Source organism: Argopecten irradians, chromosome 2, assembly GCF_041381155.1.
Source record: "Argopecten irradians isolate NY chromosome 2, Ai_NY, whole genome shotgun sequence".
NCBI lineage: Eukaryota > Metazoa > Mollusca > Bivalvia > Pectinida > Pectinidae > Argopecten > Argopecten irradians.
This window is the reverse complement of record NC_091135.1, coordinates 21,147,821-21,436,178: the sequence shown is the minus strand read 5'-3', so window position 1 is coordinate 21,436,178 and position 288,358 is coordinate 21,147,821. Positions and strand designations below refer to the sequence as shown.

At 34.7% G+C, this 288,358-nt stretch overlaps 13 protein-coding genes and 1 long non-coding RNA gene across 18 annotated transcripts; 7 read left to right on the top strand and 7 right to left on the bottom strand.

Annotated features, from left to right (window-relative positions):
• Window positions 1-8,431: 8,431 nt before the first annotated feature.
• On the top strand, window positions 8,432-22,154 carry LOC138314803 (uncharacterized). The gene is made up of 14 exons (XM_069255353.1): window positions 8,432-8,675; window positions 10,786-10,875; window positions 11,807-11,908; window positions 12,315-12,416; window positions 12,589-12,687; window positions 13,376-13,492; window positions 13,863-13,951; window positions 14,448-14,844; window positions 15,518-15,718; window positions 16,863-16,970; window positions 18,037-18,197; window positions 19,306-19,576; window positions 19,795-20,140; window positions 21,477-22,154. The coding sequence occupies exons 2-14, from the start codon at window positions 10,795-10,797 to the stop codon at window positions 21,500-21,502; spliced, it is 2,100 nt and encodes a 699-aa protein (XP_069111454.1). The 5' UTR covers window positions 8,432-8,675; window positions 10,786-10,794; the 3' UTR covers window positions 21,503-22,154.
• Window positions 14,591-18,966, bottom strand: LOC138314804 (uncharacterized). Its single transcript, XR_011207419.1, has 3 exons — window positions 18,756-18,966; window positions 15,485-15,656; window positions 14,591-14,713 (listed from the first exon to the last, which is right to left on the bottom strand). It is a non-coding gene; the product is annotated as an uncharacterized lncRNA (long non-coding RNA).
• Window positions 22,155-23,703: 1,549 nt separating the features above from the next.
• Window positions 23,704-32,928, top strand: LOC138314801 (calaxin-like). Its single transcript, XM_069255352.1, has 7 exons — window positions 23,704-23,863; window positions 25,451-25,603; window positions 26,041-26,145; window positions 26,671-26,756; window positions 27,658-27,723; window positions 29,093-29,197; window positions 29,445-32,928. The coding sequence occupies exons 1-7, from the start codon at window positions 23,794-23,796 to the stop codon at window positions 29,490-29,492; spliced, it is 633 nt and encodes a 210-aa protein (XP_069111453.1). The 5' UTR covers window positions 23,704-23,793; the 3' UTR covers window positions 29,493-32,928.
• A 3,721-nt stretch (window positions 32,929-36,649) lies between these two features.
• LOC138314799 (peroxisome biogenesis factor 10-like) lies at window positions 36,650-45,572 on the bottom strand. Its single transcript, XM_069255350.1, has 7 exons — window positions 45,355-45,572; window positions 43,908-43,988; window positions 43,640-43,716; window positions 41,974-42,222; window positions 39,481-39,665; window positions 38,433-38,562; window positions 36,650-37,786 (listed from the first exon to the last, which is right to left on the bottom strand). Exons 1-7 carry the CDS (start codon window positions 45,461-45,463, stop codon window positions 37,712-37,714), a joined length of 906 nt encoding a protein of 301 aa, XP_069111451.1. The 5' UTR covers window positions 45,464-45,572; the 3' UTR covers window positions 36,650-37,711.
• On the top strand, window positions 45,544-62,311 carry LOC138314798 (serine/threonine-protein kinase OSR1-like). The gene is made up of 17 exons (XM_069255349.1): window positions 45,544-45,699; window positions 47,496-47,608; window positions 47,882-47,990; window positions 48,253-48,450; window positions 49,016-49,125; window positions 49,471-49,572; window positions 49,764-49,897; window positions 50,388-50,436; window positions 50,918-50,977; window positions 51,314-51,433; window positions 52,092-52,124; window positions 53,824-53,997; window positions 54,489-54,541; window positions 54,908-54,960; window positions 55,473-55,541; window positions 56,051-56,112; window positions 56,570-62,311. Exons 1-17 carry the CDS (start codon window positions 45,627-45,629, stop codon window positions 56,669-56,671), a joined length of 1,614 nt encoding a protein of 537 aa, XP_069111450.1. The 5' UTR covers window positions 45,544-45,626; the 3' UTR covers window positions 56,672-62,311.
• Window positions 62,312-62,866: 555 nt separating this feature from the next.
• Window positions 62,867-65,301, bottom strand: LOC138314800 (enkurin-like). The gene is made up of 4 exons (XM_069255351.1): window positions 65,141-65,301; window positions 64,572-64,717; window positions 63,863-64,092; window positions 62,867-63,652 (listed from the first exon to the last, which is right to left on the bottom strand). The coding sequence occupies exons 1-4, from the start codon at window positions 65,203-65,205 to the stop codon at window positions 63,335-63,337; spliced, it is 759 nt and encodes a 252-aa protein (XP_069111452.1). The 5' UTR covers window positions 65,206-65,301; the 3' UTR covers window positions 62,867-63,334.
• Window positions 65,302-65,505: 204 nt separating this feature from the next.
• LOC138314797 (serine-rich adhesin for platelets-like) lies at window positions 65,506-86,708 on the top strand. Of its 2 annotated transcripts, none has more exons than XM_069255348.1 (19): window positions 65,506-65,677; window positions 66,532-66,831; window positions 67,777-67,942; window positions 68,828-68,947; window positions 70,901-71,029; window positions 71,277-71,411; window positions 71,795-71,954; window positions 72,883-75,292; window positions 75,407-75,447; window positions 78,423-78,476; window positions 80,495-80,707; window positions 81,166-81,315; window positions 81,632-81,783; window positions 82,221-82,350; window positions 82,670-82,754; window positions 83,247-83,297; window positions 83,473-83,556; window positions 83,962-84,110; window positions 86,630-86,708. In XM_069255348.1, exons 1-19 carry the CDS (start codon window positions 65,664-65,666, stop codon window positions 86,689-86,691), a joined length of 4,605 nt encoding a protein of 1,534 aa, XP_069111449.1. In that variant the 5' UTR covers window positions 65,506-65,663; the 3' UTR covers window positions 86,692-86,708. The 2 variants fall into 2 exon arrangements, with proteins under 2 accessions (XP_069111449.1, XP_069111448.1); XM_069255347.1 differs by having other exon boundaries at window positions 81,145-81,315.
• Window positions 86,709-89,109: 2,401 nt separating this feature from the next.
• On the top strand, window positions 89,110-95,377 carry LOC138314796 (uncharacterized). 2 transcript variants are annotated; one of them, XM_069255344.1, is made up of 2 exons: window positions 89,110-89,384; window positions 91,197-95,377. In XM_069255344.1, exons 1-2 carry the CDS (start codon window positions 89,379-89,381, stop codon window positions 93,219-93,221), a joined length of 2,031 nt encoding a protein of 676 aa, XP_069111445.1. In that variant the 5' UTR covers window positions 89,110-89,378; the 3' UTR covers window positions 93,222-95,377. The 2 variants fall into 2 exon arrangements, with proteins under 2 accessions (XP_069111445.1, XP_069111447.1); XM_069255346.1 differs by having other exon boundaries at window positions 89,111-89,371; window positions 91,197-95,276.
• A 56-nt stretch (window positions 95,378-95,433) lies between these two features.
• On the bottom strand, window positions 95,434-116,069 carry LOC138314795 (serine-rich adhesin for platelets-like). Of its 3 annotated transcripts, XM_069255342.1 has the most exons (19): window positions 115,960-116,069; window positions 115,725-115,836; window positions 112,730-112,783; window positions 112,139-112,213; window positions 110,586-110,671; window positions 109,492-109,589; window positions 108,666-109,017; window positions 105,966-108,158; window positions 102,898-105,779; window positions 102,315-102,456; window positions 101,398-101,492; window positions 100,973-101,073; window positions 100,624-100,742; window positions 99,647-100,179; window positions 99,117-99,204; window positions 98,657-98,781; window positions 98,262-98,397; window positions 97,430-97,585; window positions 95,435-96,608 (listed from the first exon to the last, which is right to left on the bottom strand). In XM_069255342.1, the coding sequence occupies exons 2-19, from the start codon at window positions 115,811-115,813 to the stop codon at window positions 96,454-96,456; spliced, it is 7,479 nt and encodes a 2,492-aa protein (XP_069111443.1). In that variant the 5' UTR covers window positions 115,814-115,836; window positions 115,960-116,069; the 3' UTR covers window positions 95,435-96,453. The 3 variants fall into 3 exon arrangements, with proteins under 3 accessions (XP_069111444.1, XP_069111443.1, XP_069111442.1); XM_069255343.1 differs by having other exon boundaries at window positions 95,434-96,608; window positions 100,624-100,733; window positions 115,725-116,050; XM_069255341.1 differs by having other exon boundaries at window positions 115,725-116,050.
• A 4,801-nt stretch (window positions 116,070-120,870) lies between these two features.
• LOC138314793 (reversion-inducing cysteine-rich protein with Kazal motifs-like) lies at window positions 120,871-208,671 on the top strand. Its single transcript, XM_069255339.1, has 23 exons — window positions 120,871-121,041; window positions 121,470-121,525; window positions 141,605-141,694; window positions 157,703-157,739; window positions 181,283-181,365; window positions 185,774-185,855; window positions 186,180-186,374; window positions 190,060-190,196; window positions 190,660-190,797; window positions 192,449-192,566; window positions 192,939-193,115; window positions 193,790-193,886; window positions 194,319-194,458; window positions 194,814-194,954; window positions 195,177-195,380; window positions 195,628-195,823; window positions 196,306-196,395; window positions 196,556-196,617; window positions 199,224-199,357; window positions 199,619-199,748; window positions 199,881-199,982; window positions 200,380-200,588; window positions 202,840-208,671. The coding sequence occupies exons 1-23, from the start codon at window positions 120,987-120,989 to the stop codon at window positions 203,062-203,064; spliced, it is 2,898 nt and encodes a 965-aa protein (XP_069111440.1). The 5' UTR covers window positions 120,871-120,986; the 3' UTR covers window positions 203,065-208,671.
• On the bottom strand, window positions 164,378-165,884 carry LOC138314792 (2,3-bisphosphoglycerate-dependent phosphoglycerate mutase-like). Its single transcript, XM_069255338.1, has one exon. The coding sequence runs from the start codon at window positions 165,753-165,755 to the stop codon at window positions 165,033-165,035; it is 723 nt and encodes a 240-aa protein (XP_069111439.1). The 5' UTR covers window positions 165,756-165,884; the 3' UTR covers window positions 164,378-165,032.
• A 4,846-nt stretch (window positions 208,672-213,517) lies between the features above and the next one.
• On the bottom strand, window positions 213,518-213,898 carry LOC138316500 (uncharacterized). The gene has a single exon (XM_069258193.1). It carries the CDS (start codon window positions 213,896-213,898, stop codon window positions 213,518-213,520), a length of 381 nt encoding a protein of 126 aa, XP_069114294.1.
• Window positions 213,899-214,188: 290 nt separating this feature from the next.
• LOC138316499 (uncharacterized) lies at window positions 214,189-214,710 on the bottom strand. Its single transcript, XM_069258191.1, has one exon. The coding sequence runs from the start codon at window positions 214,708-214,710 to the stop codon at window positions 214,189-214,191; it is 522 nt and encodes a 173-aa protein (XP_069114292.1).
• A 4,223-nt stretch (window positions 214,711-218,933) lies between these two features.
• LOC138314791 (extracellular matrix protein A-like) lies at window positions 218,934-281,256 on the top strand. The gene is given in 41 exon segments (XM_069255337.1): window positions 218,934-219,048; window positions 224,154-224,237; window positions 224,849-224,953; window positions 225,482-225,604; window positions 226,281-226,418; window positions 228,329-228,478; window positions 228,817-229,047; window positions 229,773-230,075; window positions 231,012-231,263; window positions 231,936-232,163; window positions 232,612-232,845; window positions 233,092-233,322; window positions 233,986-234,216; window positions 235,439-235,669; window positions 236,900-237,130; window positions 238,051-238,281; window positions 239,544-239,774; window positions 241,006-241,236; window positions 242,454-242,684; window positions 243,909-244,139; window positions 245,370-245,600; window positions 246,832-247,062; window positions 248,299-248,406; window positions 248,409-248,531; window positions 257,839-257,979; window positions 257,981-258,073; window positions 259,344-259,574; window positions 260,807-261,037; window positions 264,144-264,374; window positions 265,609-265,785; window positions 265,787-265,840; window positions 267,398-267,415; window positions 267,417-267,632; window positions 268,919-269,149; window positions 270,072-270,302; window positions 271,875-272,105; window positions 273,038-273,268; window positions 274,501-274,731; window positions 275,177-275,413; window positions 276,502-276,777; window positions 277,920-281,256. Coding segments are annotated over 40 exon segments (7,836 nt in total). The 5' UTR covers window positions 218,934-219,048; the 3' UTR covers window positions 278,076-281,256.
• The last annotated feature ends 7,102 nt before the right edge of the window (window positions 281,257-288,358 follow it).

Here is a 288,358-nt window from a genome sequence, read left to right as displayed (position 1 = left end):
GTCTGTAGCGCGTTTTTTGTCAAGTGGCTAATCTCCATAAAATAGTCTTCTTCAATTTTCCATAAAAATGTATTTTTTTGACTCGGACCTGTACATTATAGCTCGTTTCCCTTCATTTCATCTGTGACATTCCTTTACTTTAATTTTTCTTGAAACTGGGATATGATTTCCTAACATAATGAAAAAGCTCAAAGAGTTATCTCCCTTTCGCAAGTCTCTTCATTTAATCTGCGACACTCCTTCAGGTGTCGCCCCACTAGTATGAAATGAGAGACGTAAGGTGCGATAACAGAGTTATCATGTTAACACGACAACGTTTACCTACCAACACGCTTATAACCGCAAGTTAATTAATAAGGAAACTGACAGATTCTTTGTAACAATATTTTAAAGTTAAGTAAATCCTGGCGTGATCTATCGACTGAGATAGATGTTGACTCTGCGAAAATTCATTTGAGGGAGAAATTTTGGGTCAAACAGGCAAAAGTCGACATTTTCATCGCTAGTTTCTGTTTAATTAGTTCTAGCAAACAAACACTCATAGTTGACAAATTGAGATTTTACACATTAAAAGTTTGAGTAATTCTGAACAAAACTGTATTTTTTGTTTTTGAAAATGTTATAAAGAACGACCACTAGACGGTCTTGGAAATTAGTGGTATTTCACAGGTTCCCAGTAAATTTCCACGGCAGACGTGATATTTTGGGACTTGGGCGCGCCTTCCTTCAAAGCTATTCTGACCGATTGGACCGACGAGTGTGCCATTCACAAATTGGTCGTATTTATAAAAAATATCTGTTTATTCTATGATATAATTACTTGAATTTATAAAACATTTTATAAGTCTTGCAATGATATCCAAAAATTACAGGAAATTATCTGGACCTACATCTTGTGAGGAGACCTTCTCATAGCTCTCAATTAACTGTTTGGCAAAGATATGGCTACCTCCACAAGGACGGTATGGTTATCTGATGGCGGAGAAGACAAGCATCTGCATGTAGCCTGTAACAATGGAGAAGACATGAAGACTCGAGGGAAGAAAAAATAACAAACACGAAGCCTTTGATACCATAATGAGGTAAGCCAGATCTGCTACAACGATGAGGAATGGGTTAGGAAATATGGAAATTACGATAATGAAGGAATGTCAGAGAAACAAGGTACTGATGAAAATGGAGGGAACATGAAACTTGTGGAAATGAACATGTTTGATGAAAAGTTTAAGTCCAATTATCAGACACATTCTTCAGTTACAAAATGATTCAATACACGAAAAAGTCATAGATGATGTAACAGAAGTCATTGATGTTGGAATCATTGTAATGAATACCTTTCAGTTGGCATTCATAGCCAATCAGACGACCATCAGGATAATGACAACCATCAAGATAGTGACGACCATCAGATGGCAGACATTCCTGGATAGTGACTAAAATTAAAATTGGTACTTTCCCAGGTATAATATGTTTTTGAGAATGAACGTTTTGTGTTATTTCTGTAATACTCCAATATTTAGTAACAGTGCATAGCACTTGTTGTTCTACTTGTTCAAGCTGTGTTTAAACAAAAATACACAGTGTATTACTTGCAGAAATGTTTCATTTCACAAAAAGTGTTATAAGTAACCAATTTATGTACTTTTTATTTGGCAAAAGTATCTGGCCATGATTTATAAGTCAAAAAAACGGCAAATCAAAGTGATACACATGTAAGCAGCCATGTTGGTTTTCTAAAAAGGAAATGGTAATACTTCTAATGTTATTTTTTCGAAAATATTCTCAAATTAAGTAAACATTAAGATATGGATATATTTACTTTTTTATTATTTTTTTTCTTTGAAGAGACATTGGTAATTTTAGTAATTGATATATGAATATAGAAATGATTAATTTGATTAAGAAACGGCACTTTGATTTATACTGGATTTATTAGTGTTGAAATTGTTATTTCAGAAATAAGAAATTTGAAATAAATTTACTTCAGTTATTTCAGGAAAATACGTTATTCAACTTATTGATCTTGAATCAACTTTAAATATCAAAATACCACGACCGTTGTCTCTGCGCCGGTTTCTGTTACTTCTGTTCCGCTCCCTTTGCCACGATTCCTCAAGGGCCATACCAGATATACTTTGGGTCTGCCCCTTCGATGACTGTTCCTCTTCTGTTACAGATGCCTAGTCCAGGTCAGCAGTTTGTTCCGATACCAATACAGCCATCCCGCCTCAACAAAGTCCTGTCCAGGTGGTTCCTCAAAATGCCGTTCCGACTCAGCAGTTCGTCCCTATACAGATACTGCCATCCCCTCCTCTACCAAGTCCTGTCCAAGTGGTTCCTCAAAGCACCGCTCCATCTCAGCAGTTTGTCTCGATTGTACCACAGGAATCCACGATGTCGCGTCTACCATCACCACTTCGTCCGTCACCATCCAGCCCTGGCCCATCGCGAAGCAGCAACTCGTACTACAAACGTCAAAACGAAGAGGTCGAGAAAGGCAGGGTTGTGAGGACTGCAATATTATCATTTGAAGAATGGACAGAGACGATGAAGGCTAGAAGCTACACCACCAGAGAAATCCCAAGATTTAGGGATCCATGATATCCGTTTACATATACCAAGTGCTGAACAACAAGGCACGAGGGGGGATATAAATATTTTAATGCTGCCTAGCAACATTGCTAGAAGGTCCCAAGCCCTTGAAAAAGCAGAGGGGAAATATTTGTATTCACTGAAAAAAAACCAACAAACACTGTGATAAATCGTGTAGTGTCGATAGCAATTCCTATGGTGAAGTGGCTATCACAATTGTCACTAAGTGGCAGGAGACCCGGGTTCGATTCCTGGTGGGAATTTCAGCACAATTGGTTTGTTACAGCTTTTTTGGTCATATTTTGATATCTCGAGTCATAATTATATGAAGGATCATTCAAAGATAAAATTCTTGGTTCATGTTGCGAATTAAATTGTGTAATTGTATATATATTTTCATTTTGGGGTCATTTTGCAAATTAAATTGCGTAATTTTATGTGAAATTTGCATCATTTTTTTCTTTTCATTTAAAAAAAACGAACAAACACTGTAAAAGACCATGTAGTGTTGAAAGCAATTCCTATGGTGAAGTGGTTATCACAATTGTCACTATGTGGCAGGAGACCCGGGTTCGATTCCCGGTGGGAATTTCAGCACAATTGGTTTGTTACAGCTTTTTTGGTCATATTTTGATATCTCGAGTCATAATTAGGGCTTTTCACCACAGGGCTTTTCACCATGTGGTGAAAAGACCTATTGTTTTTGTTCTGTTTTTTTAGCTCTACCTGGTCCGAAGGACCAAGGTGAGCTTATGCCATACCGTGGCGTCCGGCGTCCGTCGTCCGTCGTCCGTCCGTCCGTCCGTCAACAATCGACTTCTTCTCCATAACCGCTGGTCGGATTTCAACAAAATTTGACTGGTAGCATCCTTATGGGCTACTAACTGAAAATTGTACAAATGATGGGGCGGGGCCAAAAGGGGTCAATTTGGCTATTTCCATTTAAACGACTTCTTCTCTGAAACTAAGCATGGGATAGCACCCAAAATGCAATGGTAGCATCCTTATAGGGTGGGGATTCAAAATTGTATAAATGATAGGGCTGACCCCCCGGGGGCCTGAGGGGTGGGGTCAAAAGGGGTCAATTTGGCTATTTCCATATAAACAACTTTTTTCTCTGTACCTAAACATGGCATTACAGTCATAATGCAATGGTAGCATCCTTATAGGGTGAGGATTCAAAATTGTACAAAGGATAGGACTTACCGCCCCGCCCCCCCCCCCCCCCCGGGGGGGGGGGGGGGGGGCTGAGGGGCGGGGTCGAAAGGGAGCAATATTTGCTATTATCATTTAAAAGACTTCTTCTCTGCAACTCAGCATGGAAGAGCACTCTGCAATAGTAGCATCCTTATAGGATGGGGATTTAAAATTGTACAAAGTATAGGGCTGACTCCCTGGGGCCTTAGACGCGGGGCCTAAAAGGTCAATTAGGCTACTATTTTCATATAAATTACTTCCTCTCTGAACCTTTGTATTGGATAGCATATTTGTATGGTATCTATAGCATCATTATATGGTTGTGTTTTCAAAATTAAACAAATTTTGGAGTCAATTGTACTAATTTTTCTCATTGTAAGAGTCTTTGTGATAATTTGTAACAGGTGAGCGATACAGGCCCTTTGGGCCTCTTGTTATTATTATTCTTCTACACTTTTTTTGTGTCCAAAAGAACGTCAAAATGGTAAGAGGTATGCCAATGGCCTTATTGTCATATTGTATGGCATGAGTTGAAGGGGTGACCGCAACATTTTTAAGTAGGTCAAAAATCCAAGATGGCCGCCATGACGTCATACCTAAAAAGTTTAAAACAGCCATAACTCAATAACCGTTTCAGATACAGCAAATATATTTGATGTTTTATGTAGATCGTATAAAAGACTAACTTTTATTCAATTACAGCAATTAGGTCAAAGGTCAAACTAAAAAGTTCGCTATGAGGTCAAAGTTCACGAATTTTTATTTTTTTTGATTTTGCGAAATTTCTTTTTACATATCGATGCAGAATGTCATTCCGATGAATTTGGTGTCTTTTATTTTTCGGTAGCACTCCCGGTTAATGCTGTATGCCATTTTGAACAATCCTTTGATCTTTGCTAATTTCCCGCCAAAATGTTTAACATTATATATTGTCGAACTGAATGAATAATATAGTCTGCAATTGCTATAGAAAAGACCCCTCTAATGTTCTCTAACGTTTGATATGATTTTCATCTTCATCAAAAAAACAAAATGGCCGCTATGACGTCATATCTTAAAATTTAAAAATGCTTATAACTCACTAACAGTTCTTTTCACAGATTTCATCCAATAATATTTTTTGCAGATAATCTTAAGCGTAAACTTTTTCTCTCTACATGTTATTACAAAAAATGGCAACTTCCGGTTTTCGGTAAGGGTCAAATGTTAAAGGTCCTGTTTTTAACAATAAACTTGAAAACTTTTCTCCTGAAGTTCTGTAAGGTCTAGGATCTTCATATTTCATATATAAGATGTCCAGGGGATGGACTATAAAGTCAGATACTAGGAATGACCTTGACCCATATTCAAGGTCACATGAGTCATATATGTTCAAATCTTTAAATGACTCAACAATAACCAAAATGACAAGAGTCTTCATACGTTCAAGGTCACAGGGGTCCAGAGTTTAAATATACATACCGGGATATATATACTTAACAACACCGCAAGTCAGATGACGTTAAGGCGCATTCGATCTCGTTATCATTTGCTCGAACGAATTTGGAAATATTAATTGGATTAAGATGAGAGTTCTCTTCGGCTGATCAAACTAAATCTGCGTAAAGAAAGATAACTCCCCCTAAAAACCTATGTAACAGTATATTTCTTTATAAGTGATTACCCTTGTTCATATGTTGGTAAGCAAGTAGATTGACTCAACAATAACCAAAATGACAAGAGTCTTCATACGTTCAAGGTTACAGGGGTCCAGAGTTTAAATATACATACCGGGGTATATATACTTAACAACACCGCAAGTCAGATGACGTTAAGGCGCATTCGATCACGTTATCATTTGCTCAAACGAATTTGGAAATATGAATTGGATTAAGATGAGAGTTCTCTTCGGCTGATCAAACTTCATGTAGATCTTCACTAAAACATTTTTATTCGGGGCTGAAAGTCAAGGTCATTTATTGGTTACAACTTCAAAACCCATGCATTACCTAGTTCTTAACTTACCTGGCAATGACGGTATTGTAAACTAAATATAGTGAAAAGCCCGCCAAATTGTCTATGACAATTTCTAGTTATTATTATTATTATTTCCTTTATTTCCTCCAATATTGAAGAGTTTACAGAAAATAATACATAAATAAAGAAAGAAACATTCTAACATACACACGTTACACACATATATACATATCTATCAATACAAGAAAATACTATTAGATATTCGACTACATTTCGCCATTATCTAATAGCGGAGAATGCTTATAATAATTAGCTACAAACATATGTAGACGAGACATCACAAATGATACATACAGTTTGTAATAACAGATATATACGTATCAAAAGTCTATATATAAGGCTAGCACAAAAACATACATAATACAAATACTCTGGAGTTCACAAGATTAAGCATACATATAACTTCAGTTGAAGTTAATACAATCAAATATTTGCCTAAAAAAAAAAAAAAAAAAAAAAGAAAAAAGGTCAGTTATGGATACCACTTTGTACGAACATTTTGTTAACAATAATAATTGAATTTAGTCTAAAGTCTTCCATTTCATTTTGAGATAAATGGTAGTTAAATAGTCCACCAAGAAGAACATGCAGTAGATGATATTTTGACATTGAATTGAGATAAAAAACAAAATCTATATCTTTCACAGTACTGATAATACACCACAGTTGGTCTCGCAAGTTCTCAGTGTGGCTACATTCAAGTACACTGTGCAATATGAGATCATTATACATTAGACCACAAAAATGACACAAATATAAATTTTCATTATCGCGCATTTCTACGCATATTTTAACAATTCGTTTAATGCATGAACTATACTGTGGAAAACGTAAAGCAAGTTTCCATATTGCATATGGTTTTATTCTTTCATGTAAAAGAGAAAAGCGAGAAAAATCTTTATCAGTTTTCATCCTTTCACAAAGTTGAAACTGTTCATATTTTTTAACGTGGGTATTTACTAAATGTTTCCATTTGCATTTGTTTGGAAATGTACCACATTTTAAAAATCCATCCAGTACAAAATACAAATCATATTTTTTCAAAACTTGGATAATGTCAGGGATAAATCTTCTGTTAAAACTGTGATAAATGTTCTTGGTTCTGCCTTTGACAGAGAAACACCGTAGTTTATAACAGTGGTAGTGTCTGCTCCTGCTTATAGCGTTCAGCATAAAGAGTGTGGGACTATTTGTTCGCTTGTTGTCAGTATAATGTGACCATGAGGAATGCACTATCTGGTGTCTTCAGCGAAGAGGCTCAACACTAACAGCCTTCCAAAACATACAGACATTCACACAAGGGAGGCCGTCAATTAATTATAGGTGCCATACTTTCAATACCCACGAATCCAGAAGAGCTTTCAATATGTTATCGCCACAAAAAGTTACCAACAAATAGGAACTGAAAAAGATTTTTGGCAGTACTACCAAATATCGTTATATGAACATCTACTGTTCAGTGAAATGAGTACATGCAGTGAGACTATGGATCCAATTTGTTGTCTACAATTTCATTACACATTTTACAGTATTATTAGCACGTGTACTTGTAATGAGATTTCTGCAGGGGTATTTTTTCCCCATCTAAACATACATAAGGCATAAAAACACTAATTTTACAGTGTAAAGCGTTTGTGCTCTAATTAATGTTTATAAGGAATCATATATGTCTGTGTGTCCATTGCAATGATTTTCACAGCTTTACTTATTAAACTTGTGTGTTTTTATAGATTACAGAAGAAAATATATCGCCCAGTTACGGCTAATATTACTTTAAAGTGACAATTCAGTGAAGCTAATTTTGTTACATAACCAAGAAGAAAAATATGACATAAATGTATTGCTTTACATTCCTAATGAAACATATAAGAAGAAATATTGACAAACGTTCACATCATTGTTAAGTATTTTAATTGATACCGCTGAAATTCCAAATCGTTGATTAATACGATTAAGCAGATACAATATGTACGCTGTACCGATATCCGAGCTAAAGTCACGCATATTTAACAAATGCAATACATAACCACTGAGGAGTTGACGAAATTGTTTTTTAGACGAGATAATGCATCTAATAAGGTAAACACACTACTGTAAGAGCGATTTGAGAAGTTCTAGACAAAAAATAATCCTTACTACACTGGCAAGGGCCAGGGTTCGGCATACACGACATCCGACCACTATGTGTAATGGCGGAAAGTAAGCGAGTTTGAACATTTCACATACATTTCATTACAGTAGGCTTTTCTGGCACATCACAGTAAAACTAACTTATCTATTTTCTATTAAAACTGGTTTGTTTTCGAAACATGTTCAAATTTCAATGTTCTTTTAGACTGAATTGGCCCTTTAATGAACCTAGCTTTAAATAGTCTATGTAAACTGAAGAAAACATTTCCCATACTATGAATCTGGATGGAAATGACAATGTGACTAGTCAAACAAGAATATAACGGGAACATTACATTTTCAGGGATGCTGTTAATCCTCACATTAACGTAATGGAAATCAGTATTACAAATTATATGCGTATTAATGATATAAGATAAATACACGTGTTAAATAAATGAAAATCTCTGATCTTTCACATTTCATTTTTTTCTGCCTGAACTACGTTACACTTCCAACCACCAACGCAGAAACGACAAAAGATCTACACGAACCGATACAAAATGAACGAAACTTATTTCTATTCACATTAGAAACCCTGTTATCAGGACCGATACATTTAATCAGTTGAATTCTGTTAAGGTCATGCCTGTCAATCACCACGTGACTGTTCCACTAACGTATCATTGATTCCAGGTATAACGACGTACGTACTACCTGGTCAAAGCAAGAACAGAACAGCAGCTAAAACACAAAGTCAGGTATGTGATTATTGGCATTATTGTTTTCAACCTGTACGCATATTTTATTTTTCACCATAACATCTCAATATGTAATGGCTGTATTTTTTAATTTATGCCGATTTGAATCTTAAACGTAGGTATAAATGACCCAGGCTAATTGTAAGCTACACATAGTACCAAAGATTTATACCAACAATAGTTACAACAAATATGAATATATATAAACATGAAAATTAAATAGATGCAAGCAAGCAATGATATGGTATTAACTAAAACTTAATGGTCGTTTATATTTTTGTATATGATTGAGCACACAACTACTAAAACACAATTGGAAATTTTCTTTTACTTTAACTTTGTGCCTACTGGGAACATGTTGACTGCTAGTGCCCCAGGATGCTCATCAAGAACATTGTTCGTACTTTCAATCGACTGTTATTGTACTAGAGTGTATTAATATTTAATACTTACTTTATTGGTAGATATCAACTCAATTTGTGATATTTAAAATTTCCAAAGCAAAAATTCATAGCTGTACGTATTCAATCATTTTTCAAGAATATTATATATGAACTAGATGTGGAGCTGGGCGCGACAAAACTTAGTAAATCATTGGCTAAAACACAGCGAGTGAGAAAAATAGAAATAAATTTACAACGATTTCTCACTTAAATTACTTATATCTGACTGAAACTTGAGTTACTAGTCAGTCAAAAGCTCACTCTTCCGAAACATCGTTATCATTTCTCCTATTGGTTTTTTTTCTCCCAATAATTTGTAATCTAGCCTATATTCTATCTAAATTTTATCTTCCTAAATTGATATCAAGTTTAATTATGGTTACGTATCTGATCATTCGTCATTTTCAGTGTTTACCAAAACAAAAAAGGTCTAGAAAATGCCAAAATTAGAACATATTTGTTTACTTTGTTTACAATGTATAATGAAGTTCAAATTTAACGCTCTATCGATAGGCAAGCCAATTTAAATATCATACAGACTCCTATTACGCTAAGGTGTTTGAGGAAATAATACAGACGGTGCTATAGGTAGTTAAGTTTTCGTGATGTAAAGTTAGACTATCAACGGGCAAACGTGTTTAATCACTTCCTGGTTGTAAAGAGAAACACCACGACAGCTACAACAACTTACAACTCACAGATAAACACAATTGAAAGGCACCGCGATATACCGCATAACTGTAGACTGCAGTGAAAAGTGTAATCTTAGGAGCGCTAAAAAGCAAACAAAAGAACATAAGAAAAGAAAAAAACCACCGATAACTTTTTATCGATATTTTGTTTGGTCAAGATAACATATAAATAAGGGGGTAATCGAATAACAATGACCGCAGTTACCATAAGTCCAAACTTGTATCAGCTTTCCCGGTGTCGACCGATTTTATTTGAAAGACTTGTTGGTTGAAACATGTATGTAATAAAGATTTTCAAAAAACATAGCTGCCTTTTTTTTCTTTATGAGATTAAATAGCAAATGAATTTATATTTACCTTTTAACCTACCAACAAAGTTATTTAATTCTATTGCACCATACCATACATTCTTGATTACGTAGTTTACATACGTACACTGATAGATGTGTTGGCTATTAAGTGTTACATATATTAGTTTGAACACATTTAATCATGCTGATGATTGCAATCTATTATCGAGAAAAAAATGTCGACGCGAAGAAGTACTAAAACATGCATAGTTTTTACCCCGAACATATTTATCAGCAAGGGTAACATTTAAACATTTATCTTTGTACATCTATTGACAATTAATAGATATTCATAATTTTATTCAGCTGACATCATAATAGTCATATTCTGAACTTCTTTTGGAGTATGGTTCAGTGACGTTGCTCTGGCGTTTTCACATTAGCATTGTCACATTGATGATCCCGCCACGCGAAGAGCGACAGTGTGATAATTTACCAAGGGACAATACGACGCTTTAAAAAGCGAACTATGATAGAATCTTGATTACACCTTCGAACACCATACAAAATATAGTAAAGGCCGTTCTCCATCGAATGTGGATATTTTGATAACGGTAATACTGAAAAGAAATATGTAAAAGATAACTCTGAGATGCAAATGGTATTCTTTGTGCTATTTTTTCAGAATGAACTAATGCCACTGCCTCTTGTGTATTTGATCGTCGATCACATTCCGACAAGCGCCAATACAATGGGAGAGAACGTGCTACAAACGGTAATCATTCCCAGCTTTCCAAATGTCTCCGACAAAAGCTGTAATTTTATGATATTCTTAGAAATTGAGGATATTGTAACTTGAATTATCACTTGGGCACATATTGGTTTTGATCTCTATTGCTTATCTTAAACAAATTCCAGGTTAATATACATGAGTATTTTTTTAAAAGATGCCTCATTGCCGACAGAGCATAAACGATACTCATCATTTTAACAATACTTAGTGTTTTTAATCGTGTATAAATATGTCTTGTTAACACAAAAATAATAAAAATAACTTATTTTGCTTTTGATGCATGCACAATTAGTACTTCATTCAATAAAGGACATAGTATCACCGATTTTTTTCGGGATACAATAAATTATTTTTAATATCTTTATCTTGAAGTAAAATTCGAAGCTCAAACTTTTCAATGTGGTAAATGGTGGAACTCACAATTTTTTTTTTCATATTCTCAATCGCTGACAAGTGGTATTTTTTCACTATTAAAATCAGAAGCAGACGATTTAGTATTTTTCTTCAGTTACAAAAGTTACTTACTTTACATCATTACCACCACTGAAAAGTTTAAGCTTCTAATTTTACTTCAAGTTAAAAATATGAAAAATAATTTAATTGCATCCCGAAAAAAATCCGTGTTACTATATCCCATATGGAATGAAGTACTGATTGCGCATGCACCAAAGGCGAAATAAATTATTTTATATATTTTTTGTGTTAATTAGGCATATATATAAACGATTAGACACCAATTAATGTTCAAATGACGAATATCATTTTTGCTCTGTCAGCGGTGGAGCATCTTTAACGAAGATCAATATGAAAAGTACAAGTACTGGATTATCAGTCCCCCTAATCTAAATTTCGCCTTGATTGGAAATGATAATATAAACAAATCTTGCTTATTTGACTTTGCTTTCCATTACAGGCAAATGGAGATAACCTTTTGATAGCTTTAAAGCAACAGAATGTCTCTCAGGCAGAGCGACTTTTACGGAAAGGCGACATCGATGTTTCCGTTGCGGACTCGGTACATTCATTTATGTATATGATGCCATCCAAATGGATAGCATTGAAACAAATGAAATAACATCTTTAGCTCCATTCTGATTGAAATACAGATCCTTATAACCACTCCGATCAATAGTAGTGATAATAAGGATCTGTATTTTAATCAGATTGTTTTGGTTCAACATGTTAATTGTAACCACGATATTTATAGTAATGATTAATCGTATTTCAGTGTTTTCTTTCTGCTTTAACGATTGTTATACCAAGCAGAACCAAATAAAGCGTTGAAAAGAATATATGAACATCAGGTATAATTAGTTGGTGTGCATTTGGGGAGATTGATATGTTTGTGCTGTGTCCACTTGCGATATTATGTCTCTCCGTTTGATAGCAGACGTACGTTATGTTATGTTTTTCTTTGCTAGGCTGGAATGGGATGCCTTCATTACGCTTCTTCTGACGGGTTTATGGAGCTAGCGGGGCGATTGATATTAGAAAATGGTACAGATGTGAATACCACAGATAGGGTTAGTATGCATTATATATGACGCAACATAACTCAGTATTCTGTAAGTATTCAACCCACCTTAACATATGTATTTGAAAATGAAGTCATTGAGGCTTAGGTTATACAGTTGATTTCGATTCTATCAAACTATCATGTTGGTTTTTAAAGTATCGCATTTTCTGCCTTCTCAGGAGAACCAGACCCCTTTGCACAAGGCAGCAGCCCGTGGTCACGTTGACATGATGGTGAAGCTGGCAGCACTGGGAGCTAATGTAGAAGCAATGGACAATGTGAGTACAAGAATATATTAGAAGTTTAACAAACAAAGTAAAACAACCAACACTTATTTCGTAAAGTCAAGCATCTCCATCACGTTTTAAAATGTTATTATTATTATTATCATTTGTTATGTTAATCTGAAGTCTGAAAATAGTTCTGAATTCGTTTGACATGCTTCAAAGATGGCACTCAATTGCGACATAAATTAATCATACATTGTGTCGTTAGAGATGTGAGAGATACAATATGTATCTTCGTAATAATTTAGGCGTCTAAGTATCATTCATTTTAGAAAGAATGTTAACATCAATTTTTGTTGATTTAACTCCTTCATTAACATGTTTTAAAACCAAGCAGACAGATATTAAACAAATGTGTATCTGTAGTTATTTCATTTCGAATTTAACATTTATGTTATCTTTGATTATGCGAATCTTTATGATTAATGTCATTATCATAGAATAGTTTATGCTTGTACGTGCATTAATTTCTTCATAGGTTTCCGAACAAACCATAAGATGGTTGTATAATGAATGAAAGCATACGGTTGTTGTTAACATTCAAAGAAATTAAGACGCTTATTTCGTTGTATCATCTGGGCTGCTCCTTTCTTAGTGCTTTTGTTAACTTAGACTTATCAGTCTGAGCCACTTTTCTGTCTTTATTACGGCATCCATGATTATTCTCCTCATTTTCTAGATGAAGAATACACCGTTGACACTTGCCATGAAAAACAATCACATGGACGCGATGCAGACATTACTAATTCTAGGATCTCCAGCTATCAAAACTGATACAACTTCAAGTACAACTAAAGTGAGTAGATACTGATGGTGGAGTGGGACAGTTAATTGTACCATGCTGGTTTCATTTTATAATTCAGAGTAAACCAAAAATATTTTGAAGACATTTTCCAACATTTGTTCAAAAACATGGGTCCTTTGTACCTACGTCCTTGTAATCAGTGACTTGTGTGATTTCATGTGATGTTATTGAGTCACGGACTCGATGGCCACTTCGATATCAGTACTTTAATATTAGCTGATCTAGTGTTAAGAAGCGTACGTTATTAATGTTTTCAACAGCGAATCTGTTATTAGAAAATTAAAACAATACACCTTTACTGTTTGTTAATTGCGTAAATGTGTAGGACTGCCATTGACCGATTTCCCCTTTTCTGCTTTAGGAGAAGGATTCAACTAACAGACCAAAAGAAAACGGCCTGGAGGCAATGCTGATGGATCATCAGAAAATATATGGTGCACTGAAACATGGGTACCTTTTATTTCTCATAAATAGTATTTCACTTGCACATAACTTCCTCAAAATGTTATTTGTCATGATATGTCGCAGGAACAAACTTAAGCCATTTAAGTATACTGTACTTATTGCTTCACAATTCATATATTGTATAACATGTTTTGTTGTGTATAAAATGGGGTTCTTTTCGTTGTCGCTTTGATATCACAAATGCAAAATACAAGGAAGCTTACGTATAACATGTGATTGTCGCTCCGTTATTAACCCCGTGTGTTTCAACTGATGAAAGAAGAAAGTACACATTTTTTTTATTTTATAGAGTATTTTAACGTAATTGCTTAATTAATAATCTTTTATTTTATATACTTTTTTTACCAAAAAATATATGAAATGGTTTCGTGTTTGGACATTCTGGTGGATGTACTTGAAGTTCCTGTTTAGTTCTACTCGATCTTTTATTTTTGTGCTATAGTGCCATATGTCCATTAAAATGATCCTGCGTTTATTTCAGGGAAATTATTAACAGCTTACAACATTCATATAAGGCTGAGCTACCCACTAAAAACGATTCCTTTGAGCCCAGTGAGGGACCGACCGACCATGAAATGATGTTTCCAGATTTACAGATATCCTTGACCCACAAGGTACTCAAGCATCCGTTCGTGGTGTACGCTAGACGTACCCGGCCAGATGTTGTTCCTAGGCATCTCCAGGTGTCTGGTGATGGAAGGATCTTTGGCGATATCATCTCGTACAAGTCATGGTTCCTTCCCAAGGCTGTCGTAAAAATGTTTGTAACAGTCGACGGAATTTTACGAATGAACGAACGCTTGCACATCAAGTCTATGGGTGATCTACCGTTGGATGGACGAATAGAGGGTAGTCCAGATATAGACAAAACTTCACAGGTATAACTTCAAAGATATTATATAAAATACAACAGAACACTGGGGTTTCGTATTTTTGTTGAAATATTCATGGGATTGTAAAATTTAACGCCCTTTTAAACATCATTGTCAGCGAATAACATGCTTACATTCGGAGACGAAGGAAAAACGTAGATAAAGAAGTCTGAAGGTGGTCTTAAAGTGAACAGTCTGGCTAAAGTCGGTAAAAATGGTGTGAATGTATCCAGTATAATTTCTTATGGAATAGAAAAATAAACTTTCTCGTCAAAATCTGTCTGCGTACGTAGAAATTAATTTAAAGTATAGGAATCCTAAAACGTCCTCCCGGCTGACTATGTCCGTGGTTACATTTCCATACAGCCTCGCTTTCAATGCTTTCATCTTTTCTTAGTTCAATGGTCAGAACTGGGAAACGTAAGCAGAACTTGACCGTCGTATTATTATGCGAGAACTTTTGGAAGGCCAATGAACGCATTTAGACTAGTTTTCTTTGCCCGACTATTCACTTTAACCAATTGGCTTATTTATAGACAGGGGATTAGGTATATCTGGTATGAGATCACCATAGAAATTATAGTTACCTAACGCAGCATGTACGGAGTAATTTTATTTCGCACCACTAGTAAAATTTGTTGCTTACGTGTAATGTATGTATTGTCTTGTTTCCCTTCAGGTAACAAAGGTAACAGTTGTCCTGACAATGAAAGATTCCCCTGCCTCCGCACTGATGTCGTTCGCCCTTGTTGTGACCGAAGAACAGGAACAATTCAACATCACAGATAGCTCTGCTGTGTTAAAGTCAAAAGTGGAGCCTGAAATGGAAATACACATACCGGAAAAAGCGTTCAAAAGTCCCGGAGTCATGAATATCGAGGTAGGTCACTTGTACTTGACTAGATTAAGTGTATCTCAACGTCCTATTTAAAGTTTATGTCACTACATATCCTCCATCTGTCTGCAACGTTTTTTCTATGGTAAATATTAAAAGTTTATGTTAAGGTAGGTCCATACTTTTGAAAACCGCGCCAATTCATATGACGCTAAACCGGAAGCTGCCGTGGTTGTTTTGAATTCCAGAATGATTTCCAATACGCTACGACATTCCACTTGGATATTTTTTCAATAGGTGCAAATTGTCTACATAAATATTGAACATTTAAATTCATTAAATAAATCAAATAAAAGCAATGAAGTGAATGTAAGATGCTATCTCTGAGGTTTTTGCGGTCTCTGTCGTAAATGGGAATGGATTTTCAAACACCGGAAGACGCAAAAAATGATACTAGGAGACCCGTCCGGACTGAAATTCCGTAATTCTAATTTGTGGCATGATTTTTAAAAGATAGTGAATATGACCCATCTTAACCCTGGATAAAATGGCGGTAGGGTTGTGAGTTACAAACTTTAAGCTTACAAATTGTGAAAATTTGATCGAGGGCCCCATGTTTTTATATAATATTTGAAAAATATATTACCTTGGACATATCATATACAACTATTGTGAAATTGGCATGGGTTTTCATTTCCTTTTTTGCTTATTCATTGAATTTTAGGGGCGAAAATAGGCCAAACATGATAATTACGTATAAAAACGGTCTCGTAATTAACGAAAATAGTTAGCATTTGTAGAAATACAATAGTTTTGTATATTGTTCTATCGTTAGAAATTAAGGACAAAACAGAATTGAGGCTACATTCAATCTGATATTACAGAAAACATATTTTCATGAATTTTTCTTTTTTCGGCCAGCAAATTCGAACGGATGGTATATTTCAAGCTTAAACATCCATTTTTCAATACAAATTTGAAATCTGCATGGAAAATGCAAGAAAATAAGACCTGTTAGCAAAAAATTACTTGGGTTTTACGTATGGAGCTACCTTAATATAATTCAAATACAATTTCTAGCGATAGTGGCAATACTATGCAATTTTATAGCATATTGTCTTTTTAAAGTTTAATTAACTAGTAAAAAATAGTTCCAAACAAAACCTAAGTAAAGCATGAATAATTTCAGTTCACTGACAGTTGTGACGCTAATGAAGAAGACGAAGAGCCTTTGTTGGCCACCAACATTTTAGATATCACTATGGAAGACAACCAACAACCCATTGCTTCTATAGACGTAAGTGTTGAGTGAGCGAGCGAACGCGCTTTTGTGTAGAAGGGAAGTTAACAAAAACTTCAAACTTATATTTACATTTGTTTATTAATTATAAAGTTTATCATATTCTATGAACATAGTACAGGTTTTCATATTTGTGTCTATACAATAACAGAAGCGTCAGAAAATGAAAAGCAAACCTAATATAACGATAAGAAAAGTTAGTTTTTTTTTACTGTAAAACAACTTCTCTGCGCGCGATCAAATTTTGCGGATTTCGCCGCGAAATGTTTTTTTCTGATAGACATCCCTAGGTATGAACATTCCTAAGTATTAACATTCTTAGGTGAAAACATCCCTATGTGTAGCCATCGTTAGGTATAAACATCCCTAGGTGTAAACATCCTGAAGTGTAAACATCCTGAAGTGTAAACATCCTTAGGTGAAACCATCCTTATGTGTCAACATCCTTAGGTGTAAACATCGTTAGGTGTAAACATTCCTAGGTGTAAACATCATTAGGTGTAAACATCCTTAGGTTTAAACATCCTTAGGTTTAAACATCCTTAGGTGTAAACATCCTTAGGTGAAATCATTCTTAGGTGTAGACATCCTTAGGTGTAAACATCATTAGGTGTAAACATCCCGAGGTGTAAACATCCTTATTTGTAAACATTCCGAGGTGAAACCATCCTTAGGTGTAAACATCCCGAGGTGTAAACTTCCATAGGTGTAAACATCCTTAGGTGTAAATACCCTTCAGTGTAAACGCGAAATAAAGTCGCCGCCAACATACGTTAGTTAACGGTAATATGAAATATTGTTATCTTATGTGTTCTTGTGCTACTTCTGTACAAAGAGTAAGTCCAATGTTTAACATCCTAAGACGGACAATGACAGTAGTATTATATTCTTTAAACTCCACACGGAACTATCAAATGTGGTCAAACGTTATCAAGCAACGTGATTTTCTTTTAGTTACTGGGATTGTCTTCTAATCAGTCTTGAAGTTCCAGAAATGTAATTTATTGCAAGATCCGGTAACTATTTCTTCAGGAAGTCAATCACCAATACTTGATGTTTACAGATCAAACTGCCGTTCACGACAGCCATAAACTCTGATGATATAGTAATCCTTGGTTCATCTGGCATGACTTCAGAGGATGGAACGTTACAATGGACACCAATTAATCCAATATCTGATGGCTCGAGTACATCCACAACATTCAAGGTGTCGCATTTTTCGACGTAAGTATCGAAATGTACATTTAAATCATCAATAATTTCTTTGGTAGTTCCAAAAACATTGATTTGAATTAAAGATGGTATAAATAAATTGAATACATTAGACACGAACATAATTAAACTTTCCAATATATCATTTAAGATTTATAACGTTTTTGTAATCATCCAATTGAAGGATTTTTAGTAATATTTCTGACACGTACTCCAGTATTTAATTTACATTCCCCTTTCTCCATTATGGTGTAAATTATCTAGATTTGATAGTAAAATATTGTTAGCAATATGAATCCTAACAGAGAACAGTTTAGTTAGACAGTCGTGGAGTGATATCTACAACGTAAAAAGAAAACGTGGCGTCACAAGGGTTCTGCTGTTAACATACATGTATACATAGAGAATACATGGTCAGTAATTTAAAATATGAGGTGTATTTAGGCAAGAGTTATGAATGAGTAGGTTGCGAGCTTTCAGCGAACCACTTTTTCTTTCTGGCCCGAGCTTATATTTTAAGACACTGAACATGTATACTTTATCCTGCAACATTTATTCAAAACACATTACCTAAAGACAGCTGTGATGGTGTGCTTCAGCGCCGCTGACGTCCTCAGCAGAGACCATCCCTCATTGCGTGTTTCGACCCCTTAGTAGGTACAGGAGGGGGGTCCAAAGTGATTATCAGTCACTGCCCGTCGGTGGTATATGTCCAGCTACTGGTGTCCTTCTTCATCCACACCCAGCATGAAGATCGTTCTGCTGCCTAGGCCATCCTCTGTATTGCACATTTATTCTGAAAGATGCAAACACTGTTGGACACGTGTCTGTCTTTCAATATTCAAACTTAAGTCGACTGAGAATCGGCGTACCTGTAGAAATTCTACAGCTGCTTTACCTAAATAACGAATACAGCAAAAACATATATGGTAGGTGTACTCTGACAACCCCAATGCCGGTTGCAGGATAAATTGAGTTCAACACATTCTATACGATGGGAGTAAATATTATTTCTATTCAACAACATAACATGGAATTAAGTTACAAAGTCATTTAACACTTTAATGTATTAAGTATTTATTTCTACATGTTCTATATGGCTATCGTCATTTTTACCCAGGTATGTTGGTGTGAGTAGATATAAGGCGGATAAATGTTTGGACGATGTAAAACTAGCTGCCACCCATTCACTGAGGAAACAGAGAAAAGTGGTGTTCTTTGTCATGACAAGAGTTTCATCGACAAGAACAGAGCCATCCTTCATTGTTGTCGAATGTTGCACAAAACGAAAGGTTCAGTCAAGGCAAAAACATTGGACAGCGAAGGGATATCAATTGGATATGTCCAAGGAAATTTTACAGCAAACCATGTGCGAAAATGAGAAAGTACGGGTAAGTTTTCGTTTCGTTTTGTTCTGTTTGACATCTACTCATGATTAAGAACATAGAAATAACTCTAATCTTTCCACGCATGATCAGGTCTAACCGCAAAATCAAAAAAGGAGGCGTTATCAAATAGACAATGGAATGACATCCTGCCACTTATATTTGATATAGGTATAACAGTGGTATTATGGGGCAATATAAATGGTCGTTATTTCACATTTTAGGTGAGTCTTGACGGGATACTTGACCTGAACGTGAAACCATTGGAACTGACGTTCTTACCAAATAGTGCCAGCTACAAGGTGTTCGATATAGTTTTCCCTACTGTCCAACAGCAAGATGATATCTCCCAGGACGGCAACGTTATCAACAATGAAACAATAGTTGGAAATGTTATAATAGAAAATATAAACCCTAAACAGGAACCGGAGGTTATTCCCAATGGTGGCTGCTTACACAAACTAGTGGCCAACATCAAATCAAGATTTAGTTCCCAAAGGATCCAACCTACTCCTGTAGAAAGGCGTTATAGCCAGCGAGGAACTATCGCCTTATCTCTATCACTGCAAGGTATAGTATATTTTTATACGGTGATTTTAAGAAATGGCCCATTTGGCAGCCATTTTGAAAATGTGCCTTTTCTCGCTTTGAGTATATCCAAAGTTTACCATTTTTTGCTTAAATTGTTTTTACTGAAATCATCACTGCGCCAATATTTTTAGCTGTATCGAGCTAATTTTTGGTGTAATTCTTTACTGGCTTCGTGGTAATTGAAATATTAAGCATTAATGTGTGAAATGATACGTTGCTGTCACTTCATTTTAAAATTTTATGGTAATTTTGGAACTTTTATTTTTTACTCTAAAATATTAAAAAAAAATAACAGATATTGAAATAGGGCAAAAAAGGAAGCACACAGACCCCCCATTTTTCTGCCTAATTTAGGAAAAGCAACCTTTTCCCTATTGATATGCAAAATATTTCCAAAAGTTTAATACTAGAACTTTTTCTATATAGGGTTAAGGCTGGCAAAAATGGCTGAAATGGGGTTTTATGTAGCTCAAAATTAAAGTGAACAGTCGGGCAAGAATGGCTAAAGTCGGTAAAAATGGTGTGAATGTATCCAGTATAATTTCTTATGAAATGGAAAAATAAAATCTCTCGTCAAAATCTGTCTGCATACGAAGAAATTAATTTAAAGTATGGGAATTCTAAAACGTCCTCCCGGCTCACTATGTCCGTGGTTACATTTCCACACAGCCTCGCTTTCGATGCTTTCAACTTTTCTTTACTTTAATGGTCAGAACTGGGAAACTAAGCAGAACTTGACCGTCTTATTAATATGTGCGAACTTTTGGAAGGCCAATGAACGCATTTAGACTGGTTTTCTTTGCCCGACTATTCACTTTAAGGGGTAGAGGTAGCACATGTCGTTATTGTGAGTAAAACTATGAGACTTATTAATCATAACTGCTTATTTTCAAAGAAGACCACTGGAAAATAATTTCTGCAAACATCCAAGCATATCAAACACCTCTTTAGGAAATTTGGAATTAATATTTGGTGTATATGGTCAAAACGACAAAATTACGATAGAATCCATTATTTTGTCAATTAGTTATCTTTGAGTGATAAAAGCTCAAAAACGAGCACACGTACATATGTTTTTCTTCCGTTTTCTATTATGGTATGAACTCCTATTTCCAAAAATCTGTATCTCAGAAAAAAAAAGTTTACTACAAGAACATTTTGACTTCTCAGAGGTGTACATCCTTAAAGAACAATGACTCTTTTGCACGCGAAATATTGGCGCTCTTCATGTGTAGTTTTTTTGTCGTGACGTATACTTACCTTAGTCACCAAAACAAAAATGTCGTTACTATTTAATTACTTCTGTATTTTGCAGATACAAGCAGTGCCTCTGAAAGCTAAAATTTCGCCATAGAAGTCTCATTGGAACTTGACTACTTCTAAATATATGAATTCGCTCGATTTGTTTCCTGTACGATATCGTCAAAGGATTTCACCAATTAGACATTTAACATTTTATTACCATTCAACAAGATGTAACTAGTCTAATTGTAATGTGAACATGGAGGGAAATGTGACAGTTGGAAAGTTCATCAAGATTGATTACAATGCATCGATACTTCTGAAAGATTCGACGTGTGAAAGCACTAATTATGTTATCCGGGTTTCAATGCGACTTATGTTCCAATCGCCTTTTTTCTGTTGTCGTCCATCATCTGTTGTCCTTCTTTGAACTAACCTTTTACAACCTCGCAATTTATATAAGCTCTGCATTTCCAACCCGATGGCCTTAGTAGTGGATTCAGTAGGATTAAAACAATTAAGATTACAAAAACTTCAGGATCTCAAAACCAAACTAAAGAATGCAGTTGTTTGTTCCCCTGGACGCCGTAATCCCGAGTGAATTATCGATTAAAACTCTATGGTTCAATTCCGCTAGAGGAGAACGACATTTGAAACAGCAGAAAACATCGAAAAGTGAACGGTTTAATCTTCTAACTATAATGTCAATATGACATTCTAACAAATCAAATATTAAAAAATGATAACGAGACTGTCTTGCATCCACTACTTACCTGTGTTCATGTGTTGATAGGGAACATCTATCATTAGATCTATACAAAGGCAAATAACTGGGTAAACAGCAATTAGGATCGTCCTTATTTCGAACTAATCTAACATCCTGCTTAAATGAATTTTCTCGTCTGAATTTCCTATTTACTGTAAACTAACTTATTACGGCGAGTGACCAAATATCGCATATTTCACCGGCAAACCGAATTCGCGAAAATCGATCACCGCGATAAGTGCTAGTTAGCACACGAACAGAACTCGTGACTGTAAAATGTTCAGACATTATAACGCGAGATGTAGCCGTCACTAAAACAGTTGACAATCGGACGTATCCGTTTTCTTATTGGTCATCTAAAGCAGCATTTCATCAAAGAACAATGAAGTTGTACTGTATATAGCCACCAAAACCACCCCACATTCAAACTTGTGATATATCATACTGACATACAGTTAATATCTTCTAATTTATAACGTAATTATTCACTGCGCTGTTTCTATAGAATTTGATTTTATAGAATGTACATAAGTGTGGTTATCCAATAATGTTTTCTTTGTGGTTTAGACTGCTGTTCATATCCGTAACAAACCTGTAAAAATCAGCCAATCATTAAAATATCCTCACTGTTTTATATATTTTGGTGTTAGTGTTTCTTGTCTATGAAGGACGGTCGCCGTTTATGAGTGGCTGACTGTGTGTAAAGCGTGCGTCAGTCTTTAGGACAACGGTATTTTATTTTTGTGTGATAGCGACATGTTTGCTATAGCCTCACCGAGTCTTCTGAAATCAACAGCCAACTATGTAACCAACTATGTACCCAACTCAGTTGACTTAATGAAAAAGATCAAACCATTGACTTCCCATAATGATGTGCTTTAAGCAATGCATTGTATACCCTATGGTAATAGATTTCTGACCATAAATAGATAAATAAATACATACATATATATATATATATATATATATACACTTGACATGAGCGAATTCTCGAAAATGACTCGGTCTAATATTTTTTTTTTCAGTAAATAATCGGTTGATAATTTGATACAGAATTTTTAAATTTACACTACTTTTTAAAAGGTGACATCCAAGGTTCTCCTCTTCTGTCTTCTTTTCAGCCATATTCTGAAACATGCGGTTTTTTTAATTTGGAAAAAAATCCCAAAATTATCAAAATTCCAAAATAATGAAGAAAAAAACCCTAATCAATTTAAGTAGAAACGCAAAGAAGATAAAAAATCGATGAAAAATATTTCTGTCGTCACTGTGGTTCGAACCGAATGAGGCGTATCGTTGGTAAGCTAACCGGTGTTTTGTGTATCATTCGGCGCATGCGTAATCCTCATAGTAACTAAAAATCTCTATTTTATAAAAAGCGGAATGCATAAAAACATTTGTTTAGTATCTAACCGTATAAGCACCAATCAAACTTTATTTTCATACATATTGATTTTTATTTGGACGCAAATTCAAATGATTATAGAAAGAACTCATGTTTTATTGAAAATATTCTTTTTAAAAGTTCGATCGTTTCGTTTGTTTTCGGGCACCTGTCACTCAGCACATCCGATTGTCAAAACGAATATCGACATTAGTGCCATTTAATCCCTTATCACCAAAAATGGAGAATCTTAAGGCAAAGGCAAGACAAAGAAAGAAGTGCATCGAAGATTTGCAACGAAAAAGTCATTGTTAGTACCTGTTTTAATCGTATTTATTTATGATAAATGGCGCATGCAGTTGGGCGCTTTTAGTAATGTGCACAACGATTGTTTATATTGACAACGTACAATAGCCTGCTGTACATGAACAATAATTGTAATGTAAAGGTGGTTGACATTTCTAATATTAAACACGCGTATATTGAGAAATCTATTTGATATAATTTGATTATACTGTAAGGTGATGGCAATGTCATTTACTGCAGTTACAATAGTCTGTTTTGAGCCGGTGATTAAGGAGGAGCCACAGGGCCTCGTTACTAATGATGATATATATAAGATAGGTCACGTCTATTTACATACATGTAAATAGACGTGACCTATCTTATATATATATCATCATTAGTAACGAGGCCCTGTGGAGGAGCTGACTTTTTTTGCATGTACTTACTTAAACTTGTATTTCTAATGTCTTTACTCAATACCTGTACATTGTTTTAGACAACCCAAATGAGGTGACACAATTAGTTGAAATAGAATATCAGAATACAATGTTATTTAAAACATGTAGTAAAAAAAAGTTATATATACATATTGTACATGTATGAATTTAAAGGACCACTATCTTTCCGAAACAACAATGAAAAAACATTTCTTAAAAACAGTAAGAAAGTTGTATTGATGACCTAAAATGAGGTAACAACACCAACAAATGCACGATTCTCTTCGTAATCCATGTTATAGTGAATATTCATTTGGCTGTTTTGTTGTCTGGCACAGTGATAGTCAACCAACATGCAGTAATTAGAAAGAAAGCGGGAAACATAAGACGGCCTGCGTTATGCAAAATGAACATTTAATATATTTTGATTAAATAGTTTAGAAGGTGATGATAAGTAACGGTAAGCTATTAATTTTTGCGACTCTGCAAAATTATCAATCTCGTTTTATATTTCCATTTTAAAAAATTAAAAGCCGTTTCGGAAAGGTAGTGGGTCTTTAACGTCAGGGAATTCTCCTTCTTTATTCTTCTTTATTAGTCATTGATTCCAAATACACTTGATGATTACCTTGATGTCAACTGGTTTGATAATTGGTTAGACCATGCGTATGAGGTTACATTTTAAATGTAGCTAAATCAGTAAATAATTCAACTGTACAGTATAGTGTTCATGAGGTCCCAAGTTTGTGCACCAGTGTCCATGGCCTTTACATATTCTTCTCTCCTATTATTTTGTGCATAACTTAATACAACAAAGCGATGGTGGTATTAAGGATCTTACATGTAGCTGCATGTATTTGTCTTCGAAGTAATTGATCTACAAATGTATCATCTAGTGGTGTCCTGATACAGGTAATTCAATCGGTATGCCAGCCAGACTTCTCCGAGCTGTTATGAATACAATAGTTAACTGGTATGAAAAATATGCACTTTATAGATACAATGATAAGAAACATTAAGTAGTTAATTAAAAAGAAATTTGATAATTAAAAACACATGCACATTCATTTGTAAGATATTATCTATACACAAATAAGATGATGGTAATTTAGTTATGATGTTGAATACCGGTACTGCAGTCAGTGTTTGTATAATGTAGTGTATGTCTCTTCCAGTTTCAATCCCAGAGATTGAACATTTACTGAAGATTCATCGCAAGAAAGCGACCTCTCATGGGAAAACAGACAAACCAAAAATGGAAAGACAAAAATTTTCTGATCTTCTTCATGAAGAATTCAAGATGACAGATGACGTCTTGATAGATCGAGGTAAGACGGAGTTCAATTAGTTTGTATCCATAATCTAATGAAACTTGAACTCGTCAAGGGTCAATTTGGCTGCATTCATATCAGAGAAAATTGTTTCATTATAAATAGTTTTTTTTTTGGAAGGAAACATATTAAGTTGGTTGCATATCGAAGTGCAATATTAATAAATGTATTGAACCAACTTAATCCGAAGCTGTTGTGGATGATAATCTTCAATTAAAGTGTGCAGTAATATACGGGTATATAATACTGTTCTAGCTGGCAGCTTTCAAACTCCGAAAGTATTTTTGTGTTACTGAATTAATCAGGTAAGTGATACAGGCCCTGTAAGCCTGTTGTTTGTATCATATCTCAAGAAAACAACATATCTAACTGGTATATGTATTCAATATTTGTGTAAAATGTATTGAAATTTAACGTTAATATTTCTATTCTAGTGTTCCGAGCATTTGATATAGATGCAGATGGCTATCTAAGTGAGGAAGAATGGGTTCGTGGCATCTCCATCTTTCTGAAGGGTACCATGGAGGAGCAAATTAAATGTAAGAGTCTATCTAGTTCCTTTCAAGATAGTGTAATTAAATACATATATACTTGATTAAGATCTTACATATTTATTTCATATATGCGAGTCTTAGCCCAAAATTTTTTCTACAAAGTGCAGCCATTGAAAAATATCATATGACACTGACCTTTGTAGTATTGATATGCAGATCATCTTGTGATAAATATACATAGAAAATGTAAAATTGATGAAATCAAGCTGATTAATATTTATGTGTACTCCAACAATGTTAGAAGTTTTGTACAACAATACACTTTTGAAACATTATAAATGTCTACCTGTTGATGGCTATTAAAAAAAAAGTTAGCGACCTTACAACCTTTGAAAGTTATTTAGGTGCAGAACAAATCTTTGTCTCAACTCTAGGAAAAGATGTTATCAAAATGTAATTTTATAAATGTTCTCAAAACTTGAGGATATTTTATGTAAATTGATTTTTATCAAGCAAATTGATTGATATTTTCTCTCAGTTAAAGTTTTTTTTTCTGTTGATGTATTTCAGATGCATTCTCAGTGTATGATCAGAATTCAGATGGCTTCATATCAAGAGAAGAAATGTTCCAGTTTCTAAAGAACTGTTTAGTAAATGTAAGTAAATAATAGTCATTATCCCAGCTTCATTGACCCATGAAATTATATGGATTCAATATGGTGCACACATTCTCAGCACAGGAAAAATTTCCTCTATAATTTGAAATAATTTAATTTATGCATATACAAACATGAATTCAGCAGTAAAGGGAGTTTTTGACAGAAAGATAAATAGACAGGTGTCTTAGTCATGACAGAAAAGATAAATAGACAGGTGTCTAAGCAAAGACAGAAAAGATAAATAGACCGGTATCTTAGCCATGATAGAAAAGATAAATAGACAGGTGCCTTAGCCATCACAGAAAGATAGATAGACAGATGTCTTAGCCATGACAGAAAGAGAAATAGACAGGTGTCTTAGTCATGACAGAAAAGATAAATAGATAGGTGTCTGAGCAAAGACAGAAAAAATAAATAGACCGATGGCTTAGCCATGATAGAAAAGATAAATAGACAGGTGCCTTAGCCATCACAGAAAAGATAAATAGACAGGTGTCTTAGCCATGACAGAAAGATAGATAGACAGATGTCTTAGCCATGACAGAAAGATAAATACACAGGTGTCTTAGTCGTGACAGAAAAGATAAATAGACAGGTGTCTTAGCAAAGACAGAAATAATAAATAGACAGGTGTCTTAGCAAAAACAGAAAAAATAAATAGACAGGTGTCTTAGTCATGATAGAAAAGATAAATAGACAGGTGTCTTAGTTATGACAGAATAGATAAATAGACATGTGTCTTAGCCATGACAGTAAAGATAAATAGACAGGTGTCTTAGTTATGACAGAATAGATTAAGATAGACAATGATTGCTTGAAGTATTCAAAGATGTTTGCTCCGGTGATGACTGTATCTTATTAGGAGAAATAAATACCACTTACACCTTCTCCATTTCAGCAACAAACAGAAGAAGATCCTGATGAAGGAGTCAAAGATTTGATCGAAATAGTCATAAAGAAAGGGGTAATTATTAAGTTTAGAAAACAAATCTTGACAATATGTATTTTTGACATTTTAAAAACCTTCATTGTCTCCCATTCAAATACACCTACTGATATTTGGCCTGTTGCTTGCTTTAATTCAAATGTATATATTTACAGTTTGCACCGACATTGACTCAATAACCATGCTTTCTAGTATTATCATTATCAGTGTATAATGATAACACAACACGTGAGGCGATTCTATTGTTACGGGAATAGTCGATGGCGTAGCAATGTGGGGTCATGACCCCACTTTTGGAGGGAACATATGAATGACTCTATTCTGATCAGCTGTTCAATCGAATTGGTTGAAGATGACGGGAGAGAAAAAAATATGGATATTTTAATAAAAAATATGCAACTGCTGCGAGAATGAATAATATTCATTTACGTGCAAAACTGTAAATATAAGGAATGGATTTTTATTTTGTTTCGCCAGGGTTACATAAGTTACACCCGATCCATTATCATTATACCCTCATAACCTCAACAAAATAGAAACCTATTCCTTAAATAATCTTGATCTAGAGTCAGGGTCAAAGGTATCAGAGATACAGGAGCAGGAATCAACTCTAAGCCAAAGAGGTAGGGGGGGGGGGGGTGCTCAGCAGCTTTAGCGAAGCCACAAATTAACTTCCTTTATTTTGTAAATATATTTTTGAATATACTTTACAGTTCAATTGCTATTGATGACTCTTTTCACAAGTGTGATAGCCATTACTTGCTCAATTTTGCAGATTTTTAACTTATTTGCCCCTGAAAAATCAAAATAAGCTTTTCTGGTTTTTAAAGCCACACTGCACATAACTATCGACAAATTAAGTTATACCAAAGAATATTACAACTGATTTCTTAAAAACTTTGGTACAGCAGTTGTTGAAAGTCGATACTTGTAAACATGCCTTCATTTTAAAGTGATAGCCATTGAAGTTATGATTATTGCCAAACGGAAATCAGAAAGTTCATGAACAGTTCTCTAAAGAGTTCGGACTGACGTTACGTAGCTACAGTAGTCACATGACGTTCTCGGCAACAACGTTACAATGTCGGCTAACTTTGAGTTGTTTAACTAAATGGGATCCACCTAGCGATGTTCATTATTTATTTAATTTTTATCAAAAGTTTCCGAATTACTATCACTCATCTTGACTTTGATTTAGTCCTGTCTTTGCATGATTTACAACAGGATTTTTTTTCAACATTCTTTTAAATTGTGAAAAATATAAGAAAGATACGGATATTGAGACTTTAAATTAGAAGAGTTCAAATGTGGCTTTAGGGACGTATGAGTTAGCAACAAACTGACAATTTACACATGCTTAATTGTACGTAATGTCTTTGTCCTTCAGGATTATGATCATGACTCAAAGATTTCATTGAAGGACTACGAAAAAACTGTTGGTGAAGATTATTTGCTTCTGGAGATGTTAGGGCCATGCCTTCCTTCACGAAAGGTAAATAAAATGCTTGATAATATATTATACAATCACATTAGATGGCCTATGATGTCCATTTACATCAATGCTTGATGCTTTTGAGTTAGATGTCTCACCATTTGAAACTTTATGTTACTCTAAATGAATATTGCAAACATTCTGAGAGTGTAGATATTTTCAGTTTGACTACATTATTTTTTATTTGTTTGATATCAAAATGGAATCAAATTTCCTGTGATAATGTAAACTTTGTTTTGTTTTCCAGTACGCTAACAAGTTTCTACACTCAATGGAATGTAATACAAAAAAGTAGACTGAGCTCTGAAGATGTGACGGTCTTCAAAATTATCCTTAGAATAGTGGTATCAATCAGTCTTTGTGCACAAAGAAACATTTCCTAGTCCTATCAGGGTGAAGAATTATCTAAGTCCATTTATGTGAACAAAGGCCTGTGTCATATAGCTTTATTCATAAAGCAGTGCAATGCTTTGTCTCAATTATTTAACTATAAATTTAATGAAATCAGCAATCTAGTATTAAAAAAAAGTATTACTATAGAACCAGCTATAAAAAGAGAATTGATAGTGAATAAATGAACTTCAGTAGAAAAATTCACAATTATTTTTACTTGTGAATTGTCATATAAAAATAGTATACACCTGTAAAAAAGTAATAGTATTTAAACCATAGAATTTTTGTTCACTTTATACATAAAATTACTCAGTGATATTTAGTTGCCCCCATTGCTTTTTATATGCTGTCAGTATTAGAGTTTTAGAAGCCATAAACACACAAAGCACGAAGTATAAATGATGTTGTATCAGAGAATTTGCTTTAAAACTTAACTGAAGATATCAGATTGTATCATATATTATCTAGAAAGACACTAAAGTGACTGAGCGAAAATTTCCTTAATAGACAGGTGTTTTTTATGTAGAGGTCAATAATATGATAAAAAAGTGGGGTTGATGTGTGTCCTTTATAGACAGGTGGCATTTATTGCCTGTATCAAGAACATGAAGTTTATGAGTTTTACTGTCTCAATATTTGTTTTTAATTTTTTCTTTTTCTTTTTTTTCCCCTTTTTTTTACATTTTGATTTTTTTTAATACGACGTGTTACAGTATTTGTTAGATAATTTGTTGCTTGCTTGAATGGGTATAAAGATTAGCAGATACAATAATCAAGACTCTAAATATCTATGTATGCTTGTTGAATATGGTATTTCTGGTTTACATATATTTATGCATATCATTATACATTGTAGTTAGACTCTTGTATTTGAGTTGACAGAACAAAAATTTCTTGAAATACAAATGTATGTATTACTGTAAGATTCTATATTTCTATGCTGTGTTTGTAAACCTTTAAAGAAAAAAAAATACTTATTTTCTGACATTTTGTCAAGAGATCAAAGAAATATATGGCTAATCATTTGGAGTATCATGCATAATACATGAAGTATACTTTAATGAGATTGTAATGATGAAATATTTTTGAATATTGCCTAGCATTCCCCTCAAATAGAGGTATCTTGTTGTAGTTTTATTTTGTTTGTTTTGTTGAGATCATGTGACCTATAGCTATGTATTAGATATCTAAACAAATCCTTTTTTTTCGAAGAATTTTTACCTTCATTTTAATGTAATTAAACACACATTAAATCTAAATAAGATTGGAAAGAAATAGACATTGCTTAATCATATTGCATTCTGATAATTATCATAATATTATATATTGGAATAAGATATATATAAGCTATATATACAAAATTCCATACAAAGATGTATTTATGTAGTTGTATTTTTAGAAGTAATTTAAAATTTCACACATTCCATTTACATACACTGTACACTTATTTTTATATAGATTATGGAAATGCATAAACAATTTATATACTCTACATATACAAAATTCCATATAAAGATGTATTTAAGTAGTTGTATTTTTAGAAGTAATTTAAAATTTCACACATTCCATTATCTATTTGAATTCTTATTGTTTATTCTTACATAAATCTCAATATGGTATTACTGGAAAATTTTATTATATACACTGTACACTTATTTTTATATAGATTATGGAAATGCATTACAAATTTTAACACGTTTTTGATTACCTCATTAAAGAAATGTTTTGATATGTCATGAATTTATCTTCAAATGAATTTTTCTATGATTATGTAATGTTTAAATTTTTGTTTGATTTTATGATACAATGAATTGCACCACGGCGGAAACAGAGAAGGTTCGTTTCGAATGAAGTTTCGCGGCAGGAGATTGTTACACCATTCCGAAACTTTCTTTGATGTGGTCACAGACCCAATCACCGACATTCTGTCGAGAATTGAAAGCCACTCCCACATACAATTGCAAATCCATGGCGCCTTTTTGATTGGTCAGTCACATTTTAATCTTGTGCTGCTGAATCTTTGATTGACATTGGATTTCATTAGGCTCACGTGCATATTGTAACATTTTAAAAATCAAAATCGCTTGCATGTACAACCAAGTACAATTCGATATATTAATACCTCAGCAAAGTTAACATATGATTATGCACATTCAAAAATCGAATTATGGATATATCACCAAGGATTTTTATACACTACAATCAGTATTAATTCTAAAAAGTATCAAGGAAATTATGAGAATGCATGGGAGTATGGGTGCCTACATCCTAGTCGATACTCCAAGATTCAAAATTTGTTAAAATGTGTTAGAGAAGGTTATAATGCCAAAAAAAAAAAAAAAAAAGAAAGAATACAGAATAATAAATAAATTATTGACAGAGATAACTGATGCTGCATGATGACATTATCTGAATACATATGATGGTATTCATTTATAAATTTAATTACATGTACATAAAAGTAGTTTTATGTGCATATATGGCATGCATGTTTCGTACAGTGTACATTTAATTGAGTATTTTAATAAGTCAACCAAAAAAACTATTTTGGTGTAAGTGAGAATTACATAGAGAGTACATCCCTATCTTTTTTGTACATGCAGTAATATTTCGGTATGAAAGTTTGTCGTAAAGCTAGTATTGACTCATTTTTACAAATATAAAAATAGTGAGGCCCGTATCCAGCACAATCAATCAATACAAAAGGGGTATATGATATGTTCTAGCGTTTTGGTCCCCTGTTTTTGAAGGATGCTTTCCTGGAATATCGATAATCGGAGTCTATGGTATACATGTACCTGTAGCTACTGTATACATGTACAGGAATGCCTGGTTAGCATGTGGTCAGTGTTCGTATTTGACTTAACAGTACGCAACGTTTTCAATGCAGAAAATACAAAAGTAAATATGCTTATGAACAGAAAATGCAATGCAGTATTTAAGTACATCTGATTGTGTGTCAATTTTTTTAAATTAAGAGTATATATGTGGCTCTGCTGCTGTCGGACACCTTCACAGACTCCAGGTAAACGACCAATCAGAATGTACGGGAAGGGCTTTCAACCACATCCACAAACAAACTGTTACTTGTACTTCGTTCACAGTTACTTCAAAGGAACGTGGCGATCAGTAGAACGATCGAAAGGAAGGCAGTGCGTTTCCGCTGTGGTGTAATGAATTCATTGTACTACAAAGTTACAATACAAAGCTAAACAGTCTTATGATTTTAAATGATCAATTGAAATATATTTTTTGTGCTGTTATAATTTTTGTTGTCAGTTGTTAACCAAGTAATGTTGTGTGTTGCTAAGTTTTGATAATAAAATTATTCATTTTTACGAAGATATTTGTTTAAATGTGTCGAAAAATGTTTTTTCCCCAAGATCTGAAGGTGTAGAGAATGGTTTTCTGGGGTTTTTTGTGCATGTAATACTATGTATTTATATACATATATTTTATATTGTTGAAGGCTTGTTATTGTGACTCCCATATCAAAAAAGTTTGATATGATCAGATTCCCAAACTGACTTAATTCAACCTCATTATCAATTAGACCCCAGAAACATGTTGATATTCCAAATATAAGGTGATACATTATGTATTCTTTCTAATTTTATTTTACCATCCAAGCACAGATTCAAACAAAGGAATGTCCTGTTAAAAGATACAGGTTCTAATGCAAAAGTGCACAATTCAATGTAGTACAGAAAAGAAAGAATTTTAAGTGATATGTGTACAAGGGATGTGGCTAGAACCTTTAAACAGTGCCTGCACTGTCTAGCAATCATGGCTAAAATAGAAATACATGTTCTGAGAAAGGTACAACTTTTACACCTATGGAAATAATGCTGGTTTTTACAATATTTACATAAGAGGGTACTTTGACTGTCAGAGGTTTTTACTTTCACCAGGATTGAGACATTTCTAAGAACAAGCAATTCATGAAAAATACTCCAAACATTTTTGAAATTGAATCTGTTTTTGAACTTGAATCTATTTCAACTTTTCAGTAAGCTTAGTTTTATGTACATATAATTTTTAAAATCTGATCAAAATTTTAACACAGTTTTCATCTTTACCAGTTTACCCTATTAGTATTATGTTTAAATACTCACTCCAATGTGTGTCACCAGTTCTAAGTGACATACAAAAGTATGATCTTTTCTGGTAATATTTGAATTGTTCCAACAGGAATCAAATATACAGATTTTTTGAATTTTACAAGCAGATATTATATACATGTGTACCATATGACACAAGTTCTGCAAAATTTTGGAAATTGGATTATGAATTTTACTATTTGCAATACTTGGTAGGTTCATATAGATACTGTTCTAGAGAAATTCTGTAGAAAGTATTTGAAACTTTTACCTTTTCCCTGTAACTTTATGCATGTGCCTGTATTGAGATAATCATTCAAAGACTTTTTATGGTAACATTATTAAACTAACATGTTTTAAACAATGTTTAAAATTCTAATCTTGGTGTAAAATCAGTGACCAAAAATTGGTTTGTGGCACCTTAAAGTTAATTAACTCTCTCTCTCTCTCTCTCTCTTCCTATAATGTATACATAGCTCTAACATACTTCACATCTTTGACCTTTAAGGATTCAAGCGTAAAGAAATGAAAATGTTCTGCATTTTGATTATATTAGAACTATAGTAGTTAGTTATAGGGGCACAATAAATGAAGACTGAAAATTAGAAAAACATTAATATGAAAGGTTCCTAGTTGTAAAGTGATCTTGAGTACACTAGTAATTCAGATTACCTGGTAGATAGGCGTGTATCCAAATTAGTTTACATTTATACTAGTCTGGCACAACTGTGATGCATTCATATCTTAGAGATCTGATATAATGTTTTAGTGATATACATATTATGCTCTTGTTTTTGTCTTTCTTACTTAAAGGAAAAAGATGAAATCAAATATCTGCACAGTTTTAAAGGTACCTAGAATTTTTCTGTACATTTCTTTATACATTTGAGCTTTAACTTCATTTGCAATTTGTGAATACCTGGTATTCATTTACACATCATAGACATTTTTGAAAAAATTTTATTGGAGTTGCCCATTTGTCTGAATTTTTGTATACGCAAAGTTATTATTATTAGAAAAATGTTATTTGTTTTCTTTTTTCTTTTTGCTTTTTTTTTTCTTGTTAACATGGACCAAAATCATGAAGATAGATGTATTTTTTAAATTGAATTATTTATAATGAAAGAAACTATTGGCAAATCAGTAGAATTGAGTATGACAGGAGATAGGCTAATTGTCAAAATGGAATTATTTATTGATTATAGTATGTGTTGAAAAGTCAAAAAATTTTCATGCGATATTTGAGCATTTCTTATGAACATTCATACTCTAAATCCTATTCTAGTCTATGATTGTATCTTAAATGTTTACATTTAAATACCTTATTTAATAGTATTTTGACATGTCCTTTAACACTTTATGATTGTATGTGTGGCTTTACGTAATCACTGTTTGCAATAATAGCTGTTCTTGTTTGTTAATTAGTGTGTGTGGAATTGTCACCTTTTTGACAGATAAATCTATATTTGTAATCAAATTGTCTGTGTTTTATTTTAACTGGATTGCTGTTATAACATGACACTAATGTGAACATTTTGTGATTTGAAAGTTTCGATTTCCATTGTTGGTAATGTTTTGACAGTACAACAAGTAGAGCATAGTATCAACAGTCATCTCATGCAAAGTCTTAACAGGAAATACAGTTCTTGAATGGCTATGAAGGTAGAGTAAGTTTTATCAATATTGTCTTGTGTCTGCCCGGCCTAATTTTGGAGGTTGGGCATTTATGTCTTTCAGAAATTTCCTGTCTTTTAAATGAGTCAAGGGACAAAATAGAGGTACATGTAGCGATGATGTATTATTGCATATCGCATTTTGGGAACGATTTGGAAACAAGATGGCTAACAGGCTACTGTGCACTAAAATGTGGAAATTATTGTTGATTTATGAATTATTCCGTATTATTCTGCAGGTTCATTATACAGTGTTTTGCAGATTCCGGAAAGAAAGACATAAATATTTTAAAAGCTGCGATTGTTTGTATCCTTCCCCAGCATGGTTCAAGCTAGATTTCAGATTCTTGATAAAACAAATAGGAAACAAAGACCTAATGAAACAAATCAATGGTCCTTGATGCAATAAATCTGTTATATATAGTCAGTTACTGACCCCCATATATAAAGGCATAGAGGGTTGGTAAGAAGTATAGGAGACTCGGGCTATACGAAAGGGAACATGTCAACCTATCAGCTGCCACAATGAACCAATGTTTGAAGGTTTTAATTAGAGTGATGTTGATGTTGCTCAAGCAGTTTATGAACGTTTACAATGTTAATATTGAGCTACATGTATCTGAAAGCAGCGACTTTAACAGTGATGATGAATAATATGGCTGACAACTACTACAACTGTGCACGTCCAGGTCATTGATATTCAAACTATCTAATATCGGATATATATGTGGCTGTTTTTTATTCTGTAAATTGGATAGGAAATAAAATTCTAAAGAAAGGTAAGTGCACTGTTTATTAAAAAAAATGATAAAAAAGATAGTTGGACAATGCAACATTTTTTTTAAAGATGCTCCACCGCCGACAGAGCATAAATGATATTCATCATTTGAACAATAATTGGTGTTTAATCGTGTACATATATGCATAAATAACACAAAAAATAACATAAAATATCTTATTTCGCCCCTGGTGCATGCGCAATCATTACTTCATTCTATATAAGATATAGTGACATGGAATTTTTTCGGGATGCAATTAATTATTTTTCATATTTTTAACTTGAAGTAAAATTAGAAGCTCAAACTTTTCAATGGTGGTAATGGTGTAAAATAAGTAACTTTTGTAACTGAAGAAAAATACAAAATCGTCTGGTCCTGTTTTTGATAGTGAAAAAATACCATTTTTCAGCGGTGGAGCATCTTTAAAGGAAAAAAGGCAGGGGCGCCCTTATTACAGCAGGCACCCTCTTTAGGTAAAATATGGTAATATAAAAACAAAAGATGGGCCTGTATAAAAATAATTTATTAATCATTCTGCATGTTAACTCCTGAGAATTAATTCATCAATTAATATTTACCACTGTGTCTTAAAATTTAAAATGCTTAACACATGAGCCAGTATTTAGCTACCATACACTTTTATTAACTCACTGAATGATAGGTCAAAGTTCTGAGAGTTTATTGGTTATTTTGTGATGGGTCAAAGTTCTGAGAGTTCATTGGTTACTTTGTGATGGGTCAAAGTTCTGAGAGCTCATTGGTTACTTCATGATGGGTCAAAGTTCTGAGAGTTCATTGGTTACTTCATGATGGGTCAAAGTTCTGAGAGTTCATTGGTAACTTCATGATGGGTCAAAGTTCTGAGAGTTCATTGGTAACTTCATGATGGGTCAAAGTTCTGAGTGTTCATTGGTTACTTCATGATGGGTCAAAGTTCTGAGAGTTCATTGGTTACTTCATGACGGGTCAAAGTTCTGAGAGTTCATTGGTTACTTCATGACGGGTCAAAGTTCTGAGAGTTCATTGGTTACTTCATGATGGGTCAAAGTTCTGAGAGTTCATTGGTTACTTCATGATGGGTCAAAGTTCTGAGAGTTCATTGGTTACTTCATGATGGGTCAAAGTTCTGAGTGTTCATTGGTTACTTCATGACGGGTCAAAGTTCTGAGAGTTCATTGGTTACTTCATGACGGGTCAAAGTTCTGAGTGTTCAATGGTTACTTCATGACGGGTCAAAGTTCTGAGAGTTCATTGGTTACTTCATGACGGGTCAAAATTCTGAGAGTTCATTGGTAATTTCATAATGGGTCAAAGTTCTGAGAGTTCATTGGTTATTTCACTTTTCGGTGAGTCAAAGTCCTGAGAGCATTGTGGTAACTTTATCATGGTCAAAGTTCTGAGGTTAAACTAGAACAAACAGTTTTAATATTCTATTCATCACTTCATGGCAGATTGAATCTCTGGGGTACAGTGGAATGACAAAATTTGATATTCTGTTTATATTAATTTATGGCGTATAAAAATTCTAAAAGCACACCGGAACAACAAATTGATATCCACTTCATTTCCTCATGGTGGGTCGAAGTTCTGAAGAAACACTAATGCCTGAGGCAGAAGCTTTTCTCTACATAATGGGCACTGGGGCTGAAACATAAAAATAGCTACCATAATATAATTTGTAATATTTCAATATTAATATGCATACTGTAAATGTACTTATATCAAATCTCATTTCAGAGATTTTAAGTCTTAATATTTGCAATTTTATTTTCTAGCCTCCTAAGTATGTTTATAGTATGCTGTATGCAAAGTCTCACAAAAACATCAAATTCAAACAAAAGTTTTTTAGAAGTTGACAGCACCATGGTCATGGCAGACTTTTTTTACCTAAGCAATCAAATAGGTCAATATGAATGTTCAATGATAGGTAGGTTTGAACCAGATAAATGACACATTTACTTTAATATCAGGGTTTCGCGATCTCTTCACATTGTGGGTAAAGTATGATTTAAAATTGATTAGTCTCACCTTTTGGTCATTGTGACATCATCTTTTGGCATGAATTTTGTGATGTCATTATCATCGGAAAGTGGGACTTATTGACAGTAGATTGTACTTTACCCATGTCATTTTTGGAGTATGAGGATCAATTCACTATGTATAAAATTTTACCCTTGATGTAGGAACATTTAAACCTACAAGCACCTTTGAATTAAGTTCAGTCAGGATTCTTTGCATGATTATGTTTCTCTTTAATAAACTAATAATCTTTACATCATGTGAGACCTACTTTATTTTGGCACCATTCATGGATACAGTGCCAACAAAACAGATGACCACAAGGTGTTGCCGTCGTAGACTTTCTCTCCTCCAAACATAAAGAGCACTTCCTCTTGGGATCCAACATAACATCTTCTAACCTATAGGAAAACAAAAACATTTAAAAGGAGTCCAAAATATCAACTCGAGAATTTCAGAATTTGCAATCCCCTACTGAATGAAGTCCAGACACTTTGTTTTTTCCACGTAGATAGGAGATTTTAATGATCATTACAGTGACCTTCCAGACCCACATTGTAACCTTGATGAACCATATTAACAGTACATGACCCACATTGTGACCTTGGTGAACCATATTCTAACAACTGTGGCAGTCAACCGAGGTATTTGAGGTATTGCATAGCATGAAGCAAAGGAAAACTTTGTTTCGATGTACATATACCTTATAGCTTCAAGGTCAAAATGTAGGTCACTGTGATCTAGTTTACATAAGTGTTATTGAGACGCGTGAAAGAAAGTGTAGCAGAAGTTGGTCAATCATCTATGACATGATAACACTATTGGTAGAGCATTCAGTATGTATTTAGTTCCGAGTCCAAACCCTGGTCTAGTAACTATTTTTTCTTCTTTACTGTTAGATGTACTTTCAGCCAAAAAAACAGACAGATACAATGTAAAATTTAAGAATAATAACTCCACAACCAAACACCAATGATTGACTAAGAAAAGAAAAGTGCAAGCACAGCAAACCAGTGCACAAACATTTCTGACAATATAAATGTAGATTTCGAGATGTTTTTGGTCTTTACACAAACATTACTTTTCATTGAAGGTATGAGCAATGTAACTCCCATAGATCTAGTGTTAGTTTATATGTGTACCGTAACTTTGACTGTGGTAACAAGTTTTTTTAATGGCAATCTATGTACTCTTCAACTACCCCTCAACTCTACCTTATATATAGAATCTAGCTATAGTGACAAATATTTAGATTCTGTCACTTTGAAGTTAATTATATATGTATGTATATATCTAACACAAATAATATACACTTTTACCTTCCTTCTTCTCCCATAGCATGGTGTTGTGGGAATTCCTTTTTGGTTTTCTGTTGTTCAGAGTAATACTGGTAGATTTTCACACCCAGACTTCCACACAGCTGAGCTATAGATAACCACCCGAGTATACGGAAGCTGTTCTGAAGTTTAACATCTGGGGATTGTCTACTTAAGTCATACTTCAACTGTAAAAATAACATTCATTAATAAATATTTACATTTTCACTTCGCTCCGCCTCAATGAAACTAGTAAACTCCGATCACTTCATTTCCCAATGAAGATGCTTGGTCACGTGCTGACCTCTGACCGGCGTGAGAATACATTTTGACATTGTTTACATTTTGACCTACATTGTAGTTTTACGCCGCTTCAGTTTTGAACGAACTTTCTGCGATGTGGCCTAGGCCTACCGTTGTACATTTAGAAACACAGACAAGAATGCTTGATAAAGTGATATTAGAAATTGTCAGTAATATAATATTATAGTCGCCTAGAGATATTTTACACACTATTTTGATGACACACTGAATTAGGCTCAAGCCCAGGTAAAAAAATGCTGAGCCTGAACCGGGGATGCTTCAAAGCTCTCTATTTAGGCCTATAAATATATGCACTGCTGACAAGTAAACAAAGCATGAAATTAAAACTAAAAGCATTTATTTGTTTAATGTTTAGAGAGATATCTTAATTCAAGCACACGTAAGAAAATTTTAACAATGTTATCCTTCAAAAAGTGTAATTTGGGTTAGCGTCATGTTAGGACCGAACGCAGTGAGGTTCACCACTCATCGCATAGCCTAGTAGGCATAATCGAACGCAAATAGTTTAATGTGTACAATATATGTGAAACGGTGTCATACATGTAAGCTTAGAAACGATAGATTCCATGAAAATACGCTCAAATAGCAAACAGGCTAATTTCAGTGACATTAAGCCTAACGAAACGATTCTGTGAGTGTCAAAATCCACGGCATTGGAGGGTCGTTGGAAACCGCCAACTTTTCAAATCGATGTTTCTCTACTTACTTTATACCGAATTTTAATCCCCAAACTCCAGTAGACAGAGAAGTTATCACATTTCAAGAATAACACAGAAGTCTTCCAGTGATCTGCGACTAAGTCCCGCATTTTAACACGTTTTATTGAGCCCCGGAAGCATGATTATTGGACTGCATCACATACTACAGACACAGGGGTTGGATTTCACAACAGGTTTAGTTAATACATATTTAAATGTCAGCTACAAATAATTATCAGACGGAAATACAACATTCAGTTAATTCCATAACAATTATAATTGAGTTTTAAAAGGTTTGATTATGTTTAGATACCAACTATTCAGCATTTTCACCACAATCGTCATTTTCTTCGAAACCGGACCCCTGCTCAATCGAGCGACCGGATTACACATTGACTGCACTGCTAGTACTGCGCAGCAATTTTTGTATTTGAAGCTACATAATAATGTTTTATGAAAAATTTAAGCCATTAATTCTTGAATATAAAAACAATATTTCAAAATCTCCGTTTTTTATCGTAACAACGCACAAAGAATGAAGTTATTTTCGGAACTACATTTTGTTATGTTGCCTTGGTGACGAGAAGAACTGACTGGCGGCTGTTCCGTAGCTGTACATACATGTACGATAACTGGTACAATGTTGCAAAATTGTATAATAATCTTATACCGAACACATATAATTTGACTTTTTTTAACAGCGGAATTTTTAAATTGGTTAATGTAAATATAAGGATTGATTATCAATTTTGTTGCTTGCATTGACTGATGAAGAAAGTTAATCTCGTGCAAATGTTACATGAACTGCTTCGCAGTTCACTTCATTTGCACGAGATTAACTTTCTTCATCAGTCAATGCAAGCAACAAAATTGACAATCAATCCTTAAATAATGATGGCCTGGTAAGATTTTACATTGACTGTGTAAACAAGTTTTATCAAACTGTATGTATAGGTTTGTTGTAAAAGGCAAGTGAGTGGGCACTAAGCTTATCCCCACCCAAAAAATTCTGCTATGTGTGTTCTGTGCAGCACGGAAAATGATTCTTATTCAAATGATAAAAGAATTTCCTAATCATAAAACAATTTGACATTTGTTGAAGCATGGGTTGCAAAATGGGCAGAAAAATAAAAGCAAAACAAATATATCATGTAACAAACCATGGAAATGAATTTTCTATATTTTCAACCTTAACCTTTGACTTTAAGCCCTTAGCAATCCAAAGTAAGGATTTTTGATAACGATGATGTCATGAAAATTGTTATCTTGATAAGTCTAAGGGAACTGGAGTTATCGCACAGAAACCACTCTGCAGACAGTGTAGCCGATGCCCATACCATCATTGTTATATGTTGCCTGCATTTTACAAGTGACACATAAAACCTGTTACGTTAACGTAAGTATTAAGCATTTATGCTCCAATTAACCCCCCAAAGTTTCAAAACGTTTACTTATAAAGATGCAGCATACTTACATACTGTACACCTGCTGTTCGTTTAGCGATGTGGTAAAACAGACCACGCAGGTAAAAAGCTGCCAGGTGTAATCGGTGAAGAAAGGTCACACTCTCACGCACAATAGGAATGCATTTCAGGAGAAATAAACGAGTCTCTTCAGGTATGTCATGTGATGTAGGAGATCGAAGTCTTCGTTCATACCAGTCTAGTAGTCGTTGAAGCACATAGGGAGTACCAACATGGAGTAAGATCATCAAGCTCCGCCTCTGTGGGGTAATTTGAATATACATGAGTATTCAGAATGAAAAGCGTTTGATTCAGATTTGAAATGTTTTAATATCTTACAAGCTAGACACATATAGATCTTAAAAATGGCCTACAGTCATTTGGTATGCAAAAGCTAATTAACTTTAGAGAAAAGGCTAGCATTGCTTATCTGGTAAACATTAAAGATGCTCCACCCCTGGCAGAGCATAAATCATGCTCATCATTTGGACAAAAATTAGTGTTTAATCTTGTTTATAAACGTCTAATTAACACAAAAAATAATATAAAATAATTTATTTTGCTTTTGGTGCATGCGCAATCAGCACTTCATTCCATAAAGGACATAGTGCCATGGATTTTTTTTGGGATACAATTACATTTGTAATTGTTTTTAATATTTTTTTCTTGAAGTAAAATAGGAGCTCAAAGGACTAGATATGGTAATGGCACTTTTTGGCCCCTAAATCTACAATATTTCTAAGTACATATTAATGTATTTAGAAATTAAGTTGCTGCATTTGAAATATTGAATACCGGTAGGCCCCTGATAAACACTTAATGATATATTTGTTGACAGAAAGTATATTTTTGCTACATAACAATGGTAACTTTGCATAAATTATGCAAATTTGAAAATTTTGTCAATTTTGGCATATTTTTTGAAAGCTTTTCTTTTAAAAGCAATGGAGCACAACCAAGAATAAACTTTATACTTTAAGGGAATTAGCAGACACGAAGAATACATCATTTTTAGAAATATAAAGTTTGTTCTAGAATACGCTCTATGTTAACTAGATGAAAAACTGCATAAAAAGGCCAATTCTGATGAAATTTTCACATATTGCATAATTTATGAATATTAAAAATGGTTGCCATGGCAACTAGAACTGCTATATTATCTAATAGCACTATCAGATACGTCAGGTATGTAGTTAATATTTGAAATGCAAGATTAACATCTTAAAATAACAGACTTTGAAATAGCGGATTAGGATGCCACAAAAGACCCTTACCATACCTAGTCATTTTTCAATGGTGGTAATGGTGTAAATTAAGTAATTTTTGTAACTGAAGAAAAATACTAATTAGTTTGCTCCTGTTTTTGACATAGAAAATACACCATTTGTCAGCGGTGGAGCATCTTTAACATAAATTTTCATAATGTTACTACATGCTACCACCCATGTTATCATATCTCTGGGCCTCTTGAACGAAGGTCAAGGTCATTTCCTTGAACAACATTGACAGCCTATTAACTCTGCATAATATCAAGTCTCTGGGTTTCTTTGTGGTTGAGTAAAAACACTAAAACATTAAAATCTGATGCTACAGGTGGGCCAAAATAACTAAAACATTGAAAATGAAAAGACAATAAGATGAAAGAAATGATGTCTAGTATACATCACATACACATACCCAGGTTGATGGAACAGACTTCTTTGTAGGATCAACTTGTATGATGTTAACATATTCCTCTCCAATGGTTTGAAATCCTGATCAATGGAATAAAAAATAGAGTATTTTGAAATGAATATCAAAAAGATGTCTCTTTAATTTTGCAAGCTCTTATACAATGTTTTCCTATAAATACAAAATTATAAGAAGAGTCAGGATATTAGATCTAAATGTAACATGGATTGGATGTTGTTTTTTACCTGTTTTTCCTTCCAGTACTGATACTTACCTGCAAATGTGGTCAGTAGGAAATAGCCAAGGTCGGCACCAACATCAAGTTCTTTCTTCCAGTTCAGCCATCGTCTAGGTCCTGCATATGAAATAAACTTCAATATTATAAGATATTTTTCTTTGCTTATATAAATACATGTAATCTCCCATGAACAGTATGAAGGCATATAAAATTTAGTTTAATTGATAGGAGAGTCTGACAACATCCCATTAGGGTTCACGTCCAGATGACCTGTGGAAATGGCCAATCAAATTGTTGCTGCCAAAATCTTGTCTGGGGATGAAACAGTTTAAAAAACTGTCATAATTTTTACGTATGTAGTTATCTCAACAAAGCTAATTGTATATGTATACTGGAGATGTAGAAAATGCATTTGATCTGATGTACAGGTGGTAAAAAAGGTCATCCGAACATGACCTATTATGGGATGTTGTGAAATCCTCTATTAAAAGGAGTGGTTTCAGGTTAAAGGATCTGTATTTTAATCAGACTGATTATAATGATACCTTTAATAAATATTTGCAGAAGAGGACCTCCTAATTCTAGCCAGATGCTCTACTTGGTTACAGATGATCTACCCAGTCCAATTCCTCTACAGCACTATCATCATCATCATCATCATTCTCCTTTCCTTCTAAAAGTCTTTACCTCGTAAGACACAACTACTCATGCATGATCACATGTACGGTATATGTTTAAACAGAGGTTGGCAAGTTCACCAATTTGGTAGAAGAAAATATATAAATCAGATTGGGCTAAAACACCAGGTTGAGGACCTCCCATACTGGCTACTGACCTAATGACTTGTTAATGGGGGACATTTTCGTTTGTTATTGATTGTGACTGAAAGAGGCTCAGATTGTGTATGAAAGCTGTAAGTGTACTTGACTGTGTGTTTATTTGTCATTTGTCCTTGACTGTCACCATTTCTCATGCAATATTGTCTTGTCAGGTACACGTTTTCTTCATTGTGATTGGTCTATAGTCTGATATCAAGTGTATAAGTTTGAGTCTACTGGCGCACATAGCAGTTACTCTTCCCTCCCCTACGAATATCCTGCCACCCTGCTGACTTACGTCCTTGTTGTATTCTTGTCAGCTGGCTGTATAATGTTGTCTTGTTTCTATATGTTGTAAATATTTCTCTGTAATAAATTTGATTAATTGAGTATTTGCGAGTACTAGTTTTCCTTCAACAAAACAATCCACCTTTGCTATCTATGTTTTATATACATAATGTAAATCTGTTATTGGATTTATTTTTTGATTGATTTGAGATAGTTTTGTATTGTTAATAATAAAACGTCGTATCGCTCATTAGTATGGATTCAAAATTATAGCAGTTCTATACATGTAGCTACAGAGTGTAAAGGTCAACTACATACATGTACATGTACTTTGGTGCATACATGTACATTTGTATCGTTACGGAAAATATTCTCACCTAAAATTGCTTGTGATATGTCCGAAATAGAACTCCGGAGGTATGACAAATACAAGTCATCCTTTTGATGAGACCTAATTATCTCTGCCGATCCTGCCTTCTTGAACATCCTAAGTGAAACATGTCATATGTCTACGCTGAATATGTTTCTACTTTCATTTTGCATGCGACTTCCATCAAGTTCCGCCTTCCGCTTGATTGTTTCCGGTACTTCTCGGATTTTACAATTGAAAGCAAGCCAACATAGAAGTGAGTTCCGAAAAGACGTAAAAATGGCTGAAGTCAAATCAGAATCGGTCCCCTGGCCAAATAACAAGGATGACTACGAGCTCAAGGACGTGATTGGTATTTATCGAAGATAAGACAGAAAACTTATTATATCGCTTGATAACAAAGCATGACTCGCATATGCATATTTTACTGCAATAGGACGAAAAGACGATCTTGTTTGTGCACAACGGTCACTGTCACATAAATTGATAAAAGGACACTGATTTCTTCATTCATAACATGCTGTGTCATCATATGATGATAAAACTTCAGCTTTTACCCATATTATTATATTGTAATACGCAATATTTGTAATATGCATGCCAAATTCATTTATGCCATTTATATTACCATATATTCTAAAATGGCCACAGAGGAATGAGTGCCCACAGGAAGTTTTTTTTTCACTCACACGAATTCATTATTCATGATTTTAAAAATACTTGGTGACGGACACCACTTAAAATACAAGCTAGTGTAGATAACTCAAGAATTTGTTAGAGATAGAACCAGGGTTGGTGGACAAATGTAAAATATATTGTATTGAATGTGTCTAAGGCAGGTCCGGTAGCACCGCTAAATCTGGCTATATAGCTAGATTTGACTATATAGCCAAATATGACAACACGTATAGTGGACAAATGTAAACAAAAGTGACATACCTGGTCACAAAATCAGCGTACACATAGAAAATTGAATGACGAATCTTGAAAATCGGCAAAACGAAATATTTTTCTCATCCAAGATAATTTCCGGTGATTTTTTAAAAATCCGTTGTTACATTTTTTGGTACTCGCATCCATTCATCCTCATGTTCTGATGTAAACTATATAAAATCCAAATTTCCCATTTGAAATATGCCCAAATATCTTTTTGTTTATGAGCCGTCTATAGCACTTTTTGCACACGAATAATGTTGCACGGGATCTGCATGCTTCAAGCGCACCTGTGGCCTGAATCTTCATCAGGTGGATGCTTATCTGCAGACGACACAACGATGCCATATTGGTTAGCCTCGCTATAGTTTTGTTAACGGGGACTAGTGATAATGGATACTAAATAATTGCAACGATGGAATTATAAAAAGTCACCTGCAAATGAACAAGTAGGCAAACATTATTCATATCACCGACTTACATGTTTCGTCATCTATGCTTTCATGTTGCACGAGAAAAATGTGACCAGATCTCACCTGTTTGTTTACATTTGTCCACTATACGTGTAGTCAGATTTGGCTATATAGTCAAATCTAGCTATATAGCCAGATTTAGCTGTGCTACCGGACCTGTTCCGAGGCAAACACATATTTGAAAGGGGGAAGTGAATATAAAAGTAGTGTAGCAGGTTATCCATAGGAGTTTTAAATATTGTAGCAATGAAGTCACCTTCTAGCTTTTGATTTTTGCTACATTTGTAAGGTTAATTTTCCTTTAGCTTATTATTTATGATTCAGTAGCAATTATGAGCAATAGTGCAGTAATTATATATAATTTGGTTTGTGTGTTTGGTACTGACTGGTGGCACACTCAACTCTTGCCAACCATGCATGCAGTCTGGCATCTTGGATTATAACATAATACTGTACATGTAGAACTGTGGATAGAACAAAAACAGAAAATAAAAGCCCTGAAGCAGAACCTAGATTACAGTGAAATTCAATCATCCACAACTTTCAGTGAAAATTTTAACAAAATTCATTGTGTATTGAACATATAAAATGGGTCAGTAGATAGAGCATTAGGGTAATAGCGAGCCTCTTGTTATTTTGTTTTAAAATTTAAACTTAAAAAAAACCCAGATTTGCTCAATTTGTAGGCCTTGAAGACAATGTATTGATCTGTTGATGATTGACAGAGTTTGTGATTTTTTAGGTGCTGGCGCTACAGCTGTGGTGCAGGCTGCCTTCTGTAAACCACGCCAGGAAAAATGTGCCATCAAAAGGATCAACTTGGAGAAGTGCAATACAACAGTAGAAGAGTTATTGGTATGTGTAATCATGTTATTACGATATGTATGCCAGAACAGAGCAGTATCTATATAGCTTACTGTTGTATAAATTTAACGATCAACTTCTGTTAAATATCTTATTAGATAAGGATATAGCTAAAGATTTTTTTATGCATATGATCTGCATAAAAGAAAAGATTCTGTTTGATTGTCATAGAATATGAATATGTGGATTTACCAAAAGTCATATGGCCTTATATTACATAACCAAATGCTAACATGCAAAATACTTAAATTTTAAATTTTGCAGAAAGAAATTCAGGCCATGAGTCAGTGTAAACATGAGAATGTGGTTGGTTACCACACCTCATTTGTTGTCAAGGAGGAACTCTGGGTTATCATGATGCTTTGTAGTGGAGGTAAGTTATAAACTGAGTGAAAAGGAATACAAAATCTCCTTATTATGCTAAGTTATCTCTGTTAATACCTGTATCATTGTATTGGATGCAAAGATACATAATGGTATCACTGCATGTTGGTATTAGTGATATAGGTTTCTATGAAAAATAACTCCTGAGTGTTCAAATCAAACTCCATAGAATAATGAAATTTAATTTTAATGAAATTAACTATGCACTCTCTTTTAACAAAAATTACTATATTTGTAAACTTTATACACAGGTTCCATGTTGGACATTATCAAGAGCCGTATGCGATCAGGAGGTTGTAAAAATGGTGTCTTGGATGAAGTTGTTATAGCAACCATTCTCAAGGAAGTCTTGAAAGGCCTAGAATATTTCCATAACAACGGTCAAATCCATAGAGACATCAAAGCTGGAAACATCCTTTTAGGGCAGGATGGGTCTGTCTACGTAGCAGGTAAAAATTATAAACTATTAAACTATAGCATTATGCTAATTTTATTGTTCTACTTTATCTTCTATTTAATACACTTTTATGTTATAAATTAAACTGTATATTTCAGCATTGAGGATTCTAAACTAGTTTTGCGTTATGTTTGTTGACTAAAATAATGGTTATTTCAGGATTGCCTCCTTTTTTATGTATAAGGAAAGTGCTGTATACCGGTACTTATGTTTAACATGAATAATTCGAAGTCTCGATGTTTCAAAGTTTTTCTGTCGGTCCCTTGAACTTCGATACATCGAGGTTTGACTGTACTGCTATAGATATCCGACAGGACCCCACCAAATGTTGTAGATATCTGAAAGGACCCCACCAAATATTGTAGATATCCATCAGCCTTTATCAAGGTTAATCAGAAAATGTCTTAGGTTATTACTGTTCATATAAACATCTCTGTTTGAAATAATTGCCCAAATGATTAAATCATGTTGAGAAAGGTATTAACTAGTCTCAATATACTAAAATAATTTCAATCATAGGTCTAAATTTCAAACTATGTATTTCTGTTTCGTTATAGACTTTGGTGTGAGTGCCTGGTTGGCTACAGGAAAGGATATGACCCGGGACTCTGTGCGACACACATTTGTGGGGACCCCCTGTTGGATGGCACCGGAAGTTATGGAGCAGGTAGAGTTTATAGAATGGACAAGCCTGTGTGCTCTGGTTTTGTGAGCAAAATCTTTATTGTCAGAAATGTTTCAGTTAGTTGAAATTGACAAACAAGGTTTGTTTACCATGCTGTTTTATTAAGTGAAAACATGTTTAATAGAGCAATGCAGTAATGTATTTCATAAAAATAATCTCTGAGAAAAAAAATATCACAAAATTTTCACCAATTGTTCAATGACCAAAACAGTAAATTACTGATTAGTAGATTTAAACATGAAACATGTATTCTAGTATTGAAAATATATCTATCTGATTTCGATTCTTTTGGAGGATTTGTCAAAGGAGAAACATTAACTATTTCAGGTGACTGGTTACGATTTCAAGGCAGATATTTGGAGTTTTGGAATAACTGCTATAGAGCTTGCCATAGGGACAGCTCCCTACCATAAATATCCCCCGATGAAGGTAAGATCAATAGTTTAATGTTTTCCGTTATTTTGTATTATACAACCTATAAAAAGATTATATTTATAGCTATAAAAAACTGTTTTAGTTTTGATGGTTGAAGAAAGTCAAAGTTCTGTAATATTAAAGACCTGGCATACTTGTATTAGTAGTTAGCAACATGCAATCTTCACCTGTCAAAAATGTTGTAGGTACTAATGCTGACCCTGCAGAATGAGCCTCCGACCTTAGACACATCTGCAGAGGATAAGGACCAGTACAAATCCTACAGTAAAGTCTTCCGTAAAATGATTGCAGAGTGTCTGAAAAAGGAGCCAGAAAAAAGGTAATTAATATTGAAAGTAAAATGATTGCAGAGACATGCAATATGTAATGTTTCTTGTAAAATGAGCTTTGAGTGTCAGAAAATAAAGCATGACTGAGGATAATGTGTACATTGTATTTGATTTCTAGAGCATCTGTGTATCTGGACATATTTATAATTATCACAATACTTTTCTTTGATTTGTTTGATTTCCTGTTTGGAGAGTGAAGTTAAGTTATTTAACGAAAGCAAATTTTAGATCAAAACAGATTTTGACCAGTTTAGCGAAGTGCTTGAATTTGTGCATCCTTAGAAATCGATACAATTTATAGCACCACACAGAAAGTCTATTTAGCACAATTTGTTGGGTGCCAAAAGGACTAAGATGTGGTTACTACTCAAATATATATGTATATTCACAGTATGCAAACAGTTCTTTGCACAGGCTAGTTAATATTTATATAGAGAAAAATTATGATTAAACATCCATGAAAAATCATCCTCTTTCCAGGCCTACAGCAAAGCAACTTCTGAAATTAGAATTCTTCAAAAAAGCCAAGGTAAGATCCAGTTTATCTGATTTGCAATAAAAACAAGACACATTGAATCGTGACACTTTTGACTTGATGAGTAATATTATACATTTTTTGAAGTTTATGACATCATAATGAAGCTGTAATGTCGCCTTCTGTTTACAAAAATAATCTTGACCGTTTTTCCTTAAATCTTAGCTCAGTAACAGAATCTTAATTCATAGATAATATGTAATGTGAAATTTATTCCAAGTTAAAAGCTATTAAGACCTTGACGTATATAATCCCAGATGTAAATTATCATGACCCAGTGTCAATTCACAAAGTTGTTGCATTCAGCTTCATTTGAAACTTGCTAAATTTAATTTCTGACTGAAAGTCATTATTTAAATCACAGTGATCAGTTGGTTCTGACCAAATAACACAATGTTGATTAATGTAATTAAACTCATGCATAGAAGTGACATTGAAACTATTATTCAAATATGTGACCTTGACACTATTTTAGGATAAGGTGTTTCTTGCCAAAACCCTATTGTCAGAAGGTCCATCAGTGAAACCACAAAAGGTATGGTAGTATGCTTATTATCAAGTAACAATAAAACAACTAGACAGGAAATTTTCCGAAAACAACTAGCTTACATAAAAATATTTGCTTACTAATACTATGTTAAGTAGTGTGTCAGCCGGCCAGTACCCAAAAGTGTACATTTAGTTTCAGTAGTTATGCAATTATTTTTTACAAGATTGAATCAATTTGTGTGTTTTCACTCATACTACTGGTAATAACAGTATTTTAAGTTTCTGCAAGTAAAGTGTGCAAAATTTATAAAATACTCTGATGACATGGAGGTTAGTTTCTATTGCCTGTATAAAATGTTTGATTATTGATTGTGTCCTACAGGTAAAGCGTGTGCCAGGCTCCAGTGGACGTCTACATAAGACCGAGGATGGTGATTGGGAATGGTCTGATGACGACTTCGATGAGAACTCAGAGGAAGGCATGGCCGCCATTGCTGAGAGGGTAACATCAATTATACATGTATTCCTATTGAGAATAAATCTCATGACTTTGTCTTGTGACAAAGATTTATACAGTGTATATCAAAGAAGTGATTAGGCAATTTGTAGTGTCCAAAAGAATTCATTTTGTTTTGGAATACAGTCGCCCGTCTTCTTTAGATCTAATTAACAAAAAACTAGACATCGAAATGAGATTTAAAAAGCCATGTTTCTGAGCAAATAGCTTTTATGTAGCAAGCAATGCATATTAATGAAAATAGAAAACTCAATTAATTAATTATAAGACTAATTAGGAATAGGCTTTAATTTGTGAATAGCTTCAAACAAAGTTACTACATTTGTACATAAGAGCTGTGACTCTTGTCTAGGATAGCAACATTTTGTTGTTACATGGAAGAAAGACCACTGTGTCATGAACCTTTTAAACGACCATGTTAATATAAGCAGCATGCATGATGATAGAATCTTCTTTGACACCAGAGATTAATGTTTGATACCTTGCAGACTTGAAGTTTCATTATGTGTATAATTTTTTGATTGTGTGGTAACATGTAAGGTCCCTGTGTACGTTATAATTATATTTATTTTCTCAGGCAGGAAATCATAATTTTGTCAATGACTGATAAACTAATGGCAAGATATTTATTTCACATTTTCAGAAACGTCGGGTGAAGAAAGCATCAACTAATGAGGTAAACTATCATTACAGTAAATATGTTTTTAACAAACACACTTTCAACAAATTCATGTTTCTAACATAGTAAATGTCATTCACCATCAAAGTTCTTATATTTGTAATAATGTGCATAAAAGATTATATCATACAAAGTTAATTAATTGGTCCACAGAGGTTAGTTATAACCACGTTTTACTGTACAGTAAAACCTCTCTATTAAGACCACTTGAGGGTCTGAGTGAAAGTGGTCTTAATAGCGGGGTGGTCTTATTACCGAGGTGCATCAGATTGACTTCTAATCAGTAAGAACCGTAACTCTGCACATTATGATTAAAATTAGTATACATTATACTGTATATACAATGTATGTCTCATATGTATACAGTTACATAATAGACGTGTATATTTTTATTTAGTTGAATAAGCATAAAGAAAATAAAGAAGATATTTTGTTTTAAATTAAATAATCTAATTAATAAATTCTAATTCACATAACATACACACAAAGATTTCCGCCTTTCTCTTCAATATCGACTGCACTTGTGTTTTACCGATGCAATCTTGTTCGGCGAGTTGACAACGGCCTTTGCTACAGTTATATAAGGAGTTCAACTTTCTTATTCAGCGGCAGCTCGTTTCGTTTACGTGGTGTACCCTTCTTGATTTAAATTGCATATGAATTTAAAAGAGGTGGAAATATTACATACAAACGTTCGAAAGTTATCGTGTTTGTACGGAAATTTAATTGAAGTTTTGTCAAAACAAAAATACGGCGACATTCTTACCGGATTAATTTCACAATCATAACGAAACGCCTTAGATCCACGAAGTTTATTTTACTCACCCGTGAAGATAGGGCTTTAAATACTGCTACCGTAAAATCATTAGAGCCCATGTTAATGTTTTGATTAGTAAACAAAAGATCGATTACTACACACACTCTTTCAAGTGATCCGATTAATTGGTCTAGTTTCACTTTCAAAGCGCCACCTAGCTTCTAGGTCAACATGTGACAAGGGCGACGACCGAAGATCGAAATCCGCACGTACACACTGGTCGTCTTGGCTAAACAATGGTTACCATCAAAAGCCCTATGCTTTCTTTTGGTCACAGTTATTATGCCTATGTATCGGGTAATTAATTGGATTATAATTGACCTCGATTCCGTCACTCCAATACCCCGCTTAGTACACAACCGACCGTACAGGTAACGGTCTGTCACTTGACAAGCGATTGACGGACACGGGTGAATGGTCGTAATGAAGGGGTCAATTAGCTTTGGCTAGTGGTCTGAAGGACTGCTGTACACACGGCAAACGGACACAGGTGAATGGTCGTAATTAGGGGGTCAATTACCGTTGATCAGTGGTCGTTGGGATTGCCTGGGCTGGTCGTAATACGGAATAGCGGGGTGGTCGTAATACTGAGATGACCAGTACAAAGATATAGAGGGGAAAATAACGGGACTGAATACAAGTGCCCGTAATAGCGGGGTGGTCTTAATTCTGAGGTGGTCGTAAGGTGAGGTTTCACTGTAGTTAATTTATGGTATTTAATTGGTGATCAGTTTTCAAATTACATGTATGGTAAACTGTTAAGTGAAAGTAAATTCTCCTAAAATTTTTAGGATCAAACTTATAACATTATGGGAGTTCCGTGAGTAATTGGAGGACAGATACCATGACAAATGTTAACTCCTATTTTGTCTTTGACAGGCACCTAATGAACTTGTTCCACCTAAGGAATCCCAAGCGGCATCCCCTAGTAAATCGCCCTCCCAGACAGAGATCGCATCAAATGCCACAGAAACTCCGGCTCCACCTAGCAGTAGTCAACAAAGTGTTACTAGTGCCCCCGCATCTACAACACCTTCAGCCTCTAATTCTGGGGTAAGTTATGTTAGGCCTACCCGACACCAGGACTACAAAAACAAGTACAATCTACTGATGGGTTTTTTCCCTTCAACTTTGATGAATAAAAATGATGGGAGTTGCCCTTAAACAATCCCTGAACCCTTAGTGTGCTGAGTTATACTACAATTAAACAGGTGTTGATTCTTACGTGACATTAGGCAGTTATTCACTATAATAGAGACTGTAACCTCCAAAGATGGTGGAGTTTTACCAATATTAAAGAAATTTTCTACTTAGAATCAATGCCCTTTCTGAATGACAGTGTTATTTGCGACAATATAACTTATAACAGTTTTATGATGTACATTGTAATACTCTTCATATAACAACCTCTATTCTTTACTGCAATAATGCTAATGCAGGCCTTAAAATATATTAAAACATATTTTAGTGATACTGAGTTTGACACTTATTTCCTACTTTAATAAATATTATATCTAACTGTAGCATACGTGTCCATTTTATAGGGAGATGCTGCCAATTCCCAGCCAACAGCTCTAAACCTAGTGCTTAGGTTACGGTAAGTTTGTACTGTCACTCTTACAAAATGTTCCTTTACAAAAAAAAAGTGATTGAATTCTAGGGTGGGACTTTAGTGTAAAATTGTCATTCATAAATTATCAAAAAGTATTAAAACCTTAGAATGTACCAGAAAATTGAGGGGCTACAGTATCCTATTAGAAAAGATGATTGACATTCCACCACTAACCCTGAAATCTGAAGTAATTAAAGTGACTTGGCTTTAAAAGCAATGCCATACCTTACAATACAAGAATAGAATGGCTATGAACCAGTATGTTTAATTTCAGCAGAACTGGATAGTGTGATAGATCATACTAAGTACTTTATTGTCAGAAAAGTTATTATGTGAATGTTTGTATTACAGGAATGACAAACGAGAGTTAAATGACATCAAGTTTGACTTTACTCCCGGCCAAGGTCAGTGTGTAAAATTAACATATTACAGAGTTATCTGCCCTTGCGTGTAGGTATTGATTGTGACATCATGTTTTTGAGAGCGAAACATCATACCTTTCAATGAAAGAAAAAAAAAATGATGTAACAATGGATATCAAAGGTGGAATACATCACTAGAATGTTCTAACTTTTAGAGACTTGAATTAAATGAAATTGGATGCAATGTACAATACATGTCTGAGAAATAATGATTGGTTATAATCCAAACAATTCCAGATAACACGGTCAAAAATTAGTTTAACTAATTGAGTTAATAGGATTGAAACAATACATATGCATGAAGCAATTAAAGGTTTAAACATAGCAACATATTTTTGTTATAAAATAATGTTATAAATTCCCTTGTGTAAGTGGGATTTCTTATACTCTTCATATTTTGCTTGTTCTTCATACATTTGTGTCATAAATTCTTTTTTTATCAATTATCTAAAAATGGGAAATGTAATTAGTAATTTTTCTCTCTTGTGTTTCAGACACAGCAGATAGTGTGTCACATGAAATGGTAGAAGCTGGCCTAGTTAATGGAAAAGATATGATTGTTGGTGAGTTTTCTATATATTGAGATTTTCTTCATTTTTGAAAAATAATTTTTATGTATTATATGTCATAACTATTATGGGATAACTAAGTGTTGCTTTACATTGCAAAGTTTAAATCAAAAAGGGTCGAAAAATGATACCTATCCAGGCAATACTATTGAGTATAATGTAGAAGGAAACTTTGCTTTTCAGTTTTATATGTTATTTTTTTTCTTGGATTTGTACAATTTTGATTGATAAGCCAAAGTCGAAGAGTTAAAAACTGTGTTCAAAAACTTTTTTTTATTTTATTTTTTTACATGTTAAGTATATCAACACTTTAAAATCATAAAAAATATCATTAGAGGAACTTTTACAGTGTGATCCATTAATGTATTCATATTCTATCTATACCTTTTCATATGAACAGAACATATTCTGTGCTTATTGAAATATTCTTATTGGGAAATGTAAATTTCTAAGATATGAAAAAAAATAATCATTTATATTATATTGCCTTTTTATGTTTCTAGTTGCTGCTAATTTACAAAAAATACAAGATTATCCTGATGTCAAGTCAGTGACGTTTGCTTTGGTAAGTTCCAATTGTGACATACCTACCAATATGATTTGGTATTTTCGATTAAGGCCCCTCTTTTGAAGAATTTTGCTCTTAATTAAAAAATTCAATTCAATTTTCTGAAAACTTATTACATTGTTTACCTCTTGCAACAAATAATGGGGTCTGTACATTGTACTGTTGCCAGCTGATCTTAAACTTGGGAATATCATTTTGATAAAATGAAATGGTAGGGACCATATGTAGATTTGTAAGAAGATTTAATTTCCAAAGAAAATCGGTTTTTATGGAACACAGGTTAGAAACATAATAGTTCTGATTGGTCAAAATTTATAAATTGTCTTTTTATATAATTTATATATTAATAGGGACTTCTGATTGGTCAAAATTTATAAATTGTCGGATTAAGATGAAAATTGCTATAAAAGGATTTTGAAAGAGGACAAATACAATGGTTACCATTACTTTTCAGAACTCTGGTTGTGGTCCAAATGAGGTTCCCTGTGATAAAGCCCTTATAGGATTTGCACAACTCTCCCTAAATGACGGGACAAACCCTCTGCCACCTCACTAACACAGCGCCATCTAGACCTAGGATAGACAAAATAAGGGCACATAACTCTGCCATTAGCAAAAACAGATGCATTAGGTGTGTTCAGAGTACTGCCATTGACCATCAATAGTTATCATTGATAAAACTGGTAGACAATGGAACCATTCAAATCTGTCAATAAATCTGTCATCGACAGAAGCTTTGAACAAATGTAGAGGTATGGTAGTGATGGTGTAACGACTTGTCATTGATAACATTACAAACTTGGCTGAACAGCCATTAGCTGATCTGAAGCCACAAAATGTAAACTACAAGATCTGTAAGTGTCTAGTAAAGTCAAATTATGTAAAATCATAATGGAAAGTATTTTTATTGAATTTAAAGCGTTGTGAAACATTTTCTTACAAGACAAAATTCCTAGTGAACAAAGATTGTCTTGTTTAACATTCAATAAAGTAAATATGGCATATAAAAGTTCAAATTATGTCATATATTATCAGAAACGAAAGTTTTCTCTCTGGTTAAAACTAACATCATTTTAATGCTATAACTGTACCAATAAGTTGCAACATTCTTACCAATGGTACCAACAGCGTATTTTTGGCAATTTCACTTGCAGACAAACCTATAGAATGTATTGTGTGCCATTAACACCATTGATAACTTTGATGGTACCATTGGATGTACTCTGAATGCACCTGTTGTATAAATCTGTAAGGGTAGACTACTCTTGCTGTTTGTTGACAAGAGAACTGTGATAATATTGCCTTGCCAGAATTGGTTTGAATGTCTGTTTTGATTAGATTATCATACAGCTGTGTAAGCTAATTAGACTGTTTTGTTTTTCCTGCAGAATTTTATTCACGCCATCAATGCATTTACGTATCAAATTTTATTTTGTGAACAAGTGAAAATTTCAATTTACTGTTATGGTGATGATATGAATAGATTTTGGGTCGGTACTGGAAAAGTACCCCCTAGTCAAACTTTCCTTAGTGACCACCTCTGTAAAAATACCACCTGCTGAATATGCCCATTTCCACATGATCCCAAATGGTTACTTTGACTTGTGTATTATAACACATGGTTATAAAGGCCATTTTTTCTTGATCCCTTGGGTGGCCTTTAGACAGATTTAACTGTGCTGAAAATTTTTTTTTTTTGGCAAGTAAAAAAATGTATTTAAAAAATGAAACTTTTTCATCACAAATAAAAAAAATGCAAAAAAAAAAAAAAAAAATCCAAAAAAATGATTCTTGGATTCTGGTGTTTTTGACATGAATATTATTTTGTACAATGAAATTTTACATTTGAAAAAAAAACACCAGGAATATTTCTCATAAATTTTTAGTGGAAATGCACTTGGAAAGTTGAGAAAAAAGTTAATTTACTTATATTTAGTATGAACAATCTTGTACAATATGTAAGGTATTGTGCTTGTGATTCTGATAAAAGAATTTTGTTGATGTTATGCATTTAATATATACCCGGTTAATACGCAGTTGATTATGATAAATTATTAATAGTAATGATATATCAATTAATTTAAAAGTGACTGAAGATATGCTAGGTGTGGATGTCTAGTTACTGGGGCCTATTGTCTAGTTGGTTTTAGATTTTCCTATGGTATGCATAATTAATTTTTACATAGTTTCTAATAGTTTCTAATACTGTATGCAAATTAGAATTGTTATACATACTGTATTTAGACCAGAAATAAAACATAATTGTAAGCATTTTTTTTTTCAAAAATTTCCATTAAGAAATTTTCAAAATTATTTTGCCTCTAAAAGAGAACAAATGAAGGCTCCCTGTATTACATATATACTGGTCACATTACAGAAGTATGCAAAGAGTAAAAGAAGAGACTGGCTCATGTCTATTAAACACAAACTATTTTATCATTGTTTATTAATTAAAGTGCTCTGAGCTCAACTCGATTTGCGCTCTTTTAAGAAGAAAAGTCTTCTCAGAAGATCTTCCACCTCATAGGCGGAAGAGCTTCCAGAAGAAGAAAAGCTACAAATCGAGTGAATGGAAGTTATATTCTAAAAATAGAAGAGAGAGCAAATCGAGATAGGCTCAGGCTTATTTGTCATTAGCAATATACACAAGTGAACTGTTAGTTATATAATACAGATATGTTATAGTTGCTTTGATAGCAGCTCTGATTAAAAACACCAGAGAAGTATTTCCCACAGGTTGTCAGTCATCAGTCATGTGACTTAATTTTTAAGGCAATATGCATTATATGTAACTGACTAGTTTCATCTTAGAACAAAATTAGCAAAGCTTGTAGCAGTATATGTGATGGATGGTGAACATTTATCCTGATATTATTAGTAGGATAATTTTAAATATATTCAACATATCATTTACTTCTATAGAATTTGGTAAGACTGAATTTATGAATTTGAGAAAGAGTTACAGAACTTTATATAAAAATAAAAGAGCAAACATTGTTGTCTTTAACATAACCCAAATTTTTGTAACAGCATAGGCGTTTTTATTTAAATGGTTGGACTGGTTGGACTGTTTGTAAAAGTATTTTTTTGGAGATATAAAACTTGACAGACCTACAGGTTTTGATATGGGCCAATGATGGCTTTGTCAAGGCTTTCTGAAAACAGAATAGAATAACCAGATCTGTCATAAATTCACAAATGAATAACTAGGACGAACCAGTCAAATCACATAAATGAAAATGGCTGAATTTTCAGAAATCTTTTGGAACATGTCAGACTTCAAAATTGTTGTGTATAACCTTAGTATCAGTGCTGTAGTAAAAACACTGCCTACACTTCATATAGTCAGTTCCTGTGATACACAACCATACTCTCAATGTAAAGAATAGTGATATGTGTTATATACAATCGTCTGTATGTTAGTTAGTTCAAACACTTCATTGTTATGATATGGCGGTGGCAATCTGTTACAGAAAAATGCTAGAATTGGATAAATTACCTTGGTCAAGGTAACGTCATTGCTACTTCTGACTAACAATAGTCGTTCCAAAACAATCCATATACCTGTACCCGGTAGCTTTAGCTTTAATTGTGAAACACCAAATGATGAATTCAAGGATAATTTCAACTGTCCAAATCAACTTTACAATGATTCAATGGCTTTAAAACATTTATTATTTTTGTAATAGAAGCTAGATTCTCTTTTTTTTGCTAATGATTAGACATTTATATCAAGTTATAAGTACAAGTTGTAAGGTGAAAATATTGGAAGTTATGATGGAAAATATTTGTAAAAAATACTGTGCACTAGTGTTTGCTACTCCTCTGATAGATGGAAATGGAGGGCACTGAATTCATTGAATATGAGAGCACCAAAGCAAATTTTGGCAGTTGTAAATGGAAAATCACATTGCTTTCATGTCACATGCACTGATACAATTTTATATCTTAAATATTTTTACAAACACAAAACATAACTTATATACAATGTCAATCTGATAATTTGCTCAGTTGATTATGAACTCAGTATTCCAATTCTGTTACATTTATTAAGAAATAGATAAGGCCAGAGCAATTGAATTGTGTTAGGCCAGAGCAATTGAATTGTCAAACTTGCCTTACTGAATCATTACACCCAATCACAAAAATAAAAAATGATCAAGCTTATCACATTCAATGCTATTTGATATTACATGTATTAGATATTCACAATCAGTCCATTATTCTGAAAATTTCAGTTTAATAAAATTATAACACCTTAATACCACTCTACTGTTAATATAAGATTTTGTTGTTCGACCTGTTCAGTTTAATGCCTGATTACAGTACACCTTTACTGAGACAATCCTGTAGTCTTATTCTCTTAGCTTTAATCTCTGCAGTCCCTTCAGTGCTACCAATATTTGTTGACCCATGCCAGTTACCAATGTCCAGTGCTAATGTATGTGCAGTCACTAGATGTTATTGTTATGTTATTAGAATTATTTTAAGACTGGTCTTTTTAAGTGCTTAATGCCTCAGTGGCTTGCTACATGCCTATCATGATATGCATTTGTTCAAATCTTTAACATGATTTTGTCTTTATAAGTACAGCTGAAATGATATACGGTAGCCATAATGAATTGTTATCAAGTTATTTGTATGTATAGTGTCATGGTGTATAAATTGAGTTATTGCACTCTGTTGATTTTCATATTTATTTGAAAAATTAAAATTAAGATAGAAAAGTGCAGATTGAAAATGTTGAATTGTGTGACACCTTACTGGAAAAACGTGATGCTGTGATAGATATTATGAACGGCTAAGACTGTTTTACAGACCTGCCCAATCTAAAAGAATTGAATAAATATGTGTATCAAACATAAATAACTGCTTATTTTCCTTATATTTTGCTTCAATATACATATATGTGCACTGCCTTACATCCAGTTGTATCAATTTACAGTATACTTAAAAGACTTTGTTTCTGTCTTGAATGTTTGTATTTTCCCTTAATTATACAGCTTGTGTCTTCAGTGATTCTCGGACAAAAGTTCGATATTGATGTTCATTAAATATGTAAAGAAATTTACTGGAATTTTGATATAGATTTGTCTTAATTTTATCAAAACAACTTGATGGAACTGTATGTTTTTGTAAAATGGTTATTTAGATATTAATGTTATTTTCTATGGAGAAACCAAACCTCAAAGTTTTATGTGAATTCCTTGTCTGATTGTATGTTATCCCTCCACTACTGTGTTACTGGTTACCCTCCCTACAGATTCTGTCTTTGCATAATGATGTTTACCAACACCATTTTGGTATCTTGGAACCAAACGCTGCAGTAGAATGAGCTACCAGATAAAATATTTTGATGTGATTCTTATTTCTAGGATGGGGGATGAACATATCAGTTGTATTGATTTATGAAGGAGTAGTTTGGATGCTACTTTAATAGTCATAGACAACCCAATTTAAGTCACAGAACGTGTGCAATATGTATTTTATGAAAAATGTGTACACATACTGTGAATGTACATATTTTAGCGGTATCTAATTTCAGTGTTTTTCATATTGAAGATTTTATGTTCAACACATATTGAAATACAGCAAAATCTTTTGGTTATTGAAATAATTCCATTTAATAAATACGTTTCACACTGTAACCAAAAGTATACTTTATCTTTGCACTTATAAATATACTCATAATAAAGCTAATTTTCCCAATGCAATGTTCCATGTATGAGGGCTTATGATCAAAATTTACCTGAATTCAAGAGCTCTTATGTGTACAAGACTTTTCAGGAGCTCCAAGCAATAATGTATTGTATATTCTGGTAACCAAGGTATTGATGTTTTAACACTTTTCATGAGCTTATCTCTTAGTAATGATAACTGTTCAAGTATGATTGTAATAATGTTCTACTCTGTTCAGGAGCAGAGCTCCAAGTAATGATATTCTACTAATAGACATGTTCAAATAATGATGTTCTGTACTTTTCAAGAGATCCTATCAATGTTTTAGACTATTCAAGTGTTTTAGTAATGATGTTCTGGACAGTTCAGGAGCACTTGCAATGACCTTGACTGTTAGTGACCTTGCTCAGATTTAATCAGATGGTCTAACCTTGAACATGTATTCCAGGTATTCCCAATATAATTGAACATACATGTATTGCATGGAATAAGTCAATAAAATATTGTTATAATCCAATCTTCTTCTCTATATTCTATAAACAATACTTACTACTGCAAGCCATCTTTCTTCAGTGTGCGATTTATTTTCGTGAATTTCACCAACAAGGTAATTTTTCAAAAGTTTATATCAGTGAATTGATATGTTTTACCATTCTTGCTTAATTAAATTCAGGGTCATTCTTATTCAATTTCAGATATGTTAAACTTTATCTTCATGAAAATGCTTTGAGTAGAAACTGCAAAATTCAGTAGCTGCAAAAGAAAGATGGTTTACATTATCATTTGTTGATATGATATTGTGTTGGGTTTACTATCTATTTATCTTAATTTTATCTAAAACAGTTTAGCTTTCCTGTGTATGGTTTCATTATAAGCTCACACGGCATAAAGGGATAGTGAGTTTATATATGGTATGGTGTAATTTCCATCAGTTGTCCCTCACTTCTTCTTCACCATCCCTCAGCTTTTCCTACATTTTGTAAACACTTATATGGAATTTGACCAAATTTCGTCAGTTTCAAAAGACATTGGATTTCCAGGTTTGTTTAAAAAAAAAAAATCAACTAGGTGATATATATATATGTATAAGACAGACATTTTATTTACATAAATTATATACACAAATGAATTGTTGACTATACATAGAAATATGTATATACATGTGAATAGGTCACACTATCACTGTTAGGTGAAGGACATACAGGATAAACATTCACCTGGGATTTTATGGGAAACTTCATCATTTCTTACAATAACCACTTCAATTTTGATGAGTGATCTGATATGACCAATGAATGGATGAATACATTTACTAGAAGAAGTCAATTACACACAAGAAACGGTTCTTGTGATACCATTAGTTTCTTATAATGCTTTTAATTAATGAGTTTGTATTTGTTGTTTGATCTTGAAAACATCAAGAATTTCTTTTTATAAATTCATACTCTATATTCAAAACTTATTACTTTTGATACTGTTTATTGTTGGTTTTTTTCATAATTGTCCAAATTGAAGTAAACTATATACCATTTATCTCTATTCAGTTTGCAATGTAGATGACCTTGTGCCTTTCAAATGTTTCAATGTCTCTTTCTAACTGTTTCATTTCTGCCTCCATTCTTTCCTTGCGGTTTTTCTTAGGTGCTGTATCCGTGACAACCGAGAGACTCTGGTACTGATCATGTATTTCCTCCCAGTTTGTTTGTAATCCTTTCAGTATTGCCTGCCTCTCTTCGTCAGTTAAAGACCTCATGGCGCCACGACGGAAATGCTCAGCAATGTATGCATCATATTCCTCCTGAGCTTTCTGCATCTCCTCCTTACGTTTTGATAAGTACTTTGGTGTATCTCCATACTCCTGAAAATTGCATTATCATAATTTATATTAACATCATGACAGAAATAAAGGATAAATATGGGATTGCAGTATCGTTTTCTTTTTTTAAACACATTTTTCATACAAAGGTATCTGAATGATTCAGATATATATAAAAAATGTTATCAATAAAAGTATATTCAATACTTTTTTTCATTATCTGATATCACATCAAAATGAGTTAGTGCACACCTTTTTATGTATGTATTTTGGCTCCAAACCAGATGGTTCTAGGAAATTTTTGTCACCATTTCTGGTATCACAGTAGATCTTCTGAGGAGCTTTTGGTACAGATGTGATATTCTGTACAGCATTAGTTGTGATAAAGTTCTTGTTGGTTTTCAGACCCATGAGTGGAGTGTTGTCCTTAGGGGGTACAGCTGGCCTTCTTCTGTCCTCATCAGGGTATTTAAATTCAGTTTCTGAAAATTGATTTTTTTTTTAAATGTTTTGAACATTGTAAAGATTATTATGTCAACTTATTGTTAACTGATGAAATATTCTTGACCAATGTCGGCTGTTTTGTAAAACTTATATAGTTAGAGTCCTGGAAGTCTTCAGTTATTCAACTGAATTGTTTACAAAGAAGTAAACATCAAGTATATCTGAAGTGAAAATGAGGAAAGTACTAGTATCAATCTGTACTCTTCAAAAAAGTTGAAGTTAGAAGCTTAATTAAAACAATCTTCGAACCCAAACACTAGCAGTGACAAACTATGCAAAGCAGCAAAGGTACCATGATGTAAAAAAAATCCATTACATAATGTGATTACAGACACATGTCCTTGGCAGTATGTACACCAAATGCATACCTATCAGAATGTCCATTTTGAGTACCCTTGTAAAACTTAAATTTAATAAATACTAACATTGGCAGTGAATACTCTATCAACAAACTTACTGTCTGGAAGGACTGGTTCCTTTGACCGCTTCTTCAAGTATTCATCTGTGGTAGGAACAGGGACATTTGCCTGTCCCATTGTTTTGTGTTTAGCCCTGTGTTCTGTGTGTTCCTGTTTGACATTGAGCTTGAATTTGGATACATGTCTGTAAAGAAAAATTCATTATGGATTTAAATATGAATGACAGGTGGCTGGCTTTGTTCACCTTAAGTAGAGTTGCTAAATTATTATGATTCACATGCATGATGTATGATAGACTGGCATGTTTTATTTAAAACAGATATCCAACACGCATTCATAACATGTATTTTTATTAAACGCATTATAACTTATAATGAAGACATTATAATATTAATAATAATAAGAAGAAAAATATTTATAATGGACCCTACGCTGTTGTGTTTGTCTAGCACACGAGTTCTGAAGTAAAGGGTGAAATATAATCGTGTGCCTTCATACTCAGTCGACATGAACATAACGTTAGGAAGTTTCTCTGTTGTGTTGTCAACAAAATATCGTGACATTTCATTCAATATTAGGCCTATTCTTTGCAATCGTATAAACTCACCTAGGTGGTTTTTGTGCCTTGTATTCCTCAACAGGAATAAGATCATACACTGTGGCAGCATCCATCTTTAGTTTGACTGTGGTTGTACCAAATAGACTAACTCCACTGGGCAACAACACAATCAACAGTCTGATGTTCCTAGCAACGTTGTATCCAGGAAGTACATATTTGATGACGTAAATAAGTGGAACGAAATCAACATTTATTTGACATGCATGAATTCGTTATCGCCAAGACAGTAATAAGATTATGTTTGAAAACGTAATTGATTGTATTTTGTTACTTTAGGGTGAAAAACAAAAAATAGCTATACTAAAATCCACTAAGCATTTCGTGTATTTTTTCCTTTCGAATGCTTACTTCCGGCTGTAAAAAAACTTCCGGTCTTCAAATAATCACGTTTTTTATTACGTACATGAGAAATTAGACGTGGGAGATAAATGGTCTAAACACCATGACAACACTTGTATATGCTGTACATAGATGAAATTTCAAAGGTTACGGTTTCATACGGCACCTTATCATGTCACTAAATTGGTAAGTGACGAAAAAACTCCACTCGCATCACCGGTTTATATGAATAATATTGACCACTTAGCGCACAGGGGCATGAGGTACCATGTTGTAAAAAAAAATCCATAACATAATGTGATTACAGACACATGTCCTTGGCAGTATGTACACCAAATGCATACCTATCAGAGGGGAGGGGGGGGGCTCTGCATGCTGCTATGTATACTATATTTATTTATTTATAATATGACAAGGGGAACAACTGAATACCTGGTAAATACCTGGCTCTAAAATGTGTTCCGACAAACAGGTTTGGTGCACTATGAGTTACAGGAATAATGTCTGGTAATGAAGAAGTATAAATTCTTTTTGAGGACCCGATCAAGAATCTAACTCGAGGCTTCATCGTGATAACGAGTTAGCCAAAGAAGGAGGCTTTGATGGAATGTATTTAAGATTTTGTATAAGAAGCCTGTCATTTTACAGCTAATATAAATTTAAGGCAAAGCTTCATAAGAGCGCAGCTACATGGAAAAAAATGTAAATATAGTTAGGATTATAATCTCTGAACGAGATTAAAACAGTTTAAACTTGTAGTCCAATCATTGATTTCTAAATATTCTGTATTGGAATGTATATGCTCACACAGGCGTGTTATGGTTAGTAAAGCTTCAAAGGCTGCTTAGAGAGCTGCGCTCTTATTAATGCATTAAGCTTTTAAAGTAAGGTATTTTGTTTTGAGTTACATGTAAAAAGATAAGGTATTTGGTTTTGGGTTACATGTAAAAAGATAAAGTATTTTGTTTTGAGTAACATGTAAAAAGAAAGGTATTTGGTTTTGAGTTACATGTATGACCAAATTATTTTATTTATGTTAGGAATGTTCCTTTGAAGAATGGAAAAGATGTGTTCTTTACTGAGGAAAGTTTCAACAAATTTAACAACTACACTACATTTGAAGAACGATTCCTCAAGCGGTTGGAGGATCATGAAGCTGTTAGTAGTAAGGGTGGTGACAATCTCACCAGTAGCTCCAAGGCGTCGGAACTGAAACAGGAATCACCCGCACCAGTGAGCATAAAAAAGGAACCAACTGTAATGCCAGTGCATTACAAAAAGCAGACCACTGATGACCGAAAGCAAAACAAATTCCCTAAGGAAGATAAAACTCCATCAAGGTAATCTAAAATTAGCAATTAATCTGATGTGAGTCTGATTGAGTCTAGCTGCAATGACGTAGCTCTAAACAAAGGACGACAGATTTCTGACAGATTGTCATCGTAAGAGCTACGAAATTTGTAATTAAATTCAACAATATCAAACATTTTTAACACAAAATGATTATTTTACATGTCCAATCATGTTTGTAAGCACATTTGAATGGCTCACATCTCTAACATGGCTCACTTGGCCACCACGTAGCTTCTCGTTAGAAAGACTCGCTCTCCAAATATGGCAACTAGTATCATATATAGAATGACTTACAAAGTTTTACTATGAAAGAAATATAATGTCATAGAGCTTTTAACATGAATTTTAAAAATTCCTTTTTGCTAAATTCCAAATACACTTTCATTTGTTCAGTTTCACAGTGGTTATTCTTAGTTTGTTGGCTTTTTTAAACTTTGAAACATTTTACCTGTTGAGTATTTCATTTCATCACGGTTTCTGGTAAATCAAGCATGGCGGCTTATTTGAACAGAATTATATGTATGTTATGTTACAGTTTGCCTTTGATTTTACCACTTATGGTTAATGAAACATTACAATCAAAAAGTTTGTGAACTGAATATTAATCATAGTTGTCAGAACAATACAGATACATGGATATTATCCAAAAAAATATATCTTTATCAGCATCAAAGTGCCCGATGTGGATCACGTCAGGGCTTGCAGGCAGAATATGATTATTCGTTCTAAATTGAGGCCAACTCTGAATTGTATCAGAAGTGTAACTTTGCTTTTCTTCTTTGCCTATATGACATTCAAATTAGTATCTTATTTAAATTTAGAATTAAATGGTCATTTATTATTTGATATATGATTGTATAAATATTATGTATAAATATTATGTATGAATTAAGTACATACATTAAGTGAAACACCAGGATTTGTTTTTATAGTTTGAAACTTGCTTCACATATCACCAAAGGGAGACTACCCCCACCAAGAAAGTCTTCTTTGTGCCATGCAGACCAGAAACTGTACTTGTCATTGTATAGTAAATATGGTGGTCATTCTCCTGCTGATCCGACGGAGGAAGAAATCACTGAACTCAACAAACTCAAGGTATTGTAGTTAGCTAGAGGTCTCTGTGATTTGGACGTAGCTAGCTAGGTCTCTATCAGAAAGTCATATCAGTATATCGTAGCCTGAGACAACGCCTCCTCAAGTCACCTATTTTATGCCTTTTGTCAGTTATGTGTCATCTATCTGTATGTCATACCACAAATCAAAACTGAACTTCATGACCCTGTGAACACATTTATGTGCACTTAATTGTTCCTGCACCAATCCTATAAGAAATTAGTCAAACTCGGAATGAAAGATCAATATGAGATTTTTATGGACAAATTGGTCATGATTTTTCTGGTCCACAGGAGCACTATTTGAGAATAGAAGCTTGAATTGTTTGTATCTATTCCCTGGTAACAGTTTCTTTGATGTAATACTGTATAGTTGATTATATTCACGAGGGTTTTAATTTCGCTAACTTCACGGATCCAATCGAAATCGTGAAATTTAATACCTCACGAAATTCATCAAAATTATGGTTTCACTTATTATAGCCTGTCGTAAGAATGGGAATTTTAAAAGGCTGGAAAGATAATTTGCGAAAAAAAACCAGCGAATAAGTCCAAAACAGTAAATTGTGAAATTTTTACACTTGAGGAATATAACAACTACACAGTACTTTGTATATAGAAATCTAAAGGTCATCAAGAGTTATTACTGGTGACTGTTAAGACCTCTAGTCCTTTTGTTTCACATTGTATACTACCATAAGAACATCACAATAGACTAAAAGATACTGTTGAAAAACATGTCTCATAATGTATTTTCAATCAAAATAAAGTGAAATGTTTGCGGCAAGAAAAATCACTCATAGATTGTATTTTACCCAAACAAATTGATTGCTTGATAAAACCGGATTACCCGGGTTATATTCTGTAGGTGCTACAGGTAGTGGTTACAAAGGAGCAGGAGGAATACCATGCTTACTCACAGTCATTGGCCAAAGCACTGGAGGGTGAATATCACTACATGGACTCAGCAGCCAAGAAGTACATGGAGGTAAGATGTCCTTATAACAATTAAACTTCAGTTAATTTGGGTTGTAAAATATCTTTTGTTTATAATTTCCCAAGATCATATACGTGTATATAGTTTCACCTTACATAAATTTTGGTCTCATTTGTATACTTCATATTGACAGATTTTTGTCTATATATTGTTAAACCAAATGTTAATCTCATTCAATTCTAACACAGCTCATCAAATACTAGTTTTGACCTCTGATTCTAGATTATTTGCAGATACTGTTAATAAGACCAACAATACAAATCAAGCTTGAATAATAATGGTAATGGATGTCATTTATTATCCCCCGCCCAACGAAGTTGGCGGGGGATATACAAATGGGTTCCGTCCGTCCGTCCGTCCGTCCGTCCGTACGAATGGTTTCCGGAGCATCCGTCCGTCCGTCCGTCCGTCCGTCCGTACGAATGGTTTCCGGAGCATAACTCTAAAACCAGTAGAGATATTTCCACGAAACTTCATACACACATTGGTCTTATGGTCTAGTAGTGCTTTTTGCTATTTTTAGGTTTACATTTTTGCATGTTTTCCGTAACCATGGAAACATTGCTGAAAATATCATATTTTTGTACCAGGTTCGTTTCCGGAGCATAACTCTAAAACCAGAAGAGATATTTCCATGAAACTTCATAGACACATTGGTCTTATGGTCTAGTAGTGCCTTTTGCTATTTTAAGGTTTTCACTTTTTGTACTTTTTTCTGTAACCATGGAAACATTGCTGAAAATGGCAGATTTTTGTGTAAGAATCGTTTCCGGAGCACAACTCTAAACCAGCAGAGATATTTCCATGAAACTTCATAGACACATTGTTCTTATGGTCTAGTAGTGCCTTTTGCTATTTTTAGGTTTTCATTTTTTGCACTTTTTCTGTAACCATGGAAACATTGCTGAAAATATCATATTTTTGTACCAGGTTCGTTTCCGCAGCATAACTGGAAAACCGGTTGAGATATATGCACGGAACTCCATAGGCACATTAGTCTTATGGTCTAGTAGTGCCTTTTGCTATTTTAAGGTTTTCACTTTTTGTACTTTTTTCTGTAACCATGGAAACATTGCTGAAAATGGCAGATTTTTGTGTAAGAATCGTTTCCGGAGCACAACTCTAAAACCAGCAGAGATATTTCCATGAAACTTCATAGACACATTGTTCTTATGGTCTAGTAGTGCCTTTTGCTATTTTTAGGTTTTCATTTTTTGCACTTTTTTCCGTAACCATGGAAACATTGCTGAAAATATCATATTTTTGTACCAGGTTCGTTTCCGCAGCATAACTGGAAAACCGGTTGAGATATATGCACGGAACTCCATAGGCACATTAGTCTTATGGTCTAGTAGTGCCTTTTGCTATTTTAAGGTTTTCACTTTTTGTACTTTTTTCTGTAACCATGGAAACATTGCTGAAAATATCATATTTTTGTAGCAGGTTCATTTCCGGAGCATAACTCTAAAACCAGCAGAGATATTTCCACGAAACTTCATAGACACATTCTTTTTATGGTCTAGTAGTACCTTTTGCTATTTTTAGGTTTTCATTTTTTGCACTTTTTCCGTTACCATGGAAACATTGCTGAAAATATCATGGTAAATGGTAAATGTTACTTTGCAAAACTCCACCCATCTTTGTGTATATAGTCTAATATAAATGTCAAGGCTGTATACATGATTCAACAATTGCAGCCCCGCTCTACTTGAATTATACTCCATCTTTCTTTAGCTAAACTTCCTTTTTCCTGTTTTTTTCCATACACATAAGTCTCCACAATCAAACTTACTTCAGCTTTGATATCTCCATTGGCGGGGGATCTGAATGACTATGTCCTTGTTGAAGCTTTATTCTACTACAGACTAGAGTCAGAAGTCTCATTTCTTAGAATACGAAATACAGTACCTGTTAATCAGTGTACTGTTTGGTCTTAATTTACAGTCTCGACTGTCTGCCCGACGTCACGAGGTGGAGACTTACCCCAGTCAGTACAATATTGTTAGTAGCTTCACCCTAAAAGGTACTGGCCAGGCTTCACAGCTCACCTACATCAAACCTCTCCTTCAACTGGTACGTACAAAAGAGTTTTAGACCACAATTATCAAGTTACAATCTGATGAAAAACAGCTGCTGTATTATTCTGTTAGCTCTTGTCTACTGTCTTGGCATAAAAGAAAGATAAAGAGTTCATGAAACCATGCAGAGGTAAAATATGATTTAATACGCATGTTTGGATTAAAATAATTTGATCAAGCTTGTGTGCTGTGTTTGAGGATACTCCTATGAACTTTGATTATTACTTTCTTTCTTTTTGCAGGGCTCAGTCCCTAAGATGATAATTCCCACAGTCACCTATGATAGACGACATCAGCTTCCTGTGGATACTGCTGCTGTCAGTCAGCAACATCCTGTCCGCTCCGACAAAAAGGTGGACACCAGCTGGAATCATGAGGTGAGCAGTTTACAGCAATAATAAACCTGTCATCTTTATTGCAATACATCAATGTTGAATATGTTTCCTTGTCAATACATAGGATATTCTTCTCTCATACAACTGCTTCAGATAAAAACTGTTTGTTTAAAAAAAAATAATGTTTTGAAAAGCAAAAGTTTTCATACAATATCAGAAAAAAATATTCAGCACTATGAAAGTCAATATTATGAAGACTGAAGTTATTTGAAATACTAGTACACATGCCTTTTATGACTGAAGACTATTTAAACATCCATATAGTTCATCTTGCAATATCTTGATAGATCTTGTTAACGACTTGGAATTTTTTCAGCAATGAGTAAGTTCTTATAATAATCTCAGTAAATGCTCCTGCATTACAGGCATGTAGTATGGATCAGAATGCTGAAATCCTTGCTGTCCAACATCGCAGCCATGTGGTGATATCGCCCGGAGCCCTGATGTGTCTAGTGGATAACCACACTCCTCACTACAGTAGGGACTGGGAACTGCCCTTCAGTGTCAAGGAGTATGATGTCATAGGTTAGTTACCTCCCCTGAGTATGATGTTTTAGGTTGGCTACCTCCTCTAAGTATGATGTTATAGGTTAGTAACCTCTCAGAGTATGATGTCATAGGTTGGTTACCTCCCCTGAGTATGATGTTATAGGTTGGTTACCTCTCAGAGTATGATGTCATAAGTTTGTTACCTCCCCTGAGTATGATGTCATAGGTTTGTTACCTCCCCTGAGTATGATGTTATAGGTTGGTTACCTCCTCTAAGTATGATGTTATAGGTTGGTTACCTCCCCTGAGTATGATGTTATAGGTTGGTTACGTCCCCTGAGTATGATGTTATAGGTTGGTTACCTCCCCTGAGTATGATGTTCTAGGTTGGTTACGTCCCCTGAGTATGATGTTATAGGTTGGTTATGTCCCCTGAGTATGATGTTTTATGTTGGCTACCTCCTCTTAGTATGATGTTATAGGTAAGTAACCTCTCAGAGTATGATGTCATACGTTGGTTACCTCCCCTGAGTATGATGTTTTGACATGTTTGGAATATCCCTCCAGTTTAAAGATGCTCCACCGCTGACAAATGGTATTTTTTAACTATCAAAAACAGAAGCAGACGATTTAGTATTTCTCTTCAGTTACAAAAGTTACTTACTTTACACCATTACCACCTTTGAAAAGTTTGAGCTTCTAATTTTACTTCAAGTTCAAAATATGAAAAATAATCAATTGCATCCCGAAAAAATTCTGTGGCACTATATCCTATATTGAATGAAGCACTGATTACGCATACACCAAAGGCAAAATTAATTATTTTATATTATTTTTTGTGTTAACTAGACCTATATATACACGATTAAACACCAATTATTGTTTAAATGATGAATATCATTTATGCTCTGTCGGCGGTGGAGCATCTTTAAGCAGAAATTATATAAAAAATCGTGTGTTGCAGAGGGAGAGAAGAAAGTAAGACATAGGATCGTGTATATTGACAAGCCATTTCCTACTTCAAACATGACAGAGAGAACCATGAATACCAAATTCTACAAGTTTCTTCTCCGCCACATTTTCTGTCCTCATCAGATAAAGGATCAGACTTTGGATAAACTCAGTACTAGTGTTGACTCTAAGGACAAAAGACAGAAAGAAGAAGAGAAAGAATCTATAAGCAAAAAAGCGACTACCTCAGAAGTTGACATCTTTGACATTAGAAAATCATCCATGGAAGATGTAGAAACCTTTGGAACATCAAGTTCGGATACTTTTCTAAAAAATAAGAAAGGTGAGAAAGGTGAGAAAGGCAGTCTCGAGAGTGATAGGAAGACACAAAGATTTCCTGTCAGGAAGTCTGCTTCAATGGATAAGGGAGGAAAAACATTGAGGGAAATAGACCAAGGTTCATTTGAATTGTTCAGTGACCAAACAACAGAAAATATTGAAACATTTGGTGTTGATACATCCATTTTGTGTAAATCTACAAATACTACACTAGATTCTAATGTAAAAAATAAGGAGACAAGAAGGAGCACTGAAGATGACACATCATTAACACCAGAATTAACTACTAGATTAGATGGTCCAGTTACACTGACAGGGCCTCTTCTGTCCACACAGATAGCGACCATGTCTGCTATAGGAACTACATCCAGTTCTGTCACCAACCTCACACAATCTACCATGGGAAATACCCATTCTAGTCAAGTCAAAACTAATAGCACAGAAAACTGTGTTACTTTGGAAAAGTCATTTGAAAAGACTGTTTCTATGGATACACCACAAGATCAGAGTGTTACTATGGATACACCACAAGATCAGAGTGTTTCTATGGATTCTCGACAAGACCAAAGTGTTTCTATGGATACTCCACAAGATCAGAGTGTTACTATAGATACTCCACAAGATCAGAGTGTTACTATGGATATTCCGCAAGATAAGACTGTTTCTATGGATATACCACAATATGAGAGTGTTACTACAGATATACCACAAGATCAGAGTGTTACTACAGATACACCACAAGATGAGAGTGTTACTATGGATGCACCACAAGATGAGGGTGTTACTATGGATACTCCACAAGATGAGAGTGTTACTATGGATACTCCACAAGATCAAAGTGTTTCTATTGAAACACCACAAGATAAAAATGGCATGGAATCACCAGAAAAAACAAAATCAGAAGATTGTAAAATGACTGATGAAGCATCTGGTGAGAGTCACCTCTGTCAGAAATTGGAGAAAGTGCCATATAATCTTATTCCAATAGATCTACCCGCTTATGCTCAAAAGACAACAGTTAATATGAATAATAACTCAAATATATCCATTGATGAAAAAGAACACACTATAATCACTGATGCTCCAGCCAGCCCTAATGCCATGGATACACCTTTTGGTCCAAACTCAGCTGATTGCATAGCAAGTCCCATGTCTGGACCTATAATAATTCCCATAAGTCCTGAGAAAACTTTCTGTTCTCCTGATGTAAAAACTTGTGTTATAATTCCATTAGAGGTATCTGGAACCAGTCCTAACAGTTCAGGGATTAGTCAGGATGCAAAACAAGTTATCAACAGTTCATCACCGCGGCAGAGACAGGTAAAACGTAAGATCTGTAGGACTGCTAACTCTTCTTTCTTGAGTGACCCAGATAGTGATGAGGAAAAACTAATGATAGATGTGTCATCACTGGAAGAAAGTGACGACACAGACGTTTGTTCTTCCAAAAAGCGCCAAGATGGCACATCAGAACTCGCATCAAAAGATACTAATGTCACAGAAAACAATTATGTGGAAAGAAATAGCTCGTTTTATGATAAATCTATAAAAAAGGATGGCAGGAGATCAACAAGGGTCACAAGGTCAAGACAGTCACTTGACACAATAATGGCACAGATGAAAAACTCTTCATCAGATAAAGAGAAACAACAGTTAACAGATGACATGACATCTCAAAAAATAGATAAAACTATGAGTGACAATCTAAGTTGTCAGGAAAAGGAGGTCTTGGGGAGACGAACAAGGTCAAAAAGTGAAGTCAGTCTCGTATCAGTAGCTGTTGAGAAAAGGTCTGGAATAATCTCTGGTGATATAACTGTTTCAACACTCGACAAAGCAAAGAAAGAAAGTGACTCTGACTCATGTGTTTCAATGGATGTTGATGTCAAAAGTCAAGGTTATAAAGTCAGAAGGAGGTCAACTAGACTCTCCACAGGAAGTAGTTCCAGTTACTCTGAGGTCAAGGACACTGACAGTACAGTAATAATGGATTCCAAGGTCCCTGTGACTAGGAAAAGGGGGCGCTCAACAAAGTCACAAACAGCACAACTTCCTGAACCACCTGCTGAAAAGGAAGAATCAAGGTGAGATAATTCCTAGAGTTCATTGTATCAAGTTACATTTCACTTTACAAATGTAAATTTGTATATTATCTGTAAAGTAGATGTACTAATCAAGCCATCCTATCACTTTTACAGACTTCAGCAAAAATCTGCAGAAACTGATGCTACTATGACAAGTAAGTAACATACTGACAGGGTAAGTATATGAGCTCTATCTAAAAAAGGTAAAAAATGGCAGATATACATTGATTACCAAAGAAAATAGAACTAACAGTATTATATTAAGCATTCAGATATAAATCAAATTATGCAGATGGTAAGTATAATGACAAATATACATACACACATGTATTACTGAATTATATGCTGTTATTTCCGATCAGTGGTAGTTTTTGACAATTTTCAAAAAAATAATAAGTTTTTAGGTCATCTGACCCGAAGGGTCAGGATGACCTATAGTCATCATGCACCGTCCGTCGGTGTCCGCCGTCCGCCGTGCGTAAACTTTTCATTCAAACGACTTCTTCTCAATAACCATAAGGCCTAAAGTACTCATATTTGGCCTGTAGCATGCTGGGATGAAGGGCTACCAAAGTTGTGAAAATTTATGACCTTGACCTACTTTCAAGGTCACAGGGCTCAAATAGGCTGAAATCTTTGAACGACTTCTTCTCAATAACTGTAAGGCTCAGAGTACTCATATTTGGCCTGTGGAATGCTGGGATGAAGCGCTACCAAAGTTGTGAAAAGGAATTACCTTGACTTACTTTCAAGGTCACAGGGGTCAAATAGGCTAAAATCTTTGAACGACTTCTTCTCAATAACCATAAGGCCCAGAGTACTCATATTTTGCCTGTAGCATGCTGGGATTAAGGACTACCAAAGTTGTGAAAATTAATGACCTTGACCTACTTTCAAGGTCACAGGGGTCAAATAGGCTGAAATCTTTGAACGACTTCTTCTCAATAACTGTAAGGCCCAGAGTACTCATATTTGGCCTGTAGCATGCTGGGATGAAGGGCTACCAAAGTTGTGAAAATTAATGACCTAGACCTACTTTCAAGGTCACAGGGGTCAAATAGGCTCAAATCTTTGAACGACTTCTTCTCAATAGCCATAAGGCTCAGAGTACTCATATTTAGCCCGTAGCATGCTGGGATGAAGCGCTACAAAAGTTTTGAAAAGGAATTACCTTGACTTACTTTCAAGGTCACAGGGGTCAAAAAGGCTAAAATCTTTGAACGACTTCTTCTCAATAACCATAAGGCCCAGAGTACTCATATTTTGCCTGTAGCATGCTGGGATTAAGGACTACCAAAGTTGTGAAAATTAATGACCTTGACCTACTTTCAAGGTCACAGGGGTCAAATAGGCTCAAATCTTTGAACGACTTCTTCTCAATAACTGTAAGGCCCAGAGTACTCATATTTGGCCTGTAGCATGCTGGGATGTAGGGCTACCAAAGTTGTGAACATTATTGACCTGGACCTACTTTTAAGGTCACAGGGGTCAAATAGGCTCAAATCTTTGAACGACTTCTTCTCAATAGCCATAAGGCCCAGAGAACTCATATTTGGCCCGTAGCATGCTGGGATGAAGAGCTACAAAAGTTGTGAAAATTAATGACCTTGGCCTACTTTCAAGGTCACAGGGGGTCAAAAAGGCTAAAATCTTTGAACGACTTCTTCTCAATAACCATAAGGCTCAGAGTACTCATATTTGGCCTGTAGCATGCTGGGATTAAGGACTACCAAAGTTGTGAAAATTAATGACCTTGACCTACTTTCAAGGTCACAGGGGTCAAATAGGCTCAAATCTTTGAACGACTTCTTCTCAATAACTGTAAGGCTCAGAGTACTCATATTTGGCCTGTAGCATGCTGGGGTGAAGAGCTACAAAAGTTGTGAAAAGGAATTACCTTGACTTACTTTCAAGGTCACAGGGGTCAAAAAGGCTAAAAACTTTGAACGACTTCTTCTCTATAACCATGAGGCTCAGAGTACTCATATTTGGCCTGTAGTATGCAGGGATGAAGGGCTACCAAAGTTGTGAAAATTTATGACCTTGACCTACTTTCAAGGTCACAGGGGTTAAATAGGCTTAAATCTTTGAACGACTTCTCAATAACTGTAAGGCTCAGAGTACTTATATTTGGCCTGTAGCATGCTGGGATAAAGAGTTACCAAAGTTATGAAGATGAATGACTTTGACCTGCTGTCAAGGTCACAAGGGTAAAAAAAGGCTAAAATCTTTGAACGTTTTCTACTTAATAACCGTAAGGCCCAGAGTACTCATATTTCACTTGTTTCATGCTGTATTGAAGGCCTACTAAAGGTGTGAAAATGGATTACCTTGACTTATTTTCTAGGTCACAGGGGTCAAATAGGCTCAATTCTTTGAATGACTTCTTGTAACTAACCGAAAGGTCCAGGGTACTCATATTTGGCCTGTGGCATGCTGGGATGAAGGGTTACCAAAGTTATTGAAATGAATGACCTTGACTTTCTTTCAAGGTCAGGGGTCAATTAGGCTAATATCTTGAATTTTGAACTTCTTCTCAAATTCTGCCAGTGTGATTTAGCTGATACTTGCATATGAAATGATCCTTGTCATGGTCCTGACCAAGTGTTTTTATATTTCATGTTGATCTGAAATCCAAGGTGGCCACCACTCCCGCCATCTTGAAAATATATTTTGAACTTATTCTTAAGTTCTTCCAGTGCGATTTTGCTGGAACTTGTCTGAATAATTTTAAGGATACTGACATTGTCCCAACAAAGTGTTGTTGTTTGACGGGTTGACCCGAAAACCAAGATGGCCACCAAAGCTGCCATCTTGAAAACACATTTTGAACTTCTTCTAAAGTTCTACCCATGCAGTTTGACTGAAACTTGCATGAAATGATCCTTACATTGTCATGACCAAGTGTTTTTATTTTTTAACCATGACACCATATATCTAATTAATTCCCTATACAGCTATTGCCAAGGTAGTCAGATGACCGTTAAGGCCCTTGGGCCTCTTGTTCACCAAAGTGTGAATGTTGATTGCTAAGCCCTCTCCAAGAGTTAGACATAATATATCATGTCCAGATTCCATATTGAGATAGACTGTCTCAGAGCCATTCTAATATGATTGATAATTTCTCTAGGCGAAGTGCCCGTCCCTGTGAAGAAGAGGAGAGGCAGACCACCTAAACAGAAAGGTAAATCAGACAGTCATTTTGTATAGCTGTGTACGTATCACAATGTGAGTAAACTCAGTGGTGGATAAATTTAATGTTAGAGGACGTTAATTATATAGATTTTTGATGCTGTAAAACAGCATTCTTAGTTACGCTCGGCTAGCCTGTGCACATCAAAACAATGAAACCACTCCGCGACGAAAATTAAAAGTTGTTTTGTTCTTTTCACCTAACATTTGATGGTATGGAAAAATAAAACCCCAATATTCAAAACCACAGAAAATGAATTTGTACATACAAATACACCATGGATGGAGTGTTTGAAGTATTCAGTTGGGACTCTATGATATTTGTATTACTCAGAGAACACTGGTCTCCCGAAAATCACGAACAACGCCTTCTTCGCTGTCTTCCTCCGCGACAGACTTAAATCGGTGGATTTTGGATTGTGTGTGTTTATTTCAATTTTATGTAATTCATGCTACTGATCGATTATTGTAATCAAATGTTAGGAAGGTAACTGCAAAAGAAAGTTCTTATAACGCTTATAAAGATTTTTGTGTTGGTTGCATTGACGAACTATATCTGATGATATTATTGTGCAGTAAAAGTTAATAGTTTTGAGGACGAATTTCCTCTCTTGTTCTGTCACTGGAAGTTGTGTCTTTTGTTTATCGACAATTGCGTTATATTGAAATTGAAAAAGTACCAAATTTATCAACATAAACTTACAAAATATCATGATGATATAGATCTATGTACAAGCAACTTAAAGTGACAAATTAACTTATATTGCTGTGTAATGTACTGTAGCCTTATGAAGACTTGCTAAAGTCCGATGCATTGCATGAAGTTTTCTTGATGCTAGCGTTCTTATGAATTCGAAAGAAATTTGAGTGTTATAGGTAACCAAATAATGTACCCTTTATTTTACAATAGTACATGGCTATGATTTATTATTAGTCAAAAATCGGCAAAGCAAAACTCATGATAAAATGTTATGAACGATAATATGTCGCCAACCATTTACAGTAACTGTTAGGCTTACGAAGACTGGCTAAAGTCCGATACATTACATGAAACTTTCTTGATGTTAAAGAAATCCGGGTAATATACGTAATGAAATAATGTACCTTTTATTTGGTAAAAGTATCTGGCCATGATTTTATTAGCCCAAAAGTCGTCAAAGCAACTCATTTTGGTTTTCTAAAAAGGAAACCAAAACATATCAGGAAATGGTAATATTTCTAATGTAATATTTTCCCAAAAATATTTTTAAATGTTAAGTGGATATTAAGATATGGATATGCTAACTTATTAATTTTTTGTCTTTGAAAAGACATTGATGAAATTGATAATTTAGTAATTAATAAAGAATCACAAAAAATGATACTTAGATTCTGAACGGTTTCATTGGTGTTGGAATCGTTATTTCAGAAATAACTTAAATGTAAAATTTATTTCAGGTATTTCAGAAAAATGAGTTATTCAACTTATTGTTCTTGAAAAACTTTAAATGTCATAAAACAAATACGGTATACTATTACTATATTTTGTTAAACTCCGAAATTCAACACTGCACACTTATTATACTAAATTCAATATTTAAATGAAAAACCAATTTCTTTATTCCTTTGTTTGAGTCCTTCATTCACAGCATCTATGAGTGGCCTTGGTACTTTTTTTTTTTTTTTTTTTTTTTTTAAAGTTATTGATCATCTCAACCAGTTGAATAATCTCCATTTTACACCTTTGACCTGAGCATTTGTTTTATCCAAGTGATTGTAAGGAAACATATCCCTGTATACAGATTATACAATCTGGTGTTTTCTCTCAAAAACAAAGAAAATAACATCACCACAAGAGTAGATAACTCTGCAGAGTAATAAAACAGACGACTAAGTGTTTAATTGTTTTCTGTGGTCCATTAGTGAATATTAAATAAACATGAATTTTAATGAACATAGTGATTATCAGGTGTAAAGGCCTAGTAGTACTTTGTTTGTCTGGAAGAATCAGTGGCAAAACTTTTCTTACAGTTGAAGTAGGGAAAAATGCAGACACGTCTAGCAATGCTGGAACAGAAATTGAGATAAAACAGGAGAGTATTGGAAATTCCAGCAAATCATCTGTCCAGGAAGGGTCAAAGGTCAAAGCCTCCACTGTAAAATCTACTCGAAGGAAGTCTACAGAGAAAGATCATGCCAGTAGGGTGATACCAAAAATGGTAGCAACTCTGATTCCAAAGTCAGGTAACAGACTTCCTTATTACTTCTGGCAGGTTTCAACATACACAGAGTTATGTTTTAGCAGGTTACAGTTCTGTACAAACACAACAATGGCATTTAATGTTATAGGGTTATTACAATGTACCTTGACCAAACCACTATGTGTAAATATGTTTCTGTGACAAAAAGCTCAACTTCTTTTAAATGATACTATATGTTTCCTCATGGTCATGTACAACCTCTTGTTTCATATATATATAACACCAATAACCTCATGTTCTTCCTGGCAGTTCAAGCCAAAGACATCAGCTATATTGGTTAGCAGGACCATGTTGATGTAGTACCACATCAACTTGGTGAACAGTGTACAAGACATGAAAAAAATCATAAAATTCATTAGTTGCTGAAATCACTGTTTGAATAATGTTTGTGGGACAAGTGGATACTTTCTGGTTTTAAAGTGTTCTCCATTAATGATGCAGAAGAAACTATTTGCAAAAAACCATCAGTGGCAGAAAAGAGTGCCGGCCCAAAGACAGGAACAAGGAGAGCCAGTGCTAAAGTCAGCACATTTGACTCCATTCTGAAGGGCATGCAGAATATGTTACATACACCAGATCAAAATGTTAAAGGTTAGTGACAAATATTTTTACATGTATGTAGTGTTTGATTCATATTTAATATCAAAAACATTTTTAAACACAATATGACACTTTCAGTACTATGAGATAAAGATACTGATGTATACATCTGAATACTGCTAACCAATTTTATATAAATTTCACGAATGATTAGAAACTGAAATGATTAATTGTCTGTAAAATACTCTGTGCACTGACGCGAAAAACTAAATTGCCAAAAAAAATCTCCTAAGGCATGGAAACACAAAATAAAGCTGATTTACAGTACTTCAGCTTCATTAAGAACATACATGTTTGGATTTTCCAGAAAGTCAATCTCAGACACAAGAAACAAGCTCCTCCACTTTCCTTCAGCCTGATAGTAAGTCTAACGTTTCGTATCACCTGTGGTCACTCGGGGGCTTCCAGGTCGTGGTCAGATGTGGTTACCATGGTACCGTCCGTGATAATGTCCAGAAGGTCAGTATACAGAATAGTATTGATGTAATTCTTACTTGTATGAATTTGTAAGATACGGTATTGAGAAAGTCTACCGCCTCTGTGGTGTATATTGGAAAAACTGCATTCAGTATATGACGCAGAAAGTGAAGACTGTTTATCAAACCTGTTACTAACATCATCATTGTTAAATTACTCAGATAAATTAAATTTTCTTTGTATCCAATCATGAAAACCATGTGATCAAGTTTATACAATCATCATCCCTACCCTAGCCTTCCGCAACATTATGGTGATCATGTCTGATCAAAATGACAAACATTTATGTATTTGATGCTTTTGTTTCTTCCTACTCTCACCTCTTCGATATTCTGTAGATTTATGCTATAGCTGCTGGTTTGTGTTGCTATTAGATGCTGCCCCATATATATATGTAATCCTAGCTCTACATGTTACAGTTATCAAAAGTACATTTATGTACTAAGATGGAATATCAGTCATCGGAGGGCCTTGAGCAGACCACACCTAGTGAGGCCTGTAGAACTTGGATATCTGGATATATACGACCTCAATGTAAAATTCTTAGAGGTATGTACCAGCTATTAGAGTTATCTCCCCTTACAAGTGGTTACTATTACAGTAGTAGAAAAATGAAGTACTCGCCTCTTTTACAACCAGAGTATGTTTTACTTCAGATAATAAAAGTATGTAATTTTCACTAATAATGTAATTGAATCACCTTTTGAAGTTTCTGATCTACATATTACTTATTCATTACTGTGTCAAACAAAGTGTGAAATTGCAAAATTTGTTTTGGTTCAGATCAAAAACAATTAAACTATGATAAATAACACTGATGATATTGTTAATGATGTGATGTTAACGTTGATATTGTTGATATTACCAGCTCGTATTGATCCACTCAAGTCAGAGCTCATCGCCTTGGAGGATATCAACCTTACTCAGCTAATAGCATCACAGCAAACAATCAGGTATGTAACAATTGAGGTGATTGGCTCACAGAAAACAATCAGGTATGTAACAATATAGGTGATTGGCGGACAGGAAACAATCAGGTATGTAACAATGGAGGTGATTGGCTCATAGGGCACATTTCTTAGGTATGTAGTAATGAAGGTGATTGACTCAAAGGAGACATTCAGGTATGTAACAATGGACTTGTTTGGCCAGCTAATATGATTAACTGTATATGAATTTGTATTCCTCAAGGATGAGGAGGGTTTCATGAATTTCACCTTCTATCAGTTATGAAAATTAAATACTACTCTAGCTCAAATAGCACTCACTTGGTCTATAATCAGTCAGATTGAAATGCAGATTGTATCAAGGATTAGTATAGGCGACCTTTTGATTTGATTAAAAAAGTCTCAAATTTAGCTGTAAATATTATATGCTGCATAAATTTTAGATAGCACATTTCATTTTGATTATCATGAGAATGTTTTTTCAATTTTCCTTTTTAGGCCTGGAGAAGTCTTCCTCATGCTCCAAAACATTTTCCACAAGCTGCATCTGTAAGTGTAAAAATAGATTTGAGTGCATGCTATACCTTTTTCATACCCATTTTATGAGTCCAAATATCTTAATGAATGGGAAAAAAATGAAAAACTAAAACCCTTGGTTTCTAAATTCATTATGCTTCTACTAAAATGTATTTGACAGTATTTATAGGACTAATTTGGTTTCCAGACAGCCTCCTGGCCAGTACCTCCTACACCATAGTGCGGGGGATAAAAACTGTAACATCAAGAAAAGTACAGACAAGAAGAAACGGTGAGTATAAAACATATACAATGAGTACGCCTGCTTGTGTTGTCTGTCAGTTTATCTACAAGCTATATTAACCAATATTTTACCATTGGCTTGTAAAGTGTCTACCCATCCAAGGACCAGGGCTTTGGTTAAAGAACATACCCTCCATAGAATTCTCTCGGTAAATTAGGAGGAAGCAATAGTGAGCAAATAACCACATATAGAAATGATCAGAGGTTCAGATATTTAGTGGATAGTCCTACATATGTACAAATAGCTTCCTAAAGACACACATGAAACTATTACTGCTCATGGGTTCAAGTCCTCAGGAGGTAGAATTAGGGAATCAACTTAAACATTTCAATAACCTTGATGGATAATGAAGTAGCTACATGTATCTATGACCTCTTATATTGATTTTTGTAGGGGATCGTATGACCTACATTTCCAGCACTTTGGCTTCATGGCGTCCAACACGTCCCGTAGAAGTGTGCAGTGGCTGCCTGTCGACCCTGCTATCATCTTACCTAGTCACCTCACCAAAGGCAGAATACCTGCCACGTTTGAACCTGCTGGTATGTAGGACTTTCCTATTATTCTAAGGACCTGGAATGTCCTATTGAGTATGTCCTCTCAGTGCCAGGAATTGACCCCTATTGAATCTGTCCTCTAAGGGCAAAGAATTGATCCCAATTGAGTCTTGTCCTCTCAGGACCAGGAATTGACCCCTATTGAGTATGTACTCTCAGGGCCAGGAATTGACCCCTATTGAATCTGTCCTCTAAGGGCAAAGAATTGATCCCAATTGAGTCTTGTCTTCTCAGGACCAGGAATTGACCCCTATTGAGTATGTACTCTCAGGGCCAGGAATTGACCCCTGTTGTGTCTGTCCTCTCAGGGCCAGGAATTAATCCCAATCGAGTCTGTCCACTCAGGACCAGGAATTGACCTCTAATATGTCTGTCCTCTCAGGGCCAGGAATTGACCCCTATTTAGTCTGTCCTCTCAGGGCCAGGAATTTATCCCAATTGAGTCTGTCATCACAATTGAGTCTGTCCTCTTAGGGCCAGGAATTGACCCCCATTTAGTCTGTCCTCTCAGAGTCAGGAATCAAACCCTATTGAGTCTGTCCTCTTAGAGTCAGGAATCAAACCCCATTGAGTGTGTCCTTTCAGAGTCAGGAATTGACCCCTATTGAGTCTGTCCTCTCAGGGCCAGGAATTTACCCCTATTTAGTCTGTCCTCTCAGGGCCAGGAATTTACCCCTATTTAGTCTGTCCTCTCAGGGCCAGGAATTGACCCCTATTGAGTCTGTCCTCTCAGAGTCAGGAATTGACCCCTATTGAGTCTGTCCTCTCAGGCCCAGGAATTGACCCCTATTGAGTCTGTCCTCAGTCAGGAATTGACCCCTATTGGGTCTGTCCTCTCAGGACCAGGAATTGACCCCTATTGAATCTGTCCTCTCAGGGCAAAGAATTGATCCCAATTGAGTCTTGTCCTCTCAGGACCAGGAATTGACCCCTATTGAGTATGTACTCTCAGGGCCAGGAATTGACCCCTGTTGTGTCTGTCCTCTCAGGGCCAGGAATTAATCCCAATCGAGTCTGTCCACTCAGGACCAGGAATTGACCTCTAATATGTCTGTCCTCTCAGGGCCAGGAATTGACCCCTATTTAGTCTGTCCTCTCAGGGCCAGGAATTTATCCCAATTGAGTCTGTCATCACAATTGAGTCTGTCCTCTTAGGGCCAGGAATTGACCCCCATTTAGTCTGTCCTCTCAGAGTCAGGAATCAAACCCTATTGAGTCTGTCCTCTTAGAGTCAGGAATCAAACCCCATTGAGTGTGTCCTTTCAGAGTCAGGAATTGACCCCTATTGAGTCTGTCCTCTCAGGGCCAGGAATTGACCCCTATTGAGTCTGTCCTCTCAGGGTCAGGAATTGACCCCTATTGAGTCTGTCCTCTCAGGGCCAGTAATTGACCCCTATTGAGTCTGTTCTCTCAGAGCCAGGAATCGACCCCTATTGCGTCTGTCCTCAGTCAGGAATTGACCCCTATTTAGTCTGTCCTCTCAGAGTCAGGAATTGACCCCTATTGAGTCTGTCCTCTCAGAGTCAGGAATTGACCCCTATTGAGTCTGTCCTCTCAGGGCCAGGAATTGACCCCTATTTAGTCTGTCCTCTCAGAGTCAGGAATTGACCCCTATTGAGTCTGTCCTCTCAGAGTCAGGAATTGACCCCTATTGAGTCTGTCCTCAGTCAGGAATTGACCCCTATTGAGTCTGTCCTCTCAGGGCCAGGAATTGACCCCTATTGAGTCTGTCCTCAGTCAGGAATTGACCCCTATTGAGTCTGTCCTCTCAGGGCCAGGAATTGACCCCTATTTAGTCTGTCCTCTCAGAGTCAGGAATTGACCCCTATTGAGTCTGTCCTCAGTCAGGAATTGACCCCTATTGAGTCTGTCCTCTCAGGGCCAGGAATTGACCCCTATTGAGTCTGTCCTCAGTCAGAAATTGACCCCTATTGAGTCTGTCCTCTCAGGGCCAGGAATTGAATCCAATTGAGAATGTCCTATCAGGGCCAGGAAATTATCCAATTTGTATCTGTGATTTCAGGGTCACAATACAATCCTTAGTGGTCTATCTTGTCACAAGTTCATTCCTTTCAGTTAAGTTATAGTGGATTATAGATTAATCCTTTGAGAGTCTCCTGGTGCATGTTTTATATTTCATATTTACCTTCATATATGATATCTCATCCTTGCATATTACTGAGTTAGCTCCCTTGTTGGTAGTTATCCATTGTGACATCATTATGTTGTGAGCGCAATTCACACTGTTTTCTCCGAAAATTGTGACGTCGCAAACATGACGTAACAATAAATACCTATTTGCAAGAGCAGATAACTTTGTAATATGCAAATGCAGAATTGATTAAGAACATCAGTACCCACACCTTACGAAATCATATGTAGCTATTGGCTACCATATTATACTTTTCTTGTTCCAATACATTACCTTTGCAATAGATATCTTTAGGTATATTATTCTAATGCTTTCAAAAGTGTAACTTATTATTTTACTCTCTTCCTTTCAGACTTTACTATCCCACCCAAAAAGAACAAGGGGAAAAAGAAGAAAAAACAAAACAGAAAATAAAAAAATGATGCAAACAATCCATTGTGTCAGATTTTTCATTTTTTTGTTAACAAGGTAGCAGGGACTGTAGATTGAATGCAGAAAGTTATTGATCTAGCCATTTCTTTCTATCGTATTTCACTGCAAATACGTAAGACCCCCTAACCCAGAGAAGTTTTAAAGTCAAAAGTGGTGAGGTGGAGGAGGGGGCTTATCACAGATAACCAACATCGATCTATTATGCCTCCATCTTGGATTTTTGTACATCTGTCATTGTCATAAATGGTGTCAGTCAAATCAAACAATAGCAAGATGTTTTACTGTAGTTTTGATAGTGATAATAAAGCCATAAGAATGAAAGATCTCATAAAATTTTACAACAAATTATAGTATAAACAATATTGGCAGTAGACCTTGTGAGGGGTCTTTTTACGGTCATATACGGTACTAAGCCATTTACTGCAACAGATGGATCTTTATGTTACTACATTCCAAATTCTGGATTTTTTATTCCATGAACACTGTGAAGTCTATAAATGGGTTGTAACACCTAAGCCGATATTTTTTGGGGAAAACACCCATTTGAATGTCTTTTCAGTTTTACGTTAGAGATTAGGGCCAAATTCATAATTCCCTAAAAGATATTTTATTGAATCAATGATACTTGCAATAGCAATGTTTTTCGAAAGAATGGTTTTGTTTTGCAAGGTGGGATAAAGACGACACCATTTCTGTCAAGAAATTTTTTGAGTTACAATATTGGAGCTAGGTGGGCATATGACATTAAGACCCTTTGGCCTATTGTTTCTTCTCTTTCCATTGTAATCTTAGGGAAACTATATTTATCGATCCGAAAATGCAAATTACATGCTAAGGATTCAAGGGAAAATCATGCAATTCGAAGAAGATCTCTTTAAAACTACATCTTGAATAGTAGTAGCTATAAATCTTTTAAATATGTATCATAATTAAAGAAGCTTATTTCGGCATTCTTGTTTTGATCGATCCAAAAGCGCATTGTGCATATTAGGGATCAAGGGAAACCCGAAGATGCATTTTAAAAGAATGCTTAAGCAGTTTCTTGGAAAGGCGACACGGAAAACAGTTTGCGGAACTTTGACGTCCTCGCTCGGAATTTGATCTGGAAAGTTCACTTTCTGATGGCTAAAATTGTATGGTCTCTCCATCCCTGCTAACTAGTTTATAAATACTGAAAACATGGGATACATCATACTGTCAATATATATATAGTAAATTGCTAAGATAAAGGAAACAACATGGGATGTAGACCAGCCATGGCTGGAGTTTCACAAGGGTCTGCAATAGATCCGATTCTGTTTGTCACATAAACGATTATATTCGTATTTTCGCCGAAGAAAATTGTAAAACCATTCAAGAAAAAGACCTTCGCACTTCACACACGCTTACACACTGCACACATATGAGGCCGTCCTTACATGACCCTGACTGTTAATAGGACGTTAAAATAATCAAACAAACAAACCTTTATGACATGGTAAAATTGTCAGTGTGCTACATGGCTACTAAAATTGCTTCCTGGAAAGTGTATACATGTTCACTTAGTAGAGGAGCTCTAAACAGCGGATAAAGACTTAGGAGTAATAATTGATAGCAGTTTCAAATATGAAAACTATATACATGGGTTTTGAAAGAAAAAGAAAAAGCAAAAAGGATGATGGTAAGAAACATTTATTTTGTTATATAAATCGTAATATGAAACTCATCTCTACAACATATAAAACGAAATACGTGTACATCGAAAACTGGGTATCGAAAAAAGGCAACAAAGTTTGTCGTCGAAATTAAAAAAAATTATACCAAGAAAGACTAAATATCTACAATTACCAACATTAGCATTCAGATTAAGAAGACAGCGAGGAGATAAATAAAGAGTCTTATCCATGAAATTTGTGAATATGTGGAAAGACGTTTTAACTCGATCTGGAAATGGAGGAAATTCATTTAAAATGTTCCCCAACAATGTACCTTTATTGAGAGTAAAAGGGAGTGTTTCACTGTATGAGATGAAGCGATATGGATAGCTTATACCACATATTGTTTGTGGTAAAAAGTTAAATTGTATTGTTTAAAAGAAAGATCTGGAAAAAATATTTCATTATTGCACAGCTTTTTAAAGATGCTCCAACTCCGACAGAGCATAAATTATATTCATTACTTGAACAATAATTGGTGTTTAATCGTGTATATATATGTCTAGTTAACACAAAAAATAATATAAAATAATTTATTTTGCCTTTGGTGCATGAGCAATTAGTACTTCATTCCGTATATGATATAGTGCCACGGAATTTTTTTCGGGATGCAATCGGAATTTTTTTCGGGATGCAATTGATTATGTTTTCTTATTTTTTCTCTTGAAGTAAAATTAGAAGCTCAAACTTTTCAATGGTGGTAATGGTGTAAAGTAAGTAACTTTTGTAACTGAAGAAAAAAACTGAATCGTCTGCTCTTGTTTTTGATTGTGAAAAATTATCATTTGTCAGCGGTGGAGCATCTTTAAGTATTGATTTATAGCCGTGTAAACTATGATGATCCGTATTTTCCGTGCAGCGTTCCGTATTCGATTTAGAACTGAACGAGAAAGTGTACTGACGGACCACGCCCACCTTCTTCATTAACTGCTTACAAACGATAAACTAGTGAACGAAGAAAGTCCCAGGTAAAGTATGCATGTATGTATCTGTTGTAAGTTTGGTGTTATTGAAAACATGTATTAAGTCAGTGACATAAAAACAGCTGGCCCTCGTACCTTAACTTTACTTTATGGACGTATCTACTCATGTACGTATACATATATCTTACATACTTTTGACATGCGCCGTACAGAAATTTAGGCCAGACAGTAATTCATGTCAATCAAAACATTGCCATAATCAATTAACAATATTTTACCATTTTACTCGTAAAAAATATGTATACCTAACCAAGTTGCACACAGCTGACAGTTGAAGAAAAGCTTATATATATTTGACTGAGTTACATGCGCTCATCTACACCTAGCAGTACACATCGGGCGTCTGACCAGAGAGTAACCATCCGTGGCTCCGTGTATATATATATACATGTATACTAAACAAATTATTTGGCCTAGCAAAACTTGTTTATGCTGGAGTATGTTGTTTATTCTTATACTAAACCCCATTATCTACCGATTATAAGGAGTACGCGCGATAATTAGAACAAGTAAGAAGAGGCCCAGATGGCCGTTATCGCTATAGCTAGTTATAAGAATTCTTTTGTTTGTTTGATTAATTAACGTCATATTAACAGTTATGGTCATGTAAGGACGGCCTCCCATAAATGAGGTGTGTTGCGTGTATGTTGTGCGAGGTGCGTGTTTTTGGGAGACTGGTATATTCATGTTGTTTCTTCTTGTATAGTGGAACTGTTGTCCTTTTAATAGTGCTATATCACTGAAACATGCCACCGAAGACAACAAGCAACACACCCCACTCTGCCACGTTATACTGACAACGGGCGAACCAGTCGTCCCACTCCCTGTATGCTGAGCGCTAAGCAGGAGCAGTGATAGACTTTGGTGTGTCAGGGGACAGAACCCAAAGCCTTTCTCACAGGGGCGAACGCTCAACTCAAGGCCGAAAGTGAGGCGGTGCCAAGGGAGGCATTTAATAGAAAAGGTAAAGTCAGTTAGGAAGAAGAGAAAAGATAAGATCATAAATTTAGTCGCCTTTTACGATCATGCAAATTCAGCAATAGGGGCAGCAGGTACAATTCTAACACCCTAACTGCAGGGCAATATAAGAATACAATCAATGTATTCATGGACGGTTATTAATTAGTTTCTAGACATAACGATACTATATAAGTATGCATTGAATGTTCGATTGTTTTGAAAATTTAACCCGCAGGAAGCGGACAAAGTCTAGTTACTTATTTACTAATTCAGAAGACAAGATATCACAAAGCGTTGTTGTTGCCTAGCATTTGATGCACTTTGTTAGTCAGATGAGATATTTTACTGCTTTCTTTACTTTCACACTAACTTTTTAACACATATATCAAATCTAACCAAGGTCGTATGCCTGCAATTTTTGACGCTCCGTAATTTTCAAAATGGTACCCGACAACAAAGGACCAACGTCCAAGAAATACAATGGACAAAATTAGGTACGACGGGCACATTGTATGTGATAAATGACGTCAGCATTAATAGAAATCCACAATACTATGGCATATACTGGATCTACCCTAACGAACATTGCTTTGACGTATGGTTATCGTCCGACCGAAGAATCGACGTGACACCATGATAGAAATTGTTTCAGCTAGTGCATTTTATATCACAATTCGCAATTTCTAAATGCAAAAAAAGGGGTTAGAAGTGGCATGAGCAAGTTTGCTTTTTTTTCCACCTTCATCATTAAAAGCAATTTACTATTTAAATCGTCCATCATTCTACGAGTCCGTTTACACAATTACCAGCCACACATAAACTGATATATGAATTTCATTTTGTGTTTCAGAACGATTGCGATACCACCAATATGACAGAGGAAGGCATACCTGAATGCTCACCATCACACACAGCGGACATCAATATCGCCGATTGTCTTCTCTGTTTACAAAAACTACGATGCCCTAAATCCCTCCCGTGTCTTCATTCATTCTGTGAAGAATGCCTAAAGAAATCGATACTGAGTCAAAGACAAGATACCGCCGAGCAGCTTTCTTTCTTTTGTCCGGCGTGCGGAGATACTCATCTTCCCGTAGATCAGGAAAAAGACAGTGCCGAGTGGGCTATGATGTTTGAAGCCGATAAGCTAACCAAAGAGCTTACATCTGAGGGTCCTAATGGAGAAAATCTGTTTAAGTGCAATCCTTGCAGTAGGAAAGGCAAGTCGGGCGTTATGGCTTCTGTGTGGTGGAAGGAGGCTAACAGGTATCTTTGCGAGTCCTGTAAGAAAAATGATCTTATAACGGAGGACGACAACCTACTCTCGATCGAAGGGGGCTGTCTTCCAACACCTTCGTATTGTTTGAGACATGCTGCTGACTTGGATATGATATGCGATGATCATCACAACATTTGCTGCCCAAAGTGTATCGCCATTGATCATCGGCGTTGTGAAACAGTTCACAACTATGCTGACTTTGTCAGCAGCTTGAGAACAGGTTCACAAAGAGAAGACCTGAAACAGAAGCTGACTGATGCTGTTAACGCCTTATCAATGATTGTCACGGACGTGAAGGAACATAAGAAGACTCTCCGTCGGGATAAAGATGGATTCGTCGCTGATGTTAAGGAGCTACGTGTCAAAATAGAGAAACAGATAGAACAACTTCAGGATGCATTGTGTAAGGAAGTCTGTAGAAGTGTTGACGACAAGGAAGAAGAACTGGATGCTCTAATCAGTAAATGCGAACTGATGAAGAGATGCATATCCGCTACTACGTGTCTGTTGGAAACTGACGACATCCAGAGGAATGACGTTCACATGGTCCACACCTACCAAAGGGGAGAGATGGAAATCGAAGCAGGTCGGAGACTGGTGCAAGAGATAGCAGAGCCTTATCTTACCTGGCGATTCACACACAAAATTGACAAACAGGTCGATACTAACGAGGAGGAAAATGAAAGCGACAATGAAGCTGAAGTTGAAAGCGGCGAAACTGCAAAGAACCTACTGTCGTTCTTATCGCTAGGTTCACTGAGGACAACAAGCCACGATCGTGAGTTCCCTGTGGACTCCAGCGTCCTGCTACCAATGTCTCTATCATCGGCACGGGAGGTAAACGCTATCCAGGTCAGAACTTCATCCGACGTTAATGACTGTCATATCACTGGCTTAGTTTACCTTGAAGATGGGCGGTGTCTTGTGTCGGACTGTGGTAATGAAAAGCTGAAGATGTTTTCGGCTGATGGAGGTCTTCTAGACGAGGTGGAGCTATCTCTTTGTCGCGACATATGTATGAAGGACTCAGACACTGTGGTTGTGACGCGTCACAGTGAAGGCGTCATTTCATTCGTCAAAATTGATTCGGCGAAAAAACTAAAATTTGATTCCGAAAGCAATATTCGTGTCGGTAAGAAATGCGATGCCCTTACTTTCGACAAAGTAAATCTGGTGTTTGCCACGTCATACGATTCGATGTCTTATGACGTATGCAAGGTACCTGTGGCGCCGGATGGATACAGAACTGATATTACTTGGACACAGAGTTATGTCACAGGTGTGACGTATGATACTAGTGCAGACGCAATCTTCCTAACAACGGCGGTGGACGGAGAAAACAGTGTGTATCGTATTGTCAATGGCGATCTCCACGAGGTCACGTGTGCTGACCGTCTGTCAAGCCCTTCCGGTCTGGATTCTGATCGGGATGGCAACCTGTACGTCTGCTGCGCGGAGGAAATCATACAGATTTCAAAGCAAGGGAAAATTCGATCCCTTGTCGACGTCAGCGATCCCTTCAGGATCTCAGTTTGTGGCAATAAGTTTGCAGTTAGCATGAAGACGCAGGACACAATAAAATTCTTCGAGATATAGATTAACCACCAATGCGTACACAATCAGTGGTTGTGATCATTCTTGGGGGGGAGAAATGCGTGTATCTTCATCATCTGGTTTCAAAACGGATTGTTCTGCATTTGTACTAATTTTTTGTTTTCCTTTGACGAGATTTGTATTTTGGGTCCAAGGAGTCAACTGTCAATTATTTTGTATCTATTGTTAGTTTGAAATGATTCGGAGAACTATGAATAATAATTTTTCCTTTGTTTTCATACTAAATCTGGCTTTTTGATTGGCCGATTCATGTTTTATACCACTATAGAAAAAAACGAAAATGGCGCAGAACCTCGACGTTATCGTAACGTCACTATAGCAACATCGACGTTGCGTATTGATTTGGAAAAATATTCCCTTGGAAAAATGGAATCATACGTGTAAATGTATTTTATTTAATCAAGTAGTCTATTAAATTAATTATTAGCATTAATGTTACTATTTTTTCATTGCATCGCGGTATGAAGGATTTTTTTTGCAAACTTTTTTGAGAATGATTCACAGTTTGCGAACAAAATTTCTTTCATGCCTCGATGAAATTAAAAAAAAAGTGACATCAATGCTTAAATTAAACATGAAACATTTACACTTTCTTTGTAAATTAGATATTAGTATATAGCTCATAAGGAAACATAAAAATTCACATATTTGCGGTGAATGAAAATTTAACACCCAGGAACCAATCTTTGGTACTAAATATGCACGTACGTAAAATACATAAACCTTTTATATGTTTCTTAACGTTAATGTAATGTTGGCTTATTTTATTTTTCCAATACTTATTATTCCAAACAGATGTACAAATGTAAATGTATTATGATACCGAATCCTTATTACTTGCAAATCGTGTAAACTTGGTAAAAAATACCAAATTAGTTTCCTTTTGTTTCTGTGCTATGTAAATGAGCTCCGTAGAACATTGTGTGAGTAGCTAGTGCCCTGATTGTGTCTTTTATTATTGGGAACCTCCCATTGTTGGTGTTTCTCTGTTACTATAGAACTGGGAGGCACGAAGCTACTGTTGTAGCGGAAAAGATATTACCTTCTGACTGACTTTGCCATTACCAGCTATAAGGCACGGGGATATTGCTACTCATGCTTTGCGATACAATATCTGCACAATATTAACTTACACGTACTTTAATTCTAAAGTTTTGCCGATCTCCAGTTGTTGGGACACGCATACTACATTGTAGTTGCAAAGTGATGAATAAAAACGTTTTCATAGGAGAGGACACCCCCAGGAGAATAGCCATTCTGAGGGGGTAAAGTAGAGAACATGTACAACATGGTATTTATATCCATAGGCGGTAAGTATACCTCCGTAAGTAAAACTCTAAGCTGTTGTCCATCCACATGTGAAATGTACAGTAAATGTTTTTCTCATATTTTTTCTCTCTTTTTTCATATTTTGTAATCAACTTTAAGGACCAGCTACCGGAACCAATACTGTAACTTCATATCATCAATGCACGTGAATTCTGGCCTACAATGTATACCTTTTTTGATTATGTTGTTTGTTAAGATCTTTATCTTGTTTATGTTTTCTTTACTTTTGTTGTTTTTACTTTTAATTTTTATATTTTTTTATCCTCACTAAAATGCAATCTATCCTGATGGTTATATATCACTGGTTCATCGCCTTCACGTCTGCCTAAATTAATAGATCTGTTACGTAATATTAATAAATAGTGTGTTATACCTATAACCTATCTGTTATGATTGGGAAGAAATATTTCTGCTAGTTATCTTGTGATTTGGTGAAAATCCTATTTCAAGTTCTACCAATGGTATTGAGCTGAATCTTGCCTGAAATGATAATGAGATGATCATGACCAAGTGTTGTTAATTTTCAATTCAGTCAAAAATCTAAGATGGCCACCACAGCCACCATCTTGAAATTCTATGTCAGTTGAACTGGTGCTTTATGTCAGGTAGTTGTGAAATTGGTCACAAAAGGACCTTTTTCAAGGTCCACATGTGGAATTAAGCCGAGACTTGCAAGAATGATACCACAATAGTTCTCACCAATTGGTTTTAATTCTTGGGTTGATTTTAAATCCAAGATGTCAACCACAGCCACTGCATGAAAATCAAATTAGCAACACTCTGTGGGATGAGCTTAGCATCAGTGTGAAATGATTATACATGTATACAAACTAGGAACTAACCCATTCTAAATCCAAAGAAATACACAACTTCTTATTTGTATGTTATGATTTAATTTATTGATGTCAATATAATACTATAATTATCATAAAACATTACATTAAAGTTTGACGTGCATACTTGTTGGTAATGTTGCATATAAATGATACAACATAATATATTTGATATACTTATACCAATGCTACATTTAAAAAAAAAAAAAGAAACTATTAAATTTTCGATCTATCCCGAGATCCATGAAATCTAAGGATTCATAGAGTTTTAAAACGTCCGTTTTAAAACCTCAAAATACAGCCTTAAAAATCATATGCTATGTAATAAAACGGATATGATAATTAATTTTATAACAAGAAGTCCATCAATAATCAATTTAATAGCTACTATTAGTGAAATCAGTTTTTATAAAACAAAATGTATATAACAATTAAAGCAATGAATTGTGTTCCTTAAAATGAATTTTAATATACATATTTTTGTGTATTTCATGTACTATTGAAAGCAAGTGATATGAAGAGACCAAATCTGTCTTTCCCTCTTTTGCCAAGACTTTGCTCATTCTAAGAAATAAATGATAAAACAAGTTCAGTAAATGTGACGCCCATAATTTAAACCTAATGACACTCAATATAACTATGTCTGGTGTGAATAATGTACCATAATATAAATATGATACTACTGTATATAAAACCACCTCTATAAATACAACAAATGATGCTGTACATACTTGTATTGGTGTTAATGATATGGCTGTTCATCATAAAATGGTCTTATCGTGAAGTTTAACTCGGATGAAATGATTCAGTCTTTAAACCATAATGCTTACACAAATATTTTGTGGTCTCCTGAATATCATAATCATAATCAATCTGAACTACATTGATCTCTTAGGAGTCCTAAATAGGCTACAGATTGTACCACATAGAAACACTGCATGCATATCATGCAATTTGAGTTATTGCTGCAGGACTTTCCACTCCCGTGTCAAGATGTGAAATGCACCAACCTAGCTAAATGTAGTCAGAGTAATCGCCAACTTACACAGCGATCAGGATGCTTTCGTCCTTGTAACAAGATCTGGAATGTTAATATCACGGACAGTGGTCAACACGTAGTCCTTCAAGGGCTGGGTAGTAAAGACGGTCAAGGTGTCCAGTATCCACTCTCTGGACACGGTCAGTAGGCCAAACTTCTTATACAACTCTGAAAACAAGATGCAGATATCATTATGGAACTGACAGGAGCTACACATGACAAAAGTCTTATTGAGATCAAAATTGAATAAGTCAAAGGTCATGTATCAGCTAAAATTTTCTTTATATCATATACATAATATCTGGTCCCCTTGTAGAGTTCTAACATCTTTACCAAAGTATTAATGAATTGGCACCGTTGTTATCTCCCCTGTACACATGATTTGGTTAGCATGTTGAATCACTGGTAAAAACATACAAGGTATTCATAACAATGCAGCAAATCACAACATTCTATTGTGAATATAAAAGTTATTACATTTTTCGCAGTGAAACATAAGGTTTTACCGTGAACATAACTGCGACATACACGTGTACGTCACTCCAGTGTAAATATCGGAATGCAGTATTGACAGTGAAAATATCATTTTGATTGTTATCTCATCAGCTTGTGTGTGAAAATGACATCATATTTTTGTGTAGAAATATGACGTTATCATCAGAAAAAATATGACGTAACAACTTGCAAGGGCAAATAACTTTGTAAAATGGAGTAATAACCTTTTGCAGAACTAGTAGTGATGGTCTTTTGAAAATGGAAGTGGAATAAAAATGTAATAATTAGAATATGCCTTGTTTCTTGATGATTAACGGCTTGTGAGGTTGAAATTCACTCGTGCTTCGCACTCGTGAAAAATATCAAAGTAACAAGGAATATCCTCTATAAATAAAAAAAAAAAAAACGCTCAAGAAATTATCTTTGAAATACAGTAAGAATTTATTCTATGAAACAAGGATCAGAGTTATTTTATGGAAAATTAAGAAACCTACTGTTGTAAGTTCTAGTATCTTCTGGCGCAGGTAAATCATCTTCATCTTCCAGATCAATACAGGTGACAGCTAAGTTCAGCTTTGTACCGGGTTGAAAGGCTGACGGGTGGTCCACAACAGTGCCCCCACATCTTTCTATCAATTCTTGGAGGTCTTCTGAAAATGTTACAAGTAAAACCAATTGAGATGAAGTCTAGAGCTAGGTATTTTTTTCATAGCTATTCTAATATCAAGGATGTCATGTTTATTTAAAGGTACAAACCTGCAGGTTTATGAAATAATTAAGATGTAAATGTAAAATGAGTTAAAATATAGATAAGCTGACATTAATTGTTATTGAAAACTTTCATTTTTTTTTTGGAAATGAGATTATCTAAATTAGGCTAATTAGTATATCCCCAGGACTAAGGGTTCTTTCATTAAATTATCTACCAGATCTCAGTGCTCCATATTACATATCTGTAAATAATTGTCATCCATGGCCAGAGTACATCACAATTACCATTACCTCTGAATGTTATGTACCATACAGACAGTAAATTTCATGGTCCAAATCTTTGGTGATTTTGTCATAAAACAAGAAAACTTTATTTTAAGCTGAAAGAGTATTTATGAATAATCTGTTACTTATTATTTCACATATTAAAATTTTTGTAATCACAAATAGGTCCTGCAAAACCCGAAAACATGATTTTCTGGAAAGTTAACTCCTATATGGTATTTGAAGGGGGTATACCCATCCCCCCTCATTCATGAAATATGCTGAGGTGGAGTAGATTGTTTGCTTGAATAGCCCCAACATTAATAACAAGAATGAAGGGTTCCAACTCACCAGTACTTAATGTTTCACTTGTTCCAAGGCAGAAGAAGTGGATTCCTTCCAGGAGTGGACGTGTACTGAGGCGTGACTGTCGCGGGCCGTGGTGGCAATTCCCAGTAATGGTGTCACCAATGATCTCATATTTTTCCTGCACAACAAAGAATGAAGATGTGTTATATAATAGGAGGCCCTACATGTATGTAACTGACAGAGGTCGTGGTGACAACTAAACAATAAATAACCTATATATTTTATACAACATAGGTCCCATATATTTAATAGCAATCTTGACTCGAGAGACAACAGAGGACAACAATTAAAGTTGCCATGGTTACAATACCCCAATCTAGTTTTTAATTTTCCCTTTATGATGTTATTTTTGTGTAAGTGGGTACCACTATCTATACCTCTGGCAGTAGTTGTCCTGCAGCCTTGCTATCGGTTATCCATTGGAAGTCTAACACCCAACACTTATTGGCAACACCTTGGAAGAACTTCAATGTCCGTTCACAGACCCTCTGTCCTGGGTGCACTGAAATACACACGACACAACAACATTATAGTTAAAGGGGACGGACTGAAGACAAAACCAGTAATAAGATCAGCAGGGAAAGCCAGCAAGTCACAATTGATATACAATTATTGGGCTTGTAAGGTGATGAATGGAATACAGTACCTATTAAACTCTTTAACCAATCACAAAAATAAACCATTTAATAAACTATAACCAAAACTTAACATATGACAATTGTATGACCATTTTTCAGCATGTAACAAATGACCATTTTTCAGCATGTAACAAATTGACACACTTTTACAATTATACATAAAATTGATATAAGACCCAGATTTGGAATAAGAACTTGCCTGTTTTGACGATGACATGAGTGACAGAAGAGTTGAACTTGCCAAAGAATTTGATGTTATTCTGCTGGGCCAGTCTCTGTATCTCTCTCTGTAAAACACGAGACAATATTCAATCATCATGTATCATACAGTGATATCAACTTTCTGATTTCTTTTGTGATAGTGTTTACTGGTAAGTAATAAACTGTTTCCAGATGGTTACATAAAGGCTATTTGAATGAAAGTGTGACAGATAAACAGAATATCACCCGATTGAAATATGGTAACAAAAAAGGGTAAAACATTTTACTCAATCTTGTCCATGTATTCTGACTGATCCATACGACTTTACCATGTATAAATTGAATTGAAATTATCTGCAACAAAACTATTACTTATTATTCACTTTGTGAATCTAGGTATATTGCCTCACATCAATTTATTTTTGGCAAATTCTATTTTTCCAAAATATAAGTGTTCTGGTCATATTCGACAGAATTTCTTTTTCCCAAAGTTTTTTTTTCTTAGGATAGAAACATGATGTTTCTTACTGTTTGTAGGTAAGTCAAGCCTGTGGTCAGGAATCCTCTACACTGACTTAGTCTCTCGCTGTAGTTATCCCCATCATCTGCTGTAGTAGTGCCAGTATATCTACGCTCAGTCAACTGTGACGACTCAAACATTGGTGAGGATACCTGCTTTTTCGGCCGACTGGTGTTATCACACGGACTGGACAAAACATTCACCTGATCGTCCTTCTCATTAGCTGTTTTCAAGGAAAGCTTGTTTTTACACTTTATGGATCCTGAATCAGACCCGACACTGCCTTGACTATTTGATGATCTTTGGGATCCGGTTTTACGGAAATGACTTAAGAATTCCGTTGTTTGTAGAATATGATCCGGAAGTTTGGCTGGAGGTTTTTTGGCAGACTGAGATGGTGTTGGGGGAGGTGACGGGGGTAGAGGACTGAGAAACAGTTCATCACTCTCATCGGAGTCAACACTGTGTCTGTTCAACTCTTTAGATCTGCTTCCCTGGGATACTTTGGTACCAGGAGAGCTTGTTGCCAAGTCAATTACATCTGTAAAATGAGAAATAGTTTACACTGATATTCATATTCTTAGAGAAGAATTTTGGTCATAAAATCAAAATACATGTTGCATTGCTTTAAGAAAATGTGTTTCCTTCAGGTATTAGTTTTTGGTTATGATTGTTCAACACATTTCAGAGAAAAATCTGAAGTGTATGGTTGATTGGTAAAATATGGTATGTTACATTTCTCCAGTAAATGACAGTATAAATCATGTTGTCATCTTCCTTGATTGTGTCTAGGGTAGGATACACAAAAAGTTAAATTGGATCTTGGTATAATACCTTAAGTCTTGTGTAAGCTCTCTAGTTACTACACAAGTTCTCACTAAAACTAACCGACTCAGTCCACACCGATAATGTCAATACAAAAGAAAATCAGTAATGCAAAACACATGCAAACTTATTAAGAAATCCAGAAACAACATTATATTACCATTATGTTCGTCAGCATCAGATGGATCATTCTGGTCCTCCTCCACCTTCTCCAGTACCAGGTCACTGTCAGAATCCTCAGATACCTCTGGCTTCTTTACCTTCTCCATACTGTTTGACCTGAAGTGTACAGGAATTGAGTTTATTGAGAAATATCAAACCAACATAGGATTTCACTGAATTCTTTGTCAAAACAGATTTGTTGAGTTATCATTAGAATACACACCAACCTTGATTAAAACTTCATCACAAGATTAGGTTATATACTCATTCAATTTTACATCCATACAAACAAAATTAAAGAAACATTGCATACAACATAGCATGTTTTTTTAAAGCTCTTCACTTACGGTGTTTGCTCCCCTTGATTCTGATTATTAGCCAACTGTTTCTCTAGTTCTGCTATTTCTCTCTTCATTCTCTCTAGGTCCTTTTCTAAAGCTTTTCTGTTCTGTAAAAGAATACCTTTCATAGAAATAAGCCTGTAAACAAGAAGACTTTCGGTAAGCTTTCCTGTTTAATTGTTTTATTACCAGTAATATATATTTTATATGTAGTATTATTTTGTCTGTAAAAAATACACCAACAGTATTATACCAAAGAAAGCAAAATGATGTTATCAAAATGTAAATGTTCCTGTAAAACTAGACAAAGCAGCTTTTCATATTGCTAAATACCTCTCATCCCATGAACTAAGACATAAAGTTGCTGTTCTATATTCTAAATTCACATCTAAAGGAATAGATTTTTCCTGCTCATTCCTATGTGAGTTTACCTGTGTTGTCATAGCCTCACTTTGACTGGAGAAAGCCGACGAAGAAGTCAGGTTGAGACGCCGACTAGAATCACTTTCATCGGATGAACTGTAATCTAAGAAACATTTGAATACATTAGATTACATACTCAGGGAATTTACACTTCTCAAGCATCACCACTTTTCTCTCTCAAGGAAATAATATAAGTTAAGGTAAATTTTGAATGAAAAGTTCACAGATCACTTTAGAATATATTCTTTAACTTAGTTAATGTTTTTACGCAAACAACATTGGGTTATTTATTTAAAACAGAAATATGACACCATGTTGTGGATACAGAACAAAAGTTCTGAGGAGGCAAGTATTGCTCCAGAAAGGTTCCTCATTAGAACTCTTAAAATGAATACTTCCAAATTCTAGTTTTAATCAAACTTTTTTCCTTGGACAATTTCCAAAACATCGGCCAAAAATCAAAAGAGAAATATTATCAGGGTCATCCAGGTTATTTATATAATTTTTTTCTTAATTTGAAGAATACGGTAATTATATTCATGCCATATATCCTTACAATGGTCTATAACATATTTGACTCAATAACACAGTTCCTATAAGTGTCCCTCCCCGTTTTGTTAAGAATCAATTTCAGTTACTTTGAAATAAATGCAGACAGAAAATATGAGAACCATTGGGGTTTTTTTTTATTTGACTTCTTTTGTACAAATTGATTTATACACTGTATTTAACTTTGGGCAATAATTTTGTTTAGTGCCATCAAATGCCTCCTCATTTCTGTCCAGTATTTAAGCTCCCTGACCGCTTATTGAGTTGATTATAGTAAATGTTTAAATAAAGCAAAAGACCACAACACCTTTATTTCAAGCAAAATAACTCTAGCTCAGTCTAAATGTGTTATAGATAAAAGCAGGCTGAAACCTACCATCTTCACTGTCGGCGATGACATCAGGTTCATCTTTTCCTTCATCCTTGTCATCACACTTCTTGTTGTCTTTTTCTTTTGTTGTTTTCTCAGCCTCACTGTCCACAATTACTGCTGAGCCTGATGTCTTTTCTTTCCCAGACTTTCAATATAAGACATATACATGTGATGATAACTACAACTGAAATCTTTTAAGACACTATTTTAAAAATTCTACAGAAAAGGTACTGAATTTAATTATTTTTTTCCAACAATTACTAGTAAAAGTTAAAACAAAATCCCTACTGTGTTACTTAGACAAAGGCTTCTAGACATCTTGTAACTTCATTAATTTGCATTGTTTGGTTAACATAATGATTGCTAAGTCAATAAGCAGACTGAATTTGCATAAATTTTCTTCCAACAACAGCCAAATAAATAGATGAAAATTTAAGTGTCAAACATGTTCTATCCAAGTCTACTTAGCACTTACTGTAAGCTATATAATCACTCAGGCAGACCTCCCCCACTCTCACCACCTACACAAAATAAATGACCATTCACATCCCTTCTCCTCTGTCTGAACTAGGAAAGGTGTATTTACCTGTTGTCCTCTATTTATGATGACGTCAGGGAGAGGAGAACTAGCATCAAACATCTCATCTTCATCATCATCGTCACTCTCATCAATAACAGGTCGTCTGTGTCGCCGGCCTGCGACATGTCTCCGTCGTACGTTGTAATTAGGCGACTCATCTGTCACACTCTCTACTGTCTTATCCAATCTATCTGACTTGTTTTTGTTACAGTTTTTTGGTGTTGAAAATTCTATGGAATCCTCACTACCTTTCCTAGTCCTACTTTTCAGGGATGAGTTGGTTTGAATATCAGTTGGACTATCACCATTCTGCCTAAGGGAAATGGCATCCTTTGTTTTCTTGCTGCTGCATGGGAATGAATCAGGTATCACAATATCTGACTCACTGTTCTGCTCTAAATTCTCCAGCACTTCTGGTCTCTCTGTTTCATCATCATTTGACACAGGTAAACGTTTGTCAATGTCTTCTTCAATGAAGCTGGGTTTATTTTGAGGAGAATGCTCGGGAGTTGACAAACCTTTAGTATTCCCAATATTTGAACTTCTACTTGGACGCTTTTTAAATGTCTTTCTGAATTTTTCCTTTAACTTCATTGATTTTACATTTTCAGAATCAATTTTCTCCTTGAAAAGAAATTTGGTCTCTGCAGAAACATCTTCATTTTCATTATTCATTTCAACAGATTCTCTGAAATTTCCTTCACTATTTCCTACCGAGGCAGAAGCAGGTTGTTGTCTCGGTGAGTTTGTGGAATCTTTTCCCTTAGATCTGGTTGAAATTAAAGCAGAAGCACTATCCTGACTCTCTAGCTGTCTCCTTCTGGTGGCCAATCCTCGAACACATCGTACACCTGTTCCTCTAGTTGGCGGACTCTGACTCAGATCTGAGTCTGTATCCACATTAACACTGCACATTTCTTTATCAGTATTTTCAAACTTGTTTCTCCAGACTTTATCTGCTACATCAGTTCTTTCAGAGTTTCCTTTCTTCATCAAACATTGGCTTCTATCTTCAGTAATTGTTTCAAATGTATGCACTTTCCCATTAGCTTCCTTGTCCTGAGATTCAGCTGATTTCAGTTTATCTGTCCCTGATTCACTATCACCATCACCACTATCAATGTTCATTTTCTCTGAATTGTAATTCTGATTATTGATCTCCTGTTCAGTAGTTTGAGATTGGAGATCCGCTTCTTCCAGTATAATTTGAGATTGAGAGTCCTTCTTTTGCTTGATTTCCCGAGATTGTGACCTGCCATTTTCTTCAGTACCTTGAGACTGTAAGCTTTCCAGTGATTGAAAATCAGCCATATCTATAACACCTTCCTGATTCTGTGCAATACTTAATGCAGCACTATCTCCCATAGTTTCTGAGTCCATCATGAAAATGTCCTCGGGTGAACAACCATGTCTTGTTACACGTGTACGCTTATGACTTTTATCTATAGGTTTCAATGTCGGGGTAAGGTCATCTTCGTCTGAATATGGCAGAACTTCTGATTTGTTTTGTGACAATACTTTGACAACTTCACATGCTTTTGCCTTGGCAGTATTTTCCTTGACACCTTTCTCACTTTTACTTGCTGACTGACTTGGTCCTGTATCATTGCCCTGTTCATTCTCCTGTGACAAACTCGGTTCTCTCTGTAATGATGTTACTTTAGATTCTTCTTTCCTCCCTGTTTTCTTTAATGACCTTGAACTTGACCTTGAACTTCTCTGAACACCAGATTGTGAATTTTCTGTAGAGATTTCTGACAAACATCCATCTTTACTATTCGCTGATGATGAAATGTCAGTGGATATGTTATCTTTCTTGTGTCTTTTCGACGGTTTATCTTCCATTTCACAGATCTGTATAACTTGTGTAGTGTCCCTAGAGGCTTCAGCTGTAGCAGGTATAATAGTGGATCCTGATATTGTTACACTATCTTGTACACTGGTGACCTTAGACACTTCATCAATAGCCTCAGGGTTTTTTCCGTCATTTTGATGACTATGCACCGCACCACTACCTACAGGTGGAGAAGTTAAGGACAATGATGAGGTGGACTGAGAAGCCAGTTTAGGACTTGAACATTTAAGTTTATTTCTCCGTGAAGCTGGTCTCGCACATTCCATTTCTAATGCTCTTTGTGATGTCACACTTTTGTTGTCCTTTTCTGATGTTCGTTGTAATGTCACACATTCCGATTCCTCAACAACTGCAACATCAGCTTGTTCTCGTTCTTTCCAATCATTAACAACCAGAAGTGATACGCTTTCTTGTGTCTCCAATGACACACAGTCACTAGACGTATTACCACTCATTTGTGTCTCCATAACAAACAATGGTGATTTATCTTTCAGACCTCTTGTAGCGTTCCGAGTCTTTTTGGTGTTGTTTGTTTTACCTCCTGATGACTTATCTATCCTTCCGTTTGATTGACTCTCTGCTACTAACTGAATATCACTCCCAGCTCCTAACTGAATATCATCAGGAGGCTGGGTACTAAATGTATTGTTTATGTTTTCACCATGTTCAGTTTCTGGAATTTCATCTTTAGAGCAATGTGACTCAGTGTAAACTTCTTGTTGGGGATCAAATGTCTGTGATTGGTCTATCACACTTTTCATCGCCTCGTTTTCCTGACTTGTAGACACATCAGGTATTTCAGTTTGATGAGATATCTGCCTTGTATCCAATATATCTCCATCTTCCAGTGTGTCAGGAATAGCGTCAGTCATACATGAATTCGTGACATTATCCTCCACATCATCAGGCAGCTGACGTTCCCCCGCCTCACCATGGCGATCACATTGATCTTGCTCCTCAGTACACTGGACACCAGCCGTGACTTCCTGTTGACCACCACAGCCAAGTAAGGGCAGTCTCTGTTGAGGACTTTCTAAAATAGAAATAATACAGGTATTGTGGCAAAGTTGATTTTGGAAGATCTGATTATATGTAAGAGTCAGATATATACTAGAAATATGTCAAGGTAGATGTTACTTATTACACTTGAAACACCAGATTATATAATAATTCCATTGAAAATGACAATTTGATCAAAAGACAGTAATTCTAATCTTACCTTGTATGGTATTTACATCTGTCTGATGTCCTCTGGTCACTCTACCAGACAGCTGCCTTTTCTCTTTCATTCCCGACGCCAATTTACCCTGCGAGTGACCTTCTTTTTCAATCCCTGTTATCCTTTGCACTCCACATTCCTCATCTAATTGGTCCTGAGAATGAACTTTGACCTTCTGTGTTGCTGACCTTTGCTCCCTGGTTACTCTCACAATTTGCTCCTGTGAAGAGTTTTCTTTGACAGGAATATGCTGAACCCTGTCTGTAAATGTCACAGATTTCCTTGTCTTTATATTGTTTCGGAGTTTCCTGGTCCGTCTGGACAGGATACTGTCCTCAGTATTAGGTATACAGGAAGCATCACTGACCAAAGTCGAAGATTCTGTATCTTCTTCACTCTGACAAACTGTGTCCAGAACTCCAGTATCAGAGGTTTTATTATGGTTCGTAGTCTGACTTTTTTCAGTTGATTTTTCCTGGAGCAGTCCTTTGCTTTCTGATTTACAATGGTTCTGACATCCTACATTCATTGTTCTTTGTGAGACTTTGTCTGTAGTAGGTTCTATTTCCATCTCTACCTGACCAGCTTCAGACTCCATCACCCTTGTTATATGTGGAGATTCATTCTGAACCTCTGTGACCTGATCTTCTGCCTCCTGTGTACACGTAATGAAGTCATATTCCTCCGCCTGAGTCAAATCTGCAATAATCTTCTCAATGTCTTCACTTTTTTGTTGTAACATACTGTCTGATTTTGCCTTGGCCAACTTTCTTTTATTGCCACCATGATCAAAACTAGCTTTGCTGTGTTCCATTGACCTTGACCTCAAACTTGACCTTTGCCCCAGTTTACCATTGCCTGACCTCGCCTGTGACGTCAGATCAACCACTTCCTCCTTGCTGACAGCTGTTTGTTGTCCTATTTTGATATCAATAGGATTTTTATTACATTTTTTGTCCTTTTTCCCTTTTGTCTTCCCCTTCTTTGCCTGTGGGGTCCGTTGACTTGTCTTAAACTCATAAGGATCACTCCCTTGCGAGTCTTCTTTCATTTGTGAGGAATCCATGTTGATTTTATTTTTCTCTATTTCTTTTTCTGAACGCACAGGTGAAACTTTACGGATAACAAAATTACCTTTTCCCTTCACCTGTTGAACTGTCACATTTGACTGGTGGTCTTTCTTGGTTTTAAATATTTTCCTTTTGGTACTAACCTGTGGCCTACATTCCATATTGCTGACAGAAATATTGTGAGGTGGTACTCCATGACTCCAATTTTCTTTATTTTTGGAAGTTGTCTGTATCTTTTCTTTCATTTGTGTTTCCACCTCAGACAAACTGTTAGAGTTTGATACTTTTTCCACATCAGACGATGTTGAATTCAGCCATTTTTTCACCATCCTATCTTTGTCAAGCTTTGTGTTTTGTTTGCTGCCATAAGTATGCGTAACAGTACGAACAGGTTTACTGAAGACATCCTGAGAATTACCCAGACTATTACCAGACAACTGTGTAACCTCTTCTTCTTCGTCAGGCTTCCTTTTCTGTCTAAACAGCTTCTTCTTTGGTCTTAACACCAAACTTGTCCTCTCAGTTGCCTCGGTTACAGTTTTGTCTATATCAGCATATATGGTGAAGTGGTCGTCCCCAGTCTCTAAATCAGTGTCCTTCTCCTGCTGTACAGCAACAGGGCATGTTACATCATTGAAATCCCCTCCAGACTTGTTATTATTGTTCTCATTGATTTCATCAAATGTCACAGTTTTTGCTAATTTATCTTTCAAAAGTTTGGCTTTCTTTCCTAATGATATCAAATCATTACCAACATTCTCATCTTCAATTCCTTCCACATCCTCCTGCTTTTCTTTATCTTCTTCCCCGTCCTCTTCATTCACATTGCTGTATATCATGGCCATATCATTTTCTTCATCAGAACTTTGAGAAAGAATTTCAGAATTTTGGAGATCATGTGACGTTCCACAGTCTTCTGATTTCTCTACTTCCATAGCACCACATGACTCATTGGCAAGATACTTCAGTAAACTTTCAGCATCTGGACCATCCTGCTGCAACCTTGTTTTCTCTCTAGATTTAAATTTAGGCCGACTAGTTTTCTCCTTGGACCTTGTCACTCGACTTTGTCCCTGTCCGTTGTGCAATTGTTTTTCCTTTGAACATCTTTCTGTTGTAGTTCCTGTATAACATAAATAGAAGATCTTACATGAGTGGCAATGTAATTTATGGCATGGTCGTATGATGTAGCTGTACTCGCCATGAGTGACAATGTAATTTATGACATGGTCGTATGACATGGCTGAACAGGCCACGAGTGGAGATGTAATTTATGACATGGTCTTCTGACATGTCTGAAAAAGCCATGAGTGGCAATGTAATTTATGACATGGTCGTATGACGTAGTTGAACGAGCCAGCTATGTGGTAAAGGAACATTCCTTATGTTTAACATGTTAAATATAATTTACAATTGTACCATTGCTTTTTTGCACCAAAGGTTGTTCCATGTGAAACCCTTTCCATGTGAAATCTCATATACCATATATGACCCAATTTAGGTTGACTATACTTTTTTCTGTCCACGATATTGCAGCTACTATCACATGTTTGTAAACAATATACCAGTATTATGTAATATGCTGAATTTGTCTACTTAAGATTCCAGTTTAAACATGAATCACACCAACCTGTAGATGCCCCTGATGTCTCTGGTGTTACCGATGTGCCTGATGTCTCTGGTGTTACCGACTTCATGTCAGCTGTTTCAATTTCATCAAGAAGACTTTTTGAACCTACCGCTTTTTTTGCATGATCCAATTTCGTATGGAGACCCTGACCATCTGAATGTGACCTCTGATGACCTTGACTCCTGGTACTTGACCGTTGATGACTTTGACCCTTGGTACTTGGTATATGTTGGCTTTCACCCGTAGGATCTGACCTTCTTGATTGTTGCTGGATGGCATTTTGACCTTGAGATAAACCTGTTGTATCAGATTTCCTTCTCTTGTTGCTACCATCAGAAGGTGTAACCGTCTCCTGCTTGCATCAAACAGACATCAACTTCATAATAATATTATTCTTAATAAAGTTCTCTGAAGTAATACCATGTACAATTTTCACACATTTAGGCATACTTATGCATATCAATGATATTATCATCTTTTCAATGTCACTTGTAACTACATGTAGTACTTTTTCTGAAACAGTGGAGAAAAAATATCTACTACCTATTAACTTAAAACAATATTTCCCTTGAGTCCAACAAATCATTACAGCTCTGCTGGACATTAATCATTCCAATTTTTTTTTCAATGTTGTTCCCTATAGATTGTATTCTCATGATTTTTAGCTGCCTTCTTTGCTTGGTATAATCAACGACTTGTTTGCTTGTTGGTACAGTTATCAACTTCTTTCAGATATGTTCTATGACAAAGTCATTGTGAATCAGGAAATCTATACAAATCACCAACAATCATACAAACTTTATAAATTCACAGTATGTTTACTGACCTCTTTCTCTTTTCGCTTGCTGCCACGCGTCCGTCTGGTAGGGAGCTCTTCTGGAGTGGAGGGTGAAAAGTTAAGTTGCGGGCCTCTGTCTGGTGAGACTGTAACATATAAGACAAAAGTTAATGACATTTTTTTCTAATCTCAAAATAGTTCTAATCATGGTAGCAAAGTCAATTCAAAAGCAGATACAATCATGATGGACCGCACATAACAGACATGCATAACAATATTTATCACATAACTGGCCCGTCCAGCCATGTCATAATTATGGTAAGAAACATGTGTAATAACTCTTTTATAATGTCACTTATAGTTTTGATGTCATAATCAATATTTGATGTCGAATGATTGTTTCAGTGGACGGAAATGTAACATTTGAGCCGGATTTCTACTGTTTTTTATCACATAATCCGCCTGATATCCAGTGATTTCGCCCATGTAATATTTTTGCATATGTCACTAGTGTAATATGACCTGGAGCGATTTTCATTGGCTGGACATTCATTGTGACGTCAGACAGAAACAATAAAATGACGGCAGGAACATGACGTGACGTCAAGATTACGAGGACGGCGGGACAAAATGGCAGCCTTTGCTGGATTTTCGGAATACATTTTGACGTAAATTCTTTGTTATGTAGGTATTTGTAGTTATGTGATAAAAGTATTTTAAATTTGTGTTCATTTCATATGAGATTTTATGAAACTTGTCTCGAAGTTTTAATTTTTGCTCTCAACAAGGCTCACAAAATAAAAACTTCTTAGAATCGTTTCATAAAATCTCATATGAAATGATCACTCATATAAGATCCTATATATATATTGAAAGTTTTACTTTTATCGCTATTAACAAAAGTTATGTGATATAAAGAATCTTACAAACATGTGATATTTAACTTGATTTGTAATTTATTAAATAATTTTAATTTTTAATTTTAATTCTATTTTGAGAACTATTATTGAACTTGTTTGATAAATTTCATACCACATAGTCACAGACCCTCTACATACACCATACCTCCCAAATTTCATCTTGAGACATAGAAAATATCTGTAGGTATCTTCAATACAATTCATACTTTTGCTTATACTTACAGTGACCTGTGTCCAGCTCAATGGCAGTTATCAGTGATCGGACATTGTTTACAATCTCTGAAAGGTGGGGCCGTTCTACTAAACTCCTAAAAATAAAAAATATTCATTTATGACACCATACAGAGATGCATAAGTATGTACTGTTATTCGACATAAAGAAGGAACAAAGTGACATTTGAGTTAGGAATTGATGAAACATATTATAATATCCACCACAAAACTATATCATAGCAAAACTAAAGGCCCTGTGCTACACCTAGTGCGTAAGGGATAAGACAGTAGTTTGATCCTTTGATATACATAAAAAAAACTGATTGCTTGTATAATAGTACACAGAATTGGCTTTTAAGTTGGGCATCACTCATTTGTAATCTTCATAGAAGTCCATGCAGGCCTGTCATTGGTTAGTTTTTCCCCCTGAAATGCCTTCAGTTTTATTGTGACATAGTCCAGGGGTAGATATAATATTGGTGATAGTAACCCCTTTGCCTAGTAGACAGTACTGAGGATATCTTTTCCACTTCTCTGCCAACGAAATGGAGGTCTAGTGGAAGAATGTCAAACATGTTCTATAATTATAACTCATTTAGCATTTAAACTCACTACTATATGTGTATGTATCACAGATGAACATGCTTCTTTCTTTAGATAACTCTTACATTAATTAATAGTAAACATGTATATACATTTACAAAATAATGCCTCAGTATGACTACCAAGCCAAACTGGACATTATTGTGCCAGGGTATGGACCATCTGAGCAGTTACTAAAGGATATTTAAAATGTCCATATCTATGAACAGTCACAATACCAACATCTTTTGTCTTGTCACAAAGGTACAAATGCATGTTTACTGAAATGTCTTACTCATATATATTATATTCTAACATTTATAAGAATTAACAGCGACATGTTTTTACTTCTAAGGATATCATAAGTATGGGCAAGCCATGGCCAATGACTATTGTACAACCCTGTATCACATATATGAGTCACCTTTTAGTAATGGATCATGATTGGTTGCTTGTCAAACACATCAAATAATCATATCCCACCTGGTCACATTATACAGACAATGGGCAAACCAGTCGTCCCCCTCCCTTTATGCTGAGCACTAAGGAGTAGAAACTATCACTTTTATAGAGCCTTCCTAACAGAGGTTGATGCTCAAAAGGCAAGGTAACATGTCCTAATATACATTTCAAACATCTACACTGTATAAGGATTATTGCCATGTTTTGTTGAAAATCCTCCAGTAGTTTGAAGGAGTAGCTGTTCAATTATTTTGTAACAAAGAAATATACCAGGTATTAACTCTAAAAGGTGGAGTTTATTGTTCCGATATAGATAAAACATATCTACACTGTATATACCAGGGTTATTGCCTCCAAGTTTTGTTGAAATCCTTCATGTAGTTTAGGAGTACTTGGTCGATCATTGTGTCTACAGACAGACAACCTAAAAACATAACACACATACTGGTACCCATCCCTTCAGCTTCGCTTTGGAGGTATAATCACTAATATAAAACTCTGTTATGTAGTGTACTTACCTTTTAGTAATGGGTTCCTTACAGAGGGGACAGGGCACAGACCTCTTGGTTTTCAGGAACTCTCTTAGACAGAATCTTCAAACACAAAACTATACACTACACAACTGAATATAATTTTAAATATTCTTATAAAGAATGATTGCTAATATGAGAAACTGCTTTGTGTTTTGTGGTCACGAAAACCAGTAAAATATCACACTCTAGTCTTTACACTGCGATAAAGAAAATTATGGTCTTTTCCTCACATTAGACCTGCAGCACACTGGTATCATATATAGCATTATTTCTATTACTTATATCCATGTTGATTTTATTGATTTTTTTTCCCCTTTTGGAATAAAAAAGGTTTTTTTTAATGTAAAACGATGTCACAATTTAAGTACAGGGCTAGAGAAAATTAAAATTAGAAACAATATTCATCAAGAGTTATGGAAGATTTAATGCGAATATAACGAAGGTGAAATTTTTATACATACCATTCAATTGTTACACGAAATAGCAAACAGCTTACCTGCCTTTCAACTGATTATTTATCCAATATGTTGATAGGAATTCAGTTTATCTGAATGTTGGTGTATAAGATTTACTTACCCACAAAAATGATGACCACATTTTGTTGACACTGGATTTTTCATGAAGTCCAAACTACAAATGAAAGGAGGTAGAGATTTCATTATGAGAATGTTTTTATTTCAAATCTCTCTATACAATCCTCATTATAACACTGGTTTCATAGAAAATGTACTACATACAAGTTTAAGAAATTTTGATACTTGGTGCTTTTATTAGTTTTAGTCACCATATTAACTGATGTGTATCTTTGAGGATGTAGATATAGACTAAAAAGTGAAAGGATTGAGGAATGTACATGTCGGTTTAACAGCCATTCAGATTGGGGCTAAATTTAGGCCATTTTGCTAGTACTCTTTCAAAATGTCCTCAAGTTTTTTTAAATCCTTAATGATGCCAATAGAGAATGCAGAGTTTTTTCTCACTCCTTTGGGAATAGGGCCCGTGGCTTTTAATTTGGGAAAGTGTGTGACAAAACCAAGATTTGGGAAAAATTATAAAATATGAAATAAAGCATAACAAATAAGATTTTTTATTTCCAGTGGAGTTTTTGTGCTTTTCTGAAACCAATTCACATATATTTAAAGCCTTAGCCAACTAAGTTCATACAATGTTTTTTGATAGTCTTCTATAAACTTTGATTTTGGGAAATTTAATTTTGGGAAATTTGAGGCCCCAAATCAGGCTATAAAAAAGCCCTAGAATGTCCTAACAAAATTTTGTAAAAGCCTCAAAATGTCCTGAAGATTTTCTTACAGTACAGGTGAGACTAAAATAAGTATCTTAGCCAGATATTAGTATTTTGATAAGTACCAAAATTGTCCTAGGTGTTTGAAGTTCTGTCAATCATATATATTGGTAACATAAATATATATAAATACCCTGGCACCTGTATACTATATATTACACCAAGAATAAAATACATCACTGCCAATTTTTCATTACCTTCTGCGAAAGTTTGTTCAGGGCTATATCTGCATGTATACCTGGTAATCATTCCGCTAACAATAAGATACCATTCTTCACAGCCAGATATACTCTGCCCCTGACATCAGACTTACTCTGACATCAGACTTAGACATGATGACAACTGTTGATTTACTTATATAGTAGTGTGCTCTGGCATATGAGGCTACACCAGACATCTATATACCTGTCATAATGTCTAAGTCTGGTGTCAGGAACAGAGGATATAAGGTTCCGGTATTTTTACAACATCACATACACCAAATTTAATCCAAAGTGAAGCCATTTTTAAAGTTTGCAGATTTCACTGCCAGATTTGTTTGTTCAAGGATCCATGTGTTTACAGAGATTACCATGCTCATTCAATGGCCTATAAACGTTACATATATTGGTATTTATATATATATTTATTTTATGAAATATCAAAGATTGGGTGCCGTAGATCGTGAGTTTGCATGAGGCCCAAATAGGGCACGGGTCAATAAATTGCCATGCTTTGTAAAATTGTGTTTCTTTGAATGATATTTTATATTCATTTTATATAATACTGACAGAACGCGAAATCAAGTGGTTTTACTATTAAAGCGGGTGATAATCAGTTTAAAATAGTTAAAAGTGTAGCAGGATAATTGGACTGGGTCGATCATCGGTGACCAGGGAGCTCAGTCGGTAGAGCAATCAGCTAGTGTTCAGAGAGTCCTGGGTTCTAATCCTGGTCTGGCCGCTACATTTTTTTTCTCCTCCCCTGCTACAGAATTGGCGCCCAACTAAATAACCCACGGCGGTGGTGTTTGGAAGGGTCTCGTATGTCTTCGAGGGCGAAGACTTCGAGAAAGAAGGGAGTAGTATAGCAGGATTGGACTGGGTCAATCGTCTGTGACCAAGTAGCTCAGTTAGCACTCGGCTAACGTCATGTTACCCAAATTGGCACGCTACCCAAAATGGCACACTTTTTGATAATATTGTTCCGTTTTAAATTCACTTTGGAAATTTTCTTTCAGCTGTTGCTATAATTATTCCCTGATCATCATGAAATACTTTAATGGTGATATTTCCACATGACCATAGCTAGGAGGGATTTTGTTCAGCTATAAACTTAAGAAAATACCTAAAATCAAGTGTTACGGTAAATATTGCCCCGTGCGAGGACTCTAGTTTTCCACTTTTTGCTCATTAGTCTGCTCTAAAAAGTGTGGAAATGGTATAAACTATGTCTAGAACACAAATTTAATCAATTTAGTTGTCAGTTACTTGGTAGTTTCATAGTTCAGAGCTGTTTTAGCCTCAGTAAATGTTGATTTTCTAGTATGAAGATTTTTCATCTGCGATAATGTGCGCATGCGAAATGAAACAAAGGTGCGCTCGAATAGCACTTATAACATCCAAGAGTTACTTCCCTTATGCCATTTATATGTTTATTTAACAGTAAAACACACACAAAGCTTAAAAGGGCAAAATATGCTTAAATATTATCGTAAAAATTATGTAAGAAAGGTAAGTGATAACCATTAAGATGAAATTTTACCTGCGTAATGACTGCATTGATTTTCACGTAAATCATCCAAATAATACATATGGAGAAAAGTGTTCAATGGCATTAATTGTTGATTTTTGTATTGTAGTTTCAATATAAGTCAAATCATATTTGAAATATTCGGATATTTCCTATGCTCACTGTTTTTACCTGGGTGTGCCAATCTGGGTACCCGCACCTGGTTGATAGCAGGTGCGTTCTAGACCTGTATCCAAGGATGCTATTTATGGAAACACGTGCAGAAAGAATTCCAAACATAAACCAACAGACAGATGATAGGCTCTATTTGTAAGATTGATACAAAAATTGGAATTATATTGCAATCTGAAAAATAGATGCTTAAAAATAAGAAAAATGTGTGCCAATCTGGGTTACATGACGTTAGTGTTCGGAGGGTCCCGGGTTCGAATCCCGGTCTGGCCGCTACATTTTCTCCTCTCCTGTTACAAAAGAATGACGCACAATTAATTTGTCTATTGTTTGTAGAGATATTCGATAATTACAACATTATCTTACCATATCACACATTCCAGATTTTTCTGCATCAATCCAATTACTTGGTAGATTTGTCTCTGTTGATCCATTTCTGTCTGGCGATGTTCCATTCCGGTCCGTAAGGTTTGTTCAGCTGTTGTTTACATAATCACATATTCAACTGCCTCTCATCTTCGAGGGGTTTATTTAAAAAGACAAATCAGTTAAATAATGGGAAAGTAGGTAGAATTAGACTTTATCGTAAATTAATACAAACTTTTGATAGGTAGTGAAGAAACTTTTGGAACATATCGATGATAACTGTAGTGTCAGCAAGCGACGAAATATTTACATCTTCATTTCCCCGCGCTCGACGTCTTATTTTACCTTCAAACACCGAAGAGTTCTACATATACACCTCAACGTATGGGTTCGAGACCCAGAAGTAACACTTCAGATTATTATTTTTTTATTATTTTTTTTATTATTTATCTATTAATTTTTATTTACTATTAGCTATATCTCCGTTTATTTATTTATCATTAAAATTGTAGCATAAATGATCGCATTCCTTTCTAACATAATCAATAAAGGCATACTTTCCTTGATACAGTGCCGTATTTTATATAAGGCATTTTTTCTCCTTTTTATATTATTTATATTCTTATATTTTCAAAGATTTCAACCACAGCATATAACGTTATCATGGATCAAGAAGAATTGTATGTCACGATTTTACGCATACATCAATACATTTGTATACATAAAAGCAGAAACATATATACATATTATATATATTTCTGATAAAAGATTGAAATTTTCTAATAAAAAAATTCACACTACACAGATATTTAGATATACTAATTACAGCTGAAAACTAGATCATTTATAAATTCTTGAATTAAAGTATTGAAGAACGCAGGAATTTAGGGATAATGTATTTTACAGATAAAATAGTTTTTAAAAAATACAATATTGTGTCATAAAAAGATATGTATATAATTTTTACAGTAATGTTTCCATTTCGATATGCATGTGCATGGATACTGGAAAGGTCAAAGATTTACATTGCGTTTTTATAGGTATTTTCTAGTCGTTCTGTGCACGAAGGGAATGTGTGAACGCTATGATATAGATTATTTTGTGTAAAATGTACGTAAGATTTCACCATCATATACTATTCATATCAAATAAATGTACAAACTCCAATGAGATATTGAAACCAATATCTGGAGGAATGTTCTACATTTGGAAATAAACAGTAAGGATGTATGGATGATTCATGCATCATCCAATAATTAAATAACTGACAAAGCAAGATCTTTGACGAGCTTATACTGTAGTTATCTCCCTTAGGTAACGAAAAAGATTTGGCTCTTGAGTTATTCGAGTTCCGACGTCACAAACACCACATTAAGAAAGTATAAGGAAAAAACGTCGCTATGGAGGCAAATGCCATAAATAAGCGACGAAAATACTTATATTGTTAATTAATTGATAAGCAAAATGATTTGATTTAATTCTCCGTTTATAAAACAGTTATAAATGACCATAAAGCCAAATTATCTAAACGACTTACAATGTATTAGGTTTATTGTCGATATAGCAGGTAATGATTCAAAAAGAAACACCATGTACCTCAAACTAGTTCCAAAAAAAAATCTGAGTTATAATGAAGAGAACACGATGTCCTTAAAACAATAACAAAAGTCAAGAAAAATCTAAATGGAGAAACTTAATAATATCGGCATTGAAGTAGTCAAATAAAACTACCTGCTTTCATCCATTTACTAAACCTGCCGGGCGCGTCTTTACAAATTATCCTGGCTAATAATAGTACTTGAAACCAAGCAAACCAATCAGAGATTTAACGATCTAAAATACTTACAAATTACCTCTCGTAGTAGCAGATGTTCAGGGGATGGGGATCATTTCTGATATGCATTATTTGAAAAAAATGTGATCATGCTGTAAAGCATAGAACTGATTGTTAATTTTTCATACCTTCATAAAAGAAATATCATCACCCGTTTTTTATCAATATAATTAATTCATTAGTTATTACACATTTCTTCTTGAAAAATCAGCGAAATAATTGATTTATTTGATGTTCTAACACCTAAAATGTTCTAAGACCTAAAAAAAAACATGTTAGTGATAAAATAATTATATATGTATATACTGTAATGTATTAACACACACGTACAGCTATTTCTTGGGTCTAAAAAGGTATACATCAAGTTGTCTGTATAATTCATGTATTATTATATTATATCATTTAATCATTTGATAATGAATAAAAAATGAAATATTGCATGACAGACCTAATTATTATTTCTGCTGACTGAATAATGTCTATTTTATAAAAAATTGCAGCTGATTTGTTGTAAAATTTGATTTTTGAGATATCCAAACGAGTGAGATACTTGATGTCTTATCAAATGAAATATCTGCATAATTTTCACACGTCGTTAGCATGTGGTCTGATGTTATCAATTACAAAATCCGTTACAATGCAAATGAGTATTAAAGCATCAAATGCTATTCTAATTACAGTTCATTGTGCCATTTGCCATAAAAAGAAATGTTTTTACGAAATTAGCATATTCTGTCCGATTATTTATTTGATGGATATAATTATTTGAGTTCTCACTAATGCCACTATGAAGTTACAAATTCCTTTTTAAAAAAATCAACTAAATGATTTTTATGTGTTACTAATCGTTGCTGCATATAAATTAACTATAAATTGTGTATTATCGAAAACCAAGAACGTATGCACTAATTACTAATATAAAGCATGGACTAATTACTAATATTTCATCCTTCGTTTATATTTAAATCTGTAGCGGGTTAGTATAACGTTAGTTTTACGAAATTAGCATATTCTGTCCGATTATTTATTTGATGGATATAATTATTTGAGTTCTTACTATCGCCACTGTGAAGTTACAAATTCCTTCTGTTTCATAGGTATAAACATGTAATTTTTTGAAATGCTACATCAAATATGTATCTACTCTGGCTACATGTATGTGGTTTTGATACAAAATCAGCATATACTATACTTTTACTATATATTTTTAATTTTACATCAATGGCGTATGTTCTAAAGGAGTCGTAATATTGTATGCATATATATTTCCCCGTTAAAGTTCATAGGTGAATTCAGCAACTGCAGTACGCCTCCAAGACCGCACCTATATATCACCGTTACGTCCAGTAAACGGGTGATGAGTGTTGAAACTCTCCGTCGAGTACACACCACACCTGTGTACCATTAGTTACCAGTACAGATCAAAGAGATGACGACAGACTCTTATCGACGAAAACCATCCACTGATATCCCAACTGTGATGGTAATTAATTGTTCATACCTGAGGTATGACACAGGTGTCACAGTGGTCAGTTTTAGGTGACCGGGGGTCGTGGTAACCATCACAACCGCAGGTGAAATAACACGTGAGCTGACAAACACTTGAAGTGAAGGATGGCAGATTCCCGACTGAAAAAAAAATGAAACCACGTGGTATCAAAAAGTTAAAATGCTTAGTGTTATGTGTAAATGCAGTAACTAATATATGTTTCTGATAAAAGCCACATCCTATAGTTTAAAATATAACAGCAACAAAAATAAAACCGCATTCATCTACAAGCTTTACTTGGGTAAATAATTTAACGTATACGTAACACCAAGGACATATTTTGGTAATATATTGTAAAACTGTAGGTGATGCAAAATACATACATACATTGTATGCATGTGATGGAATATGGACTGGTCTTATATAACCTGAATATAAGTAATATTATTCCAGTTTGTCCAGAAAAATCGCCACGTAGGCAAGCTGAACAAAAAGTATATTCAATCTAATATTGTCTTTATTCAAGTCTCTATTAGCCATGATTATCAAACATTATTCAATTTATTTATCAATCAGTTATTCTTTGAAAGCTGGACGACCAAGGTTCGATTTTTTTCTCGTCGCCTTCATACCGATGTTACAAATGTTTCGCAATTGCTGTTATAAATTATTGTAAATATGTAAAAAGGTCGTTTAAAGTTTACTGTACACTCGCACTGATATGTAAATCTAAATAAAACCTGAAGCATATTTTAAAACGAACCTTATTTGAATATTAATTGATGTTCATAGTTTACACTTTTCACATGTGTATAAAATATGCAGTTCTGTTTAACATTATATGAGATAGGTAATCCCAGAAACTGTACATGTATATGTTAAATTATGTTTCTGGTAATGCATATCATGCATTTATAATCACTAGTACTGCGGATCCCAGTTTCGAATGGTCAAAGACGAACCGATATCAAAACAGTGTTCTTATAGTTTTGTTCATTTATAAATAAATGTAATAAATATATATAAATCTACTATTAACATAAAATGCTCCGGGGTGATCCTCATTTTACCCCGAAAGTAGAACCATCACAAGCTCACACAATGCAAAATAATTCTGGTGAAATATTATAACGTGATTAATTGATGTTCGTCTTAACTAATTATAAGCATGTACATACAAACATCAAGTTTATATTGAAAAGGTAACAATTTGTTTAATAAATATACAGTACATTTGCTTAAAAAATATGATGTATGAAGTGGTCCCATAGATAAAAATTAAGTCAAGCGAAAGTAATTTGTTTATTACATTAACGTTACCTTTAATTGCAAAATACTACATATGTATACAAAGTGTAGGTATACGTTCTCCCGTATATCGTCGTGTTTTGACCGGTTCATTGAAGGAGTACATTACATTTCAGCGACTCGCTGTTACCTATTGTAGTTTTAATCTCCTCTTTAAAGTTGCTTTACATTTGAATTACTACAGCATTAGGCTGACCACCGGCCCATACAACCAGTCGTAATTGTCCCTCCCACTTCTCCATTCAGAGACTTATTTTTGTTTAATTGACTTAGTGTTCCAATAAACGCGTTAAACCCCGTCGATAAAGCGGAACATTTAACTTATTTTATCACACGCACGTATTTTCAAACGACAATTAAGCACATTATATTTAGTGTTATTTAATATCTTAGCATATATATAAAACAATAGGTAATTAAAACTGCAGTAAATAAATGAAAGTATAACACCGGCGATAAAAAAATATGTTAACATTTACATGGGGAGGTGAAAGGAACAGCCCATTGTGTGCGTTAAAGATTTCCCTGGTCGCTCTGCCAGAACGTGTGTGTGTGTAGCGAAGGAATACATGCATTAGTTTATATTCACAATCATGAATTCACTGGAGTACGGAAGGAGAACTCTACCAACATGATTTTACATATTGTGGTTTTATTGTCTTTCATATTTCATGGAGAAACATTTGGTAAGTATTTTTGTCTGTCAGTCGGCAATGAATGTGTGTTATACTCGTATGTATGTCAAGCTACATACTATTAACGTAGAGTCGGCCATAGACTGAAATTTGTTATCGAGTTTCGAACGATTCTGTTTTTGGTTTCGAACAAATGTATCGATGAAGATACTCAAAGAATCCCCACCACCTAATGCCCCGTATATGATTCATGACAAATTATTCGGTGCTTGTTAACACAAATTTCAACCGTGCTGTTTTGACCGTGCGTGTGTATTGGAATACTTGAGTTGAGCTTTAAAGTCCAATGTCATTTTACTTGTGTGTAGTGCCTCTCTTTACTATTTTGCTGCAGATTCGACTTGAGGCTGTTTTAGAGATTACCACGATCTTTTCCAATTAAAGCTCCAATTAAGTTAATTTTCTGGTATTTTTTCCAGCATCCCTGTGCTGCAGTAAAGCGACTGATGATGCTTGCCGAAATGCCTGTTCACGGGTAAGTGATCATTACTGACCATCAAGGAGAAGGTCGATATACTGTCACAATATTTACTTTATAATACACTTCACCTCAGTAAATAAAACTTCCCAATAGAACATGTCAGACAATATTCAGATCATGATATGGGTCAAAGTTAATTTACTAATTGTCAAGAAAATTGTGGCCTATTACAGTAAGGCAATTTTCAGTTTAATTTGAGGTTGACAAAATAAGAGTAAACAGAAATAAAATCTTTTAGGGATTTTGCTATGTAATTAATTTTGTTAAGTTAAATTATAGAAACAATTATTATCATTTATAATAAACACTGGGTGTATTATATTCCTTTCTATATTAATACATGGTAATGTACCCACATTGGGTTTATCACGATTATGTAATAAAATAAAGAGATAATACAGGTGTTAGAAGGAAGATAATGTATAGCCTGATGTCTCTCTACTCTAAATGGTGTTCATTTGAAAAATCAATAAGAAATGCAGGATATCAACAGAATTGTTCCCAAAGTCCTGTGTGGTCTATGAGATGTGAAATTGCAGTTTTAGATATATATCTTGACAAGATTCTCTTTAAAGGGGGTTCATTCATATCCTTCAAATTCATTCAGTAATCTAAACAGGTATATACTGCTATTCAAGAGTAGGATACATTTTCTATCAATTCATTACTTTAGTTAGAACTGACCAGGCTCTATTATCACTGTATGGATACTATACCAATAGGGTCCAGTAGGTATTACATAGATATTTCATTCGTTTGATCCATTAGAGTCAGGGATACATTTCCATAAAATTCCGGAATCATCAGTTCACTATGATGCCACATACCTAGCAAAGATAAAATAATTTCAGGGATGGGTTATATAATTACTATTATCACCATTAGGTTATACAAATAGTGTCATATTTGGACCTGCAGGGGTTAAACAGTAATTAAAGGAATCTATTTTAGTCTTTTTTTTAGATATTTGCTTTTTCTCTGATTCCTTATCATAAATTCACAATGTTTTGGGATAATCACAAATGTCATATAGGCTCTGGAATTAATGGACTGGTCTTCAGACCTAGAAATATTGGGATCACCCTTGCTAGTTTTGAATTAATTTCACAATTTGTTGGACTACATGTACAAAAAAGGAACATTTGTTTTAAATTTGGAATTTGCCGGTTTAATTTTACCTACATATGAACAGTATGGCTGAGTAAAGGAGTGAACAGTCCCGTTATAATTAACAATAGAAAACAGGCCTACGGTCCTGTCACTGCCGTGGATGATTTAATTAGATATGCACATATTTTCTGAGTACAGACCTGGCCATTAAATTCTGTTTCCTTACAGTCACTGTCATGCCTGTATATATACTGAAATGAATTTAGACTCCACACCATAAATCATTAATATATATGTCACTTCAAGCCTATAGTCTACCTGTGTAGAGCTTAATATTTGCACCTTGTACTGAATTAATTTTCATTAATTTAATTAATAAGCTTTGTGTGACGACCAAAAATGATATGCACTTCTGTGTCTCTTTATCTGAACCTTAACATTCAGTGTACATTGACTGACTTTAATTCATTACTTTTTTTCTAAAGACTTCACAGAACACCTGTTTAAAAGGAAAATTTTAGTATTGAATTGTAGAGGTGATACACTATGTGTTTGTAATACATATACAATATGTTATATGCATACTAAATTAGGTACCTCAATCTTAGTTTATGTCCAATTTGTCATGATAAATATGAATTAAACCTGTAAAATTATTCTTAATACCAAAAGTACATATGTTCTAAAGCACATACATTGTATACATTTGAAATTATGATATATGCATTGTTCAACGTTGTTGTATAAAACAAAATATTATCTTAAAACAATACATACATTTGGAATAATGTTTACATTGTTTAACTTTTGATGTAATCAACGTGTCTGAAATCTTGGAGTTATTTTGGTCCAGACATAAAATATAAGTATTATCACAGTAATTTTATGATATTTCATATGAACTACCTATATAGACTTGATTGTAGGTAAAATCATTATCAAATGATGTCAGTCAATGTAACTGTAATGAAAGAAATGGCAGTATGATTGGAATGTCTTGTAGAAGCTGGTGGCTACCTCAAGCTCCTTGTACATATACTTGAGAGCTAGACTCAGCATTTCTAACTTTTAAATTTATTCCTAAGTATATTTTTATCAAATATGCTAAAATCTTTTCCATAAGAGTACATAGACAAGTACTTCGCTCCTACCCCAGTCAGTTGATGTCAGTTCATGAAATTTATCAACCGATAAAACCTGCCTAAGTGGGGGATTGTAAAAATATTAATATCGAGTCGATGCTTTAATAGACTTATAGTTTATAGCCAGATGGTAGAGTGAGCTAGAATTTGTAATGAACATAGCTACAGGATCAGCAGAATTATAACATGGAGCACGTACCACAATATTGTTTTTATATGATATATATATTGGAATGGGACCATGCTGCATAGACGAAATCCATTAAGGAAAGGCCTGTATGTAAGAAAATAGTGCAGAGATTTTTTGAGCTATCATTTTACTACGTAAAACAGGACAATACAAATGTTTTGATGTGAATTATATACAATTTGAGTTTTTACAGATGCTTTAAAGCTTTAGCAGTTTAAAAAATAATTGTTTTATACTACATCATTTTTTGAAAGTTCAGAAAAACAGTTAAATTCATAGAATTTATTATTATAAATATACTATACTGTATTAAAACATTCCTTGGGATATTAAGCATCTGTTTGGGTTTTCATAAAGTTGTTTTTTCATCACCTATATGTAATTGTAGCATCTGAAGACAATATTAAATGTATAACATACAGTTTGTAAAAAAATCTGTCATTTTACTGTACACATGATTATATGAAAGGATATTTTCATTGATATTTATCATAAAACTTTCTGGAGATAACTTTTTGTAAGGAATCAATTATATTTAATGTTTACATGTACCATGCTATTATAGATATGTTATCCTCCATTTAATTTAATACCTAAACAGATTTTCCCTTTTTATAGTTAATGACAATTCATCATGGAGATAACACATACACAGTAGTAGCTAAAAGCCTCCTCTAATGGAGTACGTAAGCTATATTGTCCTATACTCCCATTTCACGATGCACATAGACAGCTGATAAAACAATTTTCGGCTTGGTAGATTTTCAGTAGCCCCATTTAAACCAGAACATCCCACCGACACTCATTTATGTATGCATTTTTTTGCCCAGGTAATATTTTTGTTCTCGTCGGTGGTATGCAAAAAGTAGCTCCTATGATCACCATTCAGGCCCTATACCTGAGTCTATGGGGGCTACAATAGCCGGGACCTATAAACTGAGCTTTATGAACCAGAAACACAAAGTGTAAAGTTTTATGAGATAAGGGTAGTCACTTATGATAATGAATGGTTACAATGACAGCTATGGCGTATTTAGCGTCACAGGATTTCATGAATCTGAAAAACAAAATTTCTCCATAAATTATTTTCTCATTTTCAATCGAAGCATTATACTCATATTTGCTATGTCCTTATTTGGTTTAGAGATATTCTTTTATAAATACAATGATAAGTACTTTCGTTAAAGGTACATTCTACTAATTTAGGTAGAAATTGAATGAATTGAGTGGCTATGGATGTATGCATTTTGATAAAATATATCAGAAACATATATATATGTGTTTCTGTATGTATAGCTGCCATTAAAACCCTCGACCTAGGGTTATAATTATGAGTTGGAAACCTAATGAATCTATTACCATATATGGTGCACTTGCTGAAGACAGATCTAGACTGTTGACAGATTCGCCTTAATATTGAGGGCTTCTAGATCTCCACTTCTAAACTAGGCCTGTCCTATAGTTCAAATATGACTGTGACTTCTTAGTATATTCACATTTTATGTGAATATGATCAAAAATAATCCAAAACGAAAGCTATGTAACTGGTGATACATGTAAACAACTTTTGGCTGAGCTGGGTTTGGTTTTTGAAAATCATGCAAATTACAACATTAATTAACATACATTAAAAGCAGGTTGCTGTATCTGCATTAAACGAATGATTGTGGCCTTGAGGAGTTGAATGCTTTGGCTATTTGGCTATTTGTAGCAGAAGGAAAGGATTTTGCCCATTGTATCCTTACCGCAGGGTGAAAAGTGAAAACAAACTTGAAACAGGTTGTAAGCTAATTATTATGCAGATGTTCCTGCAGATACTGTATATATATATATCATATCTTCATACATTAAAGTCTACTCATTGATATGTAGTGGTAACATGTAAGCTTCTAGGACGTCTTCTGTTATATATTATATCAAAATTAGTTATGTTTTATGGGGAAAAAAAATGTATTGTAATATTGATTAACATTAGGTATGTTTAAAGGAATGGATATGGTATTTTTTGAATAACATATGCTGTAGATTTGGCTAGGTTTTATAAACACTTTAAAATTATATTAATTTCCCTTCATAAGAATTAAAAACCATGAAAACTCTAAAGCAGTTGAAATGGTCAAGGGAGGTAATATGATTATAAAATTCGACATTTTTATTTTTTTACTAAAAACATTTTTTTAATTCTTTAGTAAATTTGGGCCATAATTAAACACTTAATTTATTTTTGCAGTTGAGCTCCCATTTAAATTTAAATGGGAGATAAATTTGATAAAAATATAAAAAAACATATATATGCTGTAAACCATGTAGTATAACATGACTCCTTAAGTTGCTTTTCAACATGTTATCCAGTATTGTTTTACAACACTGAAGTGGGTTATCATCGTAATTAACAAGTGATAAAAAGTTTCATATGTGTTAAACATTTGTTTTGCATGCATTTTATGAGAATAGTACCATACACAAGCCATTACCAAGTTCATCAGGTGAACCGGTTACTCCATTCAGTCATACTGGTGCCAACATTGTAATGTTGTGATGCAATTAAACTTTTTTTATGAGTTAAAGCAAAACTCTCTGTGCAGATGCGGACATTTTAGTGCATACAAATACATACATGAATGGATCTCTTCAGTTGTAAAAAACAATCAATAAACATTATAGGGCTCTTGAAATTCAATCAATGTTTTACAAATATCATATTCTATTTATAAATAATCTAAATAAGTGTTTACATGGAATAGTTGTTTTCGATGTGTCCAATAGGGTTTCAGCATTACAACTATATTTTCCTATAAAAGGTTAAGAACTGTTTTCTTGTTTGAAATATCAATAATGTTTTGAACTGTAAGAGGTGCAGATGTATGGAAATTTGTGTACAATTTAAATTCAATTTCTGTGTGAATGTTATTTATAAAATGTGATGGGTGCTTCATAATTAAAGAAAACCGATTGATTTATCTCAAATTTTCTGGAGTCAGCACATGTTCACTTTATGTGGTATATTTCATATATCAGTTCATCTGCAAATTGCATATGTTGTTAAAAAAGAGCCAACATGATGGACAGAGTTAAAAAATGGAATTAATTATATATAGATATACAACCAACAACCAAATAAAAAAGAATTAAAAAAGAACAAAAAATGTTTATATACAGAATATACATGTCATGCAATGTGACACCACTGTTAATGAGCTATAGGAGAGATAAACATGAATGTGGACAGATCCGGAGACTCTACGCCATAAATGGTTGGCATTTGGCTGTCACCACCGCACACGAACCGTTTGTAATGATGTTCTATCTAATTGACATAAAAGATGTGCGCTTTGCCGGGCTGTAAGATAAGTCAACTTTTAATTGGCATTTTTCATGCAGCTCAATGACGATCATGTGCCACTACCATTAGGTAACACGCCTAGGAAATATTTGGAGATGGTTAAGCATGCTGGATACAGGCAGTCTCTGTGTTGACACTGACTGATCAGGGTGGATCAGCGTTGCTGCTTTCTTGTATAATCACGAGATACGAATCTCGGCCAATGGAAGTGAAACGTCATTACCTAGATAGCATCACAAGCTCCGTTTCCTCCACTGGGTCTGAAAAACATAAAACTGCTTCTCATTTTTATGGTGATCAACTTTTGATAAGAATTTAATTAAATTCTCGTTATGTGGTTTAGCTAGATAAAGGAAATGTATGTGACTAAATTCAGCAGGGTTTTGATGATTGCTGAATATTATGTATACATGTTAATTATTATGTAAACAAGTTAATTACTTGTCTTTATGTCAAGAAAATTAAAAGGCTAGTTATCTGACATGAGAGTTCAATGTCAATTTTTTTTGGAGGAAATAAAGAGAGTAATAATAAATCTCTAATGAAATGATCGTGATTCTTAAGTTGTGAAATTGAATATGGTATGAATTGATTAGTTTATCATCCTATTAACAGGGTCAGTGTGAGATGGAGACAAAAACTAATAGATCTGATAGTTTTGTATGCATTGGTCATGGACCTCTTCTGTATGCTGTTTGTTTTGGGAGACTGCAGAATGTGTTTTGTCGCCTTGTGATAGCAGATTCTATTTCTTTCAAATACAATGGGAATCACACCCCTACCTGTGACCCTGAACTGATTGCCAGGCGGGGATAGAAGGTACCATTGCTATTGTATATGACGTGTCTCCCCTTTAACATTTTAAAGTGAAGGTATGGTAGCATCTGACTTATAATTATAACTTTGATGTATGTGAATCTGTTAGCCATCGTTGACCTATGATCTTTGGGTCATTCAGACATTTTTCCTTAATTGTTTAAAAAGAGTCATACTGACTATAAAGTAATGACGGTTCATCAAGTTTAGAGGCCCACATTGTCAATCAATTGCTAAGATGATAAATGGAAGTTGTTGATTTTCTTATTATTTTTCCAAAAATCTGCCACATCTGTTTTATTAAGATATTGAAAATAAGGCGAAAAAAAAATCTTCGGGTGGTTAAATTTGTTTCTTAAGATTTTGTTTTCTCATTTCCAATCTTGCCATTTTGAAGTGTATTATTTTATTGTTGTCGTAACATAAATCATAATGATTCTAGAGTGTCAAGCTTCTTTATGACCATGATGTCAAGGATCGTGGTGACAGATGGCTGGGTCAACATAAGGTTTTACACTGGTGTTACCAATAGATTTCACACTTCGAAATAGATAGATATTGGTTTTTATCTTGTATCATTATGTACTTCTATGAGAGCTCTTCAAATATTGTAAATATATAAGTTATGAAATTCTCTAATATTTTTGTATCAAATGATTGGGAGAAAGGTAGTTGAAATGATCATGATAATATATTCTGAAAAGACCTTTCCTGTTTCCATATATAGAAGTAAGATTAAAATAATGAATATTGATATATAACTCTTATTTGGCTTTGCATATATTGTTTCAACAAAGGGCAGAGTCAACAAGAGAAGGTATAGATTGAACTAGTCAAGGGTTTGGATGGTATTCAGTAAACATCACCATATGTGTACATAGCATAATATTTGAAAAATCTTTACAGCGATGCCATTATATTTCATAGCCCCATTACTTCAAGTTGTATAGTTTTACTAGAATCTACTTGTATGACTGAGTATTATGGAAAATATCCGATGATATTTGTATGACTGAGTATTATGGAGAATATCCGATGATATTCTGCTACTTGATAAAGCCCTGTGGATGAGTGGTTAAGGTGTACATTCTATTACCAGTTTGTGCACTTGCCCTCCAACAGGGTCCTGCAGTAAGGGTGTTATAATTGTACCTGCTTCCCCATTGTATGATCAGAAACGGAGACTATATTTTGGGAATGTATCTTTTCTCTTTTTCCTAACACTTCCAGGCGAGTGCTCACTCCTGAGAGGTAGGTTCTAGGTTCCGTTCTCTGGCCATGGAATTTGAACCATAGTCTATAAAAGTGGTATTCTCTGCTTCTGTGACTAGATGGGGTACATACTGGTGTGTTGGTGGAGTCTTCAGAGGTATGCTAAATGGTGAGATAGCACTAATAAACACAAGAGTTCCAATTTTACAAGGAAAGTCAAACACGTCATGAATTTATACCTCAGCCTCCCAAAACACACAAACATTCAGCCATTGCACATGTGGGAGGCCAGTCTTAAATGACCTGTAGCTGATCATAATAGGACATAAATCCAGACAGCATATCAAAACATAAACATTCTACCTCTAAGACAACAATGGCTGAGCAGTTAAGGTGACTTTTATTATAACCCTCAAATTATTTTTATCTTTATTTCCTCTAAAAGAAGACAAATTTTGAAAATTGAAATACTATAGATCATATTGATATTATTTTTTTTCCTGAAATAAGACAAACAATAAGAATAAAAACAATGCAATATTGTGCATCAAAGTGTGTAATATATATGTTAATGCATTGCACAAGAAGTTGTCTATAAAAGTGCCGTAGTTGACATTTTATAGCACGGTGAAAATTTCACTATGACCACACGTAATGCAGATTTATTTTGGCTATTAAGGTGATTAATATTAATTCACCACAATTTCAGACTTGTATCGGATGTTTCCTCAGAGAGAACATCTTTCATTCTTGTTTGATTCCTAAGAGGAGGCTGATGAAGGCTGGTATTGATTTGGTTTGTGCCACTGATATTTCGGTTGCAGTCTGCTGCATATGATTCTACTGTTCCTTGAGTAAAGAGATTGATTTTTTTATACGGCCCTGAAACATGTCTGTATCCCATCTATCTGTGGTCATTAGGCCAGATAGTTTTTCTATTTCGCATGAACAAAATTGACTGTATTGACTATGTGACATGACATTAGCCTAACATACCGTACTGAACTCAATGACAACCCCACCTACCAGGTACAAGGCCTTTTCATAACATTTCTGTTTAAGTAACTGTCTTTTAGTCAATAGCAGGTGTAATGACTTTGATTTGGAGGTCAAAGTTTCCAAATAAATGGTTTACAATATACAATTAAACAGAAGGTTATGGATGTTTCCAGCTCATGGTCGTTTTGATACATAAACGATGAGTGGAATGGTGAGAAAACCAATAGGGCTATCATTAGTGAAATTCAGCTATCGTGTAGTCCCAGTAAATTGACTAAATTGGATTTAATTTAGAAATTTTTTACCAGATATGTGCCAGATGTTACCATGGTAAATAGTAGCCATATTACTGTGCCTGGTAACTCTGATTAGATTAGATAATATGTGTTCCAAAGTGTTCATGTGTTTAGATTACATCTTATTAACAAAACATGCTAGGATTTAGCTGGTCATGTTGAGAAGGCCACAGTTCTTGTAAAAATCCCCAAATCAATATTTATATATATAAGCTTGATTTATTTTTGTGAAAATTATGAAACAAGTTGTGATTTACAATACGGTACTCATGATCACTAGATAATTAATGTAAGTCTTGACTCATGCTCTTTCGGTGGGCCTCATCAAAACTTTAAGAACCCTCTATATCTCTTTGTACCTACTCCTAGACTCTTCAAAATTTGTAACTTAATGTTCTGCCTCAAATATCATAAATGAATTGCCTATATGTATACATATACCTGCTATTGTGAGTTAAGCTTGTAAAGAATGTATTAGACACCTTAACCACTGTGCCACCATGCCTCAAATTTCATTCCTAGACTTCAGAAAATATTGAATAATTAGCCTACAATAGTATGTATGGCAATTAGCAGCTGGGGTTTGACTATGTTCTGGATATTCCAGGAAAACTATTGCAATTACGCAACCAGAGCAGCTCTTGGTGTTATTGCATTTTGTGTAACGATTAGAATCTTGTAAAATAAAAAGTTACCGATGAATATAAAATGACAATTGATTTTGTTTCCTTGGTAATGATTGGTAATTTATTTTATCAGAAACAAAAAACAATGGATTTCTTGTATCAAGCTGAATATTTCTAATACAGGATGAAGTTAGCGGTTGTAATTGTCAGATACATTTATTAATTCTCTTATTGATTTTAACGGTTTATAAATGACATAGGGAATTTAATTATTTTCCTAGCTTTTTCTGCACAATATCATATTATGAAAACAAGATTATGTAATTGATGAGAATTATATCTGAAAATCTGAGAATATTGATTTGTGGTAAAGCTGATTTTTGTGATAAGTCCTTATTTTAGAATCAATATTTGCATTGATCAGATAGTAGTTCAGAGATTTTCAGATATACAGTAGTATGCATCCTAGATTCTATCTGTGATTTATAAATCTGTGAAAGAAATTTGAGGGAGTTGGTTGCATACTAAATCATAAATCTGTAAAATAAAATTTAGAGATTTGTTAGCAAAGCCAATCTAAAATTCAATTTTGGAAGCTTTGATATTTTATATTTAAAATAGCCTGAAGGGACATAATAGCAATTAGAGAGAAAGCCTTAGTCTAAAAATAGAACCAAGACTGCATAAACATGCATACACCAATTACAAGGCTATGTTGATTGAGTAATATATCTGTTGTTCTTTTTTATTTATTTTACAGAATGTAAAATGTTCTTATAACTGCTATAGAGTTTCAAAAACATTATGAAATGAAATGATTTTCCTATGGGGATATAACCGTTGTCCAAGTCTTTAAGTTAATCTAAATCTTTATTACAAATTTGAAAATTTAAAAACACTTTTGTTCAACTGAAAATTCTGTTTGTGGTATTGGTTCAAATTTTGTGTCTTAGGAACTTGTAATGGGAAATTATCCTTTGTAACTTGAGTTTGCTAATATTTATACATAATAAAGAAAAAAACCTTAATTAATTATAGCAGAATCATGTCTTATGTCAGGATAAATAATGGGTTATATGATCATTGTCAGTTTTTATAAAAAAAATTTTTATAATGATTTCATGTGGCTAGTGTTCATCCCCTCTGATACATGTATTTATGATGGTCTGACGTGCAGACATTGCGACACGCCCATGAAACACGATATAAACCTATTTGATGGGTCGATACAAGACAGATAGACAGGTCAGTTGGATGCGAGGAAATATATAGATCTATATATGTTCATTATTTTTCATCTCATACATTGACAATGGAGTCGTGGCGACTATTAAATTGCCGTTAATTAAAACACACAGTGTTAGGATTCTGACTGGATGACTCAATATGTGTAGGTGTCCTGGATATTTTCTATTGAATTGAATTCATATGGAGTTCATATTTTGTCTTTTTACACTGATTTTGTCAGTCTCCATTAGTTACGACCATCTAAAAAATTAAATGAAACATAATGTCGAAAGAAACCTAGCCATATATGAGTAATACAGTGAATTTACAAAATAATCAGAGCAATTATAGTAAGTTATACATGGTTATGTTATGGTGACAACAAGAGGAACATAGTGGAGCGGGACTGGACTGGGTCGATCATCGGCTCAACTCAAGCATTAAACTTGTGTTCTGAGGTACTGGTTCGAGCCCCTGTTTGGCAGCTACATTTTATCCTTGCATCTTCTCAACCGCCGTCCAAAATTAAAGAATCTGATTGGTCGATATCCAGTTGTCCAGATCAGTACTAAATTGATTGGTTGATGAAGAGATGCAGAAGCACATGATTTATAGAAACATTTGTTGGCTTGTCTTCTACCATTGTGTCTCCATAACAACCCTTATGGGGCATTCGGACACCTCTGGGTAATGGTCAGGTGAAGTGGTTAAGGTGCACTAGCCATATACATTTAGGCTGCTGAGGCTAATCGTGATCTCTATATATAACACTAGCACTCTTATTCTATGCACAGCAAGACACTTGTCATAGTTTGACGATTTTTCTCAGAGAAGTAGTACTATAATTAAATCATTGGCATGTCTTTAAAAGGCCATAAGCTGTAAGTAAACGCTTACAAACCAAAATATAAATATATGTCTACATGGAAGACTTGATAGCTGCATTGCATCTTTTAGGTGTGACAGAAATTTCTAAAAGTGACACCATTGTAGCACCTGTGTCCATGCGTGCAACTCATTATAGAACCATTGCTGTGGAGTCATGAGAAGAAGTTATTTGGAATTGTATTTAATTTCCTGATAGTTATTGTACAGATTGTTATAAAGGTGACATTACGTGCACGTTGTCATACATAAAAAGTGGGTTTATGTACCTATCAACCCCGTTAGCAGCCAGCGGAGAACCCACTGAGATATGTTTTCACCTTTAGAATTTCCATGTTTTTGTCACCAGTTGTAAATGCTGTTTCATTGTTGTCGGTTCAACATTAGTTTTTTGACATTAATGCTCTTAACCTGTAAATGTAATTGGACCAGACTTGATGAATGAGCGTACATTATCAGAATTAAAACCCAAGTCAAACTCACATTTTAAAGATTATATGTCTGCATTGAAATTTAACATTAAAATGATTTGGAATGTTTATCTTGCTTGTAATCTACTTTCAGATATATATGAAAGCTTTACCTTTGTCTTTAGAGAAAGTGTTGAAATGAAATATTGATTTTTGTAATTATCAAAAAAGTCAAATTCTAGCTCTCACTCTGCTGATATATGGCACATGCTCTTGTTTAGAATAATTGTTATGTGATCAGAAACCTCAAGGATTTGATTCCTGTCAGGGCACTTCCTATTGCTCTCACATCTATTATGTCAATTATATGCATCCTGGCTTATGTAAATTTTCATTAGATTTCAGCAACTTGTATTTTCTAGAACATTATACAATCCTGGTCTTCATGATGAAATTTGTGTGACTATACTGTTGTGAATTGAAAGCAGTATTTGAACACTGAAGCTATCATTAGAATCATTCAGTGATTGGTTCGATTTGAACGTGGGTGAATGTGGGAGAGATTGTAAAGCAGTCTAATACCAGTTTTATTTATTTTGTTCATTCATGCAGTTTGTATATTAATACAAATCCGTGAAGCACAAAAGAAGTTTATATAGAAAACAATGGTAGACTGTTCATGCCTGTGAGGTCTTATGCATTTTGAACCCACGGCAGATGACATGGGCGATAGAGAGAGCTAAAGCTTGACAGCCTGTCGCAGACACACACTGATGATCAATATACCACACACTGTAATGATTTGGAGGCGAAGTAGTCGGTCCTAACGCATTAAACGGCCTTAGTAACCCACGGTTTTAACACACGGACAAGCAAAATTCTATATTTCATTCACTCCCATCAGATCGAACACTAGGAGTTGAAATTGGCCTTCACATACAATACATAGGATTTTCATGGTAGAAGAAAGGTACATTTATGAACAAATAATTGGCAGAGGCGAGTTATAAGGGCTTTACAGGCTTATACTGTGGTGAATGGTCACGAACAAAACACGAGCCATATGTACACAGTTAGAATCTGTCATCTGATAAATAACATTTTAATTCATATTTTGATTGGTACTGGAAAAAATTAATTGAAAAGGCAAAAATATATTAGAGATTTAGGCTAATCCTTTTTCATCCTATGTAAGCTTGTGTTGACTTTTTATATTGATAAATTTTTAGTGAAAGCAGCCTTGAATTATTGATCAAAGATTTTTTGATAACTGTATGCATGAAAGTGTCTAAAAATAGAATTTTAAAATGAGACTTGTTGCACTTCAGGATATTGTATCGGAATGTTGTACATTTTGTATAATGAGATTGTACATTTTTTATGCCGTTCTTCATATTATGTGGTATAAACTCTACTCACAATTCCTATATACATGATAGATTCATCAGCGACGTGTACTAATCATTAACAAAACGTTTTGTATATGTGTTGTAATGCACTAGTTCGGAGGGTAAACTTAAACTTATGGAAATTGTACTTGCCACATACATACATTTGCAAAATTAAATTTAAATGAAAGATGTGCATACATTTAATTTTGTTATTGAATCTATATTTGAATGTACTCTGTGACCTAGGTGGGATTGATGAGTAAAATCATTAACATTTAGCCTTATTTACCTAGTTAATGCATCTGATGAGTGGAACAAAGTCTGTTATCTGAATGGTTTTTTTTTTATGTATGCATGGCATTGGTCAAAGGTATATCTGTATATCTGTATATAAATGTTAACCTGTATCTAATTGGCTAAATATGTTTCTTACAATGTATGTGATTGGTCAAAATGCCATGTTACTGTGCATGTGATTGGATATAAATACCACTGAATGTGTGATTTGCTCTGTGATTGGTTAAATGTAAAACTCTGTGATTGGTATGTAAAACTCTGTGATTGGTTAAACGTAAAACTCTCTGATTGGTTAAACGTAAAACTCTCTGATTGGTTAAATGTAAAACTCTGTGAGCATTGTTCATTTGAAATACTCTGTAGCTTTAATCTATACACTTTCACATTGCTCATTTATTCAAAATATATACTGTATTTTGTTGGTTTTTATTAAGATTTTACAGTTTTTTCAAGTACACTTTAAGTGAAATGTAGATGAATTGAAATTTTAAATATGGTCCTGTTGACTCCGAGCTATCATATTCATAATTTGTTCATGGAATTTTCCTTTCTGTAATTGGCATATAAGTATCAATGTTTTGGTAATAAATAATAATCTTCACTAGAAATTTTCGAGATGCTCTGAACATGGGGTATTTCCTTCACCGCATGTGGTTTCAGTCGTATGATATCAGGAAGAGTCGGCTTCATTAACCTATACCAGTTGTAGATGATCTGTTTATCTTTGCAATTTAGTTGATAAGACAAGTACAAGGTTATGTGAAAAGTTCTTATCAGACTTTGTGGAAATATAGAATATATGTTTTGTGTCGACTTAAGATGACTGCTTTTTTTACCAAGTTTCCCTATCAACTTGTGTTACTGCCAAGCTCATGTAAAACTAATGGTATCAGAAAACTGCGTCTCTGTTAGTTTTATCAAAACCATCAAGCGATGACATTTTATCTATAAGATTTATGTATCTTAACTAAAAATTACATTGGTATCATTTGTAAGAATTTGAAACTGGTTTTCATCAGCACACAATGTGATGATGTCATCGTATGTTGTGATGTCACAGAAGTTGGAGAGATGATTATACAGCTATGTGTACGGATGTCTGGCAGGGTTTCTCTGAGTTATCTGAGGGTGTTTCAGACAGTTGTCCGATATCAGTAGATACAAAAAACCAGTAGATTGTTAGAAGTGATAATGATACCAGATGGAATGCAACCTAGTTTCTTTGTTTCCATGTTAACTGTGTATTTTTTACAAGAACTTTAGAGCAAATTGTTTCAATAAAGTAAAATCAGCCTTGTTGATTTTGGTTGATTATAGGCCTATAGTGTACTGTTAACTTCTCTTGACAATAATGATAACAACACTAGTATATGGTTATTGACAGAGGACGGTCCACTTTTTGATTATGAATATGTTTGGTTTGGTTATTTTAACATCCTATTTTAAAACAGAAAGGGTCATGATCATTTAAGGATGTGCCATGTGTACATGTGGGAGGAAAGCTGGAGTACCCAGAGAAAAACCACCAGCCAGCAGTCATTTTATGGCAACTGTCCCACTCAGCCACCACAGACAGAATCAAATCCTTGGTTAAAATTATGTTGAATGATTCAGCCACTGTGTCAACCGACCTTAAAATGTTTCTTTATTTCATTTGATTTTATTCAAACATTGTTTTTTGAACATTTCATGAAATTTCAATATTGGTGGTTTGGCTTATTGTAAACAAATATTGACCTGCTAATGTAGTTGGTGGGTTTTTTGTGCTATCTCCTGTGGGTTTTTTGTGCTATCTCCTGATTCGTACCAGTCAATGCTGACAACGGCACATGTGAGGATTAGTATTGGTTGAGTCATGATTGTATCAAATCATTGTACCCGCTAAAGTGGAGTTTTGGATCACCTTTTTCAATGTTTGACTGGTTTTTGTATTATTCATATGTCATTGTGTGAATCTCCATGCAAATATGAATTTTTATAGCTGCTTTTGATCTAATATGATGATATTTTGACGTTGATGACGTCATGAAAAATTAAAAATATCTCTGTGCTGTAAAAAGATAAGAGTTACGTATTGGATTTCCTCTTGGATATGAAGTGTAAATTGTTTAATCATATGATGCTAAAGACAATACCATTGAAATTTATACAGCTATACACTTACACACACACATTTAAAAATGCTATATACACCAAGAGGAAATCTGAATAAAATTAGCATATGTTCCATTTTTTTTAGAATGTTGATTCAATTAGAGAATATTACATGACTGGTGCGCTATCTATAAATAAATCGCGCCTTACGGGGGATGAAGTGTTTTCAGAAGGGGGATATAACATGTTCTTATGTGTAAAATGTTAGTTTGGCAGGTCCTGATTTGAAAACTTGATTTCCTATACACATATGTACATGTAGACGACCTTTAAGAATACATCAAATAAATTGATATTTTGAATATTTTGTGATATCGTGGGAAGAGTAAAATTCATTCATTTCGATAATGATGTGAGTCTTTCTGTCGACTACAAAAATATCTTTGAAATTGAAAAGTTATTTCCTTCTTCAAGCCCTGCCCAGTTTATTTGTTAGTTTCCCAATCTCTGACTTATATCATCCTGTTCGAAAGTCATCTTTCCCACTATAATTTAGGCGTCACTGTCTTGTTCCTATGCCAAGTATTTATAAATGTAATAGTTTTTACTCCCTCTTGCTTTAAAACATTTCAACTAGCCAGATACATCATGTACAAGACTTATTGGAAATGATAACAAGTGCTATATGTTCATAAGTTAAATTTTTTTCGAGTGGTTATACGTTTACTCTGGCTCTCCTGGCTTACATTTGAATTTAAGCTTATGGGTACATACATTTTAAAGGAAAAACGAACAATAAATTGCAAGAGAGGCAGAACGCAATTTCCTTCAGGTGATTTCGACAATGAACAGATGCCTACTTGTGTGCATGAGTCCAACAAGGGAGGGGGATTTTAAGGGGCTGTGGGGGCCATTTAGGGAAAATCCACCACCTGCCTGGTAGAAAAACCAGCATCTGGGTACATAAAGATGATTGTGTAGGTATAGGTCTGTCACAGTTTCCCCCTAGCCAGATGGCCCAGAGTTGATGGTATGGCGTGAAATGTAGCCCTGTATTTATCTCTAAATTGTACCTGGTGTTCTGCATTGAAATCCACCAAAGAACAACATTTATTCTGAGTGGAGATAGCTCAACTGGGATTGTTTTTGCTCACCTGAGTTGTGAGCTTCTGTAAGCTACTGTTGTATGATCTTAGGATGTGAGACAGCCCTCCTTGAGATGTCTGTCATGGAATACACAAAACCTTTGTATTTTGTGTATCCTTTCAGGATATTTATCCATGTCTGTTCACCATCCTCTTATCATTCTGTCAAACAAAACCAGAAATTGTAATTCATCTTTGGTGTGTTTCTCTCTCCTATTAGTTTCCTTCTACTTTCTGTTCAACAGACATTTCAATTTTCCATCATCCGTCTGTCTTTTGGTTCCTCTTTGTCTTATTGCTCTTTGTCTATCAGTTTTTCATACCTCTATGTCTTCTATCTGTCTTTTGGTTCCTCTTTGTCTATCTGTCTTTTGGTTCCTCTTTGTCTATCTGTCTTTTGGTTTCTCTTTGTCTTTCTGTTTCTTTTTTGGTCCTCTTTGTCTATCAGTCTTTGATTGCTCTTTGTAAATCTGTCTTTGATTGCTCTTTGTCTAACTGTCTTTTGGTTTCTCTTTGTCTATCTGTCTTTTGGTTTCTCTTTGTCTATCTGTCTTTTGATTGCTCTTTGTCTGTTTTTTGATTGCTCTTTGTCTATCTGTCTTTTGATTGCTCTTTGTCTATCTGTCTTTGGTTCCTCTTTGTCTATCTGTCTTTTGGTTCCTCTTTGTCTAACTGTTTTTTGGTTCCTCTTTGTCTATCTGTTTTTTGGTTCCTCTTTGTCTATCTGTCTTGTTTCCTCTTTGTCTATCTGTCTTTGGTTTTTGTCTAACTGTCTTTGGTTCCTCTTTGTCTATCTGTCTTTGGTTCCTCTTTGTCAATCTGTTTTTTTTGTTCCTTTTTGTCTATCTGTCTTTTGTTCCTCTTTGTCTATCTGTCTTTTGGTTCCTCTTTGTCTATCTGTCTTTTGGTTTCTCTTTGTCTATCTGTCTTTTGGTTCCTCTTTGTCTATCTGTCTTTTGTTTCCTCTTTGTCTATCTGTCTTTTGGTTCCTCTTTGTCTATCTGTTTTTTGGTTCCTCTTTGTCTATCTGTCTTTTGTTTCCTCTTTGTCTAACTGTCATTTGTTTCCTCTTTGTCTATCTGTCTTTGGTTTTTGTCTAACTGTCTATGGTTCCTTTTTGTCTATCTGTCTTTTGTTTCCTCTTTGTCTAACTGTCTTTGGTTCCTTTTTGTCTATCTGTCTTTTGGTTCCTCTTTGTCTATCTGTCTTTTGTTCCTCTTTGTCTAACTGTCTTTTGTTTCCTCTTTGTCTATCTGTCTTTGGTTTTTGTCTAACCGTCTATGGTTCCTTTTTGTCTATCTGTCTTTTGTTTCCTCTTTGTCTAACTGTCTTTGGTTCCTTTTTGTCTATCTGTCTTTTGGTTCCTCTTTGTCTATCTGTCTTTTGTTTCCTCTTTGTCTATCTGTCTTTGATTCCTCTTTGAATCATTAAGATGTTTATCATGTAACCAAAGGAATGATCACTTAAGCTGATTATGTACTAGAGAAAGTGATCATGATTGTTTTAAATGACTACAAACTAGTATCATGCACATATTGGATATTTGATGAGAGAAAATTTATTATCTTCAAAATCTTGACCATCACAACAGATGCTACCCGTTCAATGATTACAGATAATACCCTGTATCTTCTCAGCTCATGACCTGGCCCCACCCATCAACTACCCAAAGCTTCGATATTAGTCATCCAAGTTGCCTGTTGCTGTAAATGTTGATTAAGGCAGCTGAAATTTAATACGTGAAATTGAACGTAATCACTAATGAGATGTGGTTACATCTTCCTCATTCTATTGTCCATTACATAGGAAGTATTAAAGATGGCTTTATTAGAAACTTGATAGGAGATTAATTTTGGAATTTGTAATTTGAGACTGATAAAGGTAATTTGTTTGTCAGAAATGATTCTTACAGCAGTAGATTTCTCGTCAATATCAAAGCTACAGGTACATTACCTGTTCAGGTGTACCCTCTAGGTAGGCTCCTACAAAGGGAGCGTAGGATTATCCCTCTCGCACTGTGTTATCATCAAAGGCTGGCCAAAGCCTTTACGATACCCCGACATATTGAAAAAGGAGGATAACATTGTTCTCGGAAATCCAAAGTCTTAAAATTGCGCGTCATATTGAAAAAGTTGGATAAGATTGTGATGACATGTTTGATTAATATCCCCTATGGAGTTGACCAATGAGCCTGTGTTGTGTCGTCCTCTCGGAACGTAGTGACTCTGGCAGTCAGAATGTAATATTACTGGAACATCATTGATCACATTATTTACCCTGAATCATTAAAGGAAAGTTATTTCAATTTTGAAGTCTTAACTAATAACAGTCTGAATCCCCTAGTAATATAGACATTTTTGTGTATGTAGTCATCATATATCTGTTGAAATTTTTTTGTGTCAAAATAGCTTTATATAGGTCTATGTGAAAATAGCTGTTGTAGAAAAAAAAGAAAAAATACCCTTTAAGTTTAAGAATACTTTTTATTGTACATAATTTCATACATTAATAATTGAAAGCCTAAATTATTAAGTACATATGCGATCTTATCAAGTTTCATTTTAACTTATGTTCAGGTTATATTGTCAAACAATAAATAGAGCTTTGTTTTATAAATTTGTATGGGTTGTTTACTTTTAAAAAAATATGTGTTTTTCATATTATGAATCTTGTATTATGAACTTTTGAAATCTTTACCAAATAAAATATATTTTCATCAAAATTTAAATGTATTTTGCTAGATCTGGACAACTTTTAACATAAGATTCAAATTTAGTTTATTTGTACATTTAGAACACGATTAAATTTGAATGATGATTATTGATAGATAAATTAGGTCTAAATTAATGTTGACAGCAAAGTTTAGATAAGTTTGTTTCTTCTTTTCCAGCTGATTAACCCCAATAGTGAACATAACGAGAATGAGCTAGCCCAGCTGAAGAGCCTGGTCCTTGTGGGCGAGTTCTGTCCACCACAACAGGTATGTACAACTTTGGGGTGTTCAAATCCTTCTTTTTCTTTGATAATATGTCTCAAAATAAATATCCTGTCTTCCGGATTCCTTTTAGACCCTCACTGCCAAATTGCATCTTTACTTCCTTCGCACCAAAAATGTATCCCCTCCACTCTAACTCGACCCATTTACAAGATCTAAATTCTTAAAAAAGAAGTCTTTTTGATATCTATATTCATTAACTTTGAGATTTCTGTCAAAGTTTAAGTCATTCACCCCTGAAATTTCATAATAGACTGGTCCAGTCTTTGATTTAGAAGAGCCTAAATGTGTCTCCAGGGTTGAATGAATTAAATTAGTATCATAGTGTGAAAGCTTGATCCCACATTACAGACATTACAAGGGCCATATTTATCATAACAATATTTACACCTTACATAACTGTTTATAATCAATTTCTTAAATGCATGAAATTGGTTCAGTGGTTCTAACAGGTTTCAGTAAACAATATTTGTGCCTTGAATTTTGGTCATAAACGTTCGTTACATCAATTAGTTTCACAGTGATGTACTTCCACTGTGAATGAAAGACTTTTATTATCAAATTGTTAAATGATTGTAGCGTTAGGAATTAAAATTGAAAAATTTCTCTGTGAAATATTTTAATAGATGCAGAATAATCATTTAAAATGCAAAACTTTCTCTTTGAATATTCTTATAAGTATGGCAATATTATTCAATATTTAGAACTTTAATGTTGAATTATTCTAATTAGTGGAGTATAATTAAATGGATGACTTTCTATGGTAATTATTTTAATGAGTACACGTGTAGCATTATCAATTAAAAAGAAATGTATTATTTACAAACTGCACAAACTATTATGTCTGTTGTATAAATCTCATTCAGGGAGTGAATTTCAATCTTCATTATTTCTAGAAATGTCTTTTAATTCTGCTTGTTGTTGGAAAGGTTCCTACTAATTTCAAAGAAATCAAATTTGTGTTTCTATAATAACATAATAATGTGCTGACAAGTTACCATGATTTTGATATCTTTTATAAAATGGTGCTACGACCAGGAATGATATATCATGAAAAGAATCTATTATAGCCGACTGTAGACTAAGGTATACATGTATTTGAGATAGTGATGGAGCATGCTGCCTCTATAGGATAAATACAGGCCCACCCTTGTTGTTAGTGAAAATTAATTTTCACAATTTAGAGATACATGGTAACAGGGTTATGATGTTAAGAGGAAAGTGTTTCTATAGGAACATCCCACAGTCATTCCAATTAACATTCCAGCCTGTTAATAACATAGCTGAAACTTTACGCCTATATATTTATGTATAGTAGTAGCTCAGTAATTCGGGGAATGGAAGCAGATTTTTTTCCCAATAAGATATAGATATTAAGTAATTTGAACTTCATGTATAGCAAGGAAAATATGGCAGGTTCTTCTTGTTTAGAAAGCAATAAATTTTTGCCGAAAAAGAAATTTGTGTTCAGTAATTTTCGGTTCATGTAAAACAAGGAAAATTTGACATGTTCTCTTTTTGAAATTAAATTTTGGTTTGTTTATCTTTGAATCAATCTGGAGTCTGATTCAGCAGTAATAGATGTAGATATGTTTCAGATAAGAATCAGGAAATGAATCTGATAATTATTTATGATCTTAAGAGTTATATTCTTTCTGTAGATGTTGTGATAAATTATGTTCTGTAATATGTAGATCAAGAAATTGTGCTTTAATTATTATTGCAGTCTTATTGGAAAACACCATGTGACACTAATGTTTTTCATTAGAGAATTCTTCCAGACTTCCTATTATAATTACCAAAATAACATTTGTGGGAATGAAATGATTTCAAGACTGTTTAGAAAAATATATAAGTGGAATTCAGTATCAGTAACATTTTACATAAATTATTTAAAATTTCAGTAAACATCTTATTTAAAATATTCACAGGTTTGGTTTTGATCTTATCATAACTGTCTGAGGAGAAATATATGAAAAGTGATATGTTAGCAGGCTTAAAGAATTCACAGAGAACAGGAATATGTTTCCTGTATATGTACCTATTGACTTTAGGCTTGTTGAAGTTCTCAAATAGCGGCATCAACCCGTGTGATTTTCTGTATCAACAAAACGGTATGTTTTGGAGAGATTCATGAGTCGTCTTTTTTGTTGTGCAAAAAAAAAAAAGTGTATAAAGTGTTTATATATTGATGAGAATCGTGAAATGTTATTGAGTATAGTTTGTCTGATATGTAGCTATCTTTGACAGTTAACCGACATTCCAGCAGGGTAATGTGAATTTGATCAAGAATCAACTAGAAAGTATTTACAGATGTCTTCTACAAGTTCCCTGATTTTCAGAACCTAGAAAGAATTTTAACTTTTATTTGGATTCAGTCTGGTTGTTTTTACTTCTATGCAGTTGCTGTGAAATGCTAATCATAAATTGTTCCTAATGTACAAAATTTAATTTAAGTTTTAATTTCATTAAATTTTTTCTTTAGCTTCTAATATGAACATAACAAAATATTAAGGAATGGAAAATCTGTAGGTGTTGATGTGATGATTTAGATTTTTTCAAACATGTATGTGCAGATTCATTTCAGAAAGTGATTTTTATATATTTTAAATGGGTATATGCACTGAAAATTCTGGTGACTTATAGAAGGCATCAGGAATTCAGAGATGTTCAGATAAAGCCTACTTATTGGGTCATTAAGAACGCCAAAGTTGTACTTGGTGTCCCTGCCATTAGCTGCTCGGCCCTGTCCTAACAGGAAGTTCATACAGCTGGTTAGTTTTGGCATGTCGACATGACATGTGTCCATTTTACTCCTGATGATGGCTGGTGTGTCTGAACTTAGTTTTATTTATATTCCTTTACTTAAAAAATTCTTTAAACATCAACTTGCTCTTTAAGAAAGTGTTATAAAGTTGCTTAAAAGTTCCTTAACTTAGAGAAACATTCCTGAAAGCTACGATTTCCTGCATTGAATATTAAGTTAACAAATTTCTGTAACTAAGATGGTAGTTCTAGCCAGTGTAATAACCTATTAGACAAATAGTGTTTACTAACATATATTGTAGTAATCACTCTTGTTGACTGAGAAGGGAAGCATGCTCTCACCGATCGCACTGTAGTTATAAGGAACCCACATGGTATGGCAGTGCTAAAGCTCTTTACTTTTCTTTGTCAATTTTGAGGAAAAATAACTTTAACAGTGTCAGTACCCTTGACAAACATTTATGGTACAAATGAGCTTTCTAAGCAAAAGAGTTAACAGCATTAGCAGGAGAAGTTGTTCTCTTTGGTTTGAAAATGGACGTTTACTGTGCCTGCAGGATTATAGCTATATAACTGATCATGGTTCCCATTTCTTTTATAAATTGGAATCTTTAAATGCCATAGAAAAGTATGAGTTATCGAGGATAAAACTACAGACAATCAGCCTACCTCAACTCCATCAAGGTGCCAGTTGCTAGCATGTTAGAACATCTTAACTACTTGGTCACCATGATCCAGAGGCTGGAGGAGGCTCATGCTAGAAGGTCGGGACACCTTTTTAAAACATTTGATCAACCTGAAGAGGTGAAGTGTCAGTGGTGAAATGTCGAATGCTTTAACCACTTAGTGACCTTGATCAAGTGAACTATTTGTTGAAAGTTTGAATTCAGTTGTTTAGATATGTCTGGACATATTACCACAAACGCTCCACCTCTGGGTCATGAATTTGACTCCCATGTGAATCAGTTGCCATAGGTACTGTGGTTTTGCTCCTGGTACTCTGGCTGTTAATAGGTTAATAAACCAATCAAATCTAACATACATGGTCTACTTGTGGAGGTCTAAAATGGTAGAATATTGGAAATCTGGGTCCAGTTACAGTCCATTACTTGACCATTACATTATTTTCTTAAGGTGTTTAGCATATCAGTACAGTTCTTAAATCTTCAATGTACAAGTCACACCCAAAATTCAACCAACAGTAATTCACACCCAAAATCTAACCAACAGTAATTCACACCCGGAATTCAACCAACGGTAATTCACACCCTTAAATCCAACCAACAGTAATTCACACCCAAAAACCAACCAACAATAATTAACACCCAAAAATCAACCAACAGTAATTCACACCCAAAAATCAACCAACAGTAATTCACACCCAAAAATCAATCAACAGTAATTCACACCCAAAATTCAACCAACAGTAATTCACACCAAAAATTCAACCAACAGTAATTCACAACCAATATTCAACAAACTGTAATTCATACCCAAAAATCAACTAATAGTAATTCACAACCAATATTCAACATTAAATAGTAAGCTAGTGAATTTATTATCTTGGGTCCTACAGGCCTATTGGTATGGGAGAGTGTTCTGGGCCTGGTGTGATTAACTAAGATAACTAGTATATCACCAGGCTATTTATGTGTACAAGGCAGCTCTACTGATAATATGTAAATGGCAGACTGTTTTCCTCCACAACAACACCTACATATCCTATAGACCTGGTTTTATTCCACTTATAGAATTTCATTTTTCAAAAGTTTGATGAAGGTGAAGTTAGTGAAATACAACATGGTTAAAAAGAGAAAATAACTTCAAAGATACACAGATGGGACTTTAGAATCAATCGAGCTAAAATGTGCTTCATAATACTTTTTGTTATTGAGTTAATTTACTATTTATAAAAAGTTGAAAATTTAATAATGTTTGGTTTTTTGTACTTTACATAATGTCTTTCCTTTTTCAATCAAGGTTGTACGTGTTTAGCTGTGTTGCAATTTAAACACCAAAATGAAATTTTATATAAAAAAATGGCATTTAAATATCTCTTTTCTCATGATCATTCTGAAAGAACAGTTTGCAAAATAAAACAATTAGAGGAAATTTATTTTTAAGAAATTAATATAAGGTGTTAGAACTGTAAGGCCTTGGCTGATGATAGAGTGCTTTGTAAGGTAAACAGTGTGCCAGCCCGAGGAAACTTTATAGGGACAGTGATGTATCACCAAGGTTAACAGCTTCTTGTTAACTCACTGTTAATTGATTCTCTTGCTCTACCATTTTGTTAATGGTGACTGGAGGCAGTTTTTTCAAATATCATTTGTCAAAAAAAAGAAAAGAAGAAGGAAAAGAAGAAGAATGTAACTTGTGGTTACGGTAAATGGCAGTTTAGACAAGGTAAAGTGATATCACGATGCAATTAGAATAGATTTAATAATAAATAGAAAAAAAAGCAGACTGATGATTTGAATGATGTTTTGATGTTTACATATTTGAATATGTAACTGTTTGCAGTATATGAGCTTGAAATCTATAGACACACATCCTGTATGGCTCATGGTCCTGAGGTAGTACCTCACAATCCATCAGCTATAATAATTATTTTATAGGTAGGTTGAAATTTTTGCATATATATTGCCATCATTACTAAGCAAGCTAAGATTTAGAAACAAAACTTTATAATTTTTAGATCATGATCAGGAAAATGTTGTTTTTTTGGTTTGAGTAATTAACATAACACAGTGCTGCCACCTATAGATAACTCGGCAAGAAAACATCTTAAACTATGTCCATGCAGACATGTTTTATTCCGCCCTATGTCTGCTGCATATCAACAATAAACTTATGCAGACTCTGACGGTAGATATTATGCATGCTTAGTTGTAAATATATGAGGAGTCTTGAGTTATATTTATTGTAGATAGACCTTTAACCTTTCCTGTGCAACATTAATGTTATCAATTGTACCAAAGTCATTGGAGGTAGAAATTATCCTAGCTCTAAATGTCGACAGAATAGATATCATCCATTTAAAAGCTATCACCTTTACACTGAGATCAGCCGACAATTGAATGTTGTATGTACCTACTGATAGCAATTTGTTGCGTTTTCAAGTGGTGGATGGCTCATTTCTCGCATATTTAACACTTCATGGGTCAGCGATTTTCATAGCTTAATTTGAATTTCAAATGAGATTTAAGAGTTTTGTGTTGTGTGTAGGCTACAAACATCATGCAGTCGCTGACTTATTGTATTTTTTTGCTCGGAAGGCCTCACTTCAATTGTTGTGTATTATAAAAGGTTTACCTTGTAGATTTTGTCATTTTCTGTTGCTATCTGTGTATACATATTGTATTCAGCAAATAGTTAGAAGTTAAGTTTTTAGCTCACCTGGCCCGAAGGGCCGGTGAGCTTATGCCATGGCGCGGCGTCCGTCGTCCGTCGTCCGTCCGTCCGTCCGTCCGTCCGTCCGTCCGTCTGTCTGTCCGTCAACATTTCCTTTAAATCGCTACTAGTCATAGAGTTCTGCATGGATTGTGACCAAATTTGGCCACAAACATCCTTGGGGGAAGGGGAACAGAACTTGTATAAATTTTGGCTCTGAGCCCCTGGGGGCAGGAGGGGCGGGGCCCAATAGGGGAAATAAAGGTAAATCCTATAAATCGCTACTTGTCATAGAGTTCTGCATGGATTGTAACCAAATTTGGCCACAAGCATCCTTGGGGGAAGGGGAACAGAACTTGTATAAATTTTGGCTCTGACCCCCCGGGGGCAGGAGGGGCGGGGCCCAATAGGGGAAATAAAGGTAAATCCTATAAATCGCTACTTGTCCTAGAGTTCTGCATGGATTGTGACCAAATTTGGCCACAAACATCCTTAGGAGAAGGGGAACAGAACTTGTATAAATTTTGGCTCTGACCCCCTGGGGGCAGGAGGGGCGGGGCCCAATATAGGAAATAAAGGTAAATCCTATAAATCGCTACTAGTCATAGAGTTCTTCATGGATTGTAACCAAATTTGGCCACAAACATCCTTTGGGGAAGGGGAACAGAACTTGTATAAAATTTGGCTCTGACCCCCAGGGGGCAGGAGGGGCGGGGCCCAATAGGGGAAATAAAGGTAAATCCTATAAATCGCTACTAGTCATAGAGTTCTTCATGGATTGTAACCAAATTTGGCCACAAACATCCTTTGGGGAAGGGGAACAGAACTTGTATAAATTTTGGCTCTGACCCCCAGGGGGCAGGAGGGGCGGGGCCCAATAGGGGAAATAAAGGTAAATCCTATAAATCGCTACTAGTCATAGAGTTCTGCATGGATTGTAACCAAATTTGGCCACAAGCATCCTTGGGGAAGGGGAACAGAACTTGTATAAATTTTGGCTCTGACCCCCCGGGGGCAGGAGGGGCGGGGCCCAATAGGGGAAATAAAAGTAAATCCTATAAATCGCTACTAGTCATAGAGTTCTGCATGGATTGTAACCAAATTTGGCCACAAACATCCTTGGGGGAAGGGGAACAGAGCTTGTATAAATTTTGGCTCTGACCCCCAGGGGGCAGGAATGGTGGGGCCCAATAGGGGAATTAGAGGTAAATATTCAAATTTCTTCAGAAAATAAACAATGAATCTGTATCCAGAATATTACTTGGCATTACAAACCAGGTGAGCGATACAGGCCCTCTGGGCCTCTTGTTGTATAGTGAAGTTTTACTACAGTTTGTGACATTAAAATACAGAGTTAATATACAGAGTGTAGAGACGTAAACTTATTCTAGTTTTTAGCTCACCTGGCCCAAAGGGCCGGTGAGCTTATGTCATGGCGCGGCGTCCGTCGTCCGTCGTCCGTCGTCCGTCCGTCCGTCCGTCGTCCGTCTGTCCGTCAACAATTCCTTTAAATGGCTACTAGTCATAGAGTTCTGCATGGATTGTAACCAAATTTGGCCACAAACATCCTTGGGGGAGGGGGAACAGAACTTGTATAAATTTTGGCTCTGACCCCCCTGGGGCAGGAGGGGCGGGGCCCAATAGGGGAAATAGAGGTAAATCCTTTAAATCGCTACTAGTCATAGAGTTCTGCATGGATTGTAACCAAATTTGGCCACAAACATCCTTGGGGAAGGGGGAACAGAACTTGTATAAATTTTGGCTCTGACCCCCCGGGGGCAGGAGGGGCGGGGCCCAATAGGGGAAATAGAGGTAAATCCTTTAAATCGCTACTAGTCATAGAGTTCTGCATGGATTGTAACCAAATTTGGCCACAAACATCCTTGGGGGAGGGGGAACAGAACTTGTATAAATTTTGGCTCTGACCCCCCCGGGGGCAGGAGGGGTGGGGCCCAATAGGGGAAATAGAGGTAAATCCTATAAATCGCTACTTGTCCTAGAGTTCTGCATGGATTGTAACCAAATTTGGCCACAAACATCCTTGGGGGAAGGGGAACAGAACTTGTATAAATTTTGGCTCTGACCCCCCGGGGGCAGGAGGGGCGGGGCCCAATAGGGGAAATAGAGGTAAATCCTATAAATCGCTACTTGTCCTAGAGTTTTGCATGGATTGTAACCAAATTTGGCCACAAACATCCTTGGGGAAAGGGGAACAGAACTTGTATAAATTTTGGCTCTGACCCCCTGGGGGCAGGAGGGGCAGGGCCCAATAGGGGAAATAGAGGTTAAATCCTATAAATCGCTACTTGTCCTAGAGTTCTGCATGGATTGTAACCAAATTTGGCAACAAACATCCTTTTTGGAAGGGAAACAGAACTTGTATAAATTTTGGCTCTTACCCCCCAGGGGCAGGAGAGGTGTGGCCCAATATGGGAAATCGGAGGTAAATATTCAAATTCCTTCAGAAAAGAAACAATGAACCTGTATTCAGAACATGACTTGGCATTACAAACCAGGTGAGCGATACAGGCCCTCTGGGCCTCTTGTTACATCAAGTCAGCTGTAGGTGATTTTTCTCCGACATAGAATTCTGTTATCCTTATATCCTGGAAAAGTACAATTCTATTCATTAGCTGTGAAAATTAAACATGAGATCAACTTTCTGTTCGTTTATCCTATCAGACATAGTTGTGGAAAATGTGAAACTGAACAGAATCTGTGATAATCCAACAATCATTATAGATATTTGGTAAAGTTACCAACAAAGCTTGTTTACCTCTGATAACACTAACTAGATTTAATTTTGATTTGATGTCAGAAGTCAGATGTCAGATTGTGTTCACCTGTGATGAAGTTTGTAAGTTTTCATTTACCTATAGCTAGGTGACATCTTGGTATCAGCTTGTAGTTATTTTAGGCTGATGAGCTTTAACGATCAAGACTGAATTTACCTGTGGTATCAATCAGTGATCAAGTTTTAGCTAACAAGATTGGATTTACCTGTGATAATGCTAATGAGATTTCATCGTACTGTAATTGATTTGTGGTAGCTAAAAATATAAACTTAAAAGTTTGCCTGCGTCTTTAATCTTGATGAAGTTAAGAAGATTTATCTTCCAGTGATATAAATCTTTGACTAAAAAACCCAACAGATTTCACAAAAAAGAAATTTAAAATTTAGTCAAATGACATTAATGCTGTAAAAACACAGATATATTAGAGGACATCTTAGATGATTGTTATGTTCCTCTTTTTATAGTTAAGCTAACAAGGTGCCATATTCATTGTACAGTGGATAAAAATGACAAGAGTTAATGTTATCTGAAACGCTGGTTAAGCTAACATGGTGTCATCTGTATACAAAGTTTATTTGAGATGAAGTTGACAAGGCTGAGATAGCTGGCGCCAGGCTACCTGTAATGACGGGCTATAGGAATAACCTGTACCTGGTAATGTCAGGAGTCGTGGATCTATTGTCACCGACACAGCCGCTCACAACCGATTGACGTGGCCTATACACCACTGAGCCCTAATTATCTGCTAGCTTTGGCGGACCTCCACTGAAGACATTTCTTTTTAAAAGTAATAATAAATTTTTGATTAGATTATTCAAAAATTTTCTGTGTCCTACTGTGTAGGCCGATTACGATTTCATATTTTATAAAGTAGGCAATATTTTTCGCTGTGGAAATTTCTGCAGGTATACCCAGTTAAAGGTCAGCTGAGGACAGGTAGATACTGGGGATATGGTAAATACAGGGTCTGGTACCCTGTCAGATACTGGGGAGATACTGGGGATATGGTAGATATTGTGGATATATATGGTAGATACTGTATATACTGTGGATATGGTAGATACTGGGGATATGGTAGATACTGGGGATGTGGTAGATATTGTGGATATATATGGTAGATACTGGTATATACTGTGGATATGGTAGATACTGGTATATACTGTGGATATGGTAGATATTGTGGTTATATATGGTAGATACTGGTATATACTGTGGATATGGTAGATACTGGTATATACTGTGGATATGGTAGATAATGTGGATATATATGGTAGATACTGGGGATATGGTAGATACTGGTAGATACTGGGGATATGGTAGATACTGGGGATATGGTAGATACTGGTAGATACTGGGGATATGGTAGATACTGTGGATATGGTAGATACTGTGGATATGGTAGACATTGTGGATATGGTAGATACAGGTAGATACTGGGGATATAGTAGATACTGGTAGATACTGGGGATATGGTAGATAGTGGGGATATGGTAGATACTGGGGATATGGTAGATACTGGGATATGGTAGATATGGGGATGTAGATGGGATAGATATGGGGGGATAGGTATGGAGGTAGATACTGGGGATATGGTAGATACTGGGATATGGTAGATATGGGGATAGTAGATACTGGTATGTACTGGGATATACTGGGGATATACGGTAGGATACTGGTGATACTGGGGAATGAGATATACTGGGGATATGGTAGATACTGGGGATATGGTAGATACTGGGGATATGGTAGATACTGGGGATATGGTAGATACTGGGGATATGGTAGATACTGGGGATATGGTAGATACTGGGGATATGGTAGATACTGGGGATATGGTAGATACTGGGGATATGGTAGATACTGGGGATGTGGTAGATACTTGTAGATACTGGGGATATGGCCTAGGAAGGGTCGTCTATGGAAGAACATAACTATATAATGCTTCGCTATGATCAGAACCTGTTCCAAAAGGAACTCTTGCATACATTTTGCCAGAAGAAACTAGCTACCTCCCAATTATCTTCTATGTCACTGTCATCTTATCTTCTATGTCACTGTCATCTTATCTTCTATGTCACTGTCATCTTATCTTCTATGTCACTGTCATCTTATCTTCTATGTCACTGTCATCTTATCTTCTATGTCACTGTCATCTTATTGTCTGTCTATGTCACTGTCATCTTATCTTCTTGTCACGTCATCTTATTCTGTCTATGTCACTGTCATTCTTAATGTCATATTCATGTCATCTATCTTCTATGTCACTGTCATCTTATTTCTATGTCACTGTCATTCTTCTGATCTTCTATGTCACTGTCATCTTATCTAATTCTATGTCACTGTCATCTTATCTCTATGTCACTGTCATCTTCATCTGTCATCTTATTCTATGTCACTGTCATCTTCATCTTCTATGTCACTGTCATCTTATCTTTCTATGTCACTGTCATCTTATCTTCTATGTCACTGTCATCTTATTCTTCACTGTCTATGTCACTGTCATCTTTCTTCTATCTTCTATGTCACTGTCATCTATCTTCTATGTCACTGATCTTCTATGTCATGCACTGTCATCTTATCTTCTATGTCACTGTCATCTTATCTTCTATTCTATGTCACTGTCATCTTATCTTCTATGTCACTGTCATCTTATCTTCTATGTCACTGTCATCTTATCTTCTATGTCACTGTCATCTTATCTTCTATGTCACTGTCATTTATCTTTCTATGTCATCATTATCTCATGTCACTGTCATCTTATCTTCTATGTCACTGTCATCTTATCTTCTATGTCACTGTCATCTTATCTTCTATGTCACTGTCATCTATCTTCTATGTCACTGTCATCTTATCTTCTATGTCACTGTCATCTTATCTTCTATGTCACTGTCATCTTATCTTCTATGTCACTGTCATCTTATCTTCTATGTCACTGTCATCTTATCTTCTATGTCACTGTCATCTTATCTTCTATGTCACTGTCATCTTATCTTCTATGTCACTGTCATCTTATCTTCTATGTCACTGTCATCTTATCTTCTATGTCACTGTCATCTTATCTTCTATGTCACTGTCATCTTATCTTCTATGTCACTGTCATCTTATCTTCTATGTCACTGTCATCTTATCTTCTATGTCACTGTCATCTTATCTTCTATGTCACTGTCATCTTATCTTCTATGTCACTGTCATCTTATCTTCTATGTCACTGTCATCTTATCTTCTATGTCACTGTCATCTTATTCTTCTATCTTCTATGTCACTGTCATCTTATCTTCTATGTCACTGTCATCTTCTATGTCACTGTCATCTTATCTTCTATGTCACTGTCATCTTATCTTCTATGTCACTGTCATCTTATCTTCTATGTCACTGTCATCTTATCTTCTATGTCACTGTCATCTTATCTTCTATGTCACTGTCATCTTATCTTCTATGTCACTGTCATCTTATCTTCTGTCACTGTCTATCTTCATGTCACTGTCATCTTATCTTCTATGTCACTGTCATCTTATCTTCTATGTCACTGTCATCTTATCTTCTATGTCACTGTCATCTTATATTCTATGTCACTGTCACTGTCATCTTATCTTCTATGTCACTGTCATCTTATCTTCTATGTCACTGTCATCTTATCTTCTATGTCACTGTCATCTTATCTTCTATGTCACTGTCATCTTATCTTCTATGTCACTGTCATCTTATTCTTCTATGTCACTGTCATCTTATCTTCTATGTCACTGTCATCTTATTCTTCTATGTCACTGTCATCTTATCTTCTATGTCACTGTCATCTTCTATGTCACTGCCATCTTATTCTTTTATGGAAAAGAGCTACCGTAATCACTTACATGTATATGTTGTATTTTACCTGTGGAGATCTATGTGTGTGGGTAAACAGAGAAATTGACTGGTCTGCTTTCATTTTAGGTACTTTTCCTTACTTTCTGTGGATGTCATGAATAGATCTTTCCTTTGAAGGGGTAACAACTAACTAATACATTAAAGAGTCATCTTTAAATTGTCCAGTTTGCATTATATGACAAACCCCAAAATGCTGTCATACATTGCTTTCTATGACAAGTATTGCTGAGATATCAATTTCATTATAATGCTATAATCTGTTTTAATTTGGTTATCAGCTAGCTGCCAAAATGGTAGATGTGTTTACAAGTTCCTATCTTCAATCTGAACAGTTTGAAACTTCTTATTCATTCCCTTACTTTTTATAGCTGCAGTTCGTCCAATTCTTCTAGCAATATGTGTAGTACGGAGACGTGTTATATAATGGTATAAGCCCATTAATATTGTACTTGTAATCCCTGACTATGCCAGGCTGGTTTATCCTGGCTCCGGAGTATTATCTTTGTACAAATTGCATCCCCACAAAACCTATTCTTCAGTCTAGAGCCTCAACTGTCGGTATCATGGCTGGATTTGTTATGAACTTTTACCATATCTGTTAAACCTTAGCAATTATCTTCCATAATTGTGAGAACATTGAAACATATTAAATGGCTAGACACATAAAAAGGGCAAAAAATCAAAACCAGTAATGGGAAAAATATGTGAGTGTTTGTCTTTTAACCTCCATGTTAGTTAGTTATCGGATTGTAACTGGTTTGCACCACCGCGGCTTAATTTGAGACTTGAGAAATCGAGTAATTTTCGACTAGTTTTGCATTTAATGTCTGGGATTGTTGTTTATAACAAGATAATAAATGTTGTTTCGGGTCATCAGCTTGCTTATGTAGTGATGATTGTGCAGTACGGTAAAGCTCTGTAAATTTTGACGGCAGTAAATACATGGATGTGGTAAAATTATATAACTTTTGATGGGTGAAAATAAATTAGTTCATCAATGATGTATTTTAGGCCCATATGCAATATCATTTTGCAGTTGTACGGACAGTTTTATTTATTTTTTTCTTCAGCTGATCTGGCTTACATTTACTTCAATAATAATTTGCAAATAGTCATGGCTCTTGAATTGAAAAAGCATACCAATGGACCAAACCAAACAAAAGCCAACAATGTGCAAGAATGATAATTTATTGAAGCAAAAATTAGAAAGCAAATTTTACCAAAAATTTTACAATTTTGCTTTTTACCGGATCACAATGACATGGAAATGAAAGACTCACAAGACTGTTATTTCCTTCTCAGTATTTGTGTCTCTGGCTTGGAACAGAATGAAATTAGCAGTTTGGGTTCAAGTGCTGTGGCTGATAACCTAGCGGTTGGTTTTAATTAACAACCTAACATGAACATCTTTGTTATCTAACAGGATCCATTAGCCAGCCAGATATCATTCTGGTGTTGAAATTACAGGTGAACTTCTGCATTACCGGGGTGTTACCAATCTCTAAATGTACTTTAGCTTGGATATATACATGTGTACTATCTTTTCCCTGTACCTCTGGAAGGGGTGGTGATTGAGGGGTTGGGGCAGTGAAGAGGGGAGATGGTTTGAGGGACGGGTGTATATATGGGGTGTTAGCTGTCTTTACATGTACTTTACCATGGATATATGTGTACTATCTCTTCCCTGTACTTCTGGAAGGGTTGGGGACAGGGTTGAGGTTGGGAGATGGTTGGAAGGAGTAGAGTATGTGTTAGCTATCTCTACATGTACTTTAGCATATGCAATATGTCTTTATCTGACCTGCGAAGGTGGGGTAGGGTAAAGGATGGGAAAAATAAATAAAACAAAAGTTTCATCGGTAAAGGGGTTATTACAAAATATGTTTCATGGATAAAGAGAGATTTCCATCATGAGATTTCCAGTATAACTGAGGGATACTCAGATCCAAGAAATTTGTAGTTAGGGTAACATATGATGATTCAGGGATGCTGGCTCTACGATAGTCTGTAATTTAGCCACTGAAAATATATCTAATATTGATACATTTAGATTGATATAGGGGAAATACAATACACATAATCCCCTAGTGAGGGTCTATTTCCTATTTTTACATGGGTTCTGCTGACACCAGTGGTTGTTAGTTCAGGACATATAGAAACACTCCAACAGGTTTAACTTCCCGGCAAATCATGATTGATTGGGTGAAGCACCTTCTAAGGTCATGGGAGATCCAGATGGGGCCAGGTAATGGGGTCAGTTAGGGGCCATTGTAGCCTGACCATAATACTACAATGTCCATCCTGTACCCAGTCACAACACTCCGACAACACACTCACCAGTGTCTAGGGATACACACAAATGAAATGGTCGATAAGACAGAACAGAAAAGACAAACGTCCCACGTGTTTATAATCACGGCTATGGATCAATTTTAGCTTCTTCCATCTTCCTTTGAAGATGGTATAAAAAATCTTTAATTTCTGATAGGGGGGCCATTGTAGTAAATTCTGACAGCCCTGATATGGTTGCTATTAATGAAAGCTGTGATAGGTTTGTGGTTTCAGTAGTATTAGGTACTTGACAAATTCCTCGAGTGTGTGTCGAGTAACCCTATACAGCCTGTGTTTGATAGGTTTTGTTTATCTTACCTTCATTAAATTGCTCAAGACATGGCCTAAAGAATTATACAATGCTAGACATTGTTATTATCTCACGGAATCCTGTTGAAACAGCTTTGTTGCTATGGAAACTGCAGTAGAATATTGTAATTTTGCTTTACAAACAACAGATCTTTTGCAAAGGGAGTAATTAAGATATTCTTCGGTCAATGCAATGTCAGCAAAAGCAAAGTTCTGCAGGATTAGGTTTAGTACACAGATAGTCTATTGAAGACATGCTATTTATATTGAACATGTTTAATTTTGGGACTTCCAGTAAAGCATAAATTGGCCTATGATGAATTAGCATAGAAATAATCATTTCCTTAACTTAATCTTGAATAGACTGCAATCCTCTGAACCAAAATATAGCATAATGCTAATGATGTAAAATTTTAATTCCCTGGTAACCCTGTTGACTTTCATCTAATATGCTTTGACAATATGTATAGGTTAAAAAGTGTGAGTTAAATTGCTTCGTACACATGATAAATATTTTGGTTTTCGTATTTTTCAGACGGCCTTTTGGAGATGCATTAACATCACAGTACCTGGTAAGTACTATGACTTTAAACACATTTACATTATAGACAACTACACAAAAGGTCAAATGATACATTTCACATTAATATCATTTCCCTCCTCCATCCATGTGAAAATAACTGTTTGTGCTCATGTCAATTGCTTTAACCCCTTGTGACCTTATGGAAATGGTCTTTGTATAGTACAAGGCCCTGGTAACCTTGTAGAAGAGTTTTTGTTTGCTCGGCCATTCACTAAATGTTAAAGGGACTAGAATGGTTAAAAAAATCCATCTCAAGTAGCCACCAAATAGCCAGAAATTATAAGTTCTCACTTGTAGCTATGTTGAGATATTGTTTAGCATGTAGACCTATTTATAGAAATTCATTTGAGTGCTGAGAAAATAGTGTGGGTTGTATGAAAAAAAAACCACCAGATGACCATTTTTATTGGGGGGGAAAAAGAGAAAAAAATTATTGTCGTCTTTCATGAAAGTTATTGTAAGAGTTATCTGAAAGCTGAAATGCTTTAAAGAAAATATCTTGTACGGGTAAAGCAAGACCGATTGAAGAAATCGTCCACAAAATTAATATCCATATATTAATTTTTCATCGTTCACACTTAAATACCTTCAATGGAAGAACTGATCGCAAATACACTTATTACAGTCTCATTATCGCAGTGAACTATAATATGTTAAAGTACATAGAAAATTTCCAATATACAATTTATAGATGTGTGTATAGAACACATAACCCAGTGAAACCGTCTGGTGCAACCATTAGTCTTCAGTAATGTTAGTTGGACTGGTACAACAAGCACAGATTATAATTAGATTGTGGAAAAAAAAGAGTCTTTTGTGGAACTCATTTCAGATATTAGGGGTGTCCTTTAACCAGACCGCAGACAAGTCATTCCATATTGTATTTCTATTTAGAAATTTTAATGATAAAATTGTTATATGAGAAAGTCATGATGAAATTTCTTTAGGAATTTTAATTTGGTTGTAATTGGAACTGCGGTGAAGCTAACAAGTTGACCCGGGGAGAGATTAGACAGAGGCTGTCTCACGATATTTGTACGGGAGAAACATGGGCTGGCAGTTAGACAAATATGGACAGTAAACATAGTGTGGACTGTCAGCCATTGTGTCCCTGTCTGTATGACAACTGTTTATTTTTGGTTTTCTCGGGTCAGTCAGTCTGAATCTACTTGACACTTAGTTAAAGTGGGAGAGACACCACAAATCTATCTGAAAAAGCTCTTTAGCCTTCTATTGCACAGGCGAGACATCATGAATCTCTGTGCAGCTTCAAGTGAACGAGGCGACACAAATCAATCTGAAAAAGCTCTTCATAGTTTTTAGTTGACAAGGTGCCATTAACCTCTGCACAAATCTATCTGAAAAATCTCTGTGCAGTTCTGTTCTCTTTCAAGTGAGCTCCACTAAATGTTGCAATGAAGTCTATTTCATGAACCATCTGCGGAAGTTGTGAACCATTTCTATTAGTGGTTTGAGTCAATACATCTATTTGCATGGTTGATCTTTATGAAATATAATTTTGTACTGCTTTTAGTAGAGTTTCTTGAAGTTGTAACCATTTCAGAAAAAATGATGTGTGAATTTTGTTTAAAAACATATTCTTTGTTTTTTAAACCGATCAATTTACTGTCAACCGGCCAGCTACTAAATTTCACAATTTCTAATTCAATACAAATTTCCACAGATGAACCTTTGCATATTTAAGAACTAATGGGAAGTCCATATCAATATAAGTATAAAGTTTATATTTATTAGCAGAGATAAACATCCGCAAATTTACTTTGATCGTGATCTCGAAATTCGCAAAAGTGTATCGAACGTGAAAGTAAGTTGGTTTACAGTATACGTTATATGAATATATCAGAAAAAGTACCGTCAACGTCAAGTTACAGAAGCTGTACATGTTTGTTGTTTGAAGAACATTTTAGATGTAACAGTTATAATTTACACTCATCTGGGAACATTTAAAACCTTATTGTAATCATTGTATTTTGGCTTTCGAATTGGTGTACTTTTGGTGCATTATAGTGCATCAAATTTGTGGTAAGGGTAGATTAAAGACACACACCTTTTACATTGGCCATGTTAGGAGATCTCAGACGAGTTAGAAATGACATCTCTGTCAGGCACATCCATAACACACAAGTATGTAGAGGTACTCGAACTGAGACCAAACCTAATCTTAAAACATTTCCCAATCTGAAGGATCAGAAAACAAACCTTTTACTTAACCCTGCGTATTAACATGTCAGAAATATATTAAAAAAAATATTGTTGATTGAAATCTTCAGACTATGGGCTGGCACAAGTATTAAAAAAACCGTGGCATTATTTCTAATTTGCCAAGTCAATATTGATTTTAAGCCAAGGAAAACAAATGCCACATTATGAACACGGATTTTCCTTTTTTTTTTTTGTTATCACTGGTATTATGAATCAAACATAGATGGATATGGTGAAATGTACCCTATCTCTGTCGACAAATTCGATCAATAATCATACCAAACAGCATTCGGTATTGATATTACTTGATATTGACAGAATGCTGTTATGATATAAAAAATACCGTCTGCAGAAAATGTCAAGTTGTGGACATTATTAGTGCATACACAAGTGTTACAGAATCTGATTCTGTTAATGATTTGGTGTCAAAAAAGACCCGGAATTCATTCATTGTAAATGTCAATATGGGTTATACCATACTCAGAATGGCCGTGAAGACAGATCAATACTCTTTTCTAAATAAATTGTTGTTATTAGATGAATTGATGTTAAAATGTTATGAATCTATTGCTGTTGTATTGGATATGCAGTCCTATTAATGATTATTAGACTTTTTACGTGCCAAACCTGAAAGTTTTATAATGCCACTCGCAACCTCCTTAGCTCTGAAATCTTTTAAGCTGAATTTCAAAATCCTTTAAACTTTGGGGAAAAAAACCCTTAAAAAATCAATTCTTTAAAATGTTGACAAAATCTTATAGCCTTTCTCTCTCGCCCCTTCTCAAATAAAATGTTCATACTTGGAACCATACATGCAAATTTCAACTTCTTTTACTAAATTAGATCTGGATCCTTAAACATGGGTTCACAAACCTTAAAACAACAGCCTGAACACCAATATTTGCGGCTCTGTACTTGAACTTGCACTCAAGGATCAAGTTTGAATTGTGTTAATGTTGTGTGCAGTGGAAGCATTCAATGATTTAAGTGTGTGTTGGCCCTCCACCCCTCTCTCCTCCTGCAGAGTACTATAGCCTTAAGGATATTACTTAAGTCAATTAGTAGCCTGGTCTACATGGATGTATGTATTGATGGGCTATAATTGATAAGGAATGTGGTACCTAGTGTTGAGTCAGACTCTGTCCTGTTTCGTGCATGTTGGTAAAATGGAAAACATTTCTTACTAGGTAAGGAACGGTAAAACAAAAACAACTTCTCACTATCCACCCTGATCTTTACATATATATCTACTCCCACCGGCTAGGTAAAAGGTAAGTGGCTTATAGCCTTTACACCATCTGACCACCCTGCCCTATAATGTAATGATAAAAGCCTGTAAAACAATGTTATCAACTGTATTTATCCACTGACGCTGCACATGTCACAAAATGCAGATCCGATCTGTTCAGACCAGTAGATTTCTGCTATGAATGAGTTACTTTGATTTGGACTACTCTATATATATAATAGAGTGTTTTATTTTAGACAAGTGACATTTACGCTATAAATAACGGCCACTAATCATCATTAAGTCAGACCGTTATTGGTTCCACAAGTGAAGCCATTATGGTGCAAGGTGGAATCTGACATTACCACATAATTTACCGATGATCTGCTTTTGAACCAAACAACCCCACATCATACTCAACTTCTCGATGATTGGACGTTTTTTTTTCCCCTTTACGTTTTTTCCACTATGTGTTTCTGAAGATGAACATTAGTACTGGTACTTGTAGAGAGAGTTATGGTAAACGGCTGTTACTGTTTGGAGCTGACGTGAAGTATTGGGTGAACTTTTACCTCAAGTAACCTATAGGAAGTCATTGTCTGTTAACTTTAATTTATGTAAGCTGTCTCGTTAGTTTGTGATCTGCTCAGAAAGCAAGGCACCAAACCATTATTTTGGCTGGTATGAACATTTAGCTAGTTGTTGCAGAAGAAACTAACATATTTTGGGGAAAGTAAAAAAATATTGTGGAAAGACTAGTTGCATACCTCCTTAACACAAATTTCTCTATTTGAGAGTTCAAGGTCAAGAAGAACTTAGATGTCATTTCTTTAGATGAGATTAGTAGGCCTGGTTTTTCCGAAAAGCCAGAGGTAAGAAGATATGTACGATTATAGATCACATATAAGAAAAATATCAATAATTTATAGTGGTGATGTAAATAAAAAAGCTCCAAAATTCCAGAAAGCTCTGAACACCTACATATTTATAATATGATCATACAGGTATTAGTAATGGTTGTCAATTTATGATGGGTGTTTTGGTTTTTATTTTGTGGCCATTGTCTGAAATTTGATTAAAGTGACAAATATAGTAGACTTATATAAGAGTTGTCCGTGTTAAACTGAAACTTGGTGATGTTATTTTTGACGTAGCCCCAGTCTGCAATTTTATATTGGATTAAAGGTTAAACAGAATAGGATGGCGGTTATCGAAGCTGTAACACTGTGCCAATGAAAGCGATGTGCCTGGCCTAAGTTTTGTCTGGGCGTCATGTTTAATACAGTGTAAAATTAGAAGTTTTACCTGGCCTAGTCAGGCAATACAGTTGACAGGATATATATACGGAGAGTCTTGTACACAGTCATCCGCCCGTGAACGCCAGGCACACAACAGTTATGTCACCAGTGCCTGGTGACCAAACTTTACTTTTAACACCTATATGTAAAGTTAACCTGAACTCCGGGAGCACACAACCCCTATTTAATAACAGCATGACACAAAAAATTATAATAATAACACAGGATTGTATAGAATAATAGAGATTTGGAGGAGAGGCGGCACAGGTTCATTACAGGAAGGTGTTCAGACGGAGACTTGTATTGTTGTTGGGGGCTGGAGATTCAGCAAAGGTTAAACCCGTTCTGGTTACATGGTAGTTATGACTCTCGTATATGCTGTGTATATATATCAGTGTGGATATGAGAAGTTGTAGACTTTTCCCTAACGAAAGTGTTGATGTAGAATTGTCAAAAATGTCACCTGATGAAATTTCACCTCAACAGTCTGAAACATTGTGTGATAATTGACATTTTTTCCTTCTCCAGTAACAGGATAATACCTTGAACAAAACACTTTCCCACTCAATTCTTTGGCTCTCTTCTCAAATATACAATGTTTTAAAGTGTTCCGACATAGGGGTGTAACAATACATCGAACTATCGATATATTGCGATTGTATGCCTCTCAACTCGATCAATCGATGGCAATTTTAAAAGTCGATAACAATCGCCGATAGTACGCCAAACAATCGATAGTTTCAATAGTCAGATATTTTTCTGTAACTTGGACTAAAATCATGTACTCACAGAGGTTTCATACAGTAACAGTCACGAAAAAATGTCACTTTTCCAGGCTATTCAATCTAAACGCAAACACCGACAATGTTCTCAATCACGATCTTCATTGCGTTTGAGTTTGTACTGACACTAGCAGGCACTAGATGTACATCATGCCAGCCAATTGATCGACCGGATTGTCATGGAATTCAGTGTGCAATTGTAGTCTGCAATAGTTAAGCTATCGCAATAGTGTTTCCCTTGATAGCAATAGTATTGCAATAGTTAAAATTGTAAGCGATAGTCACCCCTATTCCGACATATTACCACAAGCCCTCCAACTCTGGGCCGTCATTGTGCCTCTTCCTCCGTTGTAAGCCATGTTTCATATGGCATACACCATCAGTATTCATCTCACATTTTGAACTTCTCAAGTTCCTTTGGTGCGATAGAGCTGAAACTTGCCAGATATGATCCTGACATGGTTCCGACCAAATGTGATTACTTTTTGGGTCGATCCGATATCCAAGATGGCCGCTGCAGCTACTATCTTAAAAACATATTTTGAACTTTTTCTCAAGTCCTAAAAGTGTTATTTAGTTTAACTTGTCTAAAATGATTAAGACATGACTCCGACCAAGTCTTGTTATTTTTGTACCCAAATACACCGAAAAGGGACTTTCCATGATGTCAAGCAACAATATGTGATGGAGGGCAGCAAGTTTACTGCGATATATTTGTGATCCTGCTAATTCATTTGTCAGCGGTGGAGCATCTTTAATTGAAATCTGATAATTTTGATAAAAGTTATAGATATAAATATTTTGTATTTGATAAGATGGCATTAAGCCACACAGACTTAATTATTACTAAATACTGTTATCATATCCTTATTGACGATATACGATATCAAATACCAATGGAAACAATCCTTTGTTAACCCTATTAAGCCAATTCGCATTTTCTGCTCTATACAGGTATACATACAAGTACATTATTTCTTAATCCTGATTACTGCTAATTCCGTACCAGATACCTTTGTATTGATGTATACAGGTTATTTCCTGAGTGATTCATAAATATGCTTTAAAAAAATAAAAAGTTACTCCACACAACATTGATACATTTTTATTACAAGAAACAAAGGACACAACATTAACAACATAATCATCAATATTACCTATTATATTGTAAAATCAGCCTCAAAATGGCAAAAACATGCAACGACCTGTTTACGATAAACCGTCAAAGTCTAAATTTGTGTGATTACAGTTTATATAGAAATAATTTAAGATAGGCTTATAACATTTAATTGATGTAAATGATGAATAAATATAATGTGTATAAAAACATTTTATAATATCATGATTAATTTTCTTTGTTTTCATACCAAATCTGGCTTTCTGATTGGCCAATAATTTTTTTGCATACCACTATGAAAAAAAAATCCGAGAATGGCGCGCCGACTTCAGTGACGTCTCAATAGAGACATTGACGTTGCGTATTGATTCAGAAAAAAAGAATCCCTTGAAAAACCACTATAATGTTACTTTTAAACATACTTCATTTTATCAAATAGAGTATAAAATTAATTATAAGTATTGATGTCACTATTTTTTAATTTTATCGGGGTATGAAAAAAATTGTTTGCAAACAATTTTTTTTTTCATACCCCGATAAAATTAAAAAATAGTGACATCAATGCTTAATAAATGGTATATGTAATATCATTCATTAGATAATTCATTTTCTTGCTGAAATAATTGAGCAAAGTTCATTCTAAATATCGCCATCGTATACAAAAGAAGTTCTCGTCCAGTTCATAGAGTAGAGGTCTATCTTGTTCAATCTTGGGTAGATCACTGACTTCATCATCCTTGAGCTTCCTGAGATACTTGTGGAAATTCTTCATAATGTTGGAATGAGTTACAAGTATAACCCTTTTACCAGCGTAGATCTCCGGTACAATGTTACAATGCCAGTAAGATAGGAATCTTTCCAGTGCCGTCTTGGACGATTCTGCCCTAGGAAGGACACTGGAGGATACCATCCTATATCTGGGATCCTGTACCACTTTCTGCCACCTGTCGTCCGACTCCTCCAGTGAGGGAGGGCAGTAATCAAACCCCCACAACTCTTTCTTTTTTTTCTCAGTACTGTTCATTTCCTTGCCCTGATACGCCCCCTGGTGGCGTTCGTTGATGCACCAGTGTTTGGTAACTGGGATCCAATGTAAGTCCAGCTCGTCCTGTACCAAGTAAAGAGTTTTTATGGTTCTCTTCAAGATGCTTGTAAAGGCAAGGTCGAAAGTCAATCCATTCTTTTTCAATATCTTGCCTATACACCTAGATTGATTGACCCCTTGATCAGTCAAATCACTGTCAGCCCAACCAGTTACTCTGTTTTCTTTGTTGTAAACACTCTCTCCATGTCGAAGAATAACAAAGGTATACCGTACATCTGTGTCAGTTTGGTGATTGTCAGCAGTGCTAGTCATTATGATATTGTCCCTTACACAAAAAAATCGAAGAAAAAATATGTTCAAAAGTGTAAACAGTCGATTTACAGAGTATACACTTTAAATATGTAAAGGCCAAGGCCGACTTGGTTTATCTATTGGAGTGCCACCTAGCAGCAGTATATATTGTAAATGAATACACGTGACTGTAAGGTTCAATACACACAGTTCATTAATGGGTGCTCTCAATATGCTATCCCAAGTGTAAATCTGATAAAGTTCAAATACAGAGGTTAATTCTTTTTCTATCATTTTCTTTCAAAGATACTAATATCCAAAGTCACACACCAGTGCAGATATCCATTGAGGTATAGAATTTTAGAATTAATGTTTTTATAAACAGGCAGTACAAGATCAGATTTACTTCAGAAAAAAAAAGTATTCATGTAAAGAGTTATTAATACACAAGCTATTGACAGCATCTTCGTAAGATTAACTTGAAATATAAAGAATGTGTAATAGAGTAAAAAAAAAATTCTACACACAAAACTGAAATAATTGTAAATAAATTAAGTTCCATTCAACTTTCCTTGGAAACATGAAACTGAAATTACATGCCCTTTATTTATGTTTCACATCGCATCCTAAAGTCTTACCATAACACTTTCCCTATAGACTCTTAATAAGGATAGTGTTTTATGCAGATGATAATTAATCAGTGTGTTATAATTAATTTACAAACTAACAATGTAATTATTTTCTCAGTTGAGTTCTTATATTAGATGATTTCTTCCTAATTTGAAACCTTGTAATCCAGATTCAGACATGTTGTCGAAACAAAAATAAACAGGCCAACTTGTGATGATGATTTTAATATTTTATAGACTCGGATAGACATACCACCACTGGGGTTTGAACATTTTTACATCTCAGAGTAGCCACAAGAGCTCAACACTCACTGCTACACATGGTGATTCTTGATGATATGTAATTTGTAGACAATAACAACCATACATATTATATCTCCTGAAGTCTGTGTAAACACAGCGGACAAAGGAAACCTATACTAAACACAGGCAGGTTTGATATCAATCAATAGCTTCAGCAGCAGCAGCCATGGCCAGATTACTGTAGGGCTGCTGTCTTAATCCATCACATCAGGTGAGATGTGCATACAGAATTATATAGGTGTCAAACATTCACTTCATCATAATACCACCAACACTACATCTTATCTTCTACAACATGTACCATAATTTAAGGCAAAAATTTGAACATAATCAAAGTTGTTTAAAGATGAATGATTACCAAAGAAAGAGTGAGTAGGTTTTAGATAGGTAGTTAGGTTAATCCTATCTTCAAAAAATAGAAACAAATATTACACAAAGTGTTGCTAAACTTAAACAGAAAACTACAGCTTTCCTGGTGATGTACAAACTGTTTGGATGGTTATAGATCAGTATACAATCCTGAAATGGAGTTGTGTAAAGTCAGACAGGTATCACCAAAACACCTAGAAATGGGTTTTATAATCAAGGTTTACTGGAACAAATGTCATACTTTGCCTGTTATGGATTTTGACTTGTCAGTCAGAAGACTGACTGATGAAATCAACAAATGATTGGTTACTATAGTAACGCCAGTGTTGGATGGTCAGATGCTCATTGTCAGATTAGGACATAAGTAGGTCAGAGTGAGATAGACTGACTCTAACAAATGTATTTTTTTACTCAAAATTTCTATTACATGTATATGTACCACTGGCTTAGCAACAAAGACCTTAATCCATCAAACATTTCCGAGAGCTATTGTTTTAATCAGACAGAATGGTATATAACTCCCCCCCCCCCCTTATGATGTAAGCAGCAGCATTAACCGTACAGTATTTGTTGTTCTCAAAGCAACATTGAATGATTTCTTTACACGATATACAATAATATTAATAGATGTTTTTGTTTATCTGTGGCACTGACTTCTATCCTTCATTTAACTGTGGCATTCTTTAAGCCATGTTATGTTTATGATTATTATAATAAAGTATTTCCTTTGTGGTATTGTCACTAACAGGATGAACATATTCCATTCCATATCATTAAAGCCCTCTTGACCAGAGTTCAAGGTCATACAGGGAGGTCAGAAAGTCATTGTTATTCTCAAAAGCTTGTAATTAACAGGCTGCATTAAGAGTCTAAAACCCCAAAAAGGTCAAAATACGGACATGAGATTGTCAAATTTACCAACAGTAATATAATTGTAGTCAGAGTTTAATCGTCAAACGCATGTAATTATTCAAATTGATGACAAGGTTTTCATTTGTGAGCCGTCATTGTTGTGAGGGTGACCTCGGCTCACCCTCGTATCTGCCTACAAACTTTCCCGAGGTGTGTAGAGCCTGTATAAAGCTAGCTGATAATCGTACAGCATTGTGGTCCTAAGTTTGACAGCTGACATTCACAGTACAATGGGCGCTTGCTTTGTGGGAGTTGGTGCATGAACAGTAGCCATTTACTAGCTGCCAACGTGTGTGTGACTAAGGGGGGAAACACAAGTGCCAGTTTGAATATAGATGTAAAATTAATGCTTGATCCCCATAAACAATTACTCCCTGCCTTTAGGATGGGGATTACACAATTCAAAACTGTAACCTTTACAATCCAACAGTGCACCCCGCAAATAAAATGCGTCCAAACGTTGGTAAACAGCGACAGCAAAAAAAATCCTGCATGCTAACTTTCATGTACATTTCACATCTTTCATGATGCTAAAATCTTTTATTATTTATGGGTTCTGTTAGGCGTTCAGTGGTTTGTCACATAAATCATGTAGCTGGCATTTAATTATTAGGAAATGTTCCAACCACTAAATTTGTTTGTTTAAAAAAACATATATCATGAGAAAATTATTTAAGTTTTGTTTTTATAGTTGTTTGACATAACGCATAAATCTGGTGTTACAAAGTACATTTATTGTTTGCGCCAAGGCACAATTATTAATGATTGTAATTATAAATTTTGTCATTTGCGTAATTATACAAATTTCAGAACACTATCTGAACAGAACTAGCTAGAGTAACAGTCAAATTCCTTCACTTTATATTGTGATAGATACTCTATTACCTAACTGCCAATTTAGAAAGAAATTGTTGAATTTGATGAGATTGCTTTATTGTTTTACTGAATTGGCAGAAATCTTTAAATTTGTGGTTTTCATTATACAATGCTTTAATTACAGGACTGTAACCCTGTCCTTATATATCTCATATATCGTGCTTCAGTTTTTTAGGACTTGCCCACAGTGTCCAAGTAGTTAAGATATTCTGACATATTACTTTTATATAGCTCTCCATGCATGCATTGTAAAACAATTACAAAGCACAAAAGACTTTTTAGTTCTAGATCTACTTAGCCTCACATTCAAGTCCCATCTTATTGTTATGTGCAACACCAGAAACACAACACTTTCTCTATTTGGCCTTGTACAAGGAATTGATAAGTTAAGCTGTTGCTAGTTTGATTCTAAGTAGTTTTAATACATGATGTGATTTTAATATTTTAATTAGGAACTTATCTTTAGTTACCTAGAGCTATTATACTCTGAAAATTTATTAAGCCCTTCTAAATTCTTTTACATGACTCAAGTGATCTTGTAGTGAAATATGAAAATTGATGTAACCCTTGCAGAACAAGATTGTATGGGTTGGTGCCAAGCTCAGTCGTTCTGCTCCAACAAGTTGGATGTACATATTGAAACTTCCATAATACTTAACGATAAAAAATATAATTACACTCTAATGTTTCTATGTATCTAATACTGTAAATGTGAACTTATTTTGGAGCAATCAAATTTTAGCATAGCATTGGTTTGGAATTGGTTAGCAGAATGATGAATTTGCACATTGTGAAAAGTTGTCTAAAAGATGTAATTTGCATCAATCATATTTTAATGTCGAAATATGATCACTGTTAAAATGTAATATATTATAGATTAAATATAAGATTTATCTAAATTGACAATAAAGATTCAGTCAGATTGAAAAAAACATGGAAGCCATTCACAACATTGTAAAAATCAATAGTATCAGAGGCACACTTTCTGATGGCAGGGACTGTCTTCAAGTAAAGGGCCCGCAACATGTAGTGAAGTATAGACATAATAAGTTTGAGTTGTCAAGGCTTGTCTGTAGCAATTTCTTCAGACTTGGGTCTAGTTATTAATAGGGGTCTATATGTTGTATTCTTTTAACTATTGTTCTGCAAAAAATCATTTTGAATATTTAAATCAATCGATGCATATATGTCGAGCTCGCACTATATTAGATACCATCTTGTATAGAAATTCTTTTGGTGCTTTAAAAAGATCATTTAAGTGCATGACTAGAACAGTTCTAATATGGAAGGTTTTTAAAGGTTTTGAAATATTTCGTTTGAATGTTAATGCTGGGGTATTTATATTTTTGTTTTCCTCTAATGCTGGTGTGTCCCTGTATATACTGGTGTATGATAGGTAGCAGTGAGATTTACCTGGGAGTTTAACAGACTTGCATCTGTTGTATATATATATATATACCACAGTTTTTCTCTTAATGGCCAATAAACCAGTCCTCCTGAATGTTAAATCATTTCAATTTAATAGTCAAGATTGTAGAAAGTTTAGATTTGACAAGATTTATTTGAAATTTAATGAAAGGATTTCCTATGAAACTGTGTATTTTTTTCCCCGTGTATAAGTACAGTTTTATGCCCGATTATCAATAGAGAATCGCTCATGTGTACCCTGTGATTACCACCCGTAAATAACGCTGTGACAGCTATCATAACTGTCCGCCTGTTAGCTTCACATATATCTCCATAATCACAACTCCCTTTTCTCCTCAAACGATTTTTGCTTTTCAAATTTCCGCCATTCTTGTCAAAAGATTATCGGCCAATTTTATATATAGTGAAATGCACAAGAGTTCTCCTGTAGATTTTAGATGTAGATCTCGATTGCTGATCGTCTGCCGGTGTTCACCAGCGGGGATATACACGCAAATCATTGCTACTAGGCTGATTTCACACCTGAACAACGACAGGTAAATCTAAGGTGTTAAAGGTGGGAGAAAATTACAGGCTAGTGCCCAGAACAGCCCCATGTTTAATTGAGGGGGAGGGGCGACCGGAGCACTTCCCTTTGTATGTTCTGAACATGATAAAGTAAAGGCAGATCACTTCATATATCTTCAATCCATTCATGGGGCAGACTTCTACACAGCTAATATACACACTGTCTTAATTGATAATCAGGCAAATCGTATGTACAATCCATAAGAAAATCTAGCCCTTCGGCTCTTTTGGCTGTCTGTGCCCTGTTCTAGACTTTGATTGACAGCTAGAATAGAATACTGATCTTATAAAGTTTATGTAGGGCTTACTGTAGATTCCTTTAACAATTCAAATCAAGGAAGAAATCAACTGAATATTGTATTCATTTGTCTTGGTGCAAATTTGTCCAGTAATGATGTCTATAGCTAATACTAGCCCGTAACTTTCTCAATCACTCCCTGACACACTAAATCTTAAAATCAATTTTGCCGGATGTGTCCATGCCAAGGCCAGGGCTTAGTAGCATGGTCAGTCTGTTTCAAAAACATTTTAGATATCCACTTCTTAAATGTCACATGTCATCCAATGACATTACACAGTGGTTGATTTATCACAAAAACGCCTCCTTGTCACGGTCAAATCCTTCTGTCAATATTGGGGGTGTGCATTTGCCTTAAACATTTGAAATAAATATCTGTAGTAAGAAAGGTTTATTTCTTATTCACAAATCCATTTTCATAAAATATTTCTTGATAGAGAATTTGGGAATGTATTGATGAGGATTTAACCCCGTTGGACTAAGGGTTACTTGAGGGCTCAAGGCCAATCTGTCATATTTCGCCATTTAACATTGGTAATCAATATTTAGTTTATGAATCACAGAAAATTTGTCTGTTTCACAAACAAGATAGAACATTCATGTCCTGTTTTCTTAAACTTTTAACAAAACCTTTAATTGATTTTTAGCCCACCATCATCAGATGGTGGGCTATTCAAATCGCCTTTCGTCCGTGGTCCGTCGTCCGTCCGTCCGTCCTTCCGTCCGTCCGTCCTTCCGTCCGTCCGTCCTTCCGTCCGTCCGTCCGTCCGTTAACAATTCTTGTTACCGCTATTTCTCAGAAAGTACTAAAGGGATCTTTTTCAAATTTCATATGTAGGTTCCCCTATGGCCCTAGTTGTGCATATTGCATTTTGGGACCGATCGGTCAACAAGATGGCCGACAGGCGGCCATCTTGGATTTTGATAGTTAAAGTTTGTTACCGCTATTTCTCAGAAAGTACTGAAGGGATCTTTCTCAAATTTCATATGTAGGTTCCCCTAGGACCCTAGTTGTGCATATTGCATTTTGGGACCGATCGGCGAACAAGATGGTCGACAGGCGGCCATCTTGGATTTTGATAGTTAAAGTTTGTTACCGCTATTTCTCAGAAAGTACTGAAGGGATCTTTCTCAAATTTCATATGTAGGTTCCCCTAGGACCCTAGTTGTGCATATTGCAATTTGGGACCGATCGGTTAACAAGATGGCCGACAGGCGGCCATCTTGGATTTTGATAGTTAAAGTTTGTTACCGCTATTTCTCAGAAAGTACTAAAGGGATCTTTCTCAAATTTCATATGCAGGTTCCCCTAGGACCCTAGTTGTGCATATTGCATTTTGGGACCGATCGGTCAACAAGATGGCGGACACGCGGCCATCTTGGATTTTGATAATTAAAGTTTGTTACCGCTATTTCTCAGAAAGTACTGAAGGGATCTTTCTCAAATTTCATATGTAGGTTCCCGTAGGGCCCTAGTTGTGCATATTGCATTTTGGGACCGATCGGTCAACAAGATGGCTGCCAGGCGACCATCTTGGATTTTGATAGTTAAAGTTTGTTACCGCTATTTCTCAGAAAGTACTGAAGGGATCTTTCTCAAATTTCATATGTAGGTTCCCCTAGGACCCTAGTTGTGCATATTGCAATTTGGGACCGATCGGTTAACAAGATGGCCGACAGGCGGCCATCTTGGATTTTGATAGTTTAAGTTTGTTACCGCTATTTCTCAGAAAGTACTGAAGGGATCTTTCTCAAATTTCATATGTAGGCTCCCCTAGGGCCCTAGTTGTGCATATTGCATTTTGGGACCGATCGGTCAACAAGATGGCTGCCAGGCGACCATCTTGGATTTTGATAGTTAAAGTTTGTTACCACAATTTCTGAGAAAGTACAAAAGGGATCTTTCTCAAATTTAATATGTAGGTTCCCCTAGGGACCTAGTTGTGCATATTGTGTTTTTGATACTGAATTGTCAACAAGACAGACGGCCATCTTGAATTTTGGTAGTGGAAGTTTGTTACCGCTATTTCTCAGAAAGTATTGAAGGGAATTCAAGCAAATTCCATACATAGGTTCCCCTAGGGCCCTAGATATGCATATTGCGTTTTGGGACCAATCAGTCAACAAGATGGCCGTCTGGCAGCCATCTTGGATTTTGATAGTTAAAGTTTGTTATTGCTATTTTTAAAAAAAGTACTGAAAGGATGTCTCTCAAATTTTATATGTAGGTTCCCTTAGGGCCTTAGTTGTGCATATTGCATTTTGTAACTGATAGGTCAACAAGATGGCTACACGGCCGCCATCTTGGATTTCATTGTTGAAGTTTGTTGCCACTATTTCTTAGAAAGTGCTGCAGCGATCTGTCTCAAATTTTATGTGTAGTCGTGTTTGAAAAAGTTTGAAAAGCAGGGAAAAGATCCCTCTTTCCATTGTCAGACATAGATCATTCATTAGTGGGCGCCAAGATCCCTCTGGGATCTCTTGTTAAATACAGAATTAGAAACTATTACACTCAGTTTTAATACCCAAGCTTACTCAGAGAGCTTTCAATGGCTGGTCACCTGATGGCTATGTAATTGTCCATCTTTGTCGCTTTAATTGATCGATTAGGTGAACTGGCCCTGATTTCTCGAAACAAATGCGCAGACTTAAGTCAAAACTTAAGTTTTTCTCCTTATGTAACTCATATGAAAATTTATGACGTAAGTCAAATTTTTTTCGAGAATTAAATTTGTTTCGAGAAATCGGGCCTGTAGTGTTTTCTAAGAAACTTAAAATATGAAAGTAAAGTATAACCTAACATAAAATAAAGTTACATGTAAATTCTATAAGTTATATGTAAAATTCGTATGTAAAGTCTACAAGTTACATGTAAAAAAATCTGTATGTAAAGTCTATAGTTACATGTAAACTGTATGTAAAGTCTATAAGTTACATGTAAAGTCTATACAATAAGATAACTTGACAATAAGGAAATTTTACAAATGTTCAATCAAATGATTTTGGAACCATGCAGTTAATATTTCTATTGAAAAACTATTCTGCTGCATTAGAACAGTCTATCTGCTCCCTCACATAAGTCTGCCTAATTTGATTATTATTTATCTGCATGCCAGACATTATTTAAAGGCAATCAGGTGTTCTTGTTAGTTGGGACAAAATTTTTTATAGCTTAAAATTTTAATTGATAATGTATTTTGATGAAATATGATTGACAAACATTGTTTATTTATCTATTCAGAAATCTAGACCCTTTTATTATTCTCTTACATTGTTATTCTTGATTCATGGTGTATTGTTTGTAGATTGTAAATCTAACATGGCAGGTTTTCTACCTTAACCCAATTGAACATTTAATCTGGTCGATAAGGAAATGCACCGTTATATATGCATCAGCAAAGGATTATTTATGCCTTTCTGTCAAAAATTAAAACAATGGTGATCATTTGAATTTGTACATGACACATGCTTCCACTGTGGAAACCTGAATTTGGAGCTTCATAACAAGGAATTGTATAGATTCTCAACGCTTTTGTCATACACATAGCTGCTTACTAGGCAGTTAGATTTGCACAATCATGCCATCAGGACTGACTTTTTAGCCCACCATCATCAGATGGTGGGCTATTCAAATCGCCTTTCGTCCGTGGTCCGTCGTCCGTCCGTCCTTCCGTCCGTCCGTCCGTCCTTCCGTCCGTCCGTCCGTCCGTTAACAATTCTTGTTACCGCTATTTCTCTAAAAGTACTGAAGGGATCTTTCTCAAATTTCATATGTAGGTTCCCCTAGGACCCTAGTTGTGCATATTGTATTTTGGGACTGATCGGTCAACAAGATGGCCGCCAGGCAGCCATCTTGGATTTTGATAGTTAAAGTTTGTTACCGCTATTTCTCAGAAAGTACTGAAGGGATCTTTCTCAAATTTCATATGTAGGTTCCTCTAGGACCCTAGTTGTGCATATTGCATTTTGGGACTGATCGGTCAACAAGATGGCCACCAGGTAGCCATCTTGGATTTTGATAGTTAAAGTTTGTTACCGCTATTTCTCATAAAGTATTGAAGGGATCTTTCTCAAATTTCATATGTAAGTTCCCGTAGGACCCTAGTTGTGCATATTGCATTTTGGGACTGATCGGTCAACAAGATGGCTGACCAGCCGCCATCTTGGATTTTGATAGTTAAAGTTTGTTACGGCTAATTCTCAGAAAGTACTGAAGGGATCTTTCTCAAATTTCATATGTAGGTTCCCCTAGGACCCTAGTAGTGCATATTGCATTTTGGGACTGATCGTTCAACAAGATGGCCGCCAGGTAGCCATCTTGGATTTTGATAGTTAAAGTTTGTTACCGCTATTTCTCAGAAAGCACTGAAGGGATCTTTCTCAAATTTCATATGTAGGTTCCCCTAGGACCCTAGTTGTGCATATTGCATTTTGGGACTGATCGGTCAACAAGATGGCCGACCAGCCGCCATCTTGGATTTTGACAGTTAAAGTTTGTTACGGCTAATTCTCAGAAAGTACTGAAGGGATCTTTCTCAAATTTCATATGTAGGTTCCCCTAGGACCCTAGTTGTGCATATTGCATTTTGGGACTGATCGGTCAACAAGATGGCCACCAGGTAGCCATCTTGGATTTTGATAGTTAAAGTTTGTTACCGCTATTTCTCATAAAGTATTGAAGGGATCTTTCTCAAATTTCATATGTAAGTTCCCGTAGGACCCTAGTTGTGCATATTGCATTTTGGGACTGATCGGTCAACAAGATGGCTGACCAGCCGCCATCTTGGATTTTGATAGTTAAAGTTTGTTACGGCTAATTCTCAGAAAGTACTGAAGGGATCTTTCTCAAATTTCATATGTAGGTTCCCCTAGGACCCTAGTAGTGCATATTGCATTTTGGGACTGATCGTTCAACAAGATGGCCGCCAGGTAGCCATCTTGGATTTTGATAGTTAAAGTTTGTTACCGCTATTTCTCAGAAAGCACTGAAGGGATCTTTCTCAAATTTCATATGTAGGTTCCCCTAGGACCCTAGTTGTGCATATTGCATTTTGGGACTGATCGGTCAACAAGATGGCCGACCAGCCGCCATCTTGGATTTTGACAGTTAAAGTTTGTTACGGCTAATTCTCAGAAAGTACTGAAGGGATCTTTCTCAAATTTCATATGTAGGTTCCCCTAGGACCCTAGTTGTGCATATTGTATTTTGGGACTGATCGGTCAACAAGATGGCCACCAGGTAGCCATCTTGGATTTTGATAGTTAAAGTTTGTTACCGCTATTTCTCATAAAGTATTGAAGGGATCTTTCTCAAATTTCATATGTAGGTTCCCGTAGGACCCTAGTTGTGCATATTGCATTTTGGGACTGATCGGTCAACAAGATGGCCGACCAGCCGCCATCTTGGATTTTGATAGTTAAAGTTTGTTACCGCTAATTCTCAGAAAGTACTGAAGGGATCTTTCTCAAATTTCATATGTAGGTTCCCCTAGGACCCCAGTTGTGCATATTGCATTTTGGGACTGATCGGTCAACAAGATGGCCGACCGGTGGCCATCTTGGATTTTGATAGTTAAAGTTTGTTACGGCTATTTCTCAGAAAGTATTGAAGGGATTGTTCTCAAATTTCATATGTAGGTTCCCCTAGGACCCTAGTAGTGTATATTGCATTTTGGGACTGATCAGTCAACAAGATGGCCGCCAGGTAGCCATCTTGGATTTTGATAGTTAAAGTTTGTTACCGCTATTTCTCAAAAAGCACTAAAGGGATCTTTCTCAAATTTCATATGTAGGTTCCCCTAGGACCCCAGTTGTGCATATTGCATTTTGGGACTGATCGGTCAACAAGATGGCCGCCAGGTAGCCATCTTGGATTTTGATAGTTAAAGTTTGTTACCGCTATTTCTCAGAAAGCACTGAAGGGATCTTTCTCAAATTTCATATGTAGGTTCCCCTAGGACCCCAGTTGTGCATATTGCATTTTGGGACTGATCGGTCAACAAGATGGCCGACCGGTGGCCATCTTGGATTTTGATAGTTAAAGTTTGTTACCGCTATTTCTCAGAAAGTATTGAAGGGATTGTTCTCAAATATCATATGTAGGTTCCTCTAGGACCCTAGTTCTGCCTATTGCATTTTGCGACCACCATCTTGGATTTTGATAGTTTAAAGTTTGAAAAGCAGAGAAAAGATCCCTCTTTCATTTGTCAGACATAGATCAATCTTTGGTGGGCGCCAAGATCCCTCTGGGATCTCTTGTTAAGAATACCTCTGTTCATGTGTAGCTAGATTTTGGTCACAGGATTGGGTCTTTTTCACTGGGTAGAGTTATCTACTCTTGTAAACAGAGTTGTCTGCTCTTGTGAGTCACTCATATTGTTTTTTTCCCGTTATGACAATATAAAATTCACAGAAAGAGACATTTATAATGTTTGAATTATAATTCACAGATTCACAAGATTGTCTTACAATGCTTGCAATTACATACCATACATAATCAGGTGCATTATGTGCTGGTTGAAAAGACAGAACAGGGTATATTGTAGCCAGAAATTCAAATATATTTTACTTAAACATGTTCATTAAAGATGTTCCACCGCTGACAAATGGCTTTTTTTTTCTCTATCAAAAATGGGAGCAGATGATTTAATGGTTTTCTTCAGTTACAAAAATTACTTATTTCACACCAATGCCACCATTGCAAAGTTTAAGCTTCTAATTTTACGTGATGATAAAAATATTGAAAATAATTAATTGCATCCTGAAAAAATTCTGCGGCACTATGTCCTATATGGAATTACTGATTCTGCATGCATCAAAAGCAAAATAAATCATTTCATATTACTTTTTGTATTGATTAGACATATATATACACGATTAAACCCAAATTATTGTTCAAATGATGAACATCATTTATGCTATGCCGGCGGTGGGCATCTTTAATCATTCAAAAGAAGAAAGAAACATAACATGCGACAAAAATCTGCAATGTCTATATTCCTTAGACTTTGAAGCAAAATGTATTTTTATGACCAGTTATAGGTTGGTATAAGTGTAAGATAAAATTGCATTACAAAAAAGAAAATTAACAAGCTAATGAAGGAAGATGTTAAAGTGCAGTGGATGATGAAATAAAAATTTAAGAACAAAAAAATTAGTGGAAAAATGAGATAAGAATCACAGCTGAACTTAATCTGAAAGTATCTCTAAGATCTGGTGTACTTCCTGAAAATGACATCTAGGAGTGAGAGAATACAGCTGACTTAAAGTTATGTAACGCTGCTGCCCAAATATTTTCACACTCACGTTTGGGTTATCTCTGGTTTCCATGTATCCCAGCAGGCATTGTTGATGTAAGGAGATGCCATGTTCATCTGATTGACACGTGTAAAAACTTACGGAAGTTCTCCAGAGATTTTGACACGCAATAACATTGGAGATAGGAATTGACAGAACTTTTTAAATCTTACATAAGTAAATATTTATTTTACTCATTTTGCACACTTTTCTGAGTGTATATTGTACATAAGCCTGGCTTTAAGGATATAGAGGATCTGGTAAATGTCAAACAACATGCAGGATTTGAACATCTACAAATTTTGACACCAATGTAAAAAGAGAGTTTCAATTTCAAGGATGGGGAAAAGATACAGAAAAGCCACAGACAAACTAAATGATATTGGTGCTTAATGGCTTCTATTTCAAAAGAAATAATTAAAATACTGTAAATGGCATGTAAACTCTGATAATTTTATCATTATTATCAAGGGAGCCAACCCAATTATAATTGAAGTTTAACATCTACAATCAAGGCAGGTTATAAATCATAATTGTATAAAATGTATATGATTTAATTTGACACTTAAGGAATGACCTTACAACATTTTTGCATATTTTCAATCTTGGGAGGCAATTTTGATCAGATGGCATTATGATATTGTTAGTGAAATTTTGATAAAGGGAAAGAACTCTGTGTATTAATAATGTACTGTAAAATAGATAAAAAAAAATATAGAATGAATAAATGCAATAAAAAACCCACAGATAATTGTATTAGAATGTCACTAGCGCCACTCAGGTCGAGAGACGTTAGCTAGTTATGCCAGGGTGTCGTCTGCTCCTCCCATTATGATTCCCAGGTCTTATCAGTGTAAATTACACCCGTCTAAATTACACTCTGGCCTAGACAATCTCCAGTAGCACCTGTTTTATGGGCTGACAAAAGCTGATTTACAATGGGCCAGAGTACATTGAAGGAATGTAGAATTTAAAGTACAGGTAAATTCGTAAGAGTTCATTTGGCAGGTAAACAGAAAAGAAATATGTCACTTGACATGTTTGATCAATGATCCTCAATAGTTATTGAGGAATCAAACTTTGGGAAATATTTTACATGGAACTATAATTGTGGGGTCTGATGGAGGCTAAGAGAGTACATAAATGTAAGGGTTTACATGTTGTCTGGGACAGTATACCAAGTGGGATGCCAAGGTTACGGGGTACAGAGGTCTTCACTGAAGAGGGGAGACGAGTCATTCCTCAAATTAAAAGTGGTTATGTTAAAGCTATTGTTCACTTTGTGAGGATTTGGATGTATTTTCTTGTTTTGTGAGTCATATACTGACAGATTTCTTTCTGTGGAAGGAAGATACTGGGGTGTGAGATATCGGAACAGGAAACCTGCCAGATATATAACAAACTTGTCAGAGATTTATATTATTACAATTGTCCGGGAGTGATGGGTGTACACATTCAGTCTAATTACACAATAGACACGTAATCACAGGGAATATGATACTTGCGAAAAACTGATCCACACTCTTGTGGTATTGATATAAGGCGTTTTTAGCAAAGTAAAGTTCAACTGTGTATTGAGATAGGTCAGAATTATTTGTTTACGTGACACAATCAAATTGTGTAATAATCTTGTTATTGGATGAAGCATTGAGCTTATAAATGATGAACAAATCACATGAACAAAGTTTTCTTTGTATGCTACTGTTTAATAAATCCACAACTTCTAATGAGTTTGTGTTTAAATACAAAGTATATTGTGAACTCTATTTACCATTGTAAAACTCTGAGAGATGGAGAAAACATCTTTCAACCAAAAGGATGGATATCATACTGAAAATGTCCAACCCCCTCCACCCCAATCCCTTCACATACACCAAAATGAAAATAATGTTTATCATCCTAAAATAACCGCATTTGTTTCATAACTATATCATACTGTCTAACATAATGATATAGTAAATTAAAATACGAGGAATTCCCTTTCTTAAAACACAATTTTAAGCTGACCTATCGAATAAAGTAAAAATCTTTCAAATGAATTAATATAACAAATATGTTTAGAAGAAATTGATTCCTTAATTGAATTAAATGTAGACAATCGTGTAGAGTTCACTAGAGCAAGTAATGAAGATAAAGGGATTTAAGTCAAGTCTGCTTGTTTTTCATTGAGAATACAATGATTGATAAGTAGCTATATAGCTCATCGGTGGTTTTCACGCCTCGGTTGACAGTCGAGACTAAAGTCATTTGACACCTGGAATCAGAAAATCTCGGTAATGCATACCCATAGATCTATGTGACAGACTAGTTTGAAATCTGATCCTCTCCAAACTGTTCCCAACAATGTGGATGGTAACTCTTCAGGTCATCACTAGCCATGCTAATTTGAGAGGTTATGATACCTTTGACATACATAATTAGCATATGTACTAATTATTTCCTTTGTTCTTTCATGTGGAGACATGAAGGAACATTTATATCTGCATGCACACATTTCTAGTTTTCATAGATATGAAGAAAAAAACATTTTGTACGTGTTTTGACTAATATAAAAATATATTACCAATGAAACATTAATCACAAAATTTTATTCTGCACGGTAAAATGGTCATGCCAACAAAATTGTTTTTGGTGAACATTTGTTTTCTTCTTCTTTTCTTCAATTCTTTTTGCATTAAATCATGCTGAAATATTCTCTAGATATTTCTAACTTTTCAGGTATGTAGGTTTTTATTCTATCGAAAATTTCTAGAATTTAGCCCCAGCAGAATATGATTACAAAGTGTTATCTTTAGCTATCAATTGCTGATGATCCTATCTTAATTAATAGATCATTTTTAAATGCTTTATTTATAATTTTAATTTTGCAGTGGTGCAATCTATGATGGTATGGTCGGCCCAGCCTTGTTGTGAAAAAGCTGTCAACAGGTTCTGCCAGGAAGCCTGCTATCAGGTATGTGTAACTAATTTAGGTTATTAACCTCTTACAATAACCTCAATGAAATTCAATAGTTGTATATGATTAACCTGTTGTAAAATGTGCACACATGCTTTTTTGCTTACATATTTTATGCCATGTTATATAGATTTTAACTGTGCATTGGTAACATAACTTATTCTTCGAAGTCCTACCCCTTGCGTAATTTGAATTGAGCCAGTTTTTCGTTTCTGGTGCAGATGATATGATAAAATCTAAATCTAAATGGAAAGGAAACGTTTCTCGTTGTTCATTATACAGCATAAATATAATAACACTATCTGAAAAACCATTATAAAGTTTTTGACCAAAATCTGGCTTTCGTCAAACTACGAAAATAAAAACCATTTCCATAGAAATATCTTTTATTTTAACATTATAGCAAGACATTACATAACTTTTAAAAGTCCCATTTTGCAATGTAACACCATACAATTATAAGTTTGGCACTTGAGTGTTTTGAAATTGCTTAGGAGTCTTTAGCCCAGTACTGCATGCAGTGCTTACTGCATGAAATGTCAAATAGTGGTGAGGAATGCCCTCCTACCAAATGTGTTCTTTATCAAGCACTGGCATTATTGGGAGATCACAATCATTTTGACTGGTGCAGTATATAGCCAGGACAGGCAGGTTTTGCACTTGTGCTAAGTCTGGGTGGTCGTGATAAGTTTATCTGTACCATTCCAGCTCAATACCACAAGCTCCAAGTTCCACTGTATGTACCATTTCAATCTTCATGTTCTATGTGTAGTGATATGAAATAAGAGATGCAAGTGTATTTTGTTAAGGATTAGATTTTTGTACCTTTTCACACTACATTTTCAAGGTGAAGTGATGTTGGTGCAGAATCAGACACTGGGATATTCAGTTGTTTTGGTATCAAATGTTCAGCTACATTTTAAGATACATGTTATAATTGTGTAACTGTACTGTTTTGCTTTTTGTTATTCGTTTTTCATCTGATTCAATAACTTGCAACTTGACCTAGTTTTGTCAATTATTCTTAAAGTGAACAGTCGGGCAAGGATGGCTAAAGTTGGTAAAAATGGTTTGAATGTATCCAGTATAATTTCTTATGAAATGGAAAAATAAAATCTCTCGTCAAAATCTGTCTGCGTACGAAGAAATTAATTTAAAGTATGGGAATTCTAAAACGTCCTCCCGGCTCACTATGTCCGTGGTTACATTTCCACGCAGCCTCGCTTTCAATGCTTTCAACTTTTCTTTACTTTAATGGTCAGAACTGGGAAACTAAGCAGAACTTGACCATCGTATTAATATGTGAGAACTTTTGGAAGGCCAATGAACGCATTTAGACTGGTTTTCTTTGCCCGACTATTCACTTTAAAAAGAGAATAGAAATTCTTCATTTGAAAAAAAATATTAATTAAAAAACAATGGCATTGTAGAAAGAAATATATTGAATAAAATTTTCTTTATTTGTAGAAGTTTTGTAAAAAAAAGCAATTGAAGAAATATCTTGAAATTTAGGGTTTGCCGAGTATTTTGCTGAAGAACTCTCATTCATTTTTCTTATTCTAAGATAAAACATTTGATGATTGTTTTCTTTTGAGCTGTGGTACGGTACTTTGATAAAACTTTGTGTCTTTTTTTTCAAGAAAGTTCCATGTATTTAGGAATAGTGTCTTGAAAAACCACCCTTTTATTAAAAACTTTCTTTTTATGCTTGCTATTCTTTTCAATTGAATATTTAAAATCAAGGATACCCCCCAAGCTTTTAAAGTTTGATAAAACCTGCAGTTATCTGCACTTTGTAAACAAGAAGTCTTCCTAGGAAGTTGGACATATGGTTCCTAATGCTCCATGATATATAGCACTGAAGTTATATTTGGTAAACCTGACGAAGGGTGTAGCAATGTTGCAGAACCTAGTATATACATACAGACGTCATATGCCAGCCGAAAATGTCTCTGGAACTCTTTGGAGAGAAATAGTTTCGACAGTACAGGGTTGGAATTTTTGCCAACATTGGCACTTTTTGCATATAAAACCCATCCTCACTTTGGGAGAATGATTGGTGTGACACTGTGATATGTTCTCGGCTCTGTTTCCCCCCTTCCTCACTTCTGTGATTCTAACTCTGTTTGACAGGTTCACGTCAGATGGTATTCGGTTATTTGCTTGTATTGTGGCAGATGTTGTGTTTCGGGGCATTTTTCTCTGCCATTTTATGCATATATGTCCAACGAAGATGTCAAAAGAAATTTCATTCGGAGGGTTAACTAAAATATTGGCTGAAATTTTCAGATATACTTTCTGAAGTAGATTTATGTGTTTCTGCGTGGATGTTATGAATACTTTTTTACGTGTTTATAGGAGATAATATCTGTATGTAAATTGACTGTGTAGGGAATCGACTGGAGTTCTCTCTATGTATCTGGTATCTCGGAGATATGATTGACAGCCCTGTATACCAGTATACTACATAATACTTCACACTTAGACAGCTCCTATTAATTTTGGGACTTTCTGGGATAATGAAGCCTTGACCTTTGACCTTTCAATGAAATGCATCTGAGTCCTATGTATGTTTACTTTAGTTGGGTAGGATGGTAGTGAATGATTGTTATGTTTGTCTTTACCAAAGTGCTATAATATATAGCTTTCTCTATGTCTGCATATTTCTGTTCTTTTGAGATGTGTTTTTGGTTTCCATAGCAAAGTTAGGTACCAGTCTAGCTCAGAAATAAGGCTGAGGAGACACTCACGTCTTTCTAAGAGAAACAGAAGAGGGCAAATAAGAAAGAGGGGGCGGGGACGCTCAGGCGGGGGAAGTTAATTGTTCGTGAGGAGTTATTACAAATTGTTATTACGAACCTTTAACAAAATTGATTATTACATTAGTATACATTAGTAGAATAGACACCCCAAAAAGACTTATTATTACATTAGTATAATATAAACGCAACCAATTTGGGCAGGAATATTATTACTCTGATAGTAAGGATGTCTGTATTGTGTTAAAAGGTGTTCAGTTTATCTTTGATTAAGGCTTTGCAAGTAACTTTAGGACGTGGTGGCACCAGATTATAGATTTACACTGAAGCATATTAAATTTTTACGAGAAATTCTGCAAATTTTCATGCAAAAAAATTGGTTTTAAAGTTTAATTGAAAATTACAATAACTTGGTCTCTATCTTTCCGATTTCGACAGCTTTTAAAATACACGTTAAAAAGTCATAACAGATAATTTTGAGACTGCATTATGGCAGTAGCATTAGAAGTTGTCTACTAAAGTACAAGATGTCTATACAATTTATAAATGCTACGTTAGACAAGGGACAAAAACCAAATTGAAATTTTGTATCATGCTTCCAAATGTCTGTCCCTGCAGCTCTTCTTAATATGAACAAGTCTTAGCAAATCACAAAAACGGGATAGAGTATTGCGGTTATTATGGCATTTTAAAGATATGCACTGACGGAACTTGGCCTCCCCCTGTGGCTCTCGGTAGTGGTAAGACTGTTTGGCAGCCCATTAGATTGGTTTGTAAAGCAGCATTTCTACCTGATGGAGGCATACACAGATTAGAGTCCCACTTTAATAGCTATAAGTATACGCTCCGCTGAGATTTTGTTGGAGGAGAAGCGGTTATAATGAAAGGTTGTATTGCCTGATAATTTTTGAGGAATTGAAAACACTGTTGTCATAAGCAACAGGATTGAATAAAGGCTTACAACAATAGGGGGGTAAATAACAGGGAGATGAATGTCGGATCATTAGACTGGGCCGGCCCTACTACTGGGAGGAGGGTGACTTCCTGTGGAATGTCAATAGGAAAGGGGGGGGGGTCAGTTCATGGAAATGAAGAGACAGTGGCTATCCTTGATAATAGGTCAAATGCAATGGAAAAGAATGAGATAGGGTCAGATTTAGGGGAGAGACAAAAGGCAATGCTAAGGGTTTATCACTATCCTATGAAAATAGTGTGTCCAAGTCAATGGTCATGTACATAAACATGTGTATGTTTTAATGAAAAGTTGGATTTGGAGGTTACATAGACGTTCCTACTGAAGTAATAGTTCCATTGTTACTAATTAAAGGGTTATCTCAAAGTAATATTATCAGAAACGATTAGGTTGTTGCTGAAGGTTATCTGGGTAAAAACTGAATGATGAAACAATTTCCTTCTGTGGTAGATGTATGTGATGGTTATTGCATGGGTTTCAAGTAACATGGGTCCTTCAGGACTGCTTATACTCTTTCGGGCTTATCAATGGTCACTTTGGGTCATCTGCCATAATATCATGTCCATCCTGACCTGATAATATTGACAAAGGAACATGGAAATGATATTTACGTAATTAAAATATTTTCTGATAGATAAGTTGTTTTATCTATTTCTTTTTTGTTTTGTTTCAGGCCACTAGTGTCCGAGAACTTGTGAGGAACTGTAGTCAAAGTACAGAAACCAAATTATATAAATGTATAGAAAAACATGGAGGTAAGTAAAACCAGAGTTATGTACCTTGTATTCCTTTTAGGAGTTGCCAATTCTTAACTTGTCAGAGATGAAAAGTCTATTGGAATAACAGGATATATTTGATGATTTAAGAAAGTATGAACCTTATCAAACTGCGTTATAATACAAACTATCAACCTTATGACTGTACATCAGAAATAGGGATGTTACAAGTCTCAATGGTAATTGGTGGAGATAATGCAAGTTATTATCTATCATTAGAATAAACTGAAGCTTTTTAACTCTTTATTATTGTTACGATTTGAAGTTGTCACATTTTATCTTATGCATTTTGATTTCTGTTAGATGCGGAACATTGCTGCAGGTCAGCTAATAGTTACAACTGTCACCTAATATGTCGTGGCACACATATGGTATCGGGTCTCGGTCGACAAAAACAACGCCACATCATACGAAAACAATGTCATGGTGTCAACCAGCCCATCATGCAGTGTGTCCAGAACCGTCATCGTCCAGTAAGAGAAAGTGATCCTGAGCTGAGTAAGTCACCAGATTTATTTGATTTTGTTATGTTGTTTTAAAACAGGTGTCCAAGCCATATTCAATATTAGAGCATGGGGAGCCTTCCAGAATTCAGAATGATCAGACTAGTGATAGTTAGCCATGTATCAATTGATAGATGTTGAGAATGTTACAAATTATTCCAAAAGTCCACAACAAATATGTGTTAATGATCTATTGCTCCTGAATGTTGATGTACCATTTGGGTTTATTGTGTAAAATTGAAAATTAGTCCAGCACTAGATATACTGTATCCTGTAATACTTAAATCATGAACAGGAACTATGGATTTCCTTCTCTGTTTGACCATGGTCTGGAGAATCTAACTAATTCTTGAACAGCGAGGGCATCAGTATACTCCTATTACATGTAATTGTATTTGATGTTATTGTTATAAAAAGTTGCAAAATGCTACTTTTTCAAATGTAGTTGCTTTACTTAGGTTCGTTTGAACAGCAGCCATTTCTATCTGCTTTATTATCTTGGAGTTTTACACTTTGATTCATTATACCTTTGAAAAAGAGTACCATCTATCACACGGCGTTCCTGTCATTACAAGTAGTTGGGTCTATTAACACCTCTAATTTGTACAGTTGCCACAATATTTGTTGTTTTTGCAATTTGTATATATTTTTGGTCTATTTTAAAAAAATCGTGGGATGTTTTTAAAATAGCCATTTTTGTTATTGTACATAGTATTTGAACTTTGGAGGATCCAAATTCTATACAACTTGTTAGTCTTGATTTGTGTTTTCACCAAGAAAGAACAAGGCTTGTTCTCATGAATTAGGAATATTTCTGAAAAATTCTTGTAAGATTTGTCAGCTCCATAAAACAAATTTGTTTTTAAAATTTTGTCGCATATTTTGAGCTTTAAAAATGTATCATGTATCTTAAAAAGACAATAGTTTATTTTAGAACTTAAGAAAAAAGAGCGGTCAAAAGTCAAAAAGATATTGTTAACATACCATGAATAATTGTGTTTTTGAGTTGCTGACTAACTATGCTGTAAGAAGAACTACACCATAGTTATTCAGGCATGATATGTTTGGACCGAAATAGTAAAAAAAATCAGGAATTTTCCATGCTGAGAAAGAAAAATATTTGGATAATGATGGCGGAAAAGTAATAACCGTGAACTAAAACTGGGAGGAACTCTGGCAGAAAGAAAGCACAGATTTAAATAATAGGCTTGTATTGGGCATGGCTATATACCATCTGCCTCCAGGGGTGCTGGGAAGCAGGGGAGGTAATTCACCGATATTGTACATTGACAGAATCCTGTCTACATCCGTATGGGATAAATGTAACTGCCAGAATTTAGAGAAGAACAGATCTGTTTTGTAGAGATGTAGAACCCAGAAGATTTGTTTAATGGTGAGACTCCGTCATGTATAGATAAGGGGTAGGATTTAGAAGTAGTGTCTTCAATTAGACTTTATATTGAGTAGGAACAGCAATTCACTGACAGATGCCCTACAGAACTCAACTCTTGTCTGGATATCTGTCATCAACGCTCATTTTAACACACCTGATTCTAAAGCTTCATCCCCAGGAGCCAGTTTCTTCAGCTGTAGATATGTCTAAGCTAGAATTGCTGGTTGAATAGCTGTTTGGTTCTAAAAAAAATTACACCATTTTCAAAAAATATGATTTCTCATGATTCTGTTCCCACAATTTCCACTATGATACATCTGTTATAAACAAATTTGGATCATTTGGGATTTTTTTTTCAAATGAAAGTGAAAAGTTGACTTTGCCACGTTACAATTCTTTAAAATCTAGTATTTGATAAACAGAAATATTCATGTACAATGTATAAATATCTGGTGATAATTATACAAAATTTGAAATCTGTATTGATACTTCATGATGTTAACCTTTATTCCTGCTCACTTATGATAACACGCTTACAATTCTTGTCTGGATGTGTGCTAATCTTTAGAAAAATATTGATATGTTGAGTAGGAAAGTCTTTGTTTGGTACTTCGTTATCAAATTAATCTAGAAATGGATGTGCAACTCTTCTGAGTGATTAAGTCTGATAATTGTACAGACAAAATAATTATGAAGTTAGACTTTGATCTTTGGTTGAAGAGTTTTCAAGAAAGAATTACTTTGATTAATTGTTACATGGTTTTGACATTTTTTTCTTCTTCTAATTACTGATATTTTGTTTTGCGGTTCATTAAATAACAATTATATTTGTCAAAAATTTAAAATTGTATAGAAATTAGTTTTGTATGTATGAATATTTTTCATATGATGATCAAAATTGTTTTGTTTGCATTGAAAAAAAAAGAAATCTAGTTTGAACGGAGACAACAGATTGGAGTGTACAGAGTCACTGAGAGGCGTCTTAAGTGTTTTGGCTCAGCTGGTAGTTTTTGTGTATACAAAATTATGATTTGTTTATCTGATCCATCTTGACAGCAGAGAATTTTTCTGCAGCAATTTAATTTCTAAAAAGAGCATATTTTTCCAGACAAAGATTGCTGGCTTTTAATTGACAACCAAAATTCGACAATATGAACACAGTAAAGAGTTGGAACAGTTGTCAAGAGTATTAATGAGTCGGATCAATATTTTAATTGACATGTCAAGCATATGTTTGAGCTAGATCAGGGCTCCTACAGGTATTGAAAAAACCATATGGTGTTGAAGTAAGGGTCTCGGCTCTCATTAATTTCTAAATGCACCGAGCAATCGCCAAACACTTGGGGCCTGAATGTGTGGGGTTGTACAATATAAGCGGAAGTAGTTTGTTTTGGAAGATTTATTTGTTTACACAAGCATATCGCCATGTATGTAGAACATGTGTTTGGGCAGAGAGACTTCTTAGTTTTAATGAGTTACTGGCATATAGGGCTGGCATTGCTAGAATACAAACAGACCCTTGTATTTATCTCCCACCCGCCAATATACCATCTGCAAAATCTAATATTGGGGCTAGATCAGGAATAAATTGTTGACTCCTATCGCTAAAACAATCATGTCACATTGCAAAATGTGAAAGTATTTCCTGATTACATTTTCATTTTAAATTTCTTTATTAACATATTACTCAAGTTTCGTTTCAAATTAGCTTTAGACAATATTTGTAAGGTCTGTAGTTCAGAGGCAATTACATTGTATGTGTAAATTAATTGTTCATGTAATTTCATTCAGTATTGGATAGTGGGCGTTTTATCTCTGTTAAGTTAAATGGAATGTCAACGCCCAAAAGTTAGTCTGGTATTATCAAAATTAAAATGGTGTTTTGTTTTTTTTTCTTTTTAAAATATGTAACTGAATGAAATAAAGTACAATTCTGAATATTTTAATGATATGTAATATTAAGATGTAGAATGTAAAAATTGTCCTATTCATAAGGATATATATGGCTATTTATGTCTTTGATGTTTTCAGGTTCTACCCCCACCCACCAACACCACGCAACAAATTTATGGGGGAGGGGGTATACTGGATTGACGGTTTCTCCTCCTAAACAAATGAAACTTGATGGCAATATAGAATCCTTTGACAATAAAGATGTGTACACTCAGTAAGAGTTATGCCCCTTTGTTACAAAACAGAGGGGGGATATGGGGTATAAGTTTATCTCCTGGACAATGATTCCAGTTTTGAATACCTTTGAATATTTTTATTTTTACTGTATTACCAGGTTTGCCATGTTGCTATGAAGCTCCTGCAGATTCAGAGTGCCGGAGTACCTGCATTGAAGGGATAAGACTACGCTATCAGGAGAACGTTTTCATGGAGAAGCTTGTTAAGAGTTGTGGCGCTCCAAAAATTCATAGTGTAAGGTTTTCACAAGATGAGAAAATTCTTCATTTTTTAAACCATTTGAACTTACTTGATAAATAGATCATCTATTTTCTATCAGAATTTGTGTGTAAGAATTCGATAGTTGGTGTGAAATAGTAAGAATTTTGAAAGTTTTAATAAACACCTGTCATTCCATTATATGGGTGTTATCTGGAGTTTTAGAATTTGGTGTAACTATAGATTTAATGTAGACAGGCCATCAGACCATAAGGTTTTGGAAACAAATTTCATAGCTTGATTTTATTACTAGATTATCTCCCCCTAGTGTGATACTTCAGATTTCAACATGTCCTAGAGACAAAATAATCCAGCCAAATTTTTTTGACAATTTTGATATTTTAGAGACTGATGCAGATCTTGATTTAATATTATGATATGGTCCTTGGATCCATAAAAGTTCCATTTAATCATTACTAATGTTGTACCATCAATGAAGGATCCATTGTGGGCTTGCTTCCTTCTGAACACAAACACCGAAGACGATGTCGATATGGAGAGGAACATTATAGATGGTGCCAGGTTACAGTGCTGCTCCAAAGCCAACACCTTAGCCTGTCGCAACCTCTGCTCGAGGGTGAGTAACACATATCTATATATTCCATCTTTGTATATTAAAGAGTTATCTCCCATGCAGGTATAGGTATCGATTGTGACATCATTACTTTGTGTGCAAAAATTACATAGCTTCTCTGAAAAATATGTCATCACACTAAAGAAACATGATATAACAATTTGTTCCTACTCACAAGGGCAGATAACTTTGTAATATGAAAATACAGAAATGATTGTAAATCATATCATTCTCAATGTTATATTGAAGTGTTAGTGCATCTCTTCACACTAAGGAATTAAGGTGATTTACATTAACAACATTTTATGTCAGGTTTTCACCTTGATAGGTTGAACATTTTTTACTGTGATCCCTAATTCTCTTCCTCCAATACAAGAAGCTGATACCTGTTTGGAAGACCTTTGCTATCAAAGTGACATTAAAAAAAAAAAAAAAGCCAAATGGCTGGCAGTACTTAGTTCTCATAAATGTTTGTGATTCAGGAAATATATTTGCAAGGATACATCTAGTCCGCTAAACCTGCCTATATTATTAGGCTTTTTTATTTTTTTTTTTTTTTTTGCCTAATATATAGTCAGCTCGCGGTACCTCTTAAAAATGTGAAATCGTAGGCCAGATTTGGCCTACGCTACGTCAGCGGCATATTTCTAATATATCGTCCATGCAATGCCGGGAAAACGTACACATACCTTTATATTGGGATCTTATGTACTCCTTTGCCCCCATGTTACATCCCATTTATGAAATTAAACAACTGTGTACAATGAAATACTTCCGAGACCCTTCTATTTCACACATTTGTAATGGCCGCCGTATACACATTTAGTAGAGCAAACGGCAGCCAATCAACTTCGCTTCCGGTTTTATTTTTAAATATCCACGTGTAGTTGAAAGATAAACAAAATTCTACCGTGTATATGCTACATGTATATGCAACGTGAATATCGCGAAAGTTATGCGGTACCAGCAATAGTCGTGTTCAATTTGAATATTTGACAACATGTCGTGTATGTCGACCATGATTTTACTTTAAAAACTCTAACTGGCTAGCATTTTGTTTATCTTTCAACTACACGTGGATATTTAAAAATAAAACCGGAAGCGAAGTTGATTGGCTGCCGTTTGCTCTACTAAATGTGTATACGGCGGCCATTACAAATGTGTGAAATAGAAGGGTCTCGGAAGTATTTCATTGTACACAGTTGTTTAATTTCATAAATGGGATGTAACATGGGGGCAAAGGAGTACATAAGATCCCAATATAAAGGTATGTGTACGTTTTCCCGACATTGCATGGACGATATATTAGAAATATGCCGCTGACGTAGCGTAGGCCAAATCTGGCCTACGATTTCACATTTTTAAGAGGTACCGCGAGCTGACTATATATTAGGCAAAAAAAAAAAAAAAATTAAAAAAAAGCCTAATTATATAGGCAGGTTTAGCGGACTAGGATACATCATCACATCCAAACTGAAGTTTTGACTAATTTCAATTATATTACACATCTATCATCACACATAGGCACAGAAATCAGAAAAAAATTGTATTCCTTTGTTCTTTTGATCAAATAAAATCAACTGAGAAAACCCATATGTATGAAGTGAAGTTGACATTTCCCACTGGCTATGATGTGAACTTTTCTCTGTTGCAGACTTTTAGTACCGATTGGGCCAACACCTGGGATGACTTCAACACCAAATGTCAGAGTTTAGCAGCACCTGTATTGGATGTCATAATGGAAGGTCCCATGCTTTCCTGTATGGCAGAAGGTCAGTCAATTATACTGATTAGGGGGTTATATATTAATTAATCATCTGTCAGGAAGTTACACTAATTAAAAAAAAAAAAAATCTTATAATGATACCAAGCTGGTTGTTGCTTTGTTTTATACTCAATATATATAAATATTTATATTTTTTATATATGAAAAAGATTCTTAGTTTATGCTATAGATCCATGACTCATTAAACATTTTGATTGATTTTATCATATAGTATCCTGGTATAAAGCTATATATCTGATTTTATTCCAATGACCATTGGTAAAAGTCAACAAAAGGTTGAGATCAGCATGTCAAGCTTATAGAAATAATATCCTTCAGATTTCCTTTGGTTTTAGTAATACAATGTTCAATTTTACAGTGGAAGAACCATGCCAGCTTGGCTGTGATGGCCTCAACTTCTGTTCCAACTTCAACAGTCGACCCACTGAGTTGTTTCGGAGTTGTAACGCCCAGGCAGACATAGCGGCACGCGAGAGTCTGACAAGCTGGCAAAATGGCACGATTAGACTTCCTCAGATGTCTATTCCTGTCAAAGGTGAGAACAACTATCTGATTGGCAGTATTGTGGTATATCTGGGATGGAAGTGATTGATTGTTGTTTATGTGGAGGGTACTCAAATGGACCATGTTATTCTGCTAACAATAAATAGATGTGTTACAAAAGCATGGTATCGAAATAGAATACCAGTATAGGTTTGTGACATGCAGAGGTTTTTAAATAGATCATGAATCTGTATTAATTTGTTTTCACATGTGTAAGATCTTTTCTCCGTGTCATTTCTGTAAGAAAATTGTTACTAATCAACTATCAATTTTCAAGTATCAATTTTCCAAAAATGAATGGAATTTTGACTGACAAAAGTCCATCATATTTTAAGAATTTTTGATATTTGAAAAAGTTTGAATTTTTTGTATTTCTCATCTTAATTCAAAACCAAAGACAAATGTCTTTAATAAGCAACAATTCATTTGCTTTAGTATAAACCCTTCATATATACTAGCATGGCCAATCTATTCTAGCATGGCCAATCTATATAGCCTTTATAAAAATCTTCACACAGTATACCAACACCTTTATCTTTTTAAACAGATAATTTGTTGTAAAAAGACTTAATGACAAATATGTCCGTGCATGTCATATTTAAAAAAAAAAAAAAAAAAAAAAAAAATTATAGAAGAGACAATTTGAATTATTTGTTTGTTTGATAGATATCCGTGAGTGTGAACCAGAGATGTGGAAGGCCCTGGTGTGTGCCCTACAGATCAAGCCATGTAACAGGAGGGCCACTCCACTCCCTCTGTGCAGGTAATATATAATTTTTTTCCCCGCTTTTCTACGAAAAAAATTTTAAAAGTCAGGATTTCGATCTCAAACTAATGGTTCCGGCCATTATTTTAGAGTGAAAAAAAAAAACCAAACTCCTAACCTACTGACCCTATTTTCTTTGCCAATGTTACCCTAAACAGACATATATTTTTTTGGCCTAATGCAAACAGCATAGAAGGCAACTTTAAACTTGGTTTAAGCAGATATGAACAATTAATGTGCAATTAATTTTGATGCTTAATAAAAAAAGATGGGTGTTTTTTTTACCCTACACTTCATAAAAAAATATGTAATAAGTATTTAATTCTTTTTAATAAAATCATATATTTTGTTTTTACATGAATGCTCAAATTAGAATTTTCAGTTTACAGAAGTAGATGAAATCATGAACAAATGTTGTTGTTTTTGCAGGGAGGACTGTTTCCATATTCTGAACCAGTGTGTGGACCACAGCCGTATGAAGCCTGGACATACACTACAACTTCTTTGTAACACTCTGTCTCCCGGTGACTCCAAAAATGGCGCCTGTATCTCTGTCAAAAAGTATCTGTGTAAGTATACATTATCAAAAGGAACTGGTAACATTTTCAACCTGTCAACGGTGTCCCACAAGAACAGATGCCTGTATTTCATTTAAAAATATTAGTAAATACATTTATACATTATTGTAAGTAATTGGTGTTACTCTGTGCGAGGGGGATTCCAAAAATTGGTGCCTGTATTCCTATCAGAAACATTATGTTCCAAGACAAATTGTAATGCATTCTTTATGCACATGTATATATCTACTGGTATACCAATATATACAGTTTTTTGTTATAGTAAAAATGTTTTTTTGTACAAAATGATTGAAAATTCTCTTTCACTGCAAACTGATTCCTATGATGATTTGATTTTGACTTACAGCTGAGAGTCCTCATAAACACCACGGCCATGTTATAACTAGTCCTTGTAACCCTAACCCTTGTGATGACAACCAGGTGTGCTGGATCAACCGCCGTAAATGTAGGCACCCCGAGATCTGTCTTCCTTACGTCTGTCATAATGGTAAGTCATTCCAAATGTATTAACATCATAAATGAAGGCACCCTGATGCCAATATCTTCCTTCAGTTAAGTTGTACATGTATCATCAGAAGACCACTTTATCTTTGTTTTACAGATCAAGTTTAATCATAACTTAAAACATTACTGTGGAAACGATCTTAAAAATTGTTTTGATATTTTTGAATAGACAGGTAAATTTCAAAGTTCCATTTTCTACTTGCAGCCTGTGGTATGGGTGCCGTAACCAATATGTACGTTCCCAAGAACACCTACGTTCGTATTCCTGATGCTGGGAAGGATTTCCATGGTAACGCCCAGTGTATGCACTACCGTGTGTGTCAGTGTAGACACCATAACAACCTGGACAACTGCAAACGGATCCCATGTATCCAACGTGACTCCTGTAATACCAGCAAAGGCAGAAAAAGTATGTTTGATCACTTACATCCACACTCACATGTCATCCTAGATTTTCACTTATATTGACAATTGACTTCTGTATAAGGAAATTTAATTTATATATGTTCCATATCCTCAAATTTCTCTTTTAGTAGGTATATTCACATATCAATTTATCAGTAAATAAAAGATTAAAAAAAAAAATAAATAAAAGCATATGTGCCAGTACCATACTTGTGAATGATGATAAAAAATATCTTTAATTTCTTTTTCAGAGCATGGAGAACATTTTAAGATAGACTGTAACCACTGTATCTGTAACTCGGGTCAAGTCCTGTGTTCTCAGCATCGCTGTCCGCCGGAGTCGGTCTCGGAAGGACTGACGGGGTTACCATGTGATTGTGTCCCTAGCTTCTCACCGCAATGTGGACTTAATGGAAAGACTTATCCTAACAGGTGTATGGCCCAGAAGTAAGTAGCTCACCACACTGTTGGTAGGCCTTGCTTGGTTATGTTTTCTGGCCTAAGTAGCCCTTCACCTCAAGGTTATTAGATTGAAGCATACATTAGGCAGTTGCTTTTCTTCATGATTTCAGGTTTCTTCCGGTAGTAAAATGGGAACATCCGAAAGTTATTTAGATTTTTAGCTAGGACATCAACACAACGAAGTTTGTAGTTTATAAAAATTCTACTAATAGGACTTGTAAAATTGGCATTTGTAATAAAAACATTTTCAAATTGTTAAATTCTTTTATAATCAAAAATGTTTTACACGACGTCAACTCTATCATGATCTTTGAAAACTTTTTTGAAATTCATCTCAGGCAATTTAATTAAAGATAAATGAAAAGGGAATGTTCACTGTGCCCTCAAAGTCCCTTCTATATAGAAAGTAGTAAATAAATAACAAGACATGTACTGTATGTTGACTTTCGTCTTGTTTGATTTACAAGGTGTGCCAAACTACGAAGCCAGGAAATCATCCCTGGTACATGTGCTAGCGTGGACCCTTGTGCTGACAACCCTTGTGGTGATGAGTACAGGTAAAAACAATTTTTACTTGATAAATACTGCAGTCAAGATTTTTAACAAAATTCATGACAGTTTTTCGGATGCTTTGTGTTTAAAAACCTTAGAAATGAACATTTGATATTGGTTAAACTAATTTTTTGGTGACTTATTAAATAAAGGGTTATGTTTCAGATGTATGCCAAAGAGACGGGTTTGTCTAAGTAATACCAGTGGATGTGACCAGTATGAATGTGGTAGGTATATGTGTAGATATTATCAAAATGTAATCATTTGGTAATATCATGTTACAAATCATATAAAGAACTTGTATTGATAGGTTTACCAAATATATTTTTACAACAAAAACATGTTTTTCCATGTGGTAATCTTTGTAAATAGTTCAGGATTTTCCTCAAGGTGATGAGAATCTTTTTTGGTTTGACCATTCCGTATAGAATAGATATAAAGGTAATGTTTCTGATGTTCTATAGTTTGACCATTCCGTATAGAATAGATATAAAGGTAATGTTTCTGATGTTTTATAGTTTGACCATTCCGTATAGAATAAATATAAAGGTAATGTTTCTGATATTCTATAGTTTGACCAGTCTGTATAGAATAGATATAAAGGTAATGTTTCTGATGTTCTATAGTTTGACCATTCCGTATAGAATAGATATAAAGGTAATGTTTCTGATGTTCTATAGTTTGACCAGTCCGTATAGAATAGATATAAAGGTAATGTTTCTGATGTTCTATAGTTTGACCAGTCCGTATAGAATAGATATAAAGGTAATGTTTCTGATGTTCTATAGTTTGACCATTCCGTATAGAATAGATATAAAGGTAATGTTTCTGATATTCTATAGTTTGACCATTCCGTATAGAATAGATATAAAGGAAATGTTTCTGATGTTCTATAGTTTGACCAGTCTGTATAGAATAGATATAAAGGAAATGTTTCTGATGTTCTATAGTTTGACCAGTCTATATAGAATAGATATAAAGGAAATGTTTCTGATGTTCTATAGTTTGACCAGTCTGTATAGAATAGATATAAAGGTAATGTTTCTGATATTCTATGGTTTGACCATTCCGTATAGAATAGATATAAAGGTAATGTTTCTGATGTTCTATAGTTTGACCAGTCCGTATAGAATAGATATAAAGGTAATGTTTCTGTTGTTTTATAGTTTGACCATTCCGTATAGAATAGATATAAAGGAAATGTTTCTGATGTTCTATAGTTTGACCATTCCGTATAGAATAGATATAAAGGTAATGTTTCTGATGTTCTATAGTTTGACCAGTCTGTATAGAATAGATATAAAGGTAATGTTTCTGATGTTCTATAGTTTGACCATTCCGTATAGAATAGATATAAAGGAAATGTTTCTGATATTCTATAGTTTGACCATTCCGTATAGAATAGATATACAGGTAATGCTTCTGTTGTTTTATAGTTTGACCATTCCGTATAGAAGATATAAAGGTAATGTTTCTGATGTTCTATAGTTTGACCATTCCGTATAGAATAGATATAAAGGTAATGTTTCTGATGTTCTATAGTTTGACCAGTCTGTAAAGAATAGATATAAAGGAAATGTTTCTGATGTTCTATAGTTTGACCAGTCCGTATAGAATAGATATAAAGGTAATGTTTCTGATGTTCTATAGTTTGACCAGTCCGTATAGAATAGATATAAAGGAAATGTTTCTGATGTTCTATAGTTTGACCAGTCTATATAGAATAGATATAAAGGTAATGTTTCTGATGTTCTATAGTTTGACCAGTCCGTATAGAATAGATATAAAGGTAATGTTTCTGATGTTCTATAGTTTGACCAGTCCGTATAGAATAGATATAAAGGTAATGTTTCTGTTGTTTTATAGTTTGACCATTCCGTATAGAATAGATATAAAGGTAATGTTTCTGATGTTCTATAGTTTGACCATTCTGTATAGAATAGATATAAAGGTAATGTTTCTGATGTTCTATAGTTTGACCATTCTGTATAGAATAGATATAAAGGTAATGTTTCTGATGTTCTATAGTTTGACCATTCTGTATAGAATAGATATAAAGGTAATGTTTCTGATGTTCTATAGTTTGACCATTCCGTATAGAATAGATATAAAGGTAATGTTTCTTATGTTCTATAGTTTGACCATTCTGTATAGAATAGATGGTAATGTTTCTGATGTTCTATAGTTTGACCATTCCGTATAGAATAGATATAAAGGTAATGTTTCTGATGTTCTATAGTTTGACCAGTCTGTATAGAATAGATATAAAGGTAATGTTTCTGATGTTCTATAGTTTGACCATTCCGTATAGAATAGATATAAAGGTAATGTTTCTGATGTTCTATAGTTTGACCAGTCTGTATAGAATAGATATAAAGGTAATGTTTCTGATGTTCTATAGTTTGACCAGTCCGTATAGAATAGATATAGAGGTAATGTTTCTGATATTCTATGGTTTGACCATTCCGTATAGAATAGATATAAAGGTAATGTTTCTGATGTTCTATGGTTTGACCAGTCTGTATAGAATAGATATAAAGGTAATGTTTCTGATGTTCTATAGTTTGACCAGTCTGTATAGAATAGATATAAAGGTAATGTTTCTGATGTTCCATAGTTTGACCAGTCTGTATAGAATAGATATAAAGGTAATGTTTCTGATGTTCTATGGTTTGACCATTCCGTATAGAATAGATATAAAGGTAATGTTTCTGATGTTCTAGAGTTTGACCATTCCGTATAGAATAGATATAAAGGTAATGTTTCTGATGTTCCATAGTTTGACCATTCCGTATAGAATAGATATAAAGGTAATGTTTCTGTTGTTTTATAGTGCCAGTGATGGGTATTGACCAGTGTGAACGCCACGACCACGAACCAGTGTGTGACACAGATAATGATGAATACACCAATATTTGTCTCCTCCTGGCCAAGAAAAAGAGGCTGGCCTACAGGGGGCACTGTCAGGTAATAAATTTAGTTTGTTTAGTTTTAAATTTCATTTTGGTGCAGATCAAAAGCTGTCTGACTTCTATTATAAACTTTTTTGATAATTTGTAGACTAATTTCCCAACAAAGTTCTTCAATTTCCAAATTAAAATGTCTACAATTGAATCTGTTCTGATTGTTTCACTAATAGCAAAATATAGGGCTTTGAAGTTTTATTTACATGTACCATAATACTATACATAGTGTGATTTAAAATTTAATCTATTTCCATGGTTGCAGAAATACTGTTCTGAAAATGGGGTGGTGTGTGGGCACAATGGAGAGTCGTACAATAGTGAGTGTGCTGCGTTGGCTGATCGTACGACTGTGGACTATGTGGGCCAGTGTCGAGCTGTCGGAATGTACTCAGGTAGGGCACAGAAGAATCATCTGATCTATTTATAATAATTAACAGTGTAGTTATTTCGTTCTATCATTACTTAGAAATACTTCAAGATTTTCCAATGATTTATTGTTCATTGTTGATTTTCAACTTTTGCAGGGAATTTGACCACATCTAATTGTGCGAATGTAGTATGCCGGCCTGTGAGGCCAAAACAGTGCCGCCCCATCACTCCACCTGGAGGCTGCTGTCCTGTTTGTGGTACGTAACTTTATGTAACATCATCTGTGATTGGTTAAGACTGTTTTGACTTTATACTACTTTCTGATCTTAGGCTCGGTCAACTCAACCATAACCACTACTTTTGTATTGATATTAGAATGAAAACTTTGTCTTACAAAATCTTTTATGCCTTAATGGAAGGGTAATTTGAAACTTGTCTATAGCCTCAATGTTTTTTATTCCCAAACAATGAGATATAGAGACATATAAAGTTATCCCTGTTTTGTTATATGTCCTATTGTGTCCATGTTGTCATGTCAAATTTCAAAAGAAAGCAGAGCATTTATGCCTCAAAGACATCTCCAGTTCATTTTATTTAGCATTTTAAAGAGAGAAAAAATAAACATGTTTTGTTATGTTTTTTGTTTTTTTGTAGCTGCGGAGCTTCGCATCGTGTACAGTCAGGAACTGATGAACGTGGCAGCGTCTGCCATGAATAATGCTGTGATAACATTGGCCGACGTCATGCTGATCCTAACCCGACAATTATCAGTCGTTCAGTGTGACTTATATGGCTACCTCAGTGTAGAAAACGACATTGTCATCCTGGTTGCTCCAGTGGCAGCCCGCCCTAATATGCTACTGGTGAGTCTCCGAGATACAACAGAAATATTAAACCTAAAATTTCATACAACTAGAAATAACAAGAAAGGATCTGCTGTACATGGATCCCGTAAATATTGTAATGATGTGCAACTTTATCTAGCTTCACTATATCACTTCCAAAAATTGTCTAGCTTCACCATATCGCTTCTTAAAATTATAAGCTGAACTTGGAATTTTATCTGACAACATGAAATATAGATAAATACAAATCTAGGTCAAATTGGGGTTAAGTTGCAATCTCAATTTAAAAAGGATTGTTACCCTGAAAACACATGAAACCTTCTAAGTGTTGGTCATGTTTGACAACAAATAATACAAGGAAAGCAAGAATTTTCTGTAAAATAATTCTAGCTAATACAAGTACTCAATCACCCATTGTAAACTTTCCTGTCTGTTATTTCTATTTTAAGAAATGTTGATTATTGTTGAATTATATCTTGGGGTATCGTACATTTATGATACAGACCACTGTTATGTTTGTTTTTTGGGTATCTCTTAGCATAAGGAAGCTAAAGTTATCTCCCTTCATGTTGTTATCCCCCGCCCAATGAAGTTGGCAGGGGATATACAAATGGGTTCCGTCAGTCCGTCTGTCCGTCCGTCCGTCTGTCCGTCCGTACGAATGGTTTCCGGAGCATAACTCTAAAACCAGTAGAGATATTTCCACGAAACTTCATACACACATTGGTCTTATGGTCTAGTAGTGCCTTTTGCTATTTTTAGGTTTTCATTTTTTGCATTTTTTCCGTAACCGTGGAAACATTGCTGAAAATATCATATTTTTGTACCAGGTTCGTTTCCGGAGCATTTCTCTAAAACTAGAAGAGATATTTCCACGAAACTTCATAGACACATTGGTCTTATGGTCTAGTAGTGCCTTTTGCTATTTTAAGGTTTTCACTTTTTGTACTTTTTTCTGTAACCATGGAAACATTGCTGAAAATGGCAGATTTTTGTGTAAGAATCGTTTCCGGAGCACAACTCTAAAACCAGCAGAGATATTTCCATGAAACTTCATAGACACATTGTTCTTATTGTCTAGTAGTGCCTTTTGCTATTTTTAGGTTTTCATTTTTTGCACTTTTTCCGTAACCATGGAAACATTGCTGAAAATATCATATTTTTGTACTAGGTTCGTTTCCGCTTAACTGGAAATCCGGTTGAGATATATGCACGGAACTCCATAGGCACATTAGTCTTATGGTCTAGTAGTGCCTTTTGCTATTTTAAGGTTTTCACTTTTTGTACTTTTTTCTGTAACCATGGAAACATTGCTGAATATGGCAGATTTTTGTGTAAGAATCGTTTCCGGAGCACAACTCTAAAACCAGCAGAGATATTTCCATGAAACTTCATAGACACATTGGTCTTATGGTCTAGTAGTGCCTTTTGCTATTTTTAGGTTTTCACTTTTTGCGCTTTTTTTTCTGTAACCATAGAAACATTGCTGAAAATATCATATTTTTGTAGCAGGTTCATTTCCGGAGCATAACTCTAAAACCAGCAGAGATATTTCCACGAAACTTCATAGACACATTCTTTTTAGGCCCTTTATGACACTGTCATTGTACTAGTTGTAAATAGGTTAATAGTTTTTTACCTATATGCTTCACATTCATAAAACTATTCACCTTGCTGTATCTGCCCTTACCAGAAAAGAAAGAAAAACATTTGGATTATATTCGTGGCAGTGTTATTTGGTGGATGAAAGAAAATACTAATTTAAAACTGCGGTCAAATTTGAATGATATATGTATCTTAAGACATTAGACAACACAGACCTTGAATTTAATACTGCGTGGAGTAAAATATTTTAAAAAAAACGGGAAAATTATCGCCAACAAATGTCAAGGCTGTATACCTGATTCAACAATTGCAGCCCCGCTCTACTTGAATTATACTCCATCTTTCTTTAGCTCAACTTCCTTTTTCCTGGTTTTTTTTTTTTATACACATAAGTCTCCACAATCAAACTTACTTCAGCTTTGATATCTCCATTGGCGGGGGATCTGAATGACTATGTCCTTGTTAACTTATGTAATAGATGGTCATATGATGCTCTATAAAATATCTGATTATGTGGTTAACCAAAGTATATTTATCTTTTGACTTTTTTCAAGTCCATAAAGTGTGTCAATATCATTCATTATTGCAATACATGTATATACGCTTTTATATATTGATAGCAGCATATTTAAAACTAAATGTGTATTTTCGCCTTATCTTTCAGGTCCATGCGTGTTCTAAGGAGGCTGAGAGACTAGGTTACCTGATACAGTCAGACAGTCCGTTAATGAAGTCATACCTGACACTGAGTCCACTACTTATTGCCTCCACACATACTCCGGGGCTGGCCAACATTCAGTCGGCGGCCAGCTCACTATCTACTCCCTCCCTAGTAGTTAACACTGGACTTTTACTCTATACATTATATACATGGCTTCACTCTGTATAACCCACCATCAAATTAGAATCTCAGAAACTATTTCGATTGAATCGTCAGATGTTTCATCCTGATCTAAGATAATCAATGTGCAGTGATTTAGCGTCGCATCACAGGGTGCATCTACTACTGGGGTGGTGCACAGCCAGCCATATGATTGGTCTATGATCGACCTCATTTATCCTTGTCACACAAGCACAAGGTCAAAGTGCTTTACGAGAGCTCGTCCATGGTTTTCAGCGGTGCAAAGGAATCTGTGATCTTATAAATATGAAACCATTTTTGCAGTGAACAAGGACACAATCTGGCTGTAAGGAGATGGTGGTATAAGGGGAGGTAACTCCCATACAGCTATACAGCTGAGTAGAGCTCTTCAGGAAAATGAAAACCAAGTCTAGACATGCGGTAAAACAAGCAAAAAAGAAAAAGTTGAAATGAAGATAACTATTCAACAAAATTGCCTGAAAGAAAGCAATTTAAAGTGGACCAGAATAGCACAATCAATTATCAGTGATTTTTATTCCAAGTGAAAAATCATCACCCCATTTTCGACATGAATTCTCATGAAGTTGTTAATAGATGTTTTAATTACCCATATCCATCAGGGAAAAATTATAAAAATAAAATATTCAGGAAACTAACTATCAATTTTTTGAGGAATATTCATGATATTGTATATTATACAGATATATACATGGAATAAAAATTCTGATGATTTTTTTTTTATAAGTGAACTCTATGTAGATATTACAGTCATAGTTTAGATTTAAAAGAAATTCAATGGAAAAAAATCAAAAGGAAACATTTTCCAAATTACATACTTGTGTACCAGCTATGTACACAGGAAGAAACTCGTTATCTGGATCTGATATTTGTCATTACTTGTAGAGTCGGTAGATAGACGACATGCAATCAATTCATGCTTTTAGTATTCTGTAACCATATTGATGTCAACTGATGAGCTATTATATAAGCTTTCAACATGGCACAAATTTGAAAATGCAAAATGTTGTTCATGATAGTATAATGCTATTTGTCGTTATGTCCGTCCATCCATTCATCCAATTTGATCATTGCTGACCGTTAATTTTGAAGATTTGGAGAGATGAAATTTTTGCCAATTTTTTTTTCAAAGTACATTTTGATTATACATATTAGAGATCCAATATTAAAACAGTTGTTGTTTGATATTCAAAATTACTTAAGTCAAAGATCTTTAAATCTGTTTTTATGATGCAATATGAACAAGGAAATCTTACTTGGTTACCATACTTAGAATTATGGGAATCATTATACATGTAATTAAAAGATAAAAGATCTGATTTCCTCTTAGTTGAAGATCTGGTGTTCTAGTTAATTTGAATCAAATGTTGACAATTATTACGTCAATTAGTTTGTATGTGAGGGTGATGCTATTCATGTGATGGTTGTGTGATATACATCATTTGACCTCATTTTCTGTTTAAGGATACATGCTACCTTAATGTTGATTGCTCTCCTTTGAAAAAGCTGAATAGAGACATATAATGAAGAATTTTTGAATGGCAACCTTGATTCAATATGATTGATGATGGGCAAAAAAGTGTTATTAAGCACCACTTTCAAAATGTTTCAACTCAGAGAGTGTCTTTGTAAAGGGAGGTAACTCTATAGCACTACAGAAATAAGGTAGATTGTACCCTTAAGTCTATTCATCAAGAATGTGTTGATTTTATATTGTTATGCATTTGTGTTTTGCTATAGTCTGAATTTATTAGACTTTTACATCTAGCATTGTGCAGATTTTTAGCATTAATGGTTCCACTGAATTACATTTCATGGAAATTTAATTCATCTGCCAAAAAAAATTCTGGTTTTTACTCAATTATTCAAGAATTGCTTCTATTCCTTTGATTTCTGATATACAGAACACAAATGTTTTTGACATTGTATATTGGTACAAACTCTTTGTTTTATTATTTTATGTGTTCTCTCAGTGTTGTATAAATCAACTTAACAGCATTACTGCACATTTTGGAGACACTTTATCATTATATTACTTATAGAAATGTAATTTCTAAATAACTCTATTAATAGATCAGCATTCAAGTCTTAATAATTTTAAAGTGTGAATTTTTAAATACATTTTATATATTTATATATCTTATTAACAGCAAATGTCAAAGGAAAAACATTAAAATGTAACATATATTTGGTATGTTGCTGGCATAATATATTTGATTCATTCGGTTGTTTTCTCGCAGTTTATATATAAACCTGGTAATTTTCTATGGAGAACTTTTGCTATATTGAGTAATCTGCTCTTGGTTGTTTTATCACATGTTACTAAGGGAGAAAACCCAGTAATTAGTGAGCAAAATTATCAGTAAATATCTCTTGGAGTTTTTTTCTCTAATTTATCAATATTTTCTTAAAAGAGAAGATAACTCTGTATAGCAAAAAGCTTGTTAGTATTTACCAGGAGATAGTACGTAGTACCAAAGAATATAGCGATAAACAGCATTAAATATCGATGATGTGTATATTGTTGTGTACAGAACAAAGACTTGAGTGTCATATTGAGATGAAATTTTTAAATTCTTTTGAATATCAGAGCATTAAGATTACTGGTAATATGGTTTTAACATTTTATATTTATATCATTGAGTTGCTATAAGAAGCATTGCTATAGACCTGTTTTACTGAGTCAGTTTATGGTCATTTATAATGTGAGTTAAGTACAAGTGTATAGACTTGCTGAAGTCTGTAGATTCTAATCTGTATAATGTTAAGATGGAATATAAATTGAAAACACCTTCTATAGATTTTACGTCTGTACAGTAATTATTTAAGTAGGCCAGTAATCCACTGGTAACCATTTTACACTACATTTTGACTCAAACTTTAAGGGTTTTTATTTGGTATTTAAAATATAAAGACTGTAAAAATTATCTTTTTAGAATGTATTGGTTCAAATTAATATGCCATCTGTAGTTGAAAATTGAGCACCATATCAATATTATTTAGGAGAAAACTTTCAAAAAAACCATATATTGTCTTTGAGAAGTTGGCAATATTAAATCTCATTTTAAAATGCTTAGACAATCTAAGAATGTTTACTTCAGTGAATACACCGGAAGATAAATGAAACAAAAATTATAGGAACCAAACGCAGGAAATTAGTAGAAATACAAATTGAAGTAGACTATATCTTATCTTGTCTTTAGACAAGGCACAGTTAGAAGTTATTAACATGCGGGTATTGATCGTTATCTCATTGATTTGGGGAAAACAATAAATTTTCTCGAGCAAATGGATGACATATCGATCAGTATTCAATAACAGGGGGAGATAACTTCACAATACAAAAACCAGAAAAAAAAGGTCTTTTTCTTCAAGCTGGTGATTTTGTTTCTGTGTTATATACCAATCTATTTACTCAGTCTAAAGTATAAGTGCTATATTATTAAGATGTTTTTTGTTATCCCCTGTTCAGTCTACATGGCTGATCGTGGAAGCCATTGTATTTATAAGTTTGTTATGTATTCTCATGTACACTATATACACCTTTTATGATAGCGCTACAGAATTATCACTACTACACAAAGATATATGTACATAAGATTTTTACATTTGTATTGTGTTTATATTCCATTGTATTAAGTGAGGTAATGATGAGGTCTTATATCTATGTTTTACTGTCAAGGAAGTTAAAACATAGCTGGAGAAAGTATGTGCATTCAATCATATTCAACACGAAGCATAGGTTCTGTTTATTAAATTAAAGAAAAACTGGATAGATCATTTAACTTTTATGGAAAGGAAAGTTTCTCAATTTTGAAAATTATGTTTGGGAATATTGAAAGAATTTTAATATTTTGAGAGGGGGGGGAACAAACAAAAACCAACATTACATTACTACTGATTTGATATATTGTGTAATTAAACACTTTAAGTTATCTGGAAATCTATTACATTAAAAAAATCAATACAAAATGTTGGTTTATCATTTAAATAATGACATGGAATATTACTATTATTTTTCCTCAAAAGTTTTCATTGAAACTTAAATCATTTAATTAAAGTTAAGGTTTTAAAGAAAGTTAAATAGTGTGGTAGGAAGATTGTGTGGCAGTGGTCGGTGTAGGAGAATTATTTTCTAGGGCTATCGGATGTCATTTTAGACAATTAGAAGAAAGTAATCAGTATTTTACACATCTTGTGTTTCACAAAGGTAATTAAGAATTAGGAGAAGCTGTCGATCTTCTAGTCTGTTGCCTGTATTTGTATATTGTTATTTATTTAGAGGAACTTGTATATCTTGCTTCCCATGTTTGAATGCATGTTTGTGATCACTATGTATTTGTTTTGTCAATTGATAGTTATTTTTTTGTTTTGTTTCCATATCTTCAATAGCTAACAGTTAAATTCTTTTTAGCTTAATATTCTGACTTTCTTACAAAATTGAGGATGATACTAGAGCGATTTCTGTAATCCTATGAACATTTATAATATTCAGGAACAAATATTACACTTAATTTCATTAAAATAGTAACGATGAATTAAAAACCAGGGTGAGAATGTTCATTCAATTTATATAGATCAAATGCTTTTCAACAGAGATACCTTCACGTGAAAACCAAACAAGCAAAAGGATATGGGTTTATTTTTTGTGAAATCAAGAAAACTGGTGCAAATCTCGGCATCAAAGTTACACTCGGTGTCAAAATGTGTTGTTCACTTTTTTTGAAAATTAATATACATATTTGGTTGTCAGGATCTGTTTTCTTTCATATATTTCTACCTCAGTGTCTTCAATAACTAAGGATTATGTTTGAATATTTTAATCTATCTAAAATGTTGTCGGTTTCAGTTTATTAATATGAATTATTCATTTTCCTGTTTAAATGTTATATACATATACTATGACTGTACTTATTTGAGCGCTTTCCACGCTGCCTTAGGTACGATGATTTAAGTAAAATTAAATATAACAACAACAAAAACATCAACAAACAGGATCAATTTAAAATACGGTAACAATAAATTTGAAAGCTGTTTCTTTAAAAACAAATACTATTTTCAAATATATAGAAATTACAAAAGGTGTTTCCTATTTTGATTGCTTGTAGAATTTTATTTGAAGGGGCCTTATTTTTATCATTATTTTGTTAATTTTAAATGTTGAAGTCGAAGACAAAGGTTGCTACTTGAAAGTACTTGACTTGCGTAGATACACCATAATGTTATAGATACATCTAGTCAATGTGTGTGCGAGCGATCGGATGTTTGGTGCTATTCGGGACCTCTAGACTGGCTGTTTGGATGTGAGAGTAAAACAGATCTGGTTTCCTCCCAAGTTGGGTCCTCGGCCACGCTTTGTGACTGAACAAAGGGAGGGAACTGGTGTAAGAGTGACTGGAAATAATAAGCAAACCTTTGAATGTGTTTATAGATCTACTTGTAATTTATAGTTTCAGAGTCTAGCAGCTGTGAAAATGTCATAGAGAAAGGTGTGTGTACAGTGTAAGTGTGTGTGTATCTACACTGTATATATTAAAATTATTGTGCACGTGCGATTATCACGTGAATCACCTGTTATCGATGAAATAAAAGGAAATGTTATTTTGTTGTGTAAAATGTAGTAGTGTTTTTATTGGTTTAATGGATCTTTAAGGTGCAGGACAGCCATCGACCATTTTAAGGTTTTCTTTAACACAACTTTCGTGCTTCCATTGGATATGTACATTGTATTTAATATTCAACTTGCATGAAACCTTTTGTAAAAAATTGGACCTTTTCAACAGCAGACAAACCACCAAATTATTTATAAACTCCCGAAAACCTTTCTTGTTCGTTGCTGTCTGGAAACAATAAAAATAGGAGGGCTTATAGTTATTAAACAAACTAAATTGGTTACTAAGACCATAACACCAGAACCATTCTTTCCTGGGCTGAAAAGGAAACAATCAATTTCTCAATAAGCTTATCATACCAAAGAAACAAATTCCTTAGTTTTCTTGTGATATTAGCTTTGTATAACTACCAATACACCATAGGACTACATGTCGGATATGATGTACATGTACAGCCAGTCTTACATGAAATCAGACTAAGTACGGAAGGATTATTTCTACATCATATCCTATACTCAAGCTTGCAATTCCCCAATTAACATACCAGTAGTTCCATACAAAACCTACATGACAGTGATTTCAGAATTATATTTTTAGCCCACCATCATCAGATGGTGGGCTATTCAAATCACCCTGCGTCCGTGGTCCGGCGTCCGCCGTCCGTAAACAATGCTTGTTATCACTATTTCTTAAAAACTGCTGCAGGGATTTTGTTCAAACTTCACATGGAGGGTCCCCTTGGTCCATATTTGTGCCATACAGAGTTTGAGGCTGATCGGAAAAACAAGATGGCCGCCAGGCAGCCATCTTTGATTTTGGCAGTTGAAGTTTGTTATCGTTATTTCTTGAAAAACTGCTGAAGGGATTTTGTTCAAACTTCACATGGAAGGTACCCTTGGTCCCTAGTTGTGCAATACAGATTTTGAGGCTGATCGGAAAAACAAGATGTCCGCCAGGCAGCCATCTTTGATTTTGGCAGTTGAAGTTTGTTATCGATATTTCTTGAGAACTACTGAAGGGATTTTGTTCAAACTTCACATGGAGGGTACCCTTGGTCCCTAGTTGTGACATGCAGATTTTGAGGCTGATCGGAAAAACAAGATGGCCGCCAGGCAGCCATCTTTGATTTTGGCAGTTGAAGTTTGTTATCGATATTTCTTGAGAACTGCTGAAGGGATTTTGTTCAAACTTCACATGGAGGTTACCCTTGGTCCCTAGTTGTGCCATACAGATTTTGAGGCTGATCGGAAAAACAAGATGTCCGCCAGGCAGCCATCTTTGATTTTGATAGTTAAGGTTTGATATCCCTATTTCTCAAAAAGTGCTGAAGGGATCTTTCTCAAATTTAATATGTAGGTTTCCCTAGGGCCCTTGTAGTGCATATTGCATTTTTGGACCAATCGGTGAACAAGATGGCCGCCAGGCCGCCATCTTGGATTTTGAAAGTTAAAATTTGTTATAGATATTTCTCAGATAGTACTGAAGGGATCTGTCTCAAATTTCATATGTAGGTTCCCCTAGGGACCTAGTTGTGCATATTGCATTTTGGGACCGATCAGTCAACAAGATGGCCGCCAGGCAGCCATCTTGGATTTTGTTATTCAAAGTTTGTTATCGCTATTTCTCAGAAAGTACTGAAGGGAATTGTCTCAAAATTCATATGTAGGTTCCCCTAGGGCCCTAGTTGTGCATATTGTGATTTGGGACCGATCGGTCAACAAGATTGCTGCCAGGCAGCCATCTTGGATTTTTATATTCAAAGTTTGTTATCGCTATTTCTCAGAAAGCATTGAATGGATCTTTCTCAAATTCCACATATAGGTTCCCCTAGGGCCCTAGTTGTGCATATTGTGATTTGGGACCGATTGATCAACAAGATGGCCGCCAAGGAGTCATCTTGGATTTTGATAGTTGAAGTTTGTTACCGCTATTTCTCAAAAGGAACTGAAGCGATCTGTCTCAAATTTTATATGTAGTATGTTTGAAAAGGTTTAAAAAGTAGAGAAAAGATCCATCTTTCCTTTGTCAGATATTGATCATTCTTTGGTGGGCGCCAAGATCCCTCTGGGATCTCTTGTTAATAATTAATTGAAATTTATCTGAACAAAATAAGGAAGTATCATTCGCAAACACATGCAGCTTCGAAATGCAGATTGATTTCAGAATAATATTTTTAATAATTAATTAAAATTTATCTGAACAAAATAAGGAAGTATCATTAGCAAATACATGCAGCTTCGAAATGCAGATAAGATTGTCAGTAATAGCATGCACGTACAATATAAATAGTAAGGGTCCAAGGACTGAACCTTCAGCAACACCTGCATTTATTTACTTTTATTTACATAAGATATACACACTCGGCAATATAACTATTAGATACTCATAGATTCTAGTAATTACTATCTTATATTTTTCATCTGTTTTGCTCCTGACATCTGGTCATTTGAATATTTAATTATATATATGTACAAAACCCTTCGATGCTGACGACAAAAGAGAAAGGACCTTTCACATGAAGTCTCAAGCGGACCACAGGCACACGCATTTTGTTTTAATAAAGATATAATAATAGACAATACAATATTGTATTGTATAATAATAGATGTCGTTGTAGTATTATCTGAATAATATGATCAAGACTAGCTGTAAGATTAATCAGCAAATGCTCGTGGAGTAGACTGGAGAAACTTCAAAGTAAAAAGAAGGAAAGGATCGTATGAATAATTGTTAAGTAGAAGGATTTGAAAAGTGGTTTAACATAAACTTCAGTCTTTATCGGATGCTTTAATTTAAATCAAATTGTATGGTTAATAATATCACTTTGAGCATAATGTTGCACGCCTAAACGATTAGGCTTAAGATTAGCTTGCCTGTCGGAGCAATCGAACCCAGAATCAGGAGCTTTCACAAGAAATAAGTATTAAAATTCCACGTTCTGTACTCTTCAACACGCCTTAGTACAATCAATATGCTATTATAGGTCCTTGTCAGGTCGATCATTCATTGCTGAAAACATTCTAAGCTTTCCTCATGCTCTTGGTTCCAGTAAACATTCATGGGGTTAAAGCAACATTTTTCTACGATTTTTATTACGTTATGCAATATTTCACAATATATGTATATTTTTAATTTTCTCTTTGTTTCTGGCTTTCTGATTGGCCTATTCATTTTTTTCATTCCACGATGGAAAAAAATATCCGAGAATGGCGCGGAAACCAGACGTTATCGTGACGTCACAATAGAAACATTGACGTTGCGTATTGATTTGGAAAAAATAATCCCTTGGAAAAAAATCAATGGAATCGTACGAGTAAACGTATTTTGTTTTATAAAGTAGTAGCCTGGAAAATTAATTATAAGCATTGAAGTCACAACTATTTCAAAATATATGTATATAATTATATATACATTGTATATATACACATTTCTGATTAAATCCATAGCAGCATGAAATACACCGTAAGTACAATATTCGGATCTGGAGCATAGAGATCTTAAGAGTTATTGTTACAGATTACATAATTATGGACCCACCAGAGTGCCATTTTGATCTAGACCTCTAAAGCGCCTAAAATGGTCTTATGACACTCTGGTGGGTCAATTATTGTATAATATGCAACTTATTCTCAGATCCCTGTGATCTGGAGTGGCAAGTTTTGAATGTGGCCTCGGATCTAGAGCTACATGCGTTAAGCAGGCATGTCGGAAATGAATGTTCGGAAAAGGCTGAATTACTTCCGTTCCAAATAAGCTCAAATAAACGAAACTGCAAACACCATGGAACAGGCCAATGGAATTAGAGGTGAAATATGTCAACATAATTTAGAATATATTTCATGACAATGGAAAAGTGTTGTGGAACGGATCAGGAAAAACGTCACCAGTCTAAGATAAAGATTGCTTCGAAAACGTTTGCAGACCAATTGAATGAAACAGAAGCTGACGAGGTCACGAAAATTCACAATCAAAAACGTAAATAAAGTATGTTAGTCGTCATTTCATTGATAAATACATTATAAATTGTTTCAAATCGTCCCGAATTTCTGACGATCACACATATATGTGTAGCAGGAGGGGGTCTCGGCGAATGGTACTAGTACTCCTTGTTGACTTAATTGTAAAATTGATGTTTAATTCTCTGCACTGTAAACTTCAGCCTATGATAATAAAAATTATCATTGTCATTGCTGGCGGGGATGTACACGGATCGTGCACGAATCGGTACGGACAATTTTTGTCCGTGTAGGTCCGGCGAAAAAATTAAACATATTAATTTTTTCTCCCGGACCAGCGTTGCTATGCCGGACTGTCCCGGATATCGCCGGAAGCATTCACGGTCCTAACTTTCATTCAAGGTCACAGGTGTCAAATACGCTAAAATCTTTAAAACGGCTCCTTGTGAATAACTATGAGGCCTAGAGACATGATATTGGGCCTGTGACATGCTATGATGAAAGGCTTTAACATTTGTTCAAATGAAGGACATTGACCTGCATTCAAGGTCACAGGGGTGAAATAGGCTAAATTCTTTGAACGACTTCTTCTCAAAAACCAAAAGGCCCAGGAAACTCATATTGGGCCTGTCACATGCTGGGATGAAGGGATACCAAGTTTGTTCAAATAAATGGGTCAAATTTTTTTATCGACTTCTTGTGAATAACTAAGAGGCTTAGAGACCTGATATTGGGCCTGTGACATGCTGGGATGAAGGGCTACAAGTATGCTCAAATGAAGGACCTTTGCCTTCTTAATGATTCTTAATGATGTTTTCCAGCACAGGCTCCTTATAGATCCTCTTTGCTGGACTCGTAATATTTTTAGTTACATATTATGATTTTAGCCACTTCCTAGCTGATATTCTCTTTATAGTTATTGTATTTGATTTCCTGTTCGTTCCAGTGATTGTCCAATCTGTTTTTGAAGGTGTCCAATGTCTTAGATGTAACGACATGGTCTGGTAGGTTGTTCCATATTGAAGCAATCCTAACGGAGAATGAGTTCTTCCTGATCAATGTTTTAGTATGCTGGGGGAATATTTTCAGCGAGTTTGTCCTAGTGCTAGACCTCTCTGATGTGTCGGACCACATCCTTATGAACTGGGTTGCTCCTTTGTCGTATTTCCCTGTAACTGCCTTGTAGGTTTCTATCATGTCACCTCGTACACGTCTGTAACTCAGGGTTGGGAGTTTTAACTTCTTAAGCCTCTCAGGATAAGATAGGTTATCCATTCCCGGTAGTTGTTTTAGTCGCCTTTCTTTGTACTCCTTCCAACTGTTCAATGTGTTTCATTTTATATGGTCTCCAGACAACACTTGCATATTCCAGATGGGTTCTTACCAAAGATTTGTAAAGTGGAATAAATAGTTTAGAATCTAGGAACTTAAATGTTCTTCTGATCATACCGAAAATTGAAGTTGCTTTTTGTACTTTTTCGCTAATGTGTTTGTCAAATGTAAGCTCTTTATCAAATATGACCCCAAGGTCCTTTTCTTCTTCCACTTCTTCTAATGTTGTATTATTAAGCACATATCCAGTGTTCCCTCCAGTGTGTTTCCCGACGTGTAGTGACTTGCACTTGTCCTCGTTGAATTTGAGTAGCCTCACTCCAATGTGTGAGTTGCAGCAAATCTTCTTGTATTGACTTTTTGCTTTCTTGTGAGTTAATTATCTGGAATAGTTTTGTGTCGTCCGCAAATAAGTAAACAGTTGACTTAATCATCTCGGGCAGATCATTTATATAGATGACAAACAGCAGCGGCCCCAACACCGAACCCTGAGGTATTCCCGATGTCACTCTGCCCCACTTGGATGTTTCGCCGTTGATAATAACACGTTGTTGTCTGTTTACTAGGAAGTCTTCCAACCATGTGAGGGTTTCTTTATTGATTCCATACGCTTCCAGTTTTTTCATCAGACGGTGATGGGGGACGGTGTCAAATGCCTTTCGGAAATCTAGGTATATACATTCTATATCCAGGGCTCTGTCTAGGGCTTCTGTCCATTCTTCTAGGACATTAAGGAGTTGTAATGCTGCCTTCATTCAAGGTCACAGGGGACAAATAGGCTAAAATCTTTAAACTACTTGGATATTGGACTTGTAGCATTGTGAGGATTAAGGGACCTTCATTCATGGTCTAATTCATCAAATAAATCAGAGCCTGAACTTCTTTTATTTAAAGAGTTCCCTTTGTATTGCCTGAATTGTTTGCCACTACTAAATTCTTTGAGGTGTTGCATTGTGCCAACAATCAGATGACCGTTAAGGTCCATGGGCCTCTTGTTATGAAATAAAATCTGATGAAATTGAAATAGCCATTACCCGCCAAAGGCTGCTCCGTTACACATGTACATTGTAGCTAAACCAAATCAGTTCACAAAGGAATATTAACTCGGTACCACGTGTTTCTAAAAAGGAAACGCCGATTAAATACGCTATCTATTGAACGTCACGTGACCATGTATTAGCCAATGAAAATAGTTGAAAATCAGATCATATCTAACATGTATGTCTGTGTTTGTTCCAACGTTATATTAATTATCAATAGTATGCTGTTTGATGAAACGGAACTTAGTGCCGCTTATGTTTGGACTAAATCGCTTAGTAGAGTCTGTAAGTTAGGCCGACAGTTAGTCCATTTGTGAAACGCAGACCTGAGATTCTGTAAGAACGGGAAGCTGGGTGGAATGCCGATTGTGAAAATCTTTTAGAAATCCGAGATACTGCCTGCACATATGTAAGAAAGATTGAAGTGTTGAAAACAATTCCAGCTAGTACTTTAAAGTGAATAGTCGGGCAAAGAAAACCAGTCTAAATGTGTTCATTGGCCTTCCAAAAGTTCTCACATATTAATACGACGGTCAAGTTCTGCTTAGTTTCCCAGTTCTGACCATTAAAGTAAAAGAAAAGTTGAAAGCATTGAAAGCGAGGCTGCGTGGAAATGTAACCAAGGACATAGTGAGCCGGGAGGACGTTTTAGAATTTCCATACTTTAAATTAATTTCTTCGTACGCAGACAGATTTTGACGAGAGATTTTATTTTTCCATTTCATAAGAAATTATACTGGATACATTCACACCATTTTTACCGACTTTAGCCATCCTTGCCCGACTGTTCACTTTAACAAATTTATACCTACATAATATTTATGTACTTTACATGTACCTTTATAATTATCTGAAAACCATGTAGGCCTACATTGTACAAAGTGAAGGCAAGGATTTATAAGTGAGACTCATATACGTCCTTGGTGAAGGGCTTCGCGGTTTATTTCGACTTCTCACTGGTTTTTTGTGTGTTATTACCAGGGGCGGAATCAGCTTTTGGGGTTAGAGGGGCGTGAGACCAAGAAAATCAGGTGAGGGGTCTTGGGGGCCGCCTGCTCTCGAATAAATGTTGCAAAATCCTGCATTCTGAGCATTTATGAACACATTTCCAGAAAATAATTGAAGCGATTTAAGGATGTTTATGGTATTCATGTCTAGTGTCATATTTTTCAACTTAAGTTTTGATTAAATTGCAAAACCAAAAACCTTATTATTTATATAAGCATACGGTGAAGAAGGGCGGGAGTCTGGGGGCTATTAAAAATATAAGGTTTTTACTTTTGCGCATTATCTGTCAGATTATATGGTTTATTTTCCCTAACTTACACAATCTTCATAATTCTTGTATTGGACAATAAAAGAAAAGAAGGCTAGTGGTCTGTCTATGGCCAGACGCTGCCAGAAATCATTACTATCATCATATTTCCACAAATCAGAAAACAATCATGAGCCTTTTGCCTTGTACATCACTTTTTAACAATCGTTTGTCCTATCTTATAACATTATTGTGTGTATAAGATATGTTTTTGTTGAAATAAAAAGGAAGGGAACTGGCCATGGGGTGTACCCAGACCCATAGAAGCTCTAAAAACCTTCTACAAAAAAAATGTATTTTATTGCCTTGAGATCGTATTTTGAACATCTTTATAAGGGACCCTTTTGAAATACATTTCCATTTTTCCATACATTTCCGTCGTATTCTCCCTTTAGGTTGATTCTTGGGACAAATAAAAGTTTCCTATAGAAGCAGAAATTGTTTTACTGTAGATTGTAGAAAAAGCAGAAACCTATATGTTTCTGGAAAAAAGAAAGCCTATCTGTTTACAAATATAGCGATGATATTTGATAATTTCATAGGGTATCGAGAAATAACCTGCCGATTGATTATCAATGACACTAAATTAACTGATATATATATGCGTGTGTATACGCTTGGGAGTTTACATGTATTTTTTTTTTGAGAAATAAGTAAATACTCGAAGGAATTTATCTTTTCAGCGATATGGGGATAAAACCTAACTAACACGAAAAAAAAGATATAATTCTGGATACAAGTGTGTTCATGCATGTACAAAATGTATGTACCACAAAGTCGAATGTACATTTAGATTTTAAAAGGATCCAACATCAACCGGTAAAGGTAGAAAATGGAGCTTTCTGTCTAATTCTCACTCTTTAACTCATTCCTTATTTTCCCTTTTCTTTTCTCCCTCCTTTTCTTCCTTCCTTTCTTTTCCCCTTCTTTTTCACATTTTTCTCCCTCCTATTTAAGTGTGTGTTGGGAGGGGGGAAGGGGGCGGGGCGTTTGTCCGCTGAACCTGCCTATATTATTAGGTTTTTTTTACCTAACATATATATAACGCAAGGTCCGCACCCCCCCCCCCCCCCCCGAATCCGCGCCTAATTACATGTACATGTATAAATCAGATCACGATACATGAGATATTTGCAAAGCTAGACTAGGTGGTTGTGTATAATATCAGTTAAGCCCTACATTATAATGTATTATTAGAGATTAAAATCAATATAAATATTTAAATCTCTAGTAGATTTATTACAGATATTTTTACATAATCTCCAAACGATGACTCCCAGTAAAGTTCAAAATTGAAATTCAAAGTAACTTTTAACAAGAGCCCTAGGGAAACCTACATATGAAATATGAGAAAGATCCCTTCAGTACTTTGTGAGAAATAGCGATAACAAACTTTAACTATCAAATTCCAAGATGGCAGCCTGGCGGCCATTTTGTTGACCGATCGATCCAAAAACGCATTATGCACAACAAGAGCCCTAGGGAAACCTACATATGAAATATGAGAAAGATCCCTTCAGTACTTTGTGAGAAATAGCGATATTAATCTTTAACTATCAAAATCCAAGATGGCTGCCTGGTGGCCATTTTGTTGACCGATCGATCCAAAAACGCATTATGCACAACTAGGGCCCTAGGGGAACCTACATATGAAATTTGAGAAAGATCCCTTCAGTACTTTCTGAGAAATAGCGATAACAAACTTTAAGTATTAAAATCCAAGATGGCTGCCTGGCGGCCATCTTGTTAACCGATTGGTCCCAAAATGCAATATGCACAACTAGGGCCCTAGGGGAACCTACATATGAAATTTGAGAAAGATCCCTTTAGTACTTTCTGAGAAATAGCGATAACAAACTTTAAGTATTAAAATCCAAGATGGCTGCCTGGCGGCCATCTTGTTAACCGATTGATCCCAAAATGCAATATGCACAACTAGGGCCCTAGGGGAACCTACATATGAAATTTGAGAAAGATCCCTTCAGTACTTTCTGAGAAATAGCGATAACAAACTTTAAGTATCAAAATCCAAGATGGCTGCCTGGCGGCCATCTTGTTAACCGATTGGTCCCAAAATGCAATATGCACAACTAGGGCCCTAGGGGAACCTACATATGAAATTTGAGAAAGATCTCTTCAGTACTTTCTGAGAAATAGCGATAACAAACTTTAAGTATCAAAATCCAAGATGGCTGCCTGGCGGCCATCTTGTTAACCGATTGGTCCCAAAATGCAATATGCACAACTAGGGCCCTAGGGGAACCTACATATGAAATTTGAGAAAGATCCCTTCAGTGCTTTCTGAGAAATAGCGATAACAAGAATTGTTAACGGACGGACGGACGGAAGGACGGACGGAAGGACGGACGGACCACGGACAAAAAGCGATTTGAATAGCCCACCATCTGATGATGGTGGGCTAAAAAGAGCTTACAACGTATAAGTATATACCAAGGATTTGTAGGTATACGTCCTTGGTATATACATTTTTGTCACAAATAGATAGGCCTATTTAAACAATAAGAATAAAATGATTGATGGGGCTTAACGTCAACCAATATCACGGGAGTCTTTTATTCACTCCGTATAAGTTGAGCAAAGCATCACGTGACTTTAAAATCATGTGACTAAGGAGATTTCACGTGACCAGGATATAATACACAAAGCTGGGTTGGAAGCCGAACGAAAGAGAGTTTAGATGGTTGTCACTGTTTGAGAATAATTCCATCCATTCAAAGGTTTGTTACATAAATAACTGTTTATAAAGCTCGTATACTACAATTTTATATTATGGTAAATTAGTCATATTCGCATGTTGCAGAAAAATGTTTCTCCTCACAGTGCATGCTAAGCACTGTGGGTAAATATAGTTGACTATTTGGAAAGTGAAAGTAGACTTAAACGATATGTTCATTGTAACAAGGAACATTTCTAGGTATTGTGGACTTTTTATTGTGTGTCAATAATTGCAAAAACAATGCAGACTTTGCGATTTTAATGGCAAAATCATTACAGGAAAAAATCCTAACATGACAGCTATCTAAAATTTGATGCGTTAAACATTCAAACAGTACATTTTATATATTTGTTATTCTGAACAACAAAGACAAGCATGCATATGACACTGTATAACACAGCTAATGAACAAATGAACATGCATAGATTAAAGGGATTGTTTCTTATTTACTGTACAGGGTACAGAGTACACCCTTCCTGTTACACACTTTCAAAAACTGGATTTTCTGAAAACAGAATGTGATGACTAACTGGGGTTTCCCCACCCTTGTACAGGTGATACTGCTGGTTTGTCCACCCTTGTACAGTTGCTATTATTGCTTTTCCCCACGCTGAGATTTCATTGTGTTTAAATTTGTTAAGATATTATGACACTTTTGTTGCTATCAGCTGTGTTATCTACTTGGTAATTCAGGTTATCAGATAACGATGCTTGAAGTGACCTCGAGCATCTCGTGTTCATACAAGTTAGATACCACATATGTTTGTTTTTGTACACATGTAGAGATATAGAATAAAATCCATATAGTCAGGGCCATGCAGATACATGTAAACTTAAAAAGATTCAAAAGTATGAAAACAATATATAGTAAATTATATTATCAAATGCACAATGAATTATTTAACATACGGATTTATTTTTATTGTATATCGGAAAGACTATATAATGTGTATATACATGTATATTTACAGTTTACACTGACATGGACTCAATAACCATGCTTTCTAGTATTATCATTATCAGTATAATGATAACACAACACGTGAGGTGATTCTATTGTTACGTGAATATTCGATGGCGTAGTAAGGTGGGGTCATAACCCCACTTTGGTGGGAACATATGAATGACTAGATTCCAATCATCTGTTCAATCGAATTCGTTGGCGATGACGAGAGAGAAAAAAATATGGGTGTTCTAATAAAAAATATAAAACTACCGCGAGAATAAATTACATTCATTTACGTGAAAAACTGTAAATACAGTCAAAACTCGTTATCTCTCAATTCAAGGGACCAACGAAAATAATTGGATTCGCTGAATATCCGTTCTAGGGACCAGGAATTGACTTTGACTCAATGGGAGTTTCGAGTCATCGAAATTCAAGTCATCCGATCTTAAAATACGTACACTACACTTTGACTGTATAAGGAATATATTTTTATTTTGTTGAGGTAATGAGGTTACATAATTTACACGTTCTCCATTATCATTATACCCTCATAACCTCGACAAAATAAAAATTTAATCCTTAGATATACATAACAGAAATTATACATATTGATTGGTGCTATGTTGAGAAAAATCAGGTTTTAGTCAAGTGTCTGTAAACAAATTTGAAGGAGGTAGAGGTGAATAAAGCCTTTTAGGTTATCATCATAGGAAAAAAATATTAAAAAAAATCATATGCAATTAAAATTTTATCTTAACGGTAGAGGAGGTTTAATATGGTCTAAGTAGCTTTAGGAGGTATGTGAGTGGAGAATTGTTTTAAAAACTACCAATACAACACAATGCAAAGCTATGCATGTCAGGTTGTAAACCCACAATATTTTGATGATAGTGTTAAAATTTCAAGTTTTTTTCCATGCCTTTATTTGACACAAACAGTGGGAGATCAGAGTAGATAAGGTCACTAATTATTGTGCTAGATAGAACGGGACAGGGGTAAATTCCATGAAGCGCGCTAGAGCTTCATATTGAATTTGCTTCCGTTCAGTTGGCATTCATATTGGCTATGAATGCCAACTTAAGGACTTTGAATACTTATATTTACATTTGGTTACAATTTTATGATGAAATCTCAAGGAATTGAGATTTGAACAGCTTTCTTCTGTGATCGCTGGGACGACAATTGTGACATCACAATGATAATGACATCATAATAAGCGCTTGAAGTTCATTGTCTATATGACTGCCAACTGCGTTTGGTAAGGTTACATAGTGGGACTGCAGTTAAAATGTAAATATGTTAAGATGCTCTTTAAATATGTTAGTTCATAAATTATGATAGTGCAGCTCACTTTGTTACAAATGCATTTGTATCGTATTTCACAATTAATCTGACTTTTCAGGTAAAATGTTTATGATCACATAATTCTCGTATGTCTAAGTAAACATGTAAAAGAAGTAATATCAACAGTATGCTCCAAGTATTTCCTTTTGTTAATTCTAGATCATGTCACTGAGTTGTTTTTTGTGTCTTGATAAAGATAAAGACTAGAGACTGTATACCTTGACAGTTTGACAATCTGTATTGTTCACACAGTACTTCCTTGTCCACAAACGACCCAAAACGGGAAGTTGTTAGATCTTGTATTGGAGCATATCGTGGAGCATCATAGTGAAGTCTAATTTCAATAAGGTTGTGTACCAAAGGCATTTTTTGTAACTGTATATAAATGTGATATTTTTTGTGCCACAAGTTTAAGTTGGGATACCGGTATTTAGTTTAGAATTCATTAATATTCCAATATTGCTTTTTATACCTTCTCAGCAGAATTAAGGCTTATCTGAAAATCCCATTTTGAAATAAGGAGAATTTGTGATAGAAAACATTGTTAACTTTTTATCATAACTCTTATGGGTTCTAGTATCTTAGCTTTCAAATGAAATGCGTTAATAATTGATTTTATTGATATATGCATGTGTTTAATATCATAGGTATTAAGTTCCTTTTTTAGCTCACCTGGTCCAAAGGACCGAGGTGAGCTTATGGGATACCGCAGCGTCCGGCGTCCGGCGTCCGGCGTCCGTCGTCCGTCGTCCGTCAACAATCGACTTCTTCTCCATAACCGCTGGTCGGATTTTAACAAAATTTGACTGGTAGCATCCTTATGGGCTACTAACTGAAAATTGTACAAATGATGGGGCTGACCCTCCGGGGGCCTGAGGGGCGGGGCCAAAAGGGGTCAATTTGGCTATTTCCATATAAACGACTTCTTCTCTGAAACCAAGCATGGGATAGCACCCATAATGCAATGGTAGCATCCTTATAGGGTGAGGATTCAAAATTGTACAAATGATGGGGCTGACCCCCCGGGGGCCTGAGGGGCGGGGTCAAATGGGGTCAATTTGGCTATTTCCATATAAACGACTTCTTCTCTGAAACTAAGCATGAGATAGCACTCATAATGCAATTGTAGTATCGTTATAGGGTGGGGATTCAAAATTGTACAAATGATGGGGCTGACCCCCGGGGGGCCTGAGGGGCGGGGTCAAAAGGGGTCAATTTGGCTATTTCCATATAAACGACTTCTTCTCTGAAACCAAGCATGGGATAGCACCCATAATGCAATTGTAGCATCCTTATAGGGTGGGGATTCAAAATTGTACAAATAATGGGGCTGACCCCCGGGGGGCCTGAGGGGCCGGGTCAAAAGGGGTCAATTTGGCTATTTCCATATAAACGACTTCTTCTCTGAAACCAAGCATGGGATAGCACCCATAATGCAATTGTAGCATCCTTATAGGGTGGGGATTCAAAATTGTACAAATAATGGGGCTGACCCCCCGGGGGCCTGAGGGGCGGGGTCAAAAGGGGCCAATTTGGCTATTTCCATATAAACGACTTCTTCTCTGACACTAAGCATGGTATAGCACCCATAATGCAATGGTAGCATCATTATAGGGTGGGAATTCAAAATTGCGCAAATGATGGGGCTGACCCCCCGGGGGTCTGAGGGGCGGGGTCAAAAGCGGTCAATTTGGCTATTTCCATATAAATGACTTCTTCTCTGCAACTAAGCATGGCATAGCACCCATTGTGCAATGGTAGCATCCTTATAGGGTGGGGATTCCAAATTGTGCAAATGATGGGGCTGACCCCCCGGGGGCCTGAGGGGCGGGGTCAAAAGGGGTCAATTTAGCTATTTCCATATAAATGACTTCTTCTCTGCAACTAAGCATGGTATAGCACCCATAATGCAATGGTAGCATCCTTGTAGGCTGGGGATTCCAAATTGAGCAAATGATAGGGCTGACCCCCGGGGACCTGAGGGGCGGGGTCAAAAGTGGTCAATTTCCATATAAATGACTTTTTCTCTGCAACTTAACATGGGATTGCGCTCATAATGCAATGGTTACATCCTTATAGGGTTTGGATTCAAAATTTTGCAAATGATGGGGCTGACCCCCCGGGGGCCTGAAGGGTGGGGTCAAAAGGGGTCAATTTAGCTATTTCTATATAAACGACTTCTTCTCTGCAACTAAGAATGGAAGAGCACTTATAATGCAATGGTAGCATCCTTATAGGGTTGGGATTTGAAATTGTACAAATGATAGGGCTTACCCCCTGGCCTTAAACGGCAATATATGCAAGGTAAAAAAGGTCAATTAGGCTACTACTTTCATATAAATTACTTTGTCTCTGAACCTTTGTATTGGATAGCATATTTGTATGGTATCAATAGCATCATTGTATGGTTGTGATTCAAAATTAAACTTTGGGAGTCAATTTTGCTTATTTTTCTAATTGTCAGAGTCTTGTGATAATTACTAACAAAAAACCAGGTGAGCGATACAGGCCCTCTGGGCCTCTTGTTTTTGTCTGGATTGGGAACAATATTTTATGTTTTGTTGATGTAAATCTTGAACTGAATTTTTTTAGAGAGGCTATTATGAGTTTCTATCTACAAGTATTGTAATACGATGGGATGCTCTAGGTTTGACACAAACATATATGTGTAATAAATGTTGAACATCTAAAAAACCTCTAGTGTATTCAGTGATTTCTTTTAGGTGCATTTGGGGCCGAATAATTATATAAAGGCACCTTCCTTTAGAGAAATTTTGCTGTATTTTCCTAATCTTAATTATTTTTCATTTCAGATGTTTGTGACGTCAGTGTCACTTGTGTGTTTTCTGTCACTGGTGTCAGGAAATGTGTTATACTTCAAACCTCACCATCAGCAGGTAAGATTTGGACAAGCAGTCTTCAGTTTAGACTTCGCCAATAAAAGCTGGTGTTACAATAAGGCTTATTATATTAATCTAAGATTGTATCATGGTCCTGAGGAGTAATGTAATAAATTATAATGTTTTTATACCCCCACAACGAAGTTAAGGGTGAGGGTATACTGGAATTGGGTTGTCCTTCCGTCTGTCTGTAGACACAACTTTGTCCAGCAAACTGCTCCTAAACTACTTGACAGATTTTGATAAAATTTGGTACAAACCCTTATATAAAAGGGAGTTTAGTAAACTATATATATATATAGTTTACTAAACTGCAATGTCCCCTATTATGGAGGGGGTATTAATTGTCCGCTCTGTTCTAGTTAGTACAAATATATGTATGATATATATATAATACCAGCTTACAGATGAATATTTCAATCAATGATTAATCATGATCTATTTTTTTTTTAATGTCAATTCGTTAGATAGATACCGGTACACATAAAGGTTTCAACATAATTATGACAACACATTTTTCATCATGTACATTTTAATCACATTGCTTTTTAATTGTATCAATAAAAAAATGATTTAAAAATGAACACAAGAACATGTCTATATTACAGAATGAAGTTGTGAGTGAATTTGATCAGGCTCCTGAGGAGCGGCCTGATATTATTGTGTACGACCCTGTAATAGGCCACGAGTCCAGAGTTCCTACTAAAATAGAGGTAGGTGGAAATAAAAGGGAATTTTGTACAGTAAAGAATATTGCTCCTCCTGTCAAAGTCATAGATAAACGAAGAACAAAACATTTTCTTTATTCTACATCAAACCATAAGTAATCATTCTTTGATATCTTCAATATATGACCTGAAAAGTTTGAAATGTTTTACTGACTTTTAAAATTGTTTTCTTAAACAAATTTAATTTTGTAAGCTTACAATAAATTCACAGGATAAAAGCAAAGCTATATTTTCTATTTAATAATTAACCACCAGTGTCATTTAAGAGTGAGCCAGCAGTTTAGGAGGTGGAGGAAACCATAGTAATTGGGGGAAAATCATCAACCTATGGTAGTACCTGGCAGCTGCCCAAAGTGGGATTCAAACTTAAAAGGTGGAGGTCTTAGATGACTAGTCTAGTGATAATATGTCAAACAGAAGGCTGAGATTTACAGCTCTGTATCAAAACACCCTATTGTGTTGAAGGCAAAAATGTAATTTGAAGCGGAAATAAAATCATTAATTATGTTACAGAGTCCTGTCGCTGAGCGTCCATTTAGGTCTGTGATGTGTCCAGGAGGGAAATCCGAGTGTCCCGATAATAATACTTGCTGTAAACTATCCAACGGCCGGTATGGATGCTGTCCATACCCAGATGTAAGTTTATACTGCAGATCAGACATGAGTTAACCTTTTGCTAAATTTATATGTTGTCCACACATTAAATATGGATATGTTTCAAGCTGTATGTTGTTCTGATATTAACATGACATATCTGTTGTTTCAGACTGTCTGTTGTTCAGATATAAACATGACATCTTTTGTCTCTTGTCCTGATATTACATGGCATATCTGCTGTTTTAGGCTGTCTGTTAGGTATTCTGAAATTATATGACATATCTGTTGTTTCAGGCCATCTGTTCTGAAATTACATGACATATCTATTGTTTCAGGCTCTCTGTTGTTTTGATATGACATGACATATCTGTTGTTTCAGTCCCATCTGTTGTTCTGATATAACATGACCTATCTGTTGTTTCAGTCCGTCTGTTGTTTTGATATAACATGACCTATCTGTTGTTTCAGTCCGTCTATTGTTCTGATATAACATGACCTATCTGTTGTGTCAGTCCGTCTGTTGTTTTGATATAACATGACCTATCTGTTGTTTCAGTCCGTCTGTTGTTTTGATATAACATGACCTATCTGTTGTTTCAGTCCGTCTATTGTTCTGATATAACATGACCTATCTGTTGTGTCAGTCCGTCTCTTGTCCTGATATTACATGACATATCTGTTGTTTTGATATAACATGACCTATCTGTTGTTTCAGGCCATCTGTTGTTCTGATATGAGGCACTGCTGTCCAAGTGGATATACCTGTGATCTCGTTGGAGGACATTGTAAAAAAGGACACTTGTCCATACCTCTGAGTTCCAAGCTTTCTGCCTCTAAACATATCAAAGATGTGGTAAGTATTACACAGTTTAAGCACTTTAAATATTGTATATACAATAATGTAGACATCATATGTACCGTAATATGCAAAAGTTTTCACGTAGGCTTAAAGTATGGAAAACAAATCCTGTTGTTTATTTAATGAAGTCAGTAGTTGTAATATTTTTTATTGTGACCAGATAACACTTACGGCAAATGTAATACAGACTGTATTGTAAGTGTAATTTTCGTATACAAATAGAAGTAGGTAAAAAAGGATTATTTATGTGTTGGTGGTTGTTATCTGATTTACCTTTAATTCTCCTCTAAATCATAAAACAAATTGTACAAATACACTCTTACAGCGCCGTTACAATAAGCGTACGTGTGACGGCCAGTCTAGTAGGTGGTTCGCTTGATTGGTAGCTAGTCAGGTTGCATGGTAGCTAGCGACTTTCAATGAGGTGTGTAAGCACGGCTCTCATTGGCTGTCGCTTCAATGTAGAGGCGGAGCTAAAACAGTTGGAAATGTCTGTAGTCGATTACTACATAAAATGATCGGCATCGTAAGCTTCATAATGTAAAAGTAAAAAGGTTACATAAATACATTTTAATTACCTCATGTATAGACTTTAAATCAGCGCTAATCAGTGAAGTACATAGGGAAAGAGCTACTGTTGTAGTGGAAAAGTCAGTCAGAAATTGTACGGAAAAGAAATCACCTGCTTCTGACTAATTATAACTTTACCGCAAGGTGTGTGAAACCAAATCGGGTACAATGTACAACCGACCATCGTGTCTTGTCAAAATATATTCCGATAAAACACGGCTTTGACACATACCTGGATGTTAGTAGGGGATGCTATTCCAGCTGTAGGTGTGGATTTTTTTTTAACTTTGTCACCAGTACTTAATCAGAGAGATGCATTTGAATCCAGTGTTGACAATTTCTCGGCTAAAATCAACCTACATTTTGTAAACTACCGCCGCCCATGCGCCAACGTCCGAGAACATTACCTCGAATATGAAACAAATTAGATTATAAATATTTAGGCAATGCATTCAGACTCAAAGTCTACAACTAGAATAACATCCCCTACTACATGTAACATCCAGGTATGTATCAAAACGGTGTTTGATCGGCATATATTCTGATAAGACATAATCTATTGTCAGCCGTACCTGATTTGTTTTTCAACACCAAACGGACCTTGTACAGCGGAAAAGTCAGTCAGAAGGTACAACAGTAGCTAACGTTAGATTCGGCTGTGACATTACATGTAACATTAGAATGGATACAATAGATTAAAACCCAACACATTAATAACCACAATGAAAAGTTTGATCCATTGGAATGTTGGTAGATACATAACGTTACGCTACAGTATGACTACTCCCTGAAGTCGAGAGAAATGGCCATACCAATAATTTATGAACAAAACATCCTCAAAACATTCGCTAAATAAGTGAAACAAAACAATTACGAATTTTTAATACAGTGATTGAATGTATACATTGTAAAAAATTAAATAGTACACAACATGATCAAACACATTGTACAACAGAGTCGGGTATGAACTTCCGCCTACTTCTCATGTTGTCGGCAATCTTGTCAGTCAGGGGGCAATCAGTCGGGCTGCCGATGCTTCAGCCAATCAGTGCCTTCGTTACATGCCACCTAAAATCTAATCTACTGCATCAGTTACCAGCCTACTAGATCAGCTACCAGCCAACGTGTCTTATCGAGTGAATGAATGTAAACAGGAACACTTGTTGTAACGGCGCTGTAATGGTTTGATATAGAAGCTGATCTTAAAAGATAAAAATAAGTGTAGGTTTCACCAGAATCTTACTCTTACATATGAGCCATCCAGACCCATTTTACTTTTTACAGCTTCAGTGAAATTTGCATATACAAACATATTGATTTTATTATTTTTACAGAACAAAGTAAAAGGTTCCTCGTGGTTGGTTGAAGGTTCGATGATTGATGGTCCGTTAGAGATTTGTTCTGGTGGAGAACAAGCCTGCAGGAGTGGTTACAGTTGTTGTAGCAATGCCAACGGTACATACAGCTGCTGTGGTTACTCACCTGTAAGTCTGATGCCTTGGTTACAACTTAGTATAGGATCTGTCAGAGATTGGTCAGGTGACAAAGTAGTAACTCACTACAGTACAATACGGCTGTAACAAACCTCTGCAGACCAAGAAAATCACAGTTCATTATACACATACTACAAACATTACTACATTAGAATAATACATTCGTTGTAAGCATGTTAATTATGAGCATGTTTTGATAGAGATGCATTTCAAATCGATGATGGTGGTTCAGTTTCCTGACTTTCCTGGTATCCTTTCCTAAAAAAGACCACTGTACATTCCATATGATCCCATTGTAATTACCATTAAATGAATTGATATATATTCAGGCCCACTGCTGTGCTGATAAGGAACACTGCTGTCCAGCCAACTACAAATGCCTTAGCGATGGCCGCTGTGAGGATAAAAATGGTTTAACCTTGCCAAGGTCACTCAAGATTGAGACTACTTCAATCAAGGTCAAGGCCAACGTGACTTGTCGTGACAAAAGTCAGTGTACTGTAGGAAACACATGCTGTCTTAAGGGAACCAATGATTATGGGTGCTGTCCTCTTCCAAATGTAAGATTTTATCTCTTTGTTCACTGATTAACTTTCTTCCTTTGATACATCGATTCATACATTACATTACATACAGCCTATGTAGTCTCGTGTCAGTATAATGTTTGTCAGTTGTTATCAGTATGGTATGTTTGGCTAGTGTACATATTGGTTTTGTACATAACATTGGTCATATCTTAGATCTGTCTTAATGGATGTCATTATGGTAACTCAATTGTATTATTTAGTGAGTTTTTTTTTTTTTTGACTTAACCATTATATTTAATTGTTACCGTATTTGCTGTAATAAGGGCCCAGGGCACTTAAATAATTGTACGAAAGGGAGGGAGGCGCTTAATGAACCAAAATGGAAGTTGTAGACGAAAAAAGTCAGTCATATTTTTTAAATATTTCTGTTCTCATGGTACAGTAATCTGTTACAGCAAACATGCTTTTTATCCTTTGAGATGCATTATTATGTTGTGATTCACATGTAAAATACTCGCAAGTTCATATAATATGGGATACAATGCTGATGTTAGAGGCATCACATGTTGTTAAATCCATGGGATGTCGCCGTTTATACAACTTCAACTCTTCTTCAGAAAAGGGGAAGGACAATTTTAGTGGTAGGAGCGCTGATTACGGCTTAATGGTAAAAGTTGATATACATAATTACATGTAAAAATTAACAGTTAATTCTAATAAAACCCGGACCATTCTAGTGAATGTACTTTTTGTGGCAGGCTGTTTGCTGTAGTGACAAGAAACACTGCTGTCCTTACGGATACGCGTGTGGCCCTACAGTGGGATACTGCAAGAAGGGATACCATATCATTGATCTTTCAAAGGGAAACAACCTTGACCTGTCAAACGACCTTGACCTTTCAAACAAGTTGCCTGCTGACCCTAAGGACACCGATGTTGTTTCAATGGAAGTGAATGCAGTTTCAAATGTTGTATGTCCAGATAAACAGAGTAGTTGTCCAAATGGACAGACTTGTTGCAAGCAAAATTCTGGGAAGTATGGCTGTTGCCCAGCACCAAATGTGAGAAGGAATTTATTTTATCATTTAAACTCAAAGATCTGTTTCTTATGGTATCAACAAAATAAACATTACTGTAAACCAACTTTCATTCGTGTGAGATTTGCTTTCACAAATTTTGTGAAAATGCAAATTGATTATAGCATATTTGTTTTGAAATAGACACCACAATATTAAGTAGTTATAATAGAAAGTTGGTTAACAGTTGTTGATAGAATTTATATAGATGTATGGTTATTTGTCTTGATTATTCTCTTTGACATTTTAAATGATAAGTTCTCTCCTTTGCAGATGGTGTGTTATTCTGATTTATTGCATAATTTGCTTACACCAAACTATATATGAATAAATATAATATTTTCAACTATTATACCGACCCTTCAATAAAACCTTGTTATATATTGCTTAATTTGAAGTTTTATTGCATGCCGTTGATATCTAATGAAGAAAAGGACGTCGTTCAATTTCGCACCAGACGTCATCGTCACCTCTGTTTGTGGCACAATAGCGACTGCAGACAGTTTATTCTATTGTGTTGGCGATATCAAGATGACTGAAATGTTTAGATTATGTAATAAAACAAACATTTCGCTGGTTACTGTGCTCTAGTTCTGATATGAGTTGTTGTCTCCCTTGCAGAGAGTATGTTGTTCTGATATAAGTTGTTGTCTCCCTTGCAGACAGTATGTTGTTCTGATATGAGTTGTTGTCTCCTTTGCAGACGGTATGTTGTGATATGAGTTGTTGTCTCCCTTGCAGACAGTATGTTGTTCTGATCTCCTTTGCAGACAGTCTGTTGTTCTGATATGAGTTGTTGTCTTCTTTGCAGAGGGTATGTTAATTGTTCTGATATGAGTTGTTGTCTCCCTTGCAGACAGTGTGTTGTTCTCCCCTACAGACAATGTGTTGTTCTATTATGAAATAATGTCTTAATTTCAGGCGGTGTGCTGTTCTGATAAGATACATTGCTGTCCTCAAGACACAACATGTGATGTAAGCCAAGGGAAATGTCTCCGGAGGGACTACTCTATTGATTGGTTTGAAAAGTCTCCATCATTCAGCATGTCTAAACCTACTGGGGTAAGTGGAAACCATATTTGTCCTGACCACCAGACCTTCTGTTACGTGGGTACGACCTGCTGTAAAGTGTCCGGTCGTGTTGCCAAGTACAAATGCTGCCCTCACCCAAAGGTACAAATCTAATTTAAATCTATTTTGATGTACAGTAAAACCTGACTTTACTGTCTTCTGATTTCAATCATGGCTTGTGACCATATTCAAGCACACTTTTATATCCCGCTCACAGTCACAGTCCTATTTGACACCTTTCCTATCGAGAATCCTATCCAACACATTGTCTTATCCTATCTGACACATTTCACATCCTATTCACCACACATTAATATTCAGCCCACAGTCCTATTGAGCAAACTGTCCTGTCTGACAAATACCATTCAGTGTCAGTTAAATCAGGTTTTACTGTAACATAGAAATAAATTTAAAGCAAACATTATGAAAAGTTATATATATGGTTTTTTTTAATTACTTTTGTTGTTCTGTTTTTGTGTGCTTTAACAACTGATGTCACTTCAAAGTATTGATGTCATACTGTAGAGCCCATTATTTTTGCTGATCAAAATGTTCGCAATTTTTTAATGGTTTTGAATTTTGTGTTCTGGCTTTAAGCATATAAATTATGCATCTCCCATTTCTCATTGTTTCGTGGATCAGATTTGCGCAATAATAGCAATGACCTGCGAAACAGCGAACATATCATCCCCACGAAAATTACCCACTCTCCAGTGTATGTTTGTTGTTGATAACAATACAAGGATTATCTGTTTTATTGTTGTTTAATTACAGGCTGTTTGTTGTGGAGATGATCACTGCTGCCCAGAAGGTACAACATGTGATCCACAAAGTAAAAGCTGTATCAAACAAGGATCTGACCAGGTCACAGAATGGCTGACCAATGTCAAGGCCCTGACTGTCCAAAATGTTGTCTGTCCAGACGGACGATCAGAATGCCCCACAGGAAATACTTGTTGTCTTGGAGAAGGAAACATGTACGGTTGCTGCCCACAACCCAATGTAAGCTACAAGCAATGGGGATATACTTTCCTGATACCACTTCTGTATAGACACCAGTAGACAGCTGACTGCATATCTTATTCTTACAACTGGTTGTTGTCTGGTTGTGCTTGAGAAGTACCTTTTGCCAGTGAATATTTAGGTGGCATTTGTAAGTGTTAATTGGGAGGGCATCAACTACAGAATCTGGTGAAGAGTTCCTTTGTCCACCACTTGATGACTAAAAAGACCTTTGGTAAATTTTTTCCTTTTCTGGGATCTTGAAGAATTTCGTACAACAAACTTTGTTAAACTGTACTTATATATTAGACATTGTTTTTGAAGATACAACACTGTAATACCACAAGGACACACAATACTTTAATTCATACATGTATGAACAAAATTAAACCAAACTATGAAGTTGACAATACATTTTTACTAGACATGTCTCTCTTTTGGTAAACAGGCCGTTTGCTGTGAAGATAAGAAGCATTGTTGTCCAGAGAACACCAAATGTGATCCTACCAACCATAAGTGTCTTCGTAGTAATGGACTGTTGTCAGATTGGTTTGAGAAAACCAAGAGTATGACTGTTGTCAGTTCCTCAGTCATTTGTCCTGATGGTCAGTCCCAGTGTCCAGAAGGAAATACATGCTGTGCATTGAGTGGGGGAAGTTATGGCTGTTGTCCCAGACCAAATGTAATTATTGTTGTTAAGAATCCATCACATACTAAAAAATTTTCTTCTCCAAAATCTAAATCATCATTTACATATATATCCTGATCTGATTAAAAGTGTTTTTAATAAAAAACATTTATTACTTTTGATAATGATGATCCCCTTAAAATAAGAATGACTTTGTCCTTTAGGAGTGATATACATTGTAGAGACTTTGCATTTAGGGCTATTTCTGCCGGAGACTTTAAAGTAATGTTGGAATTGTAGGCTGTTTGCTGCTCGGATAAGAAGCACTGCTGTCCTCAAGGCTATACTTGCAACACTGGTTCAGCCCAATGTACAAAAAACAACGGACTGACCATTTCTTGGTTTGAGAAAACTGAAAGTCAACCTATGTCAACAAATGTAATTTGTCCTGATGGAAAGTCTGAGTGTCCATCTGGTTCCACCTGCTGTGATATAGGAGGTGGAAAATATGGATGCTGTCCAAAACCAAATGTATGTCACTTTTAATTCCATAAAATTTTCTTATTTTCTTGATTGTAGTTCAAAGTTTGCATGATCTTGACATTGATTCGTTAAGTGTTAAGACTTTTGAATCACTAGTGTCTGTATATTCTCCTTTTTTATAGCTGTAATTACCAAATTAATTGACTTTAAAAGGTGTGCTGTATGCTAAAAAAGTTATGAATTTCTCATAATTTTCTTTCATGTCTACCTGTCGGTCAGGGGAAATATACCTCTGCATGATGAATGTTTATTTCGCAAGCGCCTGGGTAGGATTATAAGACTCTTTCATATGTGGATATAAATGTTAGGGATGTATCTGAGGGTCAGAAAATGTGGGAAAACTCGAGGCTTGCTGATCGAATGCTTCACAACATTTTGTGATCCTGAGATAGGAACATATTTTTTACATCCACACATGATGTATCAACAACTTGAGATATCTCTAATCCTAATGCATTATAAAAATACCAACCTTTATGTTTATCTATATATTGTTATCTATATGCCATATACTGACCAGATGTATTATAGTAAATGCAAAGATCAGAAATGCCAATTTAGGAAGGCATTTAATTATCAACGATTTCTTTTTATTGTAAAAGTAAAGATATTTACATGTTGTTATCAACCATTATTTGTATGGATCCACAGGCGGTTTGTTGTGACGATGAGAAACACTGCTGTCCCAATGGCTACACATGTAGTACTGGAACTGGAAAGTGTACGAAAAGCAACGGGTTGACCATCGATTGGTTTACGAAAACTGAAAGCCGACCTGTGTCATCGGATGTAGTCTGTCCTGATGGAAAATCTGAATGCAAGTCTGGTACCACCTGCTGTAAATTAGGAGATAACAGATACGGCTGCTGTCCTCTACCAAATGTATGTTATAATCATCACTGAATATGTTGTGTTGATAACGTTTATTTCTGTGAAGATGATATTAGGAATAAGTGCATAGTTGACACAAGCCTTGAATTGATGTGTTGGCGTTGAAAGTCCTTAAATACCTTGAAATTCACCATGAAAAGTCCTTGACAATTTAATGTCTTCAAAAATGACATGTCCTTGACAATTACATTTCTTCAAAAACGAAATTTTGATTACTCGTTCAAAATTCATATTATAGCGTAAAATTAAAAATAAAATTTGATGAAATTTGTTGTGGGCTTGAAATTTGGAGTTTTAATTGCGGGCCGTGTTCTCGTTCTGATTTAGACACATTCCAGAACTTTATTTAATGATCTATTTCTTCATTCATAATCATCAGGTATGGTAAATGATGAATTCAGCAATTGTTCCAGATGGTATAGCCATCAGAACATTTGATTTCCGAATAGATTGAATCTATATTTGATTTCCATGCGACGTTGAAAATGACCAGGCCTTGAAAAGTCCTTAAAAAGTCATTGAAATTTTTCCCAAATATCTACGAACCATTAGTATCAAAACTATCCTATATCTTGTTTTTAAAGATTGAAGAGCAAAACAAAACAATATCATTCCACTTTCTCCGCTGTCAACGGTTACGGTGCCGGTGACATCAATGTTTGTGTGAAAGTGTACTTTAGACAAAGTCTGATAGTAAATGGATCAAGTTGTTTAATGTAGTACCTAAAATTATGAAGTTTCGTTTGATATTTTAGGTTAAGTCTACTTTTGACACTTTTAATCATATTCAATTTTATTGAAACGTGGTCAAGATGCTTTTGGTATTGGTCAGAATAATTGGACATGGATTAAAAGATACTCAGTTTTGGTAGGTTTTGGGCTTAAACACCGCTGATTTTAAAATGTGCTAGAGTGAATTCATTTGTACTAAAACTTGGTAGCTGTTTACATCCGTCAAGGCACTTTGGACAAAAATTGAAGTAAATGATTTACTAGGATTTCGTGTATTTGGATAATGAATTATTTTTACCTATGGTTCTTGTTACTTGAATGTCAAATTTTATCAAGAGTTTATCTATACGATCTCTTTTTTCATTATTGGACATCAATGTGTTATTAAAATATTTTCTATGAACGGTCAGACCAGATAATGATTATAATATCAGCGGCGTGTCTGTACTTGGTATTCACCATTATTTGTTTGAATCCACAGGCGGTTTGTTGTGACGATGAGAAACACTGCTGTCCCAATGGCTACACATGTAGTACTGGAACTGGAAAGTGTACGAAAAGCAACGGGTTGACCATCGATTGGGTTGCTAAAACTGAAAGCCGACCTGTGTCATCGGATGTAGTCTGTCCTGATGGAAAATCTGAATGCAAGTCTGGTACCACCTGCTGTAAATTAGGAGATGACAGATACGGCTGTTGTCCTCTACCAAATGTATGTTATAATCATCACTGAATATGTTGTGTTGATAACGTTTATTTCTGTGAAGATGATATTAGGAAAAAGTGCATAGTTGACACAAGCCTTGAATTGATGTGTTGGCGTTGAAAGTCCTTAAATACCTTGAAATTCACCATGAAAAGTCCTTGACAATTTAATGTCTTCAAAAATGACATGTCCTTGACAATAACATTTCTTCAAAAATGAAATTTTGATTACTCGTTCAAAATTCATATTATAGCGTAAAATTAAAAATAAAATTTGATGAAATTTGTTGTGGGCTTATAGACTTGAAATTTGGAGTTTTAATTGCGGGCCGTGTTCTCGTTCTGATTTAGACACATTCCAGAACTTTATTTAATGATCTATTTCTTCATTCATAATCATCAGGTATGGTAAATGATGAATTCAGCAATTGTTCCAGATGGTATAGCCATCAGAACATTTGATTTCCGAATAGATTGAATCTATATTTGATTTCCATGCGACGTTGAAAATGACCAGGCCTTGAAAAGTCCTTAAAAAGTCATTGAATTTTTTCCCAAATATCTACGAACCATTTGTATCAAAACTATCCTATATCTTGTTTTTAAAGATTGAAGAGCAAAACAAAACAAAATCATTCCACTTTCTCCGCTGTCAACGGTGACGGTGCCGGTGACATCAATGTTTGTGTGAAAGTGTACTTTTGACAAAGTCTGATAGTAAATGGATCAAGTTGTTTAATGTAGTACCTAAAATTATGAAGTTTCGTTTGATATTTTAGGTTAAGTCTACTTTTGACACTTTTAATCATATTCAATTTTATTGAAACGTGGTCAAGATGCTTTTGGTATTGGTCAGAATAATTGGACATGGATTAAAAGATACTCAGTTTTGGTAGGTTTTGGGCTTAAACACCGCTGATTTTAAAATGTGCTAGAGTGAATTCATTTGTACTAAAACTTGGTAGCTGTTTACATCCGTCAAGGCACTTTGGACAAAAATTGAAGTAAATGATTTACTAGGATTTCGTGTATTTGGATAATGAATTATTTTTACCGATGGTTCTTGTTACTTGAATGTCAAATTTTATCAAGAGTTTATCTATACGATCTCTTTTTTCATTATTGGACATCAATGTGTTATTAAAATATTTTCTATGAACGGTCAGACCAGATAATGATTATAATATCAGCGGCGTGTCTGTACTTGATATTCACCATTATTTGTTTGAATCCACAGGCGGTTTGTTGTGACGATGAGAAACACTGCTGTCCCAATGGCTACACATGTAGTACTGGAACTGGAAAGTGTACGAAAAGCAACGGGTTGACCATCGATTGGTTTGCGAAAACTGAAAGCCGACCTGTGTCATCGGATGTAGTCTGTCCTGATGGAAAATCTGAATGCAAGTCTGGTACCACCTGCTGTAAATTAGGAGATAACAGATACGGCTGCTGTCCTCTACCAAATGTATGTTATAATCATCACTGAATATGTTGTGTTGATAACGTTTATTTCTGTGAAGATGATATTAGGAATAAGTGCATAGTTGGCACAAGCCTTGAATTGATGTGTTGGCGTTGAAAGTCCTTAAATACCTTGAAATTCACCATGAGAAATCCTTGACAATTTAATGTCTTCAAAAAAGACATGTCCTTGACAATTACATTTCTTCAAAATTTCCTTAAAAAGTCCTTGAATGTTTTCCCAAATATCTACGAACCATTAGTATCAAAACTGTCCTATATCTTGTTTTTAAAGATTGAAGAGCAAAACAAAACAAAATCATTCCACTTTCTCCGCTGTCAACGGTGACGGTGCCGGTGACATCAATGTTTGTGTGAAAGTGTACTTTTGACAAAGTCTGATAGTAAATGGATCAAGTTGTTTAATGTAGTAGCTAAAATTATGAAGTTTCGTTTGATATTTTAGGTTAAGTCTACTTTTGACACTTTTAATCATATTCAATTTTATTGAAACGTGGTCAAGATGCTTTTGGTATTGGTCAGAATAATTGGACATGGATTAAAAGATACTCAGTTTTGGTAGGTTTTGGGCTTAAACACCGCTGATTTTAAAATGTGCTAGAGTGAATTCATTTGTACTAAAACTTGGTAGCTGTTTACATCCTTCAAGGCACTTTGGACAAAACATGAAGTAAATGATTTAATAGGATTTCGTGTGTTTGGATAATGAATTATTTTTACCTATGGTTCTTGTTACTTGAATGTCAAATTTTATCAAGAGTTTATCTATACGATCTCTTTTTTCATTATTGGACATCAATGTGTTATTAAAATATTTTCTATGAACGGTCAGACCAGATAATGATTATAATATCAGCGGCGTGTCTGTACTTGATATTCACCATTATTTGTTTGAATCCACAGGCGGTTTGTTGTGACGATGAGAAACACTGCTGTCCTAATGGCTACACATGTAGTACTGGAACTGGAAAGTGTACGAAAAGCAACGGGTTGACCATCGATTGGTTTGCGAAAACTGAAAGCCGACCTGTGTCATCGGATGTAGTCTGTCCTGATGGAAAATCTGAATGCAAGTCTGGTACCACCTGCTGTAAATTAGGAGATAACAGATACGGCTGCTGTCCTCTACCAAATGTATGTTATAATCATCACTGAATATGTTGTGTTGATAACGTTTATTTCTGTGAAGATGATATTAGGAATAAGTGCATAGTTGGCACAAGCCTTGAATTGATGTGTTGGCGTTGAAAGTCCTTAAATACCTTGAAATTCACCATGAGAAATCCTTGACAATTTAATGTCTTCAAAAAAGACATGTCCTTGACAATTACATTTCTTCAAAATTTCCTTAAAAAGTCCTTGAATGTTTTCCCAAATATCTACGAACCATTAGTATCAAAACTGTCCTATATCTTGTTTTTAAAGATTGAAGAGCAATACAAAACAAAATCATTCCACTTTCTCCGCTGTCAACGGTGACGGTGCCGGTGACATCAATGATTGTGTGAAAATGTACTTTTGACAAAGTCTGATAGTAAATGGATCAAGTTGTTCAATGTAGTACCTAAAATTATGAAGTTTCGTTTGATATTTTAGGTTAAGTCTACTTTTGAGACTTTTAAACATATTCAATTTTATTGAAACGTGGTCAAGATGCTTTTGGTATTGGTCAGAATAATTGGACATAGATTAAAAGATGCTCAGTTTTGGTAGGTTTTGGGCTTAAAGTGAATAGTCGGGCAAAGAAAACAAGTCTATATGCGTTCATTGGCCTTCCAAAAGTTCTCACATATTAATACGACGGTCAAGTTCTGCTTACATTTCCCAGTTCTGACCATTGAAATAAATAAAAGTTTAAGCATTGAAAACGAGGCTGCGTGGAAATGTAACCACCAATATAGTCAGCCGGGAGGACGTTTTAGGATTCCTATACTTAAAATTAATTTCTTCTTACGCAGACAGATTTTAACGAGAGATATTCTATTTCTATTTCATAACAAATTATACTGGATACATTCACACCATTTTTACCGACTTTAGCCATCCTTGCCCGACTGTTCACTTTAAATACCGCTGATTTTAAAATGTGCTAGAGTGAATTCATTTGTACTAAAACTTGGTAGCTATTTACATCCGTCAAGGCACTTTGGACAAAAATTGAAGTAAATGATTTACTAGGATTTCGTGTATTTGGATAATGAATTATTTTTACCGATGGTTCTTGTTACTTGAATGTCAAATTTTATCATGAGTTTATCTATACGATCTCTTTTTTCATTATTTGAACATCAATGTGTTATTAAAATATTTTCTATGAACGGTTAGACCAGATAATGATTATAATATCAGCGGCGTGTCTGTACTTGATATTCACCATTATTTGTTTGAATCCACAGGCGGTTTGTTGTGACGATGAGAAACACTGCTGTCCCAATGGCTACACATGTAGTACTGGAACTGGAAAGTGTACGAAAAGCAACGGGTTGACCATCGATTGGTTTGCGAAAACTGAAAGCCGACCTGTGTCATCGGATGTAGTCTGTCCTGATGGAAAATCTGAATGCAAGTCTGGTACCACCTGCTGTAAATTAGGAGATAACAGATACGGCTGCTGTCCTCTACCAAATGTATGTTATAATCATCACTGAATATGTTGTGTTGATAACGTTTATTTCTGTGAAGATGATATTAGGAATAAGTGCATAGTTGGCACAAGCCTTGAATTGATGTGTTGGCGTTGAAAGTCCTTAAATACCTTGAAATTCACCATGAAAAGTCCTTGACAATTTCATGTCTTCAAAAATGATATGTCCTTGACAATTACATTTCTTCAAAAATGACATTTTGATTACTCTTCAAAATTCATATAATAGCGTAAAATTAAAAATAAAATTTGATGAAATTTGTTGTGGGCTTATAGACTTGAAATCCGGATTTTTAATTTCGGGCCGTGTTCTCGTTCTGATTTAGACACATTCCAGAACTTTATTTAATGAACTATTTCTTCATTCATAATCATCAGGTATGGTAAATGATGAATTCAGCAATTGTTCAAGATGTTATAGCAATCAGAACATTTGATTTCCGAATAGATTGAATCTATATTTGATTTCCATGCGACGTTGAAAATGACAAGGCCTTGAAAAGTCCTTAAAAAGTCCTTGAATTTTTTTTCCCAAATATCTACGAACCATTAGTATCAAAACTGTCCTATATCTTGTTTTTAAAGATTGAAGAGCAATACAAAACAAAATCATTCCACTTTCTCCGCTGTCAACGGTGACGGTGCCGGTGACATCAATGTTTGTGTGAAAGTGTACTTTTGACAAAGTCTGATAGTAAATGGATCAAGTTGTTTAATGTAGTACCTAAAATTATGAAGTTTCGTTTGATATTTTAGGTTAAGTCTACTTTTGAGACTTTTAATCATATTCAATTTTATTGAAACGTGGTCAAGATGCTTTTGGTATTGGTCAGAATAATTGGACATGGATTAAAAGATACTCAGTTTTGGTAGGTTTTGGGCTTAAACACCGCTGATTTTAAAATGTGCTAGAGTGAATTCATTTGTACTAAAACTTGGTAGCTGTTTACATCCGTCAAGGCACTTTGGACAAAAATTGAAGTAAATGATTTACTAGGATTTCGTGTATTTGGATAATGAATTATTTTTACCGATGGTTCTTGTTACTTGAATGTCAAATTTTATCAAGAGTTTATCTATACGATCTCTTTTTTCATTATTGGACATCAATGTGTTATTAAAATATTTTCTATGAACGGTCAGACCAGATAATGATTATAATATCAGCGGCGTGTCTGTACTTGATATTCACCATTATTTGTTTGAATCCACAGGCGGTTTGTTGTGACGATGAGAAACACTGCTGTCCTAATGGCTACACATGTAGTACTGGAACTGGAAAGTGTACGAAAAGCAACGGGTTGACCATCGATTGGTTTGCGAAAACTGAAAGCCGACCTGTGTCATCGGATGTAGTCTGTCCTGATGGAAAATCTGAATGCAAGTCTGGTACCACCTGCTGTAAATTAGGAGATAACAGATACGGCTGCTGTCCTCTACCAAATGTATGTTATAATCATCACTGAATATGTTGTGTTGATAACGTTTCTTTCTTTGAAGATGATATTAGGAAAAAGTGCATAGTTGGCACAAGCCTTGAATTGATGTGTTGGCGTTGAAAGTCCTTAAATACCTTGAAATTCACCATGAGAAATCCTTGACAATTTAATGTCTTCAAAAAAGACATGTCCTTGACAATTACATTTCTTCAAAATTTCCTTAAAAAGTCCTTGAATGTTTTCCCAAATATCTACGAACCATTAGTATCAAAACTGTCCTATATCTTGTTTTTAAAGATTGAAGAGCAATACAAAACAAAATCATTCCACTTTCTCCGCTGTCAACGGTGACGGTGCCGGTGACATCAATGATTGTGTGAAAATGTACTTTTGACAAAGTCTGATAGTAAATGGATCAAGTTGTTCAATGTAGTACCTAAAATTATGAAGTTTCGTTTGATATTTTAGGTTAAGTCTACTTTTGAGACTTTTAAACATATTCAATTTTATTGAAACGTGGTCAAGATGCTTTTGGTATTGGTCACGAATATCTGACATAGTTAAAATGCTCAGTATCTTGGTTTTTTAAAGATTGAAGAGCAAAACAAAAACAAAATCATTCCACTTTCTCCGCTGTCAACGGTGACGGTGCCGGTGGTGACATCAATGTTTGTGTGAAAGTGTACTTTTGACAAAGTCTGATAGTAAATGGATCAAGTTGTTTAATGTAGTAGCTAAAATTATGAAGTTTCGTTTGATATTTTAGGTTAAGTCTACTTTTGACACTTTTAATCATATTCAATTTTATTGAAACGTGGTCAAGATGCTTTTGGTATTGGTCAGAATAATTGGACATGGATTAAAAGATACTCAGTTTTGTAGGTTTTGGGCTTAAACACCGCTGATTTTAAAATGTGCTAGAGTGAATTCATTTGTACTAAAACTTGGTAGCTGTTTACATCCGTCAAGGCACTTTGGACAAAAATTGAAGTAAATGATTTACTAGGATTTCGTGTATTTGGATAATGAATTATTTTTACCGATGGTTCTTGTTACTTGAATGTCAAATTTTATCATGAGTTTATCTATACGATCTCTTTTTTCATTATTGGACATCAATGTGTTATTAAAATATTTTCTATGAACGGTCAGACCAGATAATGATTATAATATCAGCGGCGTGTCTGTACTTGATATTCACCATTATTTGTTTGAATCCACAGGCGGTTTGTTGTGACGATGAGAAACACTGCTGTCCCAATGGCTACACATGTAGTACTGGAACTGGAAAGTGTACGAAAAGCAACGGGTTGACCATCGATTGGTTTGCGAAAACTGAAAGCCGACCTGTGTCATCGGATGTAGTCTGTCCTGATGGAAAATCTGAATGCAAGTCTGGTACCACCTGCTGTAAATTAGGAGATAACAGATACGGCTGCTGTCCTCTACCAAATGTATGTTATAATCATCACTGAATATGTTGTGTTGATAACGTTTATTTCTGTGAAGATGATATTAGGAATAAGTGCATAGTTGGCACAAGCCTTGAATTGATGTGTTGGCGTTGAAAGTCCTTAAATACCTTGAAATTCACCATGAAAAGTCCTTGACAATTTCATGTCTTCAAAAATGATATGTCCTTGACAATTACATTTCTTCAAAAATGACATTTTGATTACTCGTTCAAAATTCATATTATAGCGTAAAATCAAAAATAAAATTTGATGAAATTTTTTGTGGGCTTATAGACTTGAAATCCGGATTTTTTAATTTCGGGCCGTGTTCTCGTTCTGATTTAGACACATTCCAGAACTTTATTTAATGAACTATTTCTTCATTCATAATCATCAGGTATGGTAAATGATGAATTCAGCAATTGTTCAAGATGTTATAGCAATCAGAACATTTGATTTCCGAATAGATTGAATCTATATTTGATTTCCATGCGACGTTGAAAATGACAAGGCCTTGAAAAGTCCTTAAAAAGTCCTTGAATTTTTTCCCAAATATCTACGAGCCATTAGTATCAAAACTGTCCTATATCTTGTTTTTTAAGATTGAAGAGCAATACAAAACAAAATCATTCCACTTTCTCCGCTGTCAACTGTGCCGGTGCATCAATGTTTGTGTGAAAGTGTACTTTTGACAAAGTCTGATAGTAAATGGATCAAGTTGTTTAATGTAGTACCTAAAATTATGAAGTTTCGTTTGATATTTTAGGTTAAGTCTACTTTTGAGACTTTTAATCATATTCAATTTTATTGAAACGTGGTCAAGATGCTTTTGGTATTGGTCAGAATAATTGGACATAGATTAAAAGATACTCAGTTTTGGTAGGTTTTGGGCTTAAACACCGCTGATTTTAAATTGTGCTAGAGTGAATTCATTTGTACTAAAACTTGGTAGCTGTTTACATCCTTCAAGGAACTTTGGACAAAAAATGAAGTAAATGATTTAATAGGATTTCGTGTGTTTGGATAATGAATTATTTTTACCTATGGTTCTTGTTACTTGAATGTCAAATTTTATCACGAGTTTATCTATACGATCACTTTTTTCATTATTGGACATCAATGTGTTATTTAAAAATTTTCTATGAACGGTTAGACCAGATAATGATTATAATATCAGCGGCGTGTCTGTACTTGATATTCACCATTATTTGTTTGAATCCACAGGCGGTTTGTTGTGACGATGAGAAACACTGCTGTCCCAATGGCTACACATGTAGTACTGGAACTGGAAAGTGTACGAAAAGCAACGGGTTGACCATCGATTGGTTTGCGAAAACTGAAAGCCGACCTGTGTCATCGGATGTAGTCTGTCCTGATGGAAAATCTGAATGCAAGTCTGGTACCACCTGCTGTAAATTAGGAGATAACAGATACGGCTGCTGTCCTCTACCAAATGTATGTTATAATCATCACTGAATATGTTGTGTTGATAACGTTTATTTCTGTGAAGATGATATTAGGAATAAGTGCATAGTTGGCACAAGCCTTGAATTGATGTGTTGGCGTTGAAAGTCCTTAAATACCTTGAAATTCACCATGAAAAGTCCTTGACAATTTCATGTCTTCAAAAATGATATGTCCTTGACAATTACATTTCTTCAAAAATGACATTTTGATTACTCGTTCAAAATTCATATTATAGCGTAAAATTAAAAATAAAATTTGATGAAATTTGTTGTGGGCTTATAGACTTGAAATCCGGATTTTTAATTTCGGGCCGTGTTCTCGTTCTGATTTAGACACATTCCAGAACTTTATTTAATGAACTATTTCTTCATTCATAATCATCAGGTATGGTAAATGATGAATTCAGCAATTGTTCAAGATGTTATAGCAATCAGAACATTTGATTTCCGAATAGATTGAATCTATATTTGATTTCCATGCGACGTTGAAAATGACAAGGCCTTGAAAAGTCCTTAAAAAGTCCTTGAATTTTTTCCCAAATATCTACGAGCCATTAGTATCAAAACTGTCCTATATCTTGTTTTTAAAGATTGAAGAGCAATACAAAACAAAATCATTCCACTTTCTCCGCTGTCAACGGTGACGGTGCCGGTGACATCAATGTTTGTGTGAAAGTGTACTTTTGACAAAGTCTGATAGTAAATGGATCAAGTTGTTTAATGTAGTACCTAAAATTATGAAGTTTCGTTTGATATTTTAGGTTAAGTCTACTTTTGAGACTTTTAATCATATTCAATTTTATTGAAACGTGGTCAAGATGCTTTTGGTATTGGTCAGAATAATTGGACATAGATTAAAAGATACTCAGTTTTGGTAGGTTTTGGGCTTAAACACCGCTGATTTTAAAATGTGCTAGAGTGAATTCATTTGTACTAAAACTTGGTAGCTGTTTACATCCGTCAAGGCACTTTGGACAAAAATTGAAGTAAATGATTTACTAGGATTTCGTGTATTTGGATAATGAATTATTTTTACCGATGGTTCTTGTTACTTGAATGTCAAATTTTATCATGAGTTTATCTATACGATCTTTTTTTTCATTATTGGACATCAATGTGTTATTTAAAAATTTTCTATGAACGGTCAGAACAGATAATGATTATAATATCAGCGGCGTGTCTGTACTTGGTATTCACCATTATTTGTTTGAATCCACAGGCGGTTTGTTGTGACGATGAGAAACACTGCTGTCCCAATGGCTACACATGTAGTACTGGAACTGGAAAGTGTACGAAAAGCAACGGGTTGACCATCGATTGGGTTGCTAAAACTGAAAGCCGACCTGTGTCATCGGATGTAGTCTGTCCTGATGGAAAATCTGAATGCAAGTCTGGTACCACCTGCTGTAAATTAGGAGATGACAGATACGGCTGTTGTCCTCTACCAAATGTATGTTATAATCATCACTGAATATGTTGTGTTGATAACGTTTATTTCTGTGAAGATGATATTAGGAATAAGTGCATAGTTGGCACAAGCCTTGAATTGATGTGTTGGCGTTGAAAGTCCTTAAATACCTTGAAATTCACCATGAAAAGTCCTTGACAATTTAATGTCTTCAAAAATGACATGTCCTTGACAATAACATTTCTTCAAAAATGAAATTTTGATTACTCGTTCAAAATTCATATTATAGCGTAAAATTAAAAATAAAATTTGATGAAATTTGTTGTGGGCTTATAGACTTGAAATTTGGAGTTTTAATTGCGGGCCGTGTTCTCGTTCTGATTTAGACACATTCCAGAACTTTATTTAATGATCTATTTCTTCATTCATAATCATCAGGTATGGTAAATGATGAATTCAGCAATTGTTCCAGATGGTATAGCCATCAGAACATTTGATTTCCGAATAGATTGAATCTATATTTGATTTCCATGCGACGTTGAAAATGACCAGGCCTTGAAAAGTCCTTAAAAAGTCCTTGAATTTTTTCCCAAATATCTACGAACCATTAGTATCAAAACTGTCCTATATCTTGTTTTTAAAGATTGAAGAGCAATACAAAACAAAATCATTCCACTTTCTCCGCTGTCAACGGTGACGGTGCCGGTGACATCAATGTTTTTTGTGAAAGTGTACTTTTGACAAAGTCTGATAGTAAATGGATCAAGTTGTTTAATGTAGTACCTAAAATTATGAAGTTTCGTTTGATATTTTAGGTTAAGTCTACTTTTGACACTTTTAATCATATTCAATTTTATTGAAACGTGGTCAAGATGCTTTTGGTATTGGTCAGAATAATTGGACATGGATTAAAAGATACTCAGTTTTGGTAGGTTTTGGGCTTAAACACCGCTGATTTTAAAATGTGCTAGAGTGAATTCATTTGTACTAAAACTTGGTAGCTGTTTACATCCGTCAAGGCACTTTGGACAAAAATTGAAGTAAATGATTTACTAGGATTTCGTGTATTTGGATAATGAATTATTTTTACCGATGGTTCTTGTTACTTGAATGTCAAATTTTATCAAGAGTTTATCTATACGATCTCTTTTTTCATTATTGGACATCAATGTGTTATTAAAATATTTTCTATGAACGGTCAGACCAGATAATGATTATAATATCAGCGGCGTGTCTGTACTTGATATTCACCATTATTTGTTTGAATCCACAGGCGGTTTGTTGTGACGATGAGAAACACTGCTGTCCCAATGGCTACACATGTAGTACTGGAACTGGAAAGTGTACGAAAAGCAACGGGTTGACCATCGATTGGTTTGCGAAAACTGAAAGCCGACCTGTGTCATCGGATGTAGTCTGTCCTGATGGAAAATCTGAATGCAAGTCTGGTACCACCTGCTGTAAATTAGGAGATAACAGATACGGCTGCTGTCCTCTACCAAATGTATGTTATAATCATCACTGAATATGTTGTGTTGATAACGTTTATTTCTGTGAAGATGATATTAGGAATAAGTGCATAGTTGGCACAAGCCTTGAATTGATGTGTTGGCGTTGAAAGTCCTTAAATACCTTGAAATTCACCATGAAAAGTCCTTGACACTTTCATGTCTTCAAAAATGATATGTCCTTGACAATTACATTTCTTCAAAAATGACATTTTGAATACTCTTCAAAATTCATATAATAGCGTAAAATTAAAAATAAAATTTGATGAAATTTGTTGTGGGCTTATAGACTTGAAATTTGGAGTTTTAATTGCGGGCCGTGTTCTCGTTCTGATTTAGACACATTCCAGAACTTTATTTAATGATCTATTTCTTCATTCATAATCATCAGGTATGGTAAATGATGAATTCAGCAATTGTTCAAGATGTTATAGCAATCAGAACATTTGATTTCCGAATAGATTGAATCTATATTTGATTTCCATGCGACGTTTGAAAATGACAAGGCCTTGAAAAGTCCTTAAAAAGACCTTGAATTTTTTCCCAAATATCTACGAGCCATTAGTATCAAAAACTGTCCTATATCTTGTTTTTTAAGATTGAAGAGCAATACAAAACAAAATCATTCCACTTTTCTCCGCTGTCAACGGTGACGGTGCCGTGTGACATCAGTGTTTGTGTGTGAAAGTGTACTTTTGACAAAGTCTGATAGTAAATGGATCAAGTTGTTTAATGTAGTACCTAAAATTATGAAGTTTCGTTTGATATTTTAGGTTAAGTCTACTTTTGAGACTTTTAATCATATTCAATTTTATTGAAACGTGGTCAAGATGCTTTTGGTATTGGTCAGAATAATTGGACATAGATTAAAAGTTACTCAGTTTTGGTAGGTTTTGGGCTTAAACACCGCTGATTTTAAAATGTGCTAGAGTGAATTCATTTGTACTAAAACTTGGTAGCTGTTTACATCCGTCAAGGCACTTTGGACAAAAAATTGAAGTAAATGATTTACTAGGATTTCGTGTATTTGGATAGTGAATTATTTTTACCGATGGTTCTTGTTACTTGAATGTCAAATTTTATCATGAGTTTATCTATACGATCTTTTTTTTCATTATTGGACATCAATGTGTTATTTAAAAATTTTCTATGAACGGTCAGAACAGATAATGATTATAATATCAGCGGCGTGTCTGTACTTGGTATTCACCATAATTTGTTTGAATCCACAGGCGGTTTGTTGTGACGATGAGAAACACTGCTGTCCCAATGGCTACACATGTAGTACTGGAACTGGAAAGTGTACGAAAAGCAACGGGTTTGACCATCGATTGGGTTTGCTAAAACTGAAAGCCGACCTGTGTCATCGGATGTAGTCTGTCCTGATGGAAAATCTGAATGCAAGTCTGGTACCACCTGCTGTAAATTAGGAGATGACAGATACGGCTGTTGTCCTCTACCAAATGTATGTTATAATCATCACTGAATATGTTGTGTTGATAACGTTTATTTCTGTGAAGATGATATTAGGAAAAAGTGCATAGTTGACACAAGCCTTGAATTTGATGTGTTGGCGTTTGAAAGTCCTTAAATACCTTGAAATTCACCATGAAAAGTCCTTGACAATTTAATGTCTTCAAAAATTGACATGTCCTTGACAATAACATTTCTTCAAAAAATGACATTTTGATTACTCGTTCAAAATTCATATTATAGCGTAAAAATTAAAAATAAAATTTGATGAAATTTGTTGTGGGCTTATAGACTTGAAATTTGGAGTTTTAATGGCGGGCCGTGTTCTCGTTCTGATTTAAGACACATTCCAGAACTTTATTTAATGATCTATTTCTTCATTCATAATCATCAGGGGTATGGTTAAAATGATGAATTCAGCAATTGTTCCAGATGGTATAGCCACTCAGAACATTTGATTTCCTGAATAGATTGAATCTATATTTGATTTCCATGCGACGTTGAAAATGACAAGCGCCTTGAAAAGTCCTTAATAAAGTCCTTGAATTTTTTTCCCAAATATCTACGAGCCATTAGTATCAAAACTGTCCTTTATCTTGTTTTTTTAAGATTGAAGAGCAATACAAAACAAAATCATTCCACTTTCTCTCGCTGTCCCAACGGTGACGGTGCCGGTGACATCAGTGTTTGTGTGAAAGTGTACTTTTGACAAAGTCTGTGATAGTAAATGGATCAAGTTGTTTAATGTAGTACCTAAAATTTTGAAGTTTCGTTTGATATTTTAGGTTAAGTCTAACTTTTGAGACTTTTAATCATATTCAATTTTATTGAAACGTGGTCAAGATGCTTTTGGTATTGGTCAGAATAAATTGGTTCATAGATTAAAAGTTACTCAGTTTTTGGTAGGTTTTGGGCTTAAACACCGCTGATCATTTAAAATTAATGTGCTAATTACGAGTGAATTCATTTTTGTACTAAAAACTTGGTAGCTGTTTACATCCGTCAAGGAACTGTACTTTGGACAAAAATTGAAGTAAAATGTGATTTACTAGGATTTTACGTGTATTTGGGATAGTGTGTATTTGGATTGATTTTTACCGAAGGTTCTTGTTACTATGAATGGTCAAATTTTATACATGAGTTTATCTATATGATCTTATTTTTTTTCATTATTGGGACATCAATGTGTTATTTAATAAATTTTCTATGAACGGTCAGAACAGATAATGATTAAAAAAATTTCAATGATCAGCGGCCGTGTCTGTAACTTGGTAAATTCACCATTATTTGTTTGAAATCCACAGGCGGTTTGTTGTGACGAATGAGAAACACTGCTGTCCCAATGGCTACTACATGTAGTACGTGGAACTGGAAAGTGTACGAAAAGCAACGGGTTGACCATCGATTGGTTTGCTAAAAACGGAAAGCCGACCTGTGTCATCGGATGTAGTTCTGTCCTGATGGAAAATCTGAATGCAAGCTCTGGTACCCGACCTGCTTGTAAAATTAGGAGATGACAGATACGGCTGTTGTCCTCTACCAAATGTATGTTATAATCCATCACTGAAATATGTTGTGTTGATAACGTTTAATTTCTGTGAAGATGATATTAGGAAAAAGTGCATAGTTGACACAAGCCTTGAATTGATGTGTTGGCGTTGAAAGTCCTTAAATACCTTGAAATTCACCATGAAAAGTCCATTGACAATTTAATGACTTCAAAAATGAACATGTCCTTGACAATAAACATTTCTTCAAAAATGAAATTTTGATTACTCGTTCAAAATTACATATTTATAGCGTTAAAATCAAAAAAAATAAAATTTTGATGAAATTTGTTGTTGGGCTTTATGAGACTTAAAAATTGGATTTTTAAGTTTCGGGGCGGTGTTCCTGTTTCTGATTTTGACACCATTCCAGAACTATATTTAATCGATCTATTTCTTCAATTCATATCATCAGGTACTTGTGTAAATGATAGAAATTCCAGCAATTGTTCCCAGTATGTTAAATAGCAATCAGAAAATTATGATTTCCGAATAGATTGTAACTATATTTGATTTCCATGCGACGTTTGAAAAAGACCAGGCCTTGAAAAGTCCTTCTTAGAAAGTCATTGGAATTTTACCCAAAATATCTATGAGCCTATTTTGTATCAAAAAACTATGTCCTATATCTTGTTTTTAAAAGATTGAAGAGCAATACAAAACAAAAAATCATTTCCACTTTCTCCGCTGTCAACGAGTCTGTGTGCGTCCAGGTGACATCAAATGTTTGTGTGAAAGTGTACTTTTGACAAAGTCTGATAGTAAAATGGATCAAGTTGTTTAATGTAGAACCTAAAATTATGAAAAGTTTCGTTTGATATTTTAGGGTTAAGTCTACTTTTTGACAACTTTTAGATCATAATATCAATTTTATTGAAAACGTGGTCAAGAATGCTTTTGGTATTTGGTCAGAATAATTGGACATAGATTAAAAGATGCTCAGTTTTGGTAGGTTTTGGGCTTAAAGTGGAATAGTCTCGGTCGGGGGTGCAAAGAAAATAAGTCTAGTATGCGTTACATCTGGCCTTCCAAACGTTCTCGACATAATTAATACGAACGGGTCAAGTTCTGCTTACCATTTCCCAGTTCTGAACAATTGAAATAAATAAAAAGTTGAAGGATTTGAAAAACGAGGCTGCGTGGAAAAGTAACCACGCGAATATTAGTCAAGCCGTGGGAGGTACGTTTTAGGAATTCCTATAACCTTAAAATTTTAATTTCTTCTTATACCAGACGCAGGATTTTAAACAACGAGAGATGATTCTATTTAACTATTTCATAAGAAATTAAACTGGATACATTCACAACTAATTTGAAGCTACCGATTTTTTAACCGACATTTAGAGCCATGCCTTCAGAGCCCCGACTGTATTCCCTTAAAACACCGCTGATTTTAAATGTGCTAGAGTGAATTCATTTTGTACTAAAACTTGGTTAGCTATTTACATCCCGATCAAGGCACTTTGGACAAAAATTGGAAGTAAATGATTTACTAGGATTTCGTGTATTTGATAAATGAATTATTTTTACCGAAGGTTCTTGTTACTTCTCAAATGTCAAATTTTATCATTATGAGGGTTTATCATATATACGATCTCTTTTTTCCTTTCATTGGACATCAATTGTGTTATTAAAAATATTTTCTAGTGAACGGTTTAAACCAGAAAATGATTTTAATATCAGCGGCGTGTCTGTACTTGATATTCACCAATATTTGTTTGTAATCCACATGCAAGGCGGTTTAGTTGTTGTGACGATGAGAAACACTGCTGTCCCAATGGCTAACACATGTAGTACTGGAACTGCGAAAGTGTACGAGAAAGCAACGGGTTTTTTGACCATCGATTGGTTTGCGAAAACTGAAAGCCGACCGCGTGTCCATCGGATTGTAGTCTGTCCTGATGGAAAAATCTGAATGCCAAGTCTGGTACCGAACCTGCTGTAAAAAATAGGAGATGACGATATACTGCTTTTTCCTCTAATATATCTACCAAATGTATGTTATAATCACAATCACTGAATATGTTGTGTTGATCGAACGTTTATTTCTGTGGAAGATGATATTAGGAAATAAGTGCATAGTTGGCACAAGCCTTGAATTGATGTGTTGGCGTTTGAAAGTCCTTAAATACCTTGAAATTCACCATGAGAAATTGCTTGACAATTTAATGTCTTCAAAAATGTAATGTCCTTGACAATTACATTTCTTCAAAATTCATCCCTGAATAAAAAGTCCCTTTAATTTTTTTTCCCCCTATTTTTCCTCAAATAATGACTAAGCCAAATCTATTACCAGATATTTATGAGCCATTAGTATCAAAACTGTCCCGAATATCTTGTTTTTAATAAAAGATTGAAGAGCAATACAAAACAAAATCATTCCACACTCAATTTTCCCTATCCCCCCCCCTCCCTCCGCTGTCAACGGTGACGGTGCCTGGTGACATTCAATGTTTGTGTGAAAAAGTGTACTTTTGACAAAGTCTGATAGTAAATGGATTAAGTATGTTTAATGTAGAAGTACCCTAAAATTAATGAAGTTTCGTTTGATATTTTAGGTTAAGTCTACTTTTGACACTTTTAAAAATCATATTCAATTTTATTGAAACGTGGTCAAGATGCATTTTGGTATTGGTCAGAATTATTGGACATAAGACTATAAAAGATATTCAGTTTTTGGTAGTAGTTTTGGGTGCTTAAAAATGTCAAAGAAAACAGCTAAAAAATAACATTGAAAAAAAAAACAAAACCAAAAAAGACGAGTTGGATTATAAAAATGTGCTAAATAGAAGTATAAGCATTCATTACGAGGCTAACGTGGAAATCTTGGTAAGCTATTTACAGATCCCGTGGCAAGGGACGTTTTTTAAGGATTCCTTTACTTAAAATGGACTCTTCTTACGCTAGGAAAGATGAAAACGAAAAAAATGTTCATTTACGCAGACCATTTTATACGAGAGATATATTTCTATTTATGAATAATTTTATAACTGGATACATTCACACATTTTTACGACTTTAGCCATACCCCGATGTTCACTTTCTTGTTAATTGAAAATGTCAAATTTTATTGACTAATCACTTGGTAGCTTTACATCAAAAGGCATATTCCGACAAAAAATGAAGTAATTGATTTAATAGGATCTCGTTTTTTAGTTGTGTTTGGATAATATATTTTTTACCCGCTGTTTTTCTTGTTACTTGAATGTCAACATTTTATCACTGAGTTTATCATATACGATCTCTTTTTTCATTATTTGAACATCAATGTGTTTATTAAAAAATTTTGTCTATATAACGGTCAGTAGTTCCAGTATAATTGATTATAATATCAGCGGCGATAACTGTACTTGATATTCACCATTATTTGTTTTGAACTTCCACAGGCGGTTTTTGTTGATGAGCGGCATGAGAAACACTTTGCTGTCAGCCAATGGCTACGACATGTAGTACTGGAACTGGAAAGTGTACGAAAAGCAAACGGGTTGACCATTCGACGATGGTTTGCGAAAACTGAAAGCCCGAACCTGTGTCATCGGATGTAGTCTGTCCTGATTGGAAAAATCCTGAATGCAAGTCTGGTACCACATCTGGACCTTGTAAATTAGGTAGAATAAACAGATAAGACGGAGGCTGTTGTCCTCTAACTAGTCCTACTAACCGACAAAAACCAAATGTATGTTATAATCATCACTGAATATGTTGTCGGTTGATAACGTTTTATTTCTGTGAAGATGAATATGTAGGAATAAGTTGGCATACAGTATGGCTCAAGAGCCGTTGAAATGAAGTGTTTTTGGACGTTGAAAAGAATTCCTTAAATATAAAACCTTGAAAATCTATTCAACCATGGAAAAAGTCCATTTTACACATTCATGTCTTCAAAAAATGATATGTCACCTTATGACAAATACATATTCATTCTTACAAAAATGACATATTTGAGTTTACTCGTCTCGAATTCCAATATAAAACATTAATAAATTAAAACAAAAATATTTGAATGAAATTGTGTTAGTGGCGCTTTATTAGACTAGAAATCCGGAATAATTACTTTCCGTGGCGGGTATGCTGGGTTTCGGGATTTCGTGGCCCCGTGTTCTTTTCTCTGTTCAGATATTAAGGAGAGACACATTCCAGAACTTTATTTAAAGAACTATTTCTTTTTCTTCATAATCATAAATCAGCATGTATGGTAAATCGATGAATTCAGTAGCAATTGGTTTACAGATGCTATAGCCATCCATGGATATCGGTTTGGATTTCTCCGAGAATAAGATTGAATCTATATTTGATTTCCATCGCGACGGTTGTGATGAAAATGGACAGGGCGCTTGACAAAGTCTTTAAAAAGTCCTATGAATTTTCCCCAAATATCTACTAAGCCATTTAGTAATTCAAAACTGTCCTATATCGTAGTTTTTAATAGATTGAAGAGCAATACAAAACAAAAATCGAATTACCACATTTTTCCGCTGTCAACGGTTGGCGGTAGCATGACGGTGCCGTGTGAATCAATGTTGTGTTTTGAAAGTGTACTTTTGACAAAGTCTGATAGTAAATGGATTAAGTTGTTTAATGTAGTACCTAAAATTATGAAGTTTCGTTTGATATTTTAGGTTAAGTCTACTTTTGACACTTTTAATCATATTCAATTTTATTGAAACGTGGTCAAGATGCTTTTGGTATTGGTCAGAATAATTGGACATAGATTAAAAGATACTCAGTTTTGGTAGGTTTTGGGCTTAAACACCGCTGATTTTAAAATGTGCTAGAGTGAATTCATTTGTACTAAAACTTGGTAGCTATTTACATCCGTCAAGGCACTTTGGACAAAAATTGAAGTAAATGATTTAATAGGATTTCGTGTGTTTGGATAATGAATTATTTTTACCTATGGTTCTTGTTACTTGAATGTCAAATTTTATCATGAGTTTATCTATACGATCTCTTTTTTCATTATTTGAACATCAATGTGTTATTTAATTTTTTTTATTTTCTATGAACGGTTAGACCAGATAATGATTATAATATCAGCGGCGTGTCTGTACTTGATATTCACCATTATTTGTTTGAATCCACAGGCGGTTTGTTGTGACGATGAGAAACACTGCTGTCACCAATGGCTACACATGTAGTACTGGAACAGGAAAGTGTACGAAAAGCAATGGGTTGACCATCGATTGGTTTGCTAAAACTGAAAGCCGGACCTGTGTCATCGGATGTAGTCTGTCCTGATGGAAAATCTGAATGCAAGTCTGGTACCACCTGCAAGTCTGGTAACAGATACTACCATGCTGTAAAGAATCGATGACACCATTTCAAAATCATTTACATCCATTTATCAATATGGTAATAATGATTAGCATAGTATGACAGTTTATTACAATATTAAAAGACACTTGTTCATTTGTTATGTTGAACTTTGGATAACATGGCAACAAGTTGAATGATTGACATTTGTTACCAAAACACGGAATTAGACCTGGTTATTTGTTTAATAATGTGAATCATCCTTCAGTATTGTATAGAAAAAATTAGAAAGACATGGTTTGTTTTGTTGATAACGGTGGTTTTTGTAAAGTATGTCATGAGAAAAGTCAATTACATTGAATCACAAACGTTTGTCTGTAAAAGATTGACGAGCATACACAACACAATTCAATCTATCTTAGTTACTGCTTAATAAAAATGTTACAAAACTGATTTGATAAATCAAACAAAGTATATTGAAATCGATTGATAATCTTTTAAAAAGTACACCAAGATATGAGATAGGTTGTTGTGTTCATCGTAGGACTGTAACAATTATATCTTGAATCATTGGAAGTATTAGATTTTGATGTTAGTTTTACAATTATTTGTGTTAACGATGGTGACAAAATTATGTTGTATTGGACATTTAACACGGTATATAGTCATAGGTGACTTGTAACACCGCTGTTTTAAAAAGATCTGGATTTGTTGTGAATTCATCTTTTGATAAAACATGGTCCGCTGTACACATAGTATTGATCAAGGATTTTGGAAAAACATGGTTCAAATGATCATTAGGTTAACTAGTTGTTTGAGTTGAAGCTGTATCTTTATATGAATTAGACAACCAACAAGATTATTGATCAAATGTTATCATTTTAAATTGATAACGGTTCATTTTGTATTATTGGACATCAACCAAAGATATTAATAATGATTCATTGATGTGTTTGACAATCGGATTTGAAAGTATAGATCAACCATGTTAAAGAAGATATTCACCAGTTGTTGTGTTTGAATCCACATCGGTTTCATTGCTGACAAGATAGACACTGTGTTCAAAGAGATTCAATGATACATTGTAACTTGTGTAGTGTACTTAACGGTGAATATAAGTATAGAGTTTGAGACCAATAAGTTCCGAATGTATATCCTGTATATAGTTTGTATGGACAATATTTAAAGTATTGGTTCTTTGTAACATTGTGTTGGCTGTTGTAATTGCTGTACATTGTAAAAAGTTATATTTATTCATCGGTTAATTTTTTGTACGTGTTGCTTAGTATTAAAATGATCAAAAGATATAGATCAAACGTTATTCACAAGTTGTTTTGAATCATCGGTTGGCTTAGTATAGACGCATTGTGAAAAGTATTTGGAAGATTGTTTTGTTGTATGTTCACATTGACAATGTACAGGCTGTTGTGTCAAAAATGAACATTGTTGAACTCATTTCAAATTGTAGTACTAGTAAATGGTTTGTATAAGTAAAAATGGTTTCCATTGAAACGTATTGTTGTGTGTGTATAGACTTGACACCGGTTTTATTTAACAATAGATATGTATAATTGACTTAACATTGTAACTGTAGTATATACTTGATTCATGTCAAAACTATATGTGATGGTCATATTGCTCAGTATGATTATTTGAGAAATACGGTTACATTGTTGTGAGTATAAACATGTCAAAAATGATTTATTTCAACAATGGTATTGTCATGAATTCTACAAGAACAATGCTAAATGTGACATTGAAAATAACATGATTTGAAAAAAAAAGTAATAGACAAGTTGTTTTGTTATCATTGTAGTACACTTGTAAATATAGATTAGTTTCATTTGATAACCTATATCTTGTGTTTTTAGAGATTGATAAGATGTAAAACAAAACATTAAAATACATTCCACTTTTTGTAATTGTTTTCAAGTGACAAAATTGTGTGAAAGTGTACTTTTGACCACCAAAGACAAGTTAAATGGTCAAGTTGTGTTAAATGTAGGGCTAAGTAATTATGAAGTTACATTGACAAGTATATTGATGAATTTTAGGTAAGTCTACATTGTAACAACTGATTTAATAATCATTTCAATTTTAAAACTATGGTAGAAGATGTTTTGGTATGTGAATAATCGGTTACTAAAACATACTCAGTTTTTGGTAGGTTTTTTGAATCACCGCATTTTGTAACAAGTTTTAGAGTGAATTTATGTACAAAATAGTTGCTATTTAGACATCCGTAAGGCACTTTAAAAAATTGAAGTAAATGATTTACTAGGATTTCGTGTATTTGGATAATGAATTATTTTTACCGATGGTTCTTGTTACTTGAATGTCAAATTTTATCATGAGTTTATCTATACGATCTCTTTTTTCATTATTGGACATCAATGTGTTATTAAAATATTTTTCTATGAACGGTCAGACCAGATAATGATTATAATATCAGCGGCGTGTCTGTACTTGATATTCACCATTATTTGTTTGAATCCACAGGCGGTTTGTTGTGACGATGAGAAACACTGCTGTCCTAATGGCTACACATGTAGTACTGGAACTGGAAAGTGTACGAAAAGCAACGGGTTGACCATCGATTGGTTTGCGAAAACTGAAAGCCGACCTGTGTCATCGGATTTATGTAGTCTGTCCTGATGGAAAATCTGAATGCAAGTCTGGTACCACCTGCTGTAAATTAGGAGATAACAGATACGGCTGCTGTCCTCTACCAAATGTATGTTATAATCATCACTTGAATATGTTGTGTTGATAACGTTTATTTCTGTGAAGATGATATTAGGAATAAGTGCATAGTTGGCACAAGCCTTGAATTGATGTGTTGGCGTTGAAAGTCCTTAAATACCTTGAAAATTCACCATGAAAAGTCCTTGACAATTTATGTCTTCAAAAATGATATGTCCTTGACAATTACATTTCTTCAAAAATGACATTTTGATTACTCATTCAAAATTCATATAATAGCGTAAAATTAAAAATAAAATTTTGAATGAAATTTGTTGTGGGCTTATAGACTTGAAATCCGGATTTTTAATTTCGGGCCGTGTTCTCGTTCTGATTTAGACACATTCCAGAACTTTATTTAATGAACTATTTTTCTTCATTCATAATCATCAGGTATGGTAAATGATGAATTCAGCAATTGTTCAAGATGTTATAGCAATCAGAACATTTTGATTTTATCCGAAATCATAGATTGAATCTATATTTGATTTCCATGCGACGTTGAAAATGACAAGGCCTTGAAAAGTCCTTAAAAAGTCCTTGAATTTTTTCCCAAATATCTACAAGCCATTAGTATCAAAACTGTCCTATATCTTGTTTTTTAAGATTGAAGAGCAATACAAAACAAAATCATTCCACTTTCTCCGCTGTCAACGATGACTGACGGTGCCGGTGACATCAATGTTTTCGTGTTTTGGGCTAAAAAGTGTACTTTTGACAAAGTCTGATAGTAAATGGATCCATAGTTGTTTAATGTAGTACCTAAAATTATGAAGTTTCGTTTGATATTTTAGGTTAAGTCTACTTTTGAGACTTTTAATCATATTCAATTTTATTGAAACGTGGTCAAGATGCTTTTGGTATTGGTCAGAATAATTGGGACATAGATTAAAACTGTTACTCAGTTTTTTCCGGTTTAGGTTTTGGGCTTTAAACACCGCTGATTTTAAAATGTGCTAGAGTGAATTCATTTGTACTAAAACTTGGTAGCTGTTTACATCCGTCAAGGCACTTTGGACAAAAATTGAAGTAAATGATTTACTAGGATTTCGTGTATTTGGATAGTGAATTATTTTTACCGATGGTTCTTGTTACTTGAATGTCAAATTTTATCATGAGTTTATCTATACGATCTTTTTTTTCATTATTGGACATCAATGTGTTATTTAAAAATTTTCTATGAACGGTCAGAACAGATAATGATTATAATATCAGCGGCGTGTCTGTACTTGATATTCACCATTATTTGTTTGAATCCACAGGCGGTTTGTTGTGACGATGAGAAACACTGCTGTCCCAATGGCTACACATGTAGTACTGGAACTGGAAAGTGTACGAAAAGCAACGGGTTGACCATCGATTGGGTTGCTAAAACTGAAAGCCGACCTGTGTCATCGGATGTAGTCTGTCCTGATGGAAAATCTGAATGCAAGTCTGGTACCACCTGCTGTAAATTAGGAGATGACAGATACGGCTGTTGTCCTCTACCAAATGTATGTTATAATCATCACTGAATATGTTGTGTTGATAACGTTTATTTCTGTGAAGATGATATTAGGAATAAGTGCATAGTTGGCACAAGCCTTGAAATTGATGTGTTGGCGTTGAAAGTCCTTAAATACCTTGAAATTCACCATGAAAATCCTTGACAATTTAATGTCTTCAAAAATGACATGTCCTTGACAATTACCATTTCTTCAAAAATGACATTTTGATTACTCTTCAAAATTCATATAATAGCGTAAAAATTAAAAATAAAATTTGATGAAATTTGTTGTGGGCTTATAGACTTGAAATCCGGATTTTAATTTCGGGCCCGTGTTCTCGTTCTGATTTAGACACATTCCAGAACTTTATTTAATGAACTATTTCTTCATTCATAATCATCAGGTATGGTAAATGATGAATTCAGCAATTGTTCAAGATGTTATAGCAATCAGAACATTTGATTTCCGAATAGATTGAATCTATATTTGATTTCCATGCGACGTTGAAAATGACAAGGCCTTGAAAAGTCCTTAAAAAGTCCTTGAATTTTTTCCCAAATATCTACGAGCCATTAGTATCAAAACTGTCCTATATCTTGTTTTTTAAAGATTGAAGAGCAAAACAAAACAAAATCATTCCACTTTCTCCGCTGTCAACGGTGACGGTGCCGGTGACATCAATGTTTGTGTGAAAGTGTACTTTTGACAAAGTCTGATAGTAAATGGATCAAGTTGTTTAATGTAGTACCTAAAATTATGAAGTTTCGTTTGATATTTTAGGTTAAGTCTACTTTTGAGACTTTTAATCATATTCAATTTTATTGAAACGTGGTCAAGATGCTTTTGGTATTGGTCAGAATAATTGGACATAGATTAAAAGATACTCAGTTTTGGTAGGTTTTGGGCTTAAACACCGCTGATTTTAAAATGTGCTAGAGTGAATTCATTTGTACTAAAACTTGGTAGCTGTTTACATCCGTCAAGGCACTTTGGACAAAAATTGAAGTAAATGATTTACTAGGATTTCGTGTATTTGGATAATGAATTATTTTTACCGATGGTTCTTGTTACTTGAATGTCAAATTTTATCATGAGTTTATCTATACGATCTTTTTTTTCATTATTGGACATCAATGTGTTATTTAAAAATTTTCTATGAACGGTCAGACCAGATAATGATTATAATATCAGCGGCGTGTCTGTACTTGATATTCACCATTATTTGTTTGAATCCACAGGCGGTTTGTTGTGACGATGAGAAACACTGCTGTCCCAATGGCTACACATGTAGTACTGGAACTGGAAAGTGTACGAAAAGCAACGGGTTGACCATCGATTGGGTTGCTAAAACTGAAAGCCGACCTGTGTCATCGGATGTAGTCTGTCCTGATGGAAAATCTGAATGCAAGTCTGGTACCACCTGCTGTAAATTAGGAGATGACAGATACGGCTGTTGTCCTCTACCAAATGTATGTTATAATCATCACTGAATATGTTGTGTTGATAACGTTTCTTTCTTTGAAGATGATATTAGGAAAAAGTGCATAGTTGGCACAAGCCTTGAATTGATGTGTTGGCGTTGAAAGTCCTTAAATACCTTGAAATTCACCATGAAAAATCCTTGAAAATTTAATGTCTTCAAAAAAGACATGTCCTTGACAATTACATTTCTTCAAAATTTTCCTTAAAAAGTCCTTGAATTGTTTTTCCCAAATATCTACGAACCATTTAGTATCAAAACTGTCCTATATCTTGTTTTTAAAGATTGAAGAGCAAAACAAAACAAAATCATTCCACTTTCTCCGCTGTCAACGGTGACGGTGCCGGTGACATCAATGATTGTGTGAAAATGTACTTTTGACAAAGTCTGATAGTAAATGGATCAAGTTGTTCAATGTAGTACCTAAAATTATGAAGTTTCGTTTGATATTTTAGGTTAAGTCTACTTTTGAGACTTTTAAACATATTCAATTTTATGGAAAACGTGGTCAAGATGCTTTTGGTATTGGTCAGAATAATTGGACATAGATTAAAAGATGCTCAGTTTTGGTAGGTTTTGGGCTTAAAGTGAATAGTCGGGCAAAGAAAACAAGTCTATATGCGTTCATTGGCCTTCTCAAAAGTTCTCACATATTAATACGACGGTCAAGTTCTGCTTTACATTTCCCAGTTTCTGACCATTGAAATAAATAAAGTTTAAGCAATTGAAAAACGAGGCTGCGTGGAAATGTAACCACCAAAATATAGTCAGCCGGGAGGACGTTTTAGGATTCCTAACTATACTTAAAATTAATTTCTTCTTACGCAGACAGATTTTAACGAGAGATATTCTATTTCTATTTCATAACAAATTATACTGGATACATTCACACCATTTTTACCGACTTAGCCATCCTTGCCCGACTGTTACTTTAAATACCGCTGATTTTAAAATGTGCTAGAGTGAATTCATTTGTACTAAAACTTGGTAGCTATTTACATCCGTCAAGGCACTTTGGACAAAAATTGAAAGTAAATGATTTACTAGGATTTCGTGTATTTGGGATAATGAATTATTTTTACCGATGGTTCTTGTTACTTGAATGTCAAATTTTATCATGAGTTTATCTATACGATCTCTTTTTTCATTATTTGAACATCAATGTGTTATTAAAAATATTTTCTATTTGAACGGTTAGACCAAGATAATGATTATAATATCTGCGGCGTGTATCTGGTACTTGAATATTCACCATTATTTGTTTGAATCCACAGGCGGTTTGTTGTGACGATGAGAAACACTGCTGTCCCAATGGCTACACATGTAGTACTGGAACTGGAAAGTGTACGAAAAGCAACGGGATTTGACCATCGATTGGTTTGCGGAAAAAACTGAAAGCCGACCTGTGTCACATCGGATGTAGTCTGTCCTGATGGAAAATCTGAATGCAAGTCCTGGTACCACCTGCTGCTGTAAATTAGGAGATGATAACAGATACGGCTTGCTGTCCTCTACCAAATGTATGTTAATAATCATCACTGAATTTGTTGTGTTGATAACGTTTATTTCTGTGAAGATGATATTAGGAATAAGTGCATAGTTTGGCACAAACCTTGAATTGATGTGTTGGCGTTGAAAGTCCTTAAATACCTTGAAATTCACCGATGAAAAAGTCCTTGACAATTTCATGTCTTCAAAATTGATATGTCTCTTGACAATTACATTTCTTCAAAAATGACATTTTGATTACTCGTTCAAAAATTCAATATTATAGCCGTAAAATCAAAAATAAAATTTGATGAAATTTTTTGTGGGCTTAGCTTATTATAGACTTGAAATCCGGTTTTTTAATTTCGGGCCGTGTTCTCGTTCTGATTTAGACACATTCCAGAACTTTATTTAATGAACTATTTCTTCATTCATATCATCAGGTATGGTAAATGATGAATTCAGCAATTGTTCAAGATGTTATAGCAATCAGAACATTTGATTTCCGAATAGATTGAATCTATATCTTGATTTCCATGCGAGTTGAAAATGACAAGGCCTTTGAAAAGTTTCTTAAAATAGTCCTTGAATTTTTTCCCAAATATCTATGAGCCATTAGTATCAAAATACTGTCCTATATCTTGTTTTTTAAGATTGAAGAGCAATACAAAACAAAAATCATTCCACTTTCTCCGCTGTCAACTGTGCCGGTGCATCAATGTTTGTGTGAAAGTGTACTTTTGACAAAGTCTGATTAGTAAATGGATCAAGTTGTTTAATGTAGTACCTAAAATTATGAAGTTTCGTTTGATATTTTAGGTTTAAGTCTACTTTTGAGAATCTGTTTAAACATATTCAATTTCTATTGAAACGAGGTCAAGGATGCTTTTGGTATTGGTCAGAAAAATTGGACATATAAAATAAAAGAAGCTCATTTTGTACATGTAGTTTTTGGAGCTTAAATTGAAGAAGTCGGCAAAGAAAACAAAGTCCTAAATGCGTTCCTATTGGCCTTTCCAAAAGTTCTCACATAAATAACGACGTCAAGTTTTCTGCTTACATTTTCTCAATTCTGACCATTGAAAATAAATAAATAGTGTGAAAGCATATGAAAACGAGCTGCGTGAAATAGGTAACCACCGATATAGTCCAGCCTTGAGGACGTTTTAGGAATCCAATATCTTAAAATTTAATTTCTTCTACCAGAACAGATTTTTAACGAGAGATATTCTATTACTATTTCATAACAAATTATACTTGGATACATTCACACTTAAACACCGCTGATTTTAAATTGTGCTAGAGTGAATTCATTTGTACTAAAACTTGGTAGCTGTTTACATCCTTCAAGGCACTTTGGACAAAAAATGAAGTAAATGATTTAATAGGATTTCGTGTGTTTGGATAATGAATTATTTTTACCTATGGTTCTTGTTACTTGAATGTCAAATTTTATATCACGAGTTTATCTATACGATCACTTTTTTCATTATTGGACATCAATGTGTTATTTAAAAAATTTTCTATGAACGGTCAGACCACAGATAATTATAATATCAGCGGCGTGTCTGTACTTGATATTCACCATTATTTGTTTGAATCCACAGGCGGTTTGTTGTGACGATGAGAAACACTGCTGTCCCAATGGCTACACATGTAGTACTGGAACTGGAAAGTGTACGAAAAGCAACGGGTTGACCATCGATTGGTTTGCGAAAACTGAAAGCCGACCTGTGTCATCGGATGTAGTCTGTCCTGATGGAAAATCTGAATGCAAGTCTGGTACCACCTGCTGTAAATTAGGAGATAACAGATACGGCTGCTGTCCTCTACCAAATGTATGTTATATAATCATCACTGAATATGTTGTGTTGATAACGTTTATTTCTGTGAAGATGATATTAGGAATAAGTGCATAGTTGGCACAAGCCTTGAATTGATGTGTTGGGCGTTGAAAGTCCTTAAATACCTTGAAATTCACCATGAAAAGTCCTTGACAATTTCATGTCTTCAAAAATGATATGTCCTTGACAATTACATTTCTTCAAAAATGACATTTTGATTACTCTTCAAAATTCATATAATAGCGTAAAATTAAAAATAAAATTTGATGAAATTTGTTGTGGGCTTATAGACTTGAAATCCGGATTTTTAATTTCGGGCCGTGTTCTCGTTCTGATTTAGACACATTCCAGAACTTTATTTAATGAACTATTTCTTCATTCATAATCATCAGGTATGGTAAATGATGAATTCAGCAATTGTTCAAGATGTTATAGCAATCAGAACATTTGATTTCCGAATAGATTGAATCTATATTTGATTTCCATGCGACGTTGAAAATGACAAGGCCTTGAAAAGTCCTTAAAAAGTCCTTGAATTTTTTCCCAAATATCTACGAGCCATTAGTATCAAAACTGTCCTATATCTTGTTTTTTAAGATTGAAGAGCAATACAAAACAAAATCATTCCACTTTCTCCGCTGTCAACGGTGACGGTGCCGGTGACATCAGTGTTTGTGTGAAAGTGTACTTTTGACAAAGTCTGATAGTAAATGGATCAAGTTGTTTAATGTAGTACCTAAAATTATGAAGTTTCGTTTGATATTTTAGGTTAAGTCTACTTTTGAGACTTTTAATCATATTCAATTTTATTGAAACGTGGTCAAGATGCTTTTGGTATTGGTCAGAATAATTGGACATAGATTAAAAGTTACTCAGTTTTGGTAGGTTTTGGGCTTAAACACCGCTGATTTTAAAATGTGCTAGAGTGAATTCATTTGTACTAAAACTTGGTAGCTGTTTACATCCGTCAAGGCACTTTGGACAAAAATTGAAGTAAATGATTTACTAGGATTTCGTGTATTTGGATAGTGAATTATTTTTACCGATGGTTCTTGTTACTTGAATGTCAAATTTTATCATGAGTTTATCTATACGATCTTTTTTTTCATTATTGGACATCAATGTGTTATTTAAAAATTTTTTCTATGAACGGTCAGAACAGATAATGATTATAATATCAGCGGCGTGTCTGTACTTGGTATTCACCATTATTTGTTTGAATCCACAGGCGGTTTGTTGTGACGATGAGAAACACTGCTGTCCCAATGGCTACACATGTAGTACTGGAACTGGAAAGTGTACGAAAAGCAACGGGTTGACCATCGATTGGGTTGCTAAAACTGAAAGCCGACCTGTGTCATCGGATGTAGTCTGTCCTGATGGAAAATCTGAATGCAAGTCTGGTACCCACCTGCTGTAAATTAGGAGATGACAGATACGGCTGTTGTCCTCTACCAAATGTATGTTATAATCATCACTGAATATGTTGTGTTGATAACGTTTATTTCTGTGAAGATGATATTAGGAAAAAGTGCATAGTTGACACAAGCCTTGAATTGATGTGTTGGCGTTGAAAGTCCTTAAATACCTTGAAATTCACCATGAAAAGTCCTTGACAATTTAATGTCTTCAAAAATGACATGTCCTTGACAATAACATTTCTTCAAAAATGAAATTTTGATTACTCGTTCAAAATTCATATTATAGCGTAAAATTAAAAATAAAATTTGATGAAATTTGTTGTGGGCTTATAGACTTGAAATTTGGAGTTTTAATTGCGGGCCGTGTTCTCGTTCTGATTTAGACACATTCCAGAACTTTATTTAATGATCTATTTCTTCATTCATAATCATCAGGTATGGTAAATGATGAATTCAGCAATTGTTCCAGATGGTATAGCCATCAGAACATTTGATTTCCGAATAGATTGAATCTATATTTGATTTCCATGCGACGTTGAAAATGACCAGGCCTTGAAAAGTCCTTAAAAAGTCATTGAATTTTTTCCCAAATATCTACGAACCATTTGTATCAAAACTATCCTATATCTTGTTTTTAAAGATTGAAGAGCAAAACAAAACAAAATCATTCCACTTTCTCCGCTGTCAACGGTGACGGTGCCGGTGACATCAATGTTTGTGTGAAAGTGTACTTTTGACAAAGTCTGATAGTAAATGGATCAAGTTGTTTAATGTAGTACCTAAAATTATGAAGTTTCGTTTGATATTTTAGGTTAAGTCTACTTTTGACACTTTTAATCATATTCAATTTTATTGAAACGTGGTCAAGATGCTTTTGGTATTGGTCAGAATAATTGGACATAGATTAAAAGATGCTCAGTTTTGGTAGGTTTTGGGCTTAAAGTGAATAGTCGGGCAAAGAAAACAAGTCTATATGCGTTCATTGGCCTTCCAAAGTTCTCACATATTAATACGACGGTCAAGTTCTGCTTACATTTCCCAGTTCTGACCATTGAAATCAATAAAAGTTGAAGGATTGAAAACGAGGCTGCGTGGAAATGTAACCACCGATATAGTCAGCCGGGAGGACGTTTTAGGATTCCTATACTTAAAACTTAATTTCTTCTTACGCAGACAGATTTTAACGAGAGATATTCTATTTCTATTTCATAAGAAATTATACTGGATACATTCACACCATTTTTACCGACTTTAGCCATCCTTGTCCGACTGTTCACTTTAAACACCGCTGATTTTAAAATGTGCTTTGACTAAAACTTGGTAGCTATTTACATCCGTCAAGGCACTTTGGACAAAAATTGAAGTAAATGATTTACTAGGATTTCGTGTATTTGGATAATGAATTATTTTTACCGATGGTTCTTGTTACTTAAATGTCAAATTTTATCATGAGTTTATCTATACGATCTCTTTTTTCATTATTGGACATCAATGTGTTATTAAAATATTTTCTATGAACGGTTAGACCAGATAATGATTATAATATCAGCGGCGTGTCTGTACTTGATATTCACCATTATTTGTTTGAATCCACAGGCGGTTTGTTGTGACGATGAGAAAACACTGCTGTCCCAATGGCTACACATGTAGTACTGGAACTGGAAAGTGTACGAAAAGCAACGGGTTGACCATCGATTGGTTTGCGAAAACTGAAAGCCGACCTGTGTCATCGGATGTAGTCTGTCCTGATGGAAAATCTGAATGCAAGTCTGGTACCACCTGCTGTAAATTAGGAGATGACAGATACGGCTGTTGTCCTCTACCAATGTATGTTATAATAAATGTATGTTATAATCATCACTGAATATGTTGTGTTGATAACGTTTATTTCTGTGAAGATGATATTAGGAATAATGTGCATAGTTGGCACAAGCCTTGAAAATTGATGTTTGTTGGCGTTGGAAAGTCCTTAAATACCTTGAAATTCACCATGAAATGTCCTTGACAATTTAATGTCTTCAAAAAAGACATGTCCTTGACAATTACATTTCTTCAAAATTTCCTTAAAAAGTCCTCGAATTTTTTCCCAAATATCTACGAACCATTAGTATCAAAACTGTCCTATATCTTGTTTTTAAAGATTGAAGAGCAATACAAAACAAAATCATTCCACTTTCTCCGCTGTCAACGGTGACGGTGCCGGTGACATCAATGATTGTGTGAAAGTGTACTTTTGACAAAGTCTGATAGTAAATGGATCAAGTTGTTCAATGTAGTACCTAAAATTATGAAGTTTCGTTTGATATTTTAGGTTAAGTCTACTTTTGAGACTTTTAAACATATTCAATTTTATTGAAACGTGGTCAAGATGCTTTTGGTATTGGTCAGAATAATTGGACATAGATTAAAAGATGCTCAGTTTTGGTACATGTAGGTTTTGGGCTTAAAGTGAATAGTCGGGCAAAGAAAACAAGTCTATATGCGTTCATTGGCCTTCCAAAAGTTCTCACATATTAATACGACGGTCAAGTTCTGCTTACATTTTCCAGTTCTGACCATTGAAATAAATAAAAGTTGAAGCATTGAAAACGAGGCTGCGTGAAAAGGTAACCACCGATATAGTCAGCCGGGAGGACGTTTTAGGATTCCTATACTTAAAATTAATTTCTTCTTACGCAGACAGATTTTAACGAGAGATATTCTATTTCTATTTCATAACAAATTATACTGGATACATTCACACCATTTTTACCGACTTTAGCCATCCTTGCCCGACTGTTCACTTTAAACACCGCTGATTTTAAAATGTGCTAGAGTGAATTCATTTGTACTAAAACTTGGTAGCTATTTACATTCGTCAAGGCACTTTGGACTAAAATTGAAGTAAATGATTTACTAGGATTTCGTGTATTTGGATAAAGAATTATTTTTACCGATAGTTCTTGTTACTTGAATGTCAAATTTTATCATGAGTTTATTTATACGATCTCTTTTTTCATTATTTGAACATCAATAAGTTGCTAAAAAAATTTCTATGAACAGTCAGACCAGATAATGATTATAATATCAGCGGCGTGTCTGTACTTGATATTCACCATTATTTGTTTGAATCCACAGGCGGTTTGTTGTGACGATGAGAAACACTGCTGTCCCAATGGCTACACATGTAGTACTGGAACTGGAAAGTGTACGAAAAGCAACGGGTTGACTATCGATTGGGTTGCTAAAACTGAAAGCCTACCTGTGTCATCGGATGTAGTCTGTCCTGATGGAAAATCTGAATGCAAGTCTGGTACCACCTGCTGTAAATTAGGAGATGACAGATACGGCTGTTGTCCTCTACCAAATGTATGTTATAATCATCACTGAATATGTTGTGTTGATAACGTTTATTTCTGTGAAGATGATATTAGGAATAAGTGCATAGTTGGCACAAGCCTTGAATTGATGTGTTGGCGTTGAAAGTCCTTAAATACCTTGAAATTCACCATGAGAAATTCTTGACAATTTAATGTCTTCAAAAATGTAATGTCTTTGACAATTACATTTCTTCAAAATTTTCCTAAAAAGTCCTTGAATTTTTTCCCAAATATCTACCAGCCATTAGTATCAAAACTGTCCTAAATCTTGTTTTTAAAGATTGAAGAGCAATACAAAACAAAATCATTCCACTTTCTCCGCTGTCAACGGTGACGGTGCCGGTGACATCAATGTTTGTGTGAAAGTGTACTTTTGACAAAGTCTGATAGTAAATGGATTAAGTTGTTTAATGTAGTACCTAAAATTATGAAGTTTCGTTTGATATTTTAGGTTAAGTCTACTTTTGACACTTTTAATCATATTCAATTTTATTGAAACGTGGTCAAGATGCTTTTGGTATTGGTCAGAATTATTGGACATAGACTAAAAGATATTCAGTTTTGGTAGGTTTTGGGCTTAAAACACCGCTGATTTTAAAATGTGCTAGAGTGAATTCATTTGTACTAAAACTTGGTAGCTATTTACATCCGTCAAGGCACTTTGGACAAAAATTGAATTAAATGATTTACTAGGATTTCGTGTATTTGGATGATGAATTATTTTTACCGATGTTTCTTGTTACTTGAATGTCAAATTTTATCATGAGTTTAACTATACGATCTCTTTTTTCATTATTTGAACATCAATGTGTTATTAAAATTTTTTGTATGAACGGTCAGACCAGATAATGATGATAATATCAGCGGCGTGTCTGTACTTGATATTCACCATTATTTGTTTGAATCCTCAGGCGGTTTGTTGTGACGATGAGAAACACTGCTGTCCCAATGGCTACACATGTAGTACTGGAACTGGAAAGTGTACGAAAAGCAACGGGTTGACCATCGATTGGTTTGCGAAAACTGAAAGCCGACCTGTGTCATCGGATGTAGTCTGTCCTGATGGAAAATCTGAATGCAAGTCTGGTACCACCTGCTGTAAATTAGGAGATGACAGATACGGCTGTTGTCCTCTACCAAATGTATGTTATAATCATCACTGAATATGTTGTGTTGATAACGTTTATTTCTGTGAAGATGATATTAGGAATAAGTGCATAGTTGACTCAAGCCTTGAATTGATGTGATGGCGTTGAAAGTCCTTAAATACCTTGAAATTCACCATGAGAAATCCTTGAAAATTTAATGTCTTCAAAAATTGACATGTCCTTGACTATTACATTTCTTCAAAAATGACATTTTGATTACTCGTTCAAAATTCATATTATAGCGTAAAATCAAAAATAAAATTTGATGAAATTTGTTGTGGGCTTATAGACTTGAAATCCGGATTTTAACTTCGGGCCGTGTTCTCGTTCTGATTCAGACACATTCCAGAACTTTATTTAATGAACTATTTTCTTCATTCATAATCATCAGTAATGGTAAATGATGAATTCAACAATTGTTCCAGATGTTATAGCCATCAAAACATTTGATTTCCGAATAGATTGAATCTATATTTGATTTCCATGCGACGTTGAAAATGACAAGGCCTTGAAAAGTCCTTAAAAAGTCCTGGAATTTTTTCCCAAATATCTACGAACCATTAGTATCAAAACTGTCCTATATCTTGTTTTTAAAGATTGAAGAGCAAAACAAAACAAAATCATTCCACTTTCTCCGCTGTCAACGGTGACGGTGCCGGTGACATCAATGTTTGTGTGAAAGTGTACTTTTGACAAAGTCTGATAGTAAATGGATCAAGTTGTTTAATGTAGAACCTAAAATTATGAAGTTTCGTTTGATATTTTAGGTTAAGTCTACTTTTGACACTTTTAATCATATTCAATTTTATTGAAACGTGGTCAAGATGCTTTTGGTATTGGTCAGAATAATTGGACATAGATTAAAAGATGCTCAGTTTTGGTAGGTTTTGGGCTTAAAGTGAATAGTCGGGCAAAGAAAACAAGTCTATATGCGTTCATTGGCCTTCCAAAAGTTCTCACATATTAATACGACGGTCAAGTTCTGCTTACATTTCCCAGTTCTGACCATTGAAATAAATAAAAGTTGAAGCATTGAAAACGAGGCTGCGTGAAAAGGTAACCACCGATATAGTCAGCCGGGAGGACGTTTTAGGATTCCTATACTTAAAATTAATTTCTTCTTACGCAGACAGATTTTAACGAGAGATATTCTATTTCTATTTCATAACAAATTATACTGGATACATTCACACCATTTTTACCGACTTTAGCCATCCTTGTCCGACTGTTCACTTTAAACACCGCTGATTTTAAAATGTGCTAGAGTGAATTCATTTGTACTAAAACTTGGTAGCTATTTACATCCGTCAAGGCACTTTGGACAAAAATTGAAGTAAATGATTTACTAGGATTTCGTGTATTTGGATAATGAATTATTTTTACCGATGGTTCTTGTTACTTAAATGTCAAATTTTATCATGAGTTTATCTATACGATCTCTTTTTTCATTATTGGACATCAATGTGTTATTAAAATATTTTCTATGAACGGTTAGACCAGAAAATGATTTTAATATCAGCGGCGTGTCTGTACTTGATATTCACCATTATTTGTTTGAATCCACAGGCGGTTTGTTGTGACGATGAGAAACACTGCTGTCCCAATGGCTACACATGTAGTACTGGAACTGGAAAGTGTACGAAAAGCAACGGGTTGACCATCGATTGGTTTGCGAAAACTGAAAGCCGACCGGTGTCATCGGATGTAGTCTGTCCTGATGGAAAATCTGAATGCAAGTCTGGTACCACCTGCTGTAAATTAGGAGATGACAGATACGGCTGTTGTCCTCTACCAAATGTATGTTATAATCATCACTGAATATGTTGTGTTGATAACGTTTATTTCTGTGAAGATGATATTAGGAATAAGTGCATAGTTGGCACAAGCCTTGAATTGATGTGTTGGCGTTGAAAATCCTTAAATACCTTGAAATTCACCATGAGAAATTCTTGACAATTTAATGTCTTCAAAAATGTAATGTCCTTGACAATTACATTTCTTCAAAATTTCCTAAAAAGTCCTTGAATTTTTTCCCAAATATCTACGAACCATTAGTATCAAAACTGTCCTATATCTTGTTTTTAAAGATTGAAGAGCAATACAAAACAAAATCATTCCACTTTCTCCGCTGTCAACGGTGACGGTGCCGGTGACATCAATGTTTGTGTGAAAGTGTACTTTTGACAAAGTCTGATAGTAAATGGATTAAGTTGTTTAATGTAGTACCTAAAATTATGAAGTTTCGTTTGATATTTTAGGTTAAGTCTACTTTTGACACTTTTAATCATATTCAATTTTATTGAAACGTGGTCAAGATGCTTTTGGTATTGGTCAGAATTATTGGACATAGACTAAAAGATATTCAGTTTTGGTAGGTTTTGGGCTTAAACACCGCTGATTTTAAAATGTGCTAGAGTGAATTCATTTGTACTAAAACTTGGTATAAAACTTGGTAGCTATTTACATCCGTCAAGGCACTTTGGACAAAAATTGAATTAAATGATTTACTAGGATTTCGTGTATTTGGATGATGAATTATTTTTACCGATGTTTCTTGTTACTTGAATGTCAAATTTTATCATGAGTTTAAGTATACGATCTCTTTTTTCATTATTTGAACATCAATGTGTTATTAAAATTTTTTGTATGAACGGTCAGACCAGATAATGATTATAATATCAGCGGCGTAACTGTACTTGATATTCACCATTATTTGTTTGAATCCTCAGGCGGTTTGTTGTGACGATGAGAAACACTGCTGTCCCAATGGCTACACATGTAGTACTGGAACTGGAAAGTGTACGAAAAGCAACGGGTTGACCATCGATTGGTTTGCGAAAACTGAAAGCCGACCTGTGTCATCGGATGTAGTCTGTCCTGATGGAAAATCTGAATGCAAGTCTGGTACCACCTGTTGTAAATTAGGAGATGACAGATACGGCTGTTGTCCTCTACCAAATGTATGTTATAATCATCACTGAATATGTTGTGTTGATAACGTTTATTTCTGAGACGATGATATTAGGAATAAGTGCATAGTTGACTCAAGCCTTGAATTGATGTGATGGCGTTGAAAGTCCTTAAATACCTTGAAATTCACCATGAGAAATCCTTGAAAATTTAATGTCTTCAAAAATGACATGTCCTTGACTATTACATTTCTTCAAAAATGACATTTTGATTACTCGTTCAAAATTCATATTATAGCGAAAAATTAAAAATAAAATTTGATAAAATGTGTTGTGGGCTTATAGACTTGAAATCCGGATTATTAATTTCGGGCCGTGTTCTCGTTCTGATTTAGACACATTCCAGAACTTTATTTAATGAACTATTTCTTCATTCATAATCATCAGGTATGGTAAAAGATGAATTCAGCAATTGTTCCAGATGCTATAGCCATCAGAACGTTTGATTTCCGAATAGATTGAATCTATATTTGATTTCCATGCGACGTTGAAAATGACAGGGCCTTGAAAAGTCTTTAAAAAGTCCTTGAATTTTCCCCCAAATATCTACTAACCATTAGTATCAAAACTGTCCTATATCTTGTTTTTAAAGATTGAAGAGCAATACAAAACAAAATCATTACACTTTTTCCGCTGTCAACGGTGGCGGTGCCAGTGACATCAATGTTTGTGTGAAAGTGTACTTTTGACAAAGTCTGATAGTAAATGGATCAAGTTGTTCAATGTAGTACCTAAAATAATGAAGTTTCGTTTGATATTTTAGGTTAAGTCTACTTTTGACAATGTTAATCATATTCAATTTTATTGAAACGTGGTCAAGATGCTTTTGGTATTGGTCAGAATAATTGGACATAGATTAAAAGATACTCAGTTTTGGTAGGTTTTGGGCTTAAACACCGCTGATTTTAAAATGTGCTAGAGTGAATTCATTTGTACTAAAACTTGGTAGTTATTTACATCGGTCAAGGCACTTTGGACAAAAATTGAAGTAAATGATTAAATAGGTTTTCGTATTTTTGGATAATGAATTATTTTTACCTATGGTTCTTGTTACTTGAATGTCAAATTTTATCATGAGTTTATCTATACGATCTCTTTTTTCATTATTTGAACATCAATATGTTATTTAATTTTTTTTATATGAACGGTTACACCAGATAATGATTATAATATCAGCGGCGTGCTTGTACTTGATATTCAACATTATTTGTTTGAATCCACAGGCGGTTTGTTGTGACGATGAGAAACACTGCTGTCCCAATGGCTACACATGTAGTACTGGAACAGGAAAGTGTACGAAAAGCAATGGGTTGACCATCGATTGGTTTGCTAAAACTGAAAGCCGACCTGTGTCATCGGATGTAGTCTGTCCTGATGGAAAATCTGAATGCAAGTCTGGTACTACCTGCTGTAAACTATCAGATGGTAGATACGGATGCTGTCCAAGGCCAAATGTATGTACCTTTAATTGCTGAATAATGTTCTTATTCGTCATGCGATGACAAGCCACTTTCACACATTGTTCTGACTATAGTTAAACTAGACACAGGTGTCTATCTCTAGATCTGGCCCCGATTTCTTGAAACAAACTAAGTCCAAAACTGACTTAAGACCAAAGTTATCATATAACTTACATAAGGAGAAAACTTCAGTTTTGACTTAAGTCTGCACTTTTGTTTCGAGAAATCGGAGCCAGAACAGTAGCAAATACTTGGGTTGTTAACTAGGAGAGAGACGGTCCAGGCTCATACGGAACTGAAGACAAGTCTTCAAACTATCTTACATCCAATTTATCAATATATTTTTTTCCCATTATGTCATTTGTAACTTCATAGACACCTTGTCATAATATTAAAATACACTGTGGTATGTAATGTTTTGATTTTTTTTTTATTACAGGCAGTTTGTTGTAATGATGGCCAACACTGTTGCCCACAGAACACGGAATGTGACCTTGCGCATGGGACATGTAGATCCAGTCATGGTTTCTCCCAGAACTGGTTAGAAAAAACGGAAAGCTTTCCCGTTGTCCTAGTAACTGATATCGTTTGTCCTGATGAGAAAAGTCAATGCCCACCAGGAAACACGTGCTGTCTGGTCGGAGCAAACACATACGGATGCTGCCCTCGTCCTAACGTAGGTCTCTTAATAAAAATACACAAAACTACAGCTTTGATAACATGCAAACCAAAGTCTATATTGAATCGTTGATAATCTTTTGATAAAAGGTACAAAGAGTATGAGATAAACTGCTTTCTCGATAGAGACGTTATCAAAATTTGTATCTTCCCATTGGTTAGTATTGCATTTCCTTGATTCCTAGTTTTACATATTACATTTTGTGAGTAATCGGGGTGAAAATGGCGACAAAGGACCATCTTTGGTTTTGACAATGGAAGTCTGTTACCTTTCTGTTTGAAAGAGATGAACTGGATTGATGTCAAGTTTCTTTTAGGTCCTAGTTGTGCATACTGTGATTTTGGAATATACGAAAAAGTATGGTCTCAATGAGTCATTATCTTAGAATTTGACATCTGGAATGCGTTACCACTTTCGGAAATGTTCAAGGGACCTTTTTATTATTGCATGCATATGTTCTCAAAATTTTAAGTTGTATATACTTCATTTATTTTATCATGGAAAAGCAAAAACCCAGGTACAGCCATCTTGACTTTTGACATTGTTTGACAAGGATTTATATGTATGTCTAGAAGCCCCCTATGTTAATGGAAGATATAATTAGAGAAATGATCCATCTTTCATTTGAGCTGACAACGATCTGGCATTGCTGAGCAAAAAGATTCCTATGATATCTCTTGTAAATTCCCTTTTCTCTTATGTAAAGTTTTAAATAAAATTGTTGAGATCAATAAGGAGATCTTATCCTATATATTTTAATTGAAGAGATATACAGTGAAAATGTATCCTGGTTCTTTAGTATAGTGAGTTGGCTGTAAGAGGTATTTGATAGTGTGATTGATCATAAATGTACATATTCTATCAGTGTTGATATTTTAGCGCTTTTTGCGCTTGGGTATTTCGCTAAAATGCTATTGCAAAATTTCATATCTCGACAACGTTTATGTAGCAAGATTTTGCGAATGCACTCGTTTATCTCTGCGCTAAAAAGTGGTTGCTTGAAGATAAGTACACTTACTGAATTAGTTTTGGAATTATTATTTTCCCCATAATTTCAAGATCTACTTTCACATTGTTTTGTGCAGGCTGTGTGTTGTGCCGATATGAAGCATTGTTGTCCAGAGCACACGACATGTAGTACTAGTAATGGCACTTGTATAAGTACAAATGGCGTTTCCATGGAATGGCTGGATAAGAGTCCTTCAATATCGGTACCACAACACTCTGGTGTGATAGCTCCTGCATCTTATAATGATGAACAAGCCACCTCTGTCGTCTGTCCAGACGGTGGATCATGTCTTGATGGTCAAACCTGCTGCAATGTTACAGCTGAGAAATACGGCTGTTGTGCATATCCAAACGTAAGTCAACAACATGATTTAGTGGGATGGTCTACCTCATAATTTCTGTATGAGAACAATGCTAAATGGAATGGGTCATGGGAAACTATAAGCTTCAGTGATATAGTGGTATAAAGTTATACTAGTAATCAGATTTGGTCTGTCTTTGGCTCTAAAACCTACATATGAATTGACTTTTTACAAAAGAAGTTGAACGTCCTTGCCGAGAATAGGATATTATTAATGAGATCATTGATAAAATTAAGACACTGCTAACAATCATTAAAATAGCAACAGTGCCATTACCCTAATAATCTTCCATGATGTTTTAAAGTGAAATTTTGTTTGAAGTTTTATTCAAATTCAGAAGTAATCAGGAAATTAATAATTCAGATAAATATGTTTTACCATCAGTGACTTTGCAGATATTATTTTGACCCCAAACTCAATCCGTCTCATTGTAACCTGATTTATATAACGTTTTAATTAAATCCACGAATTCTTGTGTGTTTGTATCATCTGTTGTAGCAACGTTACGGTTCACCGTTTACACCAAAACAAACCAGTTTATCGGGAAAAATGTTACTGTCCAGGACAATACAATATCCTTTAAGCCTCCAAGTTTATGCATACTTGATTGAATATCCTCCCTTAGAACACGCATCTGTACGTTTTAGTATACTCTAAACCTAACACTGTTCAGTTTAATGTAGTGGCTAAGTTCAAAAATTGTTCCTTTTTACAATACACCTTGTGATTAGCATTCCTTAATATCCTCACTGGGTAATTACTACTAATTATTTACATTTTCATTTGTTTCTCATCCAAATTACGTTTTTTCAGTTTAACTTGGACTATAAAAGTACTGGCGATAGAAGGGATGTTTTACAATTATGTATGATTACTAACCGTTAGTGCGTCCCAAGTAAGATTGTAAGCCCCATGTCAGATATTATCGCTATCTTAAATATTCTATATAAAAATCGCTTAACTCAAATAGAAACGACATTTGATGATTTGATGGTAGATCGGTCACAGTTACCTTTTATTTAACTCACCCCGATTAGACTTCGTCAATAAAATATTTGAAATGGTAAGTAATAAAAGGATTACTGTTATTGCCAGAGAATCCAACACTAACGTAGATACGTTATACGTTACAGGCCGTGTGCTGTCCCGATGGTTTATACTGCTGTCCTAAAGAATATATCTGTGACGGGAACATGATTTGCCGAGACCCGAATGACGTGAAGAGGAAGGACTCCAGTACAAACCTGTTATTACAACGCTTAGCCAGAAAAGTTAGGGACAGGAATTAAATAGCAGTGTCTTACTTAAACAGGTCACTTCAAACAGGCAACTTTTGCTAATTTTCTACCTAGTGTTATATTTAATTAAATGAACATTTATAAATAGAAAGAAGAAAAAAATGTCTACTTAATAGGATAAATATTTATTCTGTAAGGTGATAAATGAAATACATTTATCATAAAAAATGCTAACATTTTATAATTGTTCTGTATTTGTACTGTATAGTTATTTTATTCACAGAGGTTTGCATTTCGGTATATTCGCAAACAACTTAACTTGGTCATGAATAAAATGAAAAGATTGGCAAGAAAGACAACCTCTATACTGTATTACTGTTAGAAATTAACAAATGCGCTAACATTTGTACCAGCAATTAGCTTAAATGAGATCGTGAAATGTTCTCCCAGCGAAAATTAACAACTATTCAGTGCCAACATTTTCCTAGTGATCTCTGTATTTTGACTTTTGGTTTTTAAATATAGTTGTAAATAAATGACGACATTTCCTGGTAAAATATACACAATTATGTATTTCATTCCATGAACTAATATTTGTTCTTATTTTGCTTTGTGACCACCATTACATATAATTTTGTTTTAGTGGAGCAATTAAGAGAACTCGTATACATATTACGAAAATTATTTTGTTCATTTCACGTCTTGGTTATTTCAGAGCTAGAAATTGAATAAGAATACATGGTTTTACGATAGTTTAAACACAACCATTAATAGGGTTTAATAATAAACAGCGACTGAATCATACTTATTTTGTTTTATAGAGCACAGTTTAACATTAACAACATGCAGTGTTAGTTGACGTCCCTCCTGTAGTGTGCTAACCAAGTGTATGTGAGATTTCGAATGTGAAGGTCGAGACATTATCTTTTGTATCATAACATATAGTGTTTTCATGTTTGTAATGTATATGCAAACAATAATGAATACTGAATCTGTGATTGTTATGTCTCATTGTTTTGCTAAATATAAATTTACGTTACAATGTAAAGAATGCTATACCAGGTATGAAATGCCTCCTTTGTCTCTTGATAAGTGAGACGATAATGGTAAATGAGAATATATTATTTTTTGTGTTTTTATTTGTTTTGAACCATTTCTATTGTTATTGTTCGCCAGGTTGTATGACTCTACAGAAACTCTTTTTGACAGAACCATTCATATGTGATTAATCTACAAGATTTTCAAGTAACATATAATTTTATCTCAGAGAGGGATACTCATTGTATATGCAATACATGTGTTCTGTATGTATGTTATAATAATTTCTATGAAAAAGTGCTTAGTCCTCAAGTTATCATATCATATATATAAAGTGGTTACTTAAACATATTGAATGATATATATACAATATTTTATATCTGATTTTGGATATGTATAGATGGTGGCTCAGAAATTAATTAGCCATTGTTAAAATTTTACCATCTTAGCTTTTTGCTGTTACCAAATTATCTTTTTCTAATTTATTCCATTTTACCAAGCAAGCATCATAAATTCAAAGTCAAGTTATCAAAAAACAAAAATTACCATTGTCATTTGAAATATTTCTGTCTATTTGTCAACGAATACAAGTGTAGTTGTAGTTTAATCAAACTAATGAAATATGTTTCCGTGTACATTGTCAGAGTTAAAAGGATGTTTTGGAAATAGAACAAAGAAAACAATTCATAAATTAAAAAGTTGAAAACAAAACGACCAGCTTAATCATCGTGTTTAGGTTTTGTTGCGGTCAATATTCTTTTTTCAATGTACCACAATTGATTCTTTATTCTCGTCCATTGCTTAATATACTTTATTCGACCCAATAAACGCTAAGGTCACTTGGAAATACCAAACAATAAGAGGTTATTCAATGGGAACAAATTCAGACATTTAATAAAATTAAGAGGTTCTTATTGGGTCGAATACGGTAAACCGTTATTGTATTCATGTTTTGTACTTATCTAATATTTATATGTAGAGTAAACTAATATGGTTTTGCCGACTTATTTATATGGTGTTGGCCAATAGCTTTGTGTTAAACACATTCCATTGTTAATGCTCCTGTAGATCATGTGTTGGATGTATACTACCCTATGTTTGCATATCACCATTCAGCAATTTTTATGTCATGCATGTGACAAACGGATAATTATTGATATGGTTAGTGACGGTGTTGGCACGCGAGATTATGAATATAAACAAGACGACGAGGCAATAACGTCAAGTCTGCCTATTCAGTATTCATTCCATGGCGACTTGCTGTAGCATCTGAACATTATTTTTCAATTTGCAGTTTGACTCCCTAACTTATTTATGATTGAACATACTGTCAACGAACGTAAATTGACGCGATATAAAATATAACGAAATCTAGATTTAGAACAGGTAAGCGAAATGCTGAAATATAGCAAAAATAGCTACTTTTATTATAACCAATACGCGCAGCATTGTTATGCGAAAGGTTTAACACGAATAGCAGAAAAATTAGATAACCGTAAATAGGTACGATCACAGAACTTTACTATAAGTTATGTGCCATATCTGTGATATTTGTCGCTTTCCTGAAAGCTTAAATGCGTATGGGTATATATGTATTATTGATTTAAAGTTATCAACAATGAACTGTGGAAATAAATTAATTACGTTCAAGATATGATGAATGTAATACCAGTAATGACCGCTTGTGATGAGCACATGATACATCATCTTATTTCATTTGAAAGCGATGAAATACGGGAAAGAAATATTTTGGATCTGCTTTTACCGTTTTGAGATTCACAATATCATGCATTTGTTTTTGAGTGGTGTTTGAAACTTGCTTGGATTTGATGTATTGTCTATAAGTATTCTTTTCCGTACTTCAGATTTGTTGTCTGTCCATATTATCAATGTTAGTAAATTATGTCAATGTGGTAAAATTTTCTATCAATACGCTCACAAACGAAAAACATGAAAGAACGTTCCTACTGACAAAAGGGGAGGTTCTACTGTATTGGGAGAGAGATCTATCCCGATATATGTTTGCTTGCTTGACACTGGATGAATGAATGGTGAACATATGGAGATTATATATGTGTGATGAAACAAAGTCTATATACACAAATAAACCCTACATCTTTACAAGTGTATTCTGTTTTTATTGGTATACAATATTATGTTCTATTATCAGACACAATAAAAATTTCTGATTTGATATCTTGGTTATCCTTGGTTAATCTGCTATTCTGACGGAAAAAGTTATAGAATGTCACAAACATTTGAAAAGTCAAAAATGTCCCAAAGAAATCCTTTGCATGTTATGATATATATATATATATATATAAAAAATATCCTATTTCACTTTACATATCAATAAAAATTGCTTTGAACTTCAGAAGAAATTTCACTGATGTTATGAATAGGTTTGAAAATAGATAAAAAAAATCCTAACTAATAACACATCGAGAGAAAAGTTGTAGTATTTGCTTGATGTGTCTTAAAACAGACCTAACAGATCTTAAGAAGACAATTTTACCGGTTTTAGATTTTCTTAGATTTCCATTATCCTCTTTTGGCATTATGGTTAAACAATTACAAACTTTTTTTCGTATACAAGAACCGGCAGTGGGTGTACCACTTCGGTAAAAATTAATTTTGCCAAAAATATGCATCCATTGGCCATTTTGTGGTTTTTGTTTGTGATACCACACGTAATTTTGCATTTTGCTACGACATTGAATAATGTACACATGCGTTTCCGAGCACAAAGCGTGGCTACATAATTTCTATAATCGGCCATATAGGCCGTTTTTTTTAAACATTTTGCTGAAGTGTTGCAATGCGAAATTAAGAACCTTTGAAACAATGCCATCTTATAGGGACATGAACCTTAAATAAGTTATTCTGTATGCTTAGATATGGGTTTCAGATGTTTAACTGAATATTTTATTACATGGATTGTCTATCTTAAACGACAGGAAAACGTAGGGAATACCTAACTCAAAAATGATAAAAATAGACCGTCATATTCTATTTTTGGAATACAAAACGAAAGCTGGCCAAAAGCAAGGTTATAATGAACAACAAACTTGCTGACATGACAAGGAATATTAGTTTCCACATTTTAAGATTATTTTCTAATTTACGATTGTTGACATATGAAGTTTAAGCCATATTGTTTTGTATGACACTAAATACATGAAGTTATTTGATAAAGGAGATAACTCCTATAGCTTTATTAGGTCACCTGAGACGAAGTCTCAAGTGACCTATTCTAATCGCCTTTTGTCCGTCGTCGTCCGTCGTGCGTCGTATGTCCGTAAACAATTTACATTTTCGACTTCTTCTCCAAAACTGCTGAAGCAATTTCAATGAAATTTTGCACAAACCTTCTAAGGCATAAGGCCAATCAAAATTGTGAATTATATGGTCCCCACCCTCTAGGGGGCTGTGGAAGGGGCCAAAAGGGGTAAAATTGAGTAAAATTTCAAAAATCTTCTTCTCTACTCGCAGATGTGGTAGAATCAAATACTATTCATAGATAGAAAGGTCTTAAGGGCCTTTACAAAAACTGTGAATTATATGACCCTGGGGTCTCAGGTTTCCCCCTGGGGAGGGGGTTAAGTTTACTATACTTTATATTGAGAAAACACATTTTTGCGCATTATTTGGTCATTTGTAATAGGAAATGAGTCAAATATTGTCAGAATTATCAGTATGAGATGGCCATTTAATCCTATTAACAAATTTTCTATGACTGACCCCCAGGGGCCTTAGGGGCGGGGTCACAAGGGGTCAAATAGGCTAAAACTTCAAAAATCTTCTTCTGAAATTCTGGAAATAGTAGAATCAAATACTTTTCATAAATAGAAAGGTCTTAAGGTCCTTTACAAAAATTGTGAATTATATGACCCTGGGGTCTCACGTTTTCCCCTGGGGAGGGGGTCAAGATTACTATAGTTCATATAGGGAAAACACATTTATGAGCATTTTTGCCTAATTTTCATTGGAAACGAGTCAAACTTGGTTAGAATTATAAGCCTGAGATAGCATTTTAATATCGTATCCACATTGGTTCTGGCCGACCCCCTGGGGGCGGAGGGGAGGGGCTAAAAAAGGGTCAAATAGGCTAAAACTTCAAAAATCTTCTTCTGAAATTCTGGAAATAGTAGAATCAAATACTTTTCATAAATAGAAAGGTCTTAAGGTCCTTTACAAAAATTGTGAATTATATGACCCTGGGGTCTCACATTTCCCCCTGGGGAGGGGGTCAAGTTTACTATAGTTTATATAGGGAAAACACATTTATGAGCATTTTTTGCTCAATTTTCATTGGAAACAAGTCAAACTTGGTTAGAATTATTAGCCTGAGATAGCATTTTAATATCATATCCATATTGGTCCAGGCCGACCCCCTGGGGGCAGAGGGGCGGGGCCAAAAAAGGTCAAATAGGCTAAAACTTCAAAAATATTCTTTTAAAATTCTGGAAATACACTTTATAGATAAAAAGGTCTTAAAGTTTGTTTATAAAATTTGTAAATTACCTATGGTGTATGACCCTGGGATCTCCTGTTTCGCCTTGGGGAGGGGGTCAAGTTTACTATAGTTGATATAGGAAAAACACATTAATGAGCATTTTTTGCTCAATTTTCATAGGAAATGAGTCAAACTTGGTTAGAATTATTAGCCTGAGATAGCATTTTAATATCATATCCACATTGGTCCTTCCTGGCCGACCCCCTGGGGGCAGAGGGGCGGGGCTAAAAAAGGTTAAATAGGCTAAAACTTCAAAAATCTTCTAAAATTCTGGATATAGTAGAATCAAATAATTATAGATGGAAAGGTCTTCAGGTGTTTTATAAAAACTGTGAATTATATGACCTTGGGGTCTCACATTACCCCCTGGGGAGGGGTCAAGTTTACTTTAGTTTATATAGGAAAAACATATGTGAACATTATTTGCCCAATTTTCGTAGGAAATTAGTCAAACTTGATTAGAATTATTAGCATTTTAACATCCATATCCGTCCTCGATGACCCCCTGGGGGACCAGAGGGGCAGGACCGAACAGGGTCAAATTGATTAAAATTTCAAAAAATACCTCTAAGATCACATGTTTGATGGAAGCAAATACTCTTCATAGTCTAAAAAGGTCAAATTTATAAATCACTGACCAACTTCAAGGCCCAGCATATAGTGTTTATATGTCTTTAATTTGTTTCATTATTTGTTTCATTATATATTCTAACTCAGGTGACCGTTAAGGCCCATGGGCCTCTTGTTATCAATACATCCTATAAAGGTCATATCATTAATTTAGGTCATAGAACTTTCTAGAATATCATCATGCATAAACAAATATGTTTGTAAACATGTTGATTAGAAGTAGAGATCTAGAATGATCTATTTCCAGAAAGTTATGTGTGTTTATTTGTTTACTGTTTTTACGCTTAAGGCTATAAGCCTTACAGCGTATTGATATTGCCTCTACAACCGAAAATACCCTTTCGACTACGACACTACCTAGCGTGAAAAAGTACTACAACTCAGGTCCAAAAAATCCGCTTTCTAAAGCAAATATGCTGTCATAGTGTAATTGATTGCATGAAAAAAAGCTGTAGTGTTATAGTTTCAAAAATGTGTCCAAAGCTATAATATCATTGTCTATTAATGGAAAATAGTGAGAATAATTTGCATGAATGATAGCGATCGATGACCTAAATTCTCGCCAATCATTTGCATATAGGATGAACTTCTAGTTTAGATAACACTAAATAAAGGAATCGACAGGATTTAAGTATGTATAAATAGGGTTGGTATGGGTACTAAAGTTTGTCCTCGTGTACCCGAATTTAAGTATCCGATCCGTACCTAGGTACTCGACATGTATGTGAACGTATTCCTATGTGAACGTATCAACTTCGTGAGTTAGCTTAGTGGTACAATTACCGATGTTGTTTGGAGCGATTTTCTGATGGAGCAAATTTCAATGTAATCACAATGAAATGTGAGAGATTTATTCTCCAATACTGCAAATGGCATTGGTATATCAATTTATTATCAATCGGTAACATCATACAATCGTAATGTAACAAGCTGACAGAGCCCAAAATGTCCATGACAGATGTGGTCTACCGCACATGCGCAACAGGAAGTACAAAAGAGTGACGTAGTCTTCATTCGGATAGCCTCTGGTGTTATCATATACAGCATACCGATAGTGAAAGTAAACATGTGCGCCATTCATGATCACTTCTCCGATCATGGGAACACTGTTGTTTGTGAACATGTCGTTAGCAGATGAAGTGTCATCCGTTGTGAGTAAAACAGAACAAAAGAGTGCTATTTTGTACTTCTTGTTACTGAATTTTACGTTTACACAGACATCTATCATTCAGTATCAGTATGTTTCCTATTTTGACGGATGCCCGGCCGGGGAGGCCTACACATGTTTCCTACATGTATTTTGACGGGTACCCGGGTACTTCCCCAACCCGACCCGTGTGACAATAATCAAGGCCTACAACATTCCATTCGTATTTGGACATAGAAATAGCAAAAATCGCAAGTGTTCATTTCGTTTTGCTTATACCTGTCTACAGTAATTAATTACACATGAAGTGAACTTACGTGTCTCTGTGTATTTCTGCTTACGTATGTGATATAGATGTTTTGTTTTATTACAAGAACAAGAACGTTACTTTAAATTTTGGAGCGGTTTCCTTTTCAAATTCGAAGTTGACAAAAATTAACTGCTAGCATTATTTTCTAATTTTATGACATACGATTTAATGCATTTAAGTCAGTAGGTGTAACAGATTTAATTTGCCAAATTGTCCATATGGATACCGTGGTAATGGAGTGTCAAATCACAGAACAAAACGGTACGTAGGATTTTGTAAAGTGTGTAACATACATGAAAATGAATTAGCATATTGATGTAATCAATTAATATATAGCTACTGTTGTAGCGGAAAATATATCACCTTCTGACTGACTTTCAGTCAGAAAAATGATATCTTTTCCGCTACAACAGTAGCTAATCAATATAGAGATACAATCATGCATACACAATACATTTGTACATGTATATATGTACATAATATACATGTGTATATATGAAGTTTAAGAGACAAGTGTAATCACTAATAAGGCTAGATTTTATTAAGACAATTATTATCTCTGATTTAAAAACTGGAAACATGAGCTTAAAATATTGATAAAAATAAAAAATAAAAAGATTAAAAATGATGCTAATATATTAACTCAAATTACTTGTATACAAGACTCCACAACTGACTTGAACTTAACAAAATTCTTTAAGTTTATGTTAGAGGACTCTATAACTTTTTATTGAAATTATTGCATATTGTTAAATTCTAAAATAACACGACCCAATATTTGCTAGTCATCCACAACAGACTCAAAATGTTGAAGAATTGAGATTATCAAGAAGCAGTGAAATAATACCGGGCAAATATTAACTAGCTGCAATGGCAGATATATAAAGCTCTAAACAACTTTGTCGTCAGATCTAGGGTTACAATTCTGTCTAATTGACTGTAGTGTTGCAAAACATCTAATGATGAACATGACATATTTAGCGGATTGCAGGTTTCAAGTAAATTTGCAATTAAACAGAATGCATACGTTCAGATGGACATGTATCACTAAAGAATAAAATAAAAATAATGTTTTGTTATGTTATGCTATGTTATTTTATTCAAGTATTTTTGAATAAACATAATTAAACACAGTTCACTTTGGATTTTGATGCAGCAATCAATTCTTTATAGGACAATTAACCCTTAGTTTTAAGTTATATCATCTGACATGAAGGGCAAGGATGAATCTAGTAGATGTTTAACGATTCACATGGATGCATCAATGTATTGCATCCCTTGGTGGTGCATCAATGCATCGTGTACAATTTATTTGTATCGCGATACCTTAAAATAAAAATTGAACATTGCATTATCTCCCTTGGTCAATGTCAGTCGAACGTTTGTTAGTAACAAAATTGCGGAATCACACGAAGAGCAAAACACTAAACTTGTGTCAGCGCCTGTGACCTATAAGTCCACTTGCTGGTCTTATTAAGTTTCTGTCTATAAAACTCGCGTCTATTGTAGTGAGTGTAAGCAAAAAATAATTTTTTTTCGGAAATACAACCAACCTAACAACACATTTACAACAACACCATGACATTCGATGTGGCTTTCAAAATATCGTGATACGTATCGTATCGTGAACCCTGTATCATGATATTATTGCATCGTCAGGTACCTTGCGATACACAGCACTAACCTATAGTCATCATGCACCTTCCATCGTCGTGTATAAATTTTTCACTCAAACGACTTCTCGTCTGAATACCTGCAAATTAACTTTCTTCACTTGCCTTAAGCTCTCAGTAGATAAGATGTTATTGTTTTTATTTTGACACTATTTATTCCTCTGACATTAAGATGACTATACATCCACAATTAAGTGTGTCAAGTCTATTAAAGACGAAAGTTCGCGTAGCTTGGCTTGAAAAGTTTCCATTGGATTGTCTTACGGTAATGTTTGCAAATATGTCTTTTTACCCACGCAACACAGATATAAATTTCAAAAGCAATTTGTTTAATCGGATTTCACAGTAACCCTACTCCTCCATTATACCTACCAGAATGGTACACATGATCTCGTGTTCCTAACGCCATGCTGGTTCTCTGGGTTCATTGGATATGTTTGAGCATTATTTTATAAGCGTAAGGACTATGCTTATGATGGCTACCGATATGGTAGCGTTTATCTTGATACCCTTTTACTAGATGTAGTGCATATTATATTTAGATTTATTTATGTGGGATCCATACAATAATGTTGAACTGTTAATAGTTTTTTTAAATTAATATTTTTTGATGTTTTTGTGTAAAATTAAAAAATATGAAATGACAATAGACATTAATTACGCATAAAACACGAGCAGAATTTAAATACAAAGAGCTCACGTGTACTTTTCTTTTTACAGGGTTTAATGTTCCTAATTGCTTTCTGTCTTATTTTTAAACAAATGCCATTTTACTACGTGTCAATGTTTACTGCAAATGATAACCTAGTCTTGGTGACAACTAACTGTTTTAGAGAACATACAAGGTTTGTAACATTCCTCGTTTTGGTTGGTTGGTTATTGTTTTATATATATTTTCTATATGACAACTTGCTACAAACAGAGACGATTATATATAGAATATAGTAAATATTTGGGATCTTGTTTTTTCCGCTTCTTCCTAACTGACTTTCTTACGACCGCCTCTTCTCGAAAAAAGGA

Coding starts and splice junctions, on each gene's coding strand:
- LOC138314800 (XM_069255351.1), bottom strand. CDS start 65,205: ATGGATGCTGCCACAGTGTATGATCTTATTCCTGTTGAGGAATACAAG. Junction 64,718..65,140: donor AAGGCACAAAAACCACCTAG/GTGAGTTTATAC, acceptor TTTTCTTTACAG/ACATGTATCCAAATTCAAGC. Junction 64,093..64,571: donor GGAACCAGTCCTTCCAGACA/GTAAGTTTGTTG, acceptor ATCAATTTTCAG/AAACTGAATTTAAATACCCT.
- LOC138316500 (XM_069258193.1), bottom strand. CDS start 213,898: ATGGATAACCTATCTTATCCTGAGAGGCTTAAGAAGTTAAAACTCCCA.
- LOC138314793 (XM_069255339.1), top strand. CDS start 120,987: ATGATTTTACATATTGTGGTTTTATTGTCTTTCATATTTCATGGAGAA. Junction 195,824..196,305: donor AACAGGTGTATGGCCCAGAA/GTAAGTAGCTCA, acceptor TTGATTTACAAG/GTGTGCCAAACTACGAAGCC. Junction 200,589..202,839: donor CCCGCCCTAATATGCTACTG/GTGAGTCTCCGA, acceptor CTTATCTTTCAG/GTCCATGCGTGTTCTAAGGA.
- LOC138314801 (XM_069255352.1), top strand. CDS start 23,794: ATGGAGAATCTTAAGGCAAAGGCAAGACAAAGAAAGAAGTGCATCGAA. Junction 23,864..25,450: donor TTTGCAACGAAAAAGTCATT/GTTAGTACCTGT, acceptor TGTCTCTTCCAG/TTTCAATCCCAGAGATTGAA. Junction 27,724..29,092: donor AAATAGTCATAAAGAAAGGG/GTAATTATTAAG, acceptor TTTGTCCTTCAG/GATTATGATCATGACTCAAA.
- LOC138314803 (XM_069255353.1), top strand. CDS start 10,795: ATGCCACTGCCTCTTGTGTATTTGATCGTCGATCACATTCCGACAAGC. Junction 15,719..16,862: donor CCGGAGTCATGAATATCGAG/GTAGGTCACTTG, acceptor GAATAATTTCAG/TTCACTGACAGTTGTGACGC. Junction 16,971..18,036: donor AACCCATTGCTTCTATAGAC/GTAAGTGTTGAG, acceptor TGATGTTTACAG/ATCAAACTGCCGTTCACGAC.
- LOC138314795 (XM_069255342.1), bottom strand. CDS start 115,813: ATGGAACATCGCCAGACAGAAATGGATCAACAGAGACAAATCTACCAA. Junction 101,493..102,314: donor CATCGCCGACAGTGAAGATG/GTAGGTTTCAGC, acceptor AATGTTTCTTAG/ATTACAGTTCATCCGATGAA. Junction 101,074..101,397: donor GTGAGGCTATGACAACACAG/GTAAACTCACAT, acceptor ATTCTTTTACAG/AACAGAAAAGCTTTAGAAAA.
- LOC138314797 (XM_069255347.1), top strand. Junction 78,477..80,494: donor CAGACCACCTAAACAGAAAG/GTAAATCAGACA, acceptor CTTTTCTTACAG/TTGAAGTAGGGAAAAATGCA. Junction 82,755..83,246: donor GCATCACAGCAAACAATCAG/GTATGTAACAAT, acceptor TTTCCTTTTTAG/GCCTGGAGAAGTCTTCCTCA.
- LOC138316499 (XM_069258191.1), bottom strand. CDS start 214,710: ATGAAGGCAGCATTACAACTCCTTAATGTCCTAGAAGAATGGACAGAA.
- LOC138314792 (XM_069255338.1), bottom strand. CDS start 165,755: ATGACTAGCACTGCTGACAATCACCAAACTGACACAGATGTACGGTAT.
- LOC138314798 (XM_069255349.1), top strand. CDS start 45,627: ATGGCTGAAGTCAAATCAGAATCGGTCCCCTGGCCAAATAACAAGGAT. Junction 51,434..52,091: donor TGGCCGCCATTGCTGAGAGG/GTAACATCAATT, acceptor TCACATTTTCAG/AAACGTCGGGTGAAGAAAGC. Junction 54,961..55,472: donor TGACTTTACTCCCGGCCAAG/GTCAGTGTGTAA, acceptor CTTGTGTTTCAG/ACACAGCAGATAGTGTGTCA.
- LOC138314799 (XM_069255350.1), bottom strand. CDS start 45,463: ATGTTCAAGAAGGCAGGATCGGCAGAGATAATTAGGTCTCATCAAAAG. Junction 43,717..43,907: donor CCTACTGACCACATTTGCAG/GTAAGTATCAGT, acceptor TCCATTGATCAG/GATTTCAAACCATTGGAGAG. Junction 42,223..43,639: donor AGTCTGTTCCATCAACCTGG/GTATGTGTATGT, acceptor ATTACCCCACAG/AGGCGGAGCTTGATGATCTT.